The sequence below is a fragment of the Xenopus tropicalis genome, chromosome 8 (genome assembly GCF_000004195.4).
Source record: "Xenopus tropicalis strain Nigerian chromosome 8, UCB_Xtro_10.0, whole genome shotgun sequence".
Classification (NCBI taxonomy): Eukaryota; Metazoa; Chordata; class Amphibia; order Anura; family Pipidae; genus Xenopus; species Xenopus tropicalis.
In genome coordinates, this window is record NC_030684.2 from 26029445 (window position 1) to 26317802 (window position 288358).

Sequence of the window (288358 nt, forward strand, 5' to 3'; positions counted from 1 at the left end):
TGCTAGAAGTTAACTTAAAGGTGAACCACCCCTTTAACATGTAGTACTGAAGGCTGTTATTCAGGGATGTGTGCTACAATCCAATGACTGTGATGCTAGTGTACACATACACACTATTTTATATTGCAGTTAAATAATGCGTTTGTTTGGTACACAAGGCGCTTGAAAGAACATGGCATTCTGGGAACAGGTTACATTCATTTGTCTTAAACACTTCTTATCAAATAACTAGGCATGTTATACGAAATTGGGAAAAACATCTTTGCAGTAGCAGCCAATAGTAAAATCTTTATGGGCTACAGATCCTGAATACATGCCTATAATGTGAACTGGCCTAGCAAAAGCAGAGTGATTCTGTTATGTGTATAGAAAGGGGGTGGGAGCACTTCAAGGCTAAGTAAAAATAAAATCAAAGTACAATGAAAGCATGACTAATCTGGCTGAATTTACTAAAGTGCAAAAGCGTGCCCCCATAGTGATCATTCTGGTAGCACTTGTGCCTCTCTCGCACACTGCACTGAGCGCCAGATATAATATAACATAGTGCTCAGTACAGAGAGTAGCCTAAGGAGATGCAGTAAGGACAGAGCCCCAGTTTGCACTGCACAACCTGATACTCCCTCGACATGCAAGGTAGGGGCAGGTAGGGGGTGGGCAAGGGCACTCCTACATGCTTCCCTCCTGCCTCTCTTATATCCTGATGCAGACTAACAAAGTCAGCACTAGATCTAAAAGCCATGCGCCCATTTGCAGGTGGCAAAATGTAATGCGCAAAGTGCAAAAATTACTTCAATGCAACATTTTTTTACAGTTGGCAAACTGCTCCAAGCTTTGCAAATGAAACCCATGGTATGGTAACTTTGCAGTTTTACGTTCATAAAAAAACTTGTAATGTATGCAGTGCTGGGCCAAATGACGGTAGCAGCCAATACCAGCCCCTATGCCTCTGAGACAAGCAGGGGGCGTTGATGTGACTGGCCCGGGGTGTATTAATGGTTTCAGAAGGGTAGGAACTAGCGGTAGACAGGCAGAAGAGGAATGTGCATAGTGGAGGGGGTGGGTGGGTTCAGTAGTATCCTGCATTAAGGTATTTTTGGGATCCTACCTGTAACCTTTTGCGTAAAATCTTAGTGCTGGCCATCGGAGTCTCTCACAGCAAAACTGTGCCATCCGCACAGGAGTAGATGCCCTAATTACTCATCTGCTCATTAATCAGCTTGTGCTTCTCTAAAAAGATCCCCATTGTGACACACAGGGAACAGGCTGTACGTATTCCTGTAATACTCCTGCGCCATCTTTAGATTCACACTTGGGAAGTTACAGTATATTTGCCTTACATCATGGTCATTATATAATAATAGGCCTGCTCTTTTTTTTATGGGTATCCTTGTCCTGTTCAGAGCAGTTTATAGGATCTTTGTAGGGAGTGACTTGTGTTCTTCCAAATGCATTAGGTCTACAAGGCCAGGTGTTCAGTGCAAGGGAAAAATAGAAATATTATGCTATAACTGCTAAGACTTGTTATTGAAACAAACATCGAAGTGCAATTAAATACATTTATGGGTGCACAGTCCATCCTTTATATGCTTGTTGGGAGCTATACTGATCCCATTAGCAAAGTCATTCTCCCAGCACAGGTCAGGGATCCATACTCTTACTCACGAGTAGATGGCGCTGTTGCAGCTGATCTATATGGTCAATTTGGGCTGAACTTCCATCACATCAGGCACAATTCTGCATAGATTATAATTACATTATATATATATATATATATATATATATAGATTGTAATAACAAATGAAATGTTGCCAAATAGAGAATGTTCTGTTCATACAGACCAATACTTTCATATTGAACTTTTTATATTATCTGTAGTCATCCTAACAACCCAGAAAATGCATTTTTTTTTAAACTATGAAATGATAGTATTTCTTTTTTATTTTTAAGCCATAGCCTTAGCCATTGAGAGATAGATTAATTGTTTTATGACGTGTGTTTGTGTTCAGGCGCTTTTGTTTTGTCTTCTTACTGCCTGTCATTTAAGCCACTGTGTTTTTATTAAGCCATTTGGACCCTAGCAACCTGATACCTGGAACCCTAGCAACCTGATAAAGTGACCTTTTTCATATCATTATCAGTATTGTTCTAAAAAGCTAATTTCAAAGTCAGCTCGCTAAAACTACACACAGTGCTATGTGGTTATAGCTGGGTGTCCCATATTAGGGTCAGACAGTGATTCCTGCAGGAATGGTCAAGTCTAAGGAACACAACAAAACCAGAGCTCTTTACCTTATACTGGCAATACACAAGCCGATAAAAGCTTCAGACTGAGCCAGGCGCTTATTGGTCCGAGTATGGGGTATCTTGGGGAAACTTTGGCACATCAAGCAAGAGCCTTTCCTTACAGGTTTTTCTTGCCCCCCATTATGAGCCCAAGGGACAAAACTGTCAGATCATCCTAAATTGTGCCATTAGCTTGGTGGGTCAAGAGCAGATCTGACTGTGTATGGCAAGCTTTAAGACTATTAGGGCTGGAAGTAGGGGTAATTAGAGTAGACACATGCCTTTGGCATACTAGGGAGGGGGCACAATTCCGATCAGAAAAGTAAATAAGTGACAGCAGCCGGGGGTTTTGGGGAGTGATGGCTGCAGTGAGTAATTGGTGGGAGTGCAGTGGCGAAGGTGCCAGGGAGATTTGCAGGTGTGAGAGGGGTTTAAGGAGTGAAGGTTTTCAGCAAAATGTGTGAGCAACGGGGTAGTGGTGGCGGCAACATTGCTAAAGGGATTTGCAGGTGCGAACCAGCAGGGGGGACGGGATGGGGAAGCTTCAGGCCAAGTAGTATTGTCTTGGCCCGACACTTGTTTAAACACATGTTTAATGGAGTTTTTAGTTGCCCTTTAGCAGGATGGAATAAAAATATCTTTGTTTTTCAGGGACAGATGGTGAGGAAGAAGAAGAAGAAGAGGATGAGGAGGAGGATGATGATGAAGAGGTGGTGGAAGAGGAGTCTGTGCATGAGGAAACAGTGGATTCAACCATAGAAGTCCCTGAGTCAGGAAATATTGTGTTGGATCCTGATGATTCGGGGCAATCCTCTGGAGCGGAAGAGGACTCTGAAGAGGATGAAGATGGGTAGCTGAGATTAGCAAATGCAGGGAAGCTGCTCTGCCCCAACTTCATAGGAAGCAAGGTGCAAATCAGGTGTGCAGGAAACACAGTGAGTGCTTCAGCCAGATAGGAATATAGCAAGGCTTCTCCCCGGGCATGGCGCACTCCTCAATATACCAACCTCTCAGTCAGCCCATGTAATACAAAGGCTTTCCTACATCATTGGGAGAGAGACAGCCTGCCATTCTCTTCCAACCCACATAGAATTGCACTGGTGACTCTGGGCCCATAACAGGGCAGCCTTTACAACTGGCTTCTTTCAGGTCGTGCTCTTAATTTAATCCTTTTTTTTTTAATATATATATATATAATATATATATATATATATATATATATATAATCTCCTGAAACAAATGTTATTGAGAAATTTTATTTTTTTCTGTAAGCAATACGCAAGCAAGGTTTAAATAGAAGTATATGCATATATAAATATATCCCATGCAGTTTATTAATATATATATAAATTTATATATATATATATATATATATATATATATATATATATATATATATATGGGCCATTTTAATTTTTACCCTTTTTTTTTGCCTGAGGGCCCTACACGGCAATTCCATACAGGTCCCTCAAGCAAAAAAAATAATAATAATAATAATTTTTTTATTCTACGCCAGGGGCCATTTTCTTATTACAAAGTCCTAAAAGACTTGCTTTCTAGGATTTTATTGATTTGTATATTAAAGCAGCCCAGTCTTGGTATCAGTTCTGGTTATCACTTGTGCATTTTCTATCTCCCCATCTATGCAGTTGGGCTGCAGGCTTAGACTCTATTTGTTCTTAAATCACTGTACGTAAAGGAAATTTATACCTTATATTTCAGGGGGGGGTATTCTCCTTTAAGGAGTTGTTCACCTTTGAGTTAACTTTTAATATCATGTAAAGAGTGCTAATCTGAGACAATTTCCAATTGGTCTACAATTTTTATTATGTTTTTTTTTTTTATTCACTTTTTTTGCAACAGCTTGGCATTTTAGCCGCTATGTGGTTGCTAGGGTCTTGTTTATCTTAGCAACCAGGAAATGGTTAAAATGAGAGACAGGTATATCAAAAGGAGAGAGGGCCTGAAAAGAAATAAGAAATAAAAAGTAACGGTAAAATTGTAGCCTCAGAGAGCAATCGTTCAGTGACCCCCATTTAAAGGAGTCAGAAGAAGGCAGATAATTCAAAAACTATAAAAAAAAAAAAAAAATAAGGATTGATTGAAAAGTTGCTATGAATTGGTAATTCTGTAACATACTAAAAGTTAACCTAAAGGTGAACCACCCCTTTAAGCAGATCATAACGTATGGGGGCATAGCTATTGTTTCATACCTCATAATGGTCCTCTTTAGCACTGGGTTTGGGTGGATCAGAGACGTGGCCTAGAATATTAGGCTTTTCAATTCCAGGTCTTTCTGTCTATACTGCTTGCTTTGCTTTCATATGCCAACTGCAAAAACACCGTCACCCTGCTCTCCATGATGAAAATCCTTGGCCGATGTAAACAATATGGCAGCTCTTTCCCTGCCAATCAGATATGCTAATAAGGACATAATGCCACACCCTTTCATTTCTGTTTGATAAAGGGAAGCTAGTTTCTTTTTGTAAATAAGGTATGTCTTTCCTTGTTAAGCCTAGCCTTGGTCCGGACCCTAAGCAAGAGGACCATGCCAGGCAAACCTCAATGTCCCTGCTCACCTCATTAACACATGTCAAGCCATCGTTTTTTTTTTTTCCATGAACACAATGGTATGTACACTGACTTACTGTGTTTGTGTGTATGTGTGTGCGTGTATTTATAGGAAGAGACGCGGGGTCTAAAGAGATTACGTAGCTGCCTCCTGCTAGACTGTGTTGCTCTATGTGCATAGCCAGCACTGTATAAGGTTCAGTTCATTCCAGTTCAGCATCACTGGTTTGTTATAACCAATGTCATTCTTTGTCGCCTTCGCAAATGTTAGTCATTTGCTGACGGGGTGAAAGAAAAAAAGAAAAACAAATTGAATATGAGCACAGCGCCCCTTGCTGGCAGATATGTGGAACCATAGGTGCCATTTACTTGGCAGTATTTGCTCCACACACAGCAATGTGATCTCTGTTCTTTCATATATATATAGCACTTGCCTGTCCAACCACCTATTCCCAGCTGCGGTATAGAGTAGCTGCATTTGCACATAGTGCTATCTGGTAAGGTTGAAGGCATTTGTATTTTGATGGAATCTTTTTGGAAAATTTTTATTGACCTCAAAGCAAATTAGTTGTTGGGGGGGGGGGGGGAGGCAGAATCCAATTGGGTTTAATATTGACTGGCAAATATCACTTTGATTTTAACGTCTCTTGTAGGGTTAAGCTGTCGCTGAAGTGCAAATCTGAATGGGTGGTTGTTTTGTGTGAAAGGGGGAGGGGGGGTTAGTAGGTTAATGTTTAGTTTTCTGCTGCTTGGCAGTATAATGCTCAGGATTTTAGTGCACTGAATACTCGTAGCCATAGGAGAATTTCATTCGGTACCTAAATGTTGCTGATTTTGCTTTTTTTTATTTTTCCTCTCCTTTTTCCCGGGTATATGAACCGGATTTATTATTAGTCAGGAATCGTAGAATTTTTGTGAAAGGTTGCAGTAGGCGCAGGGAGATTTGCCCTTCAGCTGTCCTGCTGGGAGCTGTAGCTGGAGGGCTGCACATCCCTGCATTAGCACTCCCGTTGCCAGAACAATACACATAGGCTCCTGAAGGCAGCATGGGAGATTTAGTCGACATGTCATGTGATCAGTATCTGCACTTATGTTTTCCTTCAATCCCGCTCCCGTGTTCTCATCCCACTCTCTTCGCCGTGCCGTTGTAAACAAGTTCACTGTTCTTCTTTAAAACAATGTTTTCTTCCAGGAAAGAAGTTGTTACTTTTTAATAAAAGCTTTAGCCTTGGTCATCTGTGTTTGCCCTTCACTCCTCATTTTCAGGCAGAAGAATGGAATATGCAGAGTAAGTGCACAATACAAGCTTTCACATTGCTCACAAAGGTAAAATCCCTACTATTTTCCTTTCCTTAAGTGATATTGACCCTTGCTGTAGCCTTGCCTAAGCAGCCATTGCTGGCTGACCACAACCTGCCATATGATCACCATTGGCCATTTCACTGTGTTGTTTCTTTACAAGAAGGTTGCGCTGTGGTAAACCTTTTTTTTTTTTTAATTCTCTAAAATGACTCAAATAACATACCTTTCTACCTGTGTCCAGATTTATTTTGTTTCTCTATTACAACCAGCTGAATTGTATCTCTTTTGCTGCGCCACCTTTTGCATTCTGAGCACGCCTTCTCTCTGACCTCAAAGAGGTGCCTACCGGGCATGCCTGATTGATTTTAATTGGGGCAGAGGCAATGAGTATGACCAGTAGGCACCTCTTTGCGGTCTTCATAGTCGGAGAGAGGAGTGCTCAGAAAGCAAAAGAGGGCAGAACTTCACGCTAAACAAGGAAGTCAGTAAATTAGCTGCAATTCAGCTGCTTATTATGGAGAAATTGAATAACTCTGCATGTAGGGAGAAAGGTATCGAGATCAGGCCATTTCTAATCATGGGGGTCATTTGCAGGCAGTGAGATACATTCCTTTCTTTATGAACCAATATTGGGACATGCAAGGAAAGCCTATGGTAATAAGCTCCCATTTTGCGGTGCGCAAAAGTGACAAGGGTAACAAATGACTTCTGATGCATTCTGTGAAAATACTCCAGCTGCGAGCAATTATAAGGCTGTAGCAGTATATGTGCATATTTATAGTACTATTGCAAATGTGGGAACAGCAGTGCAAGTGAATAAAAGAAAACTAAATATAGAGTTACATCAAAGCTGAGTGTTAGCAGGCACAGCCCTGCAGAGCTTCCAATCTAAATTTATGGCCTTTGTTGTGTTCTGCCCTTGGCCTTCACTATAGGCATGCAACTGGGCATGACAGTCAAATACACTGAAAAGAAACTAAAGTGCCATCATTTTGGAACACCATTGCTTTACACAGTGGCTTTGAACATACCAACCATATTAATTGTTCAGAATTCTGGGCGTATGTTATACCCAGGGATTAGCATTGCACCACATCAAGCAGCATATATCTCATATGCGACATAGTTAGCTGTTCCTTAAAACATTCTTATTTAGGCCATGTGCACATCTGCTTTTCCAGCCTACTGTTCTGATTGGCTGGCAGTACAGTCCTTAGGCTGGTCACATCATCTGCTCCATCTTTGGTCCAGTCCAACCAGCTAAACCTTGAGTTGAATCCCCCCTATTCATCTCTATGGAGCGGTGAAGAATTGACAGTTCTGACTTTGATTTGCTTTTTAACAGACACCTGAAACTTAAAAGCAAAAACTATATCCTTTTTGCATATTGAGGTTATTAGGTTCTTTTGCCCATGAACGAAAAGTCATGGGAGGGTTTAGTGTACTTGTTCTTCACAATTTCTCTTCATGTTTGAATTTTACAAGTGACAGGAAGCTGCCATATTGCTTGCCTTACTTGAGACATTCTCTACAGACACAAGCTCAGCAGCACCCCTGGTGGTTATAACTTGATAGTACTCCTGTGTGTGCTTAAAAGCAGCAAGCGCAGACGCAATTTCATAGTAGATAAACCCTGCTTATAAATAAGATCTATTTTCCCTTTATCACTCCCGCGACAAATGCTGCCACAAATTGCATAGTTGTGTAACGAGAGCCTTCTTTTCAATGTCATTTCTCCTCTTACAAAGGCTGCAAGTAGTGTGGCAATCACTTCAGTGTCATTAACTTGTCATTGGAGGATGGCTTTGCCTCTGAGATTTGTCTTTGCCCCATTCATCTCTGTCAGCGTCACATGCAGCAGAAACACTCCGTGCTGTTAGGCATGGCTTTCCCATAGCCACTGTAGGGTAGGGGCATTACTATCCAAAGGGGGGAACAGATACTGGTATAAGAGTCTTCTTAGCACTCACCCCGGGAGACATTTGCAATTTGTCTGTTCTGATCATTGATAAATAAAGAGTTAAGGGTTATCCTAAAGGGGAACTGTTGTAGCTTTATAAATGCACCCAGAAGTTGTAGACGTTTGATGATTAAGCAGGCATTACCCTTTGTTGGGCATTTAATTGCAATGACACTTGCCCTTTGATGAGCAATTGTATCCATGTATCCAAGCCTTTGTGAGCGTATCTCTGATGGACTGTGAAAATAACTACATTATATTCAGGTTGTTGTTTTTTTTTTTTTTTTTCTTCCTCAAATGGGGATTTGACTGAATCCAAATCCTATTAAATTCTTTGATTTGGCTAAAATTAAAAAAAAAAATGAAAACTTTAAAATGGCTGGCCCAAAATCTGGGTTACACTAAAACTGGTGGAAAGTAACATTTATAGGATAAATAGGTGTTTTTAAGAAAATTGACCAAAATTATGCACTAAATTGTGGGACAAACCAGCTGAAAAGGGTTGTTTACCTTTGTACAACATTCACAAATCTAACAGTTCACTTTAATAGAAACAATAGTTAACAAAAAATGTTCAGCTGAAGAGATTTTTACCTCTGGATCATCGATGGTTGCAGGAAAGATTGTAATTGTAATGTGTATGGCCACCTTGAGTCTGAGCTTTCAGAAGGAGCCAGCGCTACACATTAGAACTGCTTTCAACTAACCTATTGTTTCTCCTACTCCCATGTAACTGGAGGAGTCCCAAGCCGGACTTGGATTTCTTACTATTGAGTGCTATTCTGATACCTACTGGGAGCTGCTTTCTTTCTACCTTCCCATTGTTCTGCTGATCAGCTGAAGGGGGTGGGGTGGCATGATGCAAATTGAGTATGATGCAGTTGATCTTCATTTCTTATTATTTTTAGTTTTTAAATTATTTCAATTTATGTTTAGCAACTCTCCAATTTGGAATTGGAGTCAGAAGGCACATAATATAAACACTGTAACAAGTAAATAATGAAGACCAACTGCTTAGAATTGGACATTCAATAACTTAAAGATGCATTTCACAATGCACTGATTTTTCCCCCCCAGAATTCTTGCGTCAATGCTTGTGCAAAGCGGGTGTTAAATCGTGTGCAGCTGTGCTGCATTTGGCTGAAGGTCACTGCATCTGATGCGTCAAAATCAGTGTAAATCGGATGCAGTAGCGCTGAATATTTTTTGCAGTCTGCCTGGCATCATTTCCAGCGTTCGCTTGTGTCAGTTCTGGTTTTTGGTGTGCAAATGATGTCTGAACCCTTTTCTTAAGCCACAAGTGTGCAGGGTGCTGAGGGAACCCTGGAGCTGCCGCCTACTCAGGAGGTGACTGTGGCTCCAGGGTTTGCATAGCTCTGTACACTAAACGGTGCAGAAGCAATCAGTTTGGAATGAAAGGCAGAAAGGACTGATTGCGCCAAGCGCAACTATGCAGAAGAGCTCTCCTCCCGGTGCCAAACTTGTACTGCTTCCCATCCGTTCACGTGTGTGCAACAACGGCTACGTGTCCCTCCTTCTTAATTTGGCACTGTGATCAGGGACAGTTGGGGTGGGAGCAGGGCCGGAACTAGGGGTAGGCAGAAGAGGCAGCTGCCTAGGGCGCAATGATTGAGGGGCGCCAGGCAGGAGCCTCTCCTGCCTACCCCTAGTGCTACTTTGTCATTGCCTCCGCCACTTGTCATTAGCGGCGGAGGCAATGACCGATCTAATCACCCCGCCCCCCCTGCACCGCCTCCTGTGCTTTGGCGCGCATGCGCCGTTCGGGGGGGGGGGGCGGGGAGGTGGGCGGAGTTGGCCGACTGGGTTGCCTAGGGCGCCCGGTCAGCTTGGCCCGCCCCTGGGTGGGAGAGTGGGCCTGGGTTGGTGAGGCCCACCAGAATTTTTCCCGGTGTCCCTCTGGCCCAGTGCAACACTAAAACCAGGGCAAGGCTCCCATTAAAATGCATCAGAACAGGAAGGGAATGCACAAAATAAAAGCAATCTTGCATGGCTTTATCCAAATAAGGTCCTGGATTTGGTGGTTATTTAGCCAAATCTTTTGTGGAGGATTTGATACTCCTCCCAATCCAAAAATGATAGGTTTGGCGCCTCCCTAGTACTTTATGCAACTTCGAAGGACATGCGAGCACATGCCAACCTGAAAGTATTTACAGCACAATGCACAAGTGCACTCCATCTTCGTGGTTACCTAGCAACCGTACCGCCACAGTGAGGGGGGCCTTCATCAAATAAGTTAAGAGATCGTGGCCGCATAATAAGATGCGAGTGGAAACAGACGGATAATCGGCAGGGCTCAGCAGTGACAAAACGACGATGTGTTATCCTTTGCGCATAAATTACAGTGAGGAAGCAGCTGCTACCTACTCGCGTGCGGGCTCCAGCACAGCCAGAATTTCTTTTAAAAAAAAAACCCTAAAATTCCGATCATTGTAATGACACCCATTGAGTGCCTGAGCGGAAAATATAATTTGCTGCGCAATAATTTGCTCAGCCGAAGATATGTACTTTATCCGCTTACACGTATTCTATTCCCGTCAGGGATGAGATTACAGATTCATGCCAGCTCCTGCCTTTTCCCCATTATGACCGCTGATCTCCCACACAAAGACGTTTATTTTAAAAAAAGTGCATTTGAATGATTTTGAAGCTCGAAAATAAAACAGGAAAACAAGTTTCGGGGTTTTTTTTTTTCTTCCATTCGCACAACGAGGCGTGCAAATCATTTACACCTCAAAGTCGGCGCCGTTAAACATGCTAATAAGGCACTGGGGATTAAGGAGCAACCTTTTTTCTATTAATCTTTTAACTCTTTCCTAAACTAACACGCTGATACGGAATCCAACCGAGATTTCAATTTGTTTTTTTTTTTTCAAATTTATAAAATCGGTTTTAAAAGAATTTGGAAGAAATGTAAAATCGTTGCAATCTCTGCCTTTTGGACGGTTGGTTAGGTGGCAGTGAGATGAAATTTAATATGTTTGGATGCAGGCGCCCCCCCCCCCCCATACTCTCTCGCAGTGTCACCATCTGCTCGTGGCCCCCGGTAGGATGCTGCCTTTGAGATAAGGACGCTGTTTTGAACTGAATTTTTTTGCACCCCCTTGCTTCCCTTTACTATCGGCTCCCTGCCCATTTCTCTGATTCTTACCGTTGGCTTTCAGTGCAGGACTAAACATGCTAAGAAGAACATTAATGTGGGGTCGGGCACCCTAAATCGGGACATGCAGAATTACAAAGAAAACTAATTAGGATGTGGCACTATTTTGGAACCCTTGTAGCAATCAATTCCCCTCTTAAACAAACTGGCTCTCTGACATAAATGCCTGTGCATTCCATTGTGTGGGTAAAGTGATTCTAGTGCCCCCTTCTTATAGGCACTGCTCAGTGGCATAACTATAGAGGATGCAGACCGAGGTTGGGGGGGGGGCTGGGGGACAGAGGGGCCTGGGGGGGTCTTTCTTACCTGTGACCAAGTCAGTCATAACAGGATTCCAGGAAGAAATTCCTTTAGGCTCTTAGAAAAGTCCCATTTACATGGGTTTATCCTATAGACTAATGCTGACCCACTGGGTTTTCAATGCAAAAGCCAGGATAATAGCTGATCAGATTCCCAACTACAGACCGGTTTCGCCCTTCTTGGGGCTCATCAGTGTAGTGCAGGGTTTTCTGATCAGCTTAGGTAGAGCCAGGAGTGGGGATACACAAGCTTGTTTGTGTATTACCTGTGACCAGGGAGGGAGGACGCGGTGGCAGAAGACGTGGGTTGGAGACAGGGCAGGGAGTGGGCGCATAGTGGTCCGAATAGGGCTGGGGGGGCCTGGTGCATCCTAGTTACGTCCCTGCCACTGCTGGCATTCGTACCACCTACAAACCTCCTGGACTGGCAATCTGTATATTATGGCAAATATCAAAGGGGTGGCTGTAAGTTGCCATATACATTCTTAGTCGGCTTGATGGACACATGTTTGGGTTTGGGTACAGTTATGGAATCCGTTATCCAGAAAGTTCCAAATTACAGGAAGACCATCTCCCGCAGGTTCTATTATAAGCAAATAACTTTTGTTTTTATAAGTGATTTTCTTTTTTTTCTCTGTACTCATGAAACAGTGGCATGTACTTGATCCCAACTAAGATGTAATCCCCCTTATTGGGGGCAGAACAGTCCTATTGGGTTTATTTAATGGTTAAATGATTCCTTTTTCTCTGTAATAATAAAACAGTACCTGTACTTGATCCCAACTAAGATATAATTACCCCTTATTGGGGGCAGAACAGCCCTATTGGGTTTATTTAATGGTTAAATGATTCCTTTTTCTCTGTAATAATAAAACAGTACCTGTACTTGATCCCAACTAAGATATAATTACCCCTTATTGGGGGCAGAACAGCCCTATTGGGTTTATTTAATGGTTAAATGATTCCCTTTTCTCTGTAATAATAAAACAGTACTTGTACTTGATCCCAACTAAGATATAATTACCCCTTATTGGGGCAGAACAGTCCTATTGGGTTTATTTAATGGTTAAATGATTCCCTTTTCTCTGTAATAATAAAACAGTAGCATGTACTTGATCCCAACTAAGATATAATTACCCCTTATTGGGGGCAGAACAGCCCTATTGGGTTTATTTAATGGTTAAATGATTCCCTTTTCTCTGTAATAATAAAACAGTACCTGTACTTGATCCCAACTAAGATATAATTACCCCTTATTGGGGGCAGAACAGCCCTATTGGGTTTATTTAATGGTTAAATGATTCCCTTTTCTCTGTAATAATAAAACAGTACCTGTACTTGATCCCAACTAAGATATAATTACCCCTTATTGGGGGCAGAACAGCCCTATTGGGTTTATTTAATGGTTAAATGATTCCCTTTTCTCTGTAATAATAAAACAGTAGCATGTACTTGATCCCAACTAAGATATAAATTAATCTTTATTGGTGGCAAAGCAATCCTATTAATTAATGTTTAAATGATTTTTTAACAGATTTGAGGTGTGGAGATCCAAATAATGGAAAGATCTTTTATACGGAAAACCCCAGGTCCCGAGTTTTCTGGATTATTTGGCCAACCCTTTTGTGGAGGATTCGATACCCATCTGAATCCAAATTATGACGTATGTGGCACATCCCTGGAATAAGTGACTCTAAATCATAAAAAGCTGCATATACAAGTTTGGCATAAATGTTTAAAAAAATCTGTCAAAAATAAATTGTTGCATTCGGTTGTCCCAAGTACTGAATCTAAACCTTGAGTATTTTATGAATCAGAGTCCTGGGCTGAGGGCATTGTTATTGGAATTTCTGGTCCAGACACGGCAAGCTTTACATTTTACACCAATGCCTTGGTGCTAGGGAACCCAAACACAGACATACTCTTTCCCACCGATAGTCCTGGCATGCTCTTTTGGCAGCGTCTCCCTATGGCCTATTTTAGCTTTATTTGCATTCAGGGCGCTGGGGCCCTCCATGAACACAAGCGCACAGTACCAAAATATTGGCCATGCCCCTTGTGTGTATAATATAAGCAGTTTATATAAAGAGTTCCATTGATTAATGTGCTAATAAGTCAGTCAGTTTATAGGGGGTCAGTGGAGTTTGTCCTAAGTTTGACCCCTTCCCACCTATCTGCCAGGGCCGGAATAAGGGGTAGGCAGAAGAGAAACCTTCCTATGGCACAAGGCTAGGAGAGGTGCCAGCAGGGTCGGACTGGGTCGCCGGGACACCAGGAAAAAACCTGGTGGGCCACGGCGTCCCAAACCCAACTCTTGCTGGCGATCCCCCGTCCGGCAGTGTTTCTTACTGTGATGTGTTAAACTTAAGGGCACTCAGGGGAGGACGTTGGGTGGGGGGTTAGGGACGCTCAGCGGTGGCCCCTAAGGGGTGCGGGGGACACGGCCGATGGGGGCACCTGCAGAGCCCCTGGGGCAGTAGCCCCGGTGGGCCCTGCACTCCCCCAGTCCGACTCTACACGTGTGTGCTCTTCTTTGCATGTGCGCAGGCGGGGGTGGGGGGTGGGTTGAGGTTGCAGGGGCAAGGTGACCGGCCAGGTTGCCTAGAGCGCCCAGTCGGCTTGGCCAGTCCCTGCTACCTGCCCCTGTCATTGCTTGATATGGAAGTTACGTGAGTTTTTGCATAAGTTACGTAAAGTGTGTAAGTTTAGGGGCCCATTGATATTGCTGTGAGGCCCAATAACTAATCAGTTGCAGTTCTTAAAAATAGTAAAAATAATGAATATGTCAATAGGTCAGTCTTTTGATTGACAATGGAGTTTATATGTGAGTTACTTAAGTTTCTTTGAAAATAACATTTTTGGATAAGTTATGTAAATTGTGTAAGTGTAGGGGTCCAGTGATGTTGCTGTGGGGCCCAATAACCAGTCATTCCCCTGCTGGAAAGTCCATGTAGAAGACACTGATATAATTCAGTTAACAGATCCCAATATAAACAGCTGATGTTACTCCATAATAAGCAGTATATAAATAGTTAAAATGAATAATAAAGTGCTAATAAGTCAGTCAGTTCATTGGGGGCAGTGGAATTTCCCTTAAGTTTTTTAATTCATTGGGGTCAGTGGGGTTTGTCCTTATAAAGTTTTGCTGTATTTGTCTTTTACAAGTTACTTAAGTTTTTAGGCAAGATATGTAGTTTTCAAAGCACTTTTTGCAGAAGTTACATTAAATTGCAAAAGTCTTTATGTGTAACTTACCTTATTTGCGTAAATTTCATTTAATCGGGCCTGTCACAGCTGTACCCCCTCTCCCCCCAATGGCGGCCCTGTTTGCATTACTTGTTATCTCTCCCATTTCCCCAGTGTGTGCAGGTGTCCTGTTCAGTCAGCGCGGCTCAGCATCCTCCCCTTGGGACCCGGGGACAGACCCATAAATGTAACCTTCCCAGTGACTGGATTACAAGAAGCTCACAATGGGAGTCTCAATGACTTTATGAGTCTCTCAGCACATTCCAGACTTTTGTGTCCCATTCTAAGTTGTGTTTGTGCTGTCGGAGAGAGAGAAGCCACTGGCCCCTGAGAGCTGGAAGTCACTGGCAGCCCTGGCAGCATTTTGTCTGACTGTGGTGTTGATGCCTTCATAGAGGTAATGATTGCGCTGCTACATGCGCCGCACCCTATTCTGTATGCGCCTAACCACACGCCTGTTCACACATACTGTAGTTCATAACTATGGCTAACACTGCACAATGTTACTTAGGCAGATTTTATGTACAGCTTCATCTCTGACGCATGAATTATAGGATTTGCTTTGGAATTTGTCCAAAGTCTGCAAAATGCGCTGGGAATCTTAAGTGTTCAGCCAAAGTGAATCAGAACCCTTCTGGTAATTCATTTGCACTCCTTGTCTTGGACTCTACTGTGTGCCCAGAACATTCCTTTTTGCTATATTTGTATTTTTACATAGGGGTGGGAGGTGCCATATTGTTTCCCTTAGACGGTACAGTGTGAAGGTATAGCTTATTGTGTGCCCAAAACATTCCTTCTCTGTATATTTGTTTGTATTTATACATATGGGAGGTAGGTGCCATATTGGTTCCCTTTAGACAGTACAGTTTGAAGGTATAGCTTATTGTGTGCCCAAAACATTCCTTCTCTGTATATTTGTATTTATACATATGGGAGGGAGGTGCCATATTGGTTCCCTTAGACAGCACAGTATGAGGGTACAGCTTATTGTGTTCCCAAAACATTCCTTCTCTGTATATTTGTATTTATACATATGGGAGGGAGGTGCCATATTGTATCCCTTAGACAGTACAGAACATTTCTTCTCTGTATATTTATATAGGTGGGAGATGACATATTGTTTTCCTTAAGATGCCATATTGTATCCCTTTGAGTAGACCGTACAGTATGAGGGTATAGCTTATTGTGTGCCCAGAACATTCCATCTCTGTATATTTGTATTTATACATATGGGAGGGAGGTGCCATATTATTTCCCTTAGACAGTACAGTATGAGGGTACAGCTTATTGTGTGCCCAGAACATTCCTTCTCTGTATATTTGTATTTATACATATAGGAAGGAGGTGCCATATTGGTTCCCTTAGACAGCACAGTATGAGGGTACCGCTTATTGTGTGCCCAGAACATTCCTTCTCTGTATACAGGTATTTGTATTTATACATATGGGTGGGAGGTGCCATATTGTTTCCCTTAGACAGTACAGTATGAGGGTACCGCTTATTGTGTGCCCAGAACATTCCTGCTCTGTATATTTGTATTTATCCATATGGGTGGGAGGTGCCATATTGTTTCCCTTAGACAGTACAGTATGAGGGTACAGCTCATTGTGTGCCCAGAACATTCCTTCTCTGTATATTTGTATTTATACATATGGGAGGGAGGTGCCATATTGTTTCCCTTAGACAGTACAGTATGAGGGTATAGCTTATTGTGTGCCCAGAACATTCCTGCTCTGTATATTTGTATTTATACTTATAGGTGGGAGGTGCCTTATTGTTTCCTTTGACTGTGCTTGTATAAACATGTATGTGCATACACGGCACCCCATTCATATCACTGGATAGTGCAGGCCCCCCCATGATTCCCATTGCCAGTGCCATGGGGCAGGTGTAGGGTACCCTTCAGGCTGTGCCTCCTCACTGGGCAGGGGATAACTTTCCTTTATTTCTGCTAGATTTCCATTGTCCCTCTCCAGTTCTTTGTTTTGGTATCAGCCCTGTCTCTGTGTTCTGGTCTCCATCCCTCTGAGACCTCAGATAAGCCGTGCGTTTAGAATTCCTTTGGGAGGGGACAGATCTGTTTGGAGTTGTTTCCAATGCCGTGGGCACTGACCTCTGTGTGTATGTGACTGCCTCTGATCCTCCATCTCTCCCGGGTTTCCCTTTTTTTTTTCCATTGATCCCACTTTTATCCTTTGTACCTGTCATTTGCCAAATAGCAACACAAGCTCTGAAACTTCCTAATTTTAAATTCCCACATCCCCTGTTGGTACCAATAGGGCGTCCTCTGCTGTGCACCTCATTTTGTGTCTCTGTCGGAGCCAATGTGCATATTGCTGTCTCTGACATTGTCCCTGCTGGTTGCTGGGCCTAGTTATTTATCATGTTTAGGGGTCCTGCTGGGCCAGAGAATAGCCAGAGGCTCGGGGCACAAAGATTTGAAAGGCCACCCGGGAAAGCAGATTTGCACTGCCATTGCCCTCGGTGTATGTCTATATTATTCATAGATAACTATCTTCTGTGTGCTGCATGGAGTTGGGCGGAACGACGGGGGTGGGGGGGAGGTTTGCGCTGCCAGCTATGTACCTGCTCTGTGTATAAATGGAGGGGTGGGTTGGCAAAACAAAGAACAGAGGGCACCCCAAGGTTACTAGAACATGCTAAGAATGGAATGAATCCCTTTTCATGGGCACCCAGGGAAATCAGAGCCAAACACAGGCACTTTGAGACCACAACACCATAAAAGTGAACAGTGCTTGGGAGCAGGAGTGGCAAAAATATTGCACAACTTTCCCTTTTTCGTGGTATTTTGTGTGTAATGCCAAAGGGAACGTTTCCAGGACTGCTGGGACGTGTTTGTGGACACGGAACATACACCCTCTTGGCACTTGACTTTTGGTTTTGGGGGGGGGGGGGGAGCTGTTGTAGTTAGGATTTGATGAGATGCCCCCCCCCATCCCTTGGCATTGATCTGTTACTGTTTGAATGTTGCTATGTCAGAGGTTAAAGACATCCTAATGCCAGTGTAAAGCCAGAGACAGCTGTCAGGAGAGGGAGACCCTGTGGGGACCCCCTGTCTCCCTGCTCTTCTTTCCTTTCAGGTATTGCTCCCTCCTCCTGCTCTTCCCTCCCTCATCCCTCAGTCCAGTGGGTGATCCCACCCTGCTCCTTTGTGTCTCGCTGTCACTCCAAGGTGCCACTTGCCCCCTGCCTCCCGGGTGCCCCCCAGATATGCCTTGCCTTTTTCTGATGTCTTCTTGTGTAGTCTTTCAGGTATTTCACTTAAGCTGCCTTTAATCTTTCTTCCCTCCCTCATACCTCTTTCTTTCTAGCCCCACCTTCTATCCCAACTCTTATTCGCTCCCGCTTGCCCTCCCTCTGCCTCTCTCTACCCTCTTCCCCCTCTTTTCTCTATCCTCCTCCCCTCTGTGTGTGTGTCTATCCCTTCGCTCCTCACTCCAGCAGAATGGAAAGTGTAGCTGTCAGCTTCTGTCACTCTGGGAGCCTCCCTCACACAGACACACAACCCTACACTGCCACACAGGCACACACACAGGGGCACTGATTCAGACTCTGTGGCACATTCTCACCCCCTCCCCACCCACCCTCTGATGCCCGTTCCTGTGCAGGGCTGCCGTTTCACAGAAGACCAAAGGCATGGCTGGAGATCTGGGACTTTAACTACCTGTGGGGCTGTCAGCGCTAACTAGAGGTACCTACCTCTCCTTCATCTACCTGCTTTCATTTCTTGCATGCAAACTCTCTCTGCTGTTGGAATGTAAGAACCAGTTACCCTTCTCCTTTATTATACACCTGCCACCCCTGTGCAGCCATTGCTTGGAAGGGCTTCCGGGCGGCAGTAAGGTGCCAACTGACAGCTAGCTGCCCAACCTCTCTCAACTTTCTTCCTGTCTTTTCCTTTGGCAATTGAGCGCAATATAAATCCTTGATTTCATCCTTATTTTTATGTGCTTGAATCAGACAATCAATCCCAGTACTTTTCTTTGTTTTCATGTCATTTCCCCATAGACGGCTTCTGGAAATCTGCTTTTCTGTTTAACGTTTGTTGTCCAAGAGTTCTCACTCCTTAATCTCCTTGAAATTCATGAATCTTTTACTTTGGGGTTTTTTCTTTCTTTGGGTGATTATTTAGCATTTTACTGACTTTGCCAGCTACCGAGCTGGACGGCCGGGAACATTCTGTTTTTTCCATTAGAAGCAAAACAGAAAACCCTAAGTTCTAAAACAAAAGTCTCCTGCGTAAAGATCCGTTTTCAGTATAAAGGAGGACTAATACCTTCACGCTCTGCTGGTATTCGCCGCTGGCTTCCCCCCTGTCTCCTGTGAGGGTTAATTGTATATTGTTTTATTAAATCAGATCACGATGTGATACCTCCCCCCCACTTCTTTTTAGGACTCTCAGAGGACTCTTGGCCATTCGCTCCTATGGGTTCCATGCATTGAGTGTGCATTGAGCCCCAGCCAGTAAATGCTTCACTTCTTCTATAGAATTGGAGAGAATTCTCACAGATTGTGATTCTTTTGTCTCTTGGATCTCAATGGGAGCCCCGAGCCTATAGCCAGTGATCTAAGTATTTTGGTTACATTGGGCCTTTTGTGATGGTTGTTTCCTACATCGCTGGTTGTTATTTGTATTCTCCATTATGTTGAATATGGTTTAGGTTCCTTTCTTGCTCTCTGTGGTCGCCTTGGCATCTCCTTAATGTGGTAACTTTCATAAATGGTTCAAGCTTGACCAATTAGAAGAAGTTTCTGCCAGTCTATGTTCAGATCTTGGGTGGGAGAAGGTGAACAGATAAAAGGGGTAAATGAGATTATAAAGGATAAGACTGAACCAAGGAGATGGATAGAGTTAAGCTGGCACAAGGCTAAGGGGCATAGAGGGGTGACATCATGGATTAGGGTGCATTTTTATAGAAGAAAGGTTTGTTTGCTGGATACCAGTGGGGTAACTGTAGTTGTTACATTGGCTCTAGGACCTGAGGGGAATGTGAGCACAAACAATTAAATCTTTAACTTCACCCAGTTGCATAGCGAAGGGGGGCACAAACCCTGTAGGAATGTGGTGGGGCCAAAAGTATAAAAAGGAAGAGATCCCTCTGTTCCAACAGGCTTTTTATAGTCTACATCATAGAGCCTTAGGACAGTTATGCAAGTTGGTGCCAATCACTGGTATTTTTGTACCCACCTGTGCCAGCTCTACTGCGCTACTGCCAAAGTTGCTTAGACCTATATTGTCTGGGCACAAATGCCAGTCTGCAGAGTCCAATATTGGCACTGGCTGTTTTCATAGGGTGGTATCTCCTTAAATCACCCCAGGTGGCACAGCTATAAATGTAACCTTTTATGGAGGCAAAAATAAACCACCTGAAACAGTTTAGATTATCTCCAACATGAATTCTATGTGTTTCCTTCAAAATGTCCCACCTCCATCCATAATAGTGTCTGTGCATTTGCATGGTTGGATAGAGAAAATGTGGCCCCCAAGCACCGCAAGAAGTCTGACGTCCCCCCCTTTCTATCCTATAATAAATAATATCTCCTAATACGCAGGTTACAGTAAGTGACATCACTATAAACAGTGACATCACTGAGAAATATTTATATATTTATTTATATATGATATGCTGTAGAGATTATTCATGGCTTTTGTAAATTATAATCATTATATCATATATAGGTATGGAACCTGTAATACAGAATACTCAGCACCTGGGGTTTTTCCTGATAAGGGATGTTTCTGTAATTTGGATCTTCACATCCTAAGTCTACTAGTAAATCATTTAACCTTTAAATAAACCCAGTAGAATTGTTTTGCCTCCAATAAGGATTAATTATATCTTAGTTAAGATCAAGTACAGGTACTGTTTTATTATTACAGAGAAAAGGGAATCATTTAACCATTAAATAAACCCAATAGGGCTGTTCTGCCCCCAATAAGGGGTAATTATATCTTAGTTGGGATCAAGTACAGGTACTGTTTTATTATTATTAAATATACCCAAATAAACCCAATAGGGCTGTTCTGCCCCCAATAAGGGGTAATTATATCTTAGTTGGGATCAAGTACAGGTACTGTTTTATTATTACAGAGAAAAGGGAATCATTTAACCATTAAATAAACCCAATAGGGCTGTTCTGCCCCCAATAAGGGGTAATTATATCTTAGTTGGCATCAAGTACAGGTACTGTTTTATTATTACAGAGAAAAGGGAATCATTTAACCATTAAATAAACCCAATAGGGCTGTTCTGCCCCCAATAAGGGGTAATTATATCTTAGTTGGGATCAAGTACATGTACTGTTTTATTATTACAGAGAAAAGGGAATCATTTAACCATTAAATAAACCCAATAGGGCTGTTCTGCCTCCAATAAGGGGTAATTATATCTTAGTTGGGATCATGTACAGGTACTGTTTTATTATTACAGAGAAAAGGGAATCATTTAACCATGAAATAAACCCAATAGGGTTGTTCTGCCCCCAATAAGGGGTAATTATATCTTAGTTGGGATCAAGTACAGGTACTGTTTTATTATTACAGAGAAAAAGGGGTTTTAAGAGAAAATCAGTTTAAAAATTTTTAATTATTTTATTATATTGGAGTCTATGGCCTTCCTGTAATTCAGAGCTCCTGGATAAGGGGTATTCGGATTCCATACTTGTATATTCCAAGGGCCTCTTTAATAATAGGGGGCACAGGCCATTGCCTTTAATGTGCTGCTCTGATCCAGACCTGGATCCACAGCCAGCAAAAATAGAGGCTCAACCTATAAATAAAGCAGATTCATATAATTTACCCCTTCCCTAATACAAAGGCTTAAGTGAAAAAGCGTGACTTGATAGAGTCCATTAATATTTAATGGCATGCTGTATAGTGATATGTCCCAGTGTTTCACCTAACTTTGCATGATTGGCTGCTTTATTGATTTTCAGTACTTACCTGCGGTTGGTTGTCCTTCCTTTACCTTTGCTTCTCTCCACCCTGTCTCACCTTATTTCTCCTCTCCCAGATAGATTCATATCTCCAGCCTGAATGTTCTCCTTACTGTCTCAAGCCTTTGTTTTCTCCTGTGTTCTTTTGCCCATTTGTCTTCCTGCCATTGAGCCCTCACTCCCCCACACCCCCTGCTCCATTCAGCTCTCCTCCCCAGCTTGCAGTATAAGGTGGGAATTAGCTCCCTATCTAGAGCCTGGTACCAAGCAGCTCAGGTCAGAGAAGGGTTGCTCTCTGGATTGTATGTGCAACATACGCCAAGCTTCTGTAGCGTGCAAATGGCTGAGAACAGGCCCGGACTGGCAATCCATGAGTTCTTGGAAATGCCAGAGGGGCTGTTGTAAGATGCCATAGATACTCACTCTTTATTGTATATATAGTGCCCTTTGTGCACTTGAAATGCCTAATTTGAAGGCCAGTCCAGGCCTGGATGAAAAGAGTCTTTAGTCACAGTTGGGGTGGCAGGGGGCTGAAAGTGATCATTAAGAGCCCATCAGGACTGTAGTTTGAAAAGGCAGTGGTCCTAAAGTGAGGCCCCATCTTCAGAAAGAACAAAAACTCCATAAACCAGTGGTCCATGTTGCAGCCCACTGGGCAATTCAGTAGTCTCTAGTTCTTGTCAGATGACCTGGCTATCTTGTTTTTGTTTTTGGAGGGCAGCAAGTTGTCCATTCATGCTGTTGGTGCTGGGAGTTATAGTTTGCCAAGGGCTGGCTAAGGCAAATACCCCCTTTATCTCCTAACCAACCTTGTTGTTAATGCATTGTTTTGTCCATGGGAGAGACACTTTTTGCTTATGTCTGAGCAGGGTGAATAAGCCTCCCTTATTCAGGTTTGGTCTAGGAGTTGTGGCTGCTGTTGTTGCAGCAGCAGCTTGTGGCCATACTGTGAATATGGAACGTGTTTCATATGTTCCGATTTGGTTTTCCTGTAGACCTCTGTTTGCCATCATGTGGAACCAATGTGGTCCAGCTGCTCGCGTGGGCACCTGGGAATACCACCTGCCGAAGTTCAATGCCTTTTTTCAAAGGTCAGAAATGCATTTGAAGCTAGATCCACCTTGCAATCTCGGGTGTCCATACGAGCTGTTGGGTCCAATGTTCTACTCAAGTGATTTTCCTGAGGGGCCAACAGCAACTGCAGATTTGTCTTCTCTTGACCATGTTGGCAGCTTGTTGACCAGTATTTAGCCCCTGACATAAGGCAGCCATTCACAGGCTGACTATTCCTGGTGTCTTACTAGAACCAAACTAACCAATGCAACTAACAATAGCCGTAGTATGTGGTATATTTTGATACACGTACCGAAATTGCATGTATGACCAGATTTAGACTCTTACAAATGTAATTCAAATGTAAGAGTCCTAGGGTTGCCACCTTTTGGCTTTAGTAAGTCCGGGCTGTGACATCACAGGTACAGGGCAGGTGATGCCAGGGCAAGGGGGTAATGACATGGCGATTGATGGGTTGCCACCTCAATCAAAAGGCCCCCATACACGGGCCGATCCGATCGCTTGGCGATGTTAGGCCAGATATCAGTTGGGCAGGCCCGTCGGTAGTGCCCATACATGGGCCGATTAGCTGCTGAATCAGTCTAAGGAACCAATATCGGCAGCTAGAATCGGCCCGTGTATGGGGACCTTTACTGTATATAGTTCTGCCCTGTTTTCCTAATTAGGAAATTGGGGTAGACAGTTTTGATGCAGACAGCCCACCCAAAAACTAGGCCGTCCAGGTCAAAACTGGGAAGGTGGGCCTCTATTCGAAATGCTTATTGGTCTAAGGGACAACATTTGGACCATGGCCAAATCCAGTAATTATGCCTAAGGCTAAATTTAGGCTACCTTGCCTTTAGGCTGATGCCACACGTGGCGTTTTTACGCTGCGTATTTTCTCAGCCTAAAAACGCCGCACAAGCCACACAGCCCCTGACTATAGCGTATTTCAGCCTAGTACTGGTGACGTACCAAATCCCATTTCCATGGTGCTAATAGTGCAAAATAGTAAAAAACTCTGCGTATTTCCGCTAGGTCTGGCAGTATACATAGGAATAGGTTGCTGTGCAAATACTGGTGTATTTCGGCAAACGCTTGAAAAATCTGTGCTAAGGCGTTTTCTAGCGTATTAACGCATTGTGTGGTTTGCTTCGAGTCTTTTCAAGTTATTTCTATGGATGATGATATTGTGCGTTTTTCAGCCGCCAAGAGAATTGGAAAATACACAGCGTAAAAACGCCACGTGTGGCATCAGCCTTATTTTTACATGCAGAGCCGTCTTGGCCTCCATAAAACCATGGGGGCTCCCCCATATTGCAGGAAGCTCCTTTTTTCTATATTATCCCCCTACTCCCACCTTCCCTTTAACAAACTGACACTGGGGTCCCTGTATTGGGAGCCAGATTATGTTGCTTCCTCAACCCCAAATGTTTTAAAAAAAAGCCAGTTTCCAGCAAGAGAAAATCTGATTCTGTAAATACATGCCGTTCCGTGGCATTTCCCCTTCCAAGCAGACACCCCACTATAAGGTCTTCCTTTTCCATCGGGCAGGACGCTCTCACGCTCCTCGCCTTGCTCACTGAAATCCCTTGCAAGTCGCCTCTGAAGGTGCAATTGTTTATTAGGACAAAGTGCACTCGCCGACACAGAAATCTGCCATGGGACTTCCTGGGCATTGTGTTTCAAGCTGACTCAATCATTTCAGCTTCTGGGATTTCTGTTGTTGGTTTTTTTTTTTCCACCAGATCGACCAAAAAGTGCTGTAATACTATCTTTTTCTGAGAGATAAAAGATCCTTTAGTAATGTCTTAGAGCTTTGTGTTTTATTATCATGCATTCAAGGGCACCTAGCATATCCAGGTCATTTTCTCAATTGCCCTCAGCATTTATTGATCTTTGTATTTTCATGTATTTTATATTCCCTTTGCATTGTCTTATAGAAATATTCGGGGGGGGATATATATCTATTTGCTTTGTACTGCTAAGTAGGCGTTATTGGTCTATTGTTATTGGCCACAACCTTCTCAGCACCCATAGTTCTCTTGTTGTGTTAAGGTGGCCATACATGGGTTTTAAGCTGTCAATTTGAGGGCCCTCCAGGGGAGGTGTTGGGCGTTGGGTCGATACTGAAATAACAGTAAGGACAGGGCCCCAATGCCATCGGTGCATCCTGCCGCTCATACCTTGCATCTCCGAATGACACACAAGGTAGGGGTGGGAAGATGCCTATGTGCCTTCACCCTCCCGGCCCTCACTACTACTACAGCTCTGACTAATGCACTCAACGATTTATTAGCAAATGGAGCCGGAGGTTTTGGAGCGCTGGGGCCATCGGCTTTTTGTGCACACCCCAACGCAGCATGCAAAGTGCCTATGGCTAAATGTTCTGAAAGCTTGCTATGGTTATCTTAGTTAGCCAATAAAGGTATCACCTTTATACCACTTTTGTTATTTTTTATGTCAAAAGGGTTACTATGTAAACATTTTTGACTGGCTAACACGGTACATCACCTTTTCCTGCCTTCTCTTTGCATTTGCAGGCTCAATTTATATACTCTAGCCTGCCCCCTGCAGGTTTGGGTATATAAGCAAGTGCATTCTGTCAGAAGGCAGGTGGGAGTGATGCGCTGGCCGAACTGAAACCTGTCTGATCAGATGAGTTCAGTCTGACTTCAGTCAGGAAGTTTGGCAGGCTCAGGACTCCCCAGACCCCACTGTGCTGTTAATGCTCTTTCCAGTGGGATGGGCACAGATATATAATAATTCAGGGGCGGGCCAAGCCGACCGGGCGCCCTAGGCAACCCGATTGGCCAACTCCGCCCACCTCCCCGCCCCCCGAACGGCGCATGCGCGCCTAAGCACAGGAGGCGGTGCAGCTGGGGCGGGGTGATTAGATTGGTCATTGCCTCCGCCGCTAATGACAAGCGGCGGAGGCAATGACAAAGTAGCACTAGGGGTAGGAAGGAGAGGTACCTGCCTGGCGCCCCTCAATCGTTGCACCCTAGGCAGCTGCCTCTTCTGCCTACCCCTAGTTCCGGCCCTGTAATAATTGCCAGTTAGGTGCATCTGATGTAATTTGGGGTTGTGACTTACCAGACACAGTGAAATTGTAACTCCATACAGGAGTAATACTAATTCAGCATACAGTGGGCATAGGTTGATAGAGATAACAGGCAGTCACCCGGGGCCCCTAGTTTCCTGTGGGCCCAGTGCCCAATTTTACCTATTTTTGTATAATTTTCACATAAGATAAGATTGTATGACTCTGAATTAGGACTGGAACAGGGTTAGAGGAGGAGCAAGGTAGGGGCCCGATATTTTCAGTCAAGGGCCCCTTTAGAGGGTGAAGTATCCTTGTGTCCATAATCCATACACACAGGGGTAACCTTCGGCCACCAAGCAGTAGTGTGTGACGTAGCCTGGAATTTCTCTTTGAATATAAACAGACAATAGGCCTATCTGTAGGGTGTATTTTCCCTTTAAACACAATCTTATGACTGGCTTCTAAAGGATTGAATGGGCTTTGATGGAAAAAAAAGAGATCTTAAAGTGCGTGGGCATTGCTCAGCGGAGCGACAAATGAATAGCCTTCTGGCTAAGGTGATAACCACGAGTCAGGCCGACAAGTTTATATAATAAAGCTGCTGCTGGCTGTGGGCACAGATAAAAGGAGAGGCCCATTATCATAACAGCTGTAAGGCTTTAACTCTTTATAGGCTTTTAACTTTTTGGCTGCAAACGTGGGGGGGGGGACACAATGCTCCAGAGAACACCCAGCCCCAGGGGCTTCTGGGAGGTTAAACTGCCAGGTTAAAGGGCAAGGAAACCATACAGTGACCCTTCCGACTGTGTGTTTCTACATAAACACCTTCCTCTGCGTGTGTCCTTTGACTACCAAGATGGTCAATCGCCATTTCCTTTAACCCCGTACACGCTACACGCATGTTTTATTTTTATGCCTGACTAATACCACCATCATCATCCTTTTAGGAGAGGGGGGAGAAAAGGAACAAAGGGCAGTTTCCTGGTCGATTCCTTCCTTAATGTGACACATTTATTTACCTTTCTATGCCGTTTTTTGGCACTAGGATTGTGACTTTATGGTTGCACAGTTACATCACGTATATTTGCACTAGCAGCACAGTTATACCGGAAATCTGTTATCCAGAAAACTCCAAATTACAGAAAGGCAATTTCACATTTCTTTTTTCAAATAATTTAGTTTTAAAAAAAATTCCCTTTTCTCTGTAATAAAAAAACAATAGCTTGTTCTTGATCTTAATCTTTAGTAAAGGCAAAACAATCCTATTGGGCTTATTTTATATTTAAATGATGTTTTTAAGACAAAGTATGGAGATCAAAATTATGGGCCCCTTATTCGGGTTCCAAGCATCTCAGGGGAGATGAAAAAGATGGTGGTATGCTCCCTGTATAAGTACCCAGGGGCACTGGGCACAAACTGGCACCCTCAGGGATTTAATCTTCCCTAGCCCTTTAAGCCAGCTGTACGTATGAAGGTGAAGTTGCTAAATGATTGGATCTCTACCCAAGCTGGCCAGCCCCCCTGTGGTTGTTGTTGATTTAGTTCTCTGGGGCAAATAAACACGATGGGGCTTTTCTGTTTCCCTTTGGGTTGAAGGCTGACCATGGTATTCTTTTTATTCTCTATTTAACAGCCGTTTATTTATAGTTCCAGATGTAGCTGATAGCAAAGTGGGTTCCTGGAACTTTAGAGTTTTATTTGTCACTTCCCCCAATGACATCCTCTCTGGCGACAACGCCAATATTTAATAACATGTTCTGTCTCCTTTTGTACACAGGCTGGTGACACCATGCTGGTATCGGCATTACCTCCTCTGCTTCTGCTGCTTCTCAACTTGCCCCCGTGTGTGCGAACGACGCGGCCCCCTCGCGTGTACCTTTCATACAGAGGTAAGGGCCGCAGCCTTCTGTCCACCATGTAGCTGAAGATATTGCCAGCTCCCATCCTGTATTCATTATGTTTTATGCTAAAGGGGTGGTTCACCTTTAAGCTAACAATAACCCCCAGATGTAATAAAAGGCACAAAGTTTGCCCAGGTGCAGTAACCCATAGCAACCAATGAGATGTTTGCATTTAAATAGGTGACCAGTAAATGTTACCTGCTTATTGGTTGCTATGGATTACTGCTCCTGGGCAAACATAGGGCCTTTTATTACATAACCCCCTTTTCCTAGCAACTTTGCAATTGGTCTTCATTATTTATTTTTTTGTATACTTTATGAATTATTAGCTTTTTTCTTCTGCCTCTTTCCAGCTTTCAAATGGGGGTCACTGACCAACCAAAACTATTGCTCTGTGAGGCTACAGTTTTGTCATTATTGCTACTTTTTATCTTTCTATTCTGCCCCTCACCTATTCATACCACATTCTCTCATTTAAACAACTGCCTGGTTGCTTAAATAAGACCATAGCAACCAGATAGCTGTCAAAATGTCAAACTGGAAAGCTGCTAAACAAAAAGCCACAAAAACCCCCACGACAAATAAAAAATGAAAAAAATGAATACCAAATGAAGACCAATTTCAATATCACTGTCTACGTCATACTAAAAGTTAATTTCAAGGTGAGCTACCTCTTTAAGAAATGCCTGGTCTTGGAATGAAGAAGAAAAAGGGAATAATAGGGGCTGAGCTGGTATATCTTATAGCAGAGCATGCTGGGATTGTTTCATGCCTGTGGGAACCATTATCTAAAATGGAATCTTAACCTTGCGTTCATGCATTTGGGAAATTCTGTTATGTGCAGGGGACCAAGAAGCAGACAGAAAAGGAAGGAGGGGGGCACTTTGACTGAATATCTTTCAAAGCAAATACAGTTCATGTACTGAATGTTAAGAACCATCACAAGGGATAGAATGATATTCTTGCATCACGTTCTCCTTTATAGTGCACTGACATATCCCGTAGCGTTTTATAGATGTTACACATCAGTCCCTGCCCCTGAGGAGCTTACTTAAAGTTATGTTTCTACCTGGATATATGTAAATTAGCAGTGGTAAACAAATGCATTGCGTAGTAGCCCCAAGTTGCGCTCGAGGAGATGAAGCATGGGCAACAAAAAGTCTTACCTTTAGGCAAGAGGACACGAGTCGATTGTACACTGCATTTTTTACCGCTAGTTCCTGTAGCTCCATTCACAGGCCCCCATCGGACTGTGTGGAGCTACTTGGAGCAGATAATGGCGCAGAAACACGAAAGTGTGCAATTTTGTGACAAAATCCACTCAGTGTAGCTCCACATAAGTTGACACTGTGTCTGTCAAAAGAACTTCAGGAACTACCTTTGGGTAAAAATCGTAGCAGAAGATCTGAAAAAATGAAAATGTATCAAAATAATTAAAGTATATTATTGTGATGCCCTGCACTGGTAAAAGTTGTGTGTTTGCTACAGAAACACTACTATAGTTTATATAAATACCTTGCTGTATAGTCCCGGGGGCAGCCATTAAAAATGGAAAAAAGGAAAAAAGGCACAGGTTACATAGCAGATACCAGATAAAATACCATTGTAGTCTACAGAGCTTATCTGTTATCTACTGTGAAACCTGCACCGTTTCTCTTTTTTTCAGCTTTAATGGCTGCCTCTGTGTCTAAACAGCATAGTATTTATTTAAACTATAGTAGTCTTTCTGAAGCAAATGCACCAGTGTTACCAGTGCAGGGCACCTATATATTATATTTTCAGTACTTTGAAACATTTTCATTTTTTGATGTTACTGGTTTGTCTGCTTCTCTCAACCCTGCGTTTTTCCACCAGGCTGAAAGAAGCAGATCTGCTTGCCTACGCTGCTCCATGTATGCATTTCAGTGTCTAAATCCGTTCTGTGTGCCTGCAACAGGGCCGACTCAGTGGCACAAGCGAAAGCCAGTTGGATATTAGGGGCTGATTTTCAGCCTCTGTGGCCACTGTAGCCTAATTTTACAAGTAGCAGCTACTAATTTCACTCTGAGCGTTTGGATCTTTGGCTTATGCCTCTGAAAGAGAAAGAGATTCATTGGGAAAAGTGCAGGATATGCCCCTGCATTTTTCTCTTTGTCCCTTTTCTCCCAGAATGTATTGTCCCGGGGCACTTAAGGAGGGGGGTCTGATTTTTGCACTTTGCTTATTGCCTGTGATAAAACGAGTCCCTGTCTTTGTTGCCCCTGCCACCTAAGGTCGCCCAGGGGAAGAGATTAGCTTGTGTTTGCTTTGTGTGCATTTGACCCCTAACCTCCAAAGGTCTCAGAAGGGTGAGGAATTGTCTCCTTAGGTTTCCTCTTAATGGAATTTTCTTTGGAGGAGGAGGAGGAGGGGGCGTTGTTGACCTTATTTAGGGTTTGTGAACAAAGCAGGTTGTTTAACACCTATCCCTATACAAACACACTCCTGCACTGGGAACACACACCCTCGCATTGCTGGCAGGGGCGCAAGGCTAATTGGATACCTAAATATATTTATGTTGCAACTGGGGACCCATTTCACTTTCATTCGCCACAAAAAAAAAACAAAACGTGCTGCTACTTGCAAATTAAGAATTCTGTGAATCAGATACCTAAATATGGAATGGAGGAAGAGGACACGTAATTATAAGTCAGGCTTTGCATAGCCTCTAATATATCATGTGTATATCATGTGCATGTGTTTGTACATATGCGTGTATATTGATCTTCCCGCCATGGGCGTTCTCCATAGACAACAAAGGAAAACACCATCTTATGGACTTCATAGTAAGCAGGCCCTTATGTATTATTGGCTCTTAAGGGCAATGGGGCTGTGGATGGCTTCTAGCACTTTGGCCTTCAAGATTTTATATAATTTGGGTGGCATTGGGTAAACACCCCCGGCTTCCTAGCCCTATTTATACCTGCACCCTCTCCACTTATCTATAATGTCACTTGAGGCAGCTGTATATAATAGGTGATGGTCAGAAGGGGGGAATCTGAGGGTATAGGATGTGGCCAAAGAGGAAGTTTGCCCTCCACCAACCCGCTTCCTGCTAGGAAAGTGCTGCTTGACTGAACCCCACCATTGGGTCCTGGGGGGTTTCGTGCCGGCCCATGCAACACAAGTGTGTGCTTCTTATGCGCTCTTTTCACTTTAAGATTTTAGTTTCCTATCTGTGCATTCTGATTGCTTACAGTGGCTTAGTGCTTAACATTGGTTCATTTCTGGCCTGGGCATGATCTAAAAGGACTCCCTGTGTCTGCAATGGTTCTTCCCAAACACCAAATAGACACAAGCAGGTTACTTGGCACCTGATAGAATTATCAGCAGTGTAATAAGTATACACCATTCCCCGCCGCAAAAAAAACTTTGGAGGGGTCTGGCAGGCACAGATACCTAGGTGCTACACTCCTCCACGCCTGCTCTTAGGTGCTATTGTTTGCAGCAGGCACGAAAGTTTATGTGAAGGAAGCAGCTATAGAGTAAGCAAACCCTGAGGTCCAGGCTCCCCTGTCCTGGGTGTCCCCTGCCCCCCACCCCAACTAGACAGGGCCTGCTTCTTCTATACTTACACCGCTGCATAGTATATATGAACATGGTAGGGACCTTAGGGTAACAACCCACAGAGCGGTTAAGTCACCCTCAATAGATCTCTGCTATCACAGGTGACAAAGCAATCAGAAAAGGCTTTCCACCAACAACAGGCGTTGCAGTTGGAAAGCCCTTTTGCAGTGCTCCAGTAGTCCTCTTTCCGGCAACTTTGCGTGACTTCTAAAAAAGAAGCGATGCAAAGGGCTTTCCACCAGCGACTCCTTTTGTTGCCAGTGGAAAGTCTTGTCAGTGTGGTTTGATGCCTGCGATAGCAGAGATCTATCGTGGGCGACTGAACTGCGTGGATCCTTACCCTTAGATTGTAAACTCCACTTGGGCAAGGGATGTTAAATAATCTCTCTAATGGGCTATAGCAGCCTGTAGCCAATCAGAGCCCCCATCAGAATGTTCACAGTCTGACCTATAGCCAGAATAAAACTATATACCGTATTCAGAATAAGAGAAAAGCAATAGTGTTACGTGTATGGAATCCCCATCATTATCACGCACCATCTTCCACTCCCCTCCAAAGATGAGCAGAACACAGAGGATGGAGTTCATTGGCTTTTTTAATGTACTTTGTTCCTGCGAAGAGCATCCCAAAAATACCGTGTTACTTCAGCGCAGACGTGGGGACCTATTAATAGGGAGGCCTGAGCCCCTCTATCTGTGTGTGACAGCTGAGCCTTTATCCCTCACGTCACTGGCTGTGTGTGTGAAGCTCTGGGCGTCTGCACAGCAGGCTCAGCCTGGGGACACCCTGGGCACATAGACATATATATATAGATATATATATAAGAGCCCGCCGAGCCATGCTTTGTGTCAGGAGATATGTATGTGTGAATTGGATGAGTTCACAGCCCGCACATGCCAGCCGGAGGATATCCTTTAGGGCCCATGAATGCACAAGCGTTGTTCGCGGAAAATCCAAAGTATGCGTTTCACGCCAGAGAGAGGGGATTTAACAGCTTCATTAAAAGTCCCCTCATTAACAGTTTTGGAAAAATCGAGGCTGGTTCCCAGTCACATGTCCATGTCCCATGTTATAATCTTTTAGAAGTGACCTTCCCTTCCTTGGAATTACCTTGGGGGTCTGTAATTTCTCCGGGCCCCTATGGACTTTGTACAGCCTGAGGTACATGCAAAAGAGATAAGTGGATTACTTTGTGATTGGACAGATACAGAACCATACCTCCCAACAGTCCCGCGGGACAGTCCCTCTTTTAACAGCAGTCCCGGATTCTTACAGAAAAGTCATTATTTCCCTTTGATCTCCTGCACTGAACGCTAAAAAAGATACAATGTTTCTTAAACTTAATTAAATAGGTAGCTTTTGGCAGATAGCCCAGAAATCTTAACTAGTTACACCTCCACTTAAATACAATGTTTCTCAAACTTAATTAAAAAAATAGCTTTTGGCAGAGAGCCCAGACACTCAACGAGCTACAACTACACTTAGATACAGTTGTAACTAAACACGTCTCTTGAGGGAGACTTGCAGCTTTAAGGGCAATGTCACCTTCATTAGCAAAACTAATAACACCTAAAATGACCCCAAAACCCCCAGAAATATGTTCAAACTTTAAATAACCTGCCAAATTTAGGGGCCTACCCAACAGATATTTTGGCAAAAATCTGCCAGATGTTGATCAGGCAGGTTTGAAAAAAAAAAAAAAAGCAGTCTTCATCCTGACTGCTGACATCCAGTCAACGTGATTCCATTTGTTTGGACATCGGACCAAACATTTGTATGAGCCCAATAATGCCACCTTAGATTGGCGTATCAGGGAAAAAGATGTTTGACTGGCGACCCTGCCAAATAAGCGGACCATCACATGTATGGCCAGTTTAAGAGGATAGCATTTCAGTAGCAGCAGCTTTATTTCTTAGGTCCATGGGACTGTATGGGAATCCTAAGGTGGCCATAATAGATGCCAACTTAGTGTTCCAGCCTGATCTGGCATCTTATTGGCTCATGCATGAGGTTTAAAATCAATTGGATAGAGAACTGGCTGAAGGATAGATTACAAAGAGTGTTGGTAAATGGAACATTTTCTAATTGGACCAGTGTGGTTAGTGGAGTACCGCAGGGGTCAGTCCTTGGTCCTTTGCTCTTTAACTTGTTTATTAATGAAAGTGGGCATAGAGAGAGTACTGTTTCTATTTTTGCCGACAACACTAAATTGTGCAAAACTATAAGTTCCATGCAGGATGCTGCCGCTTTGCAGAGCAACTTGACAAAATTGGAAAACTGGGCAGCAAACTGGAAAATGAGGTTCAATGTGGACAAGTGCAAAGTTATGCACTTTGGTAGGAATAATATAAACGTGAACTATCTACTGAATGGTAGTGTGTTGGGGGGATCCTTAATGGGGAAGGATCTGGGGTTTTTTGTAGATAACAAGTTGTCTAATTCCAGGCAGTGTCATTCTGTGGCTACTAAAGCAAATAATGTGCTGTCTTGTATATAAAAAGGGCATTGACTCAAGGGATGACTGTCAGAGTTGGGGTTGCGAGGGGACTCTGTACAAGTACATTAGAGGGGATTATAGGCAGATGGGGGATGTTCTTTTTTCCCATAAAAACAATTAACGCACCAGTGCCCCCCCCCCTTTAGATTAGAGGAATGGAGCTTCCATTTGAAGCAGCGTAGGTGTTTTTTCACAGTGAGGGCAGTGAGGTTGGGGAATGCCCTTTCTAGTGATGTGGTAATGGCAGATTCTGTTAATGCCTATAAGAGGGGCCTGGATGAGTTCTTGAACAAGCATAGTATCTAAGGCTATTGTGATACTAATATCTACAGTTAGTATTAGTGGTTGTATATATATAGTTTATGTATGTGAGTGAATAGATTGGTCAGTATAGGTTGTGTGTGCTGGGTTTACTTGGATGGGTTGAACTTGATGGACTATGGTCTTTTTTCAACCCTATGTAACTATGTTACCAGATATCCAATGCCATATATACCATATAGGCACTCGAGGGCCTGTGCCTAGGGCTGGGTGTCGAAATGGGAAAAAATCTCCCCTACCACCACTGGATACTTCCTTGCTAAATTTGTCAATGGAGGAGGGGGGTTAGGTGTAGGGGCTGCCTGGCTTATCTGCGGCAGACAGAAGGGACGTAATATGCACGTGAGTTATGTCACTTCTGTACATGCTCTTTATGTCACTTGCATATCGCCGGTTGTGCGTTGTGCAAAGCGGCACGGGAGCAAAATACAGCACTGCAGATATATGTTAAACAGGTATAAAAACCCTGTGGACGAGGAACACAGTGAAGCATCTCCATAGGCCAATTTAGCCCTGCACATGGGTAACCATATTGGGCCCAAACCCAAATGTGCCGATCTGGCAGGGTGTGGCAGGCTTTAAACAATACAGGATCTCCCATTTAGATGTGTACAAACTTGCAGGAAAGAAATATTCTATATATACAAGCTATGCCATCACTCCTTATTGGCCACTCATAGCAGCGGTTACAGGGGGGCTACAATTGCTAGTGAATTTGGCATGCTTATAACTGACCTAGGCCTGGAGGTCTGAGAGATGATTACACGTAATGAGCAGTTAGATATTGTGTCTCGTAGATATAGTGCAATTAGACCACACACAAATGGCGGAAGAGGCCCACGACTCCATAGAGGCATTGGTTGGGATCATGTGCCAATCTAGTTTTTTTTTTGGGGGGGGGGTTCTATATTTTTATAGATGAGCATACAACTGATATATTATACTTCATTGACAATTAAAGGTTCACAAGTTGGACAACACTGGCATGCAGTGTCCTTATCATCCATTTTGCCATACTGTTGGCCACAACAGATAAGCTGTATTTAATGGTTTAGGTGTGTTCCCGACAGATATCTGCTTGGGCAGGCCATCAATTAGCCCCCATACAGAGGTCAATACGTTACTAACTTGGTTACTAAAATCTGCCTTTGTATGGCCATCTTAAAGGAGCAGTAACACCACAAAATGAAAGTGTTTTAAAGTAATTCAAATATAATTACCTGTTGCCCTGCACTGGTAAAACTGGGGTGTTTGCTCCAGGAACATTACTACAGTTTATATAAATAAGCTGCTGTGTAGCCCCGGGGGCAGCCATTCAAGCTGGAAAAAGAAGAGAAGGCACAGGTTACATAGCAGATAACAGATAAGACACCATTGTATTTTTCAGAGTTTATCCATTATCTGCTGTAAGATGCCATAGACAGTGACTATTTATTGGGCCTATAGGAGGGCTGTTTGGGACTCTGTGTACTTGGAATGCCAGGGTCTATTTTGGATCCAAGTTCAGACCTGGTCGGGAAGGTTTGAAAACACCATCAGTCAAGGACCTCATCATTCTGTTGATACAGTCCTCCCCTCACAGGTCTCCACAGCTCCTACTAGTATCTGATTATTGGCACAAATGATTAGATCAGCCCAATTTGGCCCAGCATGTGGCACAGTATTTGCAATACCTGTTCCATCTTGTGCTCCTCCCATTGGCTTGAGTGGCAAATGTGTTTTTGGTCCAAAATCTACCCTTCGCCAGGTTCAATTGCATGAGCAATGCCAAGCATGTGCCTTCATAACATCAGACTGTTGTTGCCAGGGGATACTTGCAGTTAATGGACAGATACTATATAATTGTAAATGTGAGTATTTTTACTTTCTGGTGTTTACTGACCCTTGAAACACCTGCAGACATTAGGAACCATCTTCCGCTGCCGCTTTTCCTTTTAAAACCTTTTTTTTTACCACAGTGAAGTTCAGCAGGGCCCGCTGCCGCCAGTGAGGTTAGAGTGCTCCCAACCTGACAGGTACACAGATATCATTGTACAGACAGTCCTATTGATTTTAGTTTTCTAATTGGAACCTTTATTACAGACACCAGCGAAGACTTGCTATACAAATGGGTACTTTTTCCATTAAAACGTCATTTATGTTTGAGTTCAGGCTCCTCACATCTCTCTGATGCTTATGCTCTTGGCCTGACAGCTCATCCTTTTTCCAGTCTGACGCCTCTCTTGAGTGGCCTGCTTTCCTTTTCTGAGCTGCTATTGCTTGGGTTTGGCTACTTCTTTCCCTTCCGCTCCATTAATTCCCAGGCACTCTGGGTCACTGGGCTGTATGAAGGGTTTACTAGCAATCCAGGGACTGCGTTCACTGGGGAAGGCCAGCCCTCTCTGCATGAGGCTCTCGTAATTGCTTCTTATTGGAATGAGGCCCTTGCAATAATGTTACATAATAATTAAGCATGTGACTGCTATTTTTTTTTTCTTTTTTCCGAACAAGAGAGAACAGAGAAATCTTTCAGACACAGTTTCTAGTGCTGTTCATGGCTCTGTGTATTCTGCCAGCAAAGCTAAATAGGTATAATTTATATAACTTATATTCTTAGAGCGGGCCGCTGTTATACTGCTCTCCTCCTGCTTTCTCCTACCCAGTGCTGCCGCATCTACTTTGTGCAGGTAGATATGCAAGGCAGTGCACACTGCAGCCATAATTGGGCCATAGCTGGTTTGTGCCTTCAGCCTGGCCATAGAGCGTAATGCCTGTCCAATCAGAAGCTGCTCAGCTCTTTTTCTAAATAGCTCAAAAGTCATGCTGCACATGATAATTACCAAGTACATCCTTTCCTGGCTGCAACTATTTTCTTGGGGTTACAACTGCAGATGTAGGTATTTTTTTATCCATATGGCACTGACCCAACACCACAAACGATCATGCTTCTGATGTGGCTTGCTGCTTCTTCTGTTCCAGCCAAAGCCTGCAGCTACACAGCAGCACAGTGCATGGGGGTTACTGTTTTCTACCCAACTGACACAAATGTATTAAGGCATCAACTGAAAGCAACCAATTCTGCATATGGGTGTACCTTTGTTTTACCCACTTGAAGGTGGCCATACAGTGATATTCAGCCCACGAAACAGATGAATACTGTATGGCGGATGAACGGGTGAATACTGTATGGCGACTGTATGTGTTTATGCCCACTTTTTAGCGCCCACATTGTTCAGATGTTCACAATTCAAGACAGACTGTAGGAGCACTGCCAGCATTGTGTCACTGTATGTACTGCCTGCCCTATGCTGCCTGTGTATATGGCACACACAGGCAGCATAGGGCAGGTAGGGTAGGGCATGCAGAGTATGGCACACACAGGCAGGGTAGGGCAGGCAGAGTATGGCACACATGGGCAGCATAGGGCAGACAGAGTATGGCACACACAGGCAGCATAGGGCAGGCAGAGTATGGCACACACAGGCAGCATAGGGCAGGCAGAGTATGGCACACACAGCAGCATAGGACAGGCAGAGTATGGCACACACAGCAGCATAGGGCAGGCAGAGTATGGCACACAAAGGAAGCATAGGGCAGGTAGAGTATGGCACACACAGGCAGCATAGGACAGGCAGAGTATGGCACACAAAGGAAGCATAGGGCAGGTAGAGTATGGCACACACAGGCAGCATAGGACAGGCAGAGTACTACAAGGTAGAGCCAAGAGTGGGATTCACAAACAAATCATTAGGGTTGAGACTTATAATTAGACTTAATGGCTGTCAAACCCTCTCTGCAACCTTCAAAGTTGGGTGACACACTATTATAATGTATCAATTTACTCAAAACCGTATGGCCATTCTGGGCATGTGGACATCTGAGCAAGTAAATAACAGTGTGGCACATTCATAAATCAATATGTAAACAGACACTATGGCAATTCGCTTTATACATATTGCATCATCATCATGTCAGGAATCCAAACCTCTCACGTTGCCAACCTTATGGTTCTTCGTTTTCAGCTTAACAATCCAAAACAGTTCTAGCCTTGCCAGTCTTCCGTCTGTGTCATTCTTCCATTCCCATCGTCCTGTGTGTTAGCTCAGGAGCGTGGGAGCTCAGGAATATCCCCATTCCTATAATGAGTCAGAGCAGAGACCACTAGGACCTCTCCCTTCTCCCATAATGTGTCCCAGCTATGCACTGTGTAATGCAGAGACCACTGGGACCTTTCCATAACATGTTCCCATTATTGGATGTGTGCTCCAGAAACCACCAAGACCTCTCCCTATTCTCAAAATATGTTTCTGTTATTGGATGTGTGCTGCAGAAACCACTAAAACCTCTCCATATTGCCAAAATGGGTTTTAGTTATTGTAGGAGTGTTGCAGAAACTGCTAGGACAGTGGTTGGTAGACATTTTTGATTCCTGTCGCCACTGGAGGACCATCCTTTGTTCAGGGCCACCTGAGCCTAAAACAGGGTTACAGATTAAGAGGAATTCTATTCAGTGCACCCACAAACCCTAGCCACCTCCATATTGTTTATCCTGGTGCACGCCCTGCCCACCAGTACCATGGAAAGGACAAACAACTGACACAGAATGGCATTTCCCAATGGGGAGATGCCCTGTGTTTATTGTTAATTTGATGAAGGGTTAGACTTGGAATTGCCCTTGTGTACCCGAATTGGGGATCACTGGTGTAGTGGGATCAGTAAGTATTAACTGACTTTGTAGTTTGACTTTTAGGGGTATCTAGAAGAGCAGATAGCAGTTATCCCCAGACTTCATCCTGGCCCTCAGAATGACCCCCCCCCCAGCCACACAGTTTAAGAGTAACCTCACTAGGACCTCTTCCATCCTTGCAAAGTTGAAGGCTAGCATCTCTCCCAGTGGGCCTCTCCCCAAGGCTAGGACAACATATTTGCCCTTCCTGGACAATCTCTAAACATTCTACCTTTGGCTGTCAATAAAGTGCCAACTGTAATTCAGTGCATTCAGTCACTGAGTCACCTTTAAGCCAGATCTGACTCATCTTAGTAAGCTGTACTATCCTCTCTTTCCCCAATGGAATAGAACAGAGATCCCCGACCACTGGCTCATGAGCAACACCACCCTTTAAATATGGCCTCAATGTAGGTGCCCATTAAAAGCAAAGGGACACAGTTTTACTCCAAGCAGCATTTCCTGCAGTCCACATGGGGCTACCAAATAACAAATGTCAGTCCTTATTTGGCATCTCCAAATAACTTTTTTCATGGTTGTTTGACTTACCTACACTTTTTATTTTTGAGTAAAAAAAGTTGGGGATCCCTAGAGTAGAAGGCATGGGTGTGGGCATTGTTGGGCATCTTAAGGTGCAGGAAGGATGAGCGCTACCAAGGCAAGTGTTCATATGAGGATCTAGGAGAGGCATTGCACGGGCTGCTCACCCTGTGACTCTAGCAGTTGTCTTGCATGCCCCTGGCTCCTGTGACAAACAGGAGAATGCTTGGCAGCTCTTGGCAGAGACCAAAGAGACTACAGCAGCACAGAGATATGTTGAGCGCCAGGGCTCCCAGTGCATGGCTGTGTCTCCCTGCTTCCTATTTCACTGCCTGCTGTCCAACTTTAGCATGGAGATTAAAGCTTTTCTTGTGGGGGGTGGGGGGTTACCATTTTGGAATTGGACTGGCTATTGCAAAAGGGGTACAGTTTGTCGGCAGGGTAACATTTGGAAGGGGCATATCCTGACTGACAAATGACATGGATACCGAGTGGGATTTAGTTTATTGGCCAGTGTACAGCATTCATAATATAAAGTAGACTGTCCAGCAACAGATTTCTAACACCTTTTTTTAAACTCAGCTATTATTTTATGAGATCTTCACCCCTCCTTCTTTTTCTTCCATCTAAATTTTTTTTTACTATAAACTTTAATTAAAATGACAATAAACCATGCTCAATCTGACTGAATGAGGGAGACTGGTATCTGTGCTGTGGTTTTGCATTGATTCTTGCTTGTGGGCTGCTCACTGTTCAAGTGAGTGCTCAATGCCATTGTTAACAAAGGTAATCAGTATCTTATTCCCTGAAGAATTGCAGTGGAATGGCCCAGCCTGAAGGCTAGTTAGGGTAAAGCTGTCCATTCACCCCTGCTTGGACCCCTGCCCTTAAACATTGTTGTCTCACCCTCCTGACTTCATTGCCACAACCACTTTGTCCATGTTTTCTGCTGCTGAAGATGGCAACCCTATCCACATCTGATAGGATCCTCAGGCGCATAATATGATCCAGTTGTTGAGACCAATTCAGTGATTGGATCAGCCCGGTCAGGCAGGCCCTCCTTAGGGCCCCCGCATAGGCTAATAAGCTGCCGGATACATCTAATACAGCAGCTTTTAGTGGCCCATCATGGCCTCCTTTAGATTTGGGGCTGAATGCTTATTTGCTCTTCAAGATGTTTCAAGTAGCCCAGCCTAAATGCCATTGAGAATACTCAAGAATTCTCAGAAATATAAAAGGATCTGGCACCTGGTGATGCAGTCAGAGAGACTTGATAAAACTTAAAGCCATATGGGGGGAGGGCTGAAACCCTCAAACACTTCTGATCTACCATGGGCAGTACAAGAATGCATTCTGGGTATTCTCTAACACCATCCAAACAGTCTCCAGCCACACTGTATGCAAAGGGCCCTTTTGTTTCACAGTCTCCCATTGGCTGAACCCAGATCATAGACTTCCTATGGCTGAAAAGGAGACCGTGACCTACATTCTGCTCTTTGGATGGGACCATGGCAAACAGGAATAACGGAGATGTGAATGGATGCCATTATTGGAGTAGTGGAGTGTTATTAATCACTACATACTGGTGCACTGACAGCAGGCACTATATAGGCATGTACCAAGGGCCGAGACTCTGGAATTTCCCAACTTAAATTTGCAGATAATAGGGGCATTGTCCAGAGGGGGTGGCAGTGCCAAGAAACCGTAATTCAACTCAAGGGATTCCCAGATGTGACTGTTTAAACAGCATTGTTAGACGGCTGAATGGCACACACATTTTGTACACAAAGATATTTGTTCTGCCCCCCCACCCCAATAAAAGGAAGAAAAATTGTGTGTGCTGGGGGTTAAGTGACTTTCCTATAGGAGTTCCACTTTTCTAAATATACTTTTCCCCTTTACAAAGGGAGGTTACTCAGTAGGAAGCAAGGGAGGCAAGGTGCAATTAAATTGGGGTTTCTTTGCAATATTTGCCAGTTTCAATAATAATTGCCTGCATGTACAAGAGATGCCAACTGGGAATGCTCCTCATAGTTTTATTGGGCTAAAAATCTCCTGCCAGTGTCTAAAGAAATAACATCATACAAAGAGCTTGGGGGGCATATACATTTCTTGGAGGGTCCCATGCCTCCAGCTCTACAGTATGGCCATACATGCCAAAATTTGCTCGTTTGGCAAGTCCATCTGGCCACCTACATTGGGTTGATCATCCATTGGGGCCTGTGCTGATGAACTCCAGATATCAGTTGAATAGACCAATTGGTGGGCCTCATACATGGGGTCTAAATCAGCAGCTTTTATCTGCCTGTGTATGGCTGCCTTAACAGTAGGCACAGACTTGCATTGCTGGCCACTGGGACAATAAAACCTACAGGCAGTTTTACATTTAGGCAGAAAGGGTGTCCCCAGCATCATAGAGGCCCCTTCTGGGCCAAATTTGATAGCACAAAGGATGTATTATATTGCATTAAGCTGGCCGTGGATATAGGGTAGGCATGGATTTCATTTCCTGCTGAGCCGCAACTCCTAATGTTTCTCTGATCATTGACCCCATCTGTAAGTAGCTCCAGCCCGCTGCGTTCATGAGTGAATGTCTCGCCAAGCACTTGCCTGTGTGACTTTGTGCTCCTTCGGGGGGGCAATTAGTCACAGCTTAAGCAACTTCGCTCAGGGGGTTTAATGGTCGCCCCTGGGCTGCACAATAAAGGTCCAATTGTAAATGATTTGTAGCTGCTATGAGACATTCATATCATCTACAATTCTCCTTGCCCTAAACTGCCCATGTGACTGTTGCTCTGACATGCCCTACAGAAAAAGTGAGGGGCATGGGGCCACCTTTCCATACATTCCCCCTACAGAACAAAGGGCTGTGCCGCTGCCCTGATACATTTGTACCTTGTGATGCTCCATGCCAAGATGTGAGTGTGTGTGATGGAGCTAATGATGCGTGAGAGTAATTAGGGAAAGTTACCCTGCCTGGGGCCCTTCCCAGCTCATCATTTCATTTGCCTGATTTACACATGAAAAGGCCGATAGCCAGAGGAGGCCAAGGCAGCGCCAAGCAATGCAAGCCCCCCAGAGCCACTGTGTATGTTTGTGCCATCATTAGGGCCTCCTCCAGGCTGTGGCCATGTGATTGCTTATTATAGATCTGCTTATATTAGGGGCTCGATTATCAAAATAAATCTTTTATTCTCACATTAAAATATGCATCATAGCAAGAAAAGATAGCCGTGCTGGAAATAGCACTGGAAAGGTTCACCCCTATTTGCCTCCCACCCCTTATGAATAATGTTCTGCCAAACTGGGCCTATCTACTGTATTCCAGTCATGTGATGCTGCATATTTCCTGGTATGTTTGGGCTTAAATAATGTATCCTATCTATATAGTTATTGCCTATTGCCTGGTATATATATATGGACCTATCTACTGTATTTCAGTCACATAATTCTGCATATTTCCTAGTATATGCAGTTATATCTGCTGTATTCCAGTTGTGTCGTACTGCATATTTCCTGGTATATATGGGCCTATCTAATGTATTCCAGTCATGCGATTCTAGCTCCATGTTAATCGAAAAACAGCTCTAGAGTCAGTGGCCCCAAATTCTTCTATATCACAGCCCTGGGTGTTTTGCCGCCATGTTTTGTCCAGCTGTGCATCAAAATGTTCATAGGGTGCTGTAACTCCCATTGTGTCCTTCTCTCAACAGATCTCATGGAATCCCGCTCTGCGCGCTCCTTTACTTTTGGGTTTAACACCAGCGATTACCGTATTCTTCTCCTTGATCAGGACCAGGACCGGATGTACGTGGGAAGCCGCGATTATGTGCTGTCTCTTGACCTCGGAAACATCAACCGGGAGCCCCTAATTGTAAGAGCTGCTCCAACTCCATCTGCGCAGTATGACCGTATATATATATATATATACAATATGCAACACTTCAGCCCACTACTATAAAAGCTTGGCTGGGATTCTGACTGATAGACAGTTTTAATTTATTGGTGGGCTCGAAATCCCGTAGCCCCACCCCGTATGTGCCATCAGCCTTGGCTTATTATTATTTTTAAATCTCATTTAAATTTTTTTTTTCAGATTCATTGGCCAGCTCCACTGAACCGTCACAAGGAATGCCTCATGGCAGGGAGGGGGCGTGTAGTGAGTATATATATCATTATCTCAGGGCTGAGTTATACAGGAAACTCTGAGTATCACTTATGTATAGGATAATGTACCCCCCACTGTATTATAAGGATATTGGAAGTCACTTAGGGGTTAGGTGACCATATAAAAAGGGCACAAGGGTGCAGGCTGAGTTCTGAGTTTTACAGGGAGCCATGTATTTTATAGGATAATGTACCCCCTACTGTAAATGACAAGGATACTAGAAGTCACTGAGTGGTTCTGTGACCATATAAAGGCACAAGGCTGCAGGCTGAGTTATACAGGGAACTCTAAGTATCACTTATGTATTATAAGGGATAATGTACCCCCTACTGTAAATGATAAGGATATTAGCAGTCACTGAGGGGTTCTGTGACCATATAATGGCACAAGCTTGCAGGCGGAGATATACAGGGAACTCTGAGTATCACTCATGTATTATATGGAATAATGTACCCCCTACTGTAAATGATAAGGATATTAGCAGTCACTGAGGGGTTCTGTGCCCATATAAAGGCACAAGGCTGCAGGCTGAGATATACAGGGAACTCTGAGTATCACTCATGTATTATAAGGGATAATGTACCCCCTACTGTAAATGATAAGGATATTAGCAGTCACTGAGGGGTTCTGTGCCCATATAAAGGCACAAGCTTGCAGGCTGAGTTATACAGGGAACTCTAAGTATCACTCATGTATTATATGGAATAATGTACCCCCTACTGTAAATGATAAGGATATTAGCAGTCACTGAGGGGTTCTGTGCCCATATAAAGGCATAAGGCTGCAGGCTGAGATATACAGGGAACTCTGAGTATCACTCATGTATTATAAGGGATAATGTACCCCCCTACAGAAGGTTAATGATCAAATTGAGGAATATTGGCCTAGAACATAATATTTGTAATTGGATAGAAAACTGGCTGAAGGATAGAGTACAAAGAGTGGTGGTAAATGGAACATTTTCTAATTGGGCCAGTGTGGTTAGTGGAGTACCGCAGGGGTCAGTCCTTGGTCCTTTGCTTTTTAACTTGTTTATTAATGACCTGGAGGTGGGCATAGACAGTACTGTTTCTATTTTTGCTGATGACACTAAATTGTGCAAAACTATAGGTTCCATGCAGGATGCTGCCGCTTTGCAGAGCGATTTGACAAAATTGGAAAACTGGGCAGCAAACTGGAAAATGAGGTTCAATGTTGACAAGTGCAAAGTTATGCACTTTGGTAGGAATAATATAAACGCAAACTATCTACTGAATGGTAGTGTGTTGGGGGCATCCTTAATGGAGAAGGATCTAGGGGTTTTTGTAGATCACAAGTTGTCTAATTCCAGGCAGTGTCATTCTGTGGCTACTACAGCAAATAAAGTGCTGTCTTGTATAAAAAAGGGCATTGACTCAAGGGATGAGGACATATTTTTGCCGCTTTATAGGTCCCTGGTAAGGCCTCACCTTGAGTATGCAGTGCAGTTTTGGGCTCCAGTCCTTAAGAAGGATATTAATGAGCTGGAGAGAGTGCAGAGACTGCAACTAAACTGGTAAAGGGGATGGAAGATTTATACTATGAGGTTAGACTGTCAGGGTTGGGGTTGTTTTCTCTGGAAAAGAGGCGCTTGCGAGGGGACATGATTACTCTGTACAAGTACATTAGAGGGGATTATAGGCAGTTGGGGGATGTTCTTTTTTCCCATAAAAACAATCAACGCACCAGAGGTCACCCCTTTAGATTAGAGGAACAGAGCTTCCATTTGAAGCAGCGTAGGTGGTTTTTCACGGTGAGGGCAGTGAGGCTGTGGAATGCCCTTCCTAGTGATGTGGTAATGGCAGACTCTGTTAATGCCTTTAAGAGGGGCCTGGATGAGTTTTTGAACAAGCAGAATATCCAAGGCTATTGTGATACTAATATCTACAGTTAGTATTACTGGTTGTATATATATAGTTTATGTATGTGAGTGTATAGATTGGTTAGTATAGGTTGTGTGCTGGGTTTACTCGGATGGGTTGAACTTGATGGACAATGGTCTTTTTTCAACCCTATGTAACTATGTACTGTAAATGATAAGGATATTAGCAGTCACTGAGGGGTTCTGTGCCCATATAATGGCACAAGGCTGCAGGCTGAGATATACAGGGAACTCTGAGTATCACTCATGCCCTTCTCCATTACAGGACGAATGCTACAATTACCTGCGTGTCATTCAGCCACTGAACCGTACCCATCTCTATGCGTGTGGCACAGGAGCCTACCAGCCACAGTGTGCTGTTATCTACAGGGGTTGGAGATCAGAGGTGAGGCAGATGAGGAATTTTGTTATATTTTAAAAAAAGAAATGACATTCAGACACAATGCCGTCTTGTTTCTTCTTTCTTTTCTGGGAAAAGGATCAGTGAAAGCAAAGAAGGTATAGTTGCCCTTTAACACTGATTACAGGACTGTAATTGAGTAATAGATAAAGTGATATCATTCAGTCATTGTGGCGTCTTTGTTATACTCAGTGTAAAGCTGTGTGACTGTTGCACAACTCCCAACTCTTCCCTCTGAGCGATGCTGAGAGTACTTCTAGGGTAACAGCTGGCAGTGCCCATAGCCTTATACAAAGTTCTGAGTATAGTTCCTTCCTGTTCCATTCACCTTTTGATCTGATCTTTAATGCCATCACCCTTCATTACCCTGGCTTTCACTTTCAGGATCAGACCACTAGCCCCTATGGCACAGGCAGGGAACCCTTCTCTTTGCTCCAGGATCTGTCCTACCACAATTCTGTGTTCCTCGTGACCCTTTTCATTCTTTTGCTTTTCTCTCCTAGGATTATGTGTTCCGCATTGTCCCTGCCTCGCTGGAGTCAGGAAAGGGAAGGTGCCCTTATGATCCCAAGCAGGAAAACATGGCGACCTTAATAGGTGGGTACCACCCAGAGAGATTGCCGGCAGCCTGCTATACAGCTTGCACTTGGCACTTGCACAATTGGAGCAGCCTTTGTTACATAATACAGGACACCATGGCATGAAAATACTGCCAGGTGGCACCCATAGTGCCAAGTGCTACCAGCAGAAGTGCCCTGGGCAATATGGCTACTTGTAGTCAGGCCTGGACTGGGATTCAAAATAGGCCCTGGCATTTCAAGTACACAGAGTCCCAAAAAGCCCCTCACCAGCCCAATAAATAGTGACTGTCTATGGCATCTTTCAGCAGCCTCTCTGGCCTTTGCCCCATCCACAGATTTCCAGTCTGGGCCTGAATGTAACATTGTTAGTTCTAGAATTGTTTTTTACTGGACAACAAAATCAATAGACTTACCAGCCAGTTATACAACTGATTGGCCCTCGGACAGACAGGTCAACTATTGTGACAGAGGTGGCGCCGCTGCTCCTCTCACTTAGGCTAATGACATTTTTTAGTTTGAAGAGGCCGACTACATTCTTATTACAAGATGGGCCGTTAGCTCTAGGTCCCCAGGGTGCCATAGTCAAGGCATTTGTGGTTGAAATTGGCTTAAGTGACCAATCATATCCAGGCATGTATGGCCGCCTGACCTAAGTCTGCACCCATAGGATACAATGGAACTTATACAATGGAATGTATAAACACTTGGCAAATTTGCACCTGGGCAGTTACCCATAACAACTAATCAGTGATTAGATTTTTCCAGACAGCTGCAGGTTGAACACTGAAAGCAATCATCTAATTGGTTGCCATGAGTTACTGCCCAGGTGTAAATTTGCCCAGTGTTTTTAAATAACCCCTAGTGATGCCTATTCTGTATCTAGAAAAAAAGCATCTAAATGTCTCCAAATGTCTCAAGTTGTGTTTGCTGCTGGCCTTGTATCACATTCATGGAACTTGTACTATCTGCCATTGCTCCTCACACCCTCGGGCTTCACCCTTGATAACCACTTATCAGTATCCAACACTTGCACCATGGCCGCCCTCATCCTAGCTCAGTAGGCTGCACAAAAATGACTGCTAACAAGGCTCTGCAGCTGGGAGAATCAGTGGCGCCATCCAGCTACAGCAGGCACAATTGCAGCCAATGGGCATCCTTGTGGCCACTGTGTGCCACACACAGATGCAGTATCATTGTGCTTTTCTTCATGCATGCAATGCAGATCACTCTTGCCATTTCTATCACACAGATGGCGTGTTGTATGCAGGGGTCCAGGTGGATTACATGGGGACGGACTCTGCCATTTTCCGGACAATGGGGCACAAGCCCCCAATACGCACGGAGCAGTACGACTCTCGATGGCTGAATGGTAACACGTTCTTCCTTAGATTGGCTGGAGTTTCCCTGATAGCCATAGGAGCCTTAGAGGGGGTTCTCTGCTGTGACCACTGGTGCCCCTGCCTCTTGCCATTCACTTATTTGGTAGCTGTCTGCCTTGCCCACATGGGGTGTATTTTGGTCTAAAAAAGGCTCACTTTCAGTTTTTTTGGTTGCCATTAAAGTGGATGGCAAGTGCTAATGACAATATCAGGGGGCCATGGGTGTTTTCCCACTGGCAAAAAGGGGCAGGCAGTGGATTCGCTCAGTGTGATGTTAGACTTAAAGCCCTTACAACTGAAGTAGAGCTTCTTGATTGACATTGATTGACTCCTTCCCCCAAAAATGAAGTGATGAATGGGGGTGTTGGTTTGGAGGAGTGACGGGCACTCTGTAAGTAGCAGGAGCTGCACAGGCACAGTTACACAAAGGTAAACTAGGGGTAGGCAGGCAAAAGCGGTATGTGCCTAGCCCCCCCCTTGGCACTCTAGGTATGTGCCTTGCACCCCCTACTATTGTGCTTTAGGCACCTACCTACCCCTAGTTCTGGCCTTTATTACAAGGGAGCCCTATATAGTAGTCATCATTTACTATGTGCAAGTCAGGGTGCAAATAATGGGAGCAATATGCCATGTTTTCTGCTCTTTGAGTCCTGTCCTGCAGAAAATCTCATCGCCCAATGAATACAGCAGTGTCTGCAGTTGATAGCACTGTATGCATGAATGTGAGGTATGGCACATAGACATAGGAAAGGGCATTTGTGCCCCTTTGTGCTCTTTCACTTGCTTCCAGGGTGCGGGTAAATGACCCCAAATATCTGCCCTGGGCAGGCTTTAAATACAGCCCTTTTGCCTTGTACACCCCCATGAATGCCAGGTAATGCCTACACCCCTTGCTCACGTGCTGCCTCTCCAGTAAGCACCGCTGCCAGACATAGGGTGCACCCGATACCAAGGGCCAATTCTTTAGCTCCATTCTGGGTGTGCAAATAGTTGTGCCTGAGGGTGCCATATGCAACTTTGGGGGTGGCAAACTGCAAAGGGGGCAAACAACAGGGTACTGTGCTCCTTTCCACCCTCAGTAAATGATCTCAGTGGCTCTATGACACTTCCCTCCAGGGTCCTGACTGACTTTATTAAAAAACAATAATCCCATAAGGCAAGAAGATAAACAGCCCTCTCTTATCTAGAAATATCTGTTGGAGCTGAAATTCTATCCCAAGCGCTGGTCACAGTGACTGCATTGTCCCCATGTAAAGTGATCACTGCTGAACAGATTGCACCCCACTAGTGTTTCAGCCAACTGCACCGGGCCCTGTAGCATCTGGGCCACCTTTAGCCTTTCCATTGTTTGCCCTGTAGTTTGGGCAGTTTTTAATGTGCACTCTGCCCAGATGAGATCCATGTTTGCTCTCATGAATGGCTGATAATTAACCGATCCCCTGCAGCACTGAGCCTCTATATTTATAGGGGTCACCAATGTCCGTCAGACAGTAAACAGAATGGGACAGTGAACACCTGTGTATACGCAGCCTTTAGCCTTTAGAGACCAACGGTAGGAGAAAAAAGGCTGATTGGCTGAGACAACAGCAGGAGAGATAAGGCTGATTGGCTGAGACAACAGCAGGAGAGATAAGACTGATTGGCTGATACAGAGCTCACATAAGGCAATAAATTGTTTGGGATCTGGATCTTTTATGGGGCATATAATGACAGCTATCAATCTCCTTCTCTCTCCCTCAGATCCGTTATTTGTGGGGTCCCTGGTGGTCTCAGAAAGCAGCTTCAAAGAGGATGACAAACTGTACATCTTATTCCGGGAGAGAAGCCTAGAAGGGGAGAATGGCCCGGCGTTGGTGTCTCGTATTGCTCGTGTCTGCTTGGTAAGAGCTGAGCACTGGCAACCCGTAGCGGTACTAGTATGCCATGTCATCTGGGGGCACAAATGGCAGATCTCCCTGATGAATGTGAGCATGGGAAATTAACCGTATGCAGGGCATTTATACGGCAGAATGCTGGCAGGTAGATCTGTCATTGGCATAGAAGGATGTGTCAGCATGACCGGAGCTGCATTATTAAAAATAATGGGGCCACATAATACTTAGTTGGCTGGGCCAATACCCCATGCTAGCCCCAAATCTCATTATATATATTATATTATATATTAAAAAAAAATCACAGTGCCACTAAGCCACGCTCTCTTCTATGCAATCCATGATATTGATGATATACCAGCAAGAGCATTCTGGTATAAGACCTAAAGGGCCAATGCTGTAAAAGGAACAAAGCTTAGCCAAGTCTAGTAGCTAATAGCAACCAATCACATGTTCCTTTTCCAACAGGTGACCAGAAACTGCTACCTGCTGATTGGTTGCTATGGGTTACAAGGTCAACAGCAAACTTTGCACATGATTACATTAAGGGCTCTGGCACACGGGGAGATTAGTCGCCCGCGACAAAACTCCCTGTTCGCGGGCGACTAATCTCCCCGAGTTGCCATCACCTGCCATCCCACCGGCGAACATGTAAGTCACCGATGGAATGGCCCACGCAGCGGCGCGATTTCGGCAAATCGAGAAGTTGCCTCGCGAGGCTTTTTCGGCGACTAATCTCCCCGTGTGCCAGAGCCCTAAGTGGCTAATCATTTGGACTACTGAGGTGCTGTCACAGAGAGCCATGCCCGCCAGAAGGCCTTTACTTAACAGCTGTAATGGCATACACTGGGATGGCATGCGACTGCTTCATTTGTCATTTCAATTGGTTCCTGCCTGGTGTTGCAATTGGCCACTGTAAGCCTAAGGTTCACCCCCCCCCCGTGCTGTTGGTGCCAGTCGGAGCTGGCTGGTATAGACATGACGTTTTCTGGGATGGTGGGATTAAATGATTCTCAGGGAATTATCAGTGGGAAGCGACATTTCTCGAAACAATTATCACTTACAAACAGGAACGTGAGATGCCACCAAGTGTTCCTTCCCCAGGTAACTGCATGTAATTAGCAGGATGCCATCTCTGCGTATCGGCTGACAGGGGGCGGGAGGCCAGATATAGGAAAAAAGTCATTAAACCCAGTGAGGACTGGTAATGTGCGGCTCCAGCACAGAGGGAAGGAATATTCTGGTTATAAAGCTTTAGGGGCCGCAGAAAGGCTTATGCACCATTGGCCATCCCCCTGCTGGCCTATGCGGAGGGATAAATGGCGCTCTGGGTAAAGGGGAGGTGATAGCTGTACCCCTCGATACAGATAAGCACAATCTGTTGGCACCGTGTAGGCACTTCTCTTAGTCTATCATTTGTCTCTCTGCAGAATGACGAGGGGGGTCTGCGCTCTCTGGTGGGAAAGTGGACTTCCTATCTCAAGGCCCGGCTAGTGTGCTCCGTGATTGGCCAGGATGGTGTGGAGACATCGTTTGACCAACTCCGTGAGTTTGCTTTATCTTATCACCTATACATAAGGGGTAAGTTACGTAGATCCAGAGTGGAAGTGCAAGAGCACTAAGGGGGTGCAGTTCAGTCTCCCCTGGGCCTGGCTGCACTTTGTACCTTTTGGCCATTAGAAAAGTATGCTGCAAGTGCAAAGGGTTTGAATGGTGTGCAAGTTTTTGGGGATGGGAAGGGGGACACCTAAGTGCTTCACACTCTTCCCCCTTATGAATACAGTGCTTTCCTATCCATGTGCAAACAACTTCACTAAGACCAATAGACCTTAGCTTAGAAAGCAGTCGTTTGTGGGGAACGGTATCAAATGCTTTGGCAAAATCCAAATAGATTATATCTACTGCATCCCCACTGTCCAGCTTCTTACTTACCTCATCATAAAAAGCAATTAAATTGGTCTGACATGACCTGTCCTTCATAAAGCCATGCTGATTACTGCTCATAATGCCATTCTCCACTACATAATTTTGAATGTGATCCCTTAACAAGCCTTCAAATAACTTGCCCACCACGGATGTCAAACTTACAGGCCTATAATTGCCAGGCTGAGATCTTACTCCCTTTTTAAATATAGGAATGACATTCGCCTTCTTCCAATCCCTAGGTACCATACCTGATGAAAGCGAGTCTGAGAATATCAGAAACAAGGGCCACTGCAATTCTGCCCCTAGCTCTCTCAGTACCCGAGGGTGTATTCCATCTGGCCCAGGTGCCTTGTTTACATTTATCGTGTGTAACCCTTTAAGCACCATATCCTGTGCCAACCACTGTGTAGTTGGAGCTGAGGCAACAGTGCAGCTATTGGGTGGGACTTGGCCCACTGGCTCCTCTACTGTATACACAGAATAAAAAAACTGGTTAAGCACATCTGCCTTTTCTGTATCCGCTGTAACCATATTGTTATTATAACTCAATGGGGCCACACCCTCAACCTGCATCTTTTTACTATTAATATACTTAAAAAACTTTTTGGGGTTAGTCTTGGCCTCGGCCGCGATGCGCTCCTCATTTTCTATCTTTGCCTTCCGGATTGCTGTTTTACAACACTTGTTACAGTGTTTATATTCATAAAATGCAGCTACTGTCCCCTCTGACTTTCCTTTTTTTCCCTATTAACTTCTTTACCTCAGTGTTAAGCCACATAGGGTGCACATTTTACCCCCAGATTTATATGTAATCCCCCATCTCTGGCCTAATGAATGTAAAGGCAAAGTGACATTGCTAAAGGTCACAGATTGTGGGCTTTGCACCGTGCCAGGGGCTGCTGCTGGGGGGAATGTAGGAACAGCTGGGAGAAGCCACAGCCGACAGATAAAGCTCCATATATAAAAGCCAGGAAGTCTCTGCATTGGAATGAGAACTCGAGGGTCTGCAAGACCCCCCCCCGGTGGTGCAGTACCTCTGTGATGGGCCCCTTTGCCCTTAAGCCATCTGCTTACAGGGAGTACCCAATAGCATTCCTCTGAAATATGTACAATACTTACTCCTTTGGAAGGTGCATGAAACCCCCCCCCCCAGAAGCTTGAAGGGTGCTGGGTGGTTGCAGGGGCTGCTGGCAGATAGATATGCCACTGCCCAGTTATTGGGGTAGTAGTGTACGTATAGCACAGATGGCAGTGAAGGGAGTTTGGACTGGTGTGGGCCGTCACCTATAGGCCCACCACCCCAGCCATGGGAACCCCTACTGCAAAACCAGCACCCATGTACCTCTTGTGCTCACTGCAAACCAATCCTCCAGGCCAGACTGGCAGAAGGCTGGGGTGGCCGTGCCACTAGGATATCTTCCGATGTCCTGCTGGTCCAGTCCCACTCAGGTCCGACTTCTGTTACCTTGCAAGGGGCTCACTTAGGTGAAACAAAATCTTAATTTATTGTACCATTTTGTCCCAACGCAGGTGACGTCTTTATCCAGCCGACCCACGACAAACAAAACCCGCTGATCTACGGAGTCTTCACTACACTGGGGTGAGACTGCTGTGGGGGTGACTGCTCCCTCTAGGCTTATTTACATACAGTTATAGTTATGGGAATGGCAGTTGCCATATTGCTTGCCTCCGCAGACAGAGGCCTGAAAATTCCCCACTGAACTCATGGACGGAGACCGTCTGTGTGTGGCTGAAGCACTGCTGTCTGTGCATGGGAAGATTAATGCAATGCTATTTATACTCAGGCTATGGCTTTTCTATAAAGGGAAAATGGACCTTGGCTATAGGATGAGAAGTTCTGTGTAGCGCAGAGACACCCTTTCCTTGCTGGGAAATTCCATGCCTTCATCCCTGCACTCTCGACAGTTCATCTGCCGTATTGTACAGACTGGGACCAGGACCATGCACTTACTCCCCAGAAGTGCCCCCCAGTCATGCACCCCAAAATTAATACAGTACATATATAGAATATGTACCTTCACTTACCTTACATTCACTGCACAGAAGCTCATATGTAGATATATGTGTATATATATATATATATATATATATATATATATATATGTGTGTGTGTTTGTGTCTGTGTGGGTACTTCCTATTGGCACATGGCACACGTAGGGCTTTCTAGTAGCCAATACTTATAGCTGGCCAGAAATAAGCCAACCTATATGCAGTCCCTTGGGGCATAGTCTTCACCAGGACAGAAGTGCCCAAACATGGCCATGCAGCCTGTCATTTGCTTGAATGGAAACTGCCACGTCTGCCCAGCAGGCCATAGATATTTATTGGCACACACTGGGCAGACAGCTAAGTACAATGGCCCTTAAGGGCATTGGGTTTAGTCTGCACTGCTGGTTCTTCCCTCTGTTGTTAGTAGTGACTATATGTGTTATTGCCTGCTGGTGTTCATATACTCCTGTTCCTATTGTTCCTCAGTTCCGTGTTCCGGGGCTCCGCCGTCTGCGTTTACTCTCTGGCTGATGTCCGTGCTGTGTTTAATGGACCCTTTGCACACAAGGAGGGACATGGGTACCAGATGACTGCCTACTCCGGGAAAACACCGTATCCCAGACCTGGAGCGGTGAGAATACCTGCTTCCCAACCTGAGACAGAAATGGGGGAGATAGGTGGGACTGTGTGGCAGACAGATATGGAGGAGAATGGACTGAACCAGCTGTGGTATCTTCTGCCTCTTACAAAGGCTTCAGGCACAGACTGCCAACCTGTAGATTCCGGCAAATGCCAGAGGGGCTGCTGTAAGATGCCACAGAAAGTCATTATTTAGTGGGCTGGTGGGGGGCTGTTTGGGCTTCTGTGTACTTCAAATGCCAGGGCCTATTTTGGCTATTTACCTTGGGGGAACCAGGTACAGGGCTGAGGCCGAACATTTAGTAGGGGCTATTATTTAGTGATGCTAGGGTACCCCTCCTAATCTATAAGCCCCCCAGGTTGGGGATACAGCCAATGACAGGTGTCACATTGCCCCATTCCACCCTGTGGCAGTCTTTATACTTTTCCTTTATTTTTCCTGCACTAATGCTGTTCCTTTGCTCCACCCTACAGTGCGCTGGCGGATTCTCCGTCCCCAGGAATCGATCGAGCAGGAACTTTGGGGAGGATGTTTTGAGGTTTGTGCGCACTCACCCCCTGATGTACAGCTCCGTGTACCCCGTCAACCGCAGACCCCTACTTTTGCTCTCAGATGCCTCCTACACCTACACCAGCATTGCTGTGGACAGAGTGCCCGCGGCTGATGGGGAGTATACCGTCCTGTTCCTGGGCACAGGTGAGAGGGAAACCATCACCGGAGTACATTCACTGGGGCCACTGGCAGCCCTTGGACATAGCACATACTGTATAGATTTTGTGCATGGCATTGTGGGTAATGAAGTGGTTAGCTGGCATGATACCTTGATACCCCTGGGTCAGTTACAGCCAGCCCAACATCAGAGCCTTGTATTTACTCTAGAGCACATACCAGGCCTGGGATATAATATAGCCCCTGACATTTCAAGTACACACAGGCCCAAACAGCCCCCCACAGGCCAAATAAATAGTGACTGTCTATGGTATCTTACAGCAATCGTGGATTCTGGCAAATGCCACTCTGATATTGGCACATACTAATAGTGATAGTGTGCCATGTCCCTATAGTCTCTCCTACTTCTAACCTTACTCTTCCCCCATCTATGCTCAGACCGTGGTACTGTTCAGAAAGTAATGATCCTGCCCCGGGGCACCAAGGAAACAGAAAGTATCACCTTGGAGGAAGTAGAAGTGTTCAAGGTAAGTTGTGTTGTCACTCATTCCCAAGCAGCATATGCTGTATACTCTGTATTGTGCCCAGAGCATTCCCCATACTGAATAATCAGCTATGTCATGCATCAGAGGCAGTAACCAGTAGGGGTAAATATTTGGGCTCCTGCAACAGCCAGGAACATAAGGTAACCCCTGCAGCTATCAGAAAACTGGTCCATCAGGCACTGAAAATGTTCTGGGTTACAGCCCTCAGAGTACAGATATCAGCCGTGTAGGGTTTTACACACTGAATGGAGAAGCAGTGGGTGCTGAGGGTGGCACAGAGCATTTGTGACAGGCAGGAGTATATTATACCAAGGGCCCTGTAGCCAGAGAGCAGTAATATTTGCTTATGGGGTCACCATATACCCCTTATGCTACTTCTCATTGCAGTGGCCATCAGAGCATCTTTCTACCCCCCACCAAGGCTGCTGTTATATATTAACATGCTAGTGGCTATTTATTAACCATCTTGTTTCTTCTTTGTGGGTCACAGGTGCCATCTCCTATCAGAAACCTCAGGATATCGTCAAAGAGGGTGAGTATCTTATTATGGGCCATGTGACTGGCAGAGCAAAGGAAGAAGGGTCATATTCTAGTCTGCAAGCATCAGGGGCAAGGGGAGCGGTAGCTGGAATGGGGGAAATGTCCATTACATTACTGGATGTTAGCAAAGTACATTTATATGGTGTTTGTGCTGCAAAGCATTGTGGGTTAGAGAGACCATTTGGTTTGGCAGAAAAAAGGAAGGATTATAAGCGAGATTACCTTCCATCCATTTCTCTAGAACCCCAGAAAGCAAAGCTTGTAGCGCTTGGCACATGAATATATGTGGCAGCTTCAGAAGCCATACCACATTAACTTTAGCATCACAGCACCATCTTGTGGCCACAGAGAATTTTTCTTTTTCATGACATCAGAATTAGTGATGGGGGACAATTCTATAATCCACTCACAACGCTAACCCTATGTCCCATCTGAACCCACCTGTGAAAGCTGAGTGGATGCCTGACCCATGGGTTTTGGGCTGACCTGCACATCACTAATCAGCACCCTTTTATCTCCAGCATCAGCTCTACGTCTCCTCAGATGTCGGGGTCACCCAGCTGTCTCTTCATCGTTGTGGTCGTTATGGAGATTCCTGCGCTGATTGCTGTCTGGCCAGAGACCCATATTGTGCCTGGGATGGAAAGGGCTGTGTGCGTTACACCCCTTCACCCAGCAGGTAAGTAGCCCTTGATTTGGCCAGGCAGTTCCTATCCCCTGTAAATATTGTACTGTCTTTGGGCTAACGTTGTGCTGTGCCTGCAGGAGGAGTCGGCGCCAGGATGTTAAACATGGAGACCCCTTAAGGCAATGCCGGGGATACAATACACAAGGTAACTATGAGAAGGGACAACAATGGGCGCTCAGCAGGGCTGGATTGGGGGGTGCAGGGCACATCGGGGCCCCACAGCCTGGCCTTCACTCCTCCGCCACCTGCCCGACTCCCTCCCCCAAGGAGATCTTTGGGCGGCGGGGCCCATTGGGTTTATTCCCAGTACCCCCACTGGCCCAGTCCGACCCTGGCATTTGGTTTTCCCATGCAAGAGAGTAACGTAGCTTTTTCCTTTGTCCTGAGTGGATCGAGGCATTGCAGAGAGGCTGCAGATCAGCGTGGAAGGAGGGAGTGCATACCTTCAGTGCGACACCCACTCCCCACTTGAGAGCGTCACCTGGTTACTGCAAAGAGATGGCTCCCAGCATCGGCGAGAGGCAAGTAGCATAAAGGATCATTCTGGAAAAGTTTTAAAAGGGGTGGCTCAGCTTCAGGTTAACGTTTAGTATGTTACGGTGTGGCCTATCCTTAGCAATGTCTCAATTGGGCTTTATTTTTTATGTTTTCAAACTATTTGCCTTCTGCTGACTCGTTCCAGCTTTCAAAAGGGGGTCACTGACCCTAGCAGCCAAACTATTGCTCTGTGAGGCTAAAATATTGATTATTGTTACTTTTTATCTCTTTGTTTTCCTGTCTTGCTTTCAAACCACTGTCCAAATAAAGAGATACCTATGCTCATAAGAAGGAAAAGTTTTTCATCAGATCTCACCCGTAGTATAATTGGGCCCAGGTGCTCATGCCCCAGACCTTCAGCTAGAGGGAGCCATCATGGATACATCACAAACATCAATAGGCAGGCACTCCGGGATTTCAATAGAAAGAATGGCAGAAGTTCACAAAAAGTGAAGTAAAATCACAGTATATTTATTAGACTAACACATGATACAGCAAGCCTTACGCGTTTCGTACCTCGCGGTACTTAATCATAGGCTGGACCACTGTCTGCTTGCAAGATTAAATTGGACCCTAGCAACCAGATTGCTGGTGAAATTCCAAAATGGAGAGCTGCTGAACAAAAAGCTAAATAATTTCAAAACAAATAATAAAAGATGAAGACCAACTGAAAATTGTCTCAGAATACTAAATGCTAGTTTAAAGGCGAACAACCCATTTAACCAAAGTGTATTTATCCTTTAACCCTTGCAAATAAACCCACTTTGTGCTCCACCTTTCCAGGTGCGACTCTCGGCCATTGATGGGGGCGCAGTGCTACGCTCAGTACAAGCCAGCGACGCGGGGGTCTATACCTGCACGGGTACGGAGAACGGTTTCCGGCGATCACGTGCAAAAATACGGCTCAATGTTCTGCCACGGGACCTACTAGAAAAACTAACAGCTGCGCCAACCCTTGCTCCAATGGCAGCACAATGCCCACCGCCCCGCAGACCAAGACCGCGGCCATCTCACACAGACCGTAACTGACAGTCTGGTGTCTGCCAAGCAGTACAGAGGGTTGGCCAGTGGCAATTCCAGGCCCCCCTCTCCATCACTCAAGGAGAATGTGGGTGAGGTGCCACCCAAGCTCACTAGCAGTGGGGCTGGCACAGAAGTGGTTCAAGCAGCAGCAGCGCCACCTTGTGTTGAGGTGATAGTATTAGTGAGACATTCCAGAGAACTGTGTGCGTGTGTAGAGAGGGATGCAGTGTGCTGTTTCATATTAATTTATCAACTGCGCTGGATGCCGGACTCATGCAGCAACAGCGCCACCTCCCACAATCCCCAGAGCCTCCACTTGAGCTTTGTGTGTGCACCGGACTCCTTCAGAGCAAGTACCACGGGCAGGGGAGAGTGAGAGGAACGCCACAGGGAAAGGGGAGGAGCCATGCTGCACAATCTGGGCGGTTACCCAATGAATCATTAGCACACGTGTAACTTTTTAACTCATTCTAATTAAGAAATGAAGTCTATTTTGTATCTGTGTTCTGTGTGTGGTTTCCTCAGGCCCATGGAGCCAGCCACAAAGCTAGCAGCTGCCACATTACCTACTCCTGCAACCTGGCCAGACCATGTGGGTCATGGGTATTGGCTACTGTGCTATGGGAGGGATCAACATGGCAGTGACAATGACCATGGGGTAGTTAAAGGGCTGGTTCAAGTTTAAGTTAACTTTTAATATACGATAGAATGGCCTATTCTTAGCTTTTTAATTGGTCTTCATTTTTTTTTTTATAGTTTTTAAATTATTTACCTGCCTTCTTCTGACTCTTTCCAGCCTTCAAGTGGGGGTCACTGACCCCAGCAACCAAAAAACTCTCAAAAAGCTCTTTTATTGTCATTGTTACTTTTTATTACTTTCTATGCAGGCCCTCTCCTATTCATCTTCCAGTGTCGTGTTTTAAACCGCTGCCTGGTTGATAAGGTAAATAACACCCTAGCACCCAGATAGCTGCTAAAATTCCAAACTGGAGAGCCGCTAACAAAAAGCTAAATAAAAAAAACAAAATACCAGTTGCAAATTGTCTCAAAATATCAATGTCTACATCATACTTTAAGTTCATTAATGGTGAACTACCCCTTTTATAGCCTCCCTTTGCCTTATTCTGCCCAGTACACTGAATCTTGCTACAAGGATACATTAACCATTTCAGTGCCAGCTGGTATTATCATTGGTGCATGTGTGTGGAGGAGCCTATTAAGCCCAAACAGGGAGCCTGGACAACCAGTCGCCTAGTTTATTTGACAGCATAGGGTCTGTGTCTAAACTAGGACTGTACTACATTCTGAAGCACGGGGGTGGCTTAACTGCACATATATTAACCCCCTGCCCAACCCGCCACACAATATGTCCTCCTACCTACACCCGATACCTGACCCGGTGATGGCACCGATCGCACCAGAAGGGTTAGGGTGGGAAGGATTACTGGGTACCCAGGCGGCTTACCCGCGGATGGTCAGGAAAATGGGGACTTTCTGCCCAAACCCACCTGCTTTGCGCGTATTCTGCAGCTAACTGGGCCGACTCTGCTTGCAGCTAAAGGGACGGACAGACTGACACCTCAGTGCCACGTCACAATGAAAGACAAGAGAAGAGGCGCTTTCAAAAACCTCTAAGTTTATTTCTACCTGTCAGAAAAGAGAACCCTCCAGCGCGGAGTTAAATGGAATTTTTTGTACATTTTCTTTTTTTTTTTCCTTAAGAAACATTTCTTTTTTTTTTAAACAAAGTGTTCCGGACAAAGTGAACATGTGACTAGGGTGGGGTGCAGAGAACCTGAATAAGGGGAGACAGAGGGAAGGGTCGGGCAGTTAGTGAGAGTCCAATAAGGAGAAGGGAATAAATAAACTGAACATGTCCCACCATAACCACTGCTACCCCCATAACCTCATCCCTCTCCGTGGCACCGGGAATGCCCGAATGCTGGTACTGGACACCTAGAAAATAAAGTGTACTTCTCCAGTCCTGTGTCTGGGGGGGGGGGTAGCCAAAATGTCCGCTCCTCATGCCTTTCTGAACCCAGAGAGAGACTGCAGAGCTCCCCCCATTACAGGCAACTTGGCCGTGGTGCAGGGTCTTAATTCGCTGGGAATTATTTGCTTGATGATTAACTCAGAAGAGAAGCCAAGTCTTTCCCTTCGCTTACCCAGAATCCTTCAGTCCTTACAAAAGCAGCAAGTGGTTCTGCTTTGTGTCACAGTCAGGCAGCACCAGTTAATACAATGCACCCCCCCCCAGAGTGAGGAATACACCCCCCAGCTTCCAGACAGGAGGGAGCAGAAACAGAACAGAGAATGCAGTGTAGAAGGGAGGGGGCACCTGTGTTTGTTTTTGGCCTCCCATACATCCGCCTCTCACTATTCTTCAGCGAGGTAAAACTGAGTGTCCGTCCGGAGAGGAGTGTTACTGTCCCGGCGTCATTGGGTCAGGTCCCCTGGCCGAATGTCACAAGCGCTTCTGTGTGGGAACAGATACAAGTAGATGAGCACGTAGGGCACTACAGATTAACCAAAACAAATCCATTCACAATGGCATAAACAGGAAGTGCCCGGTGTCCTATTGTACACCCCCACCCACAGAACAGACCATGGCAAGTCACAGGCACCAATGCCTTCCCTCTCTCCTTTTAAAGCTCCAAAAGTCCAAGGATCATGTCATTGCTTGTTACTGTATAAATTGCCAACATATAATGTAGCACTGTACAAGGGCAGGGGTTTTAAATGGAACAGCCATTTAACAATTACATTTTGCCTCAATCAATGGGACTTTCAAACTACCCTGATAGGTTGCTGCATAGTGTTCAGCCAAATATCACTCTCAAGGGCCCCACACATGGGCCACTAAGGAGCAAGACTTGGCAACATTTATTGCATATGGCCAACTGGACACAAAATTCCTCTACACTAAGCACAATTCAGCAGCAAAACTATAGTGCACTGTTCCCCAACCAACATGTTGCTCACCAACCCATTGGATGTTGCTCCTATTGGCCTCAAAGCAGGTGCTCATTTTTGAATTTCTGATAAGGAGGCATGCTTTGGTTGCATAAAAACCAAGTGTAATGCCAAATAGAGCCTTCTGTAGGCTGCCAGTCCACACAGGGAATGAAAGGTTGGGGACCCCTGCTATAGTGTAATGTGACCCTCGCACTGCAAGCTGGATAAGCTAGCACTGAACTCCCAGCATTCCCATGCAACCATTAAAATGCTAGAAACTGCAGTTCAGCAACAGCTGGAGAGCCATGGCCTAAACGGGTTAAACAGCTATGGAATTCCCAGTATATCCGTTATGATAATCCAAGTAAATGGCACCAATGTCCCTAAGTGGCAATGAGTGAAACACCACATGGATGATTGGTGCAACAATATGGCAATTGATTGCCACTGGCTGCATCATTTTAAAGGCAACCTAGGGTGATATTTAATAATGCTGGGGTGTCATGCTGTGTATTATGCTCAGATTTTAAAGTTCTCACCTCTCCTCCATTCTGGCTGCATTCACTCCCTCCTTTCCTGGGGCTCTCCTTATCAGAGAGGGTCTCCTGCGCTCGGATGTCACTGCGGCACCTCTTTGGACCCAGCTCCTCCTTTGGGAGAATGGGGGGAGAGTAGCCATCACCCCGCTCGCTCCTCCTCTTCTTCCTCTTCTCTGGGTCTTTGCCTTTTTGCCGAGCCAGCCTACGCTCACACCTTTCAATCTGTCAGAGGGATGGAATAAAGACAGCAGATATTTACCTTCCCCTTTCTATATAATATGATGGGTAATAGATCCATATCTCTGCCTTGCCATTGGCTGAGTATTTATCAAGCTTGATTTGCAAAACACAGCCCCAGGCCAATGATGGCTCTGCTTCAGCATGAAACAAACAGTGGGACTATATTACAGACCCTCTCCGCTATTCAGAGTGCCCATCTGTACGGAGAAACCAAATACCCCTACAGGTGTGTGCTGCTTTAACAGGCTTGGAGTTCCCCCCTTTAATCTCAGGCTTCCCTCCCAGGCAGAGGAGGGGGAGATTTTACACTGCCCCGGCCAAACACAAATACACCTCCAGGGAGGAGATTAGTTGCTTTGTCCAGGATAATCCTGTTTTGAATTCTTTGTGGGGGTCCCTTTATGTGAATGCACTCGCCCTTCCAAAGAAGTAGATATCTGCCCTCTGTTTGTATCCATGACACTTTTATTTCACTGCTTTTAGCCTTGGGCACAGCATTAGTGAATCAGAAATTAAATTTATATTTTTTATAACATGCTAGTGAGTAGAGAAGCAGTAAGCCCTGAGGACATAATGTTGTCTAGCTGTGTTTCACTATAGCTTCAGTACAGGAAGCCAGGAAGTACCATTCCTCAAGTTGTTCCCTTGTTTTTCCCCAAGTGCAAGTGAAGCTGGCAGATATTTTCGGGAGAAGGCCTACCTCTATCAAAGTGCGCAGTCTCTCTATACAGGGCACCTGAGATGCCAGTAACAATCGCCAAATGCTCGCTTCTTCTTCCAGCGACACCTCTAGAAGGTCCCCCTCCAACATCAAGTCTTCCAGTAGCGCTCGAGAGCCTAGCGACAACTCCAGAATCGCTGTCTTTTCTAAACGAGGGAGCAGGGCAGCCATGGCATCTAGATCTGAGGGGTGGGCACAAGAATATGAGCAACACACAGGAAGCCAACACGGATATACACATGGCAAAGGTGTATACACTTACCTGGCATCGCGCAAGTGCCATTCTCAGTGTGACAGTCACCATTCTCTTGTGGGACCTGACAAAAATAAGATCAACGGTTTAGATTAGAGCAACCACAGTGCCGAGCAGAGAGGAGGGGACAAAAGATGGAAATAAACACTTGCTATAAAAACTCCCGGCCATTCCTTGAAGCTATCTAATGTATCTGCCAGCACAGCCGCTTCAGGGAGTGAACCCAACAACTTTAATCAACATAAGCAGAATAAATAGAACTTATGCTATAAATGTTTTTCTTTTAAAGTCAGTTTAACTAGATATGCGCTCTGTAAAAAAACCAAAAAAAAAAAAAACCAACCCCATGTTTTGTTTTGGCAGAAGTCCAATATATTTCCAATCTGTGCATTGGAAATCTAGCTATCTTTACTGAGCCCAAGGGTAAGAACCCCCCAGCAGGCAACTTTGGAAATATAAGTGATGGGAAAGGCTTTCCACCAGCGACTTCTATTGTTGCCGGTGGTAAGCCTTTTTGGGTCAGTTACTCGCTCCGTGGGTTCTTACCCTAACAGAGGGAAAAGATAATATTAGGCCCCGGTCATGTGACATGCATCAGCTCCAATAGGCAGCTCCTTTTAGCTGCATTAACAATCACAGATTCTGCCCACATCCAGCTACATGGAGTGGAAGCATAAATCAGCCTGAAAACACAAAAGCAGGCATTTCTCGCCCAAAATACTCTTATGATCCACATAGCTGGACGTGGGCATGATCTGTGATTGTTCATGTCACCCACACAACCAGCAGTGTTAGTGTAAGGATCCCAAACCGCAGGACCATGTTCAAGTAGGTACAATGAGCAAACAGGGCCTCTATAATGACACCCTCCCTACCTCTAATTTGTTGGTCTCCCAGGCTTAGGATAGCCATACATGTTCTGCTCAGATTTGATTGAACAGATTTTTGACTTGACCACTTGGGAAAGTTAGCTAAATTTAGGGAGGGGGCACTGAACTATGCTGGGTCATGGAGCACTGGCAGAGGTATGCAGAGGATGCTAGCATCCTTGTATCTAGCCAGCCATATAATAACCTGTTTGGCATGACCGAGGGTTAACCAGTGTATGGCCACCAGGTTCTTGGGTCCGACCAGTCATTTTAGTTTGAGTCAGTTTGGGAGGATTATGGCCAAGCCTCTAATCAACATTGACTGGTAGATGCACCCAAACTGCACTTGCAGATCAACAATTGCCACACACTGGTGTAAACACCAACCGGTCAACCGTACGGTGTGGTAGCCACTGAGAAACGATCACCATCAATAGTGCCTCACAATAGTGCCTCAATAGATATCTTTCTGGCAAACCATGTAGCACATAGGGAGCACCTGTCTGTATTACTCACCTAACTAACTATACACCAACTCTAGCAACATTGTGGCTATCAGGTGATGTCTATTGATAAATCCCAGTGTGTTATTTGCTTCCCTACCCAGCAAAACCCCCCACGACTTACTGGGTTCTGTTCATTCCGGGTTGTCTCTCTCAGTGCCTGGGGATCTTTACAATGCTGCTGCATTTTTTGCCTGCGCTCTGCAAGTGCTGTTGCGGCAGAAGAAATTTCCGGCGTGGCTAGCACCCTGCGAGCGCGATCCTGCCAGCTCATGGCTCGCTCTGTTAAACACTGTAAAGCCTCGCCCTCTGGCAGTCGCACTGGCAGTTTCTGGAGGGCGACCAACAGAGAGAGAATGGTCTGCAGCCGAGGCCTCCGCGAGCGCACACACAGTGAGCACAAGAAACGGCTGTCCCATTCCCACCAAATAAGAGATGGCATAGTGTGTGCACCACGGTGATTTGAGAGCCGGGGGCTGGGCACACACAGCCCATGGAATAAGTCTTGACACAGCTCACATCTGAGCATGAGCTCGTCTGGCGGCTCCCCACAAACACATACACAGCCTCTTTCCAGGGAAGAATTCATGGCGCGTAACCTAAGGATTCCAGCCTTCTCTTTTTGCTCTCCTTCCTTAAATGCCAGCACCTGGAAGGAAACAAAGATGGCTGAGTTAATGTGCACCTTTAGGGATGTCTGTGTGTAAATTATCAAGTCACAGTGGCCATAATGGTAAATCACAAATAAAGTACTCACTATACAACCAGGGTCCCGCAGGTCCTGTGCAGACAGCCCAAGGCTCTCAATGTCTGACCTGTACAAGCCCTGCTCCTTCTCTTTCTTCCACCGAGACCGCTTTCCAGTGTCTGAGCAAACATCTGCACTTGGGCACAGCACCTACAGAACAGAACCAATGTGATGATCCCCATAACACAGTGCCATTATAGGTGATGGATCTCTGTGGCTACCTAACTAAATTCAGCACCTAATGATAAATAGTAACATATTAAAGGGGTTGTTCTCCTTGGAGTTAACTTTTAGCATGATATAGAGAGTAATATTCCTAGACAATCTGCAATTTTAGTCTTTTTTTCACTATTTGTGCTTGTGTGTGGTTTGTGTTTTTCACTTTTGTTTAGCAATTCTCCAATTTGGAATTTCAGCAGTTATCTGGTTGCTAGGGTTTCAATTACCATATAAACCTGGGAGTGGTTTAAACAAGACTACATATAGTCTCTCATAGGATAGGACTGGAGTAGAATTAACATTAACAACAAGATTGTAGAGGCTGTTGGGGTCGGTGACAACCCATCTGAAACTTGGAAAGAGTCAAAAGAAGGCAAATAATAAAAAAAAAAACTCTAACAAACAATGAAGAACTATTTAAAGGTTGCTCCAAATTGGCGATTCTGTAACATACTAACTTAAAGGGGAACCACCCCTTTAAAAGGGATACAGACGGATAGCCTAGAGAAGCTAAATCAGTCTTTTACTAGGACCCTGGACAGACGTGCAAGAGAACTTACATGATTCTACTATAAATCTATCAGCCATAACCGAGTAGTTGAAATGGCAAAAACAAAATGGCCTCTACCTCAAGGAGGGTGTAGCAGGAATTCTTCTTGAGGAACGTTTTCGATGCTTTCTCCCTCCAGGAATGCGCAGCCGCCACTTGCACCTCTAGCTGATGAAGTTCTTCCATTTTCACCGGGAGATCCCGGCCCACGGCAACCAAACCCTCCAAATCGTCCAGGCATGGGTAGTGATCGCCGCTCTGCAGGAAGCCGTGGGCAGAGAAGCATTCAAGTGAGTACACACGCCGCACATTATACATGCACCAGTGGTTCCAGAAGGAGGAAACTACAGCCTACTTTGTATAGCTTAACATAAAACACCCCTCATTCTGTGCAGTCAGCACATCTCCCGAACCAAAATAAAGATGAAATAGAATTATAACACCGATCCCTATCCTGCCGGTGCAGCACGGTTGACTATTAAAATCCCCCTGGACAGGACATTTGGTTGGGGCTCCAGTGATTTTACGAATATTGCTTGACAAGGTGGCACCATTGATACCTCTGTAACCTACAGGCCAACCTAGCCACATGCAAAGCACTCACTGCACCCTCACAAACTACAAAGTGAATCCCCACAGGAATAAAAAAAATGCTTTAGTCCCACCTGTCATTTTTTGACAGTTGCACCTTCTGTGTTGACAAACATTTCTAACGTTACAATCTGCTAAAAAAAGGGCCAACTGCATCTATACCTATGCAGCACCAAAAAGATCACAAGGCAATGAACATCCCCTATTCGTTACTCATGTCACCTGTAACAAGGTGTCCCTTACCTGTATCTCCTCCACATCAGCACTCCAAGCCCTGGCCTTGCAGAGAGCCTCCTTCAGGCTCAGGGTGTTGGGTAACTGCACTGGAATATGCTCAGCTTCCTTTATGATGGCCTCTAACATGGCAGGGGGATGCTTTTTCCTGCAGGAGGCAAGTAAAGAAGAACTAAGCAACAGAAAAAGGAATGGCAGAGGGCAGGGGAGAAAAGCATAAATGAACAGTTTGTACCTTGCCTCCAAACACATCTGGGCCTTCTCCTCCCAGCGCAGAGCAATAGAGATAAGCTCCTGCAGTTCACTCCGTGCCTTTTCTACTGCTGGGCTCTCAGCCACTTCTTCTGCCTCCTTTAAGAGCGAGCGCATCTCCTGAAGTGTGCCCGACCGTCCCGAACTCAACGCTGTGCGTACTCGCTCCAACCACTCACCCTGCCGCAAATGTCTCTCTATTTGCCTGACCGCGGGCACTTCCACCGTCAGAGCCTGGCAGCGCTCCAGTACCTCCCGCAGCTGAGAGGTGCTATTCGAGAGAGTCAGCAAGGATTTCTGTGCCTCTTCCTGCAAGGTCTCCGCCTCTTCCTGCAGACACTGAAAAGGACAGAAAAGACACCATAAGAAACAGCAAGATATTTAGAATAGTGCAGCTTGAGAGATAAGAGACAGCAGTTCAGTTACCTGAAGCTGAGAAAGCTGTGGGACCACACAAGGGACTGACTGAATACGCTTAACAAGTTTGATCAAACCCTCCAGAGAGATCACTGTAGAATGACTCCTATATGCGAGAATGAAGAGGTTAAGATGGGGTACTGGGGCTGTAAGGATGGGAACACCTCCTTACACACTATGCCCATCAGCTGGCACAGCAGCCTGCTATATAGACAGTGACCCACCCAGACAATACAATTACATACCTATTGGCTTGGGAGAAGACCAGCACTTTCTTTGCTTCGGCAATGCAGCTTTCAACTTCTTGGATGGAGCCCCTCAGTAGCTGCAGATGCTCATTCTCTACAAATTTCTTCTCAAAAGCCTCCGCTTCCAGAGTCTTCAGCTCCACCAGTTCTAAAACAAACAATTAAACATCAATGTTGCAGGGCTAATAACACAAAAGTCTAAATTAACTCTGGTTAAGGAGAGACAAGGAGAAGTTCTCATTAAAGGGGTGGTTTGCCTTTAAGTTAACTTAGCATTTTATAGAATTGGCTTTTTTAGCAAATTTTTTTATTCGTCTTCATTTTTTTTTTTTTTTTTATTTGCTTTCTTCTTCTGACTCTTTCCAACTTTCAAATGGCAGCAGGCAAAAAGGAGATTTTGTGATACTCACCGTTAAAGCCTTTTCTCTCCAGTCTCTTGGGGGGGGGGGGGGCAGGAACAATGGGACACTAGAACAAAAACTCCTCCCACTCAGCTATACCCTCTAGCTCGGCTGCACTTGAGCCAGTTTTGAATAGCCAAGACAAGAGGAAGTGAAAACGTAACTATATACATAAACTATGACACAGCACAGGGGACTTACCCCCTGATGGGGAACCTGTGCACCTTACTCTCAGCTAGCCACACGCTCCAATTAGTGCTAGGTTGTCAGTGCTCCAGGAACCTGAAAGGCAGTCTGAAACCTGAAAGACAGTCTGTGCAGTTTAGGGAGTACAGGAACATCCCCAGGTGTCCTAGAGCTCATATGTAGACTCCAAAGGGAAGATAGTCCTAACCCCCTGAGGACGCTAGAAAAACTGGCTCAAGTGCAGCCAAGCTAGAGGGTATAGCTGAGAGGGAGGAGTTTATGTTCTAGTGTCCTGCCTCCTGGTTGTACAAGCTATACCCATTGTTCCTGTATCCCCCAAGGTGACGTGAGAAAAACTATTGCTCTGCGAGGCTACAATTTTATTGTTATCGTTCCTTTTTATTACTTATCATTCTGTTTAGGTCTGCTCCTATTCATATACCAGTCTCTCAATCGAACCACTCCCTGGTTGCCAAGGTTATTTAAAAGAGTTGCAACCAGATAAACTGGAGAATTGCTGAGCAAAAAGTGAAATATTTAAAGAAACACAAATAAAAGATGGAGACCAACTCTCTACATCATAATAAAAGTTGATTCAAAGGTAAACAACTCCTTTAATTCCACAGGGTTCACAAAGATTGAAAAGGGTGCTGTTTTGGCTGTTGTGGCCCACGCAGAGCTAAGGTGACAAAGCCGCTACATACCATACCTCAGCTGCCCAGTAAGGGGTTCCAAAACTGTAATTATTTGATCATGATTTTGGATATTTAAGGGAGTGTGGTATAAGCATAGTTGCCTTGAGAAAGGTCCCCATGTGGACCGAAACATAACGTTGGCTGTTTATGCAGTTTTAAAAATACACGTTTTATAAAGAATACACTAGTTGCCACATACCTTTCTTAGTTTTCCCATCTAATTCTATAGCCAGGCGCACTTTATTAGACCAGGTGTCAAAGGACTCTGCCCGACCTTTGAGCTTATGTAACATGGCCGGAAGCTCATCCAGGGTGTAGCGATACCTGAGGGGCAAAAGAACAATGTGCAAAGTAAGGCTTGCTGCCCCACACGATCGCTAAACATTAACACCAGGGAAGGCATCTAAGCAGCGAGGGTTATGAAGGAGCCTTACCTGAGATACTGACGAGATGGTGGGCACTGGCACAAGTCCTCAATATGGTACAAGCACACCAAGCCCTGAGGGCAGTCATAACATGCCAAAGCGGAGAGGAAGCAAGTGGTCTTGCACTTCTGGCACTGTCGTTCATCATCAGGAAGTAGCTCAAAAGCTTCCCTTTCTGCCTCAGTAACGCCCTGTTCCAACAGTGTTTTGCGCAGCCGCCTTTCTTCCTGCACCAACAGGAACATTTCTTTGTGTACAGCAGCTGCCAGGCTCATGTCCAACCTCTCGGGGCAAGCCGCCATCTTGCAGATCAGCTCTTCATGAGAGAAGACACAGTATCTACGCAACCTCCTGTAATGCTCAATGCACTTCCTGCCGGCCGGGAGCTGAGAGTGAGAGAGAAGCAATCAGTTGCCTATGAATGCAGATGATGCGCCAAATGCATTTATATTAGCTTTATGACCGATTATTAGGTTTGCTCTGTGGCCACCAAGGAGTGGGAGTGCTCTATGTGGCCATGTAAGTGGTGAAGCAATCAGAATGGTTCCCTGGTTGCAGGTTTCCCTCATTCATAAATGTGGTACCTATGTAGTTTCATATACTGGCCCAATGACTCCAGATCCCATTATCAGTTTATAAATAAACCCATGGGGATCTTAGGGGCAGCTGTCTAGAAAATAGAATGCACATTGTTGGCACACAGCCTATTTTTAGCCACAAATATAGGTCATGGTGCCTAAAAAAGTAAACAGACACACTTTATAGAGTGGTGATGCTATGCTCTACCATAAGACACACAACACGAGACACTTTGGAGCACAATGTCAGGATTTACAGTCTCTTACCCAGTCAGCAGTGCAGAAGTTGACTGCCTCTGCAAAGTTGTAGCCTTGATTGAAGCCGCTATGATAGGCTCTTGGGAATGTGATGACAAACTCCCCTGCACATTGATTGGTGCGCACAACCTTCAAAGATATGGAGTCAAGAAGAATGAATTAAGAGAGACTGCAGGGGAGAACAGAACAAGTTACTGGTAATCATGACCTATACAGTCCTTAAAAGGACAAGGAAAGCCTTTCTGACCTGTTTAATTGCCACTAATACATTATATTGTGCTGAACCTAATCACTAAGTTATATTCTATAAAAGAACCTCCCTGACATACATTCACTTCTTACAGTATTCAATCTTTCTCAGACCCCACCGAATTACGAGTTATCTGCAAAGAGAAGTCAGTGTACCTAGGCGCTGCTCTGCCTTTTTAGCTTGGGTTTTTCTATAGCGCCACTTTTCAAAGTTACAGGCTATGCGAGAAGGGAGAGGAGGGGTGGATGCAGGGCAGTTAAAGGAAAAGTAACACTAACATTTTTTTTTAGTAAAAAAGCTATTCTACCCTGCACCAATAACTGCCCTATCCTGCAAACCACTTAGTATTTTAAATGCTTTAATAGAAAATACCTGCTAAAACTTGGTTTCCTGTCAATTGAACTACGGCGATACGGCAAAGGAAGGAGCAGAACCCACTATGCAACGATCGATTGATCGAGTCTAGCCTTCTTTCTGTATAGGAAGGAGTCAGGCTAGGCTCGATCAATCGATCATCGCATAGTGTTACATTTCCTTTAAGGGGGGCTTTTGCACCTGTGGGGGGTTTATTTCTCCTTTAAGGCTTATTATAAGTCTATATGTTCCAAAGACTTTCCTTGTCCTTTAATTTACAAATGAACCGCATAATATAAACCTATTACAGGTATGGGATCCCTTATCCGGAAACCCGTTATCCAGAAAGCTCCGAATTACGGAATGCCCGTCTCCCATAGACTCCATTTTAATCAAATAATTCAGAATTTTAAAACTGATTTCCCTTTTCTCTGTAGTAATAAAACAGTACCTTGTAATTGATCCCAACTAAGATACAAATAATCCTTATTGGATGCAAAACAATCCTATTGGATTTAATTGCAGTTTTATTGATTCTTTGGTAGACTTAAGGTATGGAGATCCAAATTACGGAAAGACCCCTTATCCGGAATACCCTTGGTCCCGAGCATTCTGGATAACGGGTCCTATACCTGTACCATGTTACATAGGGTTCTTCCACCTCTCTTGCTATCTCTACTCTGCTACCTTTCCTACCTCTCCCCTCCCAATTTAACCCATGCATCAGTGCATTTTTCACCACTATCCCTTCATCCTAGTGCCCCTCTGTGTATGTTTAGTTGCTCTTTGCATTGTTCCCATCCTGTCTTTTGTCTGTTTCCCCCCCAGCCCCATTTCAACACTCTGTAGCTGCCTCACATTTGCTGGTGTTAGATGCATTAACAGTACTGCAAACAGCCAAGAGGTAAAGGCAAGAAGCTAGAGAAGGTGATTGTATCTATGTTATTAAAGGTACAAAAGGACACTGACCGGCACGCCATGTGCCATGAGTGTGTTGGGGTTCATGAGAGTGACCAGCTGATGCAGGAGGTCAGGCTGGCTTTCAAAAAGCTCCGGAGTCAACTTCTTCATCACATCTTCAAGCTGTTCAGCTGCTGAGGAAGGCACCCCATACCAGGTCTTTGGTTCCCCCCTGCAGAAATAAAAAAAAAAAAAAAAAAAAAAAGATATTGGAGGATTGTTTCATGCAACCAATGGCTAGTGTGGGACAGCAGGGAAACATCTATGAGGGTTATGTTATAAAAGGCACAAAGTCTGCCCAGGAGCACTAACCCATAACATCAGCAGGCAGCATTTACCGCATCTGTTTAAAAGCACACATCTTATTGGTTGCTATGGATACTGCTCCTGGGCAAACTTAGTGCCTTTCATTACATATGGGGGAATGTTACTACACAACTCAATGTGCTTTGTCTGGCACATAGCACCTGCAAGACAATTTAGAGAATCATTCACCCGAGAAAGAAGACTAACTTTACCTACTATATTTAAATGCAGAGCAATGCTGCAGGTGCTGGTAAAAAAAAAAAAAAAATTTTGGGGCACGTAAGGGGAAATTGTATCCCCAGAGGAACAAAACGTTATAGAATTCAATTCTGCTTTGTGTTTCCTGTGGCAGCTTTGTTTTGCTGCGTTTGCACAGTTAAGAAAAGTAAGTGTGTCATCTATCCATTAGCACAGACAGCATGGCTTGCACTTGGGGGGACAAAGCCAGTGAGGGAGAAGGTTTACTCTCTTCTCATAAGGTGTCCTACCGCCTGCAATAAACAGCTTCACCTCGGTGTACCAGTGTCCTCCAAGACATATGACAAAATACACAGTTATACTATATTAAAAATGAACTGCTTGAGCACTTATAAGAGGAAAAATAATCTCATCTTTATTGTGGAGCCTGAGTGATACTGACCAATGAAGATAGTTGATGGAGTAACTCCAGTGATCCTCAATGTGCCAGCAGAAGGCAGAGAAGACCATTCCCACATAAAGCCAGGGCACCTTCATGCCAGAGATGTCAGCGTTTATGTGACATAGCACAGACTGCTCCAGTACTGGCATCACATTCAAATTCCAGCCGCTGGTGGCATACGCCTGTGGGTGGGACAGACAAGCATTACAGACATACAGAGTAAATTCAGCAGTAAGCAAGGGTAAGTACAGCAGAACCAACCTTTTCCTCAGGGGAGAGTTCTGTTTTTCCATCCAACATGGGGAAGCCACTGCCAAACTCCTTGGAGTGAATGTCTGCTCCATATTGTACTGTGACATCCTCCTCTATGCTGTTAACCAGGCGCCAGAACTCCTTCTCCACTAGCTCCGTGGGGACCATCTATAGTAAGTGCATCAGACTGTTATACAGATGGGCAACTAGTCTATTAAGTTACAATGTCATACTACAGTTTTAGCTTTAGAGAAATAATGGGCTGATTTATTAAGGGTTACACTGGGAAAGCAGGATGACTCCCAACAGTTTGATTGTATTCTACTTAAAAACATCTTCCTGACTGTCAGGAAAGTGTTAATGAATTGACACATTTATCAGAGACAAGAGAGAGGTGTCATTTTGTCAGGATGTGTTTGACTGCTCTAAGCACATTCATTTTCTATGGGTGTCAGTACTCAGAGAAGCTCTGGTGCAGCACCGAGTGCTAACATCAGAGCTGCAAAGACTGGTTTAGCATTAGTACAGTTGTTAATCCATGTACACCCTCTGAAATGTTGTTAGCCCTAGCAAGTGCCATACTCACATGTACAGGCATGTTGAAGTAATCAGCTTTAAATGCATCAGCCATCTCGCCAAAGCTTTGTAGTGTAAACTCTCGCGTGGCCTGCTCAAACCCGAATGCTTCAGGGGGCCGCTTGCATTCCTAATGGAAACATTATCAGCACAATTAGCCCAAACAGCATGTTGCTTCAAAGCTTTCAACTCCAATTACCGCTATAAAAATAGGGAGCAATATTTTCCACTTACTGCCATGACACATTTAGGGCAATGCCAGATACCCTTCGGTGGTTCAGGGAGAGGTGGAAGTAAGCAGAAGGTGTGGTAGTTGTCGTCACATCCATCACACAGCAACAAGCGGTCGTCATCATCGCCGCGGGAGCAAATGCGGCAAATGTAGGAGTCCACCTTAAATACAAAGGCACGGTGTTTACAGCAGTGCAAGTGAACTATGAGGGAGGATGCTGCACACTAAATAACAGAGTGGCCAGGGAATGGAAAGAGCAGGGACAATGCAGTGTCTTACAAATTGATTGCTGTTGGTGATGGTGTTCCTGCGTAGCCTCATGGTCATCTTTGTGCATGGCTCTGGGCTGAGGGAGCGCTCCTGTTTCACATGCACCTGAACTTCCCCTGGCTCTCCACGCCCTTCCACCGGAACCTCTTCCTTAATCACCAGTGTCGGAGGGCATTCTGGGATATCGCTGTCTGGAGACAGTAAACAGGGACTGTATTTAGCAAACTACTTACCAAAAGAGGACTGATCATCATCATTATCCCAAGATCCAATGATTCCTTTCTATTTCTAACTCCTGCCCTTTAAAGTTAACCCATCCACAAACTTAAGGCTCTGACATACAAGTTATTCTTTCCTGCACCTTTTGGCTCTTCTTAGAAAGCATCATCCTGAAGCAGGTCTGGCCTGGCAATCTATGGATTCTGGTAAGTGCCAAAGGGATTGCTGTAAGATGCCATAGACACTCACCATTTATTGGGATTTTGGGCGGGCTGTTTGGGTCTCTGTGTACGTGAAATGCAAGGGTCTATTTGGAATCCCAGTCTGGGCCTGTAGTGAAGTCTGCCCTGATCCCCACCAATCACTGTGGGATTGGGTACCCCCAGAAGGTCCAGCAATTACTGTGGGACTGGGAATCCTCTGCAGGTCCATACAAGTTACACTGTCACTCACCTTTCTTGCGCAAGTTCTTATTTTTGGCCATAAGTCCTAATCCCATCATCTTGGGGCCTGCACCATATATCTGGAGCTTTTTCAGCTCTGGATTCTTCTCTATATCCTCAACAGTTGGCTCCGGCTTTAAGAATAAAGAGTGGACATATTGAGGAAGAGAGACAGGTGCAGGATAAACATGAAACAATTATTTTAAGAGTAGGAGGAAAGGAGTCCTTCATATAAGAGTAAAGTATCTGCATTAGAAGTCTGCAGCTGCTTACACATACCTCTTTTCCACAGCCGGTTGCTGTTTACTTGGGCACACCAACCAAAGCAGTCTAAAGGTGCCCATACACCTTCAGATCCGCTTGCTTGGCGATGTCGCCAAGCAAGCGGATCTTCTCCCTATATCCCTCACCTACAGGTGGGTGATATCGGGAGAATCCAGGCGAATTCGATCGTTTGGCCCTGGGGCCCTGAGATAGAATAATCTCAAGTGACACGCCTAAGGTGAAATAACCCAGGGTGGGGGAAAGAAGCATTTATTAAGGTGGATGAACTACAGCCGAACAATCCTTAAGCTGGCAATAAATGGGTAAATATAAGATGCCAAGTTTGGCCTGTCAATGTGGGCCTCCAAATGGCCTGCCAGATATCTATTGGGCTGGTTTGAAAAACCTATTAGGCAAAGAGCACCTTAGCACAATGGTGCAGTCTTCTCCCGAAGGGTCTTCCTTAAGTAAGGACCACTATGGTAAAATTCCTATTTGAGGTCAACATTAAAAGGTGTATAGTTTAATAGTAAAGCCAAAACTTCTAATGCACAACATAAAACTATAATTATCTTTAAGAAACACTTCGGTCTAAGCAAAAGCATGTGCTGGAAGCAGCTTATCCTTGAAGAATGCCGTAAATAAATGAATGGAAAGAACAAAAGATCAGTAAGTAGCACTGGGGCGAACACCTAACAAATAAACCACTGCTCATTGAAGCAGCCACTGGAGCAAACTAGTAGTAAGCACTGCGGGCAGGGACACAGAGGGAAGAAAGAAGTGGCAGGCAGAAAGATACACTTCAGTACTTAATTACATAGTGGTAGAATATATGACAATATATCTATTTATATATAAAACAAAACATGCAGTATTAAGGTCACATAAAACTGATCTCAAGGGGGTACTGATCTCAGTCACCCCTTTAACAATATACTCCAGAAACCAGAAGGAGAGCCAGTGCAGGCAGAATGCAGTAAGACACAAACACAGAGGATGGTATACCCAGGATGGAGATGTTTCAGTGGGCTGAGAGGAGCTCTGGGCGGCAGGATCTGAGTTCTCAGGATCCTGCATGAAATGACAAGAATAGAAAAGATGTTGAGACCCAGCATCGCCTGCAAGCCAGGAAGTCACCGCAGAGTCCCTGGCAGTCTCTCAGTAGCCCCTTACTGGCATAAAGCTGGCACAAGCCAAAACCAGAAGGGCACTATGAAATGCTGAGGTAGAGCAAAAACAAACAGTTGCTGAGGCATAATGTTAATATGGTGCTAAACTCTGAGGACCGGTAGGAAAGAAGCAGGAAGAGGATTATGCTCACCTCCTGAGTTAGGCGCTTGGCTCGCCGTCCATAGCTGGTAATTTTGGAGGGTTGGACGGACTGGCGCAGAGGGATACTGTGTGGCTTGTATTCCTTATCTTTCTCTTCATTGTCATAGCGTGGCCTCTCTCTGTAGTCCTAGAACAAGGCCAAATAGCATTTAGCTGTCCTTAAGGAGCACTTTATCCATGCGCAATCTCTCAAAACAATGCAGCTTACCACCATGTTTGCGCCCGACTGGTACATATGAAAGGGATAGATGATGCGCTCGTAATGGGAGCGTAACAGTGAACCAAGGTTCTTTCCTGAGGGGTATCCCATGCGTTGTGCCACACGCGCCCACCTTCGTTCTCTGCATATTGGCTCATAGCCACCCTCTTCCTGGACAATCTGGCGAATTCAAGACAAAAAACATGAAGCTAGCCTATTTAAAATCTAGCAACAAGGAAGTGCATTGAAGGGCAGACTGGAAGATGAATAGGAGAAGATCTGAAAAGCAAGTAATTAATAGCAATACATATCTGGTTAAAAGGGTCAGTGATCCTGGCAACCAGACAGCATATTATATTTTACATGCAGAAATGAGTAGAACAGAAAACCAAATGCATACTGCCTCAGATAAATAGGTTGCCAAGCACAAGCAGCTGCTAACGGCGCAACACAAAGAAGGAGCTCTCACCTTGTTCAGACTGTACAGATCCAGGATTCTGCGCTCCACATTCGGAATTTTTAAAGAGGATCCCTGGATCTCCCAAAACTTGGCGATTTGGTCCAAGTAGTTTAGCTTGACTCTAGTCTCTGCCTATAAGTAGCGGAGGAGAGAAAATGGTTTGCCGGACTAGTATGTATGATGCCACCAAATGCACTTTTGCCGTTATATTCTGGGATTGCCAAGCCCCAGGCTTACGGCCACAGCGCACAGGATATTTTCTCTGCTGGCAGGGGACTGCCCAAAACCACCATTGCTACCTCCAACTAACTTCATATGAAACTAGCAGACACAGCTAGCACAGGTTTATAATATCTGGCCCAAACTAAGTCTTTTGCCAGTTCCTACTGAAGTTCATGGAGTAGCTCGGGGCACCTGTGTGCCATAAGCCTAAGAGTACTGGACCACCAATGAGAATTGTTATGAGACATTGCCCACTATAAAAGCAATGAGTAAGATTATGGCACACATGCCATATCCACAGGGATTATTTATATACCCCTGTAACCAAGTTCAGCCCAGTAATAACTTAGGGCCCTAATATTTTAACACCCTTAATGACCCTGGACAATAACACCCAGTCATGCTTAAGCTTGGGGTTGCATGCTTATCTGAATGGATAGGGTACTGCCTGCCAGCAAACTGAAACATAATACCAAACTCCAGATACATAGCATCACTTACTTCAAGTTCATTGAGCCTCTGAATACGTGGAGTGAAGTGAAAGTTGTCTACTTCCACGGCAAATGGTGGCTGCCAGTCCTGCAGAACAAGAAAAACAATGGAATATTAGGTGCAGAATAGGGAAAGCTTGACAAAAGGATGCAAAGAGGATGTTAAACAGCGCTCCAGATAGAAGTCAGGCTTTGCATTATTGTATGTCTTCCAGGACAAGTCCTGGGTCAATAAAGCTTGTTTTCACCCCCTATGTTTGTGTGGGTTTTCTCCTACAGTTCAGAAACCATAGTGGTAGGGTAACTGGCTCTGGATGATAAAGACCCAAGGGTGCATTTGCCCACAGAAAGAAAATTACATTGTAAGTTCTGCTGAGGAAGGCACTAGTGTGAATGAACAATTCTTTCTCCTTCTTTTCTTATACAAAGAAGATGAATATTCCCTACATCTAAATTAAACGGTGCTGTACAATAGACACTCAACGGGTTAGCACTGCTGCCTTGTGGCATTGGGGGCCTAAAGGCACAATCTGTAATTCATTCACTATATTCTCCACATGCTTGCTTGGCTTTCTAAAGGGTACTCTGTTTTCCACCCACACTCCAAAAACATACAGGCAGGTTCATTGGCTCCTGATAAACCCGTTTAGTGTGTCTCAATGTGACCTTAGATTGCAAGCCTCACTGGGACAGGGACTGATGGGAATGGTGTATAATCTCTGTAAAGGGTTGCTTACATGTGTCCGCATTCTTTTAATAACAGATAATATGGTCCTTTTAGAGGTTATGCGCCAAGCAATATGGCAACTTCTGCTTATAGCACTATCAAAAGATAAAGTTCTGTGGACATATATCAAATGCAAAGATTTTAGCATGACTGTTAAAAATGCTATTAAAAAGCTCTGAAAGACTATAAAATCACAAACTCAACAGAAGGAGGACTGTTTAAGTACCAAAAATGTGACATCTCTGTGCTCTGCTCCCCTAACGCACGTCCTCCCCACGTCTTTATTGTTCCCTCAGTCAAGCATAGGAAGGAAAATGCACAGGCTCTGCTTACGTGAGCGATGATGAGTCGAGTAATTGACAAAGCATTTTTGCCGTGTCAACAAACATCGTAATTTTCTATAGGGCAGTGTGATCTACACAGTCTCTCCATGGCTGCTGGTAAAAATGTCTTATATAGTGGACTGAGGTAAGAAACATCCATATGGTCAGAGCTGGCCCACAAATGCAAAAGGACCGCAGAAACAGCATGTACAGTACAAGCAGAATTCCATAGATGATCTGTCTGGGGAAATTTGGCGGATTGTTTAGCAACAGGACCAACAATTGGATCACATAGGGGCCCTGTGCAAACCATTTGGGAGTGAAGCCATCAGCTGCACAATGCATTCCATAACTGGCAGGATATTCCATTCTACCTCTGAACATGCCCTGATAAAATGTGGCCAAACACCAGCCAATCCCAATACAGTATTTGACCAATCGGGTCAAAACAGACAGTGCTGTCTTGTATAAAAAAAAAGGGCATTGACTCAAGGAATGAAAACATAATTTTGCCTCTTTATAGGTCCCTGGTAAGGCCTCACCTTGAGTGTGCAGTGCAGTTTTGGGCTCCAGTCCTTAAGAAGGATATTAATGAGCTGGAGAGAGTGCAGAGTCTGCAACTAAACTGGTAAAGGGGATGGAAGATTTATACTATGAGGTTAGACTGTCAGGGTTGGGGTTGTTTTCTCTGGAAAAGAGGCGCTTGCGAGGGGACATGATTACTCTGTACAAGTACATTAGAGGGGATTATAGGCAGATGGGGGGGTTCTTTTTCCCATAAAAACAATCAACGCACCAGAGGTCACCCCTTTAGATTAGAGGAACAGAGCTTCCATTTGAAGCAGCGAAGGTGGTTTTTCATGGTGAGGGCAGTGAGGTTGGGGAATGCCCTTTCTAGTGATGTGGTAACATTTTCAAACCTGTCCAATCAGGGACCAACTGAAATCCAAGTTAAAGTGGCTATACACAGGCAGATTTAGCTGTTGATTTGGGTCCTTATCTGCTCATGTATGGGGCTATCCAACAGGCTTACGCGACCAATATCTGCCCAAAAATCACCAAGATATCAATTGGGCAGGTTAAAAAATCTGCATGATGGCCTGCATCTCTATCACTGTGATCAGATCATTACCCATAGGGCCAAACAACTGGATCAGCCAGACAGAGCTTATTTCAGAGTGGGCACATCAAGGAAATATCTACTCGTTTGTTGTCCTTGACAAATAAGCTGATCTTTCAATGTATGGCCAGCTTTACAAAGAAATACGTCTGGCTCATTCTGCTAGTATAGAAAATAGTTTGGAACTTATATGTGTAGGACGGTGGCTCTGTCAATTTGGACGGCAATGAAACACTGTTGGGCATGCTTTTCCAATGAGACTTCTTAAGGACCCTATTATTGGTCACCTTAATAGCCAAATCAAGCAAAGAGACACTCTCAATCAGCCAACTTTAGACTAGGCAAGTGTTCAATCTACTCAATTCGTCCACCTGCAAGCTGGGCCAAAGGACCACCCATATGGTACTCTAGACAAATGAGATCTCCATGTGTATGAGCAGCTTTACAGGATTCTTCTATAAAGTAAGCAGAAGGCCTACAAGGGAGTCAGAGAAAGGGATTACAGCTGCTGTAATATAGCACTATAATATTTTTTCTCTCTACTCTGACTTGAACATGGGTAAAATGGAACATTCCGTGACTCCATTAAACCACAGCTCAGGCACATTGACATTAACCAAGGTACACTGACATGAACAAAAGCACCCATGGTCTACAGAGAGAGGGCTGCCCGCATCCCCAGTCTAATCTGCCAACTTTAAGGGGGAAGGTGGCACATTCCAAAGGGCAGGGCATCGTCAGGTTGACTGGTAGCCATGGCTCCGAAATGGCTTCTGTTTGGACTAGGCTATATGGGTTTATTTACAAGTTCCAACCCTTAAATTCCTAAAACTATAGCTGGCTCTTGAGCCTTTCAGACGTGCAGCCACCCGTGGGGATAATGGTTGACATAACTTGATATTCTAGTAGGACAGCGTTATGGGAAAAGTCGAAATCAGCATGTTAAACATCTTGCATGGGGACAGGAGTCTGAGCGGCCTTAAGGCTATGACACACGGTGTTACTTGTAGCCAGCTATTTGTTGTGGCTACAAAATGCCAGAAAATACCCTGCCATAGACAATACTGAGAACAGTCTCTGTTAAAACACATGTAGAGACAATTATCAGTACTATCTATTTTGTAACCGCGACATATTGCTATGCGTTATTGACCTTAGCATACAACCGGATTTTACACACAACCAAGATGTGCCACTTCTAAGTAGACAAAATGCGCTGTGACTGAAGACAAAGGCCTGTACAGACAGGAAAGACCCCAAAGTTGTAAGTATAAGTGATCCTTAAAAATAAAAGTTGCTAAAGAACTCACAAAGTAGGAATATTTGGCTGTTTTCCCCTATGTTTGTCAGTATGAAGCTCATAGCTCTGCCTGCCTCGGTTTCCCCTCCTGCTGCTCTGCAGACAAAGGCCCACACACAGCAGCCATGTCATACATTGTAAGCTAATACAGGATAGTAGCAGGGGGATGGTAGGGACTGGCAGTAATACACAAAGCTCCTGGAGCTGCCTGCTCTTCTATAGGCAAAACGACAGAGATAAGATGCTCCCTACTTGTGTCCCTACTGCAGTCTGTCTACATCCTTATCAGCACTGTTTTATGGCTGTTACACAGATATGGCCAGGTGGATTATGTCCTCTCAGTAGCAGGAGAGATGGGTGATGAAAAACTTGCCCATTGCAGTAAAATAACCACAAGGAGACAACTTAAGTTTTGACTTCAAGGGGAAATTGATACTGTTCATGCTATAATGTAATAACTATTATACTCCAGTAAAGAGAAAAAGGCCCAGGATACCAGCAAAGGTCAGACAGAGATAACTAAAAGGAACACATGCCCCTCCCGGGGGCCATCTTGTTTGCAGTGGCTTTGCAATCTGCTTTACTATTCCTGGAAGGAGGCTTTAAAGTAGAAAATAATTACCCAATATCTTTCCCATGGGGCCACATACATTATGGGCAGTTGTAAATTGTATGAACAAAAACTTTTAACAGTGCTAACGCTTCTATGCATAGGGCAAGAAATGAGGAGAGATAGAATACTCACCACAGGCGGGCGGATTTTGCATATTCCAGATTTTTCAGCAATAGGCCTGATTTTAGCAATATATCCTAAGGGATCCTTAAACTCTTCCCAGGTTGGTTCGAAAACAGGGCACTCGGCGGGAGGCACAAAGTCTTCGGTCTCCATATTCAACATATTCCCTTTTCCAAACAATCACGTACTGTTAATTCCAACGGGAGAGAAGTTGTGTCTCACAGATTCATCCTGCAGTCCAGGCAGCTCCAACATATGGAAGAAACAACCACTAGGCCTGATACCCCCTCATCAGCTCTGTGCTAGATTCTGAGTTCTGGGAAGTCTTCTTCCTATATAACAAAGAGAAAACAAGGCTGACATCAGGTCTTTAAATAGCAGGCTTCCTATATCGGAAGAGTCCACCTCCACCTGGGGTTAATTTTCATATATAGCGCCTGTGAAATCATCCTTGATGTATAGAAAAGTAGGTACTTTCTTAACAGAGCAGACAGGCCTCATTTTACCCTACGACATGTTGGTGCTTTATAAATAGTGTTTACCCCCCCCGTTCCTCCGATAGGGTATAACTACCTTGCAAGGCCCAGCAGATAATGGCAGTAGACTGTTCTAGAAAGTTACACTCATTAAATATTTGCCATTTGGCAGGCGCAGCATACAGTACCCGGGCGATGATCACAGGAAATCATAAAAATGTCCCTTGTTCATCTCCAAGCCATCCAGGTACAACAAAAAGTTCAGAGCCTTGTGTCCTGATCACTTTTTATTGACAATACACCAAAAGGCTGGTTAGAACAGGTTACAACTGGCAGATATTTCTATTACTGGAACAGCATGCCCACTACTAGCATAGGATAAATACTAATTACCCTGTTCGGTTGGCATGGTTTCTGCTACTGCTATTTTGAGACTGGGTCCCTTGTTGTTTCCCACCCTTGTTTACCTCTCTTTTTCCAATAAAAAAAAAATCTCAGCCTTCGTATCTTCTTTATAGTGCCACCCTATGAATAATATTGGCATCACATACAGCCACATACCATTCTGGTTGCAACCATCAATTGGAAAGAGCCAACTTGAGGTTGGCCCTCCAGCTATGGTAGAGCTGTATCTCCCAGCATCCCCTTTGGTTGGCAGCTCATGCCAGGATCTGTAGTTCTGGTGACTGCAGGGAGCCCTAGGAGTGCCTATGCCTGTTCTGAAGGGAGCCCTAGGAGTGCCTATGCCTGTTCTGAAGGGAGCCCTAGGAGTGCCTATGTCTGTTCTGAAGGGAGCCCTAGGAGTGCCTATGTCTGTTCTGAAGGGAGCCCTATGGGGGGGAATAGGTAACAATACAATATAGGTCAATACCAATATATAACCCCCCCCCCGAGGGGATCACTGTATAGAGCCATGTTTATGATATATTCAGTAGCTATAGAGCAACTGCTTGATTATTTCTTGTTTATCTCCAAAGCCCCCCTCCTCCCCCCCAGTATTAACCCTATACTAGCTGTTTACGAATTGATTTATGACTGTAGGGCACAGATGAGGGAGCCGGGCTGCTTGGCCCTCTCTACATGCCTGCACACACCTCCTCCTCCACCTGGTTCCCGGGTATGAGCAGGCTGTTGTGAATGGGTCAATTTCCGCCTTGTTATTGTTGTTTTCCTTCTTCAGAATCGCTTCTCCCCGTCAGCCTCCGCGGCAGCCATCTTGCGGACGTATTACTCGCCTCCTTCCGCGCCCCCTCCGGTGACCCCGCCCTTTGCAGGTGTTCTGGTGTCCCCAGCTCAGAGCAGACAGGCGCACGGTGCAAAGGAGAGTCAACCAAGACGGGGACGGGAGAGCTGTTTGTGAAGCAAAGCGCGGGGTAGGGGACAGTCCTGCGACTTAACACGTTAAAGAGTCCCTGCCTTTGGCGGAAGAATCTCTACACTTACCACAAGCAAGCCGGGATAGGAGCCGGACTTGATTTTCCCGTCCAGTTGCACGTTTAAATGTTCCAAATGAGCATGCGCGGCCACACAGGAAGCTGGTATGTGAAGGGAGGGGGAATACCTCCGCTCTGACGTAATTTCGCCTACACCCGGAAGTTTGTGCTTGCACGTTGGGAAGGAGAATGATTAAAGGGACGCTGAAGTTGAAGTTATTATTGCGCATAGAGGAAGAGTGGGATGGACTCATGTTCACGGGTAACGCCCTTGTAGGAATCAGCGGGTTAGAACAGTGCGGTGTAAAACACATCTCAGCCCAAATGGTATTTTTGAGGGTGAATCCACAGTATCCTTTTAAGGAGTTGTAGAACTTGTAAAAACCCCAATGACGGATGGGGGGTTGTACTGTAAAACACACATAAACCAGATTTGTGGTAGAGATGAAATGATTGATCTATTTTAATTGTTAGAATAAAACTACACAAAGTAATGTAACTGAACCTTTCAGACAAATCAAACTTTCCCATTGGTTGGAATTGCCTGCCAAACATAACTATACTGAAATCTGTCAGGAAGTGTAGTATCATTTTCTGGGTATGTATACAGTAGGCTTTAAGCTTTAAACCAGTGGTTCCCAACCTTTTTTGCACCACGGAGCGGGGGTGGGGGGTGCGGCGCAACTAGTGCTAGTTACATTTTATATTATGCACTTTACTATTAATATTATTATTACATACAGCTTAATACAGAACTTTATTCCTTGTCGTAATCAGTAGAAATCTTCGCATAGCTATTGTCATGGCTGTGTAACATCAGGGAGTTGGGATCACAGGTAATTGGGAGCAGAGGTAGCCCGGTTCAGCACAGCCCACGGCCCGGACCGGTGGTTGGGGACCCCTGCTTTAAACTGTAGGGGCTGGCCAATTCCCCACCCTCAGGGATCAGAGATGTTCAGCCTACAGGCCTTACAGGATCTGTCATGTTAGCGGAACATTAATGGGATATGCCTGTCACAGCATGCATGTAGGGCTGCTGCCATTTCTGGGAAAAAAATACTGTCTTCGTTTTTATATTCTTTTGCCCTCTTAATAACGTTGGCATCGGGATAGTTTTTACCAACCAGGTGGCAACACTTTATTGCGTTAGGTGGACAGGAAAATGCATATTTTAGCATTTAGTAATGATCTACCTACTAGTCAGGAAGGAATTTCCCCTCTGCGGCAAATTAGAGAGGCTTCAGATGGGTTTTTTTTGCCTTCCTCTGAATCAACTAGAAGTTAGGTTATACATAGGCATTATGGTTGAACATGATGGACGTATGTCTTTTTTTCAACCTAACTTACTATGCTTCTCCGATCCTCTCTGCTTACTACCTGCTCACTGGATCCTATGCCCTCATTCCTACTAAAACAGTGTGCCCCTGCCCTTACTCCAGCTCTTACCCACATATTCAATTCCTCTCTGGCTTCTGGTACTTTTCCCTCTCTATACAAACAAGCATGTGTCAAACCCATTTTTAAAAAGGCTACTTTGGACCCGTCCTGCCTTTCTAACTACCGTCCCGTCTCCTGCCCCTAGCCTCTAAACTCCTGGAACGTCTTGTCTTTTCTCGTGTCACTAACTTCCTCTGCACCCATAATCTGCTGGACCCTATGCAGTCTGGTTTTTGGCCTGCGCACTCCACTGAGACGGCCTTATGTAGAGTGGCAAATGATCTCCAGACTGCCAAGGCCAAAGGACGCTACTCAGTTCTCATTCTAGACCTTTCCTCTGCTTTTGATACTGTTGACCATTCTATCCTTATGCAACTTCTCTATTCTCTGGGTATCTGGGGTCAGGCAGCATCCTGGTTCTCTTCCTATCTCTCTAACCGCTCCTTCTCTGTCGCTCTTACTAACAAATCCTCTACCCCGGTTCCGCTTAGTGTGGGGGTGCCTCAGGGCTCTGTGCTTGGTCCTTTGCTGTTCTCCCTGTACACTCTCTCTTTAGGAGACCGTATTTCTTCTTTTGGTCTGAAATATCACTTATATGCAGATGACATCCAGATATATTTAGACACCCCTGCAGTAACCACTGATGTTCAAACCCAGATTGGTAACTGCCTCCTGGCTATCTCCTCCTGGATGAACAGACGCCACCTCAAATGTAACCAAACCTGGCCCTCCTCCTCCTTTCACCGTTACTATTGATGGCATGACCATCAACCCTGTAAATTCTGCACGCTGCCTTGGGGTTATCTTTGACCAGTCACTCTCCTTCTCTAAGTCTTTTTACACCATCCACACCCACTGCGCTCTCTCGTCTTAAACCTTTCTATCTCGCTGCTCCTTACCTCTGGAACTCTATCCCTGAATCCCTCCGTAGGGAACACTCACCCACTCTATTTAAGATAAAGCTCAGCTGTTACCTTCTGGAGCACTAAGACATTATTTTGCCTAGTCCTGCGCTTAAGGGCAAATGCCCATACCTGATGCACTCTTACCTTCCAGTTTGTGCCTGTATGTTACCCAACCACTTAGATTGTAAGCTCTACGGGGCAGGGACCTCCTTCCTACTGTGTCTCATACCACATGGCACTTTATATATATATATATATATATATATATATATATATATATATTATATTTATTGTATTTATTATATCACTTGTCCTCCCTGTGTGTAATTTTGTATTCTGTAAGATTGTACAGCGCTGCGTACCCTTGTGGCGCTTTAAAAATATAGTTATACATACTATGTTACTCTGTGTGTGCAGGGACAGGCCAATGGCAGTTAATGTACACATGGGGCAGCAGTGTGTTTATAGTCATGTTAGTAGAAAAGATCATGTATAACATAACCCGTGACCGAGGCAGAACTACCAGGGGGCTGGGGATACAACTGCACCAGCAAATGACAAGTAACTTGGCAGCTCCACCTTGTATTTATAAACAGTAGCCCCTTAGAATCCCTTTGCATAATGAGCTGCTCCTTATCTAAAAAGTAACATAGTAAGTTAGGTTCAAAAAATACACGTTCAACCATAATACCTGTATATAATAACCTGCCTAACTGTTAGTTGATCCAGAGAAAGGCAAAATAAAACCCCATCTGAAGCCTCTCTAATTTGCCGCAGAGGGGAAAAAATTCCTTCCCGACTCAAAGATGGCAATCGGACCAGTCCCTGGATCAACTTGTACTAAGAGCTATCTCCCATAACCCTGTATTCCCTCACTTGTACTGAGAGCTATCTCCCATAACGCTGTATTCCCTCACTTGTACTGAGAGCTATCTCCCCTCCCTGTATTCCCTCACTTGTACTGAGAGCTATCTCCCCTACCCCTGTATTCCCTCACTTGTACTGAGAGCTATCTCCCATACCCCTGTATTCCCTCACTTGTACTGAGAGCTATCTCCCATAACCCTGTATTCCCTCACTTGTACTGAGAGCTATCTCCCATACCCCTGTATTCCCTCACTTGTACTGAGAGCTATCTCCCCTACCCCTGTATTCCCTCACTTGTACTGAGAGCTATCTCCCATACCCCTGTATTCCCTCACTTGTACTGAGAGCTATCTCCCCTACCCCTGTATTCCCTCACTTGTACTGAGAGCTATCTCCCATAACCCTGTATTCCCTCACTTGTACTAAGAGCTATCTCCCATACCCCTGTATTCCCTCACTTGTACTGAGAGCTATCTCCCATAACCCTGTATTCCCTCACTTGTACTAAGAGCTATCTCCCATACCCCTGTATTCCCTCACTTGTACTGAGAGCTATCTCCCATACCCCTGTATTCCCTCACTTGTGCTAAGAGCTATCTCCCATAACCCTGTATTCCCTCACTTGTACTGAGAGCTATCTCCCATAACCCTGTATTCCCTCACTTGTACTGAGAGCTATCTCCCCTACCCCTGTATTCCCTCACTTGTACTGAGAGCTATCTCCCATAACCCTGTATTCCCTCACTTTCTAAAAAGCCATCCAACCCCTTCTTAAAGCTATATAACGTATCAGCCAGTAGGACTGGTTCAGGGAGGGAATTCCACAACTTCACAAAGACTAACAAAGGCTTCAGCCTAAAGAAGGGGGGTTTTGTTTATACAGAGGCTTCTTAGCAGACTGGTGATTTGTATTGCTTATGCTTGTATGGACACAAAGTTAAATGTGTTTTTACGTTTAGTTTTAAAATTTGCCCTGTTTAGTGTAAGAAATACAAAAACGATATAGAAGTACAAAATGATATACATTTATCAAAACAATAGGCACACCCTGAGCATCATACTTAACTGATGGCCCTACATATTTTTCCTTTTTTCTCTGTGAATGAATCGCCTGACACACTAACAATCACAGAATATTTTAGCTTGTAATAAAATGAATTTCATTTAAATGAAGCCAAATCTAAGTCGCATCATTAGTAGTAAAACTGGCCAGACAAGGACATATCTACTCATTTGATGATTCATTTGGACCCAGGTCTATGGTCAAATTGTAATAGAAGTCTGTGCTAACCAGTTGTGAACAAACAACATCAAGGGCCCTGATGTGGTCCATGTCCAGTGGGATTTTTAAACCTGCTGGAGAGGTATTTGGTCAGCCAGATATTGGCCAGTTAGATCTTTGTTTTGCCCCATGTTATAAATAAAGCAAGTTAGCAGCTAAGGCAGTAGGGAAAGCTCTAAAGAGGGTCTCAATCAGTAAATACTTCCTTGGAAAGCTACATTAGGTCACTTGACCTACTATTGGCCAGCTGTGTAGGAGGGTATAGATTTATACTGTCCAGAATAGGGTTATGAGACCATGTGCTGTGGCATATTAAATAAAGGTCATGAGATTAAAGACACTTAAAATGTGCATTTCGGACAACATTAAAATGTCACCTACGAAGGATCTTCTGTTTCCCAGGGTGGCTGACGTTTAGGAAAGTATGTAGCTACCTTAGTCAGTAGAAGTTGCAACAATTCCTCAAGGTTACCTTCCCACGCCTCTTTGGTTTGGGCCAGATCCTCACTATGTGGGAACATGCTCTGTTGGCCATCCAGGGGAGGACACCTGGTATGGAGGTTAAAGAGTTTTGACAGAGACACAGGGACATTAAATGTAAGGGACAAGATTGTATAGAAAAGTGTAGAATTATGGAGAGGGGGCATACTGTTTCTATACTCACACTAGTTATTTGGACAGAGAGGGAGCCAAGGCAGCTGAACTTTGGGCAGTGAGGGAGAGTGGACATGGGGTTCTTTGTGGTTTGCCTTGAACAGGCAAGGGTGGGATAGTAGGGATAATGAGCAGGAGAGCATCCAAAAGTCACCAAACAGGTTACACAAACCGCTGCATTAATAACACCAACGGGGCGGGGGGAGGAGATTCAGGTCAAAGCAACAGGTGGAGGTGAGACGTGTCAGGAGGGGCTGTTAAAGGAAAAGTAACGCTAACAATTTTTAACTAAAAAAATCTATTCTACCCTCCCCCAATAATTGCCCTATCCTGAAAACTATTTGTTATTTATAATGCTTTAGAAGAAAATACCTGTTAAACTTGGCTTCCGGTCATTTCAACAAAGCCGATATGGCCATGCAGGAGAAAGTATCGGGTGAAGTTTAACTATGCGGTGACCAATTGATCGAGTCTAGCCTGACTCCTTCCTATACAGAAGGAAGGCTAGACTCGATCAGTCGATCGCTGCATAGTGAACAGGTATTTTCTTCTAAAGCATTATAAATAACAAATAGTTTTCAGGATAGGGCAATTATTGGGGGAGGGTAGAATAGATTTTTTAGTTAAAAATTTTTAGCGTTACTTTTCCTTTAACCTGATTGTATTCAGGGCAGTTACAATGAGGTTGGCAGGAACTGGGATTTGCATTTAAAGAGGCATGGCATCGGCCAGTCAGTGCTCACATTTTTAGCCTGAAATCCACCCCTTGACCTGGGAGGCATTAGATACGCTGGCGAGAAACCATGTGACATTAGCATTTATATCTCATACCCTCTGGGTATGAGTATGGGGATTATGGGCTAGGGTTTGCATGTTTTGTCATCTCAAATGCCCCCAGTTGCTTGTTACAGTTGCAGTTACGTGATTTGCTAGAAAATATGAATATGAAATATTTCATTTAATTCAGCACAGGCATCTAATGCTGTGGGTTAAGCAAGCAAAAATATGGCAAGCAAAATACGCATGGCACAAGGGGGTGGTTCTGCAAGTTTTGATGCCCATGGCTGGTAGAAACCAGGATGTGGGGCCACAATATCCAAAATTGCTTCATTCCCAAGTGACAGTTGCTTGCAAAATCACTCTAGGGTACTGCAACGGTGAACAGGGTGAATGCTTTGTACCTGGGCCTTTCTGGATAAGGGATCTTTCCATAATTTTGATCTGCATCTAGAAATAATTTCAACATACAATAAACCCAAGAGGATTGTTTTGCCCACCAATATGGATTCTTGCAGCTAAGTAACCACAAAGTACAAGGTACCATTTTATTGTTACAGAGAAAAAGGAAATCATATTAAAAATGTTGAATTATCTGGGAGATGGTCTAATTGTTATTCTGATCTTTCTGGATATCAGGTTCCTGGATAAGAGATTACTAAAGCCTTGAAAGCAGCACTCCCAGCTGGCATATTGGCCCACTGCCATGTTAGGCACCTTTTCCCCATTGATGTGAGTATAACGCCAATGAATTTCTGCTCTGCAGAGGCCAACAAAACATAGGCAAGGCCCCCATCACTCATAATATATATTCAATAATATGTAGGAAAGTTCCCCTTTACTTAAATTTTAGCACAATGGAGATATTGATATTCTGAGATGATTTGCAATTGCTTTTCATTTTTTATTTTTTTTTTTGTTTTTCAGTTACTTAGCATTTTATTGGCAGCTCTCCAGTTTGATATTTCAGCAGCTATCTTATTTACCCAGTCAGGCTGTAATTTGAATGGAAGACTGGAATATGAATAGGTATAGAACTGAAAAGGAAGATAAAATTAAAAAAGTAACAATAACAATAAAACAGTAGCCTCACAGAGCAATGGGTCTGCCGGGATCACTGACCGCAGAAAAGGAGGGCAAATAACTAAAAAAAACCTCTAAAAATAAAAAATAAAGACCTATGGCCAAGTTGCTAGCAATAGGACATAATAAAACTTAACATAGATGTAAAAAATGTAAAAAGACTTGGAGAGCAACACAAGCACCATAAAAGTTCATGGAGGAGCCAAATAAGGGCTGTGATTGGCTATTAGGCAGCCTCTATGCACCCTATCAGCTTACAGGGGCTTTATTTGGTAGGAAATCTTGTTTTTATTTAACCAGAACTTGCCCCCAAGTCAGGAATTCAAACATAACTACCTGGTTTGGGGGCACTGAGAGCAACATCCAAGGGGTTGGTGAGCAACATGTTGCCCCCGAGCCACTGGTTGGGGATCACTGAACTACGCCAAGCTCAAGAGGTGAATTTGGAGGGAGGTGGCTCTGGTGGCAGCAGGCTCTAAAGGATACATGAAAATAGCAAGTAGGATAAATGGAAGGTGAACAAAAGTAAAATATAATAAAGGGAAATGCAGGGACCAAGAAGGACCTCATTGCAGGTGCTTTTCAGTGGTATGAAGGATTCAGAGCAAGGTGTTTCTGAGCCAAAGAGCCACATAGAGGGGGGTCCTGGCCTTGATAAAGCAGAGCTGGCATGGAATGTGTTGGGTAGATAGGCTCCAACAGGGTGTAGGTCATGTGTAAGTGTGGGGGAGATAAGACCTACAATGTGACTAAGTAAAAGAATGGCTTTGTACAGCAGCAGAATTCAACATGAATATGACCATATAAAAAGCACCGGCCAAAGGCCGAGCAAAATCCTAGTGAATTTTGTGTGCCCCAGCCGTGGGTATTAATACAGCTGCCTCCCTACCTGGGGGTAAATGGTCAAGGGAGGCACTTTGTGGGTCGGAACCTTTACATTCTCCTGCATATCTTTTTCTGTGCAACCACTAGGGAACGTCACAATGTGGGTGCCCATTTTACATGTACATTGTGATACTTTCTTACTGATCAGAACTAATTACTGATTGATTACTGCTCAGGGTTACAGTACCTGTATAGAGCCCTTATCCCTAGCTATCTCCTGTAGGTGGCAAGTTCTTTTCCACGTTTCCCATAGCATGTTCTACTTTATTATAGGTCAGAAAATTAACCCTTTCAGAGAAAGCAGCACGATGCTTGCAAACAATGAAATCTCTGATATTTTCATGCTATTGTGTGAGTTACATTTAGTATTATAGAAGAATTAGCACGAACAACCCATGCTTGGCTATAAAGCTCAGCTGTCTGGTGGGGTAGGGAACATCCAATCATGTCAGGCCACTCAGCACAAACCAGATCAGTCATTTGGGTAGTCGACTGTCTTCAGCCTGCCTTAAGCCATAATTCCCTGTACACATGATGTGAATAAGGAAAGGAACATCACAGTGCAATCAATTGTGGGTTACATAGTTCCTGCATTCTGGCTGTAAGCTGTGGGGAAGTTGTTATAAACAACAATGTTTTAGTCCCTCCTCCCCTGCCAGGATTTCAAATTATGCAGAAAAAGAACTGTTTTGCAACAGGACTTCAGCCAATAAAAATGGTATTTATTCATACTTTTTAAAGGAACAGATAAGAGTGATAGGTATATTAGGGATTTCTATGTGCGGGGATCTTTAACAAATTTTGGTTCAGAAGATGGAGTTCCCCCTTAACTTGTATCTACATAGCCATAACTATTCATATGTGGGAACTGTCAGGCTGCGTCCTCTGCCAAGGTAAAGTGCAATAACATCCAAAGAGTGAATCGAGTGGGCAAATTATCAACAAACATCACTTTTTAGATAATCCACAATTGTTCAGTAAATGTTAGGTTACCTTGCTCTTCATTAGAGAGACAATCTGTGGCATTTCAGACCATGGTCTTTGCCCAACAGTGCATTCCAAGAGGAGTAGTTCAGCAATAATTGGGGAAGGCCTGGACTGGCAATCTGTGGATTCAGGCAAATGCCAGAGGGGCTGCTGTAATATGCCATTGACAGTCACTATTTATTGGGCTGGTGGGGGGCTGTTTGGGCTTCTGTGCACGTGACATGCCAGGGCCTATTATTTCCCAGTCTGGAGCTAAACTGGACACCCCTTTTATTCTACCCTTTCTATTTAACATGCTTTGCTGGCAAAGGTTCACGGCCACCACCTTCCATTTTGTGTGGTCCATTACTCTGTTCCGTGCAATCCATGAAGAGAGGCTAAGGCCTCATGCAGTAACCACAGGCTGTGGAATGGCATGGGATACAGATAAAAAAAAAAAGGATTTATGGTATTCATTCAGTATAGCTACAACAAAGAGACTAGGCCTTTAAATGGGCATTCCTATATGTGTGGGAGGGGATTGGTAAAGCTTATAGGACACCTGTCACCCACCAATTTTTTTCCCAGCCAGAGGTGTTGGCAAATAGAGCCCACACTCTGGTTGAGGGAAACAGTATTAAAAAGAAAAAAAAACAAAAAAAACTCAGGCTCTCATTAGACACATGCACACTATACAACATGGCCACCCATACCAGGAGTGCTGGTGGGGGCATTGTTTTCCTCAACTGGAGTGCAGGCTCTATTAGCACTTCTGGTGGGGGAAACAATTTAGGGGGTGACAGGTGCCCTTTACGTTGTTGTCAGTTTCAAACAACCTTCTGTATTCAAGTAATCTCTTCTGGTGGGTACGGACCAATACAGGAGGCATAGAAAGCTTACAATATAAAACACAATAGGTGTGGGTGGGGTACATAACCACAGCCGTTTATACATTCCATGTAATAATTAGTCCCACTGAGCCATAGAAATCTGTACAACTGGGACTGGGAGTCAAAGGCAGAATAAAAATATGTTGATCTATTTTCACCAGACCTGTCATTCCATTGCAGTGCTTGTTGGATTCTTTTATTCTAATTCAAGGTGTAAGGTGCAACATTTGTTCAGGACCCCCCTCAGCTCATATCCAGGAGAGCAAATAAGCTTTTATCCCAACTCTTCAATGCTGAGCTTTCAGGGGTGTCCTAGATAGGTATTTTACTATAAATGTATCAAATGGTAAATGTGATACCACAACCCTTCCTGTGACAGTGTTTGACATTTTTCTTGAGCTTAAAGTACACAACAGAATCTGAATGTACCAGGCCTTGTGGCGTAACTAGAAGTTACTGGGCCCCACATCATTTGAGGGCCCATCTAAACTGTAGGATAAAAAATAAATCGGTCCGTGTTGGAACAAGGGCAGCACTCCTAGGATTTAAAGAATTGTGAGCAAAATGTAAATGTAAAAATAGAAAGGTTTATTACTCATGTGTGCGTATGGAGTTTGCTAGAGGCGAGTAAGCCCCATAATTGCTTCCATACAGGCGGCGCCAGATTTCATATATGGGCGCCCCGAGTCCAACCCCCATTTGCGCCACCGCAAACGCGCAGGCATTTAAACTCCCATACGGAGCAGTCCCCATTGCTTCGTATGGGAGCAAAATGTCACAATTTCGTTGTTGTGCCACCCTAGGCCCGGGCCTTTGTGGCCTTGCCACAAATCCGGGCCTGCATACAGGGGGCAGATTTAAGCTGCCAATTTGCTTTCTTCAGACCCATTTGGCAGCTTATCTGCTCGTGTATGGGGGCCCCATGACAGGCCTTCCCTAGCGATATCTGGCCGAAAATTGGCTAAATGTCAATCGGGCAGGTTTGATTTTTCCCAACAGATTTGGGACGCCATCAGCTCATGATGCAGTCTTTGCTCCGATGCCAGCTATACCTGTCGTTATTAGATATACGTGTTCAAATTAGCCCAATATCTCCCATCTCCAGGCTGGCATATTGGGAGAAAAATGTTAACGTGTATAGCCACTGTTACACAATATTATTTTTTGCCCCCCAAAAAAGGGGGGGAATATTCCAGAAAAAAAAAAACATTCTGGAATTTTTTTTTCTCCCAAAATTTTCTTAAAAGATAAAAGGTTTTCTTCAGCTTCCCCCCTTTGCTGTGTGTGTATATTACCTGCTACGTGAGGCTTGGGAACAAACCATGTATCAGACATAGGGCTGGAATTGTGGATCACTTTTATAAACTTAATGGTGGCCATATGGAGGCACCTTTTATTTCTAGGAAACCTGTATTATGTATTGAACTGTTCTGATAATACAGAGACACACAACACTACTAAACTGTAGCTGTAGGGGGCATGGTGTAACCTTTAGAAAGGAAGCAGCTGGCACCCAATGAAAGACTAGGGAAAGCTGTCATGCAGTTCTCTTGCCCTTGCCAACAGGGGAGGGGGGCAGGATCCATGCTAGCAAAGTAGGAGAGCCCCAGTTTTCCCTTCCTGGCCGTGGGCAATTCCGCTTTGGGGCGAGAGACAAATAAAACAGGACGCAGCTGTGTACACACAAGTAACAGACTTTTTTTTTCTCATTTCTGAAGCAATAAATATACACAATATATACATCTGGATTCCATATATACTTAATAGGTTGTCGTCCCCTCCCTCCCCAAGCCCACCACGGCTAACACAAAAGAAAAGTAATTCAGTCCCAAACTGGGTGTAAAAACAGAATTATTGATTAAGCAAATAAAATAAAGGACAAGATACCTGTCCCACAGAAAGCTACTTCCCCCCCCAAATCCCACCCCCCAACGCGGCACAGGCTGGATCAACATTCCATAGGAAATATTTATAATATATAGTCTATACACACATCCAGGTCTGTACAATAGTGTTGTGCCTTTAACTCAGCACATCACCAGCATGCTGGGAGCATACAAAATAAAAAAAAAATAAAATGGGACTGAAGCCATTTTTATTTCGGTCACTGTTGAACTACAGCTCCCAGAATGCCACGCTAGCTCAGTAGAAGTTGTAGTTCAACCAACAGCCTGACTGTCACAGGCCGAGTTAGTATTCTGAAACACAACGTTAAGTCACATTTGCATAACAGGTTTAGATCTCCGTCTATATCTTTGATGTAGGTGATCAGTCACGTCTCAGAATGCCCCTGTCGTTTCTAAGGGAATCAAATCTGATTTTTACCCTGAGCGATGAACCAATTATGGGCTGCAAACTTAAAACACAGGGCCAATGTTTGGACTGATGCTCTTGCAGCCAACCAGCAGCGTAACATTTATTTGCCTACTGACTGAAAACTGCTGATTGGTTGCTATGGGTTACTAGACTTTGAGGCACAATGTAATTAAAAAGGACTGGTGAAGTCCGTACTGCCAGGGCTGTTTGTCCACTACAGGCTTGTGCGCAGGAGTGTAAGGTCACATTGTCTAAACGGGAATAACAGTCAGCATGCATGCAGTATCAAGCACAGTAACCATCATCCTCCAATGGCTGCCCTTTGCTGTAAATGCAGGAAACAAACGGTTAAATTAAACAGCAGAAAATAAGCAGAAGAGCCATACTGGTAAAGCAGGGGTGCTGGAATTTTGTTGATGTGGAGTCTACTATAAGTGCAGTTATCGACCACTCCAAAGTCTAGACTGCCATGAAAAATGCAGTTCACTGGCTCAGAATCTACTGCTAGATCACAATCTACCATATGGACACCCTGGTGGAAAAGGGTTATCATCATCAGTCAATGACTTCAGTTTTTAGACCTCTATGCATGATTGCTGTGATGCTTGCCCTTCTACTCTATAGCTAAAGCAAGTCCATACACCACCCAGGCAGCAGTGTTATAAATGTAAACAAGCATTTTAGATAAAGGATAAGTGATCCTGCCTTGTGTTCTTATCCTGAGTATATATCTAGAACCCCTGCCATAAAGCAAGACAGGTCTGCTGTTATGTTGTCATAAATAAGAAAAATCTTACTCCCCCCCCCCCCCAAAATGTGAATCCAGTTGTACAAAGCTACATCAGTTTATGTAATAATACATTTTAAGGTACAAGTAAACACTTGATTCTTAAGATTCTGTCCCTTTAGATCTATGCCACATAGGGGGGCTTATGTTATGCTGGCTGAAATGTATCTAAAACCTGCAAAAGTCAAACCCTGATGGCGAGGGACCCCAATATATGAACTCTTAGAGAGAAAAGGCTGTAAGGGAAGCTGTAAGGATAATTACCGTTTTCACCATGACCCAGATTAGATGGGGATTCACATTTTTGTAGGCTAAAAATAAACGAACAGGGTAATAAAGAGGAAGCAGCTATATTATTTCCTGACAACATAAGGACTTTGGTTTGCCTACTCAATGGAGTACAAAGTGGCGGCCATTTTGCTTGCCATCTATCACTAGTGCAAAAAAGAGGACAAGAATGAGGAGCCTAAACACTTGAATGCAAAGATAGTGAAGGCTGAAGCATTTAAACGAGGAATATGGCTGGAAATGCTGTATATTACATACTAAACTTGCTAGAGGATCTGCAGCCCTATATCAGTAATGATCAAGTTGCCCATGGAAGTTCCTCATCTTGGCTCTTGTTAACCCTTCTTTTGAGTTTCAGTGATGCTCAGTGTGCCCTGGCTGCTGTTGAGAAGCTAAGCTTACATTGTAATTATACAGTATATTGTAAGTCAGTCCCTAATCTCAGGTAAGTGGGAGCAGCCCATAGCATGTGCTGGTAATCAGCAGAAGACATGGAGCTACTGGGGGCATTTTTTGGGTGGCTTTAGGCTGGTACAGACACCCACACATAAGAAGTAGCATTTCATTCTAGATCACTAGTTCTCCTTTTGTAATGACTGAATACAGTGCTGAATTGTTTCTATGCATAGTGGAAAGAACGTAACTATCAAGCCAGGTACAATGGCATCTGGTGGTGCCAGAGATTCTGGGTAGAGCTAGGAAAAGCCCATATAGTAGCATTCGGAGCCTTGTAAAGTGCAACAAACATAATAACAAGGAGTGTTTGGAGAAAGTGCAAAAAAATAAAGCAAAAGCTGTTGGGCCTCGGGTCTGATTAAGGTTTAGAAATAGCAGTAGCACTGCAAGCACTAAAATATGTATAATGATGAGAATCATATTCCATTAAGGGACCCCACTGCCGTGCCTCCGTACCAAAGACGGGGCTTGTTCTGACGCCTTCCCTATTACCTAATAAGATTTTTTCTGTAAAGTCTAAATGTGCATGTAATCCTTTGGTGCAAGGAAAGCTGGGCACTTTAAAGGTGCTACTTAAATAAATTAAGTCAAGCAGAACAAGCTTTGTTAGGCTTTAGCCACACAAGGCTGATTCCTGGCCAATCAGCCCCTATGCTCTGAACAGCCTTTCCATGTGCCTGTGCCCAGTGCCATCAGATGCAAGTACCCGGAGCAGATTTTGGCAGAGAAATCCGTTCTGTGTGTCTGCTGCTGGCCCATCCCGGTGGCTCCGGGTGCAGGTACATAAAAAGGCTGTTCAGAGCATAGGGGCTGATTGGCCGGGAATCAGCACTGTTGTAGTGTGTAGCCTTAAAAAGGTCAAATGTAAATGAGAAGGTCATAGCACGTGAGTGAGGCAGCGCCCGATTGAAGTCTATAATGTCATACACACAGGAGTGGTTCGTTTCCGGGCCAAGGGGCAATCTAGTTATAGAGTGAAACATTACGCACTTAGGGTACAATATATCTTCCTCTCTCCGTCTACATATAATAAATTCCTGTCTCACACAGGGCTTATACATTTTAAATATATATTAATATAGATCTCTGTATATGTATTTATATATATATATAGATATTTATATAGCATTCTGTATATAATAGTTCTGTAAAGAAAGCAGCATTGGCTCTGTTTGTGCTAGGCGGCAGGGCAGCCCCTGTCGATTGGACAGCTTGATTGCTATATACATGTATTTGCAATTTGATTGCAGGGAAAGCGTGTCCATTCCTGTGTCCCGAGTCAGTGGTTTGTGTCCTGGGCCTGACACACACAAATATATGTATATCCGTATGTATGTATATGGGTGAACCCAGATATCTTTCAATGAAGTTCTTTATAAACATAAATTACATGGCCAACAAGTGAGGCAATAGAGATAAGGGGACGGACAGACCACATCCTACCCCTGAGGAGTTACTAAGGTTTTTACACACGTTCTGTACCACGCCAACATATCCTGCACTCTCACATGCCCTCATAGCAGCAGAAGAGTTGGGCTTGGCCCTCCTTCCTGAGGGAATCCTGTGTAACACGCATACAAACCCACACATCAATAAGGTAAAAGGACCAACTAGAAAAAGATTAAAAAAACAAACAAAAAAAAAAAAACACCTCACAACAGCATCCCCCTCCCAAGACGCCACAAAGTGTCCTGGTGATACCACTGTTCATTAGCCGTGGGTGAGCAAGTCCCTTGCTGTTTGGGAGGAGACCTTGCCATCCCATGCATGTAGCTTTGAGAAGGTGCCCATGCAGATCAGACAAGGTATGGAGTGCGCCTACAAGTACAAATACTACATTTGGTCTTCTGAGAGAAATATCCCAGGGGCGCGGCTGTCCGCTAGGGCTCCGTCCCAGGAAGCGGTGGAAGTGAGCGGATGCAGCCACAGGTTGAAAACAGCAGGGATCCGTATCTGCTGCATGAGCATGCCGGTGCCTTGCTCTCTCAGTACATGCGTCTGCCCCTGAGTGCCCAGGGGACTACCTGGCTATCACACCACCGTGCTGATTCTGTTGACTGGTTTCTGTTTGGGGTTGCCAGGTGCTGTGTTAGAACCCATAGGGTGATGAGAAGCATGCTGGGGCAAAGGGGATGTGGGGGGCAGGGGTGAATGCGGAGTGAGGGGGGTGTGTGGTGTGTGGGGAGATGGAGGTGGCAGAGGAGGATATGATGGGTGAGGAGGTATGGGTGATATAGGGGAACAAGGGGACTGGTTGTGTGGCTGATTGTACTGGGAGGGTCGTTGCGGTTGGGAAGGCATGGCAGAAGGGTGATGGCTAAACACAAAATGCTTTGGGGGCTGTTTCTGCATGGTGTGTTGGGCCTGGTGCATGTGCTGGGGGTACGTGTGACTCATGGCATGCTGAGGGACTCCACCGTACATAGGTAAAGGCGACTGAGGCTGGTTGGTTTGGTGCCTGCCATGCAGGGTGTATTGCGGGTGGGGAGAGCTTGGCGTCATAGGCGTCCCACCCACTGGAGGTTGTCTCTTTTGCTGGCCCGGGCGCTGCAGTGTAAACTGCGCGGAGGAAGGTGGCACGTGGTAACGGTGGGAAGGTGGAGGGGGTGGCTGGTGTGGTTGAGGAGGTGGAGCAGTTGTCGGTGGCTGAGAGTGGTAAGGTGGTGGAGCTTGAGCCAAAACACCCTGATTGTGGAAGTACTGGGCATGCAGAGCCTGGATTTTGGATTGTCCTTCAGGCATTCCTGGAGGAGTGTGTGGGTGAGGGGGCAAGGAGGAAGGGTTCATGTTCTGGAAGGGGCCCTTCCCTCGCTTGCTTCCAAACAGAGATCCCAGGAAAGAGGAAGAGTTGGACACTGGTCTGGGAGCTTTGTATTCCTCCGGAGGGGCGGGTGGGGGAGGTGGAATCCGCTGGTGTGGGCGAGGACTGCTAATGATAGATCCCTAAGGGTACAAAAAAAAAAAAAAGATGTAAGGCAAATGTAAGCTTAACTTGCCATTTCCATATCTAAGGAGAGGTGGCCATGCATAACATAAACCAGCAACGGGTTCAACAACACACACTTGGCTATCGTTAAGCGGGCATCACAAAAGGCAAGCAGCTTAATCATTCGCCACTTACTTCAATGGTACTGTCCAATGATCCAGCGCTGTTCCGCCTCCCTCTCTTACCTAAGCACCAAGTTAGTAACAAGCAAGCATTAAGGGGCAAGTGAAGGAAGAAAGACCAGTGGATTAATTGATGAATAGGGGGTTAATGAAAAGGAGAGGTGGAGAAAGCATTCCAATTCCATGAAGAGAAAGCACCAATGAGAGAAAAGAAGGACGGACAAGGCAGGAGGAAAGCACGTGATCGGAAAGACAAGCAGAGAGAAATATGAACTCTGAAATGCTGAGCAAAAGCAGTTGTCCACACACCAATTGTCTATGCAGCTATGAAACCCAGGTTGGTTTTGTGTGCAATACCTGAATATATCCAGCAGGGGGCAATACCACTATAACAGTAAACCTGGCTATTCCCCGCTAGCTGTTACGCAGTTACCCATATTTACTAAACCAATAAGTGAACTAAAATTTGGGGTGCCTGCACTTTCCCCTTCATAGCCCCTTTAAATAAACAGCTGCTTCCTCACTGTGTGCCCACCAAGCGGCTCCCTTTCCATAAGTAGCGCAACCCCAAACCACCTTGGTGTCATGCCACTTTATGCTCCCCTATGAATCTGTTAGATCCATCAGTTCCAGCAAACATCTTATACCTTTTGCACCTATCACCTTGCAGTTTGTTACAGTACCTTCCTTGGTCCTACAAGAAAGTGCCCATTATATGTGGGCCTCTCTGGAAAAGGCATGAACATGATTAAGGTAAAGCTCATGTTGGGAGAGGACTGAAAAGAACTCACCAGCCTCAGAGAGATCTCTTAAGGAACTGCTCAGTGCACTTCGCTTTAGCCCTTCCCCTAGTGCATATGTGTCATCCAGGCTGGGCCGGCCCAAAGTCCCATTCACCGCTTCCTTTATCCCTGGGCCAGGAGACGTATTGGGTCGCATTACCCCTTTTTGTTTCTCCAGCTCAGCTGAGGAAATAAGAAAACATATTACAGGGGAAAAATATCACTGACTGACCCACACAGTAACGGATCAATGCCTGTGGCCAATAGAGAATGTAGGTCTGCGATTATTCATGATTGTGGGATCACTGGCCATGATGAAGCGTCAATATGGAATCAGTGCCTGTGATAAAGAGTGATTATGGGATCAATGGCCGTGCTCAGTGGAGAAATTAAATCAGTAATGAACTGTAAATATGGAATCACAGCCTGTGGTGAATTGTAAATATGAGATCACTGCCTGTGATCAATCCTGAATACAAGATCACAACCAATACTAGATTACTTCCTGTGATGAATTATAAATGTGGGATCACTGCCTGAGATGATGTTGAACGTAGGACCAGTGCCTGTGATCCATGCAGGCTGGAAAAGCAAAACTTACACTCTACTCTGTATTTCTCCATCTCCTGCACTTCAGCAATGGACTCCCGTAAGTCACTGGTAAACCGCAGTCGGTCTTGCAAGCTCGGGGCATTGAATATTATAAGCACTTTCCGCTCTCCCCCAGGGACAGCTGAGAGCAGTTTAATGCCATACTGGTAATCTGAAATGAAGAAACATGAGGTTTCTTTAAACAATCTTTATTCTAACAGCTGGAAATCAAATCTAACCCTTACTTAAACCTATCTATTGTATCTGGGACAGCACAGGAGAATGTGTTTGCACTTACACTGTTGCTAGAACTTGAAATATAAAGATGGTCCAGATTCTTAGCATATCTGTTAATTACACCATTGCTTAAAGGAACAGTAACACTAAAAAATGAAAGAGCTTTAAAGTAATAAATATATAATGCACTGTTGCCCTGCACTGGTAAAACTGGGGTGTTTGCTACAGTAACACTACTATAATTTATATAATAAGCTGCTGTGTAGCCATGGGGGCAGCCATTCAAGCTGGAAAAAAGGAGAAAAGGCACAGGTTCCATAGCAGATAACAGATAAGTTCTGTATAATACAATAGTGTTTTATCTGTTATCTGCTATGTGCCTGTGCCTTTTCTCCTTTGAATGGCTGCCCCCATGGCTACATAGCAGCTTATTTATATAAATTATAGTAGACTTTCTGAAGTAAACACACAACTCTTACCAGTGCAGGGCAGCAGCACATTATATTTTAGTTACTTTTATACACTTTCATTTTTTGGTGTTACTGTTCCTTTAATGGACAGGCATTCAAATGATAGAGGAGTTGCCTGCTAAGGGCTGTTGATAGGTTCCCCTGTATCTGTTATGTATCATAGCTGTCTGAGATGTATTCTGAAAGTCCCACTTACAAGAATTCTGGAAGAGCTGCATTTGCATGTCCACCAGTGGGAAGGACTGCCGGAAGCTATAGGTCACCAGGATTTTCTTCTTCTGGAAAATCTTAGTTACCTGCAAATGTGGAGGAGACCGTTAGGCCAACGCTTACAGCATTGAAGGGAGGATAGCTCTCTGGGGCAGCCAACAGATTTCAACTCACCACCAACAAATCGTTGAAGAGGAAGACCTCTCGCTGGTGCAGACCCATCCTCTGTGGGCGGTTTGGATCAGGAACCTCGTAGAGCTGGCAGCAGCAGACGAGACGTCGATGTGGAAGAGACAGAACCTACAAGTCACACAACGAAAGGGACACATAAGAGGGGAAGAGAAGGAGAGAACAGTGGATGCTGTTATGGGAAGAGAAGGAGAGCATATGTGAGAGTGGAGAGAAACAGATTAAGGAAATGGAGACCTTTATAAAGTCAGCATTAAGACAAGTAAGGGAAGTGGATAGAAAATGAACAGAGCTAGCTTCTCACCGGCTTTTTTCCGACGATCATCCTTTCTACTGCCTGCACTTGGGAGACATGGTCATCATTTGTTCTAAGCTCCCGACCCTGGATCCTTTGATAGATCCCAACCAAGAGGTCCCGAGGGATGTCCTCTCCATTATCCACCCCTGGAAATTCCAACAGTCCATAAGAAAACCAAGATGTGGTCAACAGAACCAAGGACAACACAGAATGGGAGAACATAGTGAACACTGAATACAGAACAAGAGAACCAGAGACTCCTCACCTCTAAGGTTCTTTATGAAATCGTCTAGTTTCATCTTGCGTTCGGGTTTCACACTAGGGCTGTACATGTCCGTGTTCAGCAGGATGATGGCAAATGCAAGGATGAAGATTGTGTCGGGGTTGCGAAACTGCCGCACCAGCACTGGGTTACACACACAGTAACGCTGACTGGAACATTGAAGTATTTGGGAAAATATATGATTAGTGTGGGAACAAAAATAGGCATCCATAATTAATGGAACACAACACCTTTTTCCATTATCTTGTGGGGCATACTTAATGACACATAACAGTATTCCTATTGCACGGCTTTCTTTGTTTAAGAGTGTGAGTGTCTGAACTACAATTTCATGGTTATCTGCTCAATCACTATGCCCAAGATTATCTGAGGAAAAAGGAAAATCAAATTTACCTGAAAGCTTCAATGAGTCTCTCCACTTTCTGGGCCTCCCCCTGAACTCGGATGTGCGCCTGGAATTTCCGCAAGGCTTCATCTAAGTCCATGTTGGAGAAATCCATCTCATCAACCACACAGCTGCAAATACACTACTGTCAGTGGGCTGGAATACCCCCCAGTGGGTTATAAACATCTATATGTGCTGCTCCCACTTAGTACATATGTGTAAAGATTATTAAGGCTTGTTAGCAGTCATCTAACATAAACATCCTTATACAGCTCAGACACTAAAGTGTAGGCCCCATTAATTCCCTATATGCTATAAGGTCTCAGTGCTTCCTAGGACACTAAAGTGTAGGCTCATCACTTCCCTAGAGGCTATAAGGCACATGTGTCAAACACAAGGCTGCAGGCCGAATACGGCCCTTCTGGCGGTTTTAGGTGGCACCATGTAGCACCAATCGCCTGACTGCACTGTGACTGTGCCTGACCATACAGTATCTTAATAAAAAATTTGGTTGGCGACTTAGCCTGTGTTTTAGATTTCGGCCCCCTTATATGATTGAGTTTGACACCCCTGCATAAGGCATCAGTGCTTCCTAGGACACTAAAGAGTAGGCCCCTAGATTCTTTAACGTCTCAATGTTTCCTCACACACTAAACTGTAAAAAAGGTGTAAGTCTCATGATGTAATGTTCCCTGAAACAATATAATGAAGGCCTTATTACTATATCTCATCCCAATCACCCAACCCACTGCAGTGCAGGTCATAGTGAAGGAGAAAGAAAGGCTAAATCACTGGGGGGTGCCAAATGTTAGGCAGACCGAAGAAAGAAGATGATCGATTTGTTGCAAACACCTTGACTGGTGCAGTGTTCTCCTAACAGGAGCACCGACTGGGGGTTTCAGGTAAGGGATTACAATCACTGAGGGTGCCTAACATTTTGGCACCCCCAGTGATTGTAACTTTCCTTCTCCTTTAATCTAGTACACATGCTAGGCCGCCACCTGGGTTTCCTGCCATCAAGTAGAATGAAGCACATGCCCATTCATGGCACTATTTTTCAAAACCCCACCCAAAACCCCCTTCTACTTCCCCCTATAATCCCTGCGGTTTTTGCAGCCTGTGAATAACACCTTCACATCTGCTGGGGCCCCCTCTGTCACAGGACCCCTTAAGCTGGCCATACACGTGGCGATCTCACGATGTTTCGTACGACCGTCGGTCGCACGAAACATCGTCAGATCCGCCACACACCATTCAGGGCTGAATCGGCAGGTAAGGAGGTAGAAACAATAGGATTTCTACCTCCTTCTGCCGATTCAGCTCTGAAGGGAGAATTTTGGTCAGGCGCCTTCTATGGCGCCCGATCAAAATTTTCTAACTTGGCCGATCGGCGAGCCGACCGATTTCAGCAGCTTCCTGCGATATCGGTCGGCTCGCTGACATGCCATACACGCACCGATTATCGTACGAAACGAGGTTTCGTACGATAATATCGGTGCGTGTATGGCCACCTTTACTGCTGTGCCCCCTGTCTCCCATGATGGCGGGCATGTATTCAAAACCAAGTCCAGCCCTCCTTACTCCAAAACATCCCGGTTGAACTGCTTTTGCCGGTTTCCTAGAAATTCGCCAATCATCTGCCGGCTCAGGCCTTTCCGCTCCAAAATGAAATGTGCCACCCCGACAGGGGTATCGGAGAGAAAGCCCCTCTCAATTAGGTACTGGATCCCCTTCTCTGGCTTCCTGAAATATAAACAGGGAAAAGGGTCAAAAGGGGAGACATTGGAGTTGGGCTAAAGGTAATAATTACTGAAAATGACAGTAGGGAATTTTCTCTGCTATATGAAGGAATCTGTACAGCAGATCTAAGCAATGTACAAAACAGTTATGACTCCAAACTTTTTCCTTCCATGGCCACCGAACAATATACAGAGGTTTGTCTCCCACTGCTTTCTATTTGTGGGCTGCTCTCTTCCCATGGTTCAGACAGAGGGAAGGAAAAGTGAAGTTATTCGTGGACAGATTGGGTTACTTTATCCAGGAGATGTAGCAGCTTTCCTGGGCAGCACAGAAAGAACATTCTTTTTAGGTGGATCAGTTTCTGGGTGAATGCAGGGGCAGCCAATGTTCTGGAAGAAATGTAGCACAAGTCAGCCCTACAAGCTTCTTAATCAGCTGGCCTTGCTACATTGTGCCAACAGTCAGAACAGCAGTGCAGAGAATGCTGCTGGTAATAAGGCCCAGATTAGTGGAAAAGCACTCAACTGCATCCCTGACGATAACTTGCTTACAGTTCTTGGCTCAAATTGTAGAACCCTGGGTTGCTATAGCAACAAGCCTCCTCAAAATAGAGATCTCTGAGAGCTGCTAAACGGAAGTGCCAGTCACGGAGAAAACAATTGCATTTAAAATGAAAGGGCAAGTTACACTTTGAATCAAATCCCCTATGCAGCAGGGTAATGGTAGTTGTAGTTAGACAAAACACAGTGTAGAGATGTTTTTATACTATGGCAGGGGACAGGATTGTGTACTCTTTATTCATCTTTAATGTGTCTTCAACATCTAGAGATTTAACCAATATGGCAGCTCCCACCTTTCAACTCCTGCAATTCACTGAACTGAACAAATACACTTATTCAGAGCGCTAAGGTGCTCAATGACCCAATAAAATGAATTCGATATCTATTCTTACAAGGGAAGTACACCCATTTTAATTCTAAGCAACTCCCCCATATACATCTGTGCACTATGTACAGCCACCCACGCAAGTATTTTGCAACAGCTTATAATCAGGCAATTTAAGGTAAGCAGTGTCAAAACTATAGAGGAAACAGACCCTGTGGGGGGGGGGGGGCTGAACCACTATAGCGGTAAAGAAATCCCTCCTCCCCAGCAGGCAGGAGACGCCGGTGGGGGACTACTGAAGGCAAGGAAAGGCTCCCAGAACAGTGCCCCCACCCCTCCACCGCCCAGCCATGGTAGGCCTTCTCCCATTCAAATTCTGTTCTCTGATTGAAAACAACTGCCTAGTTGCTAGGATAAGACAGACCCTGGCAACCAGATAGCTGATGATATTCCAAACTGCAGTTGCTGAACAAGCAAAACCATTCAGAAACCACACAAAAAAACTAAAAATTAAATTTTTATTTTTTTTTGCACCTGTAATATCCTTTTCTAAATTACAGTTAAAGCTCATATAAAGGTGAATTACTCATTTAGGTATGGCATACAGTGATGTCACTGCCCACAAAGCGCAATGGCATTATATATCCCTGAGGCTCCCATATACATTTATGAGCACCCAAGCATGCAATTCTGGTAAGAAGCAAACTCTACTAATAGTATTTATGTCAACATGTTATAAATTTATAAGCAATAAATATACAAGCGACCCCCATTTAAAAGCTAAGAAGGCAGCGGCAAATAATTAAACTATGAAAAACAAATAATGAAGACTAATTGAAAAGTTGCTTAGAACTGGCCTTTCTATAACGTACTTGAAGTTATCTTAAAGGTGAAAGCGTTGATCAGAAGAGAATGTGCTTCCACCTCAGACCAGCAGATGGCACTGCCCACCTTTACTTTCTTCACTAACATAGGACTTACAGCAGGATGACATCTACCCCCAATGATGTCTGCCATTTCTGCAGAAAGTTTATTTCGAACCATATAACCTGAAGAGGGGTCTTGTCAATTAAATTTAAATAATACAAACCAATCATTGCCTCTTATTTACTACACCACCAGAGTGACCTATTTTAGAAGCAGGAATACACATGGCCCCATGGTGTGAGATGGTAACCAAAATTCTGGAGCAAAACAATAATGAACCCAACAGTTACATTACTTTAGGTCAGCCCATGTTTCCTTCAGAAGCAGAGAACCCCCTGCTGGGAGGCCAGTATAATGCAACACAGAGGCTCCTATGCCAATAAAAGCACCTACTTGTTAAAAAGGTTGAGTCCAATGCGATATTGCCTTCTCTGAACCACGTCGTTGTTGAACGCAGGGGAGTCCCAGCTGTGCCGAGTCTCCCTTTGGTATGTCTGTTTGCAGAGTGTGTTGGTGGGTTCCCGCAAGCTATCGTGGGAGGAGGAGCCTGAGCTGCAGTTAATGGTCTCATTGGAGTTGGTGGTGCTGTTTAGACTTTCGTTATCGCCATCAGAATTTTCCCCAAGTTCTGGTTTGCCATGATGCATATGTCGCACCCCTCCCATGCCACCTCCTCCCACGCCCCCAGTGGTGCCATTGTTTCCTCCTACATTGTCCGTCGGAGGGGGCGGAGGTTCTGGGTGGTAGTGGCGGTGAGGATTTGGAGAGCGGACAGGCCCTTTGTGAGGTGCTTGCTTTAGGGTTCCATGAGGGCTGCAGTTTTCCTGCTCATAAACAACTTGCCTATTAAGAGACCCTCGGTCTGAGCGGTCACTAAGGTCCACAGAACTGTCACTGGGGGGCTCGATAGTGAGCAAGGGAAGGTGAGCCCCCCGCATACGGAAGTCTCGACACTCCATGCAGGGCGTGCTCCGCCGGCTGCCATTCTCCCTGCTGTCCTCCCTAGAGGAGGAAGTGGCCCAGTACTCCTGTCTGGAACTGGTTCCCTGAGGGGTGTCCTGGTCAGAGCTGGGGGGGCGGTCCAAAGAAATAGGGGACACAGGGACACCCTCGTCCATATAAAGTGTGACATCACTGAAGGAAGTAGCTGTGCTGTCTCCGTGCTGATCCCTGCTTTCCCCTTTCTCCAGGCTGCCTTTGTCGTCCCGGGGGTCAGAGCAGTGCATTGAGCGGCAACTTAAGGCGTCATCTATGGATTCAGCTAGGGACTTCACCTGGCAGAAAGAGCACGGGAGGCATTAGCTCACAGAGTATCAGCAATATACATATTCTGCATGTAAGCATTATATACATCACCAGTGGAAGGCGCCATGCTGCTTCCACAGTGAAAGTGGCATGGGAACATATAAGGGTTCTTTAGTCATGGTTTTATACATACCCCAGTGCGTGCACTTAGCTGGCTTCTGCTGAACTGGTATGTATGTGTCTATCTACTATCTATCTATCTATCTATCTATCTATCTATCTATCTGTCAATATTTAGGTTGTTTTAAGGAAGCCTCCCAGTCCTTATATATCTGATGACATTTCCTGTAGTTAAATTAATGCATTTTTTTCTTGCTTGCAGTGGCTTGCCTGTAGCACCAGTATAACTGCTGCACTTAGGGCTGCATTAAAGGGGTTGTTCACCTTTAAATTAACTTTTAGTATGAGGCAATTTGCATTTGGTTTTAATTTTTTATTGTTTGCGGTTTTTGAGTTATTTAGCTTTTTATTCAGCAGCTCTATAGTTTGCAGTTTTTGCAATCTGGCTTCTAGGGTTCAAGTTACCCCAGCAACCATGCATTGATTTGAATAAGATACAGGAATATGAATAGAAGATTGCCTGAATAGAAAGAGGAGTAATAAAAACTCGCAAAACATTTGTAGCGTCACAGAGCATTTGACTTTTAGATGATGTCAGAGACCCCCATTTGAAAGCTGGCTGCTTTGTGCAGTACAATCCTCACTTGCTGCCCTGCTTTATTCCCTGGTTTAGCCATGCAGATCAAAATGGTCCCCGGAACATCAGAGGATCTCCCTTGCAGCCCAGGCCCTATGGGTACCTGACTTGGTAGGTACCTGCCACCATAGGCATATATATACCAAGTTGAAAGCACTCACAGCTGGAGTAAGTTGAAAAAAAAAGTCAAAAATGTTTTTTGCTCCACACTCATCGTCATATATGAGTGTTGAGCAATAAACCTTTTTGACTTTTTTCTAGCTGTGAGTGCTTTCAACTTGGTATATAAATAATTCATGGGGAGCACTCGGCATTTGATATATAGATAAATAAAGAGCGGGCACTGGTGTTGGAATTTGGAAGGCAGCAAGGGAAGTTGTATTACACATCGGGTAGCTGCTGGGTTCACTTGTGCCGAAAATGGACCGACGTTTCTGAGTGCTGCAATTCGTGGCATGTTTACAGCTAATGAAGCCCCAAGCTAATTGCTCTGTCTGCTTAACAATGCAGCAAAGCAGCATTCTTAGAATAAAAGGGATGCATGTGTCCCTCTAATAAATACTTGCTAAAGTGATTTTCTGTATAATAAAGGTGTGCCTCACATTGGACAAACCTATATTAAGCCGGCCATACACCTGGCTGCGGATCTTTGCCTAATTTGGCCACTCATTCAAGTTTAAATTGTGCTGATCTGATCATTTGGCCCCTGGGCCAACAACTGGATGATAATGTTGGCCTTTGATGACCTTGCTCAATGGGATACCAATAGGGTACGCTAGCAGAAGGGCCCCAAATATGGACTATGCATCCATGCAAATGTCTATTGGGGAACAGGGTGGCAACTTTAATTGGCCCTTTCATTTAACATTATTTTATCAGAATAAAATAAATTCTATTGGGTGCTCCAAATCTCAGAAATGTTTAGTTTTTTGCAGGTAGCACATGTAAGCGTAGCAGGGAGCAGTGACGCAGATCCTTTCTGGGTGAAGTAAACCTTTTCAGTATAAGAGCTGCCTAGGAATTTTATTGACCGCTGTCGCAAGAAACAGAGAATGGAGCGGCTGCAAAGGAGAGGAATGCGGAGGTGGCAGACAATTAAACAGCAAGGGGAAGGAGGAGAGAGTGCTTTAAAAGGACTAATGTTATTTATGTGCCAGCTAAAGGATAAAGCACTGGTAATGCACAGTGTGGGCGGGGGGAGCTTTGATTCAAATACACATTTCAGGATAAGCTTGAAATACAAGGGAGACACTGGACTAGACTATCCACATCCATTAGCCATGATTATTTATCATTGCTCCTTCCCGGGCAACTGCTGTCTCCAATTAGCAGCTAGATGGGGCAGGCAGGATCCTGCTGAAACCATAGTGCTCTACTACACATCTCCAAATCCCTTGGGGGCTGCCGGCCTATAATAGCACCCCTACATGCTCTTACCTGTTTGGAAAAGGAGTCTTCCAATTCGGTGATCTCATTGCAAAATTCACCGGAGGTATTGATTGAATCGCCGTCCATTCCGCTGCAAGATCCCCCATACTGGAGGCCACGCTCCCCCTGACCATGGCAGGCTGCTACCCCTTCATCCAGCGACACAGGCTTCCCCTGGAAGTACGGAGCATTATGGCTCTTGTCGTACTCCTCAAAGGAGTACTGCATGCGCATGTTGGATAGGATTATCCGGCGAGACATGCGGCTCTCCGAAGCGGAGCTACGCAGGCGTTCAAAGTTCTTGTTCATACGATATTGGCGGAATGCTGTCTGAATGGTGCGAGCGGCTCGCCGGCTAAGGAAATAACCGCCATACTTCCTCTCCAGCATTTCCACCTGCAGGGAGTGACAAGGGTAATAACACTAGTTATGTAGTCTAGAAATATATATAAAATCCAGGCAGGCCTGGACTGAGAATCAAAATAGGCTCTGGCATTTCAAGTAAACAGAGGCCCAAACCCCTCCCCCACCCCCCAGGCCCAATAAATAGTGACTGTCTAGTCCCCTTAGGGGGTTAATAAATACACAGCTTCACATGGGAATGTTACCTTTTTATCCTGCAGGTCTGTAGACAGCTCATAACTATCAGACAAGGCTTTTGATCTCTTGTTTTCCTCTTCCTCCTGCTTGCGCAGTGCCACGCTTGCCGGCTGCAACCGGGCCCTCTGACTCCACTGGAGCCCCGGGTGTGAGGGATGGCGAGTAGGAGAGGGAAGGTCGTAGTGGTCGCTTTTCACCTCTCCACGGTACGGGGGTTGCTGGCCAGGGCTATCGACAATGGTTCCAGACTCGCTGCCCAGGGAGTCTCCCCCTTCAACACTATGGAGAGACAGGTAGGGGTAAGTGCCAAAAACAGGGAGAGACAAGGAGAGAAAAGGCAGAGCGGAACATGGGGGGTATAACAAGTGCAGGCCTAGGGCAGATGCAGTAAGGTGCAAATATTATGAGAAAAAATGCAAAAAATAAATGGCAACAAAGGCGAGAAGTGTGTCCAACTAGCGCAAAGGGAAGATTGAGAGGATCGGCATCCAGATACAGGGAAAGACATCCACAACAATGTTACAGGCACAGGGAGAGGCCAACAGCATAACAAAAAGGGGGAAATGGCAAGAGGGCAGGAAGGGAGAACGCAGCACCAGCACAGAGGGCAGGGAGAACGCAGCGCCAGCACAGAGGGCAGGGAGAACGCAGCAACAGCACAGAGGGCAGGGAGAATGCAGCGCCAGCAAGGAGGGCAAGGAGGGCAGGGAGAATGCAGTGCCAGCACAGAGGGCAGGGAGAATGCAGCGCCAGCACAGAGGGCAGGGAGAATGCAGCGCCAGCACAGAGGGCAGGGAGAATGCAGCGCCAGCACAGAGGGCAGGGAGAATGCAGCGCAAGCACAGAGGGCAGGGAGAACGCAGCGCCAGCAAGGAGGGCAGGGAGAACGCAGCGCCAGCAAGGAGGGCAGGGAGAACGCAGCGCCAGCAAGGAGGGCAGGGAGAATGCAGTGCCAGCACAGAGGGCAAGGAGAATGCAGCGCCAGCACAGAGGGCAGGGAGAATGCAGCGCCAGCACTGAGGGCAGGGAGAATGCAGCGCCAGCACTGAGGGCAGGGAGAATGCAGCGCCAGCACAGAGGGCAAGGGAAGACAGTGCCAGAGCACAGGTGTAGGAGATCACTAAAAAATATTTAGAAATGAATACACAGAAATCAGCAACACCCTTTAGATGGTCATCTGGCACAAGTACAATCTAGTGTACCAGTTAGTAATGGCATTCTGTTGGAACCCCAATGTAAGCAACCAATAAACCAAACTACAGATTAATATATCACTAGAATAGCAGCACTTGCATCTGGAACCAAGATACAGATTTCAACAATCATATCCAGCTCAGGTGCACTGTAACCATGGGAGGTTTGTTCCTACCTAGGGGAATAGGGTAGTGTATGTGAGGCAGGTGTGCTATGTATGTGTAGGGGGCATGCAATCTTTTGTGTACTGCTTGGGCAGTGCACATTATATATATATATATGTGTGTGTGTGTGTACGTATGTATGTAATGTATACATATATGCATGTATAATGTATTATATACATATATAAGCAGGGGTGCAAGAAGGATTTTGAATATGTGCCAGGCAGCCCCATACAGTGCTCATCTCATACAAAACCCACTCCTTAGGAAGCCTGCCTACTACACAGCTAGAGATTCAGCACTCACATGTATAGGGAGGCGCGCGCTGGGAGCCGATTTTGCGACCACCCTCTCTTCTTCCTCATCTTCATAATAAGTTCCCAGGGCAAAGCCAGCATAGCAGGAGAGCCTAACCTATACACCACCCTGGAGGTCTGGCAGTGCCAGAAGGATAGAGAAGCCAAGGAGGCATCAGGAGCAGGTGCGTGAAGCCGCACTGCTTGTTTGTGACAGAAAAGCCCAAATGCATCACTAAGGAGCTCACAAACACCTAGCTCTGTCCCGCCCTCTCTGAGCTCCGCCTGCTCCTGTCATAACTATTGACTCCTGCACAACACAATAATGTGCTTTCATTCTAACTGCTGCATTGCTTCCCTCCACCAGAACTCAGTGGTACTGGCTAAAAGCAATAGAAACCTTATTATATTATATATATATATATATATATATATATATATATATATATATATATATACAGTGGTGTGAAAAACTATTTGCCCCCGGGGCAGTTGACTATTATTAGGGTTTGCTCTGTCTTTTTCTGTATATATATATATATATATATATATATATATATATATATATATACAGTGGTGTGAAAAACTATTTGCCCCCGGGGCAGTTGACTATTATTAGGGTTTGCTCTGTCTTTTTCTGTATATATATATATATATATATATATATATATATATATACAGTGGTGTGAAAAACTATTTGCCCCCGGGGCAGTTGACTATTATTAGGGTTTGCTCTGTCTTTTTCTGTATATATATATATATATATATATATATATATATATATATACAGTGGTGTGAAAAACTATTTGCCCCCCTTCCTGATTTCTTATTCTTTTGCATGTTTGTCACACAAAATGTTTCTGATCATCAAACACATTTAACTATTAGTCAAAGATAACACAAGTAAACACAAAATGCAGTTTTTAAATGAGGGTTTTTATTATTTAGGGAGAAAAAAAATCCAAACCTACATGGCCCTGTGTGAAAAAGTAATTGCCCCCTGAACCTAATAACTGGTTGGGCCACCCTTAGCAGCAATAACTGCAATCAAGCGTTTGCGATAACTTGCAACGAGTCTTTTACAGCGCTCTGGAGGAATTTTGGCCCACTCATCTTTGCAGAATTGTTGTAATTCAGCTTTATTTGAGGGTTTTCTAGCATGAACCGCCTTTTTAAGGTCATGCCACAACATCTCAATAGGATTCAGGTCAGGACTTTGACTAGGCCACTCCAAAGTCTTCATTTTGTTTTTCTTCAGCCATTCAGAGGTGGATTTGCTGGTGTGTTTTGGGTCATTGTCCTGCTGCAGCACCCAAGATCGCTTCAGCTTGAGTTGACGAACAGATGGCCGGACATTCTCCTTCAGGATTTTTTGGTAGACAGTAGAATTCATGGTTCCATCTATCACAGCAAGCCTTCCAGGTCCTGAAGCAGCAAAACAACCCCAGACCATCACACTACCACCACCATATTTTACTGTTGGTATGATGTTCTTTTTCTGAAATGCTGTGTTACTTTTACGCCAGATGTAACGGGACACGCACCTTCCAAAAAGTTAAACTTTTGTCTCGTCGGTCCACAAGGTATTTTCCCAAAAGTCTTGGCAATCATTGAGATGTTTTTTAGCAAAATTGAGACGAGCCTTAATGTTCTTTTTGCTTAAAAGTGGTTTGCGCCTTGGAAATCTGCCATGCAGGCCGTTTTTGCCCAGTCTCTTTCTTATAGTGGAGTCGTGAACACTGACCTTAATTGAGGCAAGTGAGGCCTGCAGTTCTTTAGATGTTGTCCTGGGGTCTTTTGTGGCCTCTCGGATGAGTTGTCTCTGCGCTCTTGGGGTAATTTTAGTCGGCCGGCCACTCCTGGGAAGGTTCACCACTGTTCCATGTTTTTGCCATTTGTGGATAATGGCTCTCACTGTGGTTCGCTGGAGTCCCAAAGCTTTAGAAATGGCTTTATAACCTTTACCAGACTGATAGATCTCAATTACTTTTGTTCTCATTTGTTCCTGAATTTCTTTGGATCTTGGCATGGTGTCTAGCTTTTGAGGTGCTTTTGGTCTACTTCTCTGTGTCAGGTAGCTCCTATTTAAGTGATTTCTTGATTGAAACAGGTGTGGCAGTAATCAGGCCTGGGGGTGACTACAGAAATTGAACTCAGGTGTGATAAACCACAGTTAAGGCTGATGCCACACCAGGCGTAGGGCTGATTTTTTCAGCAAGTGGAAAAACGCTTGCCGAAAATTCAGCCCTACGCCTGCTACTTGTGCCTGCAGCCGAATGAATGGAATACGCGCGGGTGCAGGCACATGTAGCCGATAAACGCACGAAAACACGAGAGAATGCAAAGTCTCGCGTTTTCATGCGTATATCGGCTACATGTGCCTGCACCCGCGCGTATTCCATTCATTCGGGTGCAGGCACAAGTAGCAGGCGTAGGGCTGAATTTTCGGCACGCGTTTTTCCGTTTGCCGAAAAAATCAGCCCTACGCCTGGTGTGGCATCAGCCTAAGTTATTTTTTAACAAGGGGGGCAATCACTTTTTCACACAGGGCCATGTAGATTTGGAGTTTTTTTTTTCCCTTAATAACGTAAACCTTCATTTAAAAACTGCATTTTGTGTTCAATTATGTTATCTTTGACTAAGAAAGAAATCAGGAAGGGGGCAAATAGTTTTTCCACACCACTGTATATATATATATATAAATATATATATATATATATATATATATATATATATATATATATATATATGTATATGTATACATATGTATATGTATATATATATATGTATATGTATATATATGTATATATATGTATATATATATATATATATATATACAGAAAAAGACAGAGCACACCCTAATAATAGTCAATATATATCAGTCCTGATGGTGTCTGCACTCCAAGGCTTTAGTATTCTGTGGGGTGCACAGCCAAAATCTGAGTATTTAGCATGAAATAATCCATGGCCGGCACACCCTTAAAATTAAAAAAAAAAAAAAAAAAAAAAAATATATATATATATATAATATAAACCAGTCTCTCGTGCATTTTAAGCTACGTTACAACTTTGAGCACAAATGTCAGGGTCCATACAAACCACGCAGCATGATCAGCTTCATAACATCAGCCAAGGAATACAATAAAATTGTCATTGGGACAAATGTATCTGTAGGTATGGGGTCCCAGACACTTGCAACGAAAATGAGGTTTACATTCCCTTTAAAATCCTTGGGGCTCAACAGCAGTTCTGTTTTCTCAAGCCACGGCAGGATGGATGATAAAATTTTGTCTCCCAGAGTTCAGCTGCTCAGTGTTTTATATAAAGGCAACTTAGATGCAAGGCTGACTGTTCCTTTAAAGCTTCATTAACATTCAGGTCAATTCAGCTGACTGTTGTTTACACCAAGCAGTGAAATACAGCAACAAAGGGGAAGACGCTTAACCTTCTCACACCCTCAGAGCTTGTCATCACACAAGATAATAAATCCTAGTTACAAAAGCTGAAGTTATATCTCAAATAGTAAATACTATAGGGAGGTATTTTAACATTCCACTTTTACTGACTATAAAAAGCTTTATTTAGAATGTCATTTTGTCCTTCCTGTTCTCTGGTTCTGACTCGGTTAACAATGTAGCAGAAGCCAGTCTGCCTCCAGGGCTGTTAAACTGCTGTCTTCTGCTACTGTTTCAAGAGTGAGCTCCAGCAGTGTAGATTATAGAGTATAAGAATACTCTATAAAAAGTATAAGAATACTGGTCTCAACAGCCATTTCATAACTTTAAAATCAAGGTAAATTAATTTATATTGGAAAGTTGCTCAGAATGATCATTTCTTTCATTATGCAAAAAGGTTTTGGGAGGTGGACCCCTTCAAGGCATGTATGTCCAGATTTGAGGTAAAAGCATTGCAAGGAGACTGGGTGCGACAGGTATTTATCAAAATTCCAACTCTCGGGCATCTACATATAAAGCAGTGACTTTGCTCAGTAACGGAAACTGCACCAACCTGTTTCTTCCCTTGGCGGCGATACGTGCAGGCCCAGGGGGGCAGAGGGGCAGGAGCCGATGGCTGGTATGAAGGTAGATGCAGGCTTTGAAGAGAGCCAGGAACAAGCAACGCCCTGTCACACACCAGCAATATTTCCATTGACATCAGCATAACGTCGGGGACGGCTCGGCCAGCCAATTAGGTGCCAACCCCTCTGCTGCTCCTTTGGGCTTTAATTCAGTGCAACAGAACGAGGCTGAACCTTAATTAACCAGCTTATTGGAACTTAAAAGATTAAAGGGGAAGTTCATCTTTGGAACAGTGATCATTTTCACATAAAGTACTTTTTAACTTTTTTATGAGCTTACTTTTATAAAATGTTTAATGAGTTCTTTTTACTACATGTTACAGTGCAGGAATATATATATATATATATATATATATATATATATATAGGAACAAACGGAGCACACCCAATTAAAGTTCAAATGCCCAGGGTGCTAGCAAAAACATATAAAGCAAGACAGTGAGCTGCACACACCAGGACTTGACAAAAAAATGATAAGTTTATTTAAGCAAAGAAATCCAACGTTTCGAGCACTAACTGTGCTCTTCCTCAGGGAAAAAAACACACACCAGGTTTTTTTCCCCGAGGAAGAGCACAGTTAGTGCTCGAAACGTTGGATTTCTTTGCTTAAATAAACATCATTTTTTTGCCAAATCCTGGTGTGTGCAGCTCACTGTCTTGCTATATATATATATATATATATATATATATATATATATATATATTGCTGCCCTTATGCCTGTGGTAAACCAGCGGTGGCTACCAGGGTGCCCTAGGCACACCCTAGGGATTAGGCGACACCCCTCTCTAGATTCTACTAAGGGGATTGTGATACTTCCAATAATCTGGAAAATAGTAAGCTGGCTTGTAAACAATGGATGCACAGGCAAGCTTGAAACTGTAACACATCTTAACCCTTTCACTGCTAGCCGTTTTGGTCAAAGCGGAACTCGTCTGGTCAGACAGTTTTTGAACATTTTGCACTGTTTCACTTTAGGGGCCTTTCCTCCAGGGGACTTTTCGTTTACCCAGGAAAACTATATATCCTTTTTTTCAGGACAAACTAAGCTTTCAAAATATGGTAGAATTTTGGTGTAACTCCAATTCTGTAACAAGATATAGGCTTCTAAATGTCTAAAAAAAATAAAAATAAATCATATTTTCCATAATATAAACACATACACCAGAAACAAAAATTATTTTATGCACAAAAATATAACCGATTTGAAAAGTCCCATGTCTCCTGAACGTGCCAGTACCAAATATGGAGATTTTTTATGGAAATTTCTCACTTGTATAGGTCACAAAATCCAAGCAGTACACTAGCAAATTCCCAAAGCCCTGCTCCAGAAAGCTGCATACTTTAGATTTCAAGGCCAAAAATTACACTAACAGAAGGTTTATCCCAGAAAATGATACATTTTTGGAAAGAACAGGTTCTGGGAAATCCAGAATAGGTAGAACTGTCTGTCTACTCCAAACTACCAAGTTGCAATGCTTTCCTAAAGATTGTTTTTTTATCAATAAAGTAACCAAATAAAACACAATAAATATGAACGCCAGGGGTCCACTGAACAGTTTGATGCCCAATATGTATAGGTTTACCTAAGTATGTGGCATGTAGGGGCCCCAATGGGAACATACCCCCATAGGATCTATCATTTCTGTCATTTCAGCTCCAGCAAAATCAACACATTTACATCACTTTATGTTGCATAAAGCTACAAAAAAATACGCTCACCCCAGCGCATATGAATTTTCTCAGCTGTCAACTCAGGTTCTGCAAAAAAAAGCCCAATGACCCTGTATTATGTGTGTAAGACCCCCTAACTATACAGAGACCCCCAGAAAACCATATATTTTTTGGAAAGTACACATTCTGATGAATTCAATATAGGTAAAGTTATTTTTCTACACCAAGGTACCCATGGCAAAGCTATGCTAAAATATTGATCAGGAACAGTAATACAGGGATAAAAAAAATGCAATAAAACCACAAAACACAAAATAAGTCACTACAATTAGTGGTCAGAATATCTGATCCAATAGTCACGCTGTCAAAAAAAAAAAAAGTTTGTGAGTGTTTGTGTACACATGTGTGTACACATCTTAAAGTTGTGTGCAAAATGAAAAAAAACAGCTATGCTAAATTGTGTGCTGGATGTGTGTGTACATGTGTGTAAATGTATGTAAGTGTGTGTAATAGTGTGTGTAAATGCACATAATTGACACTTACCTGAAGCAGGGATTGCTTGTAGGATCCTCCGTGCAGCAGTCCTCAGCAGGAAGTGAGTGGGCGGAGGAGCTGGGGGGGGGGGGGGAGGAGCAGGACAAGCAGTAGACGCAATGCGATTGCGTGGAGGTCAGTCCTGTGACGATCGCATTGCAGGACCAACATGACAGCCCCCTGGCTCGTTGCCCAGGGGGCTGTCATCGCTCCAAACTCTCTGCAGAGGCCGCACATCTATCTGCAAAGAACGTACGGTGCACGTGCTTGCCAAATAAACCCTTTTTCTGAAAGCACGTACGCCGCCCGTGCTTGGCAGCTAAAGGGTTAAAGGAGTTGTTCACTTTTAAGTTAACCTTATATATTATATATGCAGGGAACAATATTCTTCAATTGGTCTTCATCTTTTATAATTTGTAGTTTTCTTTTGTTTTTTTTTTAGTTATTTCACTTTTTGTTCAGCAGCTCTTCAGTTTGGAGTTTCAGCAGCTACCTGGTTGCTAGGGTCCAAATTACCTTGGTAACCAGAATGTGGTTTGAATGAGAGGCTAATTAATGAATAGGAGAGGACCTGATTAAAAAAATAAGCTTTAAAGGAGACATTTTGGATAAATAAAAAAAATCTTTTTTTTCTTGCCAGAAGTACAGTAGGAGGGGAAGAGCCAATCGCAGCCCTGCAGTCACACAAGCAAAGACAGGTTTCAGTTCCCTATCAGGTCAGCCTAGCTGCTGATTGGTTCATATTCTACAGAGCAGTGTGCTGCCGGTCCCCATGCCCAGCCTGGCAAAGGAGGCAGCAGGAAGGGGTTTGGAGGAATTTCTTAAAGTGATACTGACACGGAAAAAACAACTTTGTTACTTGAAATTCCCAAACCTGACTGTTTTGCCAACCTGACTGTCCCTTCTCAGCCTGACAGTTATAGCTTCTAATGCTAACGGCCTCCTGCTGCACAAATATGGCCGCCCCCTCATAGAGGAACATGGGGGATCAGATAGGGAATGTAAAAACATCGGACAAATAATTTTATGGCAAAATTATAAATAGCATGCAAAGACATTGTTATGATAGATAGAAAAAAGGTTTAATTTCTGGTGTCAGAAATCTCTTTAATAAATCTGTCTGAAACGCAACTTTTTTGAGCACAATCCTTCAATATTTAGAGGAGTATAATGCACTGATACATTATTTTCACATGATATGTATCTTTTTAAAAGTAACCACAACAAAAAAAAAATTGTAGCTTCACAAAGCAATAGCTTTTTTAGCTGCTGGGGTCAGTGACCCCCATTTGAAAGCTGGAAAGAGTCAGATGAAAGCAAATCATTTAAAAACTATAAAAAAAAATAAAAAAAAATAAATGAAGACCAATTGAAAAGTTGCTTAGAATTGACCATTGTACATTATACAAATGAAAGGGAAAAACATCAAATATATATTGAGCGTTTAACGGGAGGTAACCACTAACTATAAATAAATAAGTATATAATGAATCCATTATTTTCAAATTCGACCAAACCCCGAATCCTTCATGAAAGATTTGGCCGAATACGGAACTGAACCCTAATGCAAATTAGGACAAGGAACCGCTTAAGAGAACCATGCGTGTCGAAATTTTTTTTTTAATCACAAAAAGTCTCGTAATTTTAAAGATTTGGTTCAGCCAGTAGCGAATCCTGGATTCGGTGCATCCCTATAAACAATGTTTTCCTTTTACCACAAGTTGCTTTTTGCAAGAGTGAGACAGGGAATCATTGTTGGTTCCTCTGAACCTAATGTCACATGACCAGGCTGCATAGATCTAAGCACAAAGATATAGTACAGTCCGTTGGAACAGCACGCTGGCACCCAATCGCAAGCCTCTCAGGTGCCCAGTGAAGATAATTACTGATGACACTGGACAATGAAAGGTCTGTGAGGAGAAAGGGATCATTTCCCATAATGCTGCTGGAAGTAGATATAAGTCACATGATGGCCATTCTCAACAACAAAAGCAGTAGATAAATGACCCAAAGCCCTAAATCAGGGGTGGCCCCCATGGATTTCTGGTGGACCGCGGTCAAGCCGGGGATGTGGAAGTGCTCCGTGAATTCGTACGTACGCATTCACGCCGCACTTCCGCATCGGTTTGGTAAATCGTCACCGAAGAAATTCTGGCCCCCCTGCCCTAAAGGTCCCCATACACTATAAGATTCGCTCGCTTGGCCATGTCGCCAAGCGAGCAGATCTTCACCCGATATCCCCCACCTACGGGTGGGTGATATCGGGTAGCAAGTAGCTAAAAAAAAAATTTGGCCCTGGGGCCAAACGATCGAATTACATTTGCGGCCATGGGGCAGTCGGTTCAGGGACCGCATCAACGAGCCGATGCAGTCCCCGATCCAACTGGATTTTCTAACCTGCCCGATCGAGATCTGGCCAGATATCGGTCGGCCAGGCCGCTCGGTTCTGCCCATACACGGGCCGATAGTAGCTGCCGATATCAGTCCCTTGGACCGATTCGGCAGCTTATCGGCCCGTGTATTGGGACCTTAATTTGTTGCTTTCTAGGTTAAAGGGAAAATTACAGAATAGACATAAAAAGAACAGCGTACAGGCCCCTCTCCTAAGGAAAAGGTTTGGGAAAGGCTGGCACGGTGTAAGGAAAAATTCTGAATTTAGTTCAGGGATGTGCAACAGGCAGAATTTTATGGATCTCATGTGTGGCCCCTGATCAAGCAATACCAGAAGGATTTTATGCAACATGTAAATATAAATACTGAGGGGCCTTATCTGCCCACCTGTTTTGGGCATCACTTCTGTTCAGCATTATATAACTTATCATGCACACAAAACAGCCCGTCTCTGTATAGTTATGCATAAGGCAAAATACCCCATATCGTTTGCCTCAGGGGGGAAGTCAATGGGACCAGTCCCTGGATCAGCTTTGCACTAAAAGTTCATTTCAGTAACTTTGTATTTTTTCTTTTGCTATAAAGGTATCCAACTCCTTTCTTGAAGCTATCTAATCTATCTGCCAGTACAGCTGCTTTAGGGAGTGAATCCAACAACTTCACACGACATAACCTTCATTATTTTTAATTGGGTGCCCTCGCATCCATTGGAAGAATCTACTAGTTAAAGGAAAACTATACCCGCGAGCAATGTAGGGCTCTATAAAACACAAACAAGCCAAGGCACACATACATGCTAGGCCACATCAGCCAATTAATGGACATAGTTCTGTCTTTTGCAATCACACTTCAGTTAGAGCTGCATTATTTCCTGTCAGGTGATCTCTGAGGGAGCACACAGCGGAAAAGGGCAGTATTTACTGATATAAATATTCCAGTTTGGTGAGATTCTTTCATAGGTCACTTAACATAGTATAAACTAAGTATTCATCTATGGTCAATAATCTGTTCTCCACTGTAAACATTCCTAAATAAGGTTGGCCATGGTTTCCTCATAACTGAGATCTTCCATACCCTTTAGCTACATAGTTGGTCTAATCTGGCCTTCCTCTTTTTCATTATTACTCATATTAAACATCCTGAAGACCAACATTGCACCACATATTCTGGATAGAGCCTTACTGCTGCTTTGCAGAGAGGTCCTCCAATGAATCTCTACCCCTTTTACTACAGGACAATACTTGTTGCTGACTGGCATAGCTTGCTACAGCTCAGTCTATTGTCAACAAGAACTCCCCCTACGTTCTTCAACATCATGGACTTGCCTTAGTAACATTAAAGGAGAAAAAAGGTAAAAACTAAGTAAGCTTTATCAGAAAGGTCTATGTAAATACAGCCATAAGCACTCACAGAAACGCTGCACTGAGTTCCCTGTCAAAAGATTTGTTGTGTCTGTTTTCCTCTGCCAGAGACACGCAGCTCTTTGCTCTCTCCCCTCTCCTGCTCCCCCCTCCTTCAAGAATGCTAAGAACTCATTCCCCCACTAAGGAATGTGGATCTGAGCCAATCAGCAGGAAGCTGACTCATAGGGGCTGATTTACTAACCCACGAATCCGACCCGAATTGGAAAAGTTCCGACTTGAAAACGAACATTTTGCGACTTTTTCGTATTTGTTGCGATTTTTTCGGCTTCTTTACGAATTTTTCGTTACCAATACGATTTTTGCGTAAAAACGTGAGTTTTTCGTAGCCATTACGAAAGTTGCGTAAAAAGTTGCGCTTTTTTCGTAGCGTTAAAACTTATGCGAAAAGTTGCGCATTTTTCGTAGCGTTAAAACTTAAAAGGTGCAAAGTTTCGCGTAAGTTTTAACGCTACGAAAAATCGCCAGATTTTACGCAACTTTCGTAATGGATACGAAAAACTCGCGGTTTTACGCAAAAATCGTATTGGTAACGAAAAATTCGTAAAGAAGCCGAAAAAATCGCAAAAAATACGAAAAAATCGCAAAATACCGATCATTACGAAAAAAACGCAATCGGACTCATTTCGACCCGTTCGTGGGTAAGTAAATCAGCCCCATAGTCTTTGAAAAACTGAGCACTTGGTGGTACACATGGTCTCGGTGCAGGAGTGAAGCATTATGGCAACTTTCTTTACACAGCTCAGCGTTTTTTCTTCCATTTTGGCTTCTGATCATCCGAACAGGAGAACTATGGGGAGACTTAAGGGCACCATTGAGACAACTGAAGGTATGCCTGCAGCGTGAGATTAACTCTTTATTAGCCTTTCCTTCATACTTTTTGCAACGACTATGAAAATGTTGTTATTCAATAAAGCTTAAGTGACTATCTTTTTGCCAGGTTGGGGCTGAAGAGTGCCATTGAGACCTATGGAAGGCTTCCAGCATCATACATTTTTTTTCAAAGCCAGAAAGGTTTATGCGCCATTCGGTTGGATACGAAAATTTTGATCGCAACCACAATATTTTCATACGACCAAGAAAAGAATTTTCGTGACATTTTCGCACACCAGAAATTATCGTGGTTACTCCAAATTTTTTCCAATTGTGCTTTTTAGTAGCGAAAATGGTTGCTCCATACCATAAGTATACTAAAAAAAATCATTAAAACATAATTTAAACCCAATAGGACTATTTTGCCTCCAATAAGGGGTAATTATATCTTAGTTGGGATCAAGTACAGGTACTGTTTTATTATTACAGAGAAAAGGGAATCATTTAACCATGAAATAAACCCAATAGGGCTGTTCTGCCCCCAATAAGGGGTAATTATATCTTAGTTAGGATCAAGTACAAGGTACTGTTTTATTATTACTGAGAATAAGGGAATCATTGTTAAAGATATTAATTATTTTCTTATAATGGAGTCTATGGGAGATGGCCTTTCCGTAACACAGAACTTTCTGGATAATAGGTTTCCGGATAACAGATCCCATAACTGTACTGACTTTCAACCTCTGTACACAACTGCAGATCCCATCTACTGCAAACCACTGTCCAAGCTCTGACATACTTTATATAAAGCATTTGTTTGACAGGATCTGTCCTTCATAAAACCATGCTGATTACTACTTATAATGCTAATCTCCAGAACATAATCTTGAATGTTACCTCTTAACAAACTTAATAATCTGCCCATTACAGATGTCAAAAGTGTGTATTTCATCAGGCCTTGGGTTCTTAGGTAGCATTAACTGTGTGTAAATATTTAAGCATCAAATTCTGATTGATTGTGCTGAGCCATCTGTGCCCGAAACTCTGACTACTCCATTTAATACACGAAGAAAAGAACCAATATAGCACATTTGCTTTTTCAGCGTCCCTTAAAACAAAACTTTTTCCATTTGTGAATGGAGCTAAACTCTCAACCTGCATCATTTTGCTATTTACTTTTTGTGGGATTCGTTTTTGCTTGTGATGCAGTCAGTTTTGAATTTACTAGTTTTGCCTCTTTACAAATATTGTAGCATTTATATGCGATGCTTGTGCCCTCTGATTAATTCCCAATAGTTTTCTTTCTTCGGTTGCATACATTTTTAATCTAGCAAGTTTATAAACTTGTTTCCATTAACTGTCCTGTTTGTACTCTAGTAAATATCTTGGTAGTTAAAATTCCCCATTATTCAAGAGTGGCCCAAATGTGCTGCACACTGCTGCTACTATTTGTATTTGCAACAAGAGCAAAGTCTCTTCCTCTTCATTTACATGAAGGAGTCTTTATAATAACTCAACAATTCATTTGCCTGTTGTCTTTCAATCTGTGAAAAGTCTGACCCGTAAGGCTTCAGCACTCTCATTTACCATCATGACTTTTTATTTTATATTGGGTTTTAAATCCTGCTTAACATGACACAAACCTGTATCATTTATTGCCTGCATAAGGGTAAATAACTGAAAGTAAATACAATTAATAAATGAGATCATGGTTCCTTTGAAGGTGTATTTTGCATACAATGTTTGGGAGCTGGAGAGAAAGTGCAGGCTGTACTCTATCAGAAAGTTTACATAACAAGAAGAAGGACTGATGGAACACTTGGCAATGGTGGCATAAACAGAAATTACTGGACCTCATAGCAAAATCATTTTAGGGTCCCCAACACATATTCAAACTGCGTGTTAGTGCCCCACTGCTCCCATCTCCTGTACTTCCTGAGCCCCCCCAAGTAGATGCAAAGTCTGCTTTGCTATCTGAATCATTGTCACAGTCTTCATAGATCTGAACCAGAACCACTGCCACACAATTTATTACAAACAGTCCCACGGCTCTAAAATACAGTCCGGGCTTGACTTACCTTCTTCGTAGTTGCCGAAGCACGAGGGTATAGCATGAACATGCAATTACACAGCAAAGTACGTCGGCATTACCGACTTACACGCTCCATTGGGAATATGTGTGAGCTATAATCCCTCCCATCCACTGGGATTAACAGTGCATAAAGCCAATGGATGACCTTCTAAGCCTAGTGACAAAGTCAGAGAGATACCTGTCAACAGACACCCGGCTCAACGTTGGCACATTGGCTTTAAAGAGACCACTTTTAATATACTGATATACCACACTGCAGCCAAGAATGGATAAACATTTGGGAGAAAATACAAATGGTGCCCTCTTATTCTATCCTAAAAGGATTCCATCACAAGATCTCTGAAATGCTGGATAAGAGAGTCCATAGCCAGATTCTTGGAAATCTTTTCTACTGGCCGATACGCACAACAGATGGAGTTTCTTTTTAACATAAATTATACATTTAACACATTTTGTCCCAGTTAAAGTTGTTGTATTGCCCTCATATTTTACATGGACATCCTCTTAAAATTGGGTAAGCAAAGCATACACAAGCATTTGCGCCTCCCTAGACAAGATTAGCAAGCCATCAAATCTTTCAGAGGGCAAAATTTCACCTTTGCTGATAAATATCTACTCAGGTACTTTCAGACATAGAACAGGTTGGGTGGAAAATCCATGACCAGTCCTGGTCAATATTGGACCATGTATGGGGCCAACATGGCTGATGATTTGAAGGACTGGAAAATTGGGATGACCAATCATCTTAAACAACTGCACCACTTGGCAGAAATGCACCACCAACTGTTTCCAAGACTGGCAAATTATTATTTTTTGGCTATCTTCCTTTAGTTATTGTTTTAGAACATAATGGTCTAAATCCAAACTCCTTGCAGGAAGTCCTTTGGCTAGAGTTCAGCCTAGGAACCCTGCACTGCTAACCATTGTGCCCAGTCAGCAGACCAGTAAATGCTACCTGCTGATCGGCCGCTTAAACTGGGAGTAATTGTTACACCTCTTATTACATAACTGGTCTTGATGTCTGCCCCCCAAAAATGTAACTGGGGCTGATTTACTAAGAGTAACACCCAATCAAAGATTTGCCGTTATGATTTCACCTGCAGGAGACGTGTTAAAGCTATCTGCTTATTGGTGGCTATGGGATACTGCTCTAGGGCAGATTTAGTTGGTATTAGTAATAGGAATAATAATAAATTAAACTTTAAAAAAAAGAGTCTCCATGACTTTTCTGAAACAGAGCAGAACTGCCCCAGTCTTACAGCCTCTGCAAGGCAGCTACACTAACCAAGCCGTCACTCAAGCTAATGGGCTAGGAAGGGGCGATACGTGGGAGAGTATATCATTAACATAATAACACAATGCAGGCAAAGGCACAGTATGGGGTAATGCGCCATTGAAGCCTCCGCTCTCTTCCGTCAGTGGGCTAAAAATTACAGAATACTGCAATCTGCATTAGAACAAAACAATTGAGAATAAATAGGGCGAGGAATTAGCAATTCTGTGCTCATTTACTTACCCCTAGGCCTATCTAGAATCCAGCAAATATCTAAACATGGCATTTATGAAAGCCAGTCTTGGAAACAGCTTTACAGTAACCAGGTTCATTCAAATGATGACTTGGCCAATGATTGACAAACTCTGTACAGTAGATTAAACTGAAAAGGCCTTATTAAATCCACAATTGTTCAAGGCTATTCTGGGCTTCACATGCCCTGGGCTTTTCTGAGTGAATTGTGATGCCAATTGCCTCCTTGCCACACACACTAGACATGATAAGCTTTTTATTTGGAGGATAAGCTTTTTATTTGGAGGATTCCATATTCAACTGAATATAAATATGATTCTGTACATACTGCTTTGATATACAGGTGTTCCAACATAGGGAGAGCACAAACATTGAGCAAAGCTGTAAAGGTTTAATTTTCATGGAAACCGGACAAGTTTAGACTAGGGTGTGTGCCCATCCGGAGACGTATCTAGGCTGTTTTATCCTTGGTAAAGCTTACCAATGTCAAACACGGGATTCGGCTTAAAGTATAAGCATAGTGAAGGATGACGGACACCAAGTTGATTAACATAGGGAGAGCACAAAGTTCAGCCTACTTTAAAGATGCAAAATAGCATTTACTGAAATTCTTCTATCATGACAGGAACCTAAAGGCTTTCAAACACAACCTGTCCTTATGAGGCTCACTTCATTCTAGATAGAATTTAAAACAAAGATGTCCATCTGGAGGCCCGCTGCCAGATAAAGCCTTCCAATTTATTTTTATGGCTGCCTATCTATGGGCTCCACAGACGCCCGTGTATGACATTATCATCCTAATAGAATATGGCCCACAAACATGTAGTAGTTAACCATTTGGCCCACTAGGTGGAATGAACTGAACAGCACTAATGTTTAACCTGGGGCCGAATGAGCAACCATTCCGATCTCTGCTATCATTTTCTACGAGCAGCCAGATCAAAGCTAATTTCCGACTGATGGCCACTGGTGTAATTTAGCACCTATGATAGTAAATCAGCCAAATATTTCCTTAACAAAGTATTAGGGGCCGGAACCAACTGTAGGAATGTAAGTAGGTTAACAAGGCCACTGCAAACCTGCAGAACTACCACCTCCGCCGACATGCCTGTGCCCTACACTCACTATACACAGCTCTCTAACCTGCTCTAGTGGCTTTTTAAAGGCATTCAGAGATTCTGCCAGTGTCACTCCCTCCAGTGGATTTCATAGAATGTACATTAATAGCATGAGCCCTTCCATTCTTCTAATAAGAGGCTAGCATTGCCTTCTTCTGAGCTCTTTTCTATCAGCCCCCATGCGCGTAGGAGGCTGGGAGCAGCCAATGAAGTGGGATGGGACGGGGAGGTATTTATAAACACAATATTTTCAGCGAGTAGGCAGGGCTGGGAATAAGCTGACTGCCATAGCTGACTAACATAGTTACGCTGTACAGTACCCACTCACCCCCCACCCTTCATGGTAAGGCAAACATAATAAGCTAGTTCTAAGCTCACAGTACAGTCCGAAAACAGCAATGTATGAATATACATAAGGTGACAAAGAAGGTTGTTCATACAGATATAATGGATATCTAGTTGCTAGGGTTAATTACCCTAGCTACCTGCTTGCAGTTGGGAAGTCATAACAGAAAATAAATACTAGAGAGACTGAATTTGAATGTATAATAGGAATTACAAAATTAAAGCCTTGCAGCTCTGGTTTTTGGTTGCCAGTCAGTGTCCTGCCAACCAGTATTTTTGGCTGCAAGCATAAAAAGACGCAGAATGTTTTTTTTCTCCCCAAAAAACAAAAGTATCTTGCGATAGGGCCATCTATAACAGGTTACATTTTTTAAAGGTGAACTTTAACTTTCACTTTTTTTCTTTGTAGTAGACAGGATTGGGCAAATCCTGCCTCAATGCCAGCATTTACTGCAGGAACCTGACCCACTGCTTAAAGGCATCAAAGAGCATTATGGCAAACTGCAATTTCAATGGAGCAGCAGCCGCATGGATACATGGGCTGCTGGCTTTTTAATATCCAAATTACAGGGGGAAATTTACCCCTAAAAAGGTCTTAAATCAGTTAACCTTTGCCTTCAGTGCGTCTGGTGGTGGATTTAGGGTACTTGTCCTTTGAAAAGAAATAAAGTTGGGTTACAATTGGATAAATATTTAACTCCTGCAATTGCTTTGTTAGCTCTGGAACAAAGGTTACAGCTCTCAGGATTAATAGGTATCTAAAACCCGACCAAGCTGGTCAGCATCATTACACACAGGCCATAAAGGGATCAGGATATCATGTGTCAAACTGTATGTGCCTGAAAGCAATGCATAGTTTTGTAACAATTTGATTTTACTTTGCTTTTAAACAAAGGTTCTAGTTATTGTGTCCTTCTTGCAACAAAACAGCAGTCTTGCTTGACGGCAGCTCTAAACACTGCTGCCATGCAGTACTGGCATCCTGATTTCAACCCAGAAGTTCAATACCCTGTGGAAATGTAGTGCTGCAGTACCCTCAATGCACTGCCTGGAATTTGCACTGGGCACAATGTTGCCGTAGGCCACCAGGCCAACCCACTGTAATGATAGAAAGCCTCAGGCCACACAAAAGGGCCATAACTACTGTGCCCCATAGGATATCAGGGCCTCCTACTTTATTCCACCCAAACAAACCCAGCAGCAAGCAAAACACAATCTGATGCCTGGCAGCCCTACGACACATGGCAAGGGATGCCTCTGCCCAAACTGAGCATCGCTGGATTGGCATTCCAAATGCAACTGGCAAGAGTATCAATACTAACACATTTTGATTGGACTCCCAGACATTCCCATAGCATCATGCCTTTTCAGCACTACGTTTCAAGTTCTGCATTTCACACAAATCTCTAATCACTTCACACAAATACATTACCAACCAGTTAAATTCAATAAAGGGGAAGTATGCTCTCCTAACATTTTACTGCCATGTATGAGTTATTCAAGCTATTGGAACATATAATTCATTGTTTTTTTCACTTGCAGTACCAATGCCCACCACTTTTGGCAGTATACAAAGAGGGTCTCCATCTCCTCAGTAAGCCAACTATGACGGTTTTCCAAAAACACTGACCCCCCCCCAATAGCTGGCACAGGTAGCCCTGCCACAATAAGGAATTTGTATTCTATGGCAAAGACCCCTAATCTAGAAAACTCCAGTACCCAAGCATTCCAGAGCCCATGCCCACAGCATACCCTATAATCACTTATATAACGAAAACACTAAGTTGCTAAAACCAAACCAAGACAAGGTCAGCGCTGGGGAAATGCAACATTTAGATATCTCGGAGGACAAAAATCCTTTTTTCCTTCCTGCTAAAACTGTGTGTTTTGGCAGCGCACCCTGCAGGCTTGGCATTAATAATGGAAGAGAGAGAGTTTGGGTACAGCTGTGGGGAGTTAACTCTCATGCTGCCAGGAGCTGCTAGCACTGACTGTAAAGGAATGCCCTGGAAATGAGGGACAAAAGAACTACCATTCCCAGCATGCCCCTCCAGCCGCAGGTGTACCTACTGGCCACAAATGCTACAAGTAATATATCTTAGGGCAGTCACTTCCAAATACCAACATCCTTGTCTTGGGGTTCCCAACCCAACTGAGCACATAGCCACCCAACAAGCGAGGCTGATACCATTATATGAGAAGAGAATAAATGGTTTGCAATGGGTTAATGCTCTACCGCCATTAAATTTGCAATGTGTAAATAATGTGACAGGCTGCCAGCTATTATACAGTCACCTGGCCCCAACACAAAGCAGAGGAACAGCCGCCACAATTGTCTGTGAGAATATTGGAAGGCTCTGCATTCAGGAGGAATTAATATATATATATATATATATATATATATATATATATATATATATATATATATATATATACATACACACACACACACACACATCATACCAGAGGCCATGTTGTAGGATCCTGTGCGTCCGATCGGAAGCGCAGTGTAGACACCACATTCTGTTGGTATACGGGGGGTTGCTCCACCTGGCGTCCCTGGATGTTCCGCTCTGTGACTCCCCACACTGATGCCCGGGATACAGATGTTCCCCTGCTTACTGAACGGCGGCACTGCCGCCTATGAACTGAACACAGTGGTGGTGACAGCAGTCAGGAAGGTGGGCGGAACAGTCCATGAGAGCCCATAGAAAAGGGAGGTAGTGGGGTGGGCAATGGTAATAGGGCAGGAAAGAACCAACTCCATCAAATTGTAAAATGATGAGAAATCATATGGCCAAAGGGCAACATTCACCCACCCACCCCCCCTTACAAAAAGTAGAAAATGGGACTGGTCTGCTAAATGACTATTTAGTCAAATTTCCAGTATTTAGAGAATTTTTTAAAGTTTAACAATAAGTGGGATGTTCCAGATTTTGGTAGAACTAGAACTCCCAGAATCCCCGCACAACCTTCGGCTGTCAGTGGGATCCTGAGGGTTGCGGTCTAACAAAATCTAGAAAGAACTGCGCAATCAGACTATTCCATGCCATAGATGGTTAAATTGTGCCCGTTTCTAGCTATCTGCATTAGATTCAAGCAGAGCATCATTAAGTTCATGTACATGTGACAATCCACATGAAAGCCCGAGGCTGTGACGAGAATAAGCAAGTATAAATGGAGGCGAATAGAAAGTACCTCCAACCACTGAGAAACTGAATCCCCCGCACTCTGTAGCCCTAAAATGCACCCACCGGGAAAGGGGAGGGGGTCAGGGAGCAGCAGAGCATCAACCAGTCGAGGAGGCAGTTGCCATAGGGATGAATAGGGTTGCCATGGCACCCGAACAAGGAGGAGGAAGGATAGACATGAAGGGTTCAGAGTACCCATTACCATGGAGACAGAAGGTTTGAAATGTAGTGATTATATACAATATGCATTATATATGTATATATATTCAGACATAAGCCACATATATACACATACACACTATAGCTGCAATAAACATTTATATCAACATTCACATTTATATCCATCTCCACATATACATACAATATTTGTGCATAACAAGACAACGTAAAGGGACACAGGCTCACAGAATCAAACACATACATTTACTTATATTATCCCAATTTTAAAAATGAAGGGTTAAGTATTTCATGTACAAAACACACACAAAACAGGGAGTACATCATTTCATGTATCTATAGAGAGAAAAAGACAGAATTATAAAACCCCTATTTAAAATATAAGGATTATAAGTTACCAAGAAGCTTTATAACCATATGAACACAAGTATATAGATTTATATATTTATTCAGAATTTAAAGTATGGGGGGGGGCATATTTCTTATACTTCAATAAGCCATGTGACACAAGTGATACCACTACACACTGATTATAACTGATAACATCACTAAGCACCTTATATACTTATATATTTTATAGCTGGATTGATAGCATTTTGGTAATACAGGTTTGGGACCAGTTATTCAGCATGTTCAGGATAAGGGGTCTTTCTGTAATTTGGATCTCCATACTTTTAAGACAACTAAAAGCTCCTTTAAACATTAAATAAACCCAACAGACTTGTTTTACCCCCAAATAAGGATTAAGTGCAAAGTACTGTTTTATTATTACAGAGAAAAAGGAAATCATGTGACAAAATGTAAACTAATTAAAATGGAATCTATGGGAGATGGCTTTCCCATAATTTGGAGTTTTCTGAATAACAGGTTTCCATGTAACAGATCCCATACCTGTATTTCTTTAAAATGTTATTTGGGTTTGGAAAAGTGCTCTATCAAATAACTTTAAAGCAAACTACCCCAGTCTCAATGGAGACGAGCACGCCAGCTTGGGCACCACGTGCAGCAGCCCCCACGCCTTGCACTAGGATCTAAATATACCCCAGATTAGTAAGCGTAAGGATCATCTGCACTTTGCACTTTTGCTTCCAGCATTCGGGGAGCCTGTTCTTGCCTGCAGCTTTCCCTGTATGAGTTCAGCACACTTATTATGCCCGGCCGGAGCTAGGTCTCTCCGATGCCCAAGGGTGTTTGGGCTCTCATTAATAAGGCAAGTTGATCTCTAGTAGAACTTTGCCAGGCTCAGCATGAGAATGTAGAACAGCTGCCCCTCAGGATGCCAGGGGACAAGAGGAGTAAATCAGAACTAAGCACAGGGGAGGGAAAGGAAGGCAGAAGAGGGAAAGGGAAAGTAGCAGGTGAAAGGGAACAGGAGGAGGGGTGACAGAGGTAACAGCGGGGGGTTACACAGAGGGGCACAAGTTGGGGTGGCACTATACCGTGCAGTCAGTCGGCGCAGCAGGAGCCAGAAGAAGTAACAGCTGCACTGGCAGCTAGTGAGAAAGGTGTGCAGCCCCACCATCCTGCATCCATGTGTGTCGGCCGTGTGTTCAGCCAGCTCTTCCTGTTCCCCGGCTCTGCCTCCCTTCTGGCTGTCACACTGCCACCAGCTGAGACCTGCATTGCCTAGTATGAGCTGCACCAGCACAAGGCAGCGTGGGAAGGGGGGATGGGGACAGCACCTGCCTACCATAGACAGCCCCCTTGTCTGACCTTTCTCTGCTACTGGCCAGACACACACACCGGGTAACCCCTTGACTGCCAGAGGCTCTGCCACCCTGAGGGTTTAAAATAGTCCTCGCTAGTTATTCATCTCTGTGAAGGGTTATTAAAGGAATGGTATGAGTTGTGGGTCCTTTAATCCCAGAGGGAGGGGCAGAAACTCTGAGAAGCCTCCAGTGGTCCCGTTACTCGGCAGCACAGAGCAGTTAGATGTAGGCACACACCACCAAGGGAGGCCATTGAGCTCAGGCTCACATACAGGACTCCAGTGTCTATACTACCAGACATGAGTGCAAGGGATGTGTCAGAGCGGCTTCGGGCCCTGACAGCTCATGAAATCCACCATGAGAAACAAAACGTGACTCTCATCTGCCTGCTCATGGAAACATCCTGGATCTGTCACCCTGATCAAACCCTTTCAGGCTTGGAGCGGCATGAAGGCGGCACTTGGAACTGACAGTTCCTCTCTAATGTGGAATATGCTCACTGTCTTGCCTTCTGTTTCTCCTATGCTCTCCATGGTATGCAATAGGGCTCCAAAGTCAAGGGCAATGCCATAGACATGAATGAGCAACACCTTGGCTTAATGTGGCCAAACACAGGCAGTTTTAAGCTGCCAATGAAGTCTTTTAGAGCGTTCCGGCAGCTTGTCTGCCCCTGTATGGGGCTGCGATCAATATATGACCAAAAATTGGCCAGGTATCAATCAGGCAGGTTTGATTTTCCCTTCTGATCAGGGGACTACATTGATTTATTGATGCAGTCCTTTGCCCAATGGTCCCTATACCCGTCGTTAGGGCAAATTGATCAGATCAGCCCTATATCACCATTAGGTGGGCATATCGGGAGAAAATTCGCTAGTTTGGCGACCTTGCCAAATGAGCGGATGTTAACGTGTAGGGCTACTTGTAAAAGAAATTCCCCCCCCCCCCGATAATTTTTAAATAATGTGGCCCAACCTGGCCAATTTGGCAAAACACTGGTATCCAAGATGGCTAACAGAGACCCTTACATGATCTGCAGTTGCCCTGCTAACTAGATCAGATGGGAGGATACAGCTGTATTGATCAATAGCTGAATTGGTCGGAATCAGAAAATGATATGAATCCATACACAAGGACAGGATTTAAACTTGAGGGGAGACAAGGAAATAAGGCCAAGGTGAAAAAAATTGGCAAGGTGTCATCTCTGGAAACTGAACCCAGGCCTCCCTGACCCAAAGTTTTATAAATGAACCACCAACCATATGACATTAAATCAGAAATCCTTATTCACTCAACAAAAACTGTCTCCACCCCCAAATAAGAATAACATTCACCCGCACAACGCCTTTGCCTATCACATGACCTACTTCTAATCTCAAGTCTTCATACAGTAAATATTATGAGCTATATATATATCTAAAACAGTAAGATGCTGCCAAGTTGAGCAATAGGTGTACCAATAACAGATTTTTTCTGTATTTTTTGGCTTAACATGAGGCACAAACATAATCCCACCTTGCGGTGATAAGTACATCATGACATAATAGTGCTCCTTTTACATCTAGTAGTACAGGTCTTTCACAGATTCATGTAAGAAAGACCTGTACTACTAGATGTAAAAGGGGCAGAAACAGCCTTCCAAGGGGGTATTTACAACCCCCTCCCACCTAACCAAGAGGCCCCTAAATATTATTGTATGATGAAGAGTAGCCCAGTATATGAAAAAGCTCTATTGTGAAACACAAAGGGGCTCATTTAAAAACACTGGCTAGTTTTTCAGCAGTGAATTAATCCCCTAGCAACCAATCAGCAAGCTAGAAATGGAAAAACAAATCCTGGGTTGTTGCTGTAGATGCTCAAGTTTGAAAATGCCCCCAAAGAAAGAAGTGAAAAAAAATCCTGCAAAGTCTTGTAACCCACAGCAACTAATCAGATGATTGCCGATTGGTTGCAATTGGCTAACCTGTTTTCCCAATATATAGTGATATTAGTGCCCCCATGCAGCATTAGGTCTGTTTTCTTTAAAATTATGGCCCTTAAGGTGGCCATAGACATTAAGATCCACTACTTTGGTGACGTCTCCAAACCAGCAAATCTTCCAATATGGGCTAAAACGGGCCAAACAATCAAATTAAAGCATCAGGTGTATGGGCCATGGGACTGAGGACTACATCAACAAGCCGATACGGCACCCAATTAGACAGGAAAATCAAACCTTCTTGATCAAGATCTGCCCAACTTTAAGGCCAACTGAAGGACCTGTATCGGCAGTTGAAATATACTTGTGTGTGCCCACTTTTAGGCTGAAGACACACAGGGCTACTAGTAGCAGCTACTTCTTGTGGCTACTAAAATAGACAATGCTGATCATTTACTGATTACTGCCCCTATGTGTGTTTTAGGCAATTCTCAGTGTTGTCTATGGCAGGGTATTTTCTGGCATTTAGTAGCCGTGACTAATCTCCCCGTGTGTCACAGACCTAAGGGCTCTGTAAATCGCCGGTGGGATGGCATACGCGGCGGCGCAATTTCAGTGAAATCGCGGAAGTTTCCTCTCAAGGCAACTTCCACAATTTCACTGAAATTGCGCCGCCGCATATGCCAGTGGGATGGCATTTCGGGGAGATTTGTCGCGGGCGACTAATCTCTCCTTGTGCCAGAGCCCTTACAGCATATGTGTCAAAATTTTATTATTATTGTTTTTAATGGCCCGGCGATATGAAGCGCCACACAATAAACTACAGATCCCATAATGCAGAGCTTCAGCTGCCTTGCCAAACACTTCCCGCGTTAATCAAGGGGAGCGGGGTGCCGAGACCAAGTAGTGAGGTCCTCTGCGACCGTACCCGACGAGTGTGACTGGTATCTGATGTGCGATAGCGGCTCTTACCAGCACCATTCCCGCAGGTACGCGCTTGGCTCCTGATAGCCAGCGGATAAAACATTGGTAGCAGCAGTTTTTCTGAGCTGAGCAAGCTGTGGGCAGCAAATGGGGTCGCTAGGGTTTAGCGCACACCATACTAGCTGCAGTATTGACAGTATTTACCGCAGCTAGTATGGTGTGCGCAATACGAATATCCTCTGAACTAACAGTTATAATCTGGCTGCGGACTCGATCATCCTTGTAAATAACTTGTATATATTTATGAAATTGTTACCTACACCTGGCAATACCAAATCATGCTCTTTAATTAATTGAACTATATGAACTATAAAACAGAGGGTGAATGGTTATTACAATGAATTCAACGGTCCAAATTGAGTATGTTTGGGTGTGTTTTTAACTTCTATCGTTGATCAATGAAATTAGAACGCACTTGATGATTTTAAATAATTAACTATTTTAATGATTAATCAATAAAGGTTAAGTATTATGATTAAGCAAAGACAACTGAATTTTAGTGTGTTCAATAAATGTTTATCCTGTTCGGCCCGCAACCTAAAGTGTGTTTTGGATTTTGGCCCCCTGTGCAATTGAGTTTGACACCCCTGCCTTAGGGCTCTGGTACACGGGGAGATTAGTCGCCCGCGGCAAAACTCCCTGCTCGCGGGCGACTAATCTCCCCGAGTTGCCTTCCCCCTGCCATCCCACCGGCGAACATGTAAGTCGCCGGCGGGATGGCAGACGCGGCGGGGCGATTTTGGGAAATCGCCGAAAAAGCCTCGCGAGTCTTTTTTTTCGGCGATTTGCGCGAAATTGCGCCGTCGCGTCTGCCATCCAGCCGGCGACTTACATGTTCGCCGGTGGGATGGCAGGGGGAAGGCAACTCGGGGAGATTAGTCGCCCGCGAGCAGGGAGTTTTGCCGCGGGCGACTAATCTCCCCGTGTACCAGAGCCCTTACAGTGTTGAGGGAGCTACAGAAAAAGTGAGGGAGAGGTGTGTGATGGGAATGGGGGTAGTTTGCACTGATAAGGTGCTCCTGTCAGCTAATGGGTATCTGATAAGACTAACTGGCAAATATAAACCTTGCTGAAAGGTTATCTCCCACTGATGTAGACAGAAAGGTAACAACTCAATTGATGTATTTATTTATACAACGCTGCATACACTGGGGTAAAGTGCTGGGAAATGACAGAAACAGATGGAAGTAGGTTCCTGCCCCAAAGATCTTACAATCCATGGGGGAGAAGTGACATATTTATATGTAAAATGACAAAGATCAAGTACCTAATTTGGGTGTGCTGGTCATATTCCCAGTTTCATTAGGTATAGGGAGAGGGCAACAAGGGACAAGCGTTGACCCTGTTGTTCTGGCTCGTTTCCTAGTCACAATGCCAACCCCTCAGGAAACCCCATACCCTAAAATCTCTGAAATTCTCTCACGGCTCTTATGCAGCTTTATCTTACTCCACTAAATAGAAACCCGTAGCACCCATGGCACATTCTCCACTGGTACCATAAACAGTGCTGTTTCTCCCAGGAGGCAAGGTGGCAAACACCTACTCCTGGAGAGCTCTTTTTGTATAGAGAGTGTGCTCTTCACACTACTGAATTTGGCCACCCGATTGGTGCTGGAGGTAGGTGCAGGGTGTGAGGGAGGGGGTGGAAGCAGACCCAAATGCACCCCCAGCCAGAAACTGCAGCATCTCAATTAGTTGAATGGGAAACATGTGACAATCCTGGTACTAGCACTCATTATCCCAGAAGTGCTCCAGTAAGCATTAGGGCTCAGTCAGAACCAGCACTGCCATGCTAGTGGCTTCTTGGCTATTTCCATGGCAGAAAGTGGTGGGGAATGAGGCACATTTGCCTTCAGCCTTAGCTATCACATTTATCCTTCATGTATCTGCTGTCAGGGCCAGTAAATGAACATGGTTCCCTAACAGTCACAAGTCTACCCATACTCGATGCCACTTTTCCACAACTGGTAGTGCCCTAGGTACACAAGCATTCCCCAGGGCCCATCTGAGAAACAGTTAAAGTGGTATGTGGCCCTATAATTAACTTTCATTATGATGCAGGCAAAAAACATTCAAAAAATTATCTTATTACAGTTTTTACGTGTTGTTAATTTATTTAACCTGGAGCAAAACACTGGATGATGGGCTTATTGAGCCCAGCAACCAGTCTGAGTGTCAGAATGAAGGATGAATATGTTAGGGAATGGCAAAAAAAAATGTTCATACCAATCAGTTTTTGGCCAATGGAAACACTAATCCCATCAACCAGCATGCATTCACCCTACAGATAAAATGAACAATGTACATGTACATTGCTTTAAAACATGGGTTAACCTATTACATAAAAATTGTTTTCCTAAACTTAACGGTGGGCTAACAAACTCGATGGGGTAACAAAAAGTTTTTTGTTTTTTTTGTGCCCCTGCTTAATGAGAAAGTCCTCGGCTCTTGCATTATATGTATGCATGTGACATAACATTGGTCCCCCACCGCCCCCCACCTCCAATCTATATTGTACGCATGTGCATAATGAGCAAGCTGGGACAATCACTGATTATATGTGTGGATGTGCCCCAGCATGGCCGCCCGCCTCCCGGTGTGATGGCCTGGGTGCTTAATAGGGTGCTATTCTTCAAAATGGTTTCCCCCAACCTGGAGTGTGGGCTCTGTTAGCCAGCCCTTTCGGTGGGGGAGAAAAGGGTCTAAAAATTAATAAATCATTAGTACGTATTTAAAACACTGATGGTGGGAGAAGAAGCAGTCTTTCTATATTAAAGAGTTGTATGCATCACACTGGCCCATGCTGGGGACTTTGGCAATCTCTCCTATACTAGAATGGGATGTAGCATATTCCCATCTCTGGCACTGCCTTTTTTTAATGTTACTGTATCCCTGCATCCACGTGGACCACTTTCAGCATCACCCACACAACACATCACCCACACCACCTCTGCCCAGAGGTAGAATTTTCCGGATACCAGGCTTATCAGAGATCTCTGCATTCCTGTACATACGGACACTCCCCCCCCAGCCACTGTTTCCTCAGCTGTTACCCAGACCATCCGGATAAGCAGAGGTCACGGATTCCTGCCAAAGACCCCCACATCTCAAGCCCCACCAGTCACAATTTCAGCCATGCAGACCAACCAAGCCTCACACCCCAACCTATGCTGGTTGATACCAATATGCTCCTTGGTACAGCCACTTACCCGGCGCTGTGGGTCCAGATAAGGATCACAGCTCCTGTCTATCACTCAGGAGGAATCTTCTTCCCAGTAAGAGGAATGCACTGAATGCCTTGTCATACAGATGAAGAGTCAAAATAAGCATCTGTGGTGCAGCCAGAGGCTCAGGCTGAGCATGACGTAAGGGTGTAATATCCTGTAGGGCCAGAATGTGGCCCCGACTGCATTCCTTTGGGTGATTAAGCACATGAACAATCACAACACATAGCTGCATTCATGCCGGGTATGACTTGGCCAAACAGAGCGCTGTACAGTAAGGGAGAGCACACACCGCAAGTTATTTTTACACGTAGCAAATATATGTGGTTAAAGAGCCCTTTATTTAGACTCTGCTTGAACTTGCCACAAGATATTTAACCCCTTCTGTTAGGCTCCACTTCCTAAAAGACATGAATCCATCTTTAAATTTAAAAAGTGACTTCTGCACTTATTTTTTCCTTTCTTTTTACAATTTTGAATTGCTTTTTTTTTATTCTAATTTTTTTTTTTTCAATTTTATACATTTCTTTTGATCAGCTAAAGCTTTGGGACATAGGAGAAATAAGAGTTAATAAATAGCTGAAGCTCTGATTGGTGGCTGTAGTAGGTGTGGACATCAGCAGGAAATTAAGATAAGATACTGAGGAAAGATTGCCACATTTTTGTCCGTTAATGCTCACAAACAAGTTACCAGTTATTTATTCCTTTCATCTGACAAAAAGTACCTTCTGCTGAACTACAGCTCCCAGAACCCCTTGGGAAACAGAGACTGTAAATTGCTTGTTCTAAGCCTAAAAGGCATTTTGTTTAGTGACCCTTTGAGTAATATGGCACCCAAGAGAAATGTTTTAACCACTTTCACTTGATGCACCTTCTGCAGAACACTAACATATATTGGGGGTGGGATTTACCAACTGATGTGATAAATAGCTCATCAGTGGTTGCCAATACCAACGAATAATATATTTGCTTTCATTTTATAACAGGTAGGAGCCTTGTCAAAACTAACTGCTGATTGGTTTCTTACTAAAAGAACTATGCATTGTTTAAAAACACAAGCACCTGTGTTGGATACCACCATGTGCTACTCCCTCTATACTGAATATCCAACAGCCAGAGGTCAGTTTCATAGCCCAAACATATGGCAGTAGGTTCTATGGTAAATAAACCCTATATATTAGTTATCTTCCATAGTAGAAATATGCTATGGTATTGGTTATTGAATGTATTGAACATTCCTTCTCTGTATATTTGTTTATACATATGTGGGAGTGCCGTTATTGTGTCCCTTAGACAGTACAATATGAGGGTATAGCTTATTGTGTGACCAGAACATTCCTTCTCTGTATATTTGTATTTATACATATGGTAGGGAGGTGCCATATTGTTTCCCTTAGACAGTACAGTATGAGGGTACAGCCTATTGTGTACCTAGAACATTCCTTCTCTGTATATTTGTGTTTATACATATGGGAGGGAGGTGCCATATTGTTTCCCTTAGACAGTACAGTATGGGGGTACAGCTTATTGTGTACCTAGAACATTCCTTCTCTGTATATTTGTGTTTATACATATGGGAGGGAGGTGCCATATTGTTTCCCTTAGACAGTACAGTATGGGGGTACAGCTTATTGTGTGCCCAGAACATTCCTTCTCTGTATATTTGTATTTATACACTGTGTCGGACTGGGATGCCAGGGTCCCACCAGAAAACCTTGGACCATGGACCCACACTCTTCACTCAACCTCTATATTTTCCTAGTTTTTTTCATTTACGTATCTATTCTTTATAATTAGTTAATTTGTTTCCAAAAAGAAATAGGAAATGCCCATTAATTAGGCCAAATAGTTAGAAGTAGGAGAGCCTGCTGGCACCTGGGCCCACAGGGAGTTTTTCCCTGTGGGCCAGTCCGACACGGTTTATACATATGGGAGGGGAGGTGCCATATTGTTTCCCTTAGACAGAACAGTATGAGGGTATAGGTTAGTGTAAGCCCAGAACATTCCTTCTATGTATATTACTATTAGTAGTGGTGACAGACAGGGAGGTTTTGGCTGCTATTGTTTTCTGCCAGGGGCCAGCAGTGGTCAAAAGTCCCTATGTTCCTTTACCCTAATCCAAGATTTATAGTAACAATATGGTTACAGCGGATACAGAAAAGGCAGATGTGCTAAACCAGTTCTTTTCTTCTGTGTATACAGTAGAGGAGCCAGAGTGCCAAGTCCCACCCAATAGCTGCACTTTTGATTAGCTCCATCTAGCCAGTGGTTGACACAGGATATGGTGCTTAAAGGTATACACAATATTAACAAGGCACCTGGGCCAGATGGAATACACCCTCGGGTAATGAGAGAGCTAGGGGCAGAATTACAGTGGCCTCTGTTCCCGATATTCTCAGACTCGCTTTCATCAGGTATGGTACCTAGGGATTGGAAGAAGGCGAATGTCATTCCTATATTTAAAAAGGGAGTAAGATCTGAGCCGGGCAATTATAGGCCTGTAAGTTTGACATCCGTGGTGGGCAAGTTATTTGAAAGCTTGTTAAGGGATCACATACAAAATGATGTACTGGAGAATGGAATTATGAGCAGTAATCAGCATGGCTTTATGAAGGACAGGTCATGTCAGACCAATTTAATTGCTTTTTATGATGAGGTTAGTAAGAAATTGGACAGCATTTGATACCGTTCCCCACATGGATAGGAAACTGGCTACAGGATCGGGTACAGAGGGTTGTTAATGGTATCCTCAAATATAGATAGAAGTCCTGTCGTAGCTCCCAGTGTATTTAGTAAGTACTCCTCAACAGGTAGCAGTCCCCGTGTTGGCTGTATGCATTTCAAATTCAAGTTTAAGGAACCCGGAGAGTACACATGTTCTCAGTGAAGCAGTGTAAGTTTATTGAGACATCACAGCACTACATGTTTCGGCCTTCCTCAAGTGATTTATACCTTAATGGTACATTCTCTATTTGGAGTAAGGTTCTCAGTGGGGTCCCTCAGGGTTCTATACTGGGTCCACTTTTGTTTAACTTGTTCATAAATGAGGGAGGGTATTACAAGTAATATATCAGTGTTTGCAGATGACACAAAACTCTGCAGACCAGTCAATTCTATCCAGGATGTGGCATCCTTGCAGCAGGATCTTAGCAAACTGGCAATCTGGGCAGCTAAGTGGCAGATGAGATTTAATGTGGATAAATGTAAGGTCATGCACCTGGGATGTAAAAATATGCAGCCACTTATACCCTTAATGGGACTGCACTAGGCAAATCCATGAAAAGACCTTGGAGTCCTTGTAGATAATAAACTTGGCTGTAGCAAGCAATGCCAGGCAGCAGCTGCAAGCAGGGGCGATTCTGGACATATCGCCGCCTGAGGCGGCTCCTGGATGCCGCCCCCCCCCCCCCCCCCGCGCTCCCCAGCGCTTACCTTCTGAGCGCAGGAGTGGGTCCGGGGGCGGTGAGATCGTTTAAAAAACGGAAATTCGGCTCTTAAAGTTACCAGGAGCGGCTTTTTGCCGCCCCCGGTAACTGGGGCGCTTCTGCCGCCTGAGGCGAGTTTCTCAACTCGCCTAATGGCAGAAGCGCCCCTGGCTGCAAGGGCAAACAGGGTTTTAAGCTGTATCAAAAGGGGCATAGATTCACGGTAGGAGAGGGTTATTCTTCCCCTTGACAGAGCACTGGTAAGGCCCCATCTAGAATATGCTGTTCAGTTTTGGTCTCTATTTTGGTCTCCAGTGCTCAAACAGGACATTATTGAGTTAGAGAGTGTCCAGAGAAGGGCAACTAAGCTGGTAAAGGGTATGGAAAGTCTCAGTTATGAAGAAAGACTGGCCAAGTTGGGTCTGTTTACACTGGAGAAGAGGCGCTTAAGAGGTGACATGATAACTATGTATAAATATATAAAGGGATCATATAATAACCTTTCTAATGTTTTATTTACCAGTAGGTCCTTCCAACGGAAACGAGGGCACCCACTCCGTTTAGAAGGGAGGTTCCATTTAAATATTCGGAAAGGATTTTTTACTGTGAGAGCTGTGAAGTTGTGGAATTCCCTCCCCGAATCAGTTGTACTGGCTGATACATTATATAGCTTTAAGAAGGGGTTGGATGGCTTTTTAGCAAGTGAGGGAATACAGGGTTATGGAAGATAGCTCTTAGTACAAATGAGGGAATACAGGGGTATGGGAGATAGCTCTCAGTACAAATGAGGGAATACAGGGGTATGGGAGATAGCTCTCAGTACAAATGAGGGAATACAGGGTTATGGGAGATAGCTCTCAGTACAAGTGAGGGAATACAGGGTAATGGGAGATAGCTCTTAGTACAAGTGAGGGAATACAGGGGTATGGGAGATAGCTCTCAGTACAAGTGAGGGAATACAGGGGTATGGGAGATAGCTCTCAGTACAAGTGAGGGAATACAGGGGTATGGGAGATAGCTCTCAGTACAAGTGAGGGAATACAGGGGTATGGGAGATAGCTCTCAGTACAAGTGAGGGAATACAGGGGTATGGGAGATAGCTCTCAGTACAAGTGAGGGAATACAGGGTTATGGGAGATAGCTCTCAGTACAAGTGAGGGAATACAGGGTTATGGGAGATAGCTCTCAGTACAAGTGAGGGAATACAGGGTTAAGGGAGATAGCTCTCAGTACAAGTGAGGGAATACAGGGTATGGGAGATAGCTCTCAGTACAAGTGAGTGAATACAGGGTTATGGGAGATAGCTCTTAGTACAAGTTGATCCAGGGACTGGTCCGATTGCCATCTTGGAGTCAGGAAGGAATTTTTTCCCCTCTGTGGCAAATTAGAGAGGCTTCAGATGGGGTTTTTTGCCTTCCTCTGGATCAAGTAGCAGTTATGCAGGTTATATATAGGCATTATGGTTGAACGTGATGGACGTATGTGTTTTTTCAACCTAACTTACTATATTACTATGTAAGGCCACAAAGAACTGGCGCAAGCTACGTCACCAGCAATCCAAGCCAGACCTCACCTAGACTGTTACCACAGAGCAATTCCTTCCTCCCCCTGTGGTTATTTAGTAACGGTTCTGATGAAGTCCATAGCGTGTCTGGCAAGTGAACTTGGTCTTTAAGCTACAAGGAATATGTTTTGCTTCTTGGCTCATTAGCAAGCAGAAATTTCCCATACAGGCAGATCAATAGGCTAGGGAATTAGAGCTCTGAACCATTAATCAAGCTCCGCAGCAGCAGCAGCCGGCTTATCTACAGTGTAACTGCTGTGCACTCACTCCTGTACAGCACCCCCATACTATTGGGCAGTCAACAAAAAGTTATTTTGTAGATACAATACACTGTGTACTCTCTCTTACTGGGATTTGTGTGTCACTCTCATTAAGCACTGTGCTGTTCTCCTGCCCGAGGGCTAAAGTTGGCAGCCCCGGGGGAGCAGGAGAGCACATTTAATATCATCCGTTCCTAAGGGCAGGAACTATAGTAAATACAACATCCCAGAACAAATTGAACCAGATTACAGGACCGTCATGGGACCAACAGCTTGAAGACAGCGCACGGGAATAACTTCAAGGCAAAATGCTGGGGGGAAAATATGGCTATATTGTTATTTAAGGACATATCTGCATAGACAGTAATAAACCACCCCCAACTGAATGGTAAATCCAGCTGTCATGCTGGGATGGGAAAGGGTTTATGAATGTATACATCTTGAAGGCATGGCCTGCTTCAGTCCAACATGGGCTTTCAGTACAATGAGTTTAACAGGAATTAAGGGCAGAAAGTAGGTGGGCCAAGCACAGAGAAGGAGCTACCATAGTACGATTATCTGTGCACTTTATTGGATAGCTGGCACCCTCACTAGGCTAGTTCTGATGCCCTGGGTGCCATGGAACCCATGGAATTAACATCAGCCTCGACCCGCTGGCAGATCAAAGTACCCCCACAGGGGGTTGCACCTACACGTGCCACACACTGGGCAAGCTGCAGCACACAATATTAATGGATGCCTGCAATAATGGTGGAAATCTGGGAAAACCACTGCATTGTAGGTGAAAATGATTTTACGCAAGACCTTCTATAGTCTTTCCCAGAATCTTCTGCTATCCCAGGGATTGGCACATTTAATTCAACTATGATGGCAATGGACAGGCAGGCATGGCTTGCATTCTTCCAGCAGAAAAATTGCTGTGAATGGCTGGGTCACTTGACCATATGCCAGATCATCACAGTTCAGGTATGAATGGCTTGCCTATGTGCGCTGAAGCTCTGCGGTTAAAGGTTGCCATCTAAATTCCCACTCATTTTGCCTAATGAGGGCAGATTTATCGAAAAATGTACGGTGTTGATTTTTATCACCACTGAGAATTACAAAACCAACCACACAATTCTACAGAATCCTTGAGGGTCCTCGAGGAAGCTCAACAACATAAATGAGTCATAATACATATTTTATTAGTTACCCTTTAATAACCTCACTGTCGATTAGAGGGGAAACGAATGACAAGCCCTTACTACGCACAGGATATATTCCCCATTTGGCTCTCATTACACAATAAATCATAGGATATTTGGAGATGGCAATGAAGTTGTCGTCTGTGCTGTTTGATATTGGTACAAAGTGGCGTGTACAATGCAAGGAAGACACATTTAGGTAACATTTAATAACAATTAAAGGAGTGCTCTACATTCCATGTTATAATGTTCGTACCCATGCAGTGTCTGTACAAAATTATTGATACTTTTCACGCGCTGCCACTTTTGTGTGTTGCACCCTCTTTTGTGGGCATTTTTAACGATATATATTACATATTAAGGATTCATTTTTAAAATGAGAATTTTTGAAGGCAACACTAATTCCCTCCTCTGTGTTTGCTTTATAGCCTGCATTTTGATTGGCTGGCAGCTGATTAGTATTAATCTGGCAATACACGCACCAATATCGTATGAAATCTTGTTTCGGACAATATTTGGTGTGCGTATGGCGACTTGATGAGGCAACCGATATTGCAAAAGGCGGCGGATATCGGTCGACTCGCCAAACGGCCACGTTAAAAGATTTTGATTGGGCACCATTGAAGGCACCTGAGCAAAATCTACGTTTAGGGCTGAATTGGCAGAAGGAGGTAGAATTCCTATTGTTTCTACCTCTCCATATCTGACGATTCAGCCCTGAACGTCTGTGGAGAGTGAAAGATCGAAAATTGCACCGTGTATGGTCACCTTTAGATTCCAAATCTAAAAAATCTTAGAAAGGGACAGGTGTACAAAGGATGCCCAATGCTGGATTTAAAGTTAACAGTAGCATTTTGGTGGCATCCCTGCGCTATGGGAACCTGCAGAGGAATAGAATGAAAGGTTATGTTTCGATCTGTGTCATGGAAAAAGGCAAGTACCCATACAGGTTTGCCGACTTCATACACAAACAACTGATGGGGAGACACAGGAGCTGGCCCTGCCTCCTTATTATTAGCAGTGCAGAAGCTATTAAGGGCCATTATTTACTGTAATGGCTGGAGCCTACCTAATCGCCATATTGACTTTCTCAACTGCTGAAGATTGTTGCCTTTAAAGGGGAAGTACAACCTGTTTATAGGGCCAGCAGGCTGGCAAATGGCTTAATAGGAAGCTTGTTCATTAAAGACATCAGAGGAAGGCTAGCCAGAGCAATTGTGGTGTCTCCTATTACCAGTCCAGCCAACGTCCAGAGCTGCACCATGGCCACAGAGGCGCCATGCAAAGCTATCTTAGAGGGTTTAAACAGAGCGAGGAAGTGCTCCTCCATCTGGCCCCCTGGTGACATTGTAATAAGTGGATCTTCTCATTTCAACTATTCTGGCAATAGTTGTCCATAATTAGATAGGGGACGTGTGCCAAGCAGTCAGCTGCTTACTGCATCCATGGCATGATTCAGTACTCAGCTGATGGCATTTTCCACTCAGCCCAACTTTAAACTAGTAGAATGGCAGAAATAGGTTGGTCACAGGAGGTAGGCAGGGGTAAAGGAGAAGGAAAGCCTAAGTTACTTGGGGGTGCCAAAATGGGGGTGCCCCAAGTGACTTAAATCGCTTACCTTGTACCTTGGGCCCCTGTAAGAGAGAACAGCACCAGCCCGGGGTAGCTGTGAGATCTTCCTTCTTCTGTGTTGGCGCGCTGCGCATGCGCATTAGGGTGAATAGCCGAACTTTAACAACAAATTCGACTTTTCACTCTAATGCGCATGCGCCGGCCCAGGGATTTTCCTGCAGAAGAAACGCGTAAGAAGGAAGCGCTCACTACAGGTACCCTGGGCTGGTGCGGTTTTCTCCTAACAGGGGCACCAGCCCAGGGTACAAGGTAAGCGATTTAAGTCACTTGGGGGTGCCTAACATTTCGGCACCCCCAAGTGACTTAGCCTTTCCTTCTCCTTTAAGCCTTATGACCACTCTTCTAGGCAGCAGCGTGACTTGGCCACTCCAGGCCCCCCAGACTGTGCCGCTATATTTAAAGGAGAAGGAAAGGCAAAGTCACTTGGGGGTGCCAAAATGTTAGGCACCCCAAAGTGACTTAAATCGCTTACCTTCTACCCCGGGCTGGTGCCCCTGTTGGGAGAGAGCCTGTGGTAGCAGCGATCACTTCCTTCTTCCTGATCACGTGTGCGCACATGCGCAGTAGAGTGAAAATCCGAACTTTGAACAGAGAAGTCGGCTTTTCACTCTACTGCGCATGCGTCTGTCCCGGACAATTGGCTGCAGCGCGAGTAGGAAGAAGGAAGCGCTACAGGTACCCCGGGCTGGTGCTGTTTTCTCCTAACAGGGGCACCAGCCCGGGGTAGAAGGTAAGCGATTTAAGTAACTTGGGGGTGCCTAACATTTTGGCACCTCCAAGTGACTTAGACTTTCCTTGTCCTTTAAAGATAGGAGAAGAGCCAGGGACCATGGGGTCTGCTGTATACATAGTTATGCCTGCTGCTAGAGTTGCCACCTTTCATCAATGTTCTTATTGGCCACGGAGGGGGGCAGGTCCACAAGGAGTGGGTCTGAGATGTCAGGGTGGGATTGTGACTAGGGATGCACCAAAACCAGGATTCGGTTCGGTACTCGGCCAAAATTCTGCCTTTTTCAGCAAAATTCAGATTCGGCTGAATCCACAGTCCTGGCCGAACCGAATCCTAAAAATCAAATGACTTTTGCGTTTCGACATTTAACCTTTCCAAAACCTTATAAGCATATGCTAATTAGGATTCAGATTTGGTTCGGTATTCGGCCAAATCCTTTGCAAAGGATTCGGGGGTTCAGCTTAATCTGAAAAAGTGGATTTGGTGCATCCCTAACTGTGACACTGAAAGGGGGAAGGCATGAAATCTGTGGCCTGTATTTAAGGGGGTAAGAGGGTTAAGGTGGCCATACACAGGGCGAATATCGGACCTGGGCATGATCTATGCTTAGTGCAGGCCATTTGCCACTACTGGGCATCACCTAGTGATGAGAGCACTGCAACGTTTTTGCCTATCAGCAGTTGTACTGGAAGATACATTAGATGGCTTCAAGAAGCCTTTTTTACCATGTGAGGGACTAGTTGAATTGCCCTCTTGGGAGTTAGGAAAAAACATTCACCCCGCTTTCAGGCAAATTGGAAAGGCTTCCGATGGGGTTTACCACCTTCCCCTGGATCAACTAGTAGTCAGGCCAGTTTCAATTGGACAAAAAGCTTTAACTTGATGAACACATTTCTTCAACCTCCATTTCTATGTTACAGGAGCTTTTGTTATCCCCTCTCCATCGAGCACACTTCCTCCTCTCATACCATTCTATCGAGTGCAAACAAGTTTATCCCCATCAACTGTCGTAACGAGTGTGCATTGCACAAGGGCTGTGCAAACAAAAGTACACATCCATCAGGCTTTTTATAATGAAGCATTGCTGTTTTGAAATACCTCTCTCCCCATCACTGACCGTAGCACATAGTTGCATACATTTCACCTGAACAACCCGTCGGCATGAAAACATTTCAATTGAAGTAACTGTAATGGTGCCCACTGTCTGCAATCCCATAGCAGCTTGGTCTTCTGCAGGGCTGTCCATCTGAAGGTCCTTGGGCTTTTTTATGGTCTCCACCCAACCACTCTGCTCCAAAGACTGGTGGTGCCCAAGCAAGCTAGTCTGACCCTAGTGGCAACTGCTGACCAGAAACGTGCTTCCAAGCAGCTATTCTGTAATAATAAGATAATATGTGCAATTATGGCCTGTCTACTAAGTCCAATGGTCCAAATAACAAAATAAATCTAAGAGAAGAGGCTTTAGCCAATGCCCCATCCACTGACCGAGACAGGGCATGGGCTGATACACTAACAACATACATACCTCTAGTAGCAAAGCAGATGCCGGTTTCAACGCATAGCACTGACTTTTAGTGCATACTATACAGATGTATTCAAGCTAATCTGACCTTGCTAAAAGGAGTTATGCAACACTGGCTGTCTATATATTCCAGACATATTTTCTCTTAGTTCTTTGTTGGGCGTCTGGGTTTTACAGCTCTATTTAAAGTCGTGTAAGTGAAAGAAACTACGCCCATAGTTGTGCCTGTTTTTAATAGAAAGTCCTTATGTAATAGGCACAATGGCAGCAGTCGCTGGGGTAGAATAGGCAGGAAGCTCTATAAATATATATATATATACTGTATCTACAAGAGCAGTTCACAGGGCGTCACTGTCATTGATTTAGGAAGCTATAAGAAGGCCGAGACAAGAAATCTCACGCCCGTCATTAAAAATTAGATTATATAATGTCCCCAGCAGGCCCATCAAATTTGCAAAAAACAAAAAAAGAAAAAGGCAAGTGAATGACATAACTGGGCCACAGAAATATCACCTGTACTTAACACTCCAAGGAAGCAGAGGCTACCCAAAAAATTAGAACTTAGGGTTACTCATTTGTGCTTCATATGGGATATATTCTAGTTAGAATAGTGTTTCTAATTTCTTATCCTTTGTAAATCAGAAAAACTGTAGTACCAGATTAGTCGTTGTCAAAAATAATAAAAAATACAATTAACACATATGATACCAATATTGGCAATAAAAATACATTGCAAGCTTTCAGAGCTCTATAGCCCTGTCTTAACACATTGACGGGGTCAGGTTTCACAGCACACTATGTGACCTGACTGAATTCAGACCCCTGGACTATTAACAACCCATCCTGATAAACATTAATTACTTTGATATCGCCACAGGTTAGCTATCTATCTAACTTCCTAATTTATTGCTCGTGAACACTTCTCTCTGATCTTACAGTATATATGTTGTGTCATTCCAGCTTTCATTTGTATTTTGCCTGACAAAGGGGCCTTCAAGCCCCAGAATCCATCACTTTACAATGTAATGAAGGAGCAATCTACCTTTAATGAGAAGACAGCATATTTATGGCAGGGGTTTCTCTTACTTATATTACATATCTTATCTATATGTTTGTGTTTACAGAGGTCAGAGTTGCCATATAACCAGAGTAATACTTTTATCACCACTACGTGGTAACGTGGTATATACAGAATTAGATGGATGCCTCTACGAACAATAAGGCAGGACAAGCTCATGTAAAATGAATACAGACATGGGAAGAGGTAATGTGTACATAATAAGCTATGTTCTCATATTTTATTAATGGATGACATGCCCTACTTACAAAGATGTCTAATTTCCCCTTTAACGTATTAGCACCGGCAAGCTCCTGTTCAGACTCCCTGAGCGCTTGGAGGAATTCATGCAAGGAGGACATAATATATATATGAAAAGCAATTAAAGGTGGCTGCCTGCTGGAATCTATCGTGTTTTACTATAGTTCTGGTTCTGTGGGGTAAATCATACGGCTCAGTGACAAGATCATTGCTTTATTCATTCTACGGTGCATAGGGCCTGCCTGACTAACTGCATTGCACGAGAGCCGGCACTCAGGACACCGGTTCATAAGGGTTAAATAAAGTACCCTTATTAAGTAAGATGACTAAGTAGGACACCTTAATCCTTTATGAGCTGTCAGACGACCACAGATTGCACGTATCCCTGATATTCTACCACAGATGCCCCCCATATCATTCTAAAATACCAGGGACAAAAATTTCTCTATCATCAGCCTTGCACTGCATGGTGCTACTAAAGAAACCAGAATTAGATCAATCCTATGCACACACTTGTAAAGGGAAAGTTTGCCCCTTACATTTAATTATGATGTAGAGATGACATCAGTAGACAATTTGCAGTTGGTCAGCTGCCATATTATAATGTCATGTTTGCATTACTAATTACACTAGTGGAATACGGAATACATATTTTAACCATATTGGCATTATTTTTCTAAACACATTAAAGGAAAACTAAACCCCCAGAATGAATACTTAACCAACAGATTGTTTATATCATAAACATGACCTAATACAGTACAAATCGGATTCCAAAAAAGTTGGGACACTAAACAAATTGTGAATAAAAACTGAACGCAATGATGTGGAGGTGCCAATTTCTAATATTTTATTCAGAATAGAACATAAATCACGGAACAAAAGTTTAAACTGAAAAAATGTACCATTTTAAGGGAAAAATATGTTGATTTAGAATTTCATGGTGTCAACAAATCCCAAAAAAGTGGGACAAGTAGCAATAAGAGGCTGGAAAAAGTAAATTTGAGCATAACGAAGAGCTGGAAGACCAAATAACACTAATTAGGTCAATTGGCAACATGATTGGGTATAAAAAGAGCTTCTCAGAGTGGCAGTGTCTCTCAGAAGCCAAGATAGGGAAAGGATCACCAATTCCCACAATGTTGCGCAGAAAGATAGTGGAGCAATATCAGAAAGGTGTTACCCAGCGAAAAATTGCAAAGATTTTGCATCTATCATCATCAACTGTGCATAACATCATCCGAAGATTCAGAGAATCTGGAACAATCTCTGTGCGTAAGGGTCAAGGCCGTAAAACCATACTGGATGCTTGTGATCTCTGGGCCCTTAAACGACACTGCACCACAAACAGGAATGCTACTGTAAAGGAAATCACAGAATGGGCTCAGGAATACTTCCAGAAACCATTGTCAGTGAACACAATCCACCGTGCCATCCGCCGTTGCCAGCTGAAACTCTACAGTGCAAAGAAGAAGCCATTTCTAAGCAAGATCCACAAGCTCAGGCGTTTTCACTGGGCCAGGGATCATTTAAAATGGAGTGTGGCAAAATGGTCAGACGAGTCACGATTCGAAGTTCTTTTTGTAAATCTGGGACGCCATGTCATCCGGACCAAAGAGGACAAGGACAACCCAAGTTGTTATCAACGCTCAGTTCAGAAGCCTGCATCTCTGATAGTAAAGGGTTGCATGAGTGCGTGTGGCATGGGCAGCTTGCATGTCTGGAAAGGCAGCATCAATGCAGAAAAATATATTCAGGTTCTAGAACAACATATGCTCCCATCCAGACGTCATCTCTTTCAGGGAAGACCCTGCATTTTTCAACAAGATAATGCCAGACCACATTCTGCATCAATCACAACATCATGGCTGCGTAGGAGAAGGATCCGGGTACTGAAATGGCCAGTCTGCAGTCCAGATCTTTCACCTATAGAGAACATTTGGCGCATCATAAAGAGGAAGGTGCGACAAAGAAGGCCCAAGACGATTGAACAGTTAAAGGCCTGTATTAGTGCTGGGCGGTATACCGGTATATACCGAACACCGTTTTTTTTTTTTAAAAAAAATGATAAAAATTTTTAACTTACCGGCATACCGGTGCGGGCGCCTCCTGGCAATTTTTCTTACTATTTCCGGGTTGTGCGCGCTGACGTTACGTGCGCGCTGATGTCACGCGCGCAACCCGGAAATAGTAAGAAAAATTGCCAGGAGGCTCTGTGAGCTGTCGGGGGTGCCTGCGGATGCCTGGCCAGTAAGTTATATTTATGTGAAGGGGATGGGGGGGTGTTTGGGGTGGGGGGTGCGGATGGGGGGGTAATTGGGGTTGGGGGGGGTGTTTGGGGTTGGGGGTGTTTGGGGGGGGGTGTTTGGGGTGGTCACCTAATCATGCATGGGGAAAAAAAAAATACAGTCAAATACCGTGATACAGATTTAATAAAAAAAAATACCGTGATATAAATTTTTGGTCATACCGCCCAGCACTAGCCTGTATTAGACAAGAATGGGAGAGCATTCCTATTCCTAAACTTGAGAAACTGGTCTCCTCGGTCCCCAGACGTCTGTTGAGTGTTGTAAGAAGAAGGGGAGATGCCACACAGTGGTGAAAATGGCCTTGTCCCAACTTTTTTGGGATTTGTTGACACCATGAAATTCTGAATCAACATATTTTTCCCTTAAAATGGTACATTTTCTCAGTTTAAACTTTTGTTCCGTGATTTATGTTCTATTCTGAATAAAATATTAGAAGTTGGCGCCTCCCCATCATTGCATTCAGTTTTTATTCACAATTTGTTTAGTGTCCCAACTTTTTTGGAATCCGGTTTGTATTTTACCAATCTGGAATATATATCAGGAACTATTGGCCTTTAACATCCTTTCCCTTGATCCACCATTTGGGCTGTGTGCTCCCCCAGAGATCAGGAAATAAAGCAGTTCTAACTATAACAGGAAGAATAGAAGTGTGGAAGTAAAAGACAGTAATTGGCTGATGAGACCTAACATATATGTTTGCCCTTGGTTTGTTTGCGTGTACTGTGAACAATACAAACCCAGGGGGCGGCCTTAATTTTTAAAATGGCAATTTTCTATTTAAAATTACCCAACTGCACTAAAAACTATATTTTTTATGAAAATGGCTTATTTAGGTGAGGGAGGGTTTTACATGTGAGCTGTTTAAGGCAATATATTTTCAAAGAGACCTACATTGTTCAGGGCTATAGTTTTCCTTTAAAACAGGGATCCCCAACCTTTTTCACCCATAAGCAACATTCAAATGTAAAAAGAGTTGGGGAGCAACACAAGCATTAAAAAGGTACCTGGGGTGCCAAATAAGGGCTGTCATTGGCTATTTGGTAGCCTATAGAAGCATCTGTTTGGCTTTACACTGGGTTTTATACAACCAAAACTTGCCTCCAACCAAGTATTCAAAAATAAACACCTGCTTTGAGGCCACTGGGAGCAACATGTTGCTCACGAGCTACTGGTTGGGGATCACTGATATAATACAGAGACGTACGCCTGAAAGCCAATACCTCGAAAGACAAAATGAGCATGCTCAGACAGGTTTCATTTTTCTTTATTTGACGAAGCAGCTTTTAAAACATTGTTTTAAATTATTCTTGAATAGGATAGTGTATCATAAATAGCTATTTACAGAGAGAAGTTTCGGGGTTTGGAGGGAAACAGAAAAAGAAAGGTAAGAGCCTATGGGGTCCCAACAAAAAGAGTTAAAGAAGAAGTAAGCAGCATCAAAGGACACTTTAGCAAACGGAAGCTCTGCAGGACACACAGGGAGGCAGACAAGATGGAAGGGGTACACAGGGAGACCCAGACAGAGACAAAATGGGCGCCGTGGAGATGGAGAAGGGTCACAAGGACAAATGCAGAATCTCAATAAAGGTCAGTAAAGCAGACTGGGACAAAAGTAATAAAGACATTAGGAAGGACGGGAGGTATTGGGGACAGACAAAGGAGGTGACACTGACTGAGAGGCATTGGTAGGACCCACAGACAGAGGCTTTAAGATAGGCTATCGGGTTGCTGGAGATTCATGCACACAAGGCTTGGTCTGCAAGCAGCCTCTCCCCATGTAACTGCATAGGACACACGCAGAGTGCCAGAGCTCTGCCCACGAGGGGTCGTCTGAGGGAATCACAAAAACACCTCACACCATTTGGTATCACAGCAGGATGAGCCAGAGGCAGCCCCCCCTGAGAGAAGAGAGTAGGGAATCATGAGGTGAAGGGATCTGTCTCAGGTCCATCTAGTCCCCACGTTTATGGCCATGACAGTTTGGGAAGGTTTGGGCAGAGGGTTATCAGTGACTGTGCGTATATATAGTTATATAAATATATCTGTATAGTGAGATCTCGTCGCTGTGTTGGTGTGTCGAAGCAGGAGGCACAGAGAGGTTAAACAAGTAATAGGAATGGTCGCTCAACAGCATGGCTCCCCCTGGAGGAAAGGCGGCAGTGCTGCATCCAAGCTGAAGCACCAGGTCCATTCTCAGAGTTCAGTTTCGCTGAACACCCTTTAGGGGCCGGAGAGAGTCCACTCCTGCAAAGTGATCTGTGGTCCAGAGGACGGGTATTGTGGGGCAAGATGGCAGAAGTCCAGGCTGGGGGAAGGGGGGGTTGTTGGTGCAAGTAAATCGGACGTCTCTCCATGTTACCTGGAGGACGGACTGCTGCACTCAGAGGCAGGGCAGCAAAATTGATGGACAACTTCCTCCTCATCAACATCACCCCTGGAGAGACACAGATGGGTGGCAGAGAGAAAGGATATTGGCCACAGTGTAAACAATGTTCTACCAGTGAAAATGAACACACAAAAATACAAGATGGACGACAGCAATGGAGGCGGATGATGAGTTGGATAAATGCCACGGAAGGTGGAAAACGGAGGCAACAACTGGGTCAGTCTGCCCCAATAGCATGGTCTGCAGGAAATGATCAGTATGCAAATGGTGCGGCTTGACGAGGAATGGAGATAAAGGATTCTGTGTAGTCTATCCTGCAGGTAAATGAAAACACAAGCAGGGGGATTATGCAGCCATGGCTGCTACACTCTACCGTTCCATTATCCAGCTACCAATCAACTAGTAATAAATCCAGATATCATAGAAAAACTGAACATTTGAGAATATGCTACAATATACTGAGTAACTAATAGAATGGCTGGTTTTAGACTGATGCACGGGGAAAGAAAAGAGCAAGCTGCAATTTAAGCATAGGCCAGTGCTCTGGGCACATAATGGAGGGGACACACAGAAGTGCACTTTTAGTCAAAAGCGGGGAAAAAGCTTAGTAACTTCCCACAAGTTTCCCTGTTGGCTGTGCAGTGGTACCTGCAGTATTACATAATAATAGTGCAACAGGAATAATAGCCACTGGGAAGGGACTGTGGCTGTGGGATAGCAGGTATAGTAGGGAGAGATGGTGCCTATAGTAGCAGTGGGGGGGATAATAGCCTCTGGGAAGGGACTGTGGCTGTGGGATAGCAGGTATAGTAGGGAGAGATGGTGCCTATAGTAGCAGTGGGGATAATAGCCTCTGGGAAGGGACTGGGGCTGTGGGATAGCAGGTATAGTAGGGAGAGATGGTGCCTATAGTAACAGTGGGGGGATAATAGCCTCTGGGAAGGGACTGTGGCTGTGGAATAGCAGGTATAGTAGGGAGAGATGGTGCCTATAGTAGCAGTGGGATAATAGCCTCTGGGAAGGGACTGTGGCTGTGGGATAGCAGGTATAGTAGGGAGAGATGGTGCCTATAGTAACAGTGGGGGGATAATAGCCTCTGGGAAGGGACTGTGGCTGTGGGATAGCAGGTATAGTAGGGAGAGATGGTGCCTATAGTAGCAGTGGGGGGATAATAGCCTCTGGGAAGGGACTGTGGCTGTGGGATAGCAGGTATAGTAGGGAGAGATGGTGCCTATAGTAACAGTGGGGGGATAATAGCCTCTGGGAAGGGACTGTGGCTGTGGGATAGCAGGTATAGTAGGGAGAGATGGTGCCTATAGTAACAGTGGGGGGATAATAGCCTCTGGGAAGGGTCTGTGGCTGTGGGATAGCAGGTATAGTAGGGAGAGATGGTGCCTATAGTAACAGTGGGGGGATAATAGCCTCTGGGAAGGGACTGTGGCTGTGGGATAGCAGGTATAGTAGGGAGAGATGGTGCCTATAGTAACAGTGGGGGGATAATAGCCTCTGGGAAGGGACTGTGGCTGTGGGATAGCAGGTATAGTAGGGAGAGATGGTGCCTATAGTAACAGTGGGGGGATAATAGCCTCTGGGAAGGGACTGTGGCTGTGGGATAGCAGGTATAGTAGGGAGAGATGGTGCCTATAGTAGCAATGGGGGGATAATAGCCTCTGGGAAGGGACTGTGACTTTGGGATAGCAGGTATAGTAGGGAGAGATGGTGCCTATAGTAGCAGTGGGGATAATAGCCTCTGGGAAGGGACTTTGGCTGTGGGATAGCAGGTATAGGAAGGAAATATGGTATCTATAGAAGAAGTGGGATAATAGCCTCTGGGAAAGGGACTGTGGCTGTGGGATAGCAGGTATAGTAAGGAAAGATAGTATCTATAGTAGAAGTGGGATAATAGCCTCTGGGTAGGGACTGTGGCTGTGGGATAGCAGGTATAGTAGGGAGAGATGGTGCCTATAGTAGCAATGGGGGGATAATAGCCTCTGGGAAGGGACTGTGGCTGTGGGATAGCAGGTATAGTAGGGAGAGATGGTGCCTATAGTAGCAGTGGGGGGATAATAGCCTCTGGGAAGGGACTGTGGCTGTGGGATAGCAGGTATAGTAGGGAGAGATGGTGCCTATAGTAGCAATGGGGGGATAATAGCCTCTGGGAAGGGACTGTGGCTGTGGGATAGCAGGTATAGTAGGGAGAGATGGTGCCTATAGTAGCAGTGGGGATAATAGCCTCTGGGAAGGGACTTTGGCTGTGGGATAGCAGGTATAGGAAGGAAATATGGTATCTATAGAAGAAGTGGGATAATAGCCTCTGGGTAGGGACTGTGGCTGTGGGATAGCAGGTATAGTAGGGAGAGATGGTGCCTAAAGTAGCAGTGGGATAATAGCCTCTAGAAAGGGACTGTGACTGTGGGATAGCAGGTATAGTAGGGAGAGATGGTGCCTATAGTAGCAGTGGGATAATAGCCTCTGGGAAGGGACTGTGGCTGTGGGATAGCAGGTATAGGAAGGAAATATGGTATCTATAGTAGAAGTGGGATAATAGCCTCTGGGAAGGGGCTGTGGCTGTGGTATAAGCAGGTATAGTAAGTAGAGATGGTGCCTATAGTAGCAGTGGGGGGAGGGGGATAATAGCTTCTGGGAAGGGACTATACTGAAATATCTATGAAGAGAACATGGTACACTATAGTTAAAGATGGCCGTCAGGCCAGATGTGGCAGTTGGAAGACACGGGGGCATTAATTCAGAATAGCTGGGATAAAAGAATGACACTGATGTGTGGAAAGCAATGAATGACACAAGAAGAAGCGGAATGTGGCACAGGCCTTACGCCGATGTCGGAAAGCATGTGAGAGAGGATGTGGCTGGTCGTGTTGGGGTGAAAGCTGCCACCGGGGGCAGTGTGGAGGCTGCTGCTCTCGCTCTTACCTGCACTCAGTGTGCCTGACGGGGGGAGCTAGCTGCATGCAGAGCTGCGACTGAGCGGGGCAGCAGTACTGGTGGAGAGTGTGAGACGAGGAGGACCTACAGGGTACAGTGGGGTGGGGGGGAGATGAAGGGAGAAAGAGAGTAGGGGAATGGCAAAAAGAAAGGGTGGGTAGAGAGAGAGGTGGGTAGAAAAGATGGTGAGAGAAGAAAGGACAAGCAGAATGGGAGTCAGGGGAAAGGGAAGAGAAAAAGAAAAAAAAAACATAGAGTCAAGAAAAAAGACAGAACTCAAACACAAAGACAACAGTGACAGCTTTGACCCCAAGAAAGCAGACATGAGCCCTAAGTGATCACAAGCACACACTCACAGACACAGAGCTCCAATCAGAACACCCTTTGTCCCTGTGGGTCGGGGAACGAGTAGTGAAGCCTAGGGTGACAGATGGCTTGTCGATCTGCTCAGTAGCTAGTGCAGGAGGTGGCAGGGTGCCCGGCCCCCCCCCAAGCAAACCAGTTGTAGGCATGAGTGATTCTAGGGCCGGGGGTATCACTATGGGCTTGGGGCAGTAGAAATTAATAAATAAAATATTTAAAATATTACCAAGAACAGCCCATAAATATCAGCAGGAGGCCTGAATGGTCTCACTTTGATCAGCGATATATCTACATATGGCAGGTGCTGCATTGCGCGAATGCGCTTCCTCTGGCGCACATCAGTTTAATAAGAACAATTTAAAAAAAATCTTAACAAGGTCATGGTTTTAATCAGCATATAATCGGCAGGGGTCTTGGATGGATGTTTTGCGGTTCTCACTGCTGGGACCAATACAAAAGCAGCACTTGACAATTCAATTAACTTCTGACAAAGTGGAGGCTGCGAAAGCAACCTCCACACATAAACAGCCTACAGGACAGCCAGCTCCAGGGTGGGGAGACACAACAGCAATCAGCTGGAATTACGGGGAGACACGGGGAGAGGGAAGGGGTGTGAAGGAGAAAGAAGCATGAGATATGGAAGGCAGGTGGTAAGGCAAGAGATTGGGATAGGGCCAATCACCGTGACACATTTATGGAGGACTTCCAATCACAGCTCTGGAGAATGGGGAAGGGGCATACACTGGTATTTTCTGTCCATTTGGTGTAAATGAACAATGCAAATCACCTGCATTTTGGGGATGGCTGGGTACTGCAACAAGGTGGCTCAATTGACAAACTAGGAGGAATAATAGCAGGGGTCTGGGGAATTTAGGAACCAAGAGGCTAGCTAAATTATTCATTTATTAGAGGAGGGATTTTACAATGGTTTGGACCTTTTCAATTCAAGCTTCCCCCTTGGAGGCCAAGCCCTAGGGGTCACTCTTAGCTCAGGCTAAAGAGGCTACATATATATGTATAAATATATAAATAAAAAAAGTGGGGGTATACTACTATAGTTCCAGGGCTACCCAGGCCACAAATAAGCACTTACCCCAAATCCCCCCCAACTGGCCTTCAGGCTGGGCCCCCTTAGCTCATAACAAGGTTACAGATATATAGAAACATTGGGGTAACGGTCACCCTGCTATAGTTTAAGGGGTACCCAGGGCACAAATAAGCACTCACCCCAAATCTCCCCCTAACTGGCCTTCAGGCTGGGCCCCCTTAGCTCATAACAAGGTTACAGATATATAGAAACATTGGGGTAACAGTCACCCTGCTATAGTTCCAAGCACTCACCCCAAATCCCCCCCTAACTGGCCTTCAGGCTGGGCCCCCTTAGCTCATAACAAGGTTACAGATATATAGAAACATTGGGGTAACAGTCACCCTGCTATAGTTCCAGGGGTGCCCAGGGCACAAATAAGCACTCACTCCAAATCTCACGTCTGTGTTTGGAAGGGTGGCACAAAACTGATACACAGAGATCCCGAAATCCTCCATTTAAAGAGATACTCATGGGTTTCATATTTTACCTGCACCAAATAAGCACCCCCATGTTTAACAGACCCAGATAATGGTTATAGTTCAGCAGGTTGGACCTCAATACCATACACCCAGTACCATTTAATGCACAAGGTAAAAGGATTCCACAGCATATACATAGCAACAGAAAGTACTTTAGAGATACTATACAATGTACTGGTATGCATTAAAGTGAATATAAAACCAAAAAGTTATGGTTATTTGATTCTGCCTTTCTCACTAAGCTGCCTGCGGATTCTGGCATGATTTACTACTGAGCTGGACGATGACAGCACATGTGGTTCTTTGTCAACATCACTCATAGCCTAAGCCTTCCACAAGAGGGCGCCAACACCTCACATTTAGCTTAGGGCACAAGTAAGCATGGCTAACTTTTAAAAAATTCAGTGAAAATTGTCTTATCTATATCTGTAAGATGATTAAATGACATTTATAGAATCTGGAACTACTACAATTTGAAACAATTTTCAAGTCACAATGAATGGGTGGAGTGGCCAATAAAAGCCCTGCTGGTCAAGTTGTAGTTTCCCTTTCATTAACAGAATAGCTAGTATGGCAAGTGCTAGAGAAAAAACCAACATGGGATCTAAAAGCTTTATGAGCAAATAGTAACGTGCCTTCTTAGGAGTATACTTATACATCTGGGTTAAATATTTTCTACCTGTAAAAAGTGACGTAAAATAAATGATGCATTTATAAAAGGGCCACTGCAGTACTGGCCTTTCAAGGTGTTGCCGTTTGGAGCTAATCATGCTATTAAGGAAGTTTTGTAGATCTATTAACACCAGATTTATGATTCATGACCATTATTTCATGGCAGCAGATCTGGTAAAACCCATTAAAGTCAAGGGGAAAAATTGTAGTGTTGCCCAATGCTGTTATCACCTGATTGTACATCCTGCTACGCATAAACCACATTATAGTGATGCACAGGGCAACAATTTATTGACATGCCCACTCCCAGCCCACTATACCCATTTTTGTACATTACTAAAAGTGCAGGATGGGTGCAAGTTTATAAATCTAAGAGCATCCTCAATGTGGGTTGGAAGTACCAGAGGAGCTAGCAAGGTGTGTGAAGCAGGCCGGGACTGGAAATCTGTTGATTCTGGCAAATGCCAGAGGGGCTGCTACAGTCACTATTTATTGGGCTGGTGGGGGGGGGGGGTGTTTGGACGTCTCTGTACTTGAAATGCTAGGGCCTATATTGATGCCCTGTGCAGACCTGGTGTGCAGAGTTAGGTCCAGAACATACTGGAGAGAAACTGGTTGGCCTAAACCCAGACTATACAATACTATCACATTGCACAGATGTACAGTATAACCAAGCATTAAGCCTGGACTGGCGCACTGGAAAAATTCCACGAGGGCAACGGCATTGGTTGGCCCTGCTGGCGGTGCTGAGGCTGGCATTCACCAGTGGGGTCCTGCAGCTCAGGTCCTTTAGTGGACCAAAGTCCAACACGGTAAGCATGATTTTACATAGTGCGCCGTGGCCATTTAAGCAGCAATGCATGATATATATCACCAGACATACCGAGATCCCGCCTATCAGTGCACCCTGTGCGTCAGAGGCAGATTTCCAATAAATGCCGCTATGCCATATCCACTACACTGCAGCAATTATTTATTTTTAAAGCTTCCCAATAAAAAGTGACATCTAATCATTACTCAGAGGCCAAGGCACTTATTCACTTCCTAATGTCCTGCCTGGATCATAGCAACAGCCAACATTTTAACCCCTGCTATGAAAAGATCCACAACATTAGAAAGGTATGTTATAATAGCAAGTTTAACGATTTCAAGACAAAGCACCAGAAACTAAGAAGTGCAAGTAGCCAGTGTAGCCCCCTGCTGGTACGCTAGCCCTATGCAACCATGAACCTACAGCCAGCGATTGCTAGGAGGAGGGCACAGTTGTGGGGCAGTTGCCTATTGTCACCCTAGGGGTATAAGGAGCAGGGCAAACTCAGTAAGGACCTGTATTACTGGTATATGTGATTATCCTGGATTAGTATGTAAGAGAATAAGGCTCATAATCTGCACCAAGTATCTGTGCCCCACGCCAGTCACTCGCTTTTTGCCACCTTCCTACCATTCTATTTGCCATGAGATTTCATATTTTTTGCTTTAATGCAAAACTATCTCCCTGAACAATGTAGGTCTCTTTAAAAAATATTGCATAAATGTAAAAATCAGCGGTTCTCAACCTGAAAGTCGGGAACAGGGGTCAAAAACACATATTTCTGATGGGAATAATTTTATGGTTGGGGGTCACCACAACATAAGGAACTGTATTTAAGGGTTTTAGGAAGGTTGAAAACCACTGATCTAAATAAACCATTTTCATAAAAATATACTTTTTAGTAATATGCGCTATTGGGTAATTCTAAATAGATAATTGCCATTTTAAAAATGACGGCTCGCCCCCTGGGACCATACAATTAATGGGCAATGTTCTGCCTTTTGCTCCCACCCTACTTCCAGTTACAGTAAGAGCTGCATTATTTCCTGGCAGCTGATCTCTGAGGGAGCACACAGCCCAGCACAAAATGGTGGCTCACATGAAAAGATGTAAAAGGGCAACTTTTACTAATATATATTCCAGTTTGATAAGATTCTTTAATAGGTCACTTAATATAAACTATCTTTTGGTTAGGTCTTTCTGGGGGTATAGTTTCCCATCACACTAAATGCTACTTATTTCACAGCAACTCTAAAAGACAACCCTGCCCAACCCTAAATAACCCCAAACGATATCAGGAAGTGTGACATCCTGGGGGGAGGAAAGACCGCTCAGCATTGCTATCGCCTCTGGGCAGTATTTCTGTTTCTGCTGACTTTTGTTTTGCTTCTTAAAGGAAAATAAAATAAATACCCCCCCCCCCCCACACACATTTTTGACATGAGCCCCTCCACCTGTGCCTCATTTAGGTATTGCAGCACAAGGTGGGCACGCATAACATAGTAACATAGTAAGTTGGGTTGAAAAAAGACATACGTCCATCAAGTTCAACCATAATGCCTATATATAACCTGCCTAACTACTAGTTGATCCAGAGGAAGGCAAAAAACCCCATCTGAAGCCTCTCTAATTTGCCGCAGAGGGGAAAAAATTCCTTCCTGTAGCATAACTTACAGATGCTACAAGACTGGCATACAGCACTCACAGAGGAGTGGGCACACAACACACATAGTTGCTACTGGGTAGGTACACACTACCCAGTACAGATGGTATGGGATAGGTACATTATACTAACAGATGCTACTAGGTGGGCACATATGATTTACTGTTACCACAAGGTGGGCACAAAGCACTGACAGATGCTACAAAATTGGCACACAGCACTCACAGAAACTACTGAGCAGACACACAACACTCATAGATGCTACTGGGCAAGGAACAGGCTACTTACAGATGCTACTAGGTGGGCACACATCACTCACAGATGCTACTAGGTGGGCACACATCACTCGCAGATGCTACTAGGTGGGCATACATCACTCACAGATGCTACTGCGTGGACACACAACAGCTACTAGCCTTTAACCAAGCTGACCTATAGTAATAACCCAGAAGCAATCAACAGGACGGGAAATTACATTAGACTATAAGCTCTTTGGGATAGGAATCTGCTCCAGGATCACCTTTTATGAAATGATTATTTTTACTGCTATCTTGGCACATTAGAGTGCACCTTTTCTGCGTGACTGTAACACTCATCAGGGAGTAAAGTAACAATGTGTGTGCTAGGTCTAAGTTGCTAGGTAACCCATAGCAACCAAGCAGCCGGTTGCATTTACTGACTGGTTGTTTATGGGTTACTATACTTGGTGCAAACTTGGCTCTGTGGTTGGTTTTTAAAGATGAACGGAGACAGCTTGAGAAAGTGGTATATTTATATTTAGTAATGCTGCAGACCCCATGACTGCTAAGGGGACCCAATAGGGCACCAAGTTGTAAGCAGTTTTATTATATATCTATTCTAGTGCAGTGCCAAGCTTGCCCGTGCCTACTACGTTGCAGAGGGTGGCGTTAGAACGATCACTGGTACAGCTGCAGAATGACTCACAACCAGCAATTAACATGGAAAGGAGGAGGACGAGGAGGAGGAGGGACTATTTTGGAAAAAAAGGACTTTTTTTTTCCTGCACAGTTTACCAGCTTCAGTCTCCAAGGCAACGTTGGTACCGAATGACAGCGGAACATGGAAGAAAGGGATAGTTTTCTTAACTCTTTACCAGTGAATTCCATCAGTTCCTAGTTAATTCCAGTGGTAGGGTCTTGGTTTAACTTTCTGAAGGTCTAGGTGCTGCTGGGAGAAGCTAGTGCCATGTGTGGGCATGACTCTCCCTCTAGTCAATGAGGAGGAACGGGCCAGCTCTTGCAAGCAATACACAGCAATGGTGTGCAGTATAAGAAGGAACCTGCCCATTAGTCATTGTGTTGCTGTTTTCTGATGCCGGAAGGGGATCCTCAATACCCAAAACTTTTCATTTCCTTTATTTAATGCATTGGTGCCCTCTATCATGTGGTACAGAAACAAGGTTCTTAGAGTGTCTACAATTGATAAAGAAGACCAAGCCACAAGTGATCATTCATCTGAGCTCTAAGGAACACAGAATGAAATTCAGATGAAAATCAACATGAAAGTCCACCTAATGATGAGAAATGCGCCGGCTCTTGCAAGCAATGCATAGTGGCACAAAAGACCACCTATGAAGTTCAGTTCTAGCCCATAATTATCACGGATACTCTAATGGCTTCAAGCCTTCCCATGGAGTGCAATATAAGAAGAAACTTGCCCTTTAGTCATTATGTTGCTTTTTTCTGATGCCGGGAGGGGATCCTCAATACCCAACACTTTTCATTTCCTTTATTTAATGCATTGGGGCCTCTATCATGTGGTACAGAAACTGAATGTTTTTAGGGTTCCTACTATTAGTAAAGAGTACCAAGCCACTAGAGATCCTTCATCTGAGCTCTAAGGAAGACAAAATGAAATTCAGAAAAAAATCAACATTAAGACTGAAATGGAAGACCACCTAATGATTAGTATGAGGGTAGACTCTATAGAAGAGGACCATGGTTTAGAGCAGATGTGAACCCCTCTCCCCCCAAACCAGCAAACCCAAGATCTTTATAGAGATCATTGTTTTATAATAATCCAGCCCCGGAACATGGGAAATAGTGAATAACTCGCCCACAGTTATTGAGGGTCTGGGACTGATGATTTGTGATTACAATAAAAGTGTGTACAAATGGGCCTATGAGGATACAGCTGCAGAGCCCAGAATATTCTATTACTTTGGTCTGCAAGGTGACCAGTGTACATGGAAGATGAAGACAGCAAAAAGTACCACCATAAGGTGAAAGCAGGGGACACCTTTGGATACCTAGATCATCTTGTTTGGATATTCCCAAATTAAGCACTGTAAGCCACTTCCACCTCAAAACCTTGTGATTCCAAGGGTAGGTGCTATTACCCAATACCACCAAATGTTATTGCATGGTGGCTTAGTACCTTCTGTTGTGGTCTGTGGTGATATAAGTGACCCAGCTGAAGCTTTATGGTGAGATGAGGACAGCACAAAGCAACATAAGGTGGCAGCATTGCTTAGCATTGGCTGCTGCAGGGGTCACCTCATACCTAGATCATCTTGTGGAGACATTTATACAATATGTCCTGTAAGACACGTATCTAAGCCCTGTGATATTAAGCATTAGGGTGTATACCTCATTACCTTAATATGTTATGGCATTGTGGCTCAGTACCTTCTACGAATGATTCTGTTGTGGTCTCTATGGTGGTATAACGGACTCAGTGAGGACAGCACAAATGACCAAAAGGTAACCACTTTCTAGCTGCTGCAGGGCCACCTTCTTATACCTAGAATAAGTACTGTTAATTAAACCCTACAATTCTAAGGGAAGGTTGTACTCCTCAGGATCCCAAACTTTCATGGCAAGGTGGGTCAGTACTACTGCCTTGTTGAACAAAGGTCCTGAGATGAATTCCCACCAGAAGCTTCTGTTTTCTCTCCTAGTTTGTGTGGTTTCCCTACTGTTGCAATATAACCAAGCATCATAATAAAATCTGGAAAAATAGAAAAAATATATATATATATTCTCCAAGACTAAAAAGATAAAATAGTTCTGTTTCTTTTGTCTCCTAATTGGAAAACCATACAGGAAGCTTCCATGAGGCTACAATTATGTTACAATACCTGTATTCAATGCCTTTTAGGATATTAATAGGGTTAATGCTAGAAACCGCATGTATTTTTGCCCCAGTGCACAATAGGGGCTTTATTATAAAAATACTGATAAAATTAGCTTTAAGCCCATGGCACACTCAGTGTTTTCTGCCCGTGCTGCCTTGCCTTTGATTTGAGTGGCAACTGCCTGTCACCGCTGGTGCTATTCAAGCCAAAGGCAGGCAGTACGGCTGTGACAGGCGTATGCCTTAAGACAGTAGAAATGTGATTATTGGCAGCTGGCAAGGTTACAAATCCCCTGATTTACCCATCAGACTGGCAGGGGACGGGCAGGAAGCCACGCTCGGCGCAGCTCAGCGCTAAACTGCTATCAAGCTGAGTGATAACATTTCAGTGGCAATTTAAAAACCAGATAGTAGAAGTGATTGCTCACTTGAGATAACGATCTCTTAATTATGTATAGGAGGACTGCTGCACACAGCCAGGCATACCAATATCTGTACTTTGCTACATCTACTGTCCCACTTATAGCCGCCATATGTAAAATGGATTCCCCCAGGGCTCTCTGACCGAGGTTAGAACAAAAGACAAAGCAAACGTGATTAGAATTCTGCAGTATGGAGGGAAAGGCTGGGTGTTTGGTCCCATTGAATGTGACATTAATGTTGCTCCCCACTACAACTATAGGTGCTGCTGTGCTATTATCCCTGCTGCAACTATAGGTGCTGCTGTGCTATTATCCTCTCCATTGCTACTCTAGGTGCTACAGGGTGCTATGGGTATTACAAGGAGAAAGAGGTATATGCTGTACAGTTTCCTGGATGAATTCCATGATCTGAAGGCTTGGGAAATTTCACAGAACTCCCACCATATCATGTAGCATCTCTGTCTCAATGCTCATAGCAACATCATTTACACTGCACTGATGCTCTTAGCAACACACTGCCAAAGATAGGCACAGCCACCCAGCACAGAACTCTGGTGGGGGTGTGGAGTGGGGGGGGGGGGCTTTAAAGAGAACAGAACTATAGAATGTTTGCCTGGCATTATGATGTTAGGACCATGTCATTTTACAGAAGCTACCATTGCATTACTAAGGAATGCACTTTGCAAATTTTAACAAATTTTTAACTAAGTCCCATTGTGTTCAACAGAGTATGATCATTAGAATCCAACACCAAAGCAACGCAAATTGGGGGGGGGGGGTTGGTTTGCTTCCCCTATTATTGGTCAACAGCATAATCTAACAATTACAGCTTGGAAATCCTTTTTCCCTGATATGAAAGAGGCTTGTCCAAACAGAATCCTCTCTGCCTCCTGCCCATGCATCCCTGTCAATATATATAGTTGTGCCAAGAAAAGAGAATAGGCAGGTTGTGAGCAATGTGCAATGCCCGCAAGGATTCTTTCTAGTATGCTGGTGGGCCAGTCCAACCCTGTTAATTAATTTTCTGTCAAAAGAAAATTAATTTAGTGATCATTATAGTACTCTGGTCAGTACTAAGCAGCTTTCCAAGACAATTTTACATATATGCACCTTTGCCCTGGAGCCTTTTTCTTTGCATATCAGTAGTACAAAAGTAATGGGAGTTACCATTCTCGTTCCACCACAGTAGCATTAACTATTATTCACACTGCTTACTCCATCTGTTGTGCCACAGGAACTTCTAGTATCACATGGCAGAAGAAGGAAATTTCAAGAAACTGGGAGAACATGTGGCCCTGGCTTTATGATTTTATAAATCTCATTATCAGTTATTCATAGACGTCCAGCACTTAACAGAGAACAGCTAATCATTCACCTCCTCTCCTGCACCTACAGAGCTCAAAATCGAATTTACCAAAAACTCATACAATCCAGTCAATTCCATAAGGAGCAAACTGACCTGTCAGCAATATTCCCATGTTTCCCACAGGAAATCTCTTGCCAATAACAGCAATATGGCAGCTTTCACTCATGTGTATAAAACCTAATATTTTAGAGTAAAGGATATACATTATAAATACACAAATATGCACACAAACTATACTGTAATATACAAATGCACCAATAAATGATGTGGATGGGTGATACTGTGATGGAGCAGGGAGTCAAGCCTGGACGAGTGCAGTACATCTCTCTCTCTCTGTGTGTGTATGTGTGTGTATATATTATATTATATTATATATATATATATATATATATCAATCCAAATGGTGTCCGCACTCCAAGGCTCAATATTCTGCGGGGTGCTTAGCCAAAATTATGTATGCATAGAAAATAATGATCTGTGGCCAGCACACCCTTTAATGTTTCATCAAAAAAATTTTTATTGCAGATATATTGTTAAAAAAGGTTTTAACAATATATCTGCAATAAAAATTTTTTTGATGAAACATTGAAGTGTGTGCTGGCCACAGATGATTATTTTCTATATATATATATATAGAAAAGATGCCGCACTCACAGGTCTTAATGAAAAAATTAAGCAACATTTATTGTGTCAGATTTAGTCTGACACAATAAATGTTGCTTAATTTTACATGAGTGCCTGCTTTGCACTGTTCTTTATATATATATATATATATAAATAATGCAAACAGGATAGGCCGCTGAGACACATTCCAGTCTAATTGATCAGCTCCAAAGCAGAAGCTCCTTGATTGCTGCTACTTCCCACTGCAACCAGTCACTGTGATTCATAGGAAAGATTTACCCGTAATATTCTATTATCCTCCCTCTGACCATTCTTTTCTAATGGCTCACTATTGGGTGGCCACCCCCTTCCTTTTAGTTCAAAGAGTGTCTGTGCAGATTCTGGGCTTCAAGGCATTAGTTTGAAACCACACAGCAAACAAACCATCTTTGAGGCCAATAAAAACCCAAAGCAATCATAGGGAAATTGTAATTGCCGTAATGCCCACCAAAAGGTCATTGCATCTGAGGCTGGTGTTTGAAAGTTTATAATCTGACCTGCACCCATACCCACATACACGGTTTGTAGGAAGCCCAATGTTACATATCACCTAATTATTTCCTCTGTCCCTAGGGCAAAGTAAATGAGAGAGGGATAAGGTTGTGATCGGCATATATTGCTTATCAATATCCCATGCTGGGGTTTTAGTGGAAATATTTGGCCACATTACACGTCATGAAAGTCAATGGCAATAATGCGCCCAACATACAGATAGCTCAGCAACTGAAAGCAGTAATTGAATGCTGCATTAAAGCCACCAGCCTGGCCTGACACAACCGAACTGGCTACCCAAATCTGATCAACAACCTAAAATGCTACTTGATGTCCACCAAAAGACCATAGACCTGAATTGACATCACCCAAGGTCTTCTGCCCTCTTCTCAAGTATAATCAGATAAACCTAAATTGGCATCTGCATTTCGACCCAATTGAAGCTGCTACCCAAATCTTATCCACAACCTTGATGGTCACCAAAGGGTCATAGTAGACCTGAATTGACATCATCCAAGGTCTTCTGCCCGCAATCAGATAAACCCAAACTGACATCTGCATTTTGAGCCAATTGAACCTGCTTCTCGATCCACAACCTTGATGACCACCAAAGGGTCATGGCTGACCTGAATTTTTATCATTTGAGGTTGGGTATAGTAGTTTATATTCTGACCTGCACCCATACCCACATACACATGTTACACCCCCCATCGATTTCCTCTGCCCTTAGGGCAAAGCACATGAGACGGGGATAGGGTTAGAGATAGGCATATATTGCACATCTATATCCAACACCGAGGTTTTGGTGGCAATGCAAACAGGAGCTTAGCCATGTTACAATATTGTTCCCAATAGACAGACAGCTTAGCAGTAATCAAAGGCCACATTAAAGCCGCAAAAATGAAATGCAAGATTTGTATAGCTCAATAATCATAAATACCAGTAGTTATATATTTATTCCCAAACTGGAAGGGCTTTAAAGGAGAACTATAGCTAAAGCAAAGGGGGGGGGTAGTCTTTTTTGCATTGAAGTAACAGTGATGTCAAAAAATTTTTTTACCTTTAGCCAGTCTGTATTCTACCGTTTAACTATTTAATAGGTACTAATAGCCATAATTAGGAAGCCACTTGGATCTTAGGGCCCACTAAAAGCAGTAGATACAATTTATGGAAATGATGGATGCCCCAAGTAGAGAAAACTGTATGTAGTTATTAAAATGCTCCCCCCAAAGGCATCTCCTAGGGTACACAAACATCTGCAGCTTACCACGAAAGAGAGGAAATACTAAGATAATAATTCTAATTCTGGATATTTATCCATTTGTCTTATAGTACAGATGACATCAATCTATGCCCAAAAATAACCACGAGTTAGCAAGTTTCATCTATATTAAGATCTGTTAGAAGAACTATGCACTACTGAGAAGTCCCACCAGGTTAATGTGTTAACAAAAGAACCCAAATGTGTTAGTACAACAGACTTCAGATGGGGAACCAGTCCCTGACAAGATCCCTCTGAAACTGTGGCTGCCAAACTCATCTCAAGAGAAAGATATTTCAACTTTAGGTCTTTCTAAAAGGGGTTTCCGAGATACTGACTGTACATTTCAAGTGAGCTTAGTAACTCTAATAGGGGTCTAAAAGCCACTGGCTTAGAAGGGAAAGCATGAGGAGCAAGGCCAGCACTCACCTCATTGTCCTGGAGTTCTCACTGTCCGATCTGAAAGAAACAAAAAGAAAAATGTCACTGCCAGGTTTGCAGATTCAGCGGTACTTAAAGTAAATTGTAGCTATAAATTTTTTTTTTAAAAAAGCAGATGGCCCAGGTCTAAACCCGCGCTCCTCAATCTGTGCACTACAGTTACCAGAAATAGCTGGTGTTTGGAACTCAAAAGTCCATACTATTTAAGTGCTGACCACGTCCTTCAGGGAACACATTTACCATCACCTATGCACTACAGGTCCTCACAGCTCCTCAAAATCTGATGGATATATCTAAAAAATGGTCTTGAAAACCTAGTGGTGACCAGGTCCTCCAGGGATCAAGTCTACCATCTGCTGTGCACTACAGGCCCCAGCATGGTTTTAACTAAAAAATAACAAGGAAGACCTAGTGCTGAACAGGTGCACCAGGTACCAAGTTGTACTACAGGTTCCAGAAGCTCCTCAATAGCTGGCTGTTATAGCTCAGAAACAGACTGCAAGACCTAGTGCTGACAGGTCCTCCAGGAAACAAGTCTACAATCAGCTGTGCACTACAGATCCTCATCCACTGGCGGCTGTAGCGAAAAATGACCTACAAGACCTAATACACTACATGTCCCAACAAAACTCTTCAGTAGTAGGTGGTTGTAACTCAAAAATGTCAAGGAAAACCTAGTGCTGAACAGGTGCCCCAGGTAAAAATTCCACAGTTGCACTACAGGTTCCAGCAAATGCTCAACAGCTGGTAGTTATACCTCAAAAACCTAAGCAAAGGAGTGGGGTAGGGCTAAAGGCTAATTAAGGTGAGCTTTGGAAAGAACCCTAATTTGTTGTCCAATATATTTTTGGAAGTATTGAGCCTAGTGAAATGTGGGACTACCAACAGATACATAAGCACAAAAAGGTTCAACCATATTGATCAAGTGACTCTCCAAAGCAACAGGCCTGTTAAGCAATATCTCTTGAGTACATCATACGAACCATCAATACCCAATCAATGAACACAAAAGGAAGAGCACACTCAATCTACTTAGAAAGTAAGTGCCAATGGCACACAATGAGGTTTATAGTGTTTTGTTACCCCAGTGTTGTATTTCTTTGGTGGAGGGGAGCAGAATAATACAAATCTCCCTCCTATCCAATCGCACCTAGTCCTGCCAAGTTACAGGAATGAATCTCTGTTATCCACACAAACTCCTGGTTCTAACTACTGAAACACTGTAGTAGAAGTAGTAGTTTGTACTCCTTCAGGTAAATCACCTAGCTACACTGCTGCAGGATCTATAACCAGGAATTCAGAGAATATAAACAGCAAGACAGGTACAGTTTACAGTAGCAGTTACACTTACAAATAACTTTAAAACCACAAACATTTGTTAATGAATGTATATTAAAAAGTTGCTTAGATTAACACTTTCATTTTTCAAAATGCAGATTCCCTTTAAATAGGACTTAGTGCCCATGGAAGAATGGAGTGCTTCCCTTACTGCAAGCATTGGAAAATCAAAGTACACTCAAGAGACTCGAGGCAGCTGGGAGTCAGAAGACACTCTGCATCCTAATCACTTATCAGAGAGTTTGGGTGGAAGCCAGACTTTTCTGCTGTAATATGCAAAATGTGGTTCAGAATTGGAAGCACAAAATGGATTCCACTGGGGTTATGTGGGGGGGGGAAGTGTCTCTTTTATAAAGCTACCTTAAAGGAGAAGAAAAGGCTATATCACTAGGGATGCCAAATGTTAGGCACCCCCAGTGATTGTAATCCATTACCTGAAACCCCCGGCTGGTGCTTCTGTTAGGACATAACTGCACTGTGCACTTGGTCAATATTTTTTATGCTTTTTGACATACTTAGCTTTTTGCAGCAACCTGATTGCTAATACATAGTTTAACCTAGCAAACAGACAGGGGTTTGAAGGAGGAAATATGAATAGGAGAGGGTCTGATTAAAAGACAAGAAGTCCTTGCATTGGGTTAGGTACCCACAGAAAAAACACAGAGCAGTAGGGTTTCAGAAGTAAAATCTTCCAGTTGTTGGGCCAGGGGGCAAAGTGGCTATGCAAGACTTTCTCACAGGGCAATAGTTTTTTTGGTTGCTGGGGATCCCCCATTTGAAAGCTGGAAAGAGGCAGAAAATTAAGGCAAATAATAGTTTCAGCAATAGATAGTATTGCTTTCTCCTTTTAGGGGCAAGGTTTACAAATGTTTATTTTCGATTCCCTTTTGAGGTCAATATTTGTTTCAGGCGCTTCTCACCCAGCAAGTGTTACTGAAAAGAGGAAAATTAGTATTCAGATAATATAAAATTGGTCTACAATTGCTACACTTCATGTCATAAATGTCTCTACCAGCCCAAATCCACCACAGCCCTTTAAGTATGGGAAGATCTATAGCTCCAAAGATGCCCCTGGTAGCTCCTCATCTTCTTTTCTGATAGTTTCCTAAAAGCAGCTCACAGCTGTGAGTGCAGTGCCACTGATGTCGTAACAGAAGCCAAGATGGAGAGCTGCTATGGACAACTTTAAAGGCCTGGCTTCTCACCCTTATAGGGCTGCTGAACCTCTGCGCTGGCAGCCGACTGCAGCCTTGTTTGAATCATATACATATATGAATGTATGTAAAACTTTATTTATAAAGCACTACAAGGGTACGCAGCGCTGTACAATCTTACAATATACACAATTACACACAGGGGGGCAAGTATTATAATAACTTCAATAAATAAGATTGTAGGTATGAGGTGTGAGATTGTGGTGTGAGACACAGTAGGAAGGAGGTCTCATAGAGCTTACAATCTAAGTGGTTGGGTAACATACAGGCACAAATTGGAAGGTAGGAGTGCACAAGGTATGGGCATTTGCCCTTAAGCACAAGACTAGACAAAATAATGTTTTAGTGCTCCAGAAGGTAGCATCTAAGTTTTTTTCTACATTTACCTTTTATAATCTCTGTCTGGGAGCTGCCACACGGTTTTATCTGCAGCGATAAAATAAAATACCTTCTTCAGATGTCAGTGTAAATTACCCCACTCTGCTGGCCAAAGGGTAAATATCTAAGACTTCACAAACCCAAAGATAAAATAAGTTAGGGGTACCTTGGGTTCAATGCACTTGCTAAGCTACAACTCCCAGACCTCTTGACATCATATGGGGTGCAGAGAGTTACAGTGATAACCAGGTGGCATTCCCACAGATCCCCTCCTGCACTGGAGCCCTTTAAAGGGTAGGTTTTGGAAATATATCTATAGTGGCAAGGGAAGGGACAAATGCTATAATGAGCCTCTGAAGGTGTGGGAAAGGCCCAGCACATAGAGAGAAATGTGCATCACTAGAGCAACAAACATCCATGGCTACGCAAGCGCGCGTGCAGATTTGTGCCCAGAGAAAGAGAAGTGTAGGCGTTAGGACAGGCAAGCAACTCCCACTCCTGCAGCATAAAAACATCCATAAATATTCATACTGACACCACTCACAGTACAGGGGAAGGCGGCTTCAGCATCACGCAATGCAAGGCTGCCAAGGGGAGGCAGGGGCTCAGCTGCACTGGGGGTCTACAGAACCAACAGCATAACTATGGCAAAGGCTCTCAGGGCATGCTGGGAGTTGTAGTTGATAAATGCTGGTGCCTTGAATGCTCTTTATCAAGGGATTGTCAAAGTATTTTGCAAAATACTGGGTCCTTAAACCTTTGGGAGGATGATGCATTATGGGTCCCCTATATACTTCTGGGCCCCCAGGCAGCCATGCATTTTTGTTGTTAGTGCAGCTACAATGTGGTTGGGACTGCCTGCATTCTGTATCAGCTCCGTATGGGCAGGACGTGACTCCCAATGCTTGCTTCACTGTAACTGGCTGCGGGTTAAACAAGTCACCAGCAGCCTTTTTGGTCACATGACAAAAACACTTAAAACTGCCCCCTTCCCCCCTAGGCCATATAATGCGGGGCAAAAGGTGGCAACCCTAAACCTTGTGCAACTATAATGAACAACAAAGAGCGTCTTTGAATGGGCATCAATAACGGCAACATTTGCACCCATACCAGCACAACCAAACCTGCCCGCTGCGTACATAAACGACCCTTATGAAATCATTCTATAGTCCTGAAAGGTTTAAAAGACAACAAGAGAGTAAGGGATAAAATCTGGGAGACTATAGCAGACTATAACACAATAGAAGGACTATGGGCAATGATAAGAAAGCTTGTGGCCAACCAGAATGAGCGACAAATACAAAGGGATCGTTGAAGTATAGAGATATTTCTACACTAAATGGTACATACACTTGATAGGGTTTAGTTATTCTTTAAAGAGCCTGAATACTTAGAATAGCATTGTGGCTGCTTTCCCTTTAAATTGTTTGAATCAATGGTGACTGCAGCTCTGGCCTACAGGGCTGACATGAAGGTGATACCTATATATATGGTGATTCCTGCTAGCAAATCGATATTCATTCATGGGAAGGCATGTGGGGGGAGACAATGGTGGCAAAGTGTGGGTCAGGCTGGGAAGGGGAGCTGTCAGCTTGCAATGAGGTTATTACCCAGAAACCAATGAAGACGCGTGCGGTCGGCCTGCTAATAGATTAGCATCACTCTGCATCAATCAATAGGCATTTGCTGCCTGCTTATATATGCCACTTAGGGACCTCTGCTGGCCGAGCAATTAAGAGAGTTCAGAGCGGGCAGCATTTTCATGATGCAGCATTTGAGATGATTGAAACGCGCAGGGAAGAACTGGGCATGAAAAAATGAAAAGGGATTTTGAAAAGGGAAATGAAAAGTATTTAAAGGCAAAGTAAAAAAAAAAAAATAAAATAAAATAAAAAAAAAAAAATATATATATATATATATATATATATATATACACGCAAGTCCCAGTAGAGGACTGAAACATTGAATCGATAAATCTAACCATTTGCATCTGATAAGGGTTTTTTTTTTCATTTTGTCTTTATTGTGAAAACCCTATGAGTGGCGTCATTTTCTGTTTATATATATATATTTTTTTTTTTTTAAATAATAGCAGGGCTGCAGCCTCTATAGGGGTTACGTAATAAAGTTTGCAGGAGCAGTAACCTATAGCAACCAATTAGCAGGTAGAATTAACTGGTCATCTGTTTTAAAAAGCAAAGATCTTATTGCTTGCTGTGGGTTACTGCTACTGGGAAAACGTATGTTACATATAGGGGGTATGTAAGTTTCGATACAGCCCCCCCTTTCAGCTAAGCACCCAAAGAAAATGGTCTGACTTAGACTTACATAATAAACCCATCACCCAAAATGTATGAAAGATGGTTGGCTCAAAATGTACCCCTTTGTTCTAAATAATTTGGTCAGTATTAATGTGTGTCCCGGGAAGGGGTCACGATAGCAGCAGTTTTCTTAACCAATCAGGAGATAACATTTATTGTTCTGCACCTGGAAAGCTAAAATGTGCTTGGTTGCTATGGGTTCCAAGACCTCATAGCAAACCTTGTGGCTCTTAAGGCTCCCTAGATAGAACAACACTGGTGGTAGTGGTGAATAGCAGGCAAAGGATCTGTAGTCTTTCCCCATAGCTGCTGTGCCAAATTAAAGGAACTGACCATTTTGGCAACTAGATGGGCATGGAAGGCAATGGGAAAAGATAAGCATTAACCCAATGCCTCGTTCCAACGTGAGAAAATCAGACACCCCCAATGACAGCAAATGCAAGGCCAAATAAAGCCACATCAAAAATAACCTCCATAATAAATAACAAGCCCCAGGCATGTGTGCCTCACTGAGAGGATGGTTTATACAGCCTATCCCAGCAGAATACCTTCCTCCCCAAGGTTAAATGCGCTGGCTGCTGTCTCAGGAGGGACAGAATATCGAACAGAGCTAAAAGCAAAGGACAGAACGGCCCATCAGGAAATGACTTGGCTGGACCCAAGGGCCGATGAGCGAGGAGAGGAGTAGTGTAAGCTCCTCCTGCCTGTAATCAATGCGGGCCTCACACAGGGTGTAATCCTGTTCCACATCTGGGAGTGCAACTACTGCTATGGGAAGTTATTTGTATTTACTTATTGCATAGGAATAACTGATTTGTCTATATCAATTCTAAAAGAGTTTGGGGAGGGGAAGATCTCAACTTTGGGATTGGACAAAGGGGCAGAACTTAGAGGCCAGGGGGTAGAGATCAGTAGCAGGTTGGGTACCCGCAGGTACCCTGCGCATAGGTGATGCAGGTCTTATCTTTATTTCTTTTTTTTTTATTTAAAAAATCTATATTAACTATATTATACTATTTTAAAGGAGAACTAAACCCCCTCTAGGTACAAAAGTCCCCTTAACTGCCCTCCATCATCCCCCATAATTAAAAAACTGACCTAAAAAAGCAGAGCAGCGCAGCAGAGTGCCATCTTCCATCCATTAAAAATGCTTCGGGTCTTCAGGTCAGGTTTTTAAATAGGGCCACTTATCAAAGTAATAAGATGTGCAAGAAGGGTATGGTGAGAGGGGAGGTCGATGGAGGGAAGTTAAGGGGGCTTTTGTACCAGAGGGGGTTTAGTTCTCCTTTAAACATTTTCTTTAAAGGGGTTGTTCACCTTTGAGTTAACTTTTAGTATAATGTAGAGAGTAATATTCTGAGACAATTTGCAATTGGTCTTCATTTTTTATTTGTGTTTTTTTTATTATTTCAATATTTGTTCAGTAGCTCTCCAATTTGGAATTGCAACAGCTATATGGTTGCTAGGGTCCAAATTACCTTAGGTAACCAGGTAGTGGTTTGAATGAAAGGCTGGTATATCAATAGGAGAGGGCCTGAATAGAAAAAAAAAATTATAAAAAGTAACAATGACAATACAACTGCAGCCTCACGCAGAAATAGTTTTGAAAGCTACAAAGAGTTTGAAGAAGGCAGATAAAAAAAAACTATAAGAAATAATGAAGACCAAATGAAAAGTTGCTTCGAATTGGCCATTCTATAACATACTAAGGGGCACATTAATTAAAGTACGAATCCGATAATTTCTGATGATTGCAAAAGTGCCATACTATGCCTGCCCCTATGCTGCCTGCCCTATCCTGCTTGTGTGTGCCATACTCTACCTGTCCTATGTTGCCTGTGTGTGCCATACTCTGCCTGCCCTATCCTGCCTGTGTGTGCCATACTCTGCCTGCCCTATCCTGCCTGTGTGTGCCATACCCTGCCTACCCTATCCTGCCTGTGTGTGCCATACTCTGCCTGCCCTATCCTGCCTGTGTGTGCCATACTCTGCCTGCCCTATCCTGCCTGTGTGTGCCATACCCTGCCTGCTCTACCCTGCCTGTGTGTGCCATACCCTGCCTACCCTAACCTGCCTGTGTGTGCCATACTCTGCCTGCCCTACCTGTGTGTGCCATACCCTGCCTGCTCTACCCTGCCTGTGTGTGCCATACCCTGCCTACCCTATCCTGCTTGTGTGTGCCATAGTCTACCTGCCCTAGGTTGCCTGTGTGTGCCATACTCTGCCTGCCCTATCCTGCCTGTGTGTGCCATACTCTGCCTGCCCTATCCTGCCTGTGTGTGCCATACTCTGCCTGCCCTATCCTGCCTGTGTGTGCCATACTCTGCCTGCCCTATCCTGCCTGTGTGTGCCATACCCTGCCTGCTCTACCCTGCCTGTGTGTGCCATACCCTGCCTGCTCTACCCTGCCTGTGTGTGCCATACTCTGCCTGCCCTATGCTGCCTGTATGTGCCATACTCTGCCTGCCCTATCCTGCCTGTGTGTGCCATACTCTGCCTGCCCTGTGCTGCCTACGTGTGCCATACTCTGCAGGTCGGGGGGGGGGGGCTGGTGCGGGTGTTAATGTGCCAATGCGACAATAGCAGGGGCCGACAGACCAGTGCCTGTTGCTGGCATTGCCCAGATCTCAGACAAGCAGAGAGCAATTCTCACTGTTGTACTGTACAGCTTGGCTGGGCCACACTGCCAAATGTTCATATTAAGGAAAGAAAGGGCTGCCAGAAACGGAGGATGGAAACCAATTAAAAGGGAACAAAACACTGCAAGCAACACGGTTGTACAGAATGAATGGTCAGGCAGCCACAGCCAAGGGGATGCACTTTTGTGGTTGCAAATATATATTTTTCACTGAGAACATAATAACAGAGAGGCACAACACAGACAATTGCAACATTGGCACATAATCGCAGTGCATTTTAAAACACAGGAAGAGGGATTTTAGCTTTTCTTGGCAATGCTCTGTCTAGAAAGCAGGAAACTGGGCAATTTAAATTGGCAAGATGATTGTTTTGTTAGCATCAAAAACAACCATGGACAAGTGGCAGATATAGCCTGGCCTCAACACTAGCCAAGGGAAAAAAAAGGCTATAGCAATATAGTAAGCAATATGGTCAGTAAGCAAGTAAGCAATATGATCATGAGTTTGGCCATTTTGGCTGAATTTGGCAGAAATCATTTTGCGTGGGTGGGAAGTCTGGATAGTCCATCTGCATGGACAGGAATTCAACGCTGTGCAAACCCAAAATCCCTGAGGCTGCGCCTTCTCTGCCTAGTTCGCTATGTACAATGCAGTCAACCACAAGTGTTGCCAAGTGTCCCAAAAAATGGTCCAACGTGTGACTAACTTTGGGTGAAAACAGGGTCAGAGTACCAGAGGCTCTCCTAGTGGGCCCAAACTCAAACAACTCTCATTAGCCCAATATAAAGTGCTAATTGCTGTGAGAGTGGGCCCACTGTGTCAGGTTCTCTGGTGGCCCAAGGATAGACTGGGCAAGTCCATATCATATGGTGGAAGCTGCTTTGTTTCAGCACCTTAAGCTCACCCTTCAGACCAAGTTGGAAGCTAATCTGTCCTTGTATGGGACCAACCAGACAGATATCTATTGGCACTTTGAAAAATCAGTCAGGAGAGGACTTGGCCCTATCCCAATGGGCTTACATAGGTGACCATTATGATCCGATCCGGAAGTCTGGATGAGGTCAGAAATACCTGATGCCCTGGCAGTTGATTTCATCTATTTGGACTTTGCTAAAGCGTTTGATACAGTACCTCACAGAAGGATAAAATTCAGGAATATTGGCCTAGAACATAAAATTTGTAATTGGATTTGTAACTGGCTGAAGGATAGATTACAAAGAGTGGTGGTAAATGGAACATTTTCTAATTGGATAAGTGTTGTTAGTGGAGTACCGCAGGGGTCAGTCCTTGGTCCTTTGCTCTTTAACTGTTTTTTTAATGACCTGGGGCATAGAGAGTACTGTTTCTATTTTTGCCAACAACACTAAATTGTGCAAAACTATAAGTTCCATGCAGGATGCTGCCGCTTTGCAGAGCGATTTGACAAAATTGGAAAACTGGGCAGCAAACTAGAAAATGAGGTTTAATGTGGACAAGTACAAAGTTATGCACTTTGGTAGAAATAATATAAACGCGAGCTATCTAATAATTGGTAGTGTGTTGGGGGGATCCTAAATGGATCTGGGGGGTTTTGTAGATAACAAGTTGTCTAATTCCAGGCAGTGTCATTCTGTGGCTACTAAAGCAAATAAAGTGCTGTCTTGTATAAGGGCTCTGGTACACGGGGAGATTAGTCGCCCGCGGCAAAACTCCCTGCTCGCGGGCGACTAATCTCCCCGAGTTGCCTTCCCTCTGCCATCCCACCGGCGAACATGTAAGTCGCCGGCGGGATGGCAGACGCGGCGGCGCGATTTCGCGCAAATCGCCGAAAAAGACTCGCGAGGCTTTTTCGGCGATTTCCCGAAATCGCCCCGCCGCGTCTGCCATCCCGCCGGCGACTTACATGTTCGCCGGTGGGATGGCAGAGGGAAGGCAACTCGGGGAGATTAGTCGCCCGCGAGCAGGGAGTTTTGCCGCGGGCGACTAATCTCCCCGTGTACCAGAGCCCTAAAAAGGGGCATTGACTCAAGGGATGAGAACATAATTTTGCCTCTTTATAGGTCCCTGGTAAGGCCTCACCTTGAGTATGCAGTGCAGTTTTGGGCTCCAGTCCTTAAGAAGGATATTAATGAGCTGGAGAGAGTGCAGAGACTGCAACTAAACTGGTAAAGGGGATGGAAGATTTAAACTATGAGGTTAGACTGTCTAGGTTGGTGTTGTTTTCTCTGGAAAAGAGGCGCTTGTGAGGGGACATGATTACTCTGTACAAGTACATTAGAGGGAATTATAGGCAGATGGGGGAGTTCTTTTCTCCCAAAAAAACAATCAGCACACCAGAGGCCCCCCCTTTAGATTAGAGGAACGGAGCTTCCATTTGAAGCAGCGTAGGTGGTTTTTCACGGTGAGGGCAGTGAGGTTGGGGAATGCCCTTTCTAGTGATGTTGTGATGGCAGATTCTGTTAATGCCTTTAAGAGGGGCCTGGATGAGTTTTTGAACAAGCATAGTACCCAAGGCTATTGTGATACTAATATCTACAGTTAGTATTAATGTTTGTATTTATAGTTTATGTATGTGAGTGTATAGATTGGTCAGTATAGGTTGTGAGTGCTGGGTTTACTTGGAAGGGTTGAACCTGATGCACTCTTTTTCAACCCTATGTAACTATAAGTAACTATGAGATGGCCAGTGTAGTAAAGATTCTAAGGAGTGAAAACTGGCAAGGTTTTAGTTGTGCACAAACCCAGAAGCAAGGTGGCTTATAATGCTTGGGTCGAGGCCTTATGGAGGCATTGTGAGGGTAGGATTTGACCCAAGGTTTTTGACACTTTCCAGCAGAGAATGGAAGGTACTATTGGGGTGACAGTAATATGGGTCAAACCACCAATGGAGGCAGTAGATTTGTGAGGCTAGAGAGCCGAACTAAAGGTTAGGGAGGTTTAAGGCACTGCTACAATACCTTTTAGCACCTTGTAAGTTACCAAGACAGGTCCCATTCCACAAAGCCCTCGCCAAGATAAAAACCCACAAATTTATAAACCACATGTCCAAGACCCAACCACCATTCCTACCACCTGCCCTTAACTCCTGCCTGACATAATAATCCACTACTATGTAGTAAACTGAATCACTTTGTGCCAACCAATCAAAGCATTCAGTTAGGTTCAATACAAGAGGAAGTTCGACCTAGGCAACAGTATATAACTTACATTTTAGGCCATTTTCTATTTGCCTAGTTGTTGGCCCCCAGCAAGAGCCTATTAAAAGCTCTGCCATGTCCATTCAACCTGCCATGTTGGCACAGGACGTGCCTCTTCAAGACGTTAAGCATGATGTAATTACAAACGGATGGCTAAGTTATGTAACCCTGCAGAATCCAAGAGCAACATGTGTGCCTTTGCTAAAGGAATGTGTTTTTCTGGCCTGTGGCATCCTCCCAAGCTATCAGGCCGATAGGCTGGCACGGAACAGTAGAACAGATGCAGATTTCGCCAGGTCTCCTTGAGCCCTGCTTGGAGGGTGGCAGGTAAGGCACTCAAGCTTCCCTTGCCGGCAGTGCCCCGGCCATCTGTTTCTAACAGGCAGGACACAGGTAAAGCGGATGGCAGAAGACAGGGCTCAGAGAAGTTTGCTAATTACTGAAGGCCTCCGGCAGTGCGGGCATCTGCTCCGAAAAACACAGTTCTTGGGTATATGGTTTTCGATCACATTATTTTATTGCCTCAAATTTGCAGTTGCCCAACAACAGCTCCCATGATCCTCAGCCAGAAGGAAAGTGTAACCAAGTACAATTACAATTTCATTAAAGCCACATCATTAAGGGAATCATGTTGGGCATTCTTATATGGGCTCCTGCCCTTTAGTTGGTGCCAGTGCCATTTATGCCATGGGGCAAGGTGAGGATAAGCTTGCATACATCCAAGGTTGCATCTACCATAAAGATAATGAAAATTTTACCACCCCTTTATCAATTCCAGACAAGGTCGGCACAAGGGGTAGTCATGTGCCTGTGGGGAAGGCCCAGTTGAGAGGGGGCAAAGTATAGTGTGAGTGACAGCTGAAGATGGGGACTTGGGGGGTCAACCATGCAGGGTCAGGCCGGTAGGGCACTGGCCCAGTTCTGCTTGCACTAAAGCACCCCCACAGAGCAGATCGAACTTCAAGAACCAGAACAAATCCATCCTCTTCCTATATCCTTTATAAATCCCCTACATTCTATTCTATTGGGCACCATTACGTACTATACACTATGCCCCCGTGCAGTAGGCATTAACCCGGTTAGTATGCTGGGTTTGAAGGGAACAGCAATGCTGAGATCAAGAACAGAGGAGAGACTTGTATTATTTTTTTACCTAAATAGATTTTCTATACCATTAAAAGTGGCCAATCTGTGAGGTACATTACAGTTAAACACTCTTCCTATTCACAGAATCAGACTGCTACTATAGGCACCATCTCTCCCTACTATTATCCCCTAATAGCCTCTGGGAAGGGGCAGCCCCAATACATCTGAGGACCCCACAAAAGGCTGCTCAGAATGCGAGTGTGCTGCTGCACAGACACCCCCAAACAAACTGCCTTCAGAGCTGGGACATTAATGAGGAAATAGTAGAGGTGCAGACCAGGCCCTCCATGATCAGGGATCCCATGGCAGATATGAGGTTAATGGCAGAGGCATGCTCAGCACGATAAAAATAAATGTGAGTCACTCCTTGGCACTCCAGAAAATCTGCAAGGAGCACAGGATTTTTACCAAATCAACAGCACAGGGAACAAAACTGAATCCTTTGCAAAAAAAGGATCTCTAAAATACAAATAATCACGAGTGTCAGTGCTGTGCGCGACTGGGATGCCGGAAAAAGCCAAGCTTAAGCAAGTGCCCACCTTGGGGGGGGGGGGGGGGGGGTAGGGTATAGAAGGCCTGACGGTGGACCTGATCGATATAAACTATCAATACATCTAACCCAGATCCTCAGTGGAAAGACTGGAAATCATAGGGGGAGGTCTTAAAATAAATTTATTCTAGGCCTGAGCAGATGTCAAGCCAATGAATTATATAAAAGTGATATAACCAAACGAAGAATGTCACAGACATTCACTGGGAATGTTAGCTTCCCCTTTATGGTAAAAGCACATAGAACACCACACCCATATGACTTATAATTGATGCCAGTGTTCAAATTAATTGAACTAATTGTTAGTCATTAAAGACACTGCATTGCACAATATCATTGAGGTTTTTGGTTTCGAGGATACTGTACAATATAAACAATGTATTTATAACCTGCCCTGTGACTCCTTTACAGCTGTAGTTGAACTACAGGTATGGGATCCCTTATCCGGAAACCCGTTATCCAGAAAGTTCTGAATTACAGAAAGGCCATCTCCCATAGACTCCATTATAAGCAAATAATTCTAATTTTTAAAATGTATTTTTTTTTTCTCTGTAATAATAAAACAGTACCTTGAACTTGATCCCAACTAAGAAGTAATTAATCCTTATTGGATGCAAAACAATCCTATGGGATTTATTCAATATTTAAATTATTTTTAGCAGACTTAAGCTATGGAGATCCAAATTACGGAAAGATCCCTTATCCGGAAAACCCCAGGTCACGAGCATTCTGGATAACAGGTCCCATACCTGTGCTACATGACCAAAGGCTGCAATCATTTCTTACGCCATCTGGCCTTACTATACACACTATGCCACACTTAAGAGTCCCTTGCCTTACTATACAAAATGTCGTACAGTTAAGACCATTTACTCCAAAGGCCATGGCACAGACAGAGTGTTGGAATATTTCCACAGGTGAATAACCACAGTGGCAGTTCCAGATGTTTTTAACCTCTGGCTGGCACAATGCTTGGCATACCCTTAGGGGCAGATTTACTAATTCACGAACGTCCGAAAAGCGCCCGAATGCGTTTTTTCGTAAATTGTCGCGACTTTTTCGTAGCCGTTATGACTTGCACGAATTGTCGCGACTTCTTCGTAGCCATCGCGCCGAGTACGAAAGTTTTGGATTCATTCAAGCTTCAGTATCGTGACTTTCCTTGGGCCAGGTTAGAGTGCCATTGAGTCCTATGGGAGGCTTCCAAAATCATGCAAAGTCTGAAAGTTTTGCCCGCCGTTTACGAGCGCTCAATACGAAAAAGTCGCGACAATATACGAGCAAATCGTAATGGCTACGAAAAAATCACAAAATGTTCGTTTCCAATCCGAATTTTTCCCATTCGGATTCGTGGATTAGTAAATCAGCCCCTTAGTCTTGCTGCCCCCCTTTCCAGGCTGCACTGACAGAATCAGACACCATATAACACCTGGATACTTGTCAGCAAAATCCTATTTCCCAGCAGAGGGGGGTTTATGGGTTGGAACGTTTATAATCTATTTATATATATGCACTTTCACAATAATAATTTTGCACAGTTTACTGTCTGTGTGCCGGGTCACTCAAAAATATCTAAAATTTTCCAAACATTTTGCTGATCACTGTTACCTGAAAGTATTTGTCTCCCAGCAGAGGACAAGGAAATGTTTCCAAATGCTCTAACAGTGCTTTCATGCCCCCAAAAAAACCTTCTCAATAGCCACAAGAATGAAGACTCAGTTGCCCAATGCCCATATAATCACCACCATGTGTCCTGGTAGCATATAAGGAAGTGGCCCCAGGTTCCGCAGTCCAACAAGGCCTGAGCAACAAGTTTTTCCATAGTTTCTTCCGTGGTTGCAAAGGGCAATGTGCACAGTTGCCCTTGCACTTTGCAGCAGTGGTACTAAAATGGCATATGCGGTGCCACGATTTGCCAAAGTTGCGGAAGTTGCCTTGAGAGGAAACTTCCACGACTTTGGCAAATCGCGGCACTTTTAATATGGCATTTTAAGATAGCAGCTGCCATTTTACCTTGGCCTTGGTATCTTCCATGCTGCAGATCTGGCTGCTGGTAGCTCAGATTACACAGCACAGTTGGAAAGGGGAGAAAGAGATGATGGGAGGGGGGTGGGGAGAAGGGAGGGGTAAAGGGAGTGAGGAGCAAACTGAGCAGACTCGTGCTGTGCCCTGAAGGATTTTACTGAGAGCAGGAGGTCTGACACAGAAGATTGTGTGTACAATAAAGAAGACAAAAAATACTGTGTTTCTTTTGATAGAGGATTCTCACTTTGATAGAGTACTTTCTGTGCTTATGGCTGTATTACATTCCATTCCTTCTCCTTTAAGGTTGTAAATAAGCCCGACTGATTGTCGGCCTGCACTCATATGTTTTGTGGGTACCCTGTCAACCACAGAGGCTTAATGATCATTGTAAATGGGGGTTCACTTTTAAGTTAAAATTTCAGATGTTATAGAATGAACAATTCCTACCAAGTTAGTTAGTTAATAGTTTTTAAATTTGCCTTATAAAACTTTCAAACCACTGCCTGGTTGCTATGGTAATTTGGAGCCTAGCAACCAGAGAGTGGCTACAGTTCCCAACTAGAAAGTTACTAAACAAAAAGCTAAATAATTCAAAAACCACAAATAAAAAAATTAAGACCCACTGCAAATTGCCTCAGAATATCCCTCTCTACTTCATACTAATAGCGAAGTTAAAGGATTATATATTTACAGAATAAGTATACCTATCCTTTTTAACAAGGGTGAAACTATAAAGGAAGTAAGCACTGTTATTGCTGGGAGGCCCAGGACAAATAAAAAAATAAAATATGTCTTATTCCCAAAGTTTAGGAGGGAATCTTCTCATTAAGCCACTATCCCTTAAACTCCAATTAGTAAGGAATGATACTCTGCAATACATTGAAAGCAGGTGGTCCTTCAGCCCCTATGAACCACCCTTGTTCGGCAACCTCTCTCTGAAAATAAACCAGCCCTGGTTTGCGACTTGGCGCACTGTTATTAGTCCTGGCAGGCAGAGGCATTTATATTGGCCTGGTAATTGTATCAAGGAACTCAAACATTATTATTGTAGAACACTGGATAATTGGCAAATTAATTGCCTTCGATTTTTGAGGTACCAGTTACTATCAATTAGTGGAATTTATATTAACCCGCCAATTAGCTGGGAGCAGTTCTGACAATGTTAATGTATGGGTACGGGGAATGGCAGCTGCTGTATTTTAAAGGGAAAAACATAAATATAAGCTATATATTATTTTCCTCAAAGCAGACAGCAAAGTGAGTGCATTCATTGCTGCAAGCACTAAGCATTCCTGCTCAGGTAGTGTTTACCCGTATAACTGGGAGCTGCCAGATCAGTACCCTTAGACAGTGCAGCATGAGACCACAGTTTGGGCCTGATTCACTAAAGGGCGATAAAACGTGCGCTATTCTTATTGTGCGCTAAAATTTTTACAGCCGCTTAATTTTGGCGATTTTTCGCACGATTCACTATAAGCATACTCGCGCTTTTTTACGCGCGATATTGCAAGCGTTATTTAACTCGCGAAAGACTATTTCAATGCGGTATTTGCCTGTACATGCGCTAAATTACGCGAATAATCGCCGAATATGAATGGTAGCATAGAAATAGTGTATAAAAATTATCGAAGCATATAAATGGTGTATATAAATATTAGCCACATATAAATAGTAGATGCTTATAAATAGTAGCCACTAGTGATGAGCAAATGTGTTTTGGTTTCTTTAGTGAAAAATTAGCAAATCTTTCGAAAGATCCCCAAAACGGCAAAAATGTTGCGCGGACAAAAAAATTGTTGCTGTGACTATTATTTTTTGACACTTGTATCAATTTGTGGATGTGCGGTGAATTTTTGCGTGGCGAATTTTTTCATGCGTTTTGCCATTGGCGGATTGTTTTGCGAAATGCATGAAAAAATCCGCCACGAAAAAATTCAACGCACGTCCAAAACTTCGCTGCGAATCCATGCCTGGCGAAACATTTCATCACTTGTAGCCAAATAGAAATAGTTGCGCAAATGAACGCACGCCATGTTAGCCATACACGCCAATACTTGCGGAAAATTACTGTATTAAAAATTAACATTTCGCTGCAAACTGGCGGCTGCGTCACTCTAGGGGAAACACAGACTTGAATAAATAACACTGTAAGTCCATATTTTATTGCAAAAAATCATTTACTGTACTTTTGTATCATTTTTCGCCTGCCTGTAGTAGGTGTTAATTTTCGTATAGCCGAATGCGATATTTAGCGCGCAAAAGTTATAGTGAATCATGCGATCGTATTCTTTTCAGCGTGGAAATTAACGCAAAACGGTAAAACTAGTGCGAGAAATACCCCATGCGAAAATGGCGATTTTTCGCACGCGATAATACTATGGTGAATCGCGCACAAGTTATTTTGCGTTTTTTAACGCGAAAAAGCGTGCGATAATTTTTATCACCCTTTAGTGAATCAGGCCCTTTGTGTCTAAAATATTTCTGTATATATTTATTTATACATATGAAGAGAGTCGTTAGGGTATAGCTTATTGTGTGCCCAGAACTTTCCTTCTCTGTATATTTGTATTTATACATATGGGAGGGGGTGCCATATTGTTTCCCTTAGACAGTACAGTATGAGGGTACAGCTTATTGTGTGCCCAGAACTTTCCTTTTCTGTATATTTGTATTTATACATATGGGAGGGAGGTGCCATATTGAATCCCGTAGGCAGTACAGTATGGGGGTACAGCTTATTGTGTGACCAGAACTTTCCTTCTCTGTATATTTGTATTTATACATATGGGAGGGAGGTGTCATACTGTTTTCTATAGACCAGTGCTGTCCAACTGGTGGCCCATGACCCCCCCGCCCTGTGTGGCCCCCCACCTGTCTGGCTGCTTTGATGCCTTAACTTTGTGAAAGCTTTTTCACTAGTAAGATTAACTGCCCCCCTGCATGGTTCAGACCTCAGATTTAGGCTGTAAACCCCTGTATTGTTTAAAAATGTAATCCCCTTTACTGTTCACACCTTTTATTCTCTGCATTGTTCACTCCCTGCATTGTTCCCACCTCAGGCTCAGACTGTACCTACACTGTTCACCTCTTCACACCTCAGACTGTAGGAGCAGTGTCAGCATTATGTCCCTGTATGTACTGTGTATGGCACACACAGGCAGCAAAGGGCAAGAAGAGTATGGCGCACACACCGGCAGCATAGGGCAAGCAGAGTATGACACACACAGGCAGCATAGGGCAGACAGAGTATGACACACACAGGTAGCATAGGGTAAGCAGAGTATGACACACACAGGCAGCATAGGGCAAGCAGAGTATGGCACACACAAGTAGCATAGAGCAGGCAGAGTATGGCACACACAGGTAGCATAGGGCAGGCAGAGTATGACACACACAGGTACTGCTGGGCGGTATACCGGTATAAACCGAACACCGTTTTTTTTTTAAAAAAATGATATAAATTTTTAACTTACCGGCATACCGGTGTGCGTGCCTCCTGGCAATTTTTCTTACTATTTCCGGGTTGTGCGCACTGACGTCACGCGCGCAACCCGGAAATAGTAAGAAAAATTGCCAGGAGGCTCTACAAAAGCGCCGTCGCTAGGACGCATACCAATGTGAGCTGTCGGGGGTGCCTGCGGCTGCCTGGCAAGTAATTTATATTTATGTGAAGGGGATGGGGGGGTGTTTGGGGTGGGGGGTGCGGATGGGGGGGTGTTTGGGGTTGGGGGTGTTTGGGGTTGGGGGGGGTGTTTGGGGTGGTCACCTAATCATGCATGGGGAAAAAAAAATACCGTCAAATACCGTGATACCGATAAAATTTTGAAAAATACCGTGATATAAATTTTTGGTCATACCGCCCAGCACTACACACAGGTAGCATAGGGTAAGCAGAGTATGACACACACAGGTAGCCATAGGGTAGGCAGAGTATGGCACACACAGGCAGCAAAGGACAGGCAGAGTACTGCCTGTGTGTGCCGTACTCTGCCTGCCCAATGCTGCCTGTGGGAAGTGAACCTGGCAGGGGTTTGTTCTGGGAGTTTGTTAGCAGTTGGAAATAGCCATTAAATGGTCCCTAAGGTGTGTAATTATGTACTGAGGGTTGCTGTACTATCCACAGGGGAGGAAGAGGCATATGGATTTAAGGAGGAGTCTTAATATACATAATATAATTCTTTCACATATGAATGATGGTTGATATCCCCACAGTAAGCACTGAGCATTTGGGTTTTTGCTGCGCTACCACCATAAATGTGGGCATGGTCTTAAAAGCTCTTGTAATAACAAGGGTGTGGTTTGAAGTGGGTGCAATGTAAAAAAGGGGAGTGGTCAAAACTGCCTTCCATTAGTGGCCCTCCACTATGTATGCTAGAGAAATTGGCCCTCAGCACCACAGAAGTTGGACAGCACTGCTTTAGACAGTATAGCATGAGGGCATAGCTTATTGTGTGCTCAGAACATACCTTCTCTGTATATTTGTATTTATACATATGGGAGGGAGGTGCCATATTGTTTCCCTTAGACTGTACAGTATGAGGGTATAGCTTATTGTGTGCTCAGAACATACCTTCTCTGTATATTTGTATTTATACATATGGGAGGGAGGTGCTATATTGCTTCCCTTAGACCATACAGTATGGGGGTACAGCTTATTGTGTGCCCGGAAATACATTCTCTTTATATTTGTATTTATACATATGGGAGGGAGGTGCCATATTGTTTCCCTTAGACCGTACAGTACGATGGCATAGCTTATTGTGTTCCAAGTATATTCCTTTCTGTTTTCCCTTAAACCATACAGTATTTGCTATAATACACCAGCCACATGCCATCACTCAGCACCTTTTATAACGTATGAACTCCCCATCACCATTTCCAAGAATATATTTATATTTAAAAGGTGTAATTTAATTATGGGTTTAATTGCTCTCATGGGGAGAATCAAATCAGACTCCTTGCACCTGCACTCAGACACTGCTTCCACCGACTGCGGATTCCGACTGTGACACTGCTTGTAGCATCAGAGCAAACCTGTGACTCCCAGTCACACACTCATAACTAGGCCAATGTTAGATAAAGATCTTAGACTGGCAATCCTTATGGGTCTAACTGGAAGACATGGTCCTGAACCACCAACATGCACCCGCAAATCCACATTTTAACCCTCTCCCTACCCGATTTACCAACAAGCCAGCCGCCATAAAACTGAAAGTGATGTAATTTAAGTGCATGGTAAAAGGTATAAGAGACACCTATTCTGCCCTCACCTGCAACCCCCCACCCCTACCCACAACCTGCCCTAAAAAGCAGCATTATGGTTACCTGACCTGTGGGTGAAAAACACTGCCAATGCCAGAACATTGCTTAAATACTTGGTGGTACAGCAGAAATGAAAGTGGGCTATACAGTTCGTGAGAATAGAACATTCCAGTTTTCCTCTTCCTCTAAAAACAATGCAAATAACTGGCAATTAAAGGACACAGGACCGGTGCCAAGGAAGTACTGCCGCTTGGGTTAGTGAGGCACTTTGCTGGCAGAGTAGGAGAAGCAGAAGAGATTCCATACTGTAGCAACAGAAAAGGGTGGGGAAGGAAACAGCAGGGTTGGTTGTGGCCCCAGGATACTGACCCGTTCCTGCTTATAGCTATAAAGCAGCCATGTCTGCACAAGAAGCCTGCAAAGACCAACTCCAGCTGGTGTATATCACAGAGAATGTACCAACTTGCACATTCAGTTGCAGCACAGCTAACAGTAATAATTAGAAGTTATTTTATGATGACCCATTGATTGGCCTGGCTAAAAGATGATCTGGCTAGAGGTGAATATTTCGTATGAACATGCCACATCAGTAAACAGTTAATTGCTGGGTTTTATTGCTAGCGGTCAATCAAAATGGCTCTAGCAAATGAAAAACGTGAGTAGAATGCAATACAGTAACATGCTAATTGGTGGCAGCACAAGGACAAATTGTGACCATAATACACTCACTATAGGGGGGGCACGTTTTATTCTGTGTATGGGCACATATGTCTGAGCAGGAACATGTAAAACTACACTATGGAAGTGTAAGTGCTACAATGTAGAATAGGAAGCACAGCTGACACAGAGATACATTTGCCATTTGTGTATATTTATCAAAAGAGACTTTTCCTACCCAACTGATAGCTGGCTGTGTCTTGTAGATTGTAAGCTCTTGTAGATTGTAAGCTCTTTTGGGCAGGGCCCTCTTCACCTCTTGTATCGGTTATTGATTGCTTTATATGTTACTCTGTATGTCCAATGTATGTAACCCACTTATTGTACAGCGCTGCGGAATATGTTGGTGCTTTATAAATAAATGTTAATGTAATGTAATGTAATGGCTGTGTTGATGAAGTCCCCTCCCAATAGATCTTCATAGGCCCCCATATGATCTGATTGTTGGCAGAATGCAGTTGACTTGAGAGAAGTTGAGCACAGCAAAATATATGAGCACAACTCAATTTTTAGCAGCTTGGACACACTACATTACCCCCAAAGCTTCTCCGTACATGTCGGCCAACCTAAACCAAGTAAGAGGGGTCACCTTAAAAGCATTTGGATCTATCAAATTCTGCCCACCAGGTGACCTCAATTAACAGGCAGACCTTTCCATGCATGGCCAGCATAGTAACGTGGGCAGAAGGTAGATAGAGACAGTTAACCTGAAGGAAGTTGAGCAAATGGCCTACCAGATTTGGCCCTCAAGACTTATCAGGTACCTACCCCCCACCACAGTTACCTAACTGCCCTATATCTGCATTGCTGATTGGATAATGTCATGGTGATGCTGAGAAAAAGGGAGAACCCAAGGCAAAGCTATGTTAGGCCTTTCCCTACTGAGCTTATGCAGATGGCTGTACATGAATAATAAAACTCTATATTTACTCAGTCCATTGAGCCCCTCCTCTCCTTTCCTATTCTGTAGTACAATGTGCTAAAAATACCGTGCTGCGCTACACACAGGTGTTATTTCAAGCATGCTATTTTTCATACCCAATAACAGTAGCATTATTCCCACCAGGCTACTGAACAGCCTTACTCAGAGGACATGGCACTTGCCAAGGTAGCTAATGATCTCCACATAAGGCCCAAAAGAATATGATCCAGTTCTGATGAGTAATCCTTATCCTACCGTGGCATTTAGTGTGCAGCACCTGTTTCACTTGTCATTCTCCCACCATATCTTATGTTCCTGCTACTACTTCCCCCATGTCACCAAAGGGGTATGAAGGTATTCTGGGTGTGTTTCATCGCCCTAATGCAGCCACACGTGAAAAAAAAGGGACGGTAGCCAACACATATTGAAGGAACTACACTAGTCAACTACAACTAGTCAACCTGTAGCCAATCGGTGCAATAGAATATCCAGATAACAAAACCAACCTTTAGCCAATCAGAGCATTAGAAACAGAACAGCAAAACCAACATGTAACCAATCAGTGCATTGGAACATTCACAGAGCTAAACCTTTCTGTAGCCAATCAGTGCTCTAGAATGTTTATGGGACAATCCTTCCTGTAGCCAGTCAGTGTAGCCAAATGGTCTTTATTTTTTATTATTTGCTGTTTTTGAATGATTTCGCTTTTTTGTTAGCTTTGCAGTTTGGAATTTTAGCAGCTATCTAGTTGCTAGGGCCTAATTTAACCTAGCAGCCATGGTTTGAAAGAGAGACATAAAACTGAATACAGGATGGCCTGGATAAAAAGAAAAGTAATAAAAAGTATAGGGATGCACTGAATCCAAAATTTGGGGATTTGGCCGAACCCTAAATCCTCTGTAAAAGATTTGGCCGAATACCGAACCCAATCCGAATCCAAATCTGCATATGTAAACTGAGGCATAGAAGATGTAAAAACAACCGCACGCATAAAAAAAATTCAACTTCTGTGTTTATGTGGGGAAAAATCACATGATTCGGTTTGGTCAAATACCATCAATTTAGCTGAATCTGAATCCTGCCAAAAAAGGCCAAATGCTGGATTCAGTGCATCCCTAAAAAAGTAACAAAAATAAAACTATAGCCTCACAGAACAATAGTTTTTTGGCTGCTGGAATCAGTGACCCCCATTTCAAAGCTGGAGCCAGAAGAGAGTCAGAAGAGGAAGGCAAATAAAAAAAAAATAAATAAATAAAAAATAAAAATGAAAGGCTTCCTTCAGTTACCCAGCCCTACAAGTCTATAGGCTACACTGAGTCCATGTGTGCAGATCAGCAAAGGACCCTCTAATCTTCCCTTCAAGTCCTCCTGAGCGGCGGCCCCCTCCCTATATAATCCTGACAGCACCAATCCCATTTATAAGCACATAAAAGCATTGTCTGACCTCCAGCCAGGGGCCCCCAGCTGTTTGTAAGAGCGGCTGTACATCAGGTACAGCTGGATGGCTGCCATTTGGATGTCCTCCTTCTAACACATTTCCTTTTGGGCAAATTCCCACATTAACCCCTTCTGCTCTGACACAGTCCCAGTTATATCACCGTGCAATAAATGTGCACTGCAAAAGATACCCCCTTAATATAAAATGCAAACTGCTTTTTCCATGGAGGTCAATAGAGGCATTAGGTAGTAGGCGATGGATTGCATTACAGGAAAAATTGTAAGGTGAGGGATCTAGTTGCCATAGCTGCGGCTATAGCCGACTGTGAATAAAATGCGACAGGTAAGAACACCACAGGAATCTTGTCCTGTAAATGCAGATTTGTGCAGCACTGCAGCATGGAGAGACCTTGACTGAACTGAGTAAAAGGGAGGCTTAGACCTATTAGGTGGTGCAGAGGGAGAGAGAGAAGCCACCTCAGCCAGGGCTGTCAATCACCACATTATAGACAATAATAATGTTACAGCCCAATGCTAGCTCAAATCATGGGCATTTAAAGGATAAGTAAAGTCATCGTCACTAGCAGGGGCGAGGCTATTTGCTAGGCACCCCCTGTGATTAAATTAAGAGTAATATTTTCAATCACCAAATGTGCTTCTCCTTTAAAAATAACACCAATCAAATAAATATTAAATATTTGAAAAGGGAAGTGATGTGTCCTCTATGGATATAGCAAGCTTGTGGCTAATGTCACACAGGGTGACAAGGGGAAGAGAAGTCTCAGCAAGGACACTGGGAAACAATGCTCACGTGCCTTTTGTCACCAAGCAGATGTCACGTGGCCCAGCCTGGCAATCTGTGGCAAATGCCAGAGGGGCCATAGACAGTCACTATTTATTGGGCTGTGGGAGGCTGTTTGGGCCTCTGTGCACTTGAAATGCCAGGGTCTATTTTGAATCCCAGTCTGGACCAATATAAGCCCATCCCACTGGGCAACTTCTACCCCAAGAACATCCAGTTATAAGAAGCCTGGCATTTGTGTGCCAACCAGATTCTCCCAAGCCAAGGACAATGATAAAGCCCTTGGCATAGCTGAACCCGGGCTCTTATGACTAGAGAAAGGACCAGAGTGAAAAGATGACTATAAATGCACAGATCTGGTTGATCTCAATCTAAAAAGCTATCTAGAAAGCTCTGAACTACGGAAAGGCTGTCTCCTATAGACATTCTGGATAACAGGTCCCATACCTGTAAAAAGTGATGTCTGCAAAGACAAGTGATGTCACCTATATGACATCATAGCACTATGATGCAATTGTGCAGACAGTTCTCAAGATAGTTGCATTACCATTGGCCAGTCAGACAAAGGAGTTCCCTGACTGTAATACACTGATTATTACAGAGCAAGCACAAGTATTTAAAAGCTAGCATAAACTGGAAACTTTGAAGCTCACTAATGACATCTGCAAGAAGAAAAAACATTGATTTTTTTAAATGATTTTTTGCTGATTTCAGCAAATGGGCACAAAGGGAACTCACCGGCTCAGCAGACCCTTCACTCACTCGGGCAGAGCCAATTAGAGTCAGCTTGACAGCGGTCTTGGCATGATGCAAATCAGCAATGCGGAGGGCTGTCAGGGGAGCTCACAGGGAGCCCAGCAATGGGGAGGGGGGCAGCAAAGAAATGCAAAATAGCAATAAATATTTGTTCACCTTAGGAACCATCTGACAAACCTAGTCAGTCTGCAAATCCAACAAGTACATTAAAAGTATCCTTAAAGGGAAACTCCAGCCTCCAAACCAAACTTTGTTAGAGAGCCCCACACAAAACAGAAACCCCTAATATACCTATCACTGTAATCTGTTCCTTCAAATATATGAATAAATAACATTTTTATATGCTGATATCCAGCTGCAAAATAGTTCTTCTCTAACTGCAATATTTAAAATCCTGGCAGGGGAGGAGGGACTAAAACATTGATGTTACAAATTGTAACAACTTCCCCACAGCTAACACTCAGCATGCAGAAATTACATAATCCACAATGCATTGCACTGTGATGTTCCTTTCCTTATTGACATCACGTGCGCAGGAAATTGTGGGATTTGGAGGATGCGGGCTAATGGCAGGCTGAGGACAACTGTTACAATTCTTTTTTTTTTGTCTCAAAGTAGTCAGCCAGATCAGCAGGAGAATGGGGCCAGGCTTAGGTAACTGTTCCAAACCATATTATTACAATAAAATCATGAAAAGGCATATTTTTTAATGGGTGTATATTGCAAAATTGCATGAGATTATGTTTACTTTTTAAAAAGCTTAAGTTGTGTTTGGGTGGAGTTCCACTTTAAAAGGGAAAGCACAACCCGTTTCTAAGTAAAGCTGTATCACCTATTTATTAGCTCTATAAGAATATATAGCTTCCCTCTGTCCCTCTGCCATTAATCACTGTCTATTTATATATGCTGGGGCTGTAGAACCTAGTAGCTGCTGAGTTGCAGGTTGGGTCATTCTTGTTTAGGACTAACTTGCTTCCCTTCAGCTGTTGTGGGATCAATCATTACATAGATGATGGGGTTGTAAATTTAGCAACAGCAGGGCTTCATCACCTTTATTTCAGTGGAACATTGTGGTGTAGTGGTTAGCATTGGAACTGAACTCAGGACTGGAGTCCTGGGTTCGATTCAGACCAGAGCACTATCTGCAAGGTGTTTGCATGTTCTCCCAGTGCTTGCGTGGGTTTTCCCCAAGTACTTGGGTTACCTCCCGGACTCCAAAAACAAGCAGTTTAATTGGCTCTAAACTACCCCTAGGGGCCCATTTACTTACTCACGAACCAGCCAAATGCGTCCGATTGCGTTTTTTTTCGTAATGATCGGAATTTGGCAATTTTTTCGGAAAATTATCGCAACTGTCGCGCCTTTTTCGTAGCCATTCCGAAAGTTGCGCAAAATGTTGCGATTTTTTGTAGCGTTCGGATTCATTCAAGCTTGAGTATGGTGACTTTTCTTGGGCCAGGTTGGAGCTGCAGGGTGCCATTGAGTCCTATGGGAGGCTTCCAAAATCATGCTAAGTCTGAAAGTTTCGGCCGCCGCTTACGAGCGCTCAATACGAAAAAGTTGCGACAAGATACGAGCGAATCGTAATGGCTACGAAAAACTCGCGTTTTTTCGCGAAAATCGTATTGGCAACAGAAAAGTCGCGACAATTTCCGAAAAGTCGTAAAGGCGCCGAAAAAATCGCAAAAAATACGAAAAAGTCGCAAAATGTTCATTTTCCAATCGGAATTTTTCCAATTCGGATTCGAATTCGTGTCTTAGTAAATCAGCCCCCTAGTGTGTGTGTGAATCTGACAGGGACATTAGATTGTAAGCTTTACTGGTGCATTGCATCCACAACAGTAAATGAGTAACAAAGCATATTTTCTGCCTGTTAATATATAATATGGACTTGAGAAAGTTGCCATAAAATAACACATTTGCAGTTTAATAACATTTCTGAGATTTTTCTGGCCAATTTTCTTCTTCTCGTGGCGCTTCAGTCACAAACCCCCACCCTCCCCGGGGAAGGATGTGGGCCTTTCGTCAAACTGACCATTTAAGGAAAATAAGTGGAAGCAAAGTCCCCACTGTTTATTATTACGGCCTTTGTAGAAAGACTTTCCACTGACTGGCAGTTACTATGCAGAAAATACCCCCCTTAACTACTTGGCCCTACCCGTCCTGCCACAGTGTTTAGGTTGGGCAAAGGCGATCTGTTCCTGTGCATATATACCTGCGATAACTCTGCTGGATCGGCCTCTCGTTGGTGTCCTGGGGGGCCACAGGAAGCAGTGGAGGAAGAGGCAATCAGAGCAGGAAATCCGAAGCCCGTTCCATAGCAGACTTTGCTGGGGGGGATGCAGTTATACAGTCAGCCAGATGCAGGGAGGTGCAGAGAAAAAAAAAACCCTGTACTGCAGAGCTTACAATGCAAACTGTAAGCAGCAGATTTCCCATAAAAACTTTGCTCTTGCCTATTTACCCTTTGAAGTCTGCATGCCTATAATTACGTACAAAGCAGCAGTCGCGGTCTGGATCTCCCTTCTGTGCATGGACTTGGAACACTCACTCCCAATACAAATCATGGGACTGGGTGTAATACATTAACTCAAGAAGGGTGGCAATAAATTCCTGTTTCTGCGCGGGTGCCTTTTCCCTTGCAGGGTGAACCAATGGCATACAAGACACTCTGGCACAGAAAGAGTTGGCATAGGGCAAGGCTGCTCCGATGGGCAATAAGGAAGGAATAATGCATGGCTGATGATTACATTTAAGAAAAACATTAATATGTAACGAGAGTCATAATGGGAATAGGAAAGTTATCTTATTACTCCTCCGGTGTGAAGAAGGGCTGGGCAAAGACTTGGCCTGGGGTTAAAAGCAGCATTTTCAGCACTGCTCTACTTGTGTTTTCTATGGAGACCTGCTTGGTGCCGCATTTTTGTGCTAAATTACTGCATACTTGTACAAAATAACAGCTGTGTCACACTTTGTGGCTGAAATTCTACGTGTCATATGAATGAGTAATTCAAACCACATTGGTCAAAGATCCTATTGAAAACCCGCAATTTACAGCACTGCATGATTTTACATCCCTATGAGCACCAGCAACTTTAGCAAAGATGATGATCTGGGCCTAATCTGGTCATCTGCATTCTGGGCCAGATTGGCCTGATCCAATCTTTGGCTCATCCTCTGGGACCTACAGAAGCTTGATGGAAATTTGAATATGAGACTAAGAATAAGTTCCAATAGGCACTAAACGCATAAGGCTTTCTGTTTTTGTCCAAAATAAATGATTTTTTAACTTTTTTGGGAACCCACATTTTTTCCTTTTTTGAGTAAAATACCATACATCCACAAACTGGGGTGCCCTGTAGGCTTTCCCCCATATTAACTGTAATTATCTATATTTATTGTATAATTCTTTCCTTTGGAGCATTCACTGCTCTCCTTTTTTGTTTTTGCAAATTTAAATCCAGATAAAAATTGGAAAGGTTTAAAAACGGTTGGATGAGGAGTGCATTGGCACGTTGATACATTGCTTGTCAATATAAATCCCATTGGATGAACTGGTGGGCCCCAAATTTGGGCAGATATGATGCTGACTGAAAGGGCAAAATTGACAGCTTAAAGGAGAAGGAAAGGTAGGAAAGGAGTTCTCTGTCAAAAGAAACAGGATTTGTTTTCCTCTGCCAGAAACACGCAGCTCTCTCCTCTCTCCTGCTCCCCCCCCCCCTCAAAATGCTAACAACTCCCCCCCACCTTAGAAATGTGTGATCTGAGCCAATTAGCAGGAAGCTTCCTCATAGTCTTACAAACCGAGCATGTACACTGGTCTTGGGGCAAGAGCGAGGCATTATGGGAACTTTCTTTACAGAGCTCAGCATATTTTTTTTCCTATGAGGCTTCTGATCCTCGGAATGGGAGAAATATGGGGAGACATAAGGGCACTATTGAGAGAACTGAAGGTATGTGTGCAGCTTGAGATTAACTCTTTATTAGCCTTTCCTTTTCCTTCAAATCTACTTATATATCACCACCTTTACCCAGCTACCAGAACATCAGAGATACGCTGGTCATACACCTAAGGATCCACACTTGTTTGGCATGGTCATCAAACATGTGGATCTTTGCCTAATTTGGCCACCCACAAGCTGGGTCCAATTTGGTCTGATCCATTTAATTCTGGGTCAATGGTCAGATGCTACTGCAAGTCTACAGATAACCATTGGGAGAGGAACGTATGAATGCACCAGTCCTCGATAACAGAATTTTAGATACGATAGTCAAATATCTATCTATAACTACTGTTTGGGCAGGCCACCTTACACCAGCCTGGGGGGTAAGGCAGCAGCCTTTATCAGCCCCAGGCAAGGGTGGCTTAAGTCTGCAGAACTAATCAGTTTTCACAGTAGGCACACATATCTTCTCTGTGCCTTTAGCTTGCCAGAGACAGATGTTGCAACAGCTTTCATCATGGCCTCTGTGGAGGTGCGTCTGAAGCTTGCAAGTTGCCCAAGAATGACGCATTTTAACCATCTCCTAGCCCTACACTTCTGCTGCTACCTACCTTTCAGGTACGGGCAGATAGGACTCTATGATATAGTTAAACTGACGCTCGGCCAAACTGGATGTTTCATAAACCACATGGAATGAGATAATGTGGGTGAAAAAAAAAAACACATTGCGCCCCCACGGATACCCTCCTACAGCAACTATTACATTAAAAGTACGAGTAAAATGTATTTCCGCAATGGGTAAAGGGAACAGGAACCAGTTCTAACCTGGTGCCGAGAAGCTCAATGTTTGGTACTAGGTCCAGTAACCCTTAGCAACCCCTAATGGTCTCAACTTGCCAGGGTATGGTGTGCCATGCAACTCCAGTCTCTGTGGCCCCCTAGGGAAATGAGTTCTAGCGACCCAGTCATGGGCATGTGGGGTATAATTATTATAGGGTGACGGTACATAGAAAAGATCAGACAAAGGTCCCGGCCTATAGAATGTTTGTATCAGTGCAACAAGCAGGAGGATACGGGTCCCTGTCTGATGTCCCCCACCCCCCTGTTTGTGAGCCATTTACTTTCACTTTTATCTCCCCGGGGTATAAATGGCAATAGGACGCCCGCACTGGCTTTCTGTCATCTAACAAGGGAGATGGAGATCTCTGAGAAAATAAAAGGGAAAGTAATGGGCTTTGAACTCAAGAGAAGTGAACACTTCTGTTGAGCAGATGCCAGCCGATGCTGAAAGGAGGCAGTGCCAAGCGATCAGATTACAGCACCAGGATGCAGGCCATAAGAGGGAGGGCTGCATCAATAAGCTGCCGTGGTTCTCTCCCCAACAGGGTTTTTAAACCTGCCCAATAGACATCTGGCAAATTTTCCAACAGATATCATTCAGGCAGGCAAGTCAGAATGCCACATACACAGGCAGATAAGCTGCCAACATGGTCTAGATGGCCCAAATTGGCAGCTTAAACCTGCCCAACTCGTGGTTCTTCAGTTCCTAAGATGGTTAAACATTATAAAATCTTCCCCTGATATGCACAACCAGGGCCAAATGAAAAGATAACGACGGGGATACACGCCATCGGGATGAGGACCGCATCAACGAGCCAATGTGGTCTTTTAACATATAGGAAAAACCAAACCTGCAAAACATCGTCCAGTTATTGAATATTGGGCCATACATAGGCAGATAAACTCTAAATAGGTCTGAAGGGCTGGAAAAGGTGGAGTAAATCTGCCCATGTATGGCCACCTTAAGTCGTGGTGTGGGCCAGGGCAAAAATACCCTGCTCAAGCAATTGGCCCCTTTTTAGACGCTGAGGGTTCATCCAGGCTCACTAGTAGTTATAGCATCTCCCTTGCCATTTGCCTTACTACACACACAAGCCCAGGTACAGGAAGAGACTTCATAGCCACACATAAAGCCTCCGAGCGAGCGACAGAGAGGCAGCACACACAGACAAAAGAGGCTTTAGGCGCATTATCACACGTGAATGGCCAATCATATCCCTGCTGCACTTAAACCATCACGATGATTATGCTGAAAGGAAAAGGTTATGAGCAGAGTACGGCTGGGTAACGTCAAAGCGTAATTTACCTCTACAGCGAGTCCTAATTGGGCGCCATTAATCTGCTCCATTAGCCTTTTTTTTTTCTCTTGGGTAAGAACAAGATTTTGAAATTGTCGGACAAAGTCGCTACAAATGTAGTAACGAATGAAAATGTTGCTAATGCTACTCCGAGGGAATTAACTGCTAATATTATATGTACGGAAATACATTGCAGGCATCGTATAGAAAGGGCAAATGCAGATAAAACAACCAACGCTCATTCCTACCTACACAGCACAAGCACAGAAGGGACGCCAACTCTCAACTCACAGCGCAGTGGCACATGGATCGGTTTTGGGAATTCTGACTACTGACATTCTTAGTAACCCAAATGCACATACCTAACATGCCCAATATCCCTCCAGTATCTCATTTAAACTACTGCCTGGTTGGTAAGGTAAACAAGACCTTAGCAACTAGATAGCTGCTGAAATTCCAAACTGGAGAGTTGCTGAACAAAAAAGCTAAATAACAGAAAAAAAAACACAAAAAAATAAAAATAAAGACCAATTGCAAACTGTCACAGAATATCAATGTCTACATCAGCGGTCCCCAACTAGTGGCTCGTGAGCAACATGTTGCTCTCCAACCCCTTGGCCTCAAAGTAGGTGCATATTTTTTCATTCTTGACTTGTAGGCATGTTTTGGTTGTATAAAAACCAGATATACTGCCAAACAGAACATCTTGTAGGCTTCCAGTTCATATAGGGGCTGTATAGGCAATAACAGTCCTTATTTGGCACCCCAAGAACTTCTTTCATGCTTGTGTTGCTCTGCAACTCATTTTACATTTGAATGTGGCTCACTGGTAAAAAAGGTTGGGGACCCCTGGTCTACATTATGCTAAAATATAATTTAAAAGGCGAAAAACCCCTTTAAAGCTACTTTCTCAGGAACGGGCCCTTCAGCGCCTATATATATATTATATATATATATATATATATATATATATATATATATATATATATATATATAGAAATACCGTCTTCTTCTGACCAGGTAAGAAAAAACGCCAAATAAAACCATCATGCTGGTGAGGAATAATATCACCAATAGCTTACTTTTAATACATGACTAGTAGGCCAATGGCACACCGAACAATTGAGGTATTCGGTCGCCAGAGTAATTTACAGCTGACTAGGCAGGTAAAAAAAAATGCTCTCATTTGTTTCAATGCCAGTTAAATGGACAAGAAGGTTCATTCGTGGGCTATGGTCATTTGAAAGATATGGAAGTTGATGACAAATGGCCAACTGCCAAGACAGCCCACAAAAGCTAGGAGAATACCACTACAATTTGGGGGAAATTCGGAGCATGTCATTGCCATCCCTGGTACAAACTAGTATCGGAAGGCAGGTGAAAGATATTGTGACAACCCTAACTTAACCAGAGGCCTGACCTGGTCCGTGGATTTATAGACTCGTGCCTGACTACTGATGTCACTGGAGGGGCGGGGTGAGCACCACAATGTCTGAGACATCAGTAGAGGCAGTGTCTGACTGGGCCCTGAAGGGGTGTGGGTAGTGTGGGGCGGAAGACCTAGTGGGCCCTGCACACCACAGTCCGACCCTGAGTAGAGGGGCTGGAAGAGCATGGAGAGATAAAGGCTTGCAGTGTATGTTACCCATCCCGCAACCTGCTTCTGGGGGCAATTGGTCGGCTGGAAACTGTCCCTGTCCACAATGTTTGAGAAGTCAGTACAGGGGCTGGGACAGCACAGGGAGGTGAGGGCTGGTCTTTTGATGAATATGTCCCATCCGTGAACCTGCTTCTGGGGGTGAATGGTCCGCCCAAACCTGTTCCCTTCTGACCCACTGGTCCCGACCTGAGCCATGTATAACTAGTAAATAGTTTTAAAAGGTTCCCAGCCACAGCAGTGGTAAAAGGCTAGCCCTGTGACACAAAAGATTAGATAGGTGTTGAATTATTTTAAGGGTGAAGACACATGGAGCTACTAGTAGCAGCTACTTGTCGTGGCTACTAAAATAGACAATGCTGATCATTTACATGTGTTTTAGCAGAGGCAATTCTTATTATTGTCTATGGCAAGGTATTTTCTGGAGTTTAGTAGCAATGAAAAAGTAGCTGCTACTAATAGATCAGCGTGTCTTCATCCTAAAGGAAAATATACCCCAAATTCCCATGCAAGAAGTAAAAAAGCAATGTTTGGAGAAATGAAAATAGCATCTCCAGGCAACGGCACCCTGTTATCCTCCTAATTCACAGCTTGCCAACGCAGGAACCAAAGCACACGGATATCTCATTGGCACGCCAAACAGGGGGTGCCAGGATTTGACAGGAACAAGCTACTGGCATCTCTCAAATAAAAAAAGTTAATTTAGCTGCCGCAACCCTTAAGAATACATTCTAACGGCCAGGCTGTTGGGGGGCACCAGAGAAAGCCCTAACGTACATGCCTCCCTTTAACCCTTTCAAGTCTGCCATTCTTTTTTTCACTGCAATTCTTCCATTTTTTCGCTCTTTAGCTGACTGGTTGCTAATGACATCCCCGCAGTGCCAGTTGCCATGACAAATGCGCACGGCACCTGGATAGCTTCTCAGCGGCTGGTTCTGTCAGTACCGATTGTGTCTATCTCACCAGCAAAGTGCTTCTCCGGAGTGAAGGAAGTCTGCGTGGGATGGCGAGTGAATTTTAGTGATAGGTTACAGCTGACGGGTCATCAAGCGAGAGGGGAAGCGTGTGGAGGCGAGGGAGAACGGAGGCAGGGGACAGATGGGGGGTCCGGATAGACAATGGCTGGGAAGGGAGGGGGGTTGTAGAAACGGTGCCTGAATCACTCTTTTGATAATGTATATTACAGACTGACAGACCTGACAAGCTACCGGGGCTGCAGCATGCAGGGTACAGGGCAATTTGACCAGTGGCGGCTTCCAGCATCTCTTTCTGTCAGTTGAGGGCCACCTCAGAAATCTTGGGGCTCCATACTGCGTATTTAGAAGGGCCCTCCCTCCAGCCTGTGGTACTGCCAACTAAATGGAGCACCACCCAGCTAGATTGCATGTCTGGGTCATAACCCTGCAACACCCAAATATGCCCATGATGCAGCCAAATACCAATCACTCCCCAGGGAGTCTGACCTACTTTGTGGCTCCTAAATCAGACCAGGTCTCTCAGGGTCCCTTAGAGAGTTACCCTTGCCTTGATGTTAGTATATATAGTTTATGTATGTGAGTGTATAGATAGGCCAGTATAGGTTTGTGAGTGCTGGGTTTACTTGTAAGGGTTGAACTTGATGGACTCTTTTTCAACCCTATGTAACTAAAAAAAGTTAACTTAAAGGTAAACAATCACTAAAATCAATAGGAGGCATCATGTGCTCTCAGGTGCTTAGCTCATAGGGTAATCCCACCTCCACATTCATTCATATGGGAATCACCTACACCTGTACCTGCCAGCATTTCCCATAGGAATACTGGGAAATCGATCCAAAAAGATAAAGGTCAATCGGGTGGGGTCCAGAAAAATTTCATTACGCAAGGTGTTTGTTATATGTCTGTGTGTTTTTCCATCACAGGTTTAGTTACATCATGTGACATCTGCATACACATGGATGGGTGGGTGGAGCCAGTGTCGTACAAATAAATAAGGATTTGGATGAGCGCTCACAACAGGTGCTTCTTGCCTTAGGCTAAACACACCTATGGGCAGCAGCACAAGGCCTTGCCAGTGATTGGCAGGAAAGAATCCTGGTACCGAGTCTTTGTGCATGTTGTGTCATAAGATACAAGACTAAGGGGGGGATGAAAGTTAATAAGCCAATAATTTGGGCACTTACCTGCACGCCATGTGCTATGAGCTAAACAAAGATGTGTAACACAATACTAATAGACTGTTGCTAAGACAAGTGAATGAGGGGCATTGACTGATGCCATAGACCAGGGGTGTCAAACTCAATTGCACAGGGGGCCAAAATCCAAACACACACTTTAGGTTGCGGGCCGAACAGGATAAACATTTATTAAACACACTAAAACCAAACTTTTAAAACGTTGTGCTTTTCAGCAATAATATGCAATAATATGTAATATATATATATATATACACTGCCCATATGATATTAGACTCAAGTATATTAATAGGGTCTGGGTGAGAGGAGACTACTAGAAAGAAGGTTTGATCCTCCAAAGTGCAATAGTGCAAAATGCTCTCTGTCGCTACTTTGCTTGCGCAAATAGAGCCCTCAGGGGAGCTACACAGTATAAAACTAAAGTCCCGGCCCGGGAACATACTTGAAATAGAAGTGGAAAGAAACACGGGTTCCGTGCCGCTAGCTCACGATGTTTGTTTGGCGGTGTCACTTCTGCAGCGCTTCCTGCTTGTACGGATCCCTATTCAGACCACTTCTTCTTGGCGTGTTATTCACAACCAATATATAAAATGATCTCGTGGCCCGTATATAATTACACGCCGGGCCGGATGTGGCCCGCGGGCCTTGAGTTTGACACATATGCCATAGACAGTCACTATATATTGGACTGGTGGGGGCTGTTTCAGCCTCAGTCTGGATCTGAAAGGATATAACTGTACAAAGCCCACTACCCCCTGACATTAGCACACAGAGGATGGGTTGGACGTAGGTAGAAAAGTCTTCTCAACCTCAAGCAGGGTTAGGGTGTGTTTAGAAGGGGCAGGTGGGTTAGGCTGGGTGCAGACTAGCATTAGCGCCACTACACATATTTATATGGCTAGTAGGGCAGGTCCATTTCTCCTCGTGAGCAATTTTCAGAGCAGCGCCTTACTGCCACCCCCTCCCCGTGAGCAATGTGCATAGCAGCGCCTTACTGCCCCCCCATGAGCATGTGCAGAGCAGCGCCTTACTGCACCCCCCCCCCATGAGCAATGCGCAGAGCAGCACCTTACTGCGCCCCCGTGAGCATGTGCAGAGCAGCACCTTACTGCGCCCCCGTGAGCATGTGCAGAGCAGCACCTTACTGACCCCCGGGGGCATTGCGCAGAGAAGTGCCTTTCTGCCCCCCCAGTGAGCAATGCGCAGAGCAGCACCTTACTGCGCCCCCGTGAGCAATGTGCAGAGCAGTGCCTTTCTGCCCCCCCGGGGGCATTGTGCAGAGAAGTGCCTTTCTGCCCCCCCAGTGAGCAATGCGCAGAGCAGCACCTTACTGCGCCCCCGTGAGCAATGTGAAGAGCAGCACCTTACTGCGCCTCCGTGAGCAATGTGCAGAGCAGCACCTTACTGCGCCTCCGTGAGCAATGTGCAGAGCAGCACCTTACTGCGCCCCCGTGAGCAATGTGCAGAGCAGCACCTTACTGCTCCTCCATGAGCAATGTGCAGAGCAGCACCTTACTGCGCCCCCGTGAGCAATGCGCAGAGCAGTGCCTTTCTGCTCCCCCCGTGAGCAATGCGCAGAGAAGTGCCTTTCTGCTCCCCCCGTGAGCAATGTGCAGAGAAGTGCCTTTCTACCCCACCTGAGCAATCTGCAGAGCAGCGCCTTTCTGCCCCCCCGTGAGCAATGCGCAGAGAAGTGCCTTTCTGCCCCCCCCATGAGCAATGCGCAGTGCAGCGCCTTTCTGCCCCCCCCGTGAGCAATGTGCAGAGCAGCGCCTTTCTGCCCCCCCCCCCCCCCCCGTGAGCAATGTGCAGAGCAGCGCCTTTCTGCCCCCCCCCCCCCCGTGAGCAATGTGCAAAATTAAGAAAAATGAAAAAAAAAGCAATCTGAGAATTCTTAAAGGAGACATATAGCATAAAAGAAAAAAATCTTGTAGGCAATCATGACTAATACATGGAGCTGGTTCCACTTTTGTCTAAAAATTAAAACTGCAAAATGGCCTCTTTATTGGAGTTCCTTATAGATCCTCAGGTCCCTGTTTCAAATGAGGGGTGGGTGTGTTCTAACAGTCCCTGCAAGAAGCACAATAGGAGGGTGGATAGCCAATCACAGCCCTGCAGTCGCCCAAGCAAACTCCGGCTTCAGTTCCCTTTTAGATTAGTCTAGTTACTGATTGGCAGCAGGAAGTGGAACAGATGGGCAGGACTAGTGAGGTATTTGGAGAAATTCTAAATAAATCTGCCCTAAACACTACTTTTTAAAGCACATTCCTTCTATATTTATATGAGTAGTATCCATTGACACAATATTGTTTTTACACAAAATGCCCCCTTTAAAGGCGTTAACCTTTGAGTTAACCTTTTGTATGATGTAGAGAGTAATATTCCAAGACAATTTGCAATTGGTCTTCATTTTTTATTATTTGTGATTTTTTAATTATTTAACATTTTGTTCAGTTTGGCATTTTAGCAGTAATCTAGTTGATAGAGTTCAAATTAACTTTGCAACCAAGGAGTGTTTTCAACAAGAGACTGATTTATTTATAGGAGAGGACTTGAATTGAAAAATAAGCAATAAAACGTAACAATAACAATAAATTGAAGCTTCACCAAGTGATAGTTTTTTGGCTGCTGGGTCAGCGACCCCCATTGAAAGCTGGAAAGAGTCAGAGGAGAAAGGCAATTGATTAAACCTTAAAAACATGCTGAAATATTAACTAACTTTAAAGGGATACTTCACCTTTATGTTAAATGTTAGCATGTTACAGAGCAGTTGTGTACCTATTGGTAACAGCTTTTAATTAGTTATTTTTGATACTGCAATAGCACCATGGTCATGTGGAGGACATTTTGGAAGCATTTTGGCTTCCAAGTGTGCTGAATAGTATAGCGTAACTCACATTTTCTTCCTAGGAAGGTTCATGGAAGGAGAGCAATATGCCAACGAGCAGCTGTACATCAGGGCATGGAACATTCTGTGCCCTGTTACCCACAAGCCCATACTGTGTACTCACTTCACAATGAATGGCAGGGTCTGCTGATCTATACAGTAAGTTTTTCCCATCATGCTACCTGCCAAAGGCTGTGATTTTGACCTTGGCTAGGGGGCGCCATTATGCACTGAACATTCCCAAGAAAAAAAATCCTTTGGGTTTAATGCAAATAGGAGTCAGATCAATAACACAAATGTTTTCCATTTCACAACTGATATAAAATGATTCGGTTAAGTAATTGCAACTGAAAGCAGGATTTGTCTGTCCCTTTCTGCACTGCTGGTTGTGACTCTGAGACAGCACTGCCAACAATGGCTTGAATGCTGTGAATGAGCTGGCTTCTGTTAAACTGTTCTAAAAGCAGGGTCGGACTGGGGGATACAGGGTTCAGCACTGCCCCCAAAGTGCCCCGCTGGCCACGCCCCCCTTACCCCACTATAGGGGCCTCCACCACCCGCCCAACATCCTGACTACGTGTCAGGGGAGGACACCGATGGCCGGTGGAGCGGTAGAATGGATCAGGTCTGGGCCGGGTTTTTTCCCGGTATCCCGGTGGCCCAGTCTGGCACTGTTTAAGGGTTAGAAGCAGCAATGCAGAGAACCAGCATGGGCGAATTATCCCCCTGCAGTGATGCGAAGGTCGGAAAAAGCACAACTCTAATCTGTTCTTAAACAAGTTGTTCACCTTTAACTTAACTAAAAATTATGCAGAAAGTGCTATTTTGAAACACTCTGCAATTGGTCTTCTTTTTTTTTTTATTATTATTATTTGAGGATTTTCAATTATTTGGCTTTTTTTGTTTAGCAGCTCTCCAGTTTAGAATTTCGACAGCTATCTGGTTGCTAGGGTCCAATTTACCCTAACAATGATGCAGTGGTTTGAAAAAAGATACAGGAATATGAATAGAGGAGGACCTAAATAGAGAGATAAGTAATTAAACATAACAATAATAATAAAATCTAGGCTTACAAAGCAATAGTTTTTGGCTGCTGGGCTGAGTGACTCCCACTTGAAAATGGGAAATAGTTAGAAGAGGAGGGCAAAAAATTAAAAAAAAAAACAATTGAAAAAAATGAAGACCAATTGAAAAGTTGCCAAGAATAAGCCTTTCTATAACACACTAAAATTTAACCAGAGGGTGAAACACCCCTTTAAATTACCTGCAACCACTAGAGCAGTACTCCTTCTTACACATACATATAACCCAATTCCCCCTGACTTCACTGAGGGGGATGGAGCCACACCACTAAGAGACAAGTGCAGGGACTAAGGCACCAGTCACCTGCCTTCACCAGACCAATGAGACCCCTCTGAAGATTTGAATCCATGGGTCACAATTGGAGATGTCTTCTCCCAGCCCTTCCAGAGAAATAACCACAATGCCCAACCCATGTGACATCATCCATCACATGACCTGCTCGCTTTATGAGGACCCCCAATAACTAAATGCCACTACTAGCCCCTTAAAGGCGTTGTTCACCTTTCAGTTAAACTTTTGGTTTGTGGTAGAATGGCCAATTCTAAGCAACTTATCAACTGGTCCTAATTATTTATTTTTCTTTATAGTTTTTGAATTATCTGCCTTCTTCCTGACGCTTTCCAACATTCCAAATGGGGGTAACTGACCCCAGCAGCCAAAAATCTATTGCTCTGTGGGGCTGCAATTTTACTATTATTTACTGTTATTATAACTTATTTTTCTGTTCATGTCCTCTCCTATAAACATGTCAGCCTCCTTATCAAACCACTGCCTGGTTGCTAAGGCAATTTGAACCCTAGCAATCAGATAACTGCTGAAATTTCAAGCTTTAGCGCTGCTGAACAAAAAGTGAAATCATTCAAAAGCCACAAATAATACAAAATGAAGACCAACTGCAAATTCTCTCAGAATATTACTCAACATCATACTAAAATTTGACTCAAAGGTGAACAACCCCTTTAAGAATAAGACATTTAAAATATATTGAAACTGCACATCAGTCAGTGGTACTGGGCCCCCCAGCAGTTATAGGTTCTGCTTCCTCTTCCCCCCAAGGCCAGTTATAAGATAATAGGCCAAATGATTTGTCATACCAAGAGATCTATAGAATTCTTGGTTATTTCAAAAATATTAAATGACTCATAGAATTCAGCCATTATCCTCTGGTCCTAGAAGTCCCCCATATGGCCTTGTGCCACCAAGTTTGTCCACGTTTGGGCCCAAACCAGTCTTATTCCAATAGGGTCTGGAAGGGATTCTGATTGGCAGGTAAATGAATAAAGACAACCACACATGACATTGAAACAAACAGACAACACTGGTGCAGTCCAAAGAGATCGGTCTTACAGGTGTTGGCCAGTTTGGCTTCCATGCACGGATCATATAACAGGGCAAAATCATTCATTCCTGTAGCCCCCAAGAAATGCACTGGGTGCAATTCCAGATGCAACAGGTAGCGTGCAGCTGAGGTTACACGGTGAGGCATCTGCCTACAATAAAACCAGCTGGTCAACCACCCCGGCTCAGATCAGACCGTGCCACACACAGAAAGCTGACAGGTATTAGTGGGGCGGAGGGAGGGAAGGAAGGGGTTACTTAAAGCTGCTGCTTAGGTCGGCCTTGGCAGCCCAGCTGGGTGCGCTGCAATCTCAGCTAATTACTGGAGTCACACTGGGCACCCACCACTGCTTCCGACACAGCTGGATACCCCCTGCCGTAAGTGCCTTCCCTGTGTCTACTCCCCAAACGGCTCTGTGAAGTTGGGCCCCAGCAGCGGAGGAAGTTACTCCCCATTTACATTTCCCCACTCCTGCACCCCTCATTTGCCTACTGGCACCGCTACGCCTGGTGCAAAGAGACTCCAGCAATTGCCAGTCTAAGGTTACTCTGCCATGTGACTGCCAAGTAGAAGAGGGGGCACTTGTGCCCTACTATATACAGCTCTGAAATCATAAAGCTCTTCAGCCAATAGGATACTTTACTTACTTAATTCTCACCTCCAGGTAGAACCATACTAAACCCACCCTCACAAGTTAGGATTCTGGAAGTTGTAGTTCAGGTTAACAGGTTAGCAGTACATGCAAGGACCTCTGATGCACTGCACCATTCCGAATGAGTCATCTCAGGTTTGTTCATTATGGGATAGAGCGCCGACATTGGCACCTAGATAATTTGCATTCCGCCTGTGGCCAAGGATATATGCAATTACCACGCTCAAGCCATGCACTGACATTCCTCTACCTCTAAAGGGCGCCACAGAGCCAAAAAATTGGCAAAGGATGTGAAAACAGGTGGTAACAACAACATGTACCTTCAGCAATGGCAGACACAGGGCCGCCTGTCAATGTAAGAAGCTGAAAGCGCCGTATGGAAAAGGTTAGTGACGTCACAATCTGTGGCACCCCCAAACCTACTCCGTGACTGTTAGTATCCAGAGAGCTGTGCCAAATACCACATGCCGTCACAGTGCCCTGTATGCAGCAGTGAGTAATGCATTCCTCTACTCATTGCCTTCCAACCAAGGCTGCAAGTTTGTCACTGGGAGAGATGTCACAAGCAGTGTTCTAAGGCAGTGAGGGGCCTATGTACTAAGCATGGCCTGTCATGAAGGCAATGTGATATCAGTCGCCTATAAAGTCACACTGGGACAGAGCTCTGAGCATAAGGTTTGTGTGAGCCCAAACCCAAGCCCCTGGGCATCATTACCTCCCCTGCAGGGGCTGATCCTGACTGCGAGCAGCTTGCTTACCACAAATTCCATTAGTTGGTATTCACGTATGGAAACCTGCAGCGGTATTCTCTAACCTGGACCACCATCTCTCTCTCAGGGCTGGCCCATTTTATGTACAAAGCTGCAGTTACAGGGCTTTCAGAACCCATGAAGAGCTTTATTCTAGAGCTGCCCAACTTTTAGCCCCTTCCTAGTGTTGTTGAACTACGCATCTCAATAGCTTTGGATCAAGGGGAATGCTGGGAATTGCAGTACAAGGGGCTGCAGATAGGACAGACTTGTGCTATAGCAAACAGCATTTTTAGGCAATATCTGCCCATTTTTCTATGGCATGTCACAGTTCGCCCATTCTTTAGCATGCCGTGCTTTTATCTATTACAGTGAGATTCCTATCATATTGCCCCAATTCACAGACAGAGGAGCAAACCTACAGGCACACATTGAGATTTGCAGATTCCAAAAATATACTTGCACAAGGGCCAATATCTAGACTAGGCAATTTTTCAACCAATCCCCCGTGGCAAAGTGATTCACCCACAGGAATCTATTTGTAGGCAGCGGCTCACAATTCCTGTTACCCCCATGTACCACCAGGATCCGATCTGTAGGCATAGGACTGTCAGGAGATGCCAGTTGGAGCCCAGTGAGTCACATACCTGATTAGAAAGAACCCCTAACCATGACATAGGACCCTGCACAGCCTAAATAAATCATGCCAAGGTTACAGATATATACAAGGTTGGCCATTACTGACCCACTCCTGTCATTGCAGGGATACCCAGCACTGCTCATCAGAGCAATTTGGGGAGCACTGCCCCAAGGCCATGTTTCTTAACCTTGGGTTCCAAGGCACTGCTGACTATAACTCCCAACCCTCTTACACATATAACCAAAAGAAGGGGTGCTGGGAGTTGTAGTCCACAACATGTGGGCCCTATGAGACTCCCCTTTGATATCTCTTAAGCCCAGCACTAGCAAAGACTCCTGACCCCATTCTGTCGCAGCCAGTCGCCTCCCTGTCACTTGCGGCAATACTCACTTTCTTTGCAGGGTGGTGGCCGGGCTGTTGTTAGTGCTGTGCCCTCCGCCAGGGCTGGTGCTGCGGGTGGGGCCCCTGTGAGGGGCCCGGTGGTGTTGGTGGGGCTGCCCATGGTATCCCTGCGGATTGTCCCCACGGTGGTGATGGTGATGCCCGTAGGTGCCGCATCCTCCCCCGCCTGACTCCCCCCGATACTCCGCTCGGTGTTGCTCCCTCTCCACCCGGACCGACTGGTGTTCGCGAAGCTCCCGGTTCTCCTGGCTGACCCGGTCCAACTGCACCTCCAGCTCCTCAATGCGGCGCCGCTGGGTCTCCAGCAGTTTCTGTTGGCTCTCGATGATGTTGTTGAGTTCCAGGAGATACTCCACGGCTCGATTCGGCGACTCCTGCCCGCCGGGGTTGGAGCCCGATCCGGCTCCCCCTTCCATGGCCGCTGGGGGAGCTCGGACGGTGGAGCGATGCTGCGGGGCTACTCAGGGTGGGAGGCCGCCAGGCATGGTGCCGGGGGCGGAGCGCACGATGTTACCGCGGCGGCTGCTGCAGACTCACTGCGCGCTGACAGGCGGGAGGAGCCGTGGGCGAGAAAACCCAAGCGTCACTCCTTCAACAGAGCCAATCACAGGTAAAGGGTGGGCCGCTTGGGCCGGCTGTTCGCTAATCACAACAAGGAGGCTGAGAGTTTAGGGTAGACGCATGGAAGCGCTGCAGCCAATCAGGAGCCTCGGAAGGTTTGGGGGTGAATAGGCGCAGTTTACTTGCAACCTGTCAATGCAAGCTGTTGCGGGGGTGCGTGGGAACTACAATTCCCAGGTTGCTACAGGTGCAAAAGCGTGCTCCCCCAGAATAAAAATGCATAGCCGCAGGGCCCCACGGGCTCCCTAGGAAACACGCCCACTGAAGTTCTGTCTATTCCAGAGTCATAAGGGATAAGGACAGGGCTGCTATTAAATAGCATGGTCTTGGGCCCCATCATTTTTCGCAGAGCCCCCACCCCAAGGGAGCCTGCCATTACCCACCTCCTGGGCAACCTCCTCCTCCATTGCCTAATTCTGACAGGGATGTGGGTGAGGTTGTAACATAATGGGACCTGACTGGGGAGGAGCGTGGGCGTGGTCACCCGTGGATGGGCCTTTTACCCTAGTCTATTCAGTGGTACCCCCCTGGGGTGGGGGCAGGTGGCCCACAGACTTATTTCTGGCTTCCCCTGCCAACTCAGAAGTATAGGGCCTCATGATTTATGATGGTGGCCCTGCAAGAATCTATCAAATGCCACAGTACCAGAGCCACCTTTAGTTTAATGCCAACAGTAGCAACTATGTCTGTGCCCAGTGGCATAACTATAGGGCAACAGGTTCTACAAGGTCCTACAGAGATTAGGGGTCCAGTGTAAACCCACATCCCCCAATCTTGTGATACCCTATTCCCATACCCCCCAACTGTTCCGCTTTTCGCGGGACAGTCCCGGTTTTTACAGCGCGTCCCGCTGTCCCAGATTGTTCAATGAATGTCCCACATTACGGAAATGCAGAACATTCATTAAACTATCCAGGCCAGCGGGATTCGCTGGCTGCAGTCAAACCGCTCCGGCTCCGTCTCTTCTTGCGGCTCCTCGTACGGCAGCGACAGGTCCTTTTATAAGGTTGCGCCCGTGCGTACGTGTGACGTCACACGTACGCACAGGCACAACCTTATAAAAGGTCCTGTCGCCGCCGTACGAGGAGCCGAATAAGGAGCAGGAGCCGCAAGAAGTCTATGGGGGCCGCTATGTATGGGGGAATTTTCTATTGGAGATACTCTCTATGGGGGCAATTGGGGGGCTCTGTGTATGGGGGGCACTGTATGGGGGGACACTGTGTAAGGAGGGCTACTGTGTATGGGGGGCACTGTATGGGGGGGCACTGTGTAAGGAGAGCTACTGTGTATGGGGGCCACTGTGTATGGGGGCACTGTGTATGGAGGGTACTTTCTATGGGGGCACTGTGTATGGGGGCTACTGTCTGTGGGGCAATTGAGGGCATGGTCTATGGGGTCAATTGAGGGCATTGTCTATGGGGGGGTACTGTTTATGGGGGCAAATGGGGCACTGTCTATGGTGGTGCTGTCTATTGGGCCATCGTGGGCACTATTTTAACTAAATGGGGTGTGGCAATTGGGGCATGGCCACATGGTCAAAAAATTATGCCACGCTGCGCGCGCGCCAAGTCTTTTTGTCCCTCTTTTCATTTTTCAAATGTTGGGAGGTATGTATTCCTAGCACCCACATTGTCATTGCATGCAAGCGGGGGGGGGGAACGATGTACTTGGAAAAGAAAAAGGAGTATTAGAGCAAAGAGGTAGGCAGGGGAGAGGCATGTGCCTTGGGCACAGCAGGGGGGGCAACCGAGGAGAGAGATCAGTGGGGGCTTTTAGGCAAAAATGTACAGGGGAGGGGCAGCAGGAGACTTGCCAATCAGGCCCAGACTGGCAATCTGTGTATTCTGGCAAACACCAGAGGGGGATGCTGTAAGATGCCATAGACAGTCACTATTGGGCTCGTGGGGGCTGTTTGGGCCTCTGTGTACTTGGAATGCCAGGGTCTTTTTTGAAGCCCAGTCCAGACCTGGCACCAATACTCCTTAACCCGGCTTAGGATGGTAAGGTAACACCATATACAGCTGCCCAGACTGTTAACGAAGCCTGGTTTAATCATTATAGTCCTGTTTATAGACCTGTTTCCACCTAGTAGCTTTAACATCGGACCGCATCCTTTAACCACATCCTTTCTATCTAACACTTAAAAAACCGAAGTCAATAGTTATGTCCCATATGTCCCCCCCCCCCTCAAGTAACCGATTGGCTACTGACTGCTAACAGCTTAGAGAGCTGTAAAGGAGGAAGTAAAGTTCTGCCCATTATGCTAGACATCTGCCCACTCCAGTCTTTATATATTACATTTTTTATTTTGGGCAATCTATTTTGTCCATTTTCATTTTTACACTGAACTTCTCCTTTAATCAAGTGTTATGCATCCTGAAGATTACACTGATTTCTGTGCAGCCAAGCAGGATGCCTTGAATTGTAACCACTGTAGCACTGAGCAAGTAGCAGTTTATTGTGCCAGTTTGCAGCTGGGGAAGAGAAAATGCAACTGTCTATCATTCCCCTGGCCTTGCTCTGCATCCCATTCCCTGACTCCCAGTCAGCCAAGTTCATAGCAATATATATATATATATATATATATATATATATATATACTGTATATATATATATATATACTGTATAGATATATATAGTAGATAAGGTACCCCCCTGTATTCCTGTATTTTCAAGGAGGTACTATATAAAAGCTTAAAGTAGAAGGAAAGTCATTTTGACATTTTACTGCAGGGCCGCCATCAGGGGGGCACAGGGGGAACAGTTGTCCTGGGCCCAGACGATCATCACTTTAAAGGGGGCCTGGCCATGATACAGTTTTTAAGCACGGGCCCCCTTTAAAGAATTATGGGCCCTTGGGTCATTGGTGGTCAGTGGGTAATTTGATTGGTTGTGCCAAGTGCGTACGTGTGACGTCAGTACGCACGGGGCACAACCTTATAAAAGAGTGGATGCAGTGGGGAGCCAAGGAACAAGAGGGTGCAGCGGGAGGAAGCAGGCAGACGCAGGAGGAGGGTGCTGAAGGGGAGCTGGAGGACCCTGGGGGGGCCCTGGAGGATGCTAGGGGGGAGCTGGAGGATGTTGGGGAGGATGCTGGGAGGGAGCTGGAGGATGCTGGAGGGAGCTGGGGGATGTTAGGGAGGATGCTACAGGGGAGCTGGAGGATGCTGGAGATGATGCTGGGAAGGAGCTGAAGGATGTTGGGGAGGATGCTGGGGGGAGCTGGAGGATGCTAGAGGGGAGCTGAAGGATGCTGGGGAGGACACTGGGAGGGAGCTGGAGGATGCTGGAGGATGCTACAGGGATGATGGGGAGGACGGTGGGAGGGAGCTGGAGAATGTTGGAGAGGATACTGGGGGAGCTGAGTGGGGAGTGAGTTTTATGAATCGTTATGGGAAGGGGGAGAAGGAGAGGGCAGAGAGGAGAGAACTGAGCAGACTCTGGCCCCAGGAATGGAGGATTTTTCTGAGAGAGGAAGTTAGATACCCTAAAAACATGTTTACAAAAAAGGAGACAAGAAATCCTGTGTTTCTTTTGACAGAGGACTCAGTGCAGCTTTTCCTTGAGTGCTTATGAGTGTATTTACATAGACATTTCTGGTAAAACTTACTTCGTTTTTACCTTTCCTTCTCCTTTAAAGGGGCAGTACACGCCTAAATATTTTCAAACCTAAGCAAAAATGCTAGAACTCATTTTGAAAATATATTCTGCCTATTATTTTAAAGGGATAGTTCACCTTTAAATTTTATTAGTATAATATAAAGAGTGCTTTTCTGAGACAAATTACAATCAGTCTTAATTTTTTTATTAATTGCAGTTTTTGAATAACTTAGCTCTTCCCTCTAAGGAAATAAACAGAGATAATGAGCTCTGTATAAACAAGCCTCATCACTTTGTTGCAACTGTTTTGATTTAGAGCTAAGCAAAAGTCCGTTATAAGGTGTTTATTCATATCTGATAAATATTTGATATATACAAGAGTTCCATGACCATATAAAGCAGCAGTTTTCAGTTTAAGTCCCACTTGAATGTCTGACCCTTGGCCAGGCTCCCCTTTAGATGTCATTCATTTAATCAATCAGCCGTAGTTCAAAGCATATCTAAGGCAGCAAATAGATATTCAATCCCAATCTCACCCAAACTGACCATTAAGCTGGGCTTGTAGGTGTATCAAGCAGTGATGTGGGGGTCAAAAGCCTTTTAACCTGTCCTCATATATAGGTACCCACTGGCCCATGCCAAGGATGTCAGCTTTAAGGGGTGCAGCCCACTGGTACCAATATATTATGTAGACACCCATGGGCTGCCACCCTATGCACAGGCTGAGGCGGGTACCTTGTTCTTTGGCAATCAGCACATGTACATTAGGCAAACTGTGCTACACATTCGCCTGTTGCCAAAGGTGGTGGGGGGGGGATCAGAAGTCTGGTGCCTATAGATGCAAAGGACAGAAATACAGCCCTGTACTTGTGACTGACCCACCCATCTCTGATTTCACTGGAGGTTTTTTGGGTTTACCTGTTTTGGTTGTCTACCAGCCCAACACCCTCAAATAAAAGTCACCCAAACACTTTTTCTTATGCTGGTTCTGACTCCAGAAACAATTTAGCAGAAGTCAGCTGATCCAGTGGCCACCCCTCTCTCCTGCTCCACGCTTACAACTTTAAGGAGCGGGTGTCGGAGCGGGTACAGAGAGGGCCGCAGTGCTAATGTGCTCTCTGCACTAACAGAGCCAAGTTTTCATTTAAAAAAACAAAAGTTACCATAGGCGGCTTTTTGCCACCTGATGCATGGTTTTCACCCTGCCTCATGGAAGGGGCAGCCCTGAGCCAATCAACACACCCCTGAAGGGTCAGAACCAGGGTACGGGAAAACAAACATTGCTTTCAATGGTAACTTTTCTAAATAACTGTTAAAGCACTTAAAACCACTGAAAATGTTTGACAAATGTATATTGGAAACTTAGCATAGAACGACAATTACTGTCAGATTTAGGGTGGAGTTCCTCTTTAAGGGCTAAACATTCATGAACAAAAAACCTTGCTTGCTGGGTGCCCTTGAGAAATGACATTGAGTCGCCTTCTTCAGAGAAAGATATACAATTTAGATGAAGAACTTTTCACTTCACTGTAAACAGATTATGTGGTTGTGCCCTGGAATATCCTGATATTTGGGGAATTGTTGTTGTTTAGTTCAGCTAACCCCTCTATTTCCACAGGCTATTACCCACACTGCTACTATAGGCACCATCTCTCCCTACTATACCTGCTATCCCACAGTCACAGTCCCTTCCCAGAGGCTATTATCCCCCCACTGTTACTATAGACACCATCTTTCCCTACTATACCTGCTATCCCACAGTCACAGTCCCTTCCCAGAGGCTATTATCCCCACTGTTACTATAGGCACCATCTCTCCCTACTATACCTGCTATCCCACAGCCCCAGTCCCTTCCCAGAGGCTATTATCCCCACTGCTACTATAGGCACAATCTCTCCCTACTATACCTGCTATCCCACAGCCACAGTCCCTTCCCAGAGACTATTATCCCCCTATTGCTACTATAGGCACCATCTCTCCCTACTATACCTGCTATCCCACAGCCCCAGTCCCTTCCCAGAGGCTATTATCCCCCCCACTGCTACTATAGGCACAATCTCTCCCTACTATACCTGCTATCCCACAGCTACAGTCCCTTCCCAGAGGCTATTATCCCCCCACGGCTACTATAGGCACCATCTCTCCCTACTATACCTGCTATCCCACAGCCACAGTCCCTTCCCAGAGGCTACTATCCCCCCTGCTACTATAGGCACAATCTCTCCCTACTATACCTGCTATCCCACAGCCCCAGTCCCTTCCCAGAGGCTATTATCCCACTGCTACTATAGGCACCATGTCTCCCTACTATACCTGCTATCCCACAGCCACAGTCCCTTCCCAGAGGCTATTATCCCCCCCACTGCTACTATAGGCACAATCTCTCCCTACTATACCTGCTATCCCACAGCCACAGTCCCTTCCCAGAATCTATTATCCCCCCCACTGCTACTATAGGCACCATCTCTCCCTACTATACCTGCTATGTCACAGCCATCGTCCCTTCCCAGAGGCTATTACTACCAAGGTAATATAGAAGGTGCTGCAATGAGTAGTTAGACAAGATACCAATTGATGGCTTGTTATCTCACTTTTCTACACTCACACTTTTCTGTTGTCCCACTACATGCAGTATATGAACAGATATTTCTGGACTCTATAAGCATTTTAATTGTATCACCCCCCCCCCTTTTTTTTCTTCTCAGCCCCAGCTGCCTGCATGCCTTCTCTAGCTACTCTATGTCCTATACTCATTACATTGCACTAATCTCTGGGAGAAGGCACAGAGTAGTACAATGTGCTAACTCCCACATGCCTGCAGAAAAGGGAGGGGAAGCCAGGGGTGTGAGAGAAGTGAATAAAAAAAAAAAAAGAGTCTGCACCCACCCACACGCTGGCAGAAAGGAGCTCTGCATAAATGTTTGCTGTGAGTTTACAGAGTAGTGGAACCTAGGCCTCCAACAAAGGGTTAAAGCCCTCTGTCTGTGACCTCTGCACCTCTGTCATCTATAGACCACTAGCCAACCCCCATACCTATCAATCTATGACCTTTACACTATGAAACCTCACAACTACCAATTCTCACACCTAGTGAGTACTGGGGACCCTTGAGCTTACTGGATCACCTGACCGCAAGGGCTTGTCACCACTGAGCAGCTCCCATTGCCTATAACACCTGCCACCCCTGCCCCACAGCCCTGACCCTTAGCTGCCTGACACAAACATTGTGCCAACCTCTGGCCATGGACCAACCAGAATTTCTCCCAGTAGCATGATAGGCCAGTCTGACCCTGTCCTTGATCTTTTGACCATGCCCAAACACCTACCAATCCATGACTTTTGGACCATCCACAACCACTGACAGCCACCAATCTATGATAGCTCCCATTCTGACCTATACAGTTAATGTTGTAAATACCCATCCATGACCTGGAGTTAGCAGCAGGAAAGGTGGCAACCCTACTATTATCAGGGCTGCCACCAAGTGGTTATAGGTTTTAGGGGTACCATGGTAGAGGTGGGGCCCCATACAATAAGAAAGGGCCATTTGTGAGTTAGAAAGTGGGTAGGTGCTTATGGGAGGAGTGGGCAGGGTTTGGGTGCCATATGGTGTATAATTGGCAAGCAAGGGGTGTGGCCACCAGGTCCGGACTGGGATTCAAAGTAGGCCCTAATATTTAAAGTATACAGAGGCCCCAATAGCCCCCACAGGCCACTAAATAGAGTCTGTCTATGTCTTCTTACAGCAGTGCCTCTTGCATTTGCCAGAACTCATAGGTTGCCAGTCTGGGCTTGGTGGCCATTCATGCACAGGACAGATGAGAGCTAGGCAATATATACAAAGGTAGCCTAATATACATAGGTAGCTTAGCCAGCTTACAGTCAACCTCAGTCCCTACCTCACCTTTTTACAGGCACCTTCATGCTTAATAAATACTCCTCTGCGATCACCTGCATCATTGCAATGGACTGGCCTCGCAGTTACCCGATACAATCTCATCAAGCTAAATTCACATGTTTAGTAGCATTCCTGCACCAAGCGCACACACATGCACACACACACGCTTGTCTGTGAGTAATGTATCCCCGGAGAGTACATTAGCATTGCAGATTCTCACATGCGAGCACTACATCCCTTATCCTACGCGCTGCAGTACAGCCCAACCGCCCAAACCAAGCTCTGCCTTAACTCACACTGACTCACATCATATAATAGCCCCCTGGGCTGGGACCATGTGAAGGGCCTGCTCCACAGTAGGAACCTACAGTGCATAAAGGCTGCGAGGAGATGGCCAGAGACTATGCAGTGACATGGAACAATCACACCGGGAATTGGATGTGACCTTTACAGGCTGTAATTACTGCTAAATATGTGCGGCAAGGGGAGAATGTGAAGGGCAGGTGGAGGGCTGGATGGAGAGGGAGAGACGCAGGGGGCTGCAGGGCTGACCCTACTCTTCCAATATTAAATAAAACTGCAATATCTTTAGGATTTTATTATTTTATTAATGAAGGCTTGATGGGAAAAGGAAACAAATATATAGTAGCTAAGGATGGATTAAGACTCGTCTGTCAGGTCCAAGCACTGAGGGGGTTCAATCATTTCTGTAGAGGCAGAGTTTGTGTCCATGCGTTAGAGATTAGGAAGGGTAGTGACGGCAAACTGCACTGTGCCAGTAAAGGTGCCAATGCTCATGGAATGAATAGTGAGGAATCATTGCCCTACACCATGGTACTGCTAGCAGTGGTGCTTCTTTATTCATTATAGGAATAACAGGGACCTGAACCTCAGCTTGTCTTGAACTTCAGTTTCCTTCTAGAGCTGTGATCCCCAACCAGTGACTCCTGAGGCAACCCTTTGGATGTTGCTCCCAGTGGCCCTCAAAGCAGGTGCTTATTTTTTCATTTCTGGTTAGGAGGCAAGTTTTGGTTGTATAAAAGCCCAGTGTAATTGCCAAACAGAGCCTTCCAGTCAACATAGGGGCTAATAATAGCTCTTATTGGCACCTCCAGGAATTTATCTCATGTTTGTGTTGCTCCCCAACACTTTTTCCATTTGAATGTGGCTCACGGGTATAAACATACCATACATAAGTGTTCTGGGCATACTGTTACTGTAAGGGAAATGACACCTCCTGCCCATATGTAAAAATACAAATATGCAGAGAAGGAATGTTATGGGCACACAATAAGCTATACCCACATACTGTACTGTCTAAGGGAAACAATATGGCACCTCCCTCCCATATGTATAAATACAAATATACAGAGAAGGAATGTTCTGGGCACACCATAAGCTATACCCTCATACTGTACTGTCTAAGGGAAGCAATATAGCTCCTCCCTCCCATATGTATAAATACAAATATACAGAGAAGGAATTTTCTGGGCACACAATAAGTTTTACCCTAATATACCCACCTAATATACTCCCCCATAAGTATAAATACAACTGTCCATGCAGTAAGCTATTATATTATAGTTTTTAGGTAGATAAATAATACTTAGAAAGACAGCATCTAATATGAAAACCTTGGGGGATTTTTAATATAATGATGCTTTTAAAGACAGTAAAAAAAAAATGTTAAAATCCAGTTTAAATTTTCCTAATGCCTGGAAGTCGCTTAATGAAATTGCTTGAGGATCCTGTGACTTTGATATAAAGCCTTTAACGAACATCGTAGGAGTTGAACAGCTTTTATTGCCTGTCAGCTTCTCCATTCTCTCCCCCCTTCAAATAAGTTGGTTGTAAGATAAGGAATCTTTGGTATCCCACTGAGTAATTAGAGCCTGGCGAGTACATTGCTCTTATTCACCATAAAATCAGACATTGTCACAACACGACTTGCTTTTTGGAGACTTCTTCATTCCAAATACAGCTGCGCAGTGAATACCTACTGTCTTCTGTAGATGTACTGTATGGATGTGAATATGCCACTGGGATTATTAACAGTAAGGAAAGGGTTTGAAAATATTGTCGGATGAGGACTGCATCACTACCAGGTCTCCATAGGCCCCCATTATGATCTGACTGTTGACACTGTGTTGGTGGCTTAATCAAGTAAAGATCTGCTCACGAGCCAGCCTCACTAGGGCTGCCACCCAGCCAGTATTTAACCAGCCTAACCATTAAAACACCTACCATCCTACCATGTAAGCCAGTGCCATTCAGTGGCTACTAAACCTAATAAAGTGCTGACTTGCATAAAAAAGGGCATTGACTCAAGGAATGAAAACATAATTTTGCCTCTTTATAGGTCCCTGGTAAGGCCTCACCTTGATTATGCAGTGCAGTTTTGGGCTCCAGTCCTTAAGAAGGATATTAATGAGCTGGAGAGAGTGCAGAGACTGCAACTAAACCGTTAAAGGGGATGGAAGATTTAAGCTATTAGACTGTCAAGGTTGGGGTTGTTTTCTCTGGGAAAGACGCTTGTGAGGGGACATGTGAGTGTATAGATAAGTCAGTATAGGTTTTGTGTGCTGGGTTCACTTGGACGGGTTGAACTTGATGGACTTTGGTCTTTTTTCAACCCAACTTAACTATGTAACTATATATTAGTAAAGGAAGATGGCAGCTCTCATTAGGATTGCCATCGGTAGTTGCCAGTAAATTTGCAATACCCTTAATATTAGCCCCCAGCCCCCCCGAACCACCCCAATCTGCCTAGATCTTACCTTATTTCTTCCCACTGTCATAGCGCTACCCATTTTATGCCATCATTACACCCATTTCACAACATCATCCTGCCCCCTTTCGTGTTCCGACCCCATCTGCCAGTAAAAACTCTTTAGAAAGGTGGAAGCCCTAGCTCTCTTGTGAATAAACATGGCTGCCATTAAAGAGGACAGGTGTGAGGCCTCATGGCTGAAAGAGTCCCAGCTAGAATGGAAAGTCCAATTTCTGGACTGCAAAAGGGTCTGGGCTTGTAAAAGAAATGTACATGTATTTTAAATTCAAGACCTCATTCTGCTGCTGCAAAGGCGAAAAGAACTGGATGTATATGGGTATGGTTGGGTGGGTCGACTGCATGACCAGGTTGGCACAGAAGGCCCTGCAAGTGAGGTTAAAAGCCCAGGGCCCCACGGTTATGGCCCAGGTTAACAGCATATTATGGGGCTCCATTTTTTCAAACAGTGACCTGGTGTATAAATTCAAATAAAAATAGGAAAGGTAGTTCCCTCACATAGGGACTAAGAAGGAACAATGAGGTTCTATTTAAATACACATTTAGGAAAGGAATGTTCTGGACACACAATAACCATTACTTTCTTCCTGTACTGTTCTCAGTCTATATGGCAGCTCTCATCTATCTGTATAAATACAAATATAAGAAGAAGCAACTTAGTGCATCTAATTGCACTCTCACAGGGGGGAAATGGTTTATTTATATGGTACATATTCCATTTCCTTGCCGGAGTAAAAAGCAGAATAAGCTGTATTGACAGTTCTCTAACCAGCCCTCAGAGAACCATTTACCAGCCTGGAGTTTCAAATGACTGTCTGCTTGTACAAAGGTGAGATGATTAAATAACCACCAGGGGTTAAATTTGTTTGAATTATTACATTTTCCTAAATCCCGGGCTGCTGGCGGCTCTGTTAAAATTTATTTCAGAGAATTTGGATTCCGTATAAATTCTATCTATTACCCCATACAGTATTTAATTAAATTGGCCTAATTTCTATTGATATATTCAGCTGGAGCTGAGAACGTTGCATTCCACTAAAAGCTGCAGCAGCAAATGGAATTGCAGGCAGATTAATTATAGGTGATAATGACTTACTGTCCTAATCGTAGCCATGCGATTGCCTCACCATCAGGTAGCAGGGGTGGGTCCCCTATGCCCCCTGGCCCTAGCCAGTAAAACACCTTCTAAAACCGGGACCAGTATTATAAATCCTTGTGTATAAACTTATAATGCCTTTTTATTGTGGCCTGCCCAGTTAAGAACAAATCTAAGGACTCAATCTACTCTACCCCCCTGTGTCATCACTCTGCCCCTGTAAATAACTGCATGTGGCAACCCTAGTTGGACCTTGTGACTAGTTTAGCCTGTCACCCACTCCCAGGGCTACTGGGATGTGCTATAAGAGCCATGTGGCAGTAGGGGACCCAGACATCCCATGGTCCAAATGCAGTCCATGTAAAGGGTTGGAGTTTGCCTCAGAAATAGGCAGTGTTTGCCCATGTTGTGGGATTAATGGAGCATGACTGGGAGGATAGGGATTTTTTAAAAATTTCTTTCCACTAAGTTGGCAAGGGCCATTCCCCAGGGGGTTCTCAAGGCAGAGGACCATGCTAACTAGTAGTATGAGGTCCATTTATTTGTAAAGGCAGTCCTGCCCTCCCCTGTATCTGGTATATTAGCCTGAATCCACCCACAGGTCTGGGCTATTCCACAGTTAGGTCTGATCAGTCACAAATTAACTGAGTAAGAGACAAAGAAATGAGGCAATGGCGTAATACAGGGGATACAGAACCCGTGGCCATGGTCATACCCTCATATCAAGCTCATGCACATGGATCTGTCAAGCAACAATGACAGCAAAATGCGTCACTGTGCGCTTGATTGGGCGGTTGCGAGTGCAGAAGTAGGCATAAATAAGGTCTTGCAGATCACTGCCTCTCCTCCTTCTGGCCATGTTCTAATGTGCTGGCTTAATTAGCAAAGAGAGAGGTCACTGGGAGATTTATGAATCACGGTGCATTCCAATGATGGAAGAGACATCCTGAACATTTCCTGTTTTTCTGCATTGCTAAAGGGATCCTATTCACTGACATTTTCCCAAATGGGCTCTGTACAGGGGAATACCTATGTTAGGACTGTTCTATGGGGACATTGTGTGCAGGCCCAGTGCTCTGTGTCTTTATTATTCTATATTGGCTCTGTCAGTGTACTCGGGCTCCATAGTGCACACCAGGGGAGCCACCAATGAAAATCAGAGATTGCTAAAAGAAAATATGGGTCAATAATAAACATGTTCATTGGACAAAGTGCAATTTCTAAATAAAACTGCACATTTTTTACCCATAACGCAGCATTTTGTAGCTGTGCTCCAGGTGATCTTTTGCTACTTAACAATTTATTTTTCTGGAATGACTCAAGTTTCAATGGGGATCATTACTTACAACGGATATTAGTGCTTAGTGTTGCTGCTGAGCAGCACTGAGCACTAATGCCCGTTGCAAATAACCTCTGCCTCTAAATATATTGGGGACCAAACCCAAATCTAGAATATTCTATTTACCAACTCTGGTCAAATATACAGGTATGAGATCTGTTATCCAGAGTGCTTGGGACCTTGGGTTTTCCAGATAACTGTAATTTAGATCTTCATACCTTAAGTCTACTAAAAAATGACTGTAACATTAAATAAACCCAACAGGATCCTCCAAAAAGGATTAATTATATCCTAATTTGGATCAAATACAAGGCACTGTTTTATTATTACAGAGAAAAAGGAAATCATTTTTAAAAATTTAAATTATTTAATTATAATGGAGAAATAACCTTGCTGTGGATCCTATACCTGTATGCCATTACAAACTGATTGGGTCAAGCTGACACCAGTGTACCACTGACCAGAGGTTTATAAGGGTGGGTCGTCACAGATTTCAGAGTTCATTCGTTAACCGACAAGGGTACATGGTCCCTTCAGGATTAAGAAGCCTAACGTGGAACTGACCTGAGCTGATGTGGAATAAGATCTCGCTTGGAGAGTCAGGCAGTCACTGAAGAAATTATTACACCACGTGGCTGTTGGAACCTGCACAAGAAGATTAATAGCCGGTAATCCTAATGCAGTATATTAGACTTCAGTTAATGCAAAGCCCGTTTCAAAGGCGGACAACCTAGGGTGAATGACGCAAAAAGATTGAATCAATATCAAAAATGGAAAGATAATATTAACGGATTTAAGGGAAACCAGCTTAAGGTATCTGCCTAAGAATACATACCTGCATTAAATTATAGCGCAAATAAAACAATCCACAAGTTTGCCTTAATGCCTTGGCCACACTGATGTTTAAGGTGCCCATAGTGGCCCTGTGTGAAGTAGATAACATCAGTTAAGTGCAAACTACATGGAGCACGGTTAGCCTGGCCTGCAGCGATACTGGGATATATACCCTATTGTGTCCCTATTGTTTGAGCTTTAGTAAACATGTCCCACTTTGTTTGCTTTATGTAATGCTTATTGATGTTCCTGAAGAAAAGAACTGGAAGACCTATGTTTGCTACTTTCATAGTGGTCTAGATCCAGTCCAACAAATGTCTATGGGTCATATTGTATCATATTAAAATAATGGCCCCTGAGGTTATGAGGGCATTGGCCCATCCTTGTGGTAGAAAAAATGCTTGTGGGTGCTTAAGGCCTAGTAATTAAGTAGCGGAGGAGGTTCAGTTGCCCTTTAATCTGCATTATTAAGCTAAGCAATACATTTTATTGGTGGTAAGGGACAAGAACAGTTTGTATTTGCAGCTACGTGCAGCTGGGCTCAGTGATAAGTGCACATTCCTTCTGTTCTATGAAGATGATTTCCAAAGCAGTGGTGGCAGAGCAGGAAAAAGCACTGTTCCCCAAGGGGCAGATCATCACATGATGTATCGGAAGGAAGGCACAATTGCTCCAGAGGAAGAAAGAAAAGGAACTAAGATGTGTGCGCTCAGGGCTGTGTTATGTGGTGGGACAAACATACTTTGTAGAGGAAACAATTTGAGATGCAAAAATCTGCACATGGCCCAACACCCCCCCCCAGTCCTCTGCAGGGCCAGCTGTAGAACTGAAGCCATTGGCTCTTGAACTTGTAGGGGGGTGACCAGGACAGTGGATGGGGGGCACTACCTAAAGTCTATTAATGATCTGGGGTGAATTATGTATTGTCCTAGAAAAAGCTGAAAACTCAGCCCAGGCAGACACTGTGAGCTATACTGTCCCACCCACAAAGAAGTAAGGAGATCGCACCACCATTATTACCCACCCACTTTTTTAATCCCAAATCCATGTACTACGGGATGTTATGAGTCTCGTGTGACTCCCCATAAACTTCATTAAAGGGGCCTATCACCCTAAGAAAAAAATTCAAATACTTTTCTATCAGGTTAGTCAAACATAAACTTCCCTTACACTATATAAACTATTTAAATCTTGTTTACTTCAGTCTTGGAATTACACAACTACAGCAAGCACCTCAGCAGTTGTCAAGTTTGCTTCCTTAATAATTATGTCGGACTGGGGTGGCCAGTTGCCTCTTCCTCAAGTACCCACTGTTCCAACTTCAGAGGACCCCTTGTCATGAACCGTCACCACTTTGCATGCCATTGCACCGCCTACCTACACAGGGTCGGACTGGCCAACCATGCTACCGGGACAAAACCTGGTGGGCCCTGAACTTGTTGAGCCCTACTACCTGCCCGCTCTGCCCGCACTCCACTGCTAACTTAGTGTGAAAAAAAAGATTGCCTTGTGTTTCAAAGTGGAACACACGGCCATATTTATTTTTTCACAGTAAGTAAGCAGTGCAGAAGCAGGAGCTTCTGAGGAGCTGGGGGGGCGGAGAGGGGAAAAGCGGTTGACCATTGAATCGGGTATCTGGTGGGCCCCGGGTACCCCAGTCCGACTCTATACCTACACAAGTCAAAGTCTGCGACACAATCCAATCCCACCAACTGGGACAGGCAGTACCACCCACCAGGCTTTTTTCCAGTATCAATAGGTTGTAGTATATAGAGCCAGCGCTCAAAGTACAGGAAAAAGAAAAATCACAAATATATATATATTTTTTTTCCAGTTGGTCCCTGTCTATTTTTTAAAGCTTACTGAATAACAATAATTAGATCAGTGTTTTTCAACCTTTTTTGGGCAAAGGCACACTTGTTTCATGAAAAAAATCACGAGGCACACCACCATTAGAAAATGTTAAAAAATTTAACTCTGTGCCCAGCAGCAGTGCCCCCCTAGTACACTGGTGCCCAGCAGCAGTGCCCCCCTAGTACATTGGTGCCAAGAGCAGTGCCCCCCTAGTACATTGGTGCCAAGAGCAGTGCCCCCCTAGTACATTGGTGCCCAGCAGCAGTGCCCCCCTAGTACATTGGTGCCAAGAGCAGTGCCCCCTAGTACATTGGTGCCAAGAGCAGTGCCCCCCTAGTACATTGGTGCCAAGAGCAGTGCCCCCCTAGTACATTGGTGCCAAGAGCAGTGCCCCCCTAGTACATTGGTGCCAAGAGCAGTGCCCCCCTAGTACATTGGTGCCCAGCAGCAGTGCCCCCCTAGTACATTGGTGCCAAGAGCAGTGCCCCCCTAGTACATTGGTGCCCAGCAGCAGTGCCCCCCAGTACATTGGTGCCAAGAGCCAGCCCCCCTAGTACATTGGTGCCCAGCAGCAGTGCCCCCATAAGTCAGTGTGCCCCGTGGCCCCCCCTAATACATTGGTGCCCAGCAGCATTTTACTTCTGCTCTTCGGCGGCTTCAGCAGCATCTTCCCCTCACGCGCGCCGCCTCTGCACTTCTGCCTACACGCGACCGCACACAGGCCCTTTTATAACGTTGCGCCCCGTGCGTACTGACGTCACCCGTACACACGGGGCGCAACCAATGACAGGGCCCGGATTTTATTAAAGGGCTACTAAGAAAAACTGTAGCATCGCCGGGCCCCCTTTGAAAGTAAAAATTGCGGCCCTGCCTACGGCACACCAGGCAACATCTCGCGGCAGGAACAGTGGTTGAAAAACGCTGAATTAGATAACATAGAATGCTATGGGCTGATGTTTATACCTGTGTTTATAGGGATACCTCAGGTGCCAGCATGGGTACCTTTGGGGGTGCCATTAGACCATCCACCTTCTTATCTCATGCTCCATTACAGTGCAATATATATTTCATCAGATTGTCTTTTTATTTTTCAAGTGCCCTGTTTTAAATGTGCCACCTATATAGCAGTGACATATTGTCTAAATCATGTGTCAGCTTCGTGCAATTCTCCCACTGCTGAACTGGGCCAGGGAAACCATTATTGTAATGTGCCTTTCCAGGAACTCTCATTTCCTGTCTCGCTTCCCACCAGGGATGCCCTGAATCCATCCTTCATGCATAAACTGTCCAGATCCCGGTATTTTTTTTTGCTTGCAGGACTCAATGCTTTGTGTTCAGCTACAGCAACTAAAGCAACCAAAGATGATTGATTCTGTTTAGATTAGTATCCAAATTAGAGTTTAGATTTAATTTGGAAATGAGATGACTACATAGCTGCTAAGGTCAAAGGCTGTTAAACAGCGGTGTACCAAGAACCTCAATAGCCACTCTAGTTGGCCAACTTATGCCCATCTGAGCCAGGTGCCTCTAAGGATTTTTTTGCAGGGGGCGCAGGAGGGCATAACTTGGCCAACTAGAGTGGCTATAGAAGAAGCAGGCTTTGCGTTATGTGTCCCTTGTCCCCCAGGCCCCTTGTGAACACGGGGTCTGCTTCCTCTATAGTTATGCCACTGCTGTTGAAGGGTATTCTGGAAGGTGAAGTTTAACAGCATTTGGCTTCAAATTGGATTATATTATGTCCTTGGCCGCACACACTAAAAAGGAGAGTCTCAGGATTGGACTGGCTGGCACTGTCTCTATCTAATTGCTGTGTTAATGGCGCTGGGACAGGTCTGGACTTTAAAATAGGCCCTGGCATTTCAAGTACACAGAGGCCCAAACAGCCTCCCACTGGCCCAATATATAATATATGTCTATGACATCTTACAGCAGCCCCTCATTTGCCAGAATCCCCAAATTGCAAGTTCGGGCCTGAAATGGGATGTCAAGTTCTCAGGTAGGCCCTTAAAAAGCCTAGGCTGCCACAGGAGAAACTTGCTAATCCAGAATACAGAACTGGACCCAATAACCCAAGGAAAAACTCTCACAACTGACATATTCCCTAAAGTGACAGTCAAGAATTACCTGGGGGCAGGTTAATCATGTTGATGATGACCATGAGGGCAGGGGGTGAGACAGGAACCATTTAAGGAAAGCAGCAGGTATCAGTTAGGTCTGAACCGGGATTCAAAATAGACCCTGGCATTTCAAGTCAGAGAGGCCCAACCATCCCAATAAATAGTGAATGTCTTTGGCCACTTACAACAGCCCCTCTGGTATTTGCCAGAATCTACAGATTGCCATACTGGGCCTGATATCTGTGTGTGCATGAATGTGGGATAGGGGTTCTGGCACTGTGACCTGAGTCCAAAATTTGTAACTTGGCCAATGGGGCAATAGTTATGTCACTGGGCACCATACACCATCTCTCAAAACAACAACCAATTAGATGCCACAAGGCTACATTTGCCCTAATTTTTGAACATACCATAACCAATCTGATGCCTGCTTTCATTGTTCCAACCTTGATAGTAGAGTATAAGTGCACTGCTGATTGCTTACTGTGGTAAGATGACCAGGTACATACCCGCCACCCTGCTTTGCCCCCTTCCCTACCTGCAGTGGGTTAACTTACCTTCTGACCCTGTGACCCACAAAACCTGAAGTTACACCACTGCAGGGATCATCCAGGTAAGAGTAAAAAAAATAGCATTACAATTGGGGGTGTGAGGTCAGGAGTACTTCCACACCTGTGCTGGATACCCAAGTAGGGTACCCGCGGACCACCATCATAGAGAATCAGGGACTTTATGCCTGAAACCTAAACACTTTGTGGGTATTCTGCGGGTATCCATGGGTACTCAACCCAATGCAGGACATTACCCCAAAGTATTGTACCCATTCAGTTATGTTACCATTATAAATGTGTAGCCTCCACCAAATACACACAAACACACCCATAAGAATAATCACAGATAAAGTCCACAAAGTCTTAAATCCAGCACCGTGAACTGTCCGACAGCATCTCTGAATATCAGCGTGGTACTCAATTCCATAGTAACGGCTGATGTGTAACATGGCCGTATTACAGCCATAATAGTACTATAATAAATGGCAAAGGGTCAGTAAGTATTTTATGGGAGTGTGCATATGCATTCTGCTGAAATCATTACATTTCCCCAGTGCTTGAATAAGGTGTCTGTTACATGAGCACCATCTAGGGGCAATTCTAGAGAAGGCACTGCAGTGGGCAAATTAGAATGACTTTGCTTTCAAGGTCAGCTTCGATGCCTGTGGATTTAACTCCTTTTACCAACTTTCTAAAGAAAGGGAAGAATAAAATTTTGACATCTTGGCTCACTCTACACATTTCACACTGTAGGGTAACAGGAAATTCCACTTTTCAATTAACTTTCAGGATGATGGAGACAATGACCTTCGTCGCAATTCTGCAATGAGATTTTTTATGGCTTTTGAGTCATTCGGCTTGGCTTTTTGTTCTTTACCATTGGCAATAAAAATCCATCTTCCTAAGCATCTACTTCCTGCTCGCTGGGTTCTCTGACCTGAGCATGCAGATGGAATTGGAAATTTCAATTTGGATCGATGCAGAACTGAAATGCAAGTCATTCACTCACCCAAAAATCACAGATATTGGTACTATACTGATATATAATTGGCTAGTAACTGTTGAAGATCCCATTTTATAATTTCCCAACCACTGTCATTGTTTGTACTTGCAAATTCTATTTATAACTGTTATCTGTATCCTGTTTTTTTCCCTATGTTTTCATTTACATACAGCTTGTACTTCTCTTACATATAGTCAATCGGGGCCACTTTAAAGTACCAATGGGCCCAGGGCAAAGATTGCGGAGGTGCAACGTTTCGGGGCAAAGTAACCCCTTTATCAAGGGCCAGTTACCAGGGGCGGCAAAAAAGCTGCCTGATGCTAACATCAGTTTTCATGTATTAAAATGAAAACACGGCTCTGCTAGTGCAGAAAGTGCAATATCGCCCTCTGCACTAGCAATGTGCCCGCTCCGATGCTTAAAATGTAAGCGCAGAGCCAGGGCCAGATTTGTGGGCAGGCCACAAAGGCCCGGGTCTAGGGTGGCAAGGTTATGGAGGCAGCTTTCCGCCCGCTGGCTGCATCTGCACTGGGGACTGGACAGGAGATATTTCCAGGAGTCCCAGGGAAATGGTGGGGGCGGCTTGAGCATAGAGGAAGCGAGCATGAAGGAGGCAGGGGAGGGTGTAAGTGTGCAGGGGGGTGGGGTTACAAGGGGGCTAGGGGTGCACCACATCCTTAGCTCCCAAATGTCCTGATTTTCGCAGGACAATTCCTCTTTTAACAGCTCAGCCCATAGTCCTGAATTCTTAATGAAAAGTCCTTAACAGCTCAGCCTATAGTCCGGATTCTTACTGAAAAGTCCTTAACAGCTCAGCCTATAGTCCGGATTCTTACTGAATGCTAAAAAAGATACAATCTTAATGAAAATGTAGCTTTTGGCAGAGAGCCCAGAAGTCTTAACAAGCTATCGCTGCATTTAGATACATTGTTTCTCACATTTAATTAAATAAGTGGGCTTTTGGCAGGGAGCCCAGAAAATTAACAAGCCACACCTGCAATTAGATACAATTGTAACTAATAAGCTATACAGGTCTCTTGGGGGAACTGAACCTTGCATCTTAAAGGGCAATTTCAGCTTTTTTAGAAAAACTGTAATAACACATAAAATAAGACCCCAGAACCCCAGATGTGTTCAAACTTTAAATAACCTGACAAATTTAGTCAAAATGTTGGGAGGTATGCCACAAGTAAATCCAGCCCTAAGCGGAGCGGGACAGCAGAGGGGGCAGCATTGGGTGGGACAGAAAGTGGCTGGCCCCCACAACTGCTTTAGTAAGTTCATTATAGCAGAACCCCCCTAGCAGGAAATACAGAAAAAAGTCTGTGCTTACTGAAATAGACATGAGGTCCGGGAACTCCAGCCTGTAACCGCAGTGGTGGCAAAAGCAAACTGTAATCACAAAACATGGATAGTTATGTAGCAGATGAGAGTCCTATGGTGGGCCCCCAGTTCTGTTGGGCCCTGGGCAATTGCCTCTTTTGATGATTTATTAAAAACAGGCCAGTAGTCAATTAATATAAAGCCTCCTGCTCTCTTCATTTCAATAAAATATAGCAGGACAGACAAAGACAATGGTTTGGCTATTAAAAATGGGATTTTCGGCAGGTTATAATCATTTATATACTGTGATACTTACGATACCAATACCAGTATCTTGGGGGCCCTTCTACAAGTGACCAGGAGCCTCAGTCAGGCCTGGACTGGCAATCTGTAGATTCAGGCAAATGCCAGAGAACCTGCTATAAGATGCCATAGACAATTAACTATTTATTGGGCTGGTGGAAACTTGTTTAGGCCTGTCTGTACTTAAGATGCCATGGTCTATTTTGATTCCCAGGCCAGACCTGGCCTAAGTTGCCTGTTTGTGAAGCTGGACTAACACTGAGAAACCCGAGCTGCCATCCAACATGAAAGCTATTTTAATAACTAACTATTATTTCCCTGTTGGGAACTTACAGAGTTTTTCCAGGTCAAGCCAACCCATGCTGATAGCTTTTCCCTGATCACTAAAGAGGAGGAATAGTATTGCTGCAGTCATGGTACATGCACTTAAGTACATGCACTCACCAAGCAAGACACTTAGCCAAGCATGACATGCTGTACCTTCACCATATTTATGAGGCACAAAGTAATATGCAGGAGCATGCACTACTGGCAAACCTTAGAACTACTTGGCACCCAGCAAATGGATTAAAGGATAAATAAACAAACGGATTAAAGGATAATTACCAGCCAGGACACTATTTGCACTCTCATACAAACAAGCAAGGTTTATTTATATCCTGATAATTCTGACCCTAGTGTGTGTAAATGTGATCACATTACAAGCTCTTCTGGGGCAGGGACTGATGTGCATTGAAATAATGGGAAATATGAGCAAAACAGAGCATTTTCCCACAGTTGGAGCCCATTAATTTCAAGTTACACCAATGTAAATCGAGCTGATGAAGCGGAACCAGGAACCTGAAGAACAAACACCAGTAATATATAGTAAATAATGTAGGTGTGCTATCCTGTAACAACAGTTACGGGAGCAGATAAATGACAATACTGGGATGCCACAAGAAAGAAAGCAAAGAAATTAAAATATCCACATTGAGCTCCTCCAGTCCAGTTTATTAAAATAAGGGGTCTGCCATTTCTGTGGGATACTTCTGTCAAACTTTATGTCTCATGAAATGTCTGCTGGTGGGCCCCAGGCAAATGTGCCTTTTGCCTATTTATTAAAATGGCCCTGAGTACGCAGTGATCCCTACCTGCCTATTCCCTGCCGGCATATTCTTTCCACCTCTATCTTCCCTCCACGCTTACAGGGATAAAAATGGCTGGGGAGAAGGGAGTCCTTTACTGCTATAGAGAAAGCAGGCCCCATGGTCTAGGCCCCCCACCATGCCTGAGGGATCTGCTTCCTCTACAGTTACACCACTGTTCACTTCTGAGATATAATACTAGCAATGATTTACTCTCATTAGAGCCGACGGCACTTAATTAAAAGGAAATAGGTATATTTGGTCACTCATGAACTTAGATTACACATTGACATCCCTTTAGGGAACATTTTTTTTCAGTCTTCGACAATTGTTTCCTAGTCTTGGCAAACATAGCAAACTAGCAAATCCTGACAAATATGCCGAACTTTACTCATGTAGCTCTTTTTCTTTCCTTTCTTTTAAGAGATACAGTCCTTTTACACTGACCTGATCTGCAGCATCCTTAGGCCAAGGGCGCAGAATGCAGATGATCCGCTCTCATCCGCTTATTAATGTAGCGCCACTTACATGGCGTCACTCTCTGTGCAGCTATTCTGAGCAGATTTCTTCCTGGCAATACAAACATATGTATTTTTAGCCTGAAATCTACCCGGTGTAGTTGCACTCAGATTGACGCCATGTCTGAAAACTGCACAGAAGTCAAGTCTTCTAGAGGAAATGCTAAAACTCACTTATATAGAAAGCTCTCCAATCATGTTACACTTATTGTTGTGCCAAGCTCACCCCAGTCTGAGGTCATCACTGATAATGCCACAAAGCTTGGGTTGGACACAGGCAGAAAAGTCCCTTGCCAGGGCCTACTTTAAATCCTAGTCCAGATAATTAGAACCCTTAGGGGCAGATATATCAAAATGTGAGTTTTATACATAAAAACTCACCCATTTCTTCTTCATTACTATGGGATTTTTAGAAGCGTATTCACTATTTTACTATTGGATAAATATGGGGGAGTTTTTCTGTGGCAATCTGACATTTTGATAAATCTGCCCCTTAATGTCTTGGATAATGGAAGGAGGTGCTGAGATATTCCATAACTCTTTACAGAGATTGTACATAATTTCTTAATTCTTTTTATCAACTTAGTGATTAGATTTGATTCAGTATGAGGCCAAGTTTTTTTATGTAGGATTTTGTAAGTATCCATTTAAAAAATAAGGGATTTGGCAGACAGCAAAAATGTTCTCACTACACTATATAGATTTAAAATCCTTAACTGTACCTGTAACCATATGATAATTCACACCTGCAATGGTGGGAAAATAACCCTGAAAATATCAAGGGTAAATAAACATTGTAATTCCCAGAGGGCAGTAAATGTATTGGTACTGACTTTTAATGAGATTTCCATGGGTAATTAAATAAAAGGGAGGACTGGGAATAGGAGGGGCTGAAAGCGAATCTTATTACTGGCAACTCTTCTCTGCCAGAGTGTTACAGAGTGACAAAGGAACCTAACAGTTATGTGGGCAGTGGCGCTTTCTGTAATTTGGGTTGCAGTATCACTGGGAAAGGCTACAAACACCTGTCCAGGTAAGGGATCAATATACAGTACCTGCTACTAGGCTGCACCCCTCTACTGCTTTGATTTGGATTATTAACATAATTAATTTGCTGATTTCATTAATTATTACAACAATATAATATACAAAAGAAACATATAACCTCTAATATATATATATATATATATATATAGGGTTCTCAGGGATGTCATTAGTTATAAACAGTACTTATTGATGTCATGTGACTCACAGAAACTTGTTTATTATAATAATGCCCCCTATAATGATATCTGAAGTCCATAATACATTTCCAAGACCTATATAAAAGAACTCAGCCTGTGGTCTTGTGCCTTTATAATGTCATGGAACTCCTTGGTCTCTTCTAATAACTTTATATTTTATGATCAAGACTTGATTATTTGCTATATTAACTGAACATACTCTACATCTGTATCTATAATAACACAACATAAATTTCAAATAAATAAATTCTTATTACTATATCAACACAGATATCTATCTTTGTTGATATAGTCATTCATAGCTTACCATATCCAAAAAGCGAGTAATATGTTAGGCGTTAGAGTCGATTTGCCCTTACAAAAGCCATAGAAAAGATGACTCCTTGTGACCCTGTACACGTTATTTAACGGGGTTGTTCACCTGTGAGGTAACTTTTAGTATGACGTTGAGAGGGATACTCTGAGACAATTTGCAATTAGTCTTTAGTGTTTTGTTATTTTTAGAATTATTTCACTTCTTGCTCAGCCACTCTCCAGTTTGGAATTTTAGCAGCTATCTGGTTGCTATGGTCCAAATAACCTTAGCAGATCGATAAATGAATAGGAAAGGGGCTGAATGGAAACATAAGTTAAAAAAGTAAGAATAATAAAATTGTAGCCTCACAGAGCAATAGTTTTTTGGCTGCAGGGGTCAGTGACCCCCATTTAATAGCTGCAAAGAAGCAGGAGATAAAGGCAAATAATCGAAAAAAACTATAAAAAATAAATGATGTAGATCAGTTAAAAAGTTGCATAGAATCAGCCGTACTATAACATAATAAAAGCTAACTTAAAGGTGGACCACCTGGTATTTAGTGTAAGAAATATGACTACAATTGCTGTCTTCTAAGTGGCCCATACATGTAGCGGTGAGGCAAAAAGGTGAATATTGGCTATGCATAAGTACATAACATACCTGGGAATAAATGTCAGGCTTTTCCATTGTTCATATATATTCACAGAAGTGAAGGTTGTGGGAGTTGGAGAATCAGACAAGTTGTCCATCATCAGAGGATGCCCAGGCATCCCAGGTTCTCCTGGCCAAAAAGGAGAACAAGGGGAGAATGGTGAGTAAACAAATTATTCCTACCAGAAATTTCCTGATCGTGACAATACAACTACCTTAAATTAAATAAAATGTATTACGCTCTATGTCCTTGGGTCCAACCTAGTAAAGAGGCAAAGGGCTGGGCGAGTAATTAGCCACATCTTTACCCACAATGCAGTTTCCTTAATGTCATGTGACTTAATATCAGTGTAATTTTGCCCTCCCTCAAGATGTCTAAAAATATTAAGCATGCTGCGAGGTGTACATTTTGCAGCAACAAAGGCTCCTGTTTCCAACCCCTAGTTCTGGCTCTGATCCATGGTACCTGCCTTATGCTGGGCATCAAGATTTGGCTTTGCAGTTTTGGCTTTTTGGGCTCAATAAATGATGACTGTAATGGCAGCAAGTTTCAGGAGACATCTGCCACATCAATAGAAATTAGGGATAATTAAACAGTAGAAATGAACTTATATGTGCATGTTCATTCCATAGGGCGTGTGGGACCAGCCGGGCCTCCGGGGAAGATGGGACCACCAGGAATGAAAGGTTAGCCCAAAATAAATCAAAAAACAATTTAACATATAGAAAGTAAGATGTTCTGATAATATGCGTAGTCCGCTGTTGTACAGTCATTGGTGCATCTCCTATCAGTTAATTCAACGAGAGCCAATGGGTTTTTCTCAATACCTTTGTCTAATCACATGCTCCCTCTGGAATATACCACCATGTTTTTATACTGTATTTTTTTTATATCAGGGGCACCTGGTGAAAGCATAAAAGGAGAAAAAGGTGAGTGTTGTTATCTTTCTAATATAATATATATGTTACTAAGCAGTATATGCATAGAGGTGTGAAAAAAAAACACTTAAATGCAATTTACATTGCCATTGAAATACTACTGTAAGCCATACAGTACACTTCTGGATAATGGGTTTCTGGATTAAAGGGGTGGTTCACCTTTAAGTTGACTTTCAATATGTTAGAAATTGGCCCATAGACTTTTAATTATTTGCCTAATTCTTCTGATTCTTTCCAGCTTAGAAATGGGGGTCACTGACCCCCGCAGCCAAAAAACTATTGCTCTGTGAGGCTGCAACTGCAACTTTATTGTCATTGTTACCATTTATTACTTATGTTTCTGTTACAGACATCTCCTATTCATATTCCCATCTCTCATTCAAACCACTCTAGATTGCTAAGGTAATTTAAACCCTAGCAACCAGTAACTTCTGCAATTCCAAACTGCTGAACAAGAATTAAAAAAATGTAATAATGAAGACCAATTGCAAATTGTCATAGAATATTACTCCCTACATCATATTAGATATTAACTCAAAGGTGACCAACCCTCTTAATAGATCCTATGCCTGTATTTATAAAGCGGTAGAATTATATATATATATATTTTTTGGTTATTCATATTGTAAGGATTACAACACATCTGTATATACCCAACATGGATTTTATGCCCACTTTTCTGTTTTTCAGATGCAAAATATTTTTTTGGGTTGCTTTTTATAAATGTCACAGTAAACTATTTCTTACACAGTCTTCATTCTCACTCTTTACTGCTTATTCTGACCTTTAGGTATTAAGCCAACCCTTTAAGGTTCAGCATTTAGGGAAGGCCCCCATTAACTTGTTCCAAGAATATCTAGGGCTGCTTAAATGTGTTCACACCAAAACTACAGACTGGGCTTTCAGGTATATTTAGGAAAACAAATTCTCCACCAAATCATACCCTTGCTGTCCTTCAGGCTGCTCCATGCTCAAATCACTACTTAGGACCCCCTAGGATGTTTAGGCCCACAGGTTGGGAACCACTGCCATACAGACTCTGCAATCTAATATATTAAATTTATAAGAACTATAGGGTTTTGGGTGGGGGTATGTCAGTGATACTGAGCCCCTAGAATGGTTTTGAGGAAATCTTGACCTTCTCTAATGGTGGAATTCCAGTTTTCTTTTAAAAAATGAATATTCAGATTCCCGACATTGTAGAATGAGCATAGAATAGTTTACAGAATCTGACTTGTTGCTAGGCCCCAAGTGCCAAACTGAGCCTCCATGATCCGTGTAAAAAGATAATAATTTAGGCATAGACAAGAGGTAGCTACAAATATAGCCAAAAGGTCAGGCAATAAGGGATAGTCTTTTTGCAGGACCAACTAGCTGAAAATTGTCAATTTTGGTATGTTAATATTGTTTTATCAAACAGCTAGATCAGTGGACTTTGACAACCCTTGTGGGTCAAATCATACATAAGCCATACAACTAACAATTTATACAAAGGAATAATCTCAAATCAGAATTGTATAAATACAACGGAAAATATAATGAAATAATAATAATTAATGAAGGCACAGTGGTCCTTTAACAGACTTTTACATTTCCCAACAGGAGACAAAGGTGACAGTGGGAGACTTACATAGTACATAGTAAGTTGGGTTGAAAAAAGACATACGTCCATCAAGTTCAACCATAATGCCTATACCTAACCTGCCTAACTACAAGTTGATCCAGAGGAAGGCAAAAAACCCCATCTGAAGCCTCTCTAATTTGCCTCAGAGGGGAAAAAATTCCTTCCTGACTCCAAGATGGCAATCGGACCAGTCCCTGTATCAACTTGTACTAAGAGCTATCTCCCATAACCGTGTATTCCCTCACTTGCTAAGAATCCATCCAGCCCCTTCTTAAAGCTATATAATGTATCAGCCAGTACGACTGATTCGGGGAGGGAATTCCACAACTTCACAGCTCTCACTGTAAAAAATCCTTTCCGAATATTTAAATGGAACCTCCCTTCTTCTAAACGGAGTGGGTGCCCTCGTGTCCGTTGGAAGGACCTACTGGTAAATAAAACATTAGAGAGGTTATTATATGATCCCCTTATATATTTATACATAGTTATCATGTCACCTCTTAAGCGCCTCTTCTCCAGTGTAAACAGACCCAACTTGGCCAGTCTTTCTTCATAACCGAGACTTTCCATACCCTTTACCAGCTTAGTTGCCCTTCTCTGGACCCTCTCTAGCTCAATAATGTCCCGTTTGAGCACTGGAGACCAAAACTGAACAGCATATTCTAGATGGGGCCTTACCAGTGCTCTGTAAAGGGGAAGAATAACCCCCTCCTCCCGTGAATCTATACCCCTTTTAATACAGCTCAGAACCTTGTTTGCCCTTGCAGCTGCTGCCTGGCATTGCTTGCTACAGCCAAGTTTATTATCTACAAGGACTCCAAGATCCTTCTCCATTATGGATTTGCCTAGTGCAGTCCCATTAAGGTTATACGGGGCTTGCATATTTTTACATCCCAGGTGCATGACCTTACATTTATCCACATTAAATCTCATCTGCCACTTAGCTGCCCAGATTGCCAGTTGGTCAAGATCCTGCTGCAGGGATGTCACATCCTGGATAGAATTGACTGGTCTGCAGAGTTTTGTGTCATCTGCAAACACTGATACATTACTCATAATACCCTCCCCTAAGTCATTTATGAACAAATTAAACAAAAGTGGACCCAGTACAGAACCCTGAGGGACCCCACTGAGAACCTTACTCCAAGTAGAGAATGTGCCATTAACAACCACCCTCTGTACCCGATCCTGTAGCCAGTTTTCTATCCATGTGCAAACGACTTCACTAAGACCAATAGACCTTAGCTTAGAAAGCAGTCGTTTGTGGGGAACGGTATCAAATGCTTTGGCAAAATCCAAATAGATTATATCTACTGCATCCCCACTGTCCAGCTTCTTACTTACCTCATCATAAAAAGACTTGACTCATTATATGGTAAGTGAAGAATTTGTGCAATCCATGAATTGTCCCAGTGCCTATAGATGGCTAGACTGGGCAAAGATCTGCTCCTTTGCTTGAGTTGAACGAGCTGATCGGGGTTGTTCAACTGGAAAATCCCATTGACTTAGGACCCCATAGAGCTGTGGGTGCTGTTGTCTTCCAAAAAGCCTGCACGGGCCTTCAAATGACCAGATCCACACATTTTGGCCAACAAATCGGGTGGCTAGATTAGGCAATGATCTGATCTTTTGGTGATCTTGTCAAACGTGTATCTAAAAGTCCCCATACATGGGCCGACTATAGCTGCCGATATCGGTCCCATGGACCGATTCGGCAGCTAATCAGCCCGTGTATGGGCAGAACAGAGCGGCCTGGACGAAATTGGCCTGAAATTGGGCAGATCTCGATCGGCCAGGTTAGAAAATCCTGTCGGATCGGGGACTGCATCGGCTCGTTGATGCAGTCCCCGAACTGACTGCCCCATGGCCGCAAATATTTTTTTTCAAGCCACTTGCTACCCGATATCGCCCACCCATAGGTGGGGATATCGGGTGAAGATCCGCTCGCTTGGCGACAGTAGTGTATAGTGTCGCTTGGTGACAGTATAGTGTATGGGGACCTTAACTGTGTATAGCTGTCTTTCTAGTGCTATGCTGTTAGAACCCATAGTATTGTGCTGGACAGGGCCGATATCTGTAATCATGAGGCCCCATACTACTAAGCTATCAGGGACCCCCTTGGTGGTGGCTATCTTGCTGCCAACAAGTAAAATGTGGCTACAGTAAAACCCTGCCCATGATCCACCCACCCCCTTCAAGAAATCAATGCACTTATTTAGCATGAACTGGTACATTAGCTGCAGGGTACATTTATAGCCCTAACATTTCCACCAATGGCTGATCTGCAGTAAGTTTTTAATTATTAAACAAGCTGGGGGCCACTTTGTGACTACATAAGTTTGCTTAGCACCTGTCCTGCTCTAATCAATGGTTAAAAATGCAAGTATTTTAAAGTAATTCACATACAACGCACTGCAGCCCTGTGCTGGTAAATCTGGTGTGTTTGATTTAGAAATTCTACTATCGTTTATATAAACAAGCTGCTGTGTAGCCATGGGGGCAGCCATGTAAACCGGAAAAAGGGAGAATAGGCACAGCAGATAACAGATAAGTCATGTAGAATACAATGGAATTTTATCTGTTATCTACTTAGTAACCAGTGCCTATAAACTATAGTAGAGTTTTTGAAACAAACACAGAACTTTTACCAGTACAGGGCAACAATATACAGTATTATATTTTAAGTACATTTTCATTTCTTGGTGTTACTGTTCCTTTAAGGCAGTGATCCCCAACCAGTGGCTCGGGGACAACATGTTGCTCACCAACCCCTGGGATGTTGCTCCCAGTGCCCCCAAACCAGGGAGTTATTTTTGAATTCCTGACTTGGGGGCAAGTTTTGGTTGAATAAAAACAAGATTTCCAACCAAATAAAGCCCCCTGTAAGCTGATAGGGTGCATAGAGGCCCCTAATAGCCAATCACAGCCCTTATTTGGCTCCTCCATGAACTTTTATGGTGCTTGTGTTGCTCCCCAAGTCTTTTTACATTTGACTGTGGCTCACGAGTAAGAAAGGTGGGGGATCCCGGCTCTAAGGCACAGGGCCCGATTCACTAAAGTCCGAAATAAGGAGTGCTATTTATAGCATGCGATAAAAATCTTATCACTTCTTATTTTTCGCTCGATTCACTAAAAGGACACTTGTCATAATTAAGAAGCAATGTTCTTGGCGTTATTTATCTTGCGACGATATATTTTCAAGCAACGTGCTGCGTAATATGTTGCTTGAAAATATGTTGTCGCAAGATAAATAACGCCAAGAACATCGCTTCTTAATTATGACAAGTGTCCTTTTAGTGAATCGAACGAAAAATAAGAAGTGATAAGATTTTTAACGCATGCTATAAATAGCACTCCTTATTTCGGACTTTAGTGAATCGGGCCCATAGTGTTGTAGAACAAATGTCACAGCTCCCTATAGCTGCTTGACAGGGCTCTGTGGAATAACTCTCTAAAATACCAATGCTCATTCTTGCTATTCTGGTCATTATCTCTCAGCTGCAAAGAACTGCAAGGAACTCTTGGACCAGGGAGAAATTCTGACCGACTGGTATACAATATACCCAGAGAATACTCAGCCAATGAAGGTGCTGTGTGATATGCACACTGATGGAGGAGGATGGATTGTAAGCCAATATATACTGCTTGTACCTGCTCTGTGCCTTTTGCCCTTAAAGGAAATCTATACCCCCAGAATGAATGCTTAATCAACAGATAGTTCATATTATATTAAGTGACCTATTAAAGAGCCTTACCATACTGGAATATATATATATATATATCAGTAAATGTTGCCCTTTTACATCTTTTACCTTGAGCCACCCTTTTGTAACGGGCTGTGTGCTCCCCTCAGAGATCACATGTCAGGAAATAATGCAGCTCTAACTGTAATGGAAAGTAGTGTGCGAGTAAAAGACAGAACTGTGTCCATTAATTGGCTGATGTGACCTAACGTATATGTGCCTTGGCTTGTTTGTGTGCAACATGAATCGTATGATCCCAGGGAGCAATCCATAGTACTTAAAATGACAATTTTCTATTTAGAATTCCCCAATGGCACATTGATATAGGATCCCTTATCCGGAAACCCGTTATTCAGAGAGTTCCGAATTACAGAAAGGCCATCTCCCATAGACTCCATTATAAGCACATAATTCTAATTCTTAAAAATGATTTCCTTTTTCTCTAATAATAAAACAGAACCTTGTACTTGATCCCAACTAAGGTATAATTACCCCTTATTGTGGGCAGAACAGTCCTATTGGGTTTATTTAATGGTTAAATGATTCCCTTTTCTCTGTAATAATAAAACAGTACCTGTACTTGATCCCAACTAAGATATAATTACCCCTTATTGGGGCAGAACAGCCCTATTGGGTTTATTTAATGGTTAAATGTTTCCCTTTTCTCTGTAATAATAAAACAGTACCTGTACTTGATCCCAACTAAGATATAATTACCCCTTATTGGGGGCAGAACAGCCCTATTGGGTTTATTTAATGGTTAAATGATTCCCTTTTCTCTGTAATAATAAAACAGTACCTGTACTTGATCCCAACTAAGATATAATTACCCCTTATTGGGGCAGACCAGCCCTATTGGGTTTATTTAATGGTTAAATGATTCCCTTTTCTCTCTAATAATAAAACAGAACCTGTACTTGATCCCAACTAAGATGTTTAAAAAAGGTATGGAGATCCAAATTACGGAAAGATTCCTTATCTGGAAAGCCCCAGCTCCCGAGCATTCCGCATAACAGGTCCTATTGCTATTTTTATAAAAATTATTTATTTAGACGAAGCAGGGTCTTACATATGAGTTGTTTTATGCAATATATTTTTATAGACACCTACATTGTATTTCACAGTTGTTTAATTACTAGAGTTGTTAAGGGCAATGTAATAAAAGTCCTTTTAACCTATAAGTCATCGGGTAGAAAACAAATATCTAATTGCTATGGGTTCCAAGACTAACTCTTCCGCTCAAAACTAGAAGCTTAACCTAACTTGGCTTTCTTTGCTCAAGCAACAGTCCCATCCAATGGCAAAAGATGCCAGGCAAAGTAGTGTCTTTACAACTGGCATATAACCCTTATTGTAAAGTTGGGGCCAATTTAGGTCTAGGCCATTCCCTACTGAAGCAACCATTCCCTACTGTGCCTCCCTACACTGGCATTCAATGCAATGTGAATAGGTAAAACTTTCCTCTAACAAAAGACACTCCCCAACCCTTCACTTTAGGTTTTCCAGAGGCGTTGGGATGGATCAGTAAATTTCAACCGTGATTGGAATTCCTACAAGACGGGGTTTGGAAACCGCCTGAATGAGTTCTGGTTGGGGAATGAAAATCTTTATGAACTGACATCATCAGGTAATAATTACTTCACCTGGCTACTGCCCTATAGGATAGTGGTTATATACTCAGCTATGAATTACTGCATCATGTTAAAATGTCACTATGACTCCACTGGTTACTTTTAATGAAGTGAAGCATTTAAAACAATATAAAAAATGCTTCTAAGAAGATGTTAATGACTCCAACTAGCACACATCTCCATTATTCACTGACTGTCTGGCTACATCCTTCTTTTTCCCATATTTAGCCTTCCCTGTGTTGGTGAAAAGCCTTACTGAGGGTGTGGCCTAATGACCTATAGTCTGCTGTTATCTGGGTTAATTAGCCTACTGCCTGTATGTGGCCCATGGGGTAGTAGGGGGCAGAACACACCCAAATATGTTATCCCAAACATATCCCATGATCCACTTTTTTCAGGGGCTATGAATCTAGACCAGTGCTGTCCAACTGGCGGCCCGCAAACCTTCTCTGTGTGGCCCCCCACCTGTCTGGCTGCTTTGATGGCTTACCTTTGTGTAAGCTTTAAATTGTATCAGTACTGGCCCCCTGCATGGTTAACACCTCAGATTTAGGCTGTAAACCCCCTGTATTGTTTAAAAATGTAATCCCCTGTGTTGTTTACACCTTTTAATCCCTGCATTATTCACCCCCTGCAGTGTTCACACCTCAGGCTCAGGCTGTAATCACCCACATTGTTCACCTGTTCACACCTCAGACAGACTGTAGGAGCAGTAGAAACCCACAAATAAACCTTCCACACTATAAAAAGAACATATACTGTGGTGGTACTTCAATTAAAAAGTTTTTTTTAATATATAGTTATTGTGCATACTGTAGGAGCAATGCCAGCATTGCGTCACTGTAGGCTGCCTGTGTGTGCCATACTCTGCCTGCCCTATGCTGCCTGTATGTGCCATACACACAGGCAGCATAGGACAGGCAGAGTTTGGCACACACAGGCAGGGTAGGGAAGGCAGAGTATGGCACACACAGGCAGGGAATGGCAGGCAGAGTATGGCACACACAGACAGCATAGGGCAGGCAGAGTATGGCACACACAGGCAGGGTAGGGAAGGCAGAGTATGGCAGGTTTTTGCTGTACTACCACCATTAATATGGCTATGGTCATGCGATAACATGGGTGTGGTTTCAAGCGGGTGTGGTTTTAAAAAGGGGAGTGGTCAAAACTAGCTTCCATTATCGGCCGTCCACCATGGAGGTCGGAAAAACTCCGGCCCTCGGTACCACAGAAGTTGGACAGCACTGATCTAGACCATTTGAAAGAATGCATCAGTCTGGGTGGTGGCCCTGAGACCAGTACATACTGATGCCAGAAAATACAGGTAATAGGAACTCTCTGTAGTATTTGCACAGTATTAGTGCCAGGACTCAGGAGAGAAAAACATAGATATTTCAAACTTATAACTGCTTTGCCTCTCTTCGTAGGCACATGGGAACTGCGTATCGAACTACAAGACTTTGAAAATGTGAACTATTTTGTTATATACTCTTCCTTCAAACTCTTAGGAGAGGCTGACAAGTACAAATTATTGCTTGGAAACCTTAAGGAAGGTAACATAGGTAAGAGAAAGCAAGGCTCAAGCACCCTTGATATTAATGCAAATAAACTACCTGTACTGCTGATGGCATAAATAGATGTAACTTGCCCCATAACAAATTCAATTTAGGGCCCCCAAATTTTTGTAATTTGACTTATTTTACCACAATATATTTTAATGACTTCATAATTAGGGCCTTATTGGGCCCTCTACACTCCTAGGCCCCCCTGCAACCACATGGTCTGGTTTTTAAAGGGGCCGTCCTGTTCAAAATTGTCTGCCTAGTTTTCAACATTGAGAAATCTGGACAGAAACTGACTCAATTGCATCTAAGTGATGCAATAACTCTGCCCTTTATGGCATAACAACTCCCCCTCCACCCCAACATCATCACGTGGAAATTTTACATGTCTTACAGTGGATGCTGTGGGTCAAATACTAACTAACGAGTACAAAAGACCAACTGCAAGATGAACTTACCCTCTAAACTCTACAGGGATGCCACTAGTGATGTGCGGGTCAACAACAAGTCCACCTAACCTGTCCAGTTCCAACCCGACCTGGCAGTCCACCTTTGTTTATAGACCTGAATCCAACCTGCCCCATCTCTGATGTCACAAAAGGGGCAGGGCAACCCACCGCAACTCGCAAATCTTGTGCGAATGTTGGCCAGAACCTGCCCGATCTATGGGTTTTGGGCCGGCCCAAACATCACTAGGTGCCACTACTGTACCCATACCAGTTTACTATATATTCTGTAATTGACTATCTAGCTTGTTATCTGTCTCTAGGCTACATCCTAATCTTTGCATTTATACTGCACTTAAACTCACTAGGAAGTAGATGGATATGCTTTGTTAAGAAGCACTACTGAACTGTTCTATAATATTGTGTTTTATGGCAACCTGTATATTTGCCTAGGGAATTCCATGGATGTTCATGTTAACATGCCGTTCTCCACCTTGGACAATGACGTGAGTCCAGGCAAATGTGTTGCAAAGTACAAAGGAGGCTGGTGGTACAACGACTGTCATCATGCCAACCTGAATGGACCGTATCTGCCGGGACAGCACTCTTCTTACGCTGATGGTATCAACTGGGCTTCTGGCAAAGGCTATCACTACTCCTATAAACACTCTGAGATGAAGATTAGACCTGTTATGTGAGGCAGTTGGTGACTGTATCACCCTCACATTAAATAGAGAAGCTTTCATGCACTAACATAGGGCTAGCTTGTGCCAAGCCACAAACGTCTTTTACCTTCCCACTAAATTTTATTGCAGTAGGAAACTTTGGGCGGCTTCGGAAAACGAAGCATTGTGCACGCCTTCCCACCGGTGATTTACTTTATTCCTGGTGGGAAGGTATTTTGGGGAAATTATCACCCATGGTAGCCAAGATTTAACGTGAGCAACAAATCTCCCCGTGGGCCATGGCCCTTAGGCTAGGACTTACAATCTTCTCCCTTTGACTACTGGTGAACTCATTAGTGACTATAACTGAGGCTGAGTCAATAGTTATTAAAGGGGTTGTTCTCCTTAAAACACTTTTACATTTTAACAGTGGTATTCTAAAACAAATTTCAATTGGTCTTTAACTTTTAAGTTTTTGAATTGCTTACACTTTTTATGTGCAGCTGTCAGACTTGCAATTTTAACATCTATCCGGTTGCAATGGTTTAATTACCTTAGCAACCAGGCAGCTGAGTGGAGAAAGAAATGGAAGAGGACGCGAAGAGAAATATATGCAATACAGGTATCGTACCCCTTATCCGGAAACCCGTTATCCAGAAAGCTCCGAATTACGGAAAGCCCGTCTCCCATAGACTCCATTATAAGCAAATAATTCAGAATTTTAAAACTGATTTCCTTTTTTTATGTAGAAATAAAACAGAACCTTGTAATTGATCTCAACTAAGATATAAATAATCCTTATTGGATGCAAAACAATCCTATTGGGTTTAATTAATGTTTTATAAATTTTTTAGTAGACTTAAGGTGTGGAGATCTAAATTATGGAAAGACCTCTTATCCGGAATACCCTTGGTCCAGAGCATTCTGATTAATGGGTCCTATACCTGTATATGTATGTATGTATGTATAATGAAATAGTGAAAGTCACAGTCAACCTGTTTTAGCTGCTGGAGTCAATGACCCCAACAACCAGGAAGCATTTTCTGTAGCAGGCCAGGAAGAGGTAGAACAAAAGGGAAATCATTTGAAAACCATAATAATAAAGACCAGTTGAAAAGTTGTTTATGAAAGGTCCATCCATAACTTACCAATAGTTTATATAAACACGTTATTAAACAAGTAACTCACAATTAAGTCTTTAATCACTTGTTCTTATGCACACCCCTCTCAGCTATGTCTTTAAAATATCTAAAACAACAATGGTGAGATTTGATTCCCTTGGGCACCTTGGTTTTAAATGAAGAAATAAAGACCGTTTTTTAGCAGACTCTGCTTGTCCGGTGTGCTTGATGTTCCTTTAACAATAATTTGAGATTTGATTCCCTTTAGCTACAAAAGCATTACTGAGTTGGGCACTGATATTGTGGATAAGGCCTAGCTCACAGCCTGTATTCCAATTCATCCTATGTGTATTTAGTTTGATTGAGCTCCATGCAAGGCAGTCAGATTCTTCCACTGCCTTTTCAGCAAACCTATTCTGTAGGACCTGGCTTTCTGCATGTGGGCATTAGGGCCAGAACTAGAGGTAGGCAGAAGAGGCACCGGCCTAGGGCGCAATGGTGGGGGGCCCCAAGCCAGGTACCTAGCCCGGGATCTTTTACCCCCGCTACAGCTACCTACCCAGGGTGGGTGGGAGGTGGCAGCTGGGTTGCATTGGGCACCCGCCCCCACCAATCTATACAACTGACATTATGCATTCTAGTAGTGCTCTCTTGGTATCTGCCAGACCCAGACTTTTCCATCAGACTGCCAGATAGTGAAATGCTATTTATCGCTCAAGAAAAAGTGTTACCACTGCTCCAACATCCTTGCCCTTTATATCAACTCAGGCGATGCTTGGCAGTGCATAGAGTGATGTTAGCTTTTCTTGCCATGGGAGGAGCCATTCATATTGAAACAGGGCTAAATCCCTTCCATATTAAAAGTAACAGCAGGAAAGGACTAGCCTAGTTCAAAGGACACATTTCCCAAGATAATTGGAAAGATAAGAAAAAGAGGTGCCAACCTATGAAAAATATAACTGAAGGTCCATAGCACACATGTTGTATCATCTGACAGCTGTGAAGCATCTGATTATAGTCATTCAGGCTATAGTTCACTTCAATGGAATACACCTGTTATTGACAGTTAAAGGTGGATTGCATCAAGCTAAAATAATGCCTGGATGTCAACAATTGGGTGCTTTTCTGCCAGCTGAAAATGGATGCCCTCTTCACCAGAAGAAAAATGCCAGTTTTATCTAATCTGCATCCTGTTCTGTAAGTGTCAATGCTTACACAAGGAAAAATTCAGTCCTAAAAACATGCAGGGAAATATTCTGGTGCATTGCCAAGAAATGTGCACTAATCGGCACACCACTGACCTATGTTTAGCCATGCAGAATTCATACAACTATTAATATGAGGCAACCATAATGCTGACTGAATTCTGTTGTTGGGTAGAGAGGGATGCCATGATAGAGGACTCCAGACTGACAATTTTTTAATGTAATTCCACCCTCAGGCCAGCAGCTTGAAGCATTCTCATCTGTAATGCTAGTTGTACTTCCCTGGTACCTACAATAATGGGAGAGAAAACACACTTCTCACCTAAAAAAGGGAAACACATTTTGTTGAAAACACGGAGCTAGATAGTATACAAGGTTCCCTAGTCTCCTTTCTGGGCCCTAGAACTGTGTTTCTCTCTGCTTTAACCTTTTGTACAATGTGGCTTTCTAAAGCTCATTTACAAAAACACAAGCAATGTTTTTAGGGTTGGACTGGGGGTAGATACAGTTCAGCTTTAAGTCTGTGGGTCCTGCCACATGCCAGAGGGGTGGCTATAAGACCACATAGAGACAGTCACCAATGTTCCCTCTACCCTGTGTGCTTGTGCTCTTGCCAAGAAATTGTGGTGTGCACAAAGAATTTTTTAAAAAAAACATAAGCACACAAGCTTAAATGTGTGCACAAAATTATTTATTTGCACGCATAACCAAGAAGGAATTAGGAGACACATTGACAGTCACTATTTATTGGGCTGGTTCCTGTCCCACTCTGTCAATGTCACAGCTTTGGCAGTACTGTTGCCACGTGAGCCAATCTACAGCTGTCTTGGCACTGAAGAGCTATTAGCAAATTATGTTTTGAATGCAAAAGCAACCATTGGTACTGCTTGTATAAAAAAAATTAAATGGATGTGCTCCCAGGGACTCTAGAACCCACAAACTTGAACCTAAAACATAAGGAGTGACTGAGCACAGTGGCAGATTAATCATATGTAGGGCACCTAGTTTACACTTTGTACAGGCCATCCCTTTGAAAACAGCCGTGCGGTGTGTGTGCAGCCAACGATTTTCACATACTCAAACACTTTAAGAGACCAAAAGTGAGTTGGTTCCTTAAGGTCCCCATACACAGTAAGATCCGCTTGCTTGGCGAGATCGCCAAGCGAGCGGATCTTCCCCCGATATCCCCACCTACGGGTGGGCGATATCGGGGAGCTTGAAGTTAAAAAAAAAAAATAATCTGATTGTTTGGCCCTGGGGCCAAATGACCAGATTATGTAGGCAGCAACTGGGCAGTCGGTTTGGGGACCGCATCAATGAGCCAATGCGGTCCCCGATCCAACTGGATTTTCTAACCTGGCCGATCGATATCTGGCCAATTTCAGGCCAGATATCGGTCGGCCAGCCTGCTCGTTTCTGCCCCTACACGGGCAGATAAGCTGCCGAGTCGGTCCAAGGGACCGATATCGGCAGCTTTTATCGCCCGTGTATGGGGGCCTTTACTGATTAAAGGTGGCCATACACGCACTGATAATATCGTACGAAACCTCGTTTCGTACGATATTCGGTGCGTGTATGGTATGTCGGCGAGTCGGCCGATATCAGATCGGACCAGTTTGAAAATTTTGATCGGGCGCCATAGAAGGAGCCTGACCAAAATCTCCCTTCAGCGCTGAATCGGCAGGAGGTAGAAATCCTATTGTTTCTACCTCCTTACCTGCCGATTCAGCCCTGAATGGTGTGTGGCGGATCTGACGATCGCCATGTGTATGGCCAGCTTAAGTGCTAGGCAGCCTAGTTCACTCGGATGGGTGTTTATGTGTGTAGATGAGCTGTTTAGCTTTGCATACAACATATAATTAGCTGCACCGTAAAAATTCCAGTTTCCCAGCTTTGTTTGGTAAAATGCAATGGGACACTGCAGGCCGCCCCACAAAAATAATACCTTTTAATACCTTAAAATAGTTCTGATTTAAGGCCAATTTGCACAGGAATTTCAGCCAACATGTACAACTGTGGTCACACAGAGACAAAGTGTATGACAAGCAGCAAGAATACGTACATCCCAAATGTAAGCTTCCTTATCATCTCTAATATGCCCAATTTGCCGCCCAAGGGAACAGCAGCGGGTAAGCAAAATTAGGGTGAAAATTCTGACAGTGGGTTTCCAGTTTTACTGCAGGTAAGTTGACATACCTAGTAATGCGGGGCAGTAAACCATGAGGAATAGGCTCTTTGTGCCCTTCCCCCCCAAAAAAAAAGCCCCTTTATATGTTATACAGTAAATCCCATGCTTTTTCTCCCAATTTGACTTCAATACGCCCCAACGGGTACCAGTTAAAGCCTTCCCTACGAAGCCGCCCCATTGTTGAGTGACGTGAGTGACGTGTTATACCATAGAGACGAGTCACCTGCGGCTATTTCGCCACCTACTAATCTGCATCTCGTAAGCGCCAGCACCGTTATCAAGCTCATAGTCAGGTGACGACCATAGAGAGGAGGACTCTGCGGCTATCGCGCCACCCAGTGGTTAACATTTGTTTCCTTTGGAGGACTAGCCAGTGTTTATATTGTATTAAGGGCGCTCTTGCTACAGGGAGCTATTAATCTCTATGGTTATCCTGGCTGGAGTCAGAGATGCAGCTGACGGTGAAAGCATTGAAAGGAAAGGAAGCCAATATCCAGGTGACTAGTGATAGCCCGGTGCTGTGTGCGGATAGGTTGGAAGCGATATACACTTGCATGTATAGCCAGTTACTAGGGAAGATGGGAGTTGTAGTTTAATTGCACGTGGGATAAGACGAAGGTTATTGATTGTGTTTAGTGGAGGCTTGACTTGTATTTAGTACGTGTTGCCTATAGTGGCATTGGGGATATTAGCCTCTGGGAAGGGACTGTGACTGTGGGATAGCAGGTATAGTAGGGAGAGATGGTGCCTATAGTAACAGTGGGGGGATAATAGCCTCTGGGAAGGGACTGGGGCTGTGGGATAGCAGGTATAGTAGGGAGAGATGGTGCCTATAGTAGCAGTGGGGGAATAATAGCCTCTGGGAAGGGACTGGGGCTGTGGGATAGCAGGTATAGTAGGGAGAGATGGTGCCTATAGTAGCAGTGGGATAATAGCCTCTGGGAAGGGACTGTGGCTGTGGGATAGCAGGTATAGTAGGGAGAGATGGTGCCTATAGTAACAGTGGGGGGATAATAGCCTCTGGGAAGGGACTGGCTGTGGGATAGCAGGTATAGTAGGGAGAGATGGTGCCTATAGTAGCAGTGGGGGGATGGGATAATAGCCTCTGGGAAGGGACTGTGGCTGTGGGATAGCAGGTATAGTAGTAGGGAGAGATGGTGCCTATAGTAGCAGTGGGGGGATAATAGCCTCTGGGAAGGGACTGTGGCTGTGGGATAGCAGGTATAGTAGGGAGAGATGGTGCCTATAGTAGCAGTGGGATAATAGCCTCTGGGAAGGGACTGTGGCTGTGGGATAGCAGGTATAGTAGGGAGAGATGGTGCCTATAGTAGCAGTGGGATAATAGCCTCTGGGAAGGGACTGTGGCTGTGGGATAGCAGGTATAGTAGGGAGAGATGGTGCCTATAGTAACAGTGGGGGGATAATAGCCTCTGGGAAGGGACTGGCTGTGGGATAGCAGGTATAGTAGGGAGAGATGGTGCCTATAGTAGCAGTGGGGGGATAATAGCCTTTGGGAAGGGATTGTGGCTGTGGGATAGCAGGTATAGTAGGGAGAGATGGTGCCTATAGTAGCAGTGGGGGAGATAATAGCCTCTGGGAAAGGGCTGTGGGATAGCAGGTTATTTAAGTCAATGGGCTGCTTTCATTAGGAAGTGGCATTGCTACAGTCTGTCCTACTGACAATATGTTATGTCTAATGCTTTGGTTAGCATGGTTAATTATGAATTCTGCCTAATGAAGATTCTTCGCCTATTGAATTGGCAGGTTTCCGAAGGGGACACGGTCCTAGCAGTGAAGCGACTAGTGGAGGAAAAGCTGAAAGTTCCAGTTTCACAGCAACGTTTGTTATTCAGAGGCAAAGCCTTGGCAGGTAGAGAACCATCTCCAATCACTCTCCTTGGTATCTTGCCCGGGCCAAATTTAAAAGTGGTGTGCCTCAAAGCCTCTTTTGCCCCCGCTTGCTTACTGCCCCCGGCCCTTGCATCTCCTTGGGCGCTTGCACCACCTTCCTGATCGGCTGCATTGGGGACTGGGCTGGCAGGAGGTTCAAACAGCTGTCAAAATCTCCCATCCAGTCCCCAGTGGAGATGCGGCTAGCAGGCGGCATGGCGCCCTAGACCCAAGCCTTTCTAGTCTGCCCCCAATCCAGGCCTGTAGCTTGCATGCTTTATACCCAGAGATACAATGTAATGATTTGCTTGTCAACCTCTCCCTTCCAACCTGCACCCGACCTGACCCGTGGCTCTATGCTTGCCTATAAATAGACACTGCCAAAGCCAGAAGCGGGGCTCAGTTAGGTCACGGGCAGGGAGGGTTTCAGAAGAGCTTGGTCCGAACCTGCTTCTGATGTGTGGATGTCAGACCGAATCCTCCCAACGGGTTGTTCTGCACATCACTGATTCAAATGTATTTATCACTAGACAGTAAGTAATATGGTAGCTCTGACTTATAAGAAAATAAAAAATAATATGCAAAACATGACTATGCAAACAATAAGCTATGTGTTCATGCTGTGCCAGGGAGGAACAAGCAGGTTAATAAACCATCCGTTTTCTCTCCATCAGATGAGCATTGCCTTGCACATTATTCTATTGGTCCTGGATCAAGGCTTAATCTCATGGTGAAAGAGCAGGTGGCTCCGGAGGGCCACAGTGGGGGTAATACAGCATGGAAGTCACTGAGTGTCATCCTGAGGAAGCATTTCAGCCCCACCGATGCAGAGAGAGTGCTGGAATATGTACAGAAGGTGAGGAGGTCTCATTGATCCACAGGGCCACCATCAGAGGGGGTACAGCTGTGCCGGCCCTGTGAAATCTTTCTTCATAAGGGGGGGGCCAGTCACCAAAGTTACACAAACTGCTGTTCCATATAACACTAAAACTTACACAATTTACATAACTTCCGGAAAAAATGCCTAGAAAATTACGTAACTTGTCTAGAAACTTACATAACTTGCGTATCAAGCAAAATACAATGCAGAGAAGCTTTGCAGGAACAAACTCCACTGACCCCCAGTAAATTAAAAAACGTAGGTAAAAAAAAAAATTCCACTGCCCTCAGTGAACTGACTGACTTATTAGCACATTAATTATTGTTTTTAACTATTAATATGAACTGCTTATTAAACATTAACATCAGCTGTTCATATTGGGAGCTATTTACTGATTTATATTGTTGTTTTTTACATGAATTTTCCAGAAGGGGAATGGCTGGTCATTGGTCATCCCGACAGCAACATCACTACGCTTACGTAACTTATGCAAAAACTTAAATTATTTTGAAACAAAATAACGTAACCCCACTGACCCCCCCCCCCCCCCCAATCAAAATACTGACTTATTAGCATGTTAATTATTTTTTGCACACACAAGGGGTGTACCTAAAATTTTGGTACTGTGTTCTTGTGTTCATGGGGGAGATAATGATAATAATGATAGAAAGGAGGAGTAGGAAATGCTGTGCAATGTGCAGGTGCAGCGGAAACCCATGGGTCGGGAATGCTCAGGAAACAAAGGGGCTTTTTCTTGTTGGCGCCATTCTTTGAGGCCCCTCCCTCTCTGTGATGTTACCTGCAGGTTCAGGTCTCAGTAAAAGTAGAGGGATATGGATTTAGGTGGATTTGGGTATCCTTATGGTATATTAAGGTCAAGTACACTCACATTGCTGCTGTATATCAGGTTAAAGATGTCAGAAACAATGAACTAGAGGTCCAGTTGTCCCTGCCAAGTGTTTGTAGAAGTCCAATAAGACCCCTCACAGGTTTCTTTCTCTTAAGTGATAATCCCAGATGTGTTTCCTCCTAGGACTATGAACGTAGTTTATCCCTTCTCAGCCTGGACGATATAGAGCGGCTAGCTACACGTATTCTGCACCCCCAGTATTCAGAAGCCACGGACCTCGGCTTCCTAGACTGACGCTGCTACCTATTCCATGCACTGCACCCATTTTCCTCCTATGTACAGAGCACCTGAATGCCAACAACAATGAATAAAGCGTGAAATGGCAAGGATGTCTGTGGTGGGTGCCATATTGTTGTCTTTTTTGCGCTAAGGATAAGTATGCATCGATGCTGGTAGTGTCTATACACATGTGTTTTGCTGAAGGTAGAAACCTCCCATTGAAATTGCTCTTTTCTGGTCATTGGTCTTTTTTTAGAAACAAGCTCTACCCATCTTTAATTCTTGCAGTCCTGGGGTCCTAGGTTTGATTCCAGCTTGGGCACTACCCATGCCCCACACATGTCTGTATGGGTTTCCTTCTGGTACTCCAGATTTCTCCTACAATAGAAATACATGCAAGAAGGTTAAAGGCATTGTTCACCTTTAAATACAATTTTAATATGATGTAAAGGGCGATATTCTGGGACAATTTGCAGTTGGTCTTCAATTTTTATTCATGTTTTTTTAATTATTTAGCCTTTTGTTCAGCGACTTCCAGTTTGAAATCTCAGCAACTATCTGATTGCTAGGGTCTGAATTAGCTTAGCAACCAGTCAGTGGTTGAAATGAGAGAATTGAATATGAATAGGAGAACACCTGAATAGAAAGATAAGTATTAAAAATGACAATAACTACAATTGCATAATCAGAGAGCAATAGTTTATGGGCTGCCAGGATCAGTGACCCCCATTTGAAAGCTCAAAAGAGCCAGAAGAGAAATAAATAATTAAAAAATTATAAATATTAAAAAATGAGGACCAAATGAAAACTTGCTAAGAACAGTCCGTTTTATAACCTACTAAAAGTTAACTTGCAGGTGAGCCACCACTTTAATTGGCTCCTGATGAAATTGACCCTAGAGTGATAGGGATCATAGATTTTAAGCCCACCTGGGGCAGTGGCTGATGGGAATAATGTGTAATCTTTGTAAAGCACTGTGAAAAATATGTTGGTATATAAATAAAGGTTGATTATAATGTATCACATTGAATAAAACAATGATGACATAACACAAGTTGTCTGAAATGGCCCAATAGCATGCTGGGGCAGAACCATTCTCTAGCAGTTTGTAGTAAAACTTTTTTAGGTTCTGATTTAATGCTTTCCTATATACAATGATGAAGAATGTCACGACCAGCAATATAACAGCACTTCCAACTTTCACTTTAGTCCCTTTACCTTGAAGATTGGCACATATAAGGATGACCAAAGGCTCTATGGCTAGGGCAAAAAGGTGGGGTACAGTGGCACACCTGCCAGAATTATCCTGGAATAATTCTGTATTAACCTGGATTCTGGTCTGGAGCCCTGGAAGATAATATCACAGATAATAGCACTGGCAATGCCATGTCTCTGTCATGGTAATTTAGTAGATCAATGTAAAATGGCCATGGTGGTGCTCCAGGAGGAAGGGCTCTGGCGCTGTTAGTTCTATTCATGCCTCATGTTGTGAAGTGACATCACTTCTGCCCTGAACCCCTTCACTTCCCAGCTCTGCCACCAGATTTCCATAGATTTCCAGCAGCTCTTGTTGAACTACAACTCACATTCCAGACACACACAGCACAACCATTACACAAGTGTATGTATTTTTAAGATGAAAATCTGCAGCTCTTGTTGAACTACAATACACATTGCAGACACAAGTAGCACAACCATTACACTTGTGTATGTATTTTTGCATGTAAATGGATAGCACAGAGCAAATGCTCTCTTCTTTTATCCTGCTCATGGTTTTTGGCAGTAGGAAACTTTGTGGGAGGGCAGAATTCAGGGGGGCTACACTTCCCTGCTCTGCTACCTCTGTTTAGAGCTGCTGTCTTAAGGAAGACGTAGTTACTGCCCTCTCCCTAGAGATATATATATATATGTAGAATGGGTTACCTTTGTTCACAATATCTACCCCAAATAACAATATTTTCATCCCCTCCTTTTGCATAATTAGATGTGTACTGTTGCCACTGAGTGGAGAATCCACCACAGTAGCAATGAGAAAACTGCAGCTTTGTAAGTGCACGTTGTTTAAGGGCACCAAAAGCAGTTCCACAAAATCGCTATGCATTGGGCAGCACAAGATTTTGTGGGATGCTAAGAAATCCAAATTTTTCCTTTTCTATTGTAAAATCTGAGTAAAGGAAATATAAAATGTCTCTGTGGCAGCTGCTGTTCACTACAAAAAAATTAATTTAGCAAGAAGAGGAATCTTGTGATGTTACTCTGCTTAGAACTGATCAGAGTAAAGTCAAATTACTCTGCTTATTAATTTATTTTTCTGATATGGGCAGAATCTCCCATTTAACTCAGCTCTTAATGCTGCAGTCGTGCAACAATGTTTTATTAGCAAGATCAATATTTCCTTCATCTAAATGATTATACAGTTGAAAACTCATACTGGCATAGCATTATAGAATCTTTTTGAGCAGGCTATGAGCAAACTTAGGGGGGTGTTCTTGCTGAATTGTGTTTAGCACGGGGAAATACCTATGCTACCATAATTTTATGGTCTCTCTCTGTACAGGCTATGAGCTAACTTAAGGGGCTGTTCCTGCTGAATTGTGCTTAGTACAGGGGAATATAACTGACTGAGATTAGCGATGCCCATGGCATCAACGATGTAATACTAGGGGGCTGATTTACTAACCCACGAATCCGACCCGAATTGGAAAAGTTCCGACTTGAAAACGAATATTTTGCGACTTTTTCGTATGTTTTGCGATTTTTTCGGATTCTGTACGAATTTTTCGGATCCAATACGATTTTTGCGTAAAAACGCGAGTTTTTCGTATCCATTACGAAAGTTGCGTAAAAAGTTACGCATTTTGCGTAGCGTTAAAACTTACGCGAAAAGTTGCGCATTTTTCGTAGCGTTTAAACTTAACGCTACGAAAAATGCGCAACTTTTCGCGTAAGTTTTAACGCTACGCAAAATGCGCAACTTTTTACGCAACTTTCGTAATGGATAGGAAAACTCGCGTTTTTACGCAAAAATCGTATTGGATCCGAAAAATTCGTAAAGAATCCGAAAAAATCGCAAAACATACGAAAAAATCGCAAAGTACCGATCATTACGAAAAAAACGCAATCGGACTCCATTCGACCCGTTCGTGGGTAAGTAAATCAGCCCCTAGGTGTAGTAAACTCAGTGGCTTCTGGAGAGGGGCAAGAACAATAAAGGACCCTTCAACCCTTCAGGTCTTGACTAATAAACAATTGTAATATCTGCTTTAAATTTGCTGATTATGCCCCAAATGATGTCCGGTCTTTTCCCCTATTTGCTGTAGGCAAACTGAACCGGTAATACATAAAGCAAGGGAAGAAAACAGAATACAGTTTCCTCTTACTGTTTCCATCAGACAAAATGACAAAAAGTGAACAGAAAAAAATCAGATTTTATTAAGTGTCGGTAAAACTGAAGCTCTGCAGATCCCAATGTCAGTCCATTTTGCAGAACGTAATAAATAACCTTTTCTCTGCAACGAGCAAGTCTAGGTGGTTCCAGTGTGGAGCTGTACAGCCGCATCTCTCCATAGTCCCACAAGCCTCTGGGGCAGCTCCTGCACAAAACCGCACCTGGCACCTCAACAACATTTGGCGCAGAAACAGAATGATGGCACCTGTCAGTCTTCTAAATTCATCCCAAACTCGGCATAGAGCTCCTTGGTGGTGACTCCCCTTAGCACAGCTGCAAATACATGAAAATAACCAACACTGTATCCTAGTCTCACCTAAACTAATTTAACATTAAACTTAACTTTCCACTACAAAACTAGTTACTGAAAGAACAGTTCATTTATAAATCTAATAAATGTCAAGCATATGATATGGATAAAGCAACACAATTGGCATATACAGGCAAAGTTTATAACAGCAGCTCCTATACCAAGTATTATTTGCCTAGTCCAAGCAATACGGCAGCTCCTATTTACACTTGAAAATGTAAAAATAAAAACACAAAGAATAGAAAGTTCTGATGATACAAACAGCATACTACTAAGTTAGCAAGGGCCCTTTAATCATAGGCCCAGGCCCAACCTGGCAGTCTGTAGGTTCTAGGAAATGCCAGAGCGGCTGCTATAAGATGCCATAGACACTCACTGTCTGCTGGGCTTGTGGGGGGCTGTTTGGGCCTCTGTGTATGTAAAATGCCAGGGCCTATTTTGAATCCCAGTCCGGGCCTGTATTAGCCCAGTAGTCAACTGGGTTCTATGGGTGTTGGGCCCTGCGAACAAGAATTAACACCTTGCATGCAAAGCCACACCCCTGATCCATCCCAACCACTCCACCCTTATTCTAAAATGCTACCTATGTCTCATTTAAAGCCACCAACAAGCCCTATATGAAACCCCTTTATGAAAACTGTTCTATCCCAACAATAACTATGACAACGAGCCATCAAATCTTACCAAGTCTGCCCAAGAGCATTTGCCCGACATCTTTTAACTCATTGTACTCATGAAGAAGGGTGATGTGCTCTTCTAATTCTGCCATGCTGAACCCCCTAAGGAAGAAGCAAATTATTGTCAGCAGAGAATGGAAATCTGGTGTCACCGCCATGAAGGGATGAGAAGGATTCTGACTTACTCCGACTCCAGCTGCGCTATTTCCTGGTCTAGAGCAGCCTCCTTTCCCTGCAGCTCTGAGACTTCCTTCTGCAGAGAGTACTCAGAGCCTCTGCCTGAGGAGCTGGAGCTAGGAGACTGAACCTGGCAACAGACAAAAGTCATACCTGGATACCATATTCAGCCATTATTGCAGTATCTTATAATAAATGTAGACATTCATAGGTAGTGACAGCACTCACAGGAGTTTTCATATAACGAAAAAAAGAAATTAGATATGTGAAGTTTTTTAGGTTTAATTCATCCGACGTTCATCCTGACTGGAACTTTCATCAGGGATAGTAACACTGAGAAGGTACAGGTCGCCGATGGCGCCAATGTTGCAGTACCATAATAAATATATAAATTTGTGGGCAGCATGGCTGGAAGACAAACTACATGGATACTGGAAACAGAAGCAGTTAAGGGCACCAGAGATCCCACCCCCAAGAGGTGCAGGCTAATACAAGTTTATACAAAAAAATGTACAAAATACTGTTTCTCAATCAGAGTGCAGGCTCTGCAAGCTGAATCAGGACATAGGGTGCAGGTGATTTAATGAAGGCACAAGTCAACAGTTTGCCAATACCTACACCAGGGGTGCCCAAAAGGTAGATCACGGCCTACCAGTATATCACTTTAAAGTTTCTGGTAGACCTAGAGGTGGAATGACATCCCTCCACTTCTTTTTCCCCCCAACATACTGGAGCTTTTGAGTGCGGCTGCTCAAGCCATCCCTCTTTGTAGTTTCATCCCAGTATAGAAGATTGTCCCCATTGGGCCGCTGTATATATTTGCTCCTACTTTATATATGTTTCTGTGTGCAGACTACAAAGTGGGCCATGAAGAAGGAAAGTGAAAACTACTGGCACTGCATTTATATATTGCTTTGTGTATTTGTTAAACATCAATACTTTTTCTTGCTTATTGCGCCAAATGATAGACGTCGCACTATTTTAACTGAGGTAGATCTCATCACTGTGGCCACGTGGCAAGAGTACCCCTGACCTACACTTCAAAGAATTACGACTGAACTTCAACTCCCAACATCCTCGCCAGTGCTAATAGCTGTAGTAGAAAGCATGTGATTGGGTTTCTGTTGCATATGAAACACATTCTGAATAAGGTTCATAGGGCACACTTACTGGAGATTTAAATCCAGCGTTGCAGTTTCTCCGCATGCCCAGTGGTGTTCTAGAATAGAAAGAGAGAAGTTGTTACATGCTGATTGTATTTCCTTTCCTTTATAGTTTATTATAAGAGGCGCAACTTCCATGTGATCCTGATACCTTCTCCCCTAATTCTGTAAGACAGACTCAGACAAGCCATAGGGATATGCTGAGCGTGAGAGTACAGGACATCCCTTATCAGCAGAGGGATAAAGTTCAACAACATTATGGCAATACTGGGAACCCAGTTCCATAGTGAGGGCTGCAGGGATGCTGTGCACAGCAATACTGTTCTGCACAGCAGCTTTACCGGCAATATCTGAGATAAGAGCCAACATGGCCGCTATCCCTGCTGCTACTGGTAAGCACTGTCTCACCTACGTAGGCTGCCTCTGGGCCGGGGAGTTATGAAGGGGGAGACAGGGGTTTCTGCACATGACGTTTCCCTCAGGGCCTCTTGTGCACTTGCAGACTCTACTCCACTGTTTACACTGGAAGCATGAGGTTCTGACGTCATCTCCTAGTGACACAGACAGCCGCAACAGGACATCTGAGGGAGCACTGGTCAGCTGATAGGTCATGTGACCGAGGAAGGCGGGGCCTCAAATGGCTCGTAGTTCAAGCAAGGCTCTGTCATTTATGTGTAACCAAGGGTAACCAAGAAGAAAGATGCGCAGCTAAAATGGCTGTGTACTTTCCCACAGTCTCCCCGTAGCAGTTCAAACGGTAGGCACTTATGATTTAGATATCCGACTACCCTTATCAATTTAAAACTAATTTAAAAAATTCAAAATTCATAATTAAATAATTAAAAAAAAAATATTTCTACAGTAGGGTTCCTGTTATAGTTGATGCCTTAAATACCTTTTTGATTTTTTTCACTTTTTACGTTCATTTTTTATTTTTGAATTGTCACTTATGGTGTCTTGTTGGATGACCTGTGTTTTAAGCTGACCTGTGGGTTCACTTAATTGGGATTTCCCCATGTAGCACGTTTGATCAGCAACTGCAATAATAGTTTTATTAACTGCCTTGATGGCTATCATTAACAACATAATGGTGTGGTTGCTAGGGAAGAGACCCATAGATACAGCTGATTAAGGCTGATGCCACACGTGGCATTTTTACGCTGCGTTTTTTCTCAGCCTAAGAACGCCGCACAAGCCACACAGCCCCTGACTATGGCGTTTTTCAGCCTAGTACTGGTGATGTAGCAAATCCCGTTTCCCATGGTGCTAATAGTGTGAAATAGCAAAAAACGCTGCGTATTTCCGCTAGGTCTGGCAGCTGCCTTTGTGTATACATAGGAATAGCTTGCGGTGCAAATACTGGCGTATTTCGGCCAACGCTTGAAAAATCCGTGCTAGGGCGTTTTCTAGTGTATTTACACATTGTGTGGTTTGCTTTGAGTCTTTTCAAGTTATTTCTATGGATGATGATATCGGGCGTTTTTCAGCCGCTGAGAAAATTAAAAAATACGCAGCGTAATAACGCCACGTGTGGCATCAGCCTAAAACAGGGGTCTCAAACTCGCGGCCCGCGGGCCATTTGCGGCCCTCGGTACAATATTTTGTGGCCCTCACCAACGCCTTCTCAAAAGCAATGAATGGATTGCGATTTTTATTGCGATTCAAGGGATAATGCAAGGCACGGCGGGCGGGAGCTGCTGATTGCGGAAATGACGTTATGCCATCATAAGGAGCTAATTGTGCACACAGAACGTCTTCCCATAATAACTGTTATGATGGCATAACATCATTTCCGCAATCAGCAGCTCCCGCCCGCCGTGCCTTGCATTATCCCTTGAAAGCCAATTTTTTGTGAAATCCCTTATGCGGCCCAGCCTCATCCTGACTTTGCCTCCATTGGCCCCCAGGTAAATTGAGTTTGAGCCCCCTGGCCTAAAAGCAGGTGGTATACTAATCAGCGGATGTTACTACATAGAGGTGGGTCTGATGTTACTCCAACCAGCAGACACACGATCGCACCAGTTTTTTTCTTTTTTCTTTATAGTTAAAGTGTTACACTTTTTTATTGGAATGAAGGTTTGTGTATATTTTACCAAGAGTCACGCAGGTTCATACGTTATTTTGTCATGTCACTTCTGGGCTTCCCGCCACACTGAGTATAGGTTTGTTTGTTCATTTGATTTGTTACTTTGAGAAAGGCCGTTGACACAGCGGAAATGTCAGTCAGGCTGTACTTTTAATATATCATACTTATTTATTGAGCAAAGCAGTCCATTTGTGCATTTATATATATATATATATATATATATATATATGAGGCCTATGTCATTTAATTCTGCAGCTTAAATGCTATCCATTGTTATGCAATTTGTGCCAAATCCTCTGAATGTGATTGCACCAAGCCAAAGCAGTTCCTGAGAGTAGAGACGCCGGAGGCAACAAGTTGGCTGTTTCTCAGCCTGCCTTTAAAGGACAAGGAAAATTCAATAAACAGTTAATCTCCTATTAGAGGCGTGCAAAAGTGTTGTCATGCGTTTCCTTAAGTATGCCATTTTCTAAGCCTTTTGTATGATCAGAAGTGTTGTAGTAAAAAAAAACAAAACCCCGCAAAGTTCCCGAATAGAAATTCCAAGAGCAATACTGGTGAGTCTGCGTAGTAGATCAGACTAGTGTGCAGCACATGCGTATTTAAAATTACTTGTGATTAAAACAATGTCCAAGGACCGCTCATCCACAATTATCCGCCAGAGCCCTCCCACCCTATGCACGCACCAAAAGCAACTCACCAACAGGGTTGCTATGGTGACTTGCAACCAGTCGTCTGTCTTATAATTACTCACAGGCGATCGTGTGTGTTGCCCTCTGGTCCCTCGTTTTTTTGGCTGCCCCTGCTGTCTGACACAGATCCTGTCTGCTTACACCAAGTCCAGTCCACCATCCACTCCTGACTTCAGACCCTCTTCCTGGAGAGTACTGTTTTGTTATTATAGGGAAAAAGGAAATCATTTTTTAAAAATGTGAATTATTTGATTAAAATGGATTCTATGGGAGACGGCCTTTCCGGATGATGGGTTTCCGGATAAGGTATTCTGAACATACACACAGAATATAGTTTTTTATATTTTTTACATAGAGAATATATGATTATACAGTTGGCCAGTCGATAGCCAGTGGGAAAGACACGTAAGGTAAACTGTATATCAAAAACATAACAGCAGTTTACAAATAAACTAACAGAGAAAGAAGCAGGTTGAGTAGCTAACCAATGTTTTACAATGTGGAACCTGGGCATTTTATACTAACCATTAAAGCAAAAGCTCTTAATTTCAGTAATAAAACCCACTTGGTCCTTCCTGTGGGGTACAGTTCATTGACATGGTTGTTTAAAGTCTGCATCTGTGCAGTTATCATCTTTTTTACATGAGGTCCTTTGAATAGTAGTACTTCCTCAGGTCCTTGCTGTCTCCATGTATCTATAAACTGTGGCATCTGTACAATTCTATACTTTGCATTGGCAGGTTATGCTGAGGAGGCAGGAGAAAGGTGTCCGGTGTAAATATCGGCCAAAGCACAGTGTCGGACCGGCCCACCAGGATACCAGGAAAAGTCAAGGCATGGATTCACAGTAAAATTACACATTTCGCAATTGGCAAAATTTTTTGTGAAACTGGGGCAAAACCTTGGCACAACAAAAAATAAATAATTTTGATGTATTTGGAGAAAACCGTTGCGTAAAAAGATATTGTGCGTGTTAAAAAAAAAAAAAAAAAAAAAAGGCACGATTGTAAAATTGAGAAAAAAAACCCTCATTGACTAAAAAGTTGCACAGCAAAAAATTTTGCACGGTAGGAATCAGAAAATCCACTCATTGGGGCCGATTCACTAAAGGTCGTTAATGCTTATCGCATAGTTTTTTGTATTAAAAAGTGTGCGATAATTAAATACTGATTCATCAAAGTCATTTTGCATGTGTTAACACTCATATCGCATGTGTAAAAGCGCATTATCGCAATGCGTTATTTACATCGCATTTCGGTAATTATCGAATAGAAATAATACTAACGCATGATTCACAAACGCATATGAAGCGTTAAAAGCATAAAATGTGGCGATAATTACTGTGAAACTTAACGCCTCCCAGGAAGTAGGCGTTAATAAACAAAATTGCAGCTGGTGATTGTCTGTGGTGACAAGATGGAGTTTGCAGTCGGATTTCAAGTATGTGATCTTCCTAGAGTGATATATCCTCCAGTTTTCAGGAAAATGGTAATTTTCAGAACAGTAGTTTTCAGAAAGTAACTGCTACATGTGTAATATCGTGCGCTAATATCACGTGCGGCGAAAAATATCGCACGCAGCAGAAATTATCGTGCATGCTTTAAAAAAATCACTTAAAATCGCTCTTTGCCAGATAAATAACGACAAGAACATCGCTTCTTAATGCTGACAAGTGTCCTTTTTGTGAATCGATCCTTAAAAAAAAAAAAAATATCGACCTAAACAAAAAATAAGAAGTGATAATATTTTTAACGCATGCTATAAATAGAATTGAAAGTAGGACGTCAAGCACTCCAGACTCAAGGAATCTGCTAAAATGTGAACTTTATTTCTTCATATTTAAAAACAAAAAGGCACTTCTGTTTTTAAATATGAAGAAATAAAGTTCGCATTTTAGCAGATTCCTTGAGTCCGGAGTGCTTGACGTCCTACTTTCAATTCTTGAAAAATCTCCTTTCAGCTGCGGGTTCGGGGCTTTGGGCACCCGGACCACCACTGGACGCCGGTGAGCATGTTGATTTATCCTATTTAAAACTGCTTGCGATATTGAATTTTTGAACCTTAAGCGACAGGCTCGGGGTCTTTGACACCCGAGCCTAACCTGACCATTCGGTACATACTTTACTTATACATCTTTAATACAAGCGGGTGGATTAATTAGATTTCTATTGTTAATTTGTTTATTCTTTAGTTTCAGTTTGGTCATTTATATACTTTATATATTTTATTTAAATTCATTTAATTTTTCTTGTAGAAATGTAATTGAGTTTCGCTCTTATAGCGTTCTCTTCTTCTTCTTGTTTTGGCATGCTATAAATAGCACTCGTTTTTTCGGACTTTAATGAATTGGCCCCATTGACTTTAATGTGTTTGGAATGAGAATAAAAAATGGCATAAAAAATAAAGTTGTATGCGAAAAAAACATCACTGTCTGCGTGTCAAGAGTTACCATTTCCCAAATTTTTATTTTTTAGTTGTAATATTGGTGTGTAGGAAACAGGGTTTCTCCTGCTTGGGTGCTATTCTCATGCCTACCACAAGGAGGGGCTACTGAGAACAAAAGATTTCTGAACTCTATCATGCTGAACTCTTCAGGTAAACCTTAAGGCAGCCTTCAGGAGACCTGCTTTCTGGAAAGGTATGGGGTCTGGGGTTTCAGAGATCATTGTATGTAATGGATTTGAAGCTATGGTTCTCACTGCTTCTCATTGTGTGTATAATTAGTGTATTTTGTGTGGTGTTAAAAAAGTGTTCATTTCCCATTTTCCAATCTTTCAGGCATTTCTGAAGTTAATTGATTGCTTATTCCCTATTTTCCAACAACATTTTGCATACGTGGAGTTAATGGAATGCTTATTGTCCATTTTCCGAGGATCGTACCGGCATGCGTGGAGTTAATGGAATGCTTATTCCCCATTTTCCGAGGATCGTACCGGCATGTGTGGCGTTAATGGAATGCTTATTGCCCATTTTCCGAGGATCGTACCGGCATGTGTGGAGTTAATGGAATGCTTATTGCCCATTTTCCGAGGATCGTACCAGCATGTGTGGAGTTAATGGATTTCTTATTCCCCATTTTCCAGCAACATTTCGGCATGTGTGGAGTTAGTGGACTTCTTATTCCCCATTTTCCAGCAACATTTTGGCATGTGTGGAGTCAAAGGAATGATTATTGCCCATTTTCCGAGAATCGTACCGGCATGTGTGGCGTTAATGGTCTTCTTATTCCCTATTTTCCATCAACATTTTGGCATGTGTGGAGTTAATGGAATGCTTATTGCCCATTTTCTAAGGATCGCATGGGCATGTGTGGAGTTAATGGAGCGGTACATCAGGGTAGGGGCCCATTTCTGGCCAGACTATACAGGTGAGGGCACATACCATGAGTAGGAGAGAAGGAGGATCAGAGAGGAGCTGCAGGGGGTGAGTATGGAGAGAAATCCCTCTATATTAACTCTTAGCAGTGTGTTAGTTGTCTTAGCTCCCTGCTGTCTCTCTTAAGCCCCCTCTGCCTCTGTCCCCTAGCAACTCCCTGGTAAGGATGATGGCACACTAGGAGATTAGTCGCCCGCAGTAAATCTGCGCTACCGCCGGCGACTGCTCTCCTGAAAATGCTTTCCTATTGGCAATAATGTAAATCACTGTGGGGGAAACATATGCACTGCTTCGGGTTTCTCAAGTTGCCCAAAGATTTCCCACAAGGCAACTTAGGAAAGCCGAAGTGCATTGTATGATAAGCTGCAGAATCGGTTTGAAGGATCTGAATCTGCAATTTAAATCTGCCTGTGTATGGCCACCTCTAGATAATGTAATAGGCAGACAAATGAGAGACCTTAGGCAATGGGCACCTCCAGCCTGCAGATGGCAGCCTTAGGCAATCGTGAAACAGCAAGGCTGATACCATGTGACTTTGTAAGGAGAGATGGGAAAGAGGAAGCTGGGAGAGAGCATATACAGGCCTGAACTGGGGTGCCCACAGGGGTCTATATATATATATACTTATATTGTGCTGCTGTATTACTTTTTTCTTTTGTAATACTCTTCATTGTTGTGTTCTTTTATGGTTCTGCTTTACATGGTCTAGTGAGAGAGCGCTGCATTCATTCTCATTATAAATACAGCATCTTTACTTTGTACCAGGAGCTGATACCTTGCCAGGCTATCCAGAAGGTAACAGGTAGTATGGTACAATCATACCAAGTCATGTGTGTCTGTCAGTCTGTCTGTGTGTTTATCTATCTGTACGCACACACACTGTGTTGCCAATGGCAACTACATAAAATGATAACAATTGTGGCCTTTAGTTCCCATTGTATAAGTATAGCTAAGGTAACTTACCGTATATAGCTCTTTATAGATAGACAGGCCCCCAAAATAGGGTCCTATGTGATACAGCTAGTGCTGTGGTCAGAAAAAGTGGCTTTTGGCTGCCAAATCGAATTGTGTGAGGCTTTTGGAAATCCCTTAGATGAAAAATGATGCAGTCTTGCTCATACTGGATTTTCAAGCTTAGCTAATAGATAAAGATGTTGGTTAGTCAGGCTGCTTGGTGGGCGCTATACATGGCCAAGTATTTGCAGAGTTGGCAGCTTTTATCAATACATTCATGGCCAGCTCTAGTGTTTGTTTTAATATCTTATTGCATGGCAAGGCAAATCCAACTAAAGTCCTGTGGAGACAAAGGATTTTTATGGCCCCCAGTTTGCTCTGAGGTTCCATAGACTTCACTATATGACATCATCATTTTAAATTTATCTGCCCCTCCGACATGCTGTATGAGATATAATCGGCCCACTACATGTAATAAGTTGGACAGCGCTGCCTTACTGGATATTAGATTTATAATATAAAAGTCAGTGGATTATTCCACCAATTTATTATTGGTGGATCATTCTTCAGTCACTGACTAAAGTAAACTTAGCAGTACTTGGCAGAGTCTGCACAAGTATTTCCAGTTAAAACCCTACAAAACATGAGTAATATGATAACCATAGCATGTTATACATCATGGCCATGATTTCTGTTTCAAAGTCTCACAGATGAGACAAAAAAGAGACACTGGACATGTCAGGTAATGGTATTTACAATAAGTTAGCAAACAAGGGATATAAAACAATTAGTGCAACAAATGGTTGGTGAAACAAATCTTTGATCCCCTCTGGCCAATGTTCTTGTTGTCTAAGCTCCATTCCAGCATTTTACTGGTCTTGTCTCAGGGGTCCCTTGTGACTCCTAGACTTGCACCTGGGGAGTACATTACTTTTTTTATTATAAAGGGTATGTCTTAAGGGACACAGAGGCTCCCCAGGAAGAAAGCGAAAGGTGGCGTTGCTGCATTTTTGTAGAAAGAATCCCAGGCCAGTGCAGTTTTTCATAAGAGGAATACAAAAAAGATTTGTCTAACTACCAAATCCAAGCCCTATTTTGAATATTTAAAGTCCCAGGAACTATAAGCCAAATTAACAACATGTTTTCCAATTCCTTTTAAGCCCCTGGAGATGGAAGACCATAGGGTTTACTAGCACCATGCAGTGTGAAAAGTGCAATAATGGACCCCAATTGGCCCTTTTTTGCATTTTGCACACTGTATGGTGTTTTACCTGTATTGCTGCAGGCCTCTTGGATTAAGCACTGAATGCAGTAGGTGGCATAGGTGTAACCCGAAATGCCCCCTAACTTGCACTGATTTGTTCGGACACAGAAGCGGCAAGAGATGAAGCCCAAATTGGGGCCCTTTTCTTATAGCCCACCCTAAGGTGTTAAGGTGATCTTTTGCACCCTTTGGTTTGATAAATGACTTCATAAAAATCGCTGTCTTTCCTGATTACCTGAATTAAAGCTGAAATTCTACACTTCAGTCACATATTGATTAATTCTCAAACCAACTGTGGGGCTGTACAGAGCCAGAATTATATCAATTGTTTCACTGTACAAATATTTATGGAGCTAACTGTAATATTGCTTGATATTACATGTTTCCCATGTGATATATATATATAAGTAGGTTGCACAGTGGCAATTCCATCCAATGTTATATACAAGCACTTGCAATGACTGCTAACTCACATTAAGGGGTGTATTTATTAACATTGGAGACAAACATCGCTGATGATGTTGCCCGTAACAATCAGTCAGATCTTTGCTTTTGTTTTCCAACTTGTTGGTGACCTTTCAAATCCTATTGCTGATCGGTTGCTATGGGCAACATGACTGGTGATGTTTGTGTCCAATATTAAGAAATACGCCTTTAAGTGTGCATGCCCTGTTGTGCTGTTAGGTGACCTATGGGGGGCACACAGTGCTGCCATCTGTATGTGGATCAGGACAGAATTCTGAAATGCCATCTCTATATAAGGTGGCGGCTGTGAATGCACTGCAGCATAATTCAAGTGCACATCCGAAGCACCTAAGAGGGACAGTTTACAGGCACTTTTGTGAGTTTGTAATTTAAATGACATTGAAATGACATTTTAACAACTTTTTTCCAGCCATTAAAAATGAAGTAGTGCTCAGTGTAACTCTGTCAGATCAATTCTAAGCTCTTCTGTTTTGCTTTGTTTCACCCAGTCTTCACTTCTTCACTCTTGGCATCTCTGTGGGAAAGTTCCTGCAAGTGAGGAGAAATTGCTCTGACAAGAGGATCTTCTGGAAACAAGCTGAAGACCTGAGGGGACCCTTTTTGGCAAGAGGTTACCCCAAATCGTGTATTGGGAAAGGTATGTCATACATGCTATACATACCCAAGGGATCTACTTTTAGTGAACTAGGGTAAAATGAGGGTAAAACGGCAGAACAAATTTTTTAAGTGCTCCGTGTTGCAACGAGTGGGATTTGATTAAAGGCATTCTGTCTAATCACTGGCAGATTCATTCCTCAAACTGCCGCCTTTTGTCGGCCAAGAGGGCAAGAAGACTTGGTGACCTGTTAGTAAAAGGTCATTGTACAGGTCCAAAGAAACATGCAAAGGGAATGGAACTAGGTTGGCACTTGTTGATGCTGAATGTGTAATGTCTGCCCAGGAGTGCCCTGTTGTGTGTATCTATTGAGCACTAATACGGAGACGCTCAGGTAGTCCCCTACAGTGAGCACCCTTGCTTATTCTGATAACTTTTTATGGTGTGCCATCCTAATACTTGTCTTGAGCATTTTTCATTAATCAGTAACGCAGAGAGAGATAAGAAAGAAGGGCAGGTCCTAACCCTGGCAGCTGCCCATTTTCTTAGTAAATATAATTGCAGTCCAGAAGGGGTGAAAGCTATGGGCTTGGAGAAAATGTGTCCGGGTTCTAAAGATGGAGATATAGAACTGATCATCTTGCAGAGGGAGGTGAGATGGATTTTTTAACTGAAAAGTCAAAAAATAAAAAAGCAGGCCTACACAGTTACGTGGCTCGGTAGCCCTATTTGTCAACCCTCTTACCAGCCTAATTTGTCCCCTTTACATGTGTTCCTATATTATACTCCATTAGTATAGTAGGTTTCCCCACTTATCTTGCTGGATACTTTTCAATGATTAATATTTTTTGTTTATCTCTGATTGTTTCTTTTTTTCTTATAGAATTGTGTTATAGGTCCAATTTTGTACCTCACATTTGCATTATTAGTTTAAGCTTAACGAATGAGGCAACAAATTTTTTAGTGAATATATCATATACATTTTTATTTAAAGGAAAAGGTAAAGCCTCACAGGCAATTTTTTTTATTTTAGCACCAAAGACCTGCACTTAGGGCAATTTGTCAGCAGATGGAGCCACAACACCAGAAGTTCAGGCTTCTGGCTATGGGGGTCATTTACACTCAGCAGGGCAGAAATACATATTTTACTGCTGTTTTATATTTTTTTGCATGTGTTTTTTTATGTTATAGTTACAAATCTAACAGTTTGCTATGGTGGAAGGTAAATTGTTTTACCTTTCACTTTTAGGGGCAAATTTATGTAAGTATTCCACTGTTTGCCACAGGGCAACACCCCGGGTCTTTATACACTAAGACAGGATTTTTGAGGGGAATGTTTATTAAAGGGGACACTCTCTGATAAATATGCCCCCTCCTATTCCCCTTGCAGTGTGCCATTAATAGCCTTGCTTGGTTGTTTGTGCAGGAATCTTAGTGGCCAGAAAGCAGTTTGTATCCAATTCATATTGCCACAAGGGTGTATGTTTATTAAACTTTTCAGGCTCAAAGGCCCCCCTCAAAGATTAAAAGGAGTCTGTGGGGACCTCATTCACCTGTTATAGACTGGCTAAGCAGGGAGCTCTGTGGTATTAAAGTGGACTTCCAGTATCAGACTGGGGGTTAAGGGCCCACTGATCCCCATAAATATCGGCTCCAGCGTAGATAAGTATCACGCAATGTGTCCTGGTCCCCTAGCAATGCACCACGGAGCCTGCCGGTGTGCTCAAGTCAGTATGGCCCAACAGGACAGGGGCCCTCAGGGTTTTCTCCCAGTACACTGGGGGGCCAGTCAAACCGTGGAACATATGTACAAATAGGGAATAATGTACCCCCTAAAATAAGGATATTAGAAATCACCAGGCCAAACAATTTCACAACAACAAGGAACAGGCTGAAGTTGTTTAACGTTTTGGTTACCTCTCATATCCTCATAATTTAAAGTAAGGGCACATTATTTCTTACACAAATACACTATTCAGTGAGCTGTGTAGGAAAATCACTAAGTATCATTTATAGTTTATGATGTCCCTAAGTTTGGTTTATACGGATATAGATTTTATGTACTCTTAGAGCATTTGATTTGGTCCTGTATTGCTGTGGAGGAATGGGGATTTCTTCATCAGAGCTATAGTAAGTCCCATATGGAACCAGAGATTTAAGTCTATTCCTCAGCAAATAATTAAGTGTTTATTAATTGGTTGTTCCTGGGTGGGGAATTCTGTATCCCATAGGGTGAATGAAACACTTCATTCCAAGCATTTGAGAGTTACAGGCCCCATACACAGGCCGATAGTAGCTCCTGATATGGGTCCCTTGGACCGATTGGGCAGCTTATCGGCCCGCGTAGGGGCAGAAACAAGGGGCTTGCCCGACCGATATCTGGCCTAAAATTGGCCAGATATCGATCGGCCAGGTTAGAAAATTCAGTCTGATCAGGGACCGCATCGGCTTGTTGATGCGGTCCCCCAACTGCCCAGTTGATGCCAATATAATTCGATCGTTTGGCCCCAGGGCCAAATGATTGAATTATTTTTTTTTACCTACACTCTCCCCGATATCACCCATCCGTAGGTGGGGATATCGGGTGAAGATAGCGAGCAGATCTCAACGTGTATGGGGGCCTTTACAGGTGGGCCAAGATGATTTGTTTTTTTATATGAAGGAAAAAGATTCTCTCACACATTTTCCCTCCTTCAGAAATGTAACAGTTTATTAAGAGTCTTGGCCCAGAAGTAAAACGATGGTAACACACAATAACAATGGGGTGGTGTTAAAGGTAAAGTAGATCCCACAAGTTAAATTAGTCTGCGATCACCCAGTCATCCTCTATTCCTTGCAGTATTGAGATTCAAGTACATTTTTTTTGATTCCTGTGCTACTTGCACTATATAGATAACACAAAATGGCATTGTCGACATTTGATAAAGAATTTACTATATTTATACATTTCTATAAATGACCAGCACTGCTTCTGGGGCTGCTGCACTAGAAGAGACACATTTCCATTTAAAAAAAAGGAAAATTCGCATCAAGTTACCAGAGGAGCTGCCTTCAAATGACTACAGCCAGATTTCCTCCAACATTGTGTCCAACTTTTGTATGATACATACTATAAATTCTAGATGACTGTGTGAGTTTTGGAACATATGCCAGGCTTATTACATATAAGCGAGACTGGAATACATTAATGGGAGCAGGCACTTTGTTTCCTTGGTTATAATTTTTAAGCTCAAATGTGCTGGGTAAATTGTACTGTTGCAACAGATACACAGGTTTTATTTAAGGATAAGGAAAGCTTTATTTATAGAGGTGCCAAATGTTGGCACCCACTAGTGAATCAATTCACTTTTCCTCGGACCTTGTTCAGGGTCGGACTGGGCCGCCGGGACACCGGGAAAAATCCCGGTGGGCCCCGGCAGCCCAGACCTGACCCTTGCCGGCACTCCCCCTGTCCGACTGTTCCTCCCCATACGCGTTAAATTTGTGTGCGCTCGGGGAGGACGTCGGGTGGGGAATCCTGCGGGGGGGGGGGGGGTTAGGGGACGCGGCTGGCGGGGGCACCTGCAGGGCTCCTGGGGCGGGAGCCCTGGTGGGCCCTGCAACACCCAGTCTGACCATGACCTTGTTCCTTTTTGGAAAAATATGTCATATTATACCCAGACGAGCATATGTGCAGTTACGGTTAAATCTTGGACTTACACTACTGCCCATGCACAAGTTTAGGTGTGCGTAGGGGGTTTTTCACAGTGAGGGCAGTGAGGTTGGGGAAATCCCTTCCTAGTGATGTTGTTATGGCAGATTCTGTTAATGCCTATAAGAGGGGCCTGGATGAGTTCTCAAACAAGCATAGTATCCAAGGCTATTGTGATACTAATATCTACAGTTAATACTAATGTTGGTATATATGGTTTGTGTATGGAGTGTATATATAGGTCAGTATGGGTCTATATGTGAGTTTATAGATAGGTCAGTATGGGTCTGTATGTGAGTTTATAGATAGGTCAGTATGGGTCTGTATGTGAGTGGATAGGTCAGTATGGGTCTGTATGTGAGTGGATAGGTCAGTATGGGTCTGTATGTGAGTGGATAGATAGGTCAGTATGGGTCTGTATGTGAGTGGATAGATAGGTCAGTATGGGTCTGTATGTGAGTGGATAGGTCAGTATGGGTCTGTATGTGAGTGGATAGATAGGTCAGTATGGGTCTGTATGTGAGTGGATAGATAGGTCAGTGTGGGTCTGTATGTGAGTGGATAGATAGGTCAGTATGGGTCTGTATGTGAGTGGATAGATAGGTCAGTATGGGTCTGTATGTGAGTGGATAGATAGGTCAGTATGGGTCTGTATGTGAGTGGATAGGTCAGTATGGGTCTGTATGTGAGTGGATAGATAGGTCAGTATGGGTCTATGTGTGTGCGCTGGGTTTGCTTGGAAAGTTTAAACTTGATGGACTTTAGTCTTTTTTCAACACAACTTAACTATATAACTATGTAAATTTCATCTGCACTAACCATATTTTTACCCACAATGCAGCAGGTGATAGAGATTGCTATTCTGAGACAATTTTTCTTGAATTGGTCTTCAGTTTTTATTATTTGTGTTTTTTGATGGATGATTGCCATTTTTGTTTAGCAACTATCCAATTTGGCATTTCAGCAGCTATCTGTTTGCTAAGGTGTAAATGACTTTAGCAACCAGGCAGTCATTTGAACAAGAGAGGGGAATATAAATAGATGAGGGTCTTAATAGCAAAGAGCAATAGTTTTTTGGCTTCCGGGGTCAGTGACCTCCATTTGAGTCAGAAGGTTTTTTTTATTTGCCCATTGCCAGCTCCAAGTACTGTCTGGAGCTTATGCAAGTGCAAACGGCATCAGGGACAATGTGTATATTGTTGGATGCACAAGCAAACTTGCAACAAGAGCAAAAGTACAGAGAGCGCTCTCACCTCAAAACCAAGTGTTTGGCTCCCACTTTGGTTACACTCTGACCACTACCATATACAGTAGGAATAATCAAAAAAAAGACAAGGATTTTTAATGTGTTATATATTTATTATTATATTAGTAATATACATCCTGATTCCTACACTGAGGAATCATCAGTGGATCATCCTTGAAGTTGATTCTACTGCCGTTTCGCCAGTTAGTGTTTGCACCAGCCTTTATTGAATATATTGATTGGCTGGCCTTCCCATGGAATGACTTTTATTCAATCTTGCTTCTGGCATTCATGAACGTTTAGGAAATGCAGAAATCTCGCCACTCTCTAAACAACGAATGAGGTGGCTTCTCATTTCTTTGTTATTGTACTTGCACATGGGGTTTCCATTGGACAGGAACTCGTATGCGTTGGCAATCGCATAAACACCACAGTCATATCCGTTTGGTTGTTGATCAACATCAAGTACTTTTATTGTACTTGCTGGATCTTTCACCAGTTCCCGATAACAATACTGTATCTGTTGCTTCATATTTTGGGGCAGTACTCGTGTTTTTAAACTGTCCGCAATCTCTACTTGCTTTGCTTTAAAGCAGCTTGTTAACCAGTGGTGTCTCTGGCTATCATAATGTATCTGTACAGAAGGTCCATATACAGGACTAAATTCCAGCTGAGAAAAGATGCAGGACTGAAGCCCCTCACAACCAAACTGCTTTTGCAGCAGGTTCTGAGCTGCATCAATTATAATATCATCCAGCCAGGCATTACTCTTCAGTTCCATTTTATGCTGTTGTGTTAGATTGAGTTCAGGGATCCAGTTATTGTTCCTGGGCTTTTCTGCCTTTTGGCACAAAGTGGAACCCTTGTTTGTCTCTTTTTTCTTTGGACAATTCTGGTTTGTCTCTTGCACTTGGGTGGAGGTGGTAGAGGCATATTTTTTCTCTTCTTCCTTTCTTAGATTGGACGCCTCATGTTTTTCCTCTGTTTCCACCTTAGTGTTCTGTGTTTTATTTTTCTCATTTGTAAAGGAAGGGAAGTCAGGTTTGGCTTCCTGTTCTTCCTTTCTATTTTGCTCTGCTTCGAATGAAGGGGATACCTCATTTGTTTCTTCTTTTATTGTGCACTCGGTTGAGATTTTGTTTCCCTCTTCTTCATTGGAGCACGGTTGTGTATTTTTTTCTGGTTCAACCATTTTGGTCTGTTTTTTCTTTTTCTTACGTTTCTTTGCCACCTTTTTGGAGGGATCACATTTCTGTTCCTCCTTTACACAGATAGAGTCATTGCTGATTACTTGCTCTTCGTTTATACAGGTGGAATTATTGCCTATTTCTTGCTCTGATTGGCAAGGAATAGGGGCCTCCATTTTCTCCTCTTCTTGTACACAGATGGAGTTATCGCATATTTCTTGCTCTTCTTGGCAAGGAATGGGGGCCTCAATTTTCTCCTCTTCTTGTATACAGACGGAGTCATTGCTTATTTCTTGCTCTGTTTTGCAAGGTATAGGATCCTCAATGTTCTCCTCTTTTTGTATACAGGCGGAGTCATTGCCTATTTCTTGCTCTGTTTGGCAAGGAAGTAAGGCCTCAATTTTCTCCTCTTCTTGTATGGAAGTGGTTGAGGTATACTTGACCTCTTCTTCACACATACAAGGTTGTGGCACATATTCAGATTCAGCACTGCTGCTCTTTTTCTTCTTTCCTATTAGTCTATTTAAAGCAGAAAAACAGCCACAATGTTTTTGTATCTTCTTTTCATCTTTCTTTTTTGTTCTGGTAAATAATTTGGTAAAAGTATAAGGAATAAGTTTTCTAAAAGAAAAGTTTCCAGCAGAGGCCATGGTTTACCCTAAACCTAAAGGGAGAAATAAAAATGATCATAAATATAATTTATATTTATATTATTATTATGAAAGAAAGATCTACAAAAAGCTACCAATTCCCATCCTTGTTAGTGTAATGTAGCAATAACAACTATGCACAAAAGTTTGCCGCATCCCTATGTACCAACAACATCAAATATTATCAGCGTATTAATGATAAACAGTCATATTTACATCCCTCTTCTCCTCTGCGCCATTCACTAAATTCAAATAGAATGTCAAGACTGCTTGCAAAATGTTTATAACTGAGTGGGGTTTTTGGGATCATATACTGTTGTATGCACTTTAGATTTATACTTTACTGTACATGCGCTCTATATAGGACGGTGCAGAGGATCGGGGATGTGAGCAGAGAGACCCTGGATAGAAGGGTAAATCCCTGTGCTGGGGTACTTTTTAGTGAAAAGGAGCTCCGGCCCACAGTTACGTGAGTTTTTCTACAAGTTACTTAAATTGCATATGTTTAGGGGCCCAATGATCTTGCTGCGGGGCCCAATAACTAATTATTGCACTGCTTGAAAGTCCAATAATTCAGAAAACAGATCCCAATTGAAACAGCTAATGCTACTCTATTATAATAAGCAAATAGTTGAATTAATGAATGTGCTAATTAGTTATTGTTTATTGGGAAGCAGTGGAATTTGCCCTAAGTATAAACCCTACAATCCTTTCTACTCCTGCTTTGCACGGTTGTTGCTTGATATGATATGGCCCAATTATCTTAGTAGTTTATAAAACTATCAAACTTTATTTAGAAATAAATAGCCTGGTTTGTAATGAGTAATATATAAGATAATCCGTTCTGGAGCAAAACTTTCCTACAACTGTTGCTCAACTCTCCCAGTATATAGAGGTTTAGCTAAATTGATTTGTAAAACAAACTTACTAATCAATAAAGCAAAAATACGTTTAATGGAAGTTTTCTAAAATCCACTCACCTCTGCCAGTCGCTGTGTCTTAATGCAGACTGATACACATGCAGCTGGGATGGTTAGCAACCCTTCCTGGGCATTGTGATGTCATAGTGTCATGTCATGAGACTAAACAGTTGGGCGCAAAGTGTGTGTAACCTCTATAAGGACTAATGTGTTGTCATAGTATTGTCATGCACATATTGGTTTCTAATGAAGATACTTGACAAATTTGATGAATGATTTAAACCTCCAATGTGCAACGAAGTATAAATATATATACATACACACAAATGTGACAATCGAAACATTAAAAAGAGATTGATGTATAATCATGTCACATTATAGTATGAAGGAAAGGTTTCAATTCTTTATTGCCACAATTATACAAGGATTTCCAGTTATAGTTCTGCTATTTTATTGTATAAATCATATTAACTAACAAGAAAAATACATTTTAAACTTTTCTAAAATCCACTCACCTCTGCCAGTCGCTGTGTCTTAATGCAGACTGATACACATGCAGCTGTGAGGTTTATTAACCCTTCTTGGGCATTGTGATGTCATCATTTCTGTGTTACTTGACACAACACTGTGCAAATTGTTTACAACCCCTAAAAGAATCTCATTACAGTAATAGTAGAAGATATTTTTTACATTGTCTTAAATTCCATTATAAAATAAATGTACATATATGTACAATATGTAGTGATGATTATGTAAATATTATGCAATCATGTATACAGTTTTTCTAAATCAATATATATATATTGTAGTGAATAGTAGTAAAAATATCAACATAGCTTTTTATAAAAATGTACCTACAATGCAGCTATGTGGCTGTGGCTGATTTTTAAAAACCCTCCATCCCACTAGAGAGGCCGGGGATGTAGCCAAAACTTTAGCCTCTCCTCAATAAATGTATCTTGTTGGGAACACTCTGAACATATCAAATGTTAAAACTAAGAGATTTTGTTGCTTTGTGGAAAATATATGTTAGTTTTGAATTTGATGCTGGCAACACTTTTGAAAAAGGTTGGGCACGGGGCATATTTCCCACTGGGTTGCACCAGCTCTTCTTTTAACAACCGTTTGGCAACTGATTTCTGAAGTTTTGATTTATAAGTGGTCCCATTCTTTCAGCTGCTCTGCAGTTCGGGGTCTCGGTTGTCATGTTTTGTTTCATAATTCACCGATTGTTTTCAAAGGGGGACAGACTCTTTCTATTTGGAGCCATGCTAGTGTAATATGCAGAAAGTGGTTTGGCATAGTCTTTTTGAAGTAGGCACGGCCTTCCCTGAGAAAGATGTCATTTGAATGGCAGCAGGTGTTGCGCCAATACCTGTATAAATGGTCCAGAATTAATAGCACCTTCCCAGATGTGCAAGCTCCCCATACCATCATGGAAGCTGCCATTTGTATTGTGTGCTCAATACAAAACAGATGGTCCTTCTCCTCGGACCAGAGAAGGTGGCAGTGTTTCTGGATCATGTTTATAAACAATTTCTTTATTGCATGGGAGCGTTTTCATTTACATTTGTGGATAAACGAGGAACTGCCTTCCCAGACAATGCTTTTTAGAAGTATCTTTGAGCCCATTTCTATTTCCACTAAAGAATCACTGGCTCTATTTCAATGCAGTGCTGCCCAAAGGCCAAAGATCACCACTGTCTAATATTGGGTTTTGGCTCTGTCCCTTCGCGCAAGCACACAACGCGCATGTTGGCGAGTGTACACACGCACACAATTTTATTTTTTATTGCAGCATTATTTTTTTTGGCTGAATTTTTTTTATTGCCATTGCTTATAGCGTATTCGCCATATGTACTGCGCACTACATTTTGTATTTTATTGTGGTGCTTTTATTACATTTTCTGTTATTTTGGTGCATTTGTTTTCATTTTATTTAGCCATTTTATTGCATTTTCAGTTCTGCATAGGTGTTGTTCATTGTTTTGTCCGTACGGGCATGGAATCCCTTATCCAGAAACCCGTTATCCAGAAAGTTCCGAATGACAGAAAGGCCATTTCCTATAGACTCCATTATAATAATTCTAAATTTTAAAAATGATTTACCTTTTCTCTGTAATAATAAAACAGTACCTGTACTTGATCCCAAATATGATATAATTACCCCTTATTGGGGGCAGAACAGCCCTATTGGGTTTATTTAATGGTTAAATGATTTCCTTTTTCTCTGTAATAATAAAACAGTACCTCTACTTGATCCCAACTAAGATATAATTACCCCTTATTGGGGGGCAGAACAGCCCTATTGGGTTTATTTCATGGTTAAATGATTCCTTTTTCTCTGTAATAATAAAACAGTACCTGTACTTGATCCCAACTAAGATATAATTACCCCTTATTGGGGGCAGAACAGCCCTATTGGGTTTATTTCATGGTTAAATGATTCCTTTTTCTCTGTAATAATAAAACAGTACCTTGTACTTGATCCCAACTAAGATATAATTAATCCTTATTGGAGGCAATCATTTTTTAACAGACTTAAGTTGTGGAGATCCAAATTACGGAAAGATCCCTTATCCGGAAAACTCAAGGTCCCGAGCATTCTGGATAACATGTCCCATACCTGTATAACTAATTTACCCAAGCTAAAATACTCAAACTGTAATTCTGACTATAGAGTTCACTAGGCAAAAAACCCACTGATTTTAATGGTTGTTTGGGGATTTGTTATAAGGCAAAAGTTACACTATTACTGGATCCCCCTTGAGTAGCAAGTCTGACTCCTTGTCAGCAGGATAGCTGCTGGGCTGGGAAACAATTGTAAGAACACACAGAGTAACAAGTCTGTAACTCGTTGGCAGCACAAAAGCTGCTAGGCAAACGTTTTGAAACTATTGTGACTACTCACAGCTCAGCTCCCAGGTAATGCTGAAAGTTTGCAAAGGTACTAGCTGTGTGAGAGGTTTGATTGAACTGGCAAAGGGGAGTGCACGCAGGGGGTTTAAGAAACCTATGTCTGACTCTAATAGGCTGCATGGCCAGTGCAAGTTAACTCATTCCTCACCAGCCAGCCAACAACTCACCCTGCAATCCTAACAGGATTTTAGCTATTTTATTGCTTTTTGCATTGTTCTTTATTACTTGTCTTTGCTCATGGAATTTTTTTCTGATATATATTGATTTGGGTGCCTCTAACATCACATAGTTTGGTAAATCTGTGCATATTGGGCATCAAACTGTTCTGTAGGCCCCTGACGTTCATATTTAGAGAGTTTTATGTTGGTACGTTACTAAATGTGGGGTACATAATGGGGTGTAATTGAAGCTTTATGGCGATTTTCAGAAATTTCATAAAAACCCTTATGTTTAGCATAGCTTTGTTTTAGTTTTTAGTTTTGTAGTTTGCAGTAAAAAGATGTATTTACCCATTTTTATTTACGTCAGAATGTGTTATTTCAGAAAATATATGGTGTTCAATGGTCTCTGTACTGTTAGGGGGTCTTATGGCACATAATACACATACCGGGAACTTATATTGCAGTGGCCAGAGCGTCAGACCTGAAAATTCATCTGCACTATTTTCATTTGGGTGCCTCTATACCCCACATAGTTTGGTAAATCTAGGAATATTGGGCACCAAACTGTTCAGTAGGCCCCTGGCGTTCATATTTACAATGTTTTGTGTCAAAATTGCTACATTTAGCTTAGCTTTGCTGTTTGGTGCTTTGCCATACAAAGACATATTTTCCCAATTTTAATCCTTCCCTTCCGAGGATATTATTCTTGCTGTCTAGTGCAGATAATAGAAAAGTGCTAGAACCGCGCACAGTTCTCTCACAGCACCGGGTGTGCCGAGCGATTGGACAGCGTCAAAGTGTCAGTGTCCAGTTGCGCCACATGCCCAGCGCTATGAGATACATGCACGCCATTCTAGTACACAAATCTGCAGAAAGCAATTAATATCATTTTTGTTGATAATTATTGTGGGATAATCTCTCTTGAAGGGATGGATTGGGCGGCTGCTGGGGTACAAATGTATGAATATTATTAAATGAGTTCTGGTGCTGCTATGCTGTAGGTACATAAACAAGAAAATGGGTGAAATTTGATTGGCTGTTGTTGGCCCCTCCCACTTTGGGTCATCCAATAAATGTTTCATTCTGGGTGACCCCATGATTATGTTATTCAAGTTTGAGGAGTGTAGCTTCAAAGTTGTAAGATTGGCAGCAGTTTGACAATCTTCCCTGTCAAAGTCAACGGGAAAATTGGGGTGTTCGGAGCAGCTCCATAAAAAGACGGGGGGTGGGATTGCTTAGAAAAGCACAAGCAACCTGCTCTGCTATAGTGCGAGGAAGTGTGGAGAGTTTGGGTGCTGTACCCTTAAAACTGTAGGAGGTGGAGCGTTTAGAAAATGGGGGGCGCTAAGAAGAAGAAGAAAAAGCGCAAGAATAAGCTGAAGTGGAAGAACAGTCGGTGGGTTTTTCAACCCAACATAATAATGTTTCCCCTATTGTAGAATATGAGTTTCATGACCTTATAAAGGCCGGGCTTCTAACTTTCAGGACAAGTTTGTCTCAAGTCATTTCACTAAGGCCACGACAGATACTTATATTTATTGAAATTGTAAACCCAGCAAATTTATATATAATCGGGCCAATATTAGGGACAGGTTTAATTAATGGCACCACATTAATGATTATATTCACATATGTGTATCAGTATGATTGTGCCAACATGCTTATTGCTCATGTGATTTATACTTGTTACAATCACGGTTATTTTTCTTTTGGTGTGGTTGGTCGCTTCATATAGTTAGACACACAAACTTGTGATTTTGCAATAATCATTGTTTAGGAGTCTCCTATAGTTCTTGGATTATTGCTGGATTGCAGAGAGGATTGCTGTTTCAGCCTTGTCAATCCTTAAGGTTTCTTACCCTTTCCAAGTATGAAAGGCGGCAGCTCTAAAACTCAATCTCTGCCTTATATTGTAATTTATTTGCCCTTTCTGACTTTCCTGGGAGTGACTGCATGTGGGTAACAAAGCACAACAAATAGTCAGGACAAGCAACAGAGAGGGCATTACAGGAGTAGCCCCTACTGCACAACATAATAATGGGAGATCAGTAGAGCCTTGTGCCCCCTGCATGCTGGTCCATAGAGTGCAGAAAGACCCTATGGAAAAGCAGCCAGCAGCGTTGGGGCCTTGCTGTTTATAGTGCATCTTCCTCTTGTAATGATTTAATTTCCAATTTTATTTCTGCTTTAGTGTCAGTGCCGGGCTGATCCCCAGAGGCAGCACATTGGAAATGCAACACTGCTCCTTAAGATTAAAGGGGTCATTTACAACCCTGGAGGACTCAAGTAGCATCGAAAATCCTGGTGCAGAGAACAGCACCAGGGGGTGCAGCCCAGTCCTGCCATTAGGGCAGATGATGGACAGGGCAGTGCCACCTGCCTCTTTAAGCATCCAACTCATAATGACGCACAAGGTAGGGACAGTAGGGGGGGGCACCTGTGTGCCTCACCCACCCGAACTAGTCCCCTATCCGAACAGGTCTCTTTGTTCTGAAACTGTGGCCAAAAAGTGGGCAAAGTGCAGAAACTGCCTTTTTTTCACACTTTGTGGGTTTATTGTAAGTGAGCCTTATTTGATGGACTACTTTTTATGATTAGTTAATGTACCATTTAAAATAATGGCCATACCAAGTCATTGTTTGAAAATTATTTAGTGTGCTATATATTAGCAAGCATTGGGATAAGGCAACTGGCCCATGCCACCCTGGAAAATAAATGTATGGGCACATGCAATATATAAATAAAGATATAGATTTAAATCAGTGCTGGATAGTGATTTATACATCATAGTAGATTGAGCAAACTCATTTACTACTGTACCATGTTTACATTGATAATAAAAGTATGCATGAAAAGCAGAATTAGAAGAATAATTGTTCTTCTGCAACAGAAGAATAATCGTAACTGCTTATAAATAGTTAGTTGTACCCCATACAGAATTACTGAATGCAGGATACAGCGATAGCATAATAATGTGCATGATTTATACCACTAATATTGAGCATTATAGATGACATAAGTAACAAACATCACTTACAGGGAGCTTTTGGCCTGAACACAAACAGACCTGTCAACCATCCTGCAATTTTAGGGGATCGCTTATATTTTGCACCCCTGGCAGGATTAAAGCAAGGGGCTTGAATGGTGATGTGCAATGGGTGAGGGTGAAATATCTCCCAGATTCAGTTCCCAGAGGGTTGATGTGCAGAGGAAACATATATTCAGGGGAAAGAAGGTGTCACCATCAGCATAGGGGGGTTCCCTCACTATAAGGACAGCTGTGTTACTGAATACCCTAGTAATATTAGGAGTTTTAAAGGACAATATTATTTAGTAGATACATTGTTATTATAAAGGGTAGATAATTAAAGAA

The 288358-nt window shown here is 43.8% G+C and overlaps 7 protein-coding genes across 18 annotated transcripts in view; 4 read left to right on the forward strand and 3 right to left on the reverse strand.

Annotated features, from left to right (window-relative positions):
* Positions 1-4358, forward strand: part of tspyl2 (TSPY-like 2) — a 13897-nt gene extending 9539 nt beyond the window's left edge. Inside the window, 1 exon segment of the mRNA NM_001016811.1 lies at positions 2935-4358. Within this exon segment, the coding sequence (NP_001016811.1) occupies positions 2935-3137 (203 nt within the window). The 3' untranslated portion in view covers positions 3138-4358.
* Positions 4359-15129: 10771 nt separating this feature from the next.
* sema3fl (semaphorin 3F like) lies at positions 15130-59357 on the forward strand. 4 transcript variants are annotated; one of them, XM_012968259.3, is made up of 18 exons: positions 15130-15236; positions 27673-27784; positions 43159-43319; positions 43542-43604; positions 45779-45898; positions 46417-46510; positions 47744-47863; positions 49614-49753; positions 51175-51289; positions 53201-53270; positions 54167-54311; positions 54794-55016; positions 55428-55516; positions 56025-56066; positions 56596-56753; positions 56840-56907; positions 57150-57283; positions 58083-58826. In XM_012968259.3, exons 2-18 carry the CDS (start codon positions 27685-27687, stop codon positions 58326-58328), a joined length of 2088 nt encoding a protein of 695 aa, XP_012823713.1. In that variant the 5' UTR covers positions 15130-15236; positions 27673-27684; the 3' UTR covers positions 58329-58826. The 4 variants fall into 4 exon arrangements, with proteins under 4 accessions (XP_012823713.1, NP_001006924.1, XP_012823712.1 ...); NM_001006923.1 differs by lacking the exon at positions 15130-15236 and adding an exon at positions 18300-18551 and having other exon boundaries at positions 58083-59357; XM_012968258.3 differs by lacking the exon at positions 15130-15236 and adding an exon at positions 27483-27501 and having other exon boundaries at positions 57153-57283.
* Positions 59358-59938: 581 nt separating this feature from the next.
* On the reverse strand, positions 59939-83786 carry kdm5c (lysine demethylase 5C). Of its 3 annotated transcripts, none has more exons than XM_012968687.3 (28): positions 83451-83786; positions 81890-82212; positions 77685-77762; positions 76971-77093; positions 76511-76681; positions 76292-76429; positions 75976-76041; positions 74717-74840; positions 74054-74235; positions 73777-73935; positions 73553-73672; positions 72976-73134; positions 72715-72896; positions 71778-71940; positions 70214-70333; positions 69378-69754; positions 69143-69267; positions 67659-67809; positions 67423-67519; positions 66980-67335; positions 66754-66892; positions 65998-66177; positions 65160-65300; positions 64527-65051; positions 63040-63094; positions 62757-62959; positions 61817-62038; positions 59939-60798 (listed from the first exon to the last, which is right to left on the reverse strand). In XM_012968687.3, the coding sequence occupies exons 2-28, from the start codon at positions 82040-82042 to the stop codon at positions 60787-60789; spliced, it is 4521 nt and encodes a 1506-aa protein (XP_012824141.1). In that variant the 5' UTR covers positions 82043-82212; positions 83451-83786; the 3' UTR covers positions 59939-60786.
* An 11427-nt stretch (positions 83787-95213) lies between these two features.
* iqsec2 (IQ motif and Sec7 domain 2) lies at positions 95214-215383 on the reverse strand. 5 transcript variants are annotated; one of them, XM_002940970.5, is made up of 15 exons: positions 214788-215383; positions 172441-172470; positions 111526-111796; positions 110927-111313; positions 107881-108761; positions 105517-105678; positions 103944-104066; positions 103533-103699; positions 103274-103413; positions 102955-103080; positions 102767-102866; positions 101874-102035; positions 101282-101455; positions 100504-100553; positions 95214-100325 (listed from the first exon to the last, which is right to left on the reverse strand). In XM_002940970.5, exons 1-15 carry the CDS (start codon positions 215213-215215, stop codon positions 99414-99416), a joined length of 4113 nt encoding a protein of 1370 aa, XP_002941016.2. In that variant the 5' UTR covers positions 215216-215383; the 3' UTR covers positions 95214-99413. The 5 variants fall into 5 exon arrangements, with proteins under 5 accessions (XP_002941016.2, XP_004916802.4, XP_004916804.1 ...); XM_004916745.4 differs by lacking the exons at positions 172441-172470; positions 214788-215383 and adding an exon at positions 133968-134160; XM_004916747.4 differs by lacking the exons at positions 172441-172470; positions 214788-215383 and adding an exon at positions 131624-131881.
* Positions 215384-238689: 23306 nt separating this feature from the next.
* On the forward strand, positions 238690-251899 carry fcn2 (ficolin 2). 2 transcript variants are annotated; one of them, XM_031892042.1, is made up of 10 exons: positions 238690-238804; positions 240017-240121; positions 240595-240648; positions 240859-240891; positions 242503-242522; positions 243881-243899; positions 246023-246150; positions 247765-247894; positions 249326-249460; positions 250360-251899. In XM_031892042.1, the coding sequence occupies exons 1-10, from the start codon at positions 238735-238737 to the stop codon at positions 250602-250604; spliced, it is 939 nt and encodes a 312-aa protein (XP_031747902.1). In that variant the 5' UTR covers positions 238690-238734; the 3' UTR covers positions 250605-251899. The 2 variants fall into 2 exon arrangements, with proteins under 2 accessions (XP_031747902.1, XP_012825139.1); XM_012969685.3 differs by lacking the exons at positions 242503-242522; positions 243881-243899.
* A 3618-nt stretch (positions 251900-255517) lies between these two features.
* On the forward strand, positions 255518-260033 carry ubl4a (ubiquitin like 4A). The gene is given in 4 exon segments (NM_001103040.1): positions 255518-255582; positions 256850-256955; positions 257650-257831; positions 258889-260033. Coding segments are annotated over 4 exon segments (447 nt in total). The 5' UTR covers positions 255518-255534; the 3' UTR covers positions 259000-260033.
* Positions 260034-262392: 2359 nt separating this feature from the next.
* Positions 262393-265372, reverse strand: swi5 (SWI5 homologous recombination repair protein). Of its 2 annotated transcripts, none has more exons than XM_012967961.3 (5): positions 265168-265372; positions 264767-264815; positions 263605-263726; positions 263427-263521; positions 262393-262705 (listed from the first exon to the last, which is right to left on the reverse strand). In XM_012967961.3, the coding sequence occupies exons 1-5, from the start codon at positions 265305-265307 to the stop codon at positions 262641-262643; spliced, it is 471 nt and encodes a 156-aa protein (XP_012823415.1). In that variant the 5' UTR covers positions 265308-265372; the 3' UTR covers positions 262393-262640.
* Positions 265373-288358: the final 22986 nt, after the last annotated feature.

Excerpts from the sequence above, each read along its gene's own strand:
- fcn2 (XM_031892042.1), top strand. The coding sequence starts at position 238,735 with ATGTGGGCAGTGGCGCTTTCTGTAATTTGGGTTGCAGTATCACTGGGA. Across the intron at positions 238,805-240,016 it reads GGCTACAAACACCTGTCCAG|AAGTGAAGGTTGTGGGAGTT; the intron begins GTAAGGGATCAA and ends ATATATTCACAG. Across the intron at positions 240,649-240,858 it reads GGGACCACCAGGAATGAAAG|GGGCACCTGGTGAAAGCATA; the intron begins GTTAGCCCAAAA and ends TTTTTATATCAG.
- iqsec2 (XM_002940970.5), bottom strand. The coding sequence starts at position 215,215 with ATGGAAGGGGGAGCCGGATCGGGCTCCAACCCCGGCGGGCAGGAGTCG. Across the intron at positions 105,679-107,880 it reads GGACTCAACCTTTTTAACAA|GAAGCCAGAGAAGGGGATCC; the intron begins GTAGGTGCTTTT and ends TTTATATTTCAG. Across the intron at positions 100,326-100,503 it reads CATTGGACAGTACCATTGAA|GGATCTATCATTAGCAGTCC; the intron begins GTAAGTGGCGAA and ends TTGTACCCTTAG.
- swi5 (XM_012967961.3), bottom strand. The coding sequence starts at position 265,307 with ATGACGTCAGAACCTCATGCTTCCAGTGTAAACAGTGGAGTAGAGTCT. Across the intron at positions 263,522-263,604 it reads ATAGCGCAGCTGGAGTCGGA|GGGGTTCAGCATGGCAGAAT; the intron begins GTAAGTCAGAAT and ends CTTCTTCCTTAG. Across the intron at positions 262,706-263,426 it reads AATGCTCTTGGGCAGACTTG|CTGTGCTAAGGGGAGTCACC; the intron begins GTAAGATTTGAT and ends ATGTATTTGCAG.
- kdm5c (XM_012968687.3), bottom strand. The coding sequence starts at position 82,042 with ATGTTGAATATGGAGACCGAAGACTTTGTGCCTCCCGCCGAGTGCCCT. Across the intron at positions 76,430-76,510 it reads AGTCGGGCGCAAACATGGTG|GACTACAGAGAGAGGCCACG; the intron begins GTAAGCTGCATT and ends GCCTTGTTCTAG. Across the intron at positions 73,135-73,552 it reads ACTTCAACATGCCTGTACAT|ATGGTCCCCACGGAGCTAGT; the intron begins GTGAGTATGGCA and ends CACTTACTATAG.
- sema3fl (XM_012968257.3), top strand. Across the intron at positions 53,271-54,166 it reads GGAGTCTTCACTACACTGGG|TTCCGTGTTCCGGGGCTCCG; the intron begins GTGAGACTGCTG and ends ATTGTTCCTCAG. Across the intron at positions 57,284-58,082 it reads GCTCCCAGCATCGGCGAGAG|GTGCGACTCTCGGCCATTGA; the intron begins GCAAGTAGCATA and ends CCACCTTTCCAG.